We start from the raw sequence: 262,618 nt of genomic DNA on the forward strand, positions 1-262,618 counted from the left end.
AAGAAAACCAAGAAAGTCTCTTGACCTGGTTGACTGAGACTCTCGGGAGACATTTCCCAGATGAATTGCATCAAGGGGGACTCCGATTCGTCATCAACCGTTCAGTCGTATCCAACCCTTGGCTGTGGATCATCAATCTCCACACTCCCGATTCCAGGAGCTGAATTCCAGGGGTCTCGTTCTTTGAACCTTGAGTTGCCACCTTCTCCAAAGAAAGCAAGTTTGCCTGTGCTTTTGCTAGTCACAGTTTTGGCCCATTTTATGTTCTATTTGTGCGTTTTTAAATTTGCACAGATTCCCAAGATTTTCAGCTTTTTGTTCTGACAGAGACCCCAGGGCTCCCACTCCCAGCATTGCCATAGAGATGGATTCTGGAGGTTGTAGTTCCATGACATCCGGAGTATCTGAGACCCCCATGGCCTTAAGGCTGGAAAGATAGGTAGTCCTGAACTTACGATCACAATTAAGCTCAACATTTCTGTTGCTAAGTGAAACATTTGTTAAGGGAGTTTTGCCCCATTTTGCGACTTTTCTTGCCACAGTTGTTAAGTGACTCACTGCTGTTGTTCAGTGAGTAACACAATTGTTAAGTGAATCTGGCTTCCCCATTGGCTGCTTCCCCAGAAGTTGCAAAAGGGCATCACATGACCTCAGGACATTGCACAAGTCATAAATATGAGTCAGTTGCTAAGTATCTGAATTTTGACCATGGGATCATGGGGATGCATTTATAGTCATAAATGTGGGGAAATGGTAATAAGTCACTTTGTTCAATGCCGTTGTGACTTTGAATGGTTACTAAATGAACTGCTGTAAGTGAAGGACGACCTATAGAGTCCTCATTTGCCCCCTATCCAAAATGGACTTGCTGTGAAACACATACAAGTACAGATCCCATTGAAAAGTTGGTAACATTCTCAAATGGACTTCTCCTAAATAAAGTCTTTTAAAACCGTTTTTCTCTCGAGGCCCCTTTCTACTTTAAAAATTACTCAGTTCCCTCCCCCCCCCTGAGTTTTTGTTATATTTGTAGATATTTACCAGTCTGTATTAAAAATTATCGGCAGTTGCACAAGAGCGTGGCACGACAAAACCGCGCTCGACTAAAGTGCGCCCGATTAAACCGCATCGCTGACGTCATCAACAGGGCAACAACAGCGAGCGCGGAGAAAGAAGGGCGCTTTAAATAGCGCTTTGAAAGCAAGCTGATTCAAGTTAAGGTAAGGGTTAGGGTTAGGGTTAGCTTTAGAGTTAGGGTTAGGTTAAGGGTTAGGGTTAGGTTTAGGGTTAGGTTAAGGGTTAGGATTAGGTTTAGGGTTAGGTTAAGGGTTAGGTTTAGGGTTAGGTTAAGGGTTAGGGTTAGGTTTAGGATTAGGTTTAGGGGGGTTAGGTTTAGGTTTAGGGGTTAATTTTAGGTTTAGTGTTTACAGCGTGCTTCTGTCTCTGCGCTGTTGTCGCCCTGTGATGACGTCAGCTACGCGGTTTTGTCGAGCGCCCTTTAGTCGAACACGGTTTTGTGGTGGAACCGCACAAGAGCACATCCCATTCTCACAGGGCCTCCACACCAGGGGTGAAATCCAGCAGGTTTTGAGAGGTTCTGGAAAACCAGTAGCGGAAATTTTGAGTAGTTCGGAGAACCGGCAAATGCCACCTCTAGCTGGTAAAATCTCAGATTTTGCAGTACCGTAATTCCCCCAGGAGTGGGATGGGAATGGAGATTTTGCAGTATCCTTCCCCTGCCATATCCACAAGCCACACCCACAGAACCGGTAGTAAAAAAATTGAATTTCACCACTGCTCCACAGCCTCCAAAAATCATGCAGGAATGCAATGTGCTTTCAAAAATAGCTGTTGATGGATGTTGGTGAATGCTGCCGCCCAAAAGGTTGTGATGTGTCAGCTTTGATGTGTGTCATAAGTTTACCATCACTGAACTAGGCAGACCAATTACCATTCTGAACATTCTCAGAAGTGCTTCCTTTGGTATCAGTTGCAACAAAAACGCCCCTCAAAATATTGGCATGTAACTCAGATATCCTTATTGTTTGACTCCGTGCATCTTACTGAAGTTGGTTCTGCTCCACTTTAGGTTCAGTGAAATCTAAGACAGGATCACACAGGTCTTATTTCCAGAGTGCGGAAACGCGTGAAGCCCTTGAAGTCAATGCTGTGCATCTCATGATGCTTCGGCGTCAGTGAGTTGTTTCCACAACGCTTCCACTGACACTTTTAGCTTGGCTTGTAACCTTAGCCCTTTGTGCATGTTTGCTAGGGAAGAGGGGGATTTAAAAGCCTTTGCATCTTGTCCCAAGGTGCCTCTTCTAGTGTTTCCCATCAGCAGGGATATGACACTGTAGAAAGTACAGTAGTCCTTTTAAAAAACGTTTCAAGGTTCTAGTCCTGAGGAACTTACTGGAAATAAGTTGCATCCAGTTCCGTATGAACATGTATACCTGTCTTGCACGATGGCTTCCAATGCTTAAAGATGCAGATTGCAGTAAAGAGAGCAGAAAATTCTGATTTTGGGTTGCCCTTTTTCACTTCAGGGGAGATATGATAGCAGTCTTCCAATATTTGAAGGGCTGCTACAGAGAGGAGGAGGGTCAAGCTATTCTCCAAAGCACCCAAAGGCCAGACAAGGAATAATGGATGGAAACTGATCCAGGAGAGATTCAACCTAGAAATAAGGAGAAATTTTCTGACAGTGAGAACAATCAACCAACGGAATAGAAGTTGCCTTCGGAGGTTGTGGGAGCTTCATCACTGGAGGCTTTCAAGAAGAGACTGGACTGCCATCTGTCAGAAATGGTGTAAGGTCTCCTGCTTGGGCAGGGGGTTGGACTTCTAGATGACTTACCAGGTCTCTTCAAACTGTGTTAATTTGTTAAAGTCTGGATTTTTGCAGCCTGTTCTGTATTAGATAACTTTCTTGCATTGCAAATAATACAGTAAACCGAAATGTGATTTACTGTACTTATTTGAAACTAATTATGTTTTGTGAATCTATTCTGTGTGATGTGTTCAATAAAGCAGTTGAGTTTTATTTAATACATCATGGCTGACATTATTGCCACGGGCATACAAAAGAAGGAAGGAAGGAAGGAAGGAAGGAAGGAAGGAAGGAAGGAAGGAAGGAAGGAAGGAAGGAAGGAAGGAAGGAAGGAGAGAAGGAAAAGTAAAATTGCACCCACATGGTTTCTGGTTTCTGCCAGATACAGGTAGTTCTTGACTTGCAACTGTAATTGAGCCCAGGATTACGACCATGAGTCATCCAGTCATTAAGCAGGTCATCATGTCATAGACCTAATTTTACAACTTATTTTTGGTGGCCATTAAGCAATTGCCTGCAATAGGTACTTTCTCTTGGAAACCAGAAGTAGATGCTGGCAAAAAAGTTGCAAATAGTCATCTCATGACCTTGGGATCTTCTTCATTGAAGCACAGTGTGTATTTCAGGTGTTTGTGACATCTCAGCAAAATGGTTGCTTTATCCCCGCACCCTTTTGGACACCGGGAGAGAGGCAGGTTTTTATTTCACAAGCTCAACCTGAAACATTTCTCAACACAGGCCTCTTTTACCACAACGGTCTATCTCCAACTTTCGAAAAGATCCAGAGAACTTTTTACCATCTCCCATGAAAAAACAACAACAACAACAATGAATAATGCAAAAGCTGAGCAACCTAGGAGAAACAAACAGAAATGGAGGACTTCAAGGAAGCAACTTAGTTCGGACGGCTTCTGGAGAAGACAGTTTAATGAATATTTTTATTTTATTAGGAGTTATACGCCGCCCTTTTCCCTGAGGGGACTCAGGGCGGTGAAGTTATTTATGTGTTCATTCATCCGTTCTTTCTTATGGCGATGTAAATTTAGATGGCTTGCTCTTATCTTAGGCCTGGATACTAAACAATCAACCCTGTTTAACCTGAATGGGAGAGCATAGTGGCAGAGAACTCAGAGAACAAGTACAGCAACCGGAAATAAAGGAAATTGCAATCACTTTTTGCATTATTGCCAAGAGAACAACGTGGACATGTATACAGGTCAGGGACGTGCAGTCAGGGGAGGCAGGGGAGGCAGAGTCTCACCACTGTCATCATGAAAAGAAAAAAAAATGTAAAAGGAAAAAGGAAAGAGCTGAGGTCAGGCTGAGCTAGTTGCTACCAGAGTCACCGTGGATGACTCTGCTTAGTCCTTAACTGCTTAAAAAAGCCTCTAAAAAAGCACCCTCTAGAGGAGGAAGCAGGAGAACGATGTGCCTCATGTAGTCTATCATCGTGGCACGACAAAACTGCGGTCCACTAAAGCACGCCCGATTAAAGCGCGTACCTGACGTCATCAGCAGCGCGACAACAGCGACCGCGGAGAAAAAGGGCGCTTTAAAAAGCACTTTGAAAGCAAGCCGATTCACGTTAAGGTAAGGGTTAGGGTTAGGGTTAGGGTTAGGTTAAGGGTTAGGGTTAGGTTAAGCGTTAGGGTTAGGTTTAGGGTTAGGTTAAGGGTTAGCATTAGGTTTAGCGTTAGGTTAAGGGTTAGGTTTAGGGTTAGGTTTAGGGTTAGGGTTAGGGTTAGGGTTAGGTTTCGGGGGGTTAGGTTTAGGTTTAGGGGTTAATTTTAGCTTTACCGCTCACAGCGTGCTTTTTTCGTCGCGCTGTGATGACGTCAGGTACGCAGTTTTGGCGAGCGCGCTTTAGTCGACCGCGGTTTTGTGATGGAACCATCTGACTTTAGGTGTTTTATGATCACTCGAGCAGAGTTAAGCAAGGGTTAAAAGCCTAAAAATTCCTGACGTAGGTGATGCACATCGTTCTCCTGCCTCCTCCTGTAGAGGGCGCTTTTTTAGAGGCTTTTTTTAAACAGTTAAGCAGAATCACCCATGGTGACTCTGGCAGCAACTAGCTCATCCTGACCTCAGCTCTTCCCTTTTTCCTTTTACATTTTTTTCTTTTCATGTTGGCAGGCAAGAGCAGAGTTGAAATCCTCTTTGAAACAGCTGGAAAAGGTACGTGTGGGTCGGAGGGAGGGGGAGGAATTCAAACTTCATCCTCCTGGTGCAACTTTGTGTGTGTGTATGTGTGTGTTTGTGTTTTTGTGTGTGTGTGTTTGAGAGAAGGGGGAAGGGAGGGGGAGAGGGAGGAAGGAGGGGAAGGGAAAAGAAAAAGAAAGAAGGAAACTTATTTAGCAAAGGAGAAAAACAAATGCTGTTGCTTTAAATCGGAACTCAGCATGCCTGGCTGTGGAATTCTGGGAGTTGAAGTCCACAAGTCTAAACAAATTGCTGCCTCACCAGCCATAAACCTCACTGCACGTCACTGATGCAGGTAGTCCTTGATTTACCGCCACAAAATTGAATTTGCTAAATGAAACATTTGTTAAGTGAGTTTTGACCCATTTTACAGCTTTTGTTGCCCCAGTTGATAAGTGAATCACTGCAGTTAATAAGTTAGTGACTTGGTTGTTAAGTGAATCTGGCGTCTCCACTGACTTTGCTTGTCAGAAGGTCGCAAAAGAGGACCAGATACTGCAACGGTCGTAAATATGAGTCAGTTTCCAAGGACCTGAATTTTGATCACATGACCATGGGGATGGTGCAATGGTCGTAAGTGTGAAAAATGGTCATAAGTCACTTTTTCAGTGCTGTAACTTTGAAGAGTCACTAAATGAACTGTTGTAAGTCGAGGACTACCTGTATTTGCTTATTCACCACCCTGGCAAATGTCCGTCGCTATTGTGAGCTAGCTTTGCTTTGATCTAATTGTGAGGGGTCATTAAGCAGTGATGTGCTGGTGATTAAAATAAAAACAGCTGAATCTGGAAATTCTTGTCCTGGCCTTTCAGATAATTTTGAATTCAGTCATTTTGCAATGGTGGCTGATCCTCTTTTCCCTTAGAGATCTTTCACATGCTGTTATGTTCTCCTACATCCTGATTTCTGAACCCTCCTCTTCTGGGTCCATTGCTTTGTTTTCGTAGACATTTTCCTCAGTGCTGTAGGGAGAAGAGAGAAAAACAAAACACTTACGGAGCTGAGATGGTTCATTTAGCACAGTGGTCTCCAACCTTGGCAACTTTAAGACTTGTGGACTTCAACTCCCAGAGTTCCTCAGCCAGCAAAGACCATTGATTTAGCAAATTTACTGTGAACTGCAAAGAGGGAGTGTTGGAACAGTTGGCCATGAAGGGATGGACCTTGTGGCCCAACAGTGATGCTGGTCCTCAACTTATGATCACAATTAGAATCAAAACTTCCACTTCCAAGTAAGACAGTTGTCACGTGAGTCATGCCCAATTTTATTTATTTTTTTGTTACGGTTAAGCAAATCATCCCAGTTGTTAAGTGAATCACACAGTTGTTAAATGAATCCAGCTTCTTGCATTGACTTTGCTTGTTAGAAGCCAGCTGAGAAGCTTGCAACTGGCAATCACATGATTCCTGGACGTTACCAACTGTTGTAAATCCATGCCTGTTGCCAAGCGCCAAAATTTTGATTACGTGACAATAAGGGCCATTCCAATAGTTGTAAGTGTGAGGACTTGTCATAAGTCACTTTTTTAGTGCCATTGTAACTTTGATCACTAAATAAATGGTTGTAGATAAAGGATTACCCGTGCATGACCATGATTGGGTGGGAGCAACATGAATAACCATGTTGACTAGCTCCATCCCTAGATACCCAGGACATAAAATGCTTTTTAAAAATCTGTTGCAGCAGTAATATTTACCTGCACTTGATCTCTATATTCTCCATCTCATCCATGTCATCCTTTCTGCAAAATGGAACAATGTTAATGAACAAATTAGGGAGGGAAGGAAGGATGAAAAAACAGGCTAGAGCCCCGGTTCCACCACAAAATCGCGGAGGACAAAATCGCGCTCGACGAAAGCGCGCATTTGACGTCATCACAGCGTGACGAAAACATCGCGCTGTGATCGAAAAATGTAAAAATAAAGCGAAAACCTTACCCTAACCCCCCCAAACCTAACCCTAAACCTAACCCTAAACCTAACCCTTAACCTAACCCTAAATCTAACCCTAAACGTAACCCTTAACCTAACGCTAAACCTAACCCTAACGCTCTAAACCTAACCCTAACCCTTAACCTAACCCTAACCCTAAATCTAACCCTTACCTTTATGTGAATCGGCTTGCTTTAATTTTAATGTTATTTAAATTTTTAATTTTTTTCGTCGCGCTGTGATGACGTCACATGCGCGCTTTCGTCGAGCGCGATTTTGTCCTCCGTGGTTTTGACGGGTCACGAGAGCCCCTACCCCTCAAAATATACGACCCACATTACGCCACTCCTTAAACACACAAAGAGAGATACAATCACACCATCACGATAGAAACCTGGTGACCTTCATCCGTACAATGCTCTCAACTTGATTAGCTGTAACTTTGATTAGAGATGGATGGGGAGCTTTTGAGCTGCTTAGATTTGTTTTGTAAATTTAGCCTCTTTGATTACCGTAACTTGTTGGGCAAATATTTTGGGCAAATCTGGAAAATGGGTTAATTATGCAACTGAGAATGGCGATTATGTGAAAATGTGGAGCAGATCAGGAATCCAATCTTAATGTGCCTTCTGACGATTTTTGTGTTTGTCAGATGAAACAGGTCAGGCTTCGGTCATACACGCTGAGAGGGAGGACCAAGAAGGGAACTAATCTTGTAATCCAGAAACAGCCTTCATTATGGACTGTAGCTTTCTGGCTCCAAGCTGGGAAATCTAACCCAAGACTCTGGCTGTGACACTGCAATTATAAGCCTTATCCCTTTTTACATGCCTCCCACACACACAACACATGTAAACAAGAGGTGGAGTATAATCAAGTTGTTGTAACTCCTGTCTTAGCTTTTTTGATGTACACCCCTCTCCATGGGTGGAAGGTGGATGGATTCAGCTCAGCTGCAGCATTGATGGGCACAGCATTAGAAGTACTGAAGGACCTGGTTGGGGGGGGGGGACAGATCTTTTAAAGCCTCAGTGACGCAGTGGTTAGAGTGCAGTACTGCAGGCTACTTCTGCTGACTGCCGGCTGCCTGCAATTTGACACTTCAAATCTCACCAGGCTCAAGGTTGCCTCAGCCTTCCATCCTTCCGAGGTGGGTAAAATGAGGACCCAGATTGTTGGGGGAAATAGGCTGACTCTGTAAAACCACTTAGAGAGGGCTGTAAACAGGGGTGGGATTCTACTGGTTCGTATCGGTTCGGGTGAACCGGTAGCTCCAACGATCAGCTGGGAGCAAACCAGTTCATCCTGACAATCAGATGGGCTCACCCGCCCGCCCGCGCTATTTTCCTACCTTTATCTTTTCAGCAGATTCGTGCGGCGGAGCAGATTGCGGCGCGAATCAGCTGTGTTACTCCTCTGAAGAAACACGGAATTGAAGATTTTTTCAAACTGTGCATGTGCGTGCAGGCACAGGTGCGTGCAAATCACGCAATCACCAAACCGGTTGTTAAACCAGGAGGATCTCACCATTGGCTGTAAAGCACTGTGAAGCGACATATAAGTCTAAATGCTACTGCTATTGCTAGAGAAGGTCTATCAATGTGTTTGCTAAGAGCTGATGCTAATTTGAAGGCACATAATCAGTCCATCAGTGGTTGTTCCAGTTCTGTGTTATGTGAGACCTTAAAACCTAAAGAAAGAAACATACTTTTTGGAGAAAAATATCCGATTGATGAGGTTTGCCACGAACATCACAAACAAGAAGGCCATAGCAGCCGTTAATCCCACCAGCCAGGGTTGCAAAGCCGTTGAGCCATTGGTTGTTTCTTTCACAAGGCCTGTTGGAGTGGATACAAGAAAGATCTGAATTACCCTTTACAGTCTGATTATTCCATCACACCCCCTTTTGTGAGCTTTTGCAATAATTGAGGGCTCCCAAATCCAGCCTGCAAAGATATGTATGATCAGTAGATGGCAACAGAGGGTTTGATCTCATGGCTGCTACCTATGGTTCCACCACAAAACCGCGGTAGACAAAAGCGCGGTCGACAAAAGCGCGTATGTGACGTCATCACAGCGCGACGAAAAAGATCGAAAAATGTAAAAATAAAGCGAAAACCTTACCCTAACCCCCCCAAACCTAACCCTAAACCTAACCCTTAACCTAACCCTAAACCTAACCCTAAACCTAACCCTTAACCTAACGAAAAACCTAACGCTAACCCTTAACCTAACGCTAAACGTAACGCTAACGCTCTAAACCTAACCCTAACCCTTAACCTAACCCTAACCCTAACCCTAACCCTAACCCTAACCCTTACCTTTATGTGAATCGGCTTGCTGTAATTTAATTTTTATTTCAATTTTTCAATCTTTTTCGTCGCGCTGTGATGACGTCACATACGCGCTTTTGTCGACCGCGCTTTTGTGGAACGCGGTTTTGACGGGTCACGGCTACCTATGGCTCCCCGGAGAGTTGCAGCCCAGTTGTGGTAGACCTAAGTTTGACCAAGGGCTTAGTGCTGGATGCTGTAACGTAACAACGGATTAACCACCATGGTTCATGTATAGAGTGCATGTCTTACTTCGAACGGGAGAAGGTACTACAGCACAGACTGAACTGCCAATCGCTTTGCTGATTCTGCTGCTCTTTCTCAAATTAAGATAATGCAACTGATAAATCTATAGATCCCTCCCTGGTTTTCTGGAGAGTAACAGGAAAAGAGGGGAGAAATAACTTCAGTCTTGCAAGATTCTGTTAACGTAACCCTGCAATAAAAATAGAGTTAATTTGACCTGATACATTACTATACATATAAAAATAGTCCCCAGGTAAACCAACAACAAAGTTTAACAAAGTTTGGTGTTTCAGGCCAAATTAGTTGCAAACAGACATAGAAGATTAAATATTCTGAGCCTGGTCTGCCAGGGGAAGAAGCAATTATTGTTGTGTGAGAAGCCACCACCCCCTCCTAGAAGAATGAATATTAAAAAAAGGCAGATTATTATATTTCCCAAAAGGAGAAATGGAAAAACATGTTGGTTTTTTTAAAGAGGCAGAAATCAACCTCCCACTTTCCCTAATAGCCCCATCAGATACTGGGGCCAGCTTTTACAAATGCAGATTTAGTAATCCATCCAAGACAGGATATATTGAAACAAAGGCAGAATGGTAGGATTAGAAGCAGCCATCACTCCAGATCCAACACAAGACAAAGCCATTAAGCCACAATAGGAATTATTGCATCACCCTCAGAGCAGTCCAAAGCTCAACCAAACGTAGCTCAGACAAACACTTAGGATTTGTACTTTCAAATCTACCGAACCGGTTAGAAGAGGTTCCACCAGTGGACCCGGAAAGCAGGCCACACCTACAGAAGAGCTTCCAAAATTTTTTGAAACCCACCACTGGTCCTTGGATATGATTATTCTACACTATCATGCTCATATTTATAAAACTCAGTATTTATAAACCCACCACTGGTCCTTGGATATGATTATTCTACACTATCATGTTCATATTTATAAAACTCATATTTATAAAACTCAGTGAAAGGTAAGGATGACTACTGCGTTTGTGGTGCAATCAGAACATTGCGTGTGTTGAAGTTGTTTTAACGCAAACCAAAGATGCCTTTTAAAAAATAAGTTTACATCATATTCTTATGCATGCCAGTGCTGTGTGTGAGGTAATTTAAGGTGGTTCTGACAAGTGTCGTCAGCATCTTCATATCAGGTCACATGGGCGGCAAGCCACTCCCATCAGGTCACATGGGCGGCAAGCCACTCCCGCAAAGGAGGCCACACCCACAGAGTAGGTTTGAACAATTTTTGAAACCCACCACTGCATGAAGGGACAGTATTCAACTAGCGGGAATAATATATTTCTTTGTTTTTCATTTTTTAATGGACATTATTTTTTTTTATGTCTTTGTCCAATTGACTTTTGTTTTTGGAAACATTCTTGTTTTGTTTTGTTTTGGAGTTTGCGTTTTAACTTTTTGAATAAAAATAAAAGTTTTTTTGGGGGAAAATAATAGAGTCAGTACTTTTATTTATTTATATTTCCTATTTCTAAACCTCCCCTCTCCTTCATAGTTGTATTCTAATATTCTAGTAAACTAGGATTCCTTGTTGTGCTTCTTGCCTGGACTACCTCAAAGGGCTAACACAAATGGCACCCAAGAAATAATTGTGTACTTCTTCTGGCCACAATCTTCTCTTTTTTCTTGTAATCTAATGATCACCTCAAGCTTTTTAGGCCAGAGATCTGTTCTTTTTAAATTCATCTTTATTTAATTTAATTTACAGATTGTGAAGGGAATATAAAATCAAATTAATTAAATTATCTAGGAACTTCGATAATAGACAAATTTCATCTTTGTTGTACATAGTTATTATATTTAATAATGTTATGTTTAATTTAATAATTTCAAAAACTTGATGGAAGTTATCTTTTGAATTCCTGTAATATTGTCATTTTTTTGCAGTTCAACATTTCTATTGGCATGTCAACCAATTTGGCATTCTATGAAAATAATCAAATCCCTTCTGATTTTCAAAGAATTTCCAGCTGTGTAAAAACTGCCAACTTTATAAGCTCTAAGAAGTCATTTAGGTGTTTTTTTAAATATTTAAGGCCAGTTTTGAATCTAATATAATAGCTTTTCCTGATATTTTAATATTAAAAATCACTCTAAAACAACAGCTTTATTAGACAACCACATACAATAATACCTGGTCATTTCAGGAAGCCAATGAGAGGCTATTATGACTATCCTTAGCTGATGAATTTGTTTTCCTTGAATTGGATGGAATTCCCTGTTTGATAACTGCAATTAAATGTATGGTTTCTTTAAAATTTGACTGGGTATCTGTTTGTGTTTAATCCAAAATTACATTTTTGAGGAAATGCATGCCACTCAGAGCTAGCTGAGATAGCTTCTCCCAACCTAGGCTTCTAAGACCCTAATAAAAATTAATATAAGTATTACATAAGGTTCCTGACACAAATGGGCCTTACATAAAGGTAAAGATTCCCCTCGCACACATGTGCAAGTTATCCCGATTCTAGGGGATGGCGCTCATCTCCATTTCAAAGCCGAAGAGCCAGCGCTGTCTGAAGACATCTCCATGGTCATGTGGCCGGCATGACTAAACACCGAAGGCGCACAGAATGCTGTTACCTTCCCACCAAAGGTGGCCCCTATTTTTCTACTTGCATTTTTATGTGCTTTCGAACTGCTAGGTTGGCAGAAGCTCACTCCGTTATGTGGCGTGACCCGTCAAAACCGCGGAGGACAAAATCGTGATCGACGAAAGCGCGCATGTGACATCATCACAGCGCGATGAAAAAAATTAAAAATTGAAATAAAATTAAAATTAAAGCAAGCCGATTCACATAAAGGTAAGGGTTAGGTTTAGGGTTAGGGTTAGGGTTAGGGTTAGGGTTAGGTTAAGGGTTAGGGTTAGGGTTAGAGCGTTAGCGTTACGTTTAGCGTTAGGTTAAGGGTTAGCGTTAGGTTTAGCGTTACGTTAACGGTTAGGTTTAGGGTTAGATTTAGGGTTAGGTTAAGGGTTAGGTTTAGCGTTAGGTTTAGGGTTAGGTTTGGGGGGGTTAGGGTAAGGTTTTCGCTTTATTTTTACATTTTTCGATCACAGCGCGATGTTTTCGTCGCGCTGTGATGACGTCAAATGCGCGCTTTCGTCGAGCGCAATTTTGTACTCCGCGGTTTTGTGGTGGAACCGTTACGTGGTGCTAGGGATTTGAACTGCCAAACTTTCTGATTGACAAGCTCAGCGTCTTAGCCACTAAGCCATCCCTTGGGTCTTACATAGCTGCCCCCAAATCCTTCCCAGCATGGCCCTCAGATTTCCCCACCCAATTTTGTTCCATACCTTGTCCATGCGAAAAGGGAGCGAAGACAACTCCTACAAACACAGTCAAGTAGAAAAACAACTTCATTGTCGTGGGTTTTTCAGCCTGGAAGCCTTGTGTCACAATTGCCTGGGCACCTTCGTTGCTACTAGAAGGAGGGGATGGGTCATTTCCCTTGCAAACCTGGAGTATGGACTTGGAACCAGAGGGCACTTGATAATGGCTCCTCATTAGGGCTTTATAAAACTGATACCAAGCTGCTGTGCCTTGATATGAGGAAAATGTATAACTACTTAGATCAATGGAAAGGCGGGCGACACCCTGAGGATGGCAGAACAACCAGAGTGGCTTAAACCTCAGGAGACAAATGAGAAAAAGCAACAGGGGTGTCAGAGATAAAAAATATGCTGATTGAGACATCAAGGGCATTTTTTTATTGGGAGGGAGGGAAGTAGAGAGAGGCAATGGAGGGTGTTAAAGATAAAATATACTGCCCGAGTCATCAAGAATAATTGTTATTGTAAAGGGAGGGAGGGAGAGAGGGAGGAGAGAGAGGAGGGACAAACAATGGGGGTGGGAGGTTAGAGATAAAATATGCTGACTCAGCACTAATTGTTATTGTAACGGAAGGAAGGGAGGGAGGGAGGGAGGAATACAATACAATACAATACAATAGCAGAGTTGGAAGGGACCTTGGAGGTCTTCTAGTCCACCCCCCTGCCTAGGCAGGAAACCCTATACCGTTCCAGACAAATGGCTATCCAACATCTTCTTAAAGACTTCCAGTGTTGGCGCATTCACAACTTCTGGAGGCAATTAATTGTTCTCATTGTCAGGAAATTTCTCCTCAGTTCTAAGTTGCTTCTCTCCTTGATTAGTTCCCCCCATTGCTTCTTGTTCTGCCCTCAGGTGCCTTGGAGAATAGTCTGACTCCCTCTTCTTTGTGGCAATTCCTGAGATATTGGAAGACTGCTATCATGTCTCCCCTAGTCCTTCTTTTCATTAAACTAGACATACCCAGTTCCTGCAACTGTTCTTCATATGTTTTAGCCTCCAGTCCCCTAATCACCTTTGTTGCTCTTCTCTGCACTCTTTCTAGAGTCTCCACATCTTTTCTACATCGTGGTGACCAAAACTGAATGCAGCATCCAAGTGTGGCCTTACCAAGGTATTATAAAGTGGTATTAACCCTTCACGTGATCTTGATTCTATCTGTTTATGCAGCCTAGAATTGTGTTGGCTTTTTTGGCAGCTGCTGCACACTGCTGGCTCATATTTAAATGGTTGTCCACTAGGACTAGGAATAGGCAGTGAGGGTGTCAGAGATAAAATATGCTAATTGAGTCATCAATTATTATTATTGGGAGAAAGAAAGGAAGGGAGGAGGGACAATGGGCAGGGGTGGGTTTCTGCTGGCATCACTGCGGTTTGGTGCGCAAAAAAAAAGGAAAACAGAAAATTGTTCTGCGCATTCGCAAAACTGAAAATCAAGATGGTGCCACCTTAGGAGAACCGGTTTGGGGGCGTGGCAGGCCTGGGTCACTGCTGGTTCCAGCGACCCAGGCTGCCGTATTACTACCGGTTCGGTCCTAACAGTTTGTCCGAACCGGTAGAAACCCATCTCTGACAACGGGGGGGGGGGGGAAATAAAAATATGCTAATTGGGCCATCAAGGAAAAAAAAATATTGTAAAGGAAAGAAAGAAAGAAGGGAGGGAGGGAGGGACAGTGTATTAAGGCTTCCCGTCAGTGGTGGGATTCAGCCAGTTTGCCACACTTTGGGAAAGCTGGTTGTTAACTTTCTGAGTGTTTTGTCAAACTGGTTGTTGGAAGAAATCATTAGGGCAGAGAACCGGTTGCTAAATTACTTGAATCCCACCACTACCTCCCACGAAAAACTCGTGCCCTTGTGACCTCTAGACTGGACTACTGCAACGTGCTCTACATGGGGCAGCCCTTGAAGAGCATTCAGAGACTTCAGCTTGTCCAGAATGCAGCCGCGCGAGCGATTGTGGGTGCACCTCGGTTCACCCACGTAACACCTATCCTCCGCGAGCTGCACTGGCTGCCTATTGGTCTTCGGAGACGCTTCAAGGCGCTAGTCGTCACTTATAAAGCCCTTCATGGTATTGGACCTGGGTACTTGAGAGACCGCCTGCTGCCAATTACCTCCAATAGACCGATCAGATCCCACAGACTAGGCCTCCTCCGAATTCCATCCGCCGGCCAATGCCGACTGGCGACTACCCGGAGGAGAGCCTTCTCTGTGGCTGCTCCGACCCTCTGGAACGAGCTCCCCGTGGAGATTCGAACCCTCACCATCCTCCAGGCCTTCCGCAAAGCCCTTAAAACCTGGCTGTTCCGACAGGCCTGTCGGAAGAGTTTTTTAAAAAGAGTTTTGTAAAAGAGTTTTTGCCCCCCTTCTCGAATGGTATGGTTGTTGTGTGTTTTTAAATTTTGTATTGTTATGTCTCGTCTTTTTTATCCCCGTCTGTACCCCCTTCCCTGACTTGAATTGTGAGCCGTCCAGAGTCCCCTTTGGGGAAAAGGGCGGCATATAAATGTAATAAATCCAATCCAATCCAATCCAAACATTGTTGGAATGTGATGGGAGGGAGACACAGGATGTGGGCTTCATCTAAGAGCCCTGAGCTTCTATGCAAGCACAGCCTTATTTCCTAGGCAGGATAATCCAAAGCAAGCAGCTTTCTAGGAAGGAAGTGAAGAGGCGACAGAACCAGTTTCCAGAACTTGTGCATTATCTTGGAAAGAGATGGAAAAAAATAAGCTTACCACACATCTGTCTGCTGTTTGCTGTTCGTTCCTTCCTTCCCCCCTTCCTTCCATCAATCCACCCATCCATCCATCCATCCATCCATCCATCCCACATGATGCCTTGCTGATCCAGAAGTAGGGTCATCCATTGCAACTGGTTTTTGGTTTTGGCAAACTGAGAACCAGTTTGGTGTAGTTCTTTAAAATCCAACATATTTATGCTATTCCAAGGAATGGGAGCAAGATTATCTAAACCAGTGTGTCAGACTCAAGGCCCGGGGGCCAGATCTGGTCTGCAAGATGCTTAGATTACTTTCTCTCAGCCCTAGGAAGGAAGTAACAGCAAAGCACTTCTGAGAAACCTTGCCAAGAAAATTTCCCCACTGTTTTCATATTTACTTTTGTGTTGTGGCCCAGCAGGAGCTGTTGGAGCTGCAAACAGACTCCGACAGCGAGGGGCCCTATGAGCCGGCTCTGGAAGATATGGAGGACCCTGGACTGGGTTCCAACTCCGAGCAGGGGCCAGAGAGGCTGGTTGGCCACCAGGAGGCGCCTGAGGCATGGAGCAGCGGTGAAAGCCAAAGGGAGTGTGCCCCTGACGTCAGGCCTTGGAGCAGTGGGGAGGAGACAAGGGAGTTGGTCCTGGACGCCAGGCAACGGCGGGCAGATAGAAGCAGAGAACAACTACGCAGATACAGAAGATAATTGGATCCATGTGGTTGTAATTAGGCTCCTCTCAAGAGAGTATATAAGGAGAGACTTTGGGAGGAGACTGTTTGCAGGATTCAACTTAATTACCAACGCTGGAGAAGCTCTTGTGTATATTTCTTATCTTGGCAGTCTGGATTGCTGCCAAGGTCTGTGAATAAATTATCTAATCTTGTCTTGGAGTGCCTTGGTGTACGGAGAGGGGGGCCAGAACACTTTTATATTTTATTTTACTTTATAACCCAATAAAAATATTAAACCAGTTATCAACTGTCCAGGGTTTTGGTTTTAAGATGAGTGGCCATGCAGATATTTTAGATATATTAGCTTCTTTTTACATTTAAAAAGAACCCGGAGAACAAAGAAAATTGAAAAATATAAAACTGAACTTGAAAAACAAGACGTTCACAGTCAAACAGAAGAACGCAAAACAGTTCCTCATTACAGTGAAATCTGACAGCTGCAGGAAAACGTGATGAAAATATAATTTGCATGAAATGCTTGTAGTTCTGAAATTCTGAAAGATAGCAAGAAAATCCAATGAATGCAGAAGATGAACAGGAGAAAATGCCTTTATTTTTTCCTTGTTTTGGCATCCTTTTTCCCCAGAGAGGATCAACCAGAGAGAATGCAGAGATTGACAATTGGATTTGCTACAGTTGTATTTGACCTGTGATGTTTTTCAACTCTAGAGGAGACAAGGAAGGAAGATTCAAATCTAACGGAGAAACTAAGCTAATGGGGTCAAAAGACAGACTGAATGAGCTTGGCAGTTCTTGATTCTTTAAAATCCAAGTTGAGCATTAGGATGCTATTTCAAGCAACATGGGCCAGATTACAATATATCCTAAACCATGTTTCCCAATCTCAGGCAACTTTTAGATGTGTGGACTTCAACACCCAGATTTCCCCAATAGCAATAGCAATAGCAGTAGACTTATATACCGCTTCATAGGGCTTTCAGCCCTCTCTAAGCGGTTTACAGAGAGTCAGCATATTGCCCCCAACAATCTGGGTCCTCATTTTACCCACCTCGGAAGGATGGAAGGCTGAGTCAACCCTGAGCCGGTGAGATTTGAACCGCTGAACTGCTGATCTAGCAGTAGCCTGCAGTGCTGCATTTAACCACTGCGCCACCTCGGCTCTTATCTTGGGAAATTACTGTCCTAACTACTTCAGGCTACTTCAGCTGACTGCTAGCTGCACTTCGGCAGTTCAAATCTCACTGGCTCAAGGTTGACTTAGGCTTCCATCCTTCCGAGGTGGGTAAAATGTGGACCCAGATAGGTGGGGGCAATAGGCTGACTTTGTAAACCGCTTAGAGAGGGCTGTAAAAGCACTGTAAAGCGGTATATAAGTCTAAGTGCTATTGCACTTAGAGCCAAGGTGGCGCAGTGGTTAAATGCAGCACTGCAGGCTACTGCTAGATCAGCAGTTCAGCGGTTCAAATCTCACCGGCTCAGGGTTGACTCAGCCTTCCATCCTTCCGAGGTGGGTAAAATGAGGACCCAGATTGTTGGGGGCAATATGCTGACTCTCTGTAAACCGCTTAGAGAGGGCTGAAAGCCCTATGAAGCGGTATATAAGTCTACTGCTATTGCTATTGCTATTTTAGACTACACCTCTCAAACTTCCAGAGTTCCATTCCAACTTCCCCTTCATCTCTCAAGCTCCACCCCTTAGACCCCTCACTCTGTTCCAGACCCCCCTTCTCAGTCCCAAACAAAAACAGCAATTATCCTTTAGAACAAACTGTCCCTAATTCTATTTTTAGTTTCTTTCATCACCCTTCTGCTGATGGGACAGCAAATCCAATTTCCTTTTACCTCACTTGTTAGAAAAACAAAATACCAAGGACAGATCAAAGAGTGCAGTTAATTAATTACTTGCACGTAGGCAGAAGTGGGCATGGTCAGTGATATCATTAGATTGGAAAAGAATGAGTTTTGTTGCGCACACTTAATTTTGCCACACTTTTCTGCGAAAATACAAATAGAGCCAGTTTAGTGTAATGGTTAAAACACGAAGCTAGAATACAGGACACTGGGAGTTCTAGTCCTGCCTTAGGCATGAAAGCTAGCTGGGTGACATTGGGCGAATTACTCTTTCTTTCAGCCCAATCAACAATACATAGTTGTTGTTGTGGGGAAAATAGGAGGAGGAAGCATTATGTAGTGTTTGATTGCCTTGAGTTATTTATAAAAGTAATAGATGTGGGACTAGCCCCTCAATGCACAGATACAGGGACAATCATATGAAATTTTTAAAACCAGCAGTTTCCCACCCAATCTCAGTAGCACAAGTTCAGACTGTTCAGGGCACCACCAATATGGGAACTGGGTTGTGGCAAGGGGATTAAAAGTCAAGACGGTGGCTTTGATCATATGGTTGAATCAGCCCTCTTGAATTTCTCTCTCTCATCCACACACAGATGGTTAGACACATTGTTTTGTCTTATTTTATTTTCCCCACTGTGGTCAATGCATATCTGTACAATAAGGAAAAAGAGGACTTTGATGACTTTATCACCTAAATTATAGGCTACAAAACAACTCTGGATGGCTTTTCAAATTTAAAACAATAAATACAAAACAACTCTGAAAGGAAAATGAAAGGCTGGTCCATTGAAGGGAGGCAAAACCATCCCTCCAAATTCCCCAAATCTTCCATAGTCCATTCATCCCACTCAAGGCCAGCGGGAGTGTCATTTAATTTATCTCCTTCTTTGAAGAGTTTTATCAGCTCATGTCATGGAGCTAAAGGATGCATTTTCTATGCCCTGGAGGAAATCCACTGTGTTCCCATTAGTTTGATCTTGAAGATCTAATCTACTTAACTGAAAGCACTGGGTTTCTTCTGCCAATGGGGCACATCCCAATTTTGACTATATGCAGCAAAATGCACATTGCCAAAGGTTAGTGTCTGCGTGTCAAACTAAGGAGTAAAACCAGTAAAACTAGTGTAATTCAGCTCAAGAATTAGATGCCTCTGTGTATGTGTGTGGAATTAGCCCATTTAAAGAATATAGGATTTTTATCTTTGCTTAGTAAAAATAAATTCAAAGCCCACTAAACTGGTAAATTAACTCATGGCTCCAAATGAATGCCTGAGGAAATAAAATCAGATGCAGGGAAACCCCTTCCCAGCTTGTAATTGTAAGTGAAACTTCCATCCCCACAGGAACTGAGTTTAAGAAAAATAGTTCAAACATGGATCTTAATTCCCTGAAGCTGTTGACAACACCCAAGTAGATCTCAGGAGAAAATATTTTATCTTTTGCAATGGAACAGAAAAGCCTTGTTCTAAATTTGAAAGTTCAGTTTCTAACCTAGCGTCTTATTCTGTGCGATAGTGATCAATCCAGTAAGCATTACTGCAATGCACTCTACGTGGGGCTACCTTTGAAGAGCATTCAGAAGCTTCAGCTGGTGCAGAACATAGCAGTACAGATAGTAAAGGGTGATGCTTATTTGGCACATGTAACATCGCTATTGGTGAGCTGCATTGCTTGCCAATATGATTCTGGTGCTGGTTGTCACCTTTAAAGCCCTTCATAGTTTGGGACCATATTGAGGGACAATCCCTCCACGGTTGTTTCTACTTGTTTATTTCCACAATCACTGGATCACCAGAACTAATCAGTGGAACTAAGGAGAAAGTTCCTGGCAGAACAATTGTGTAACAGCTTGCCTGTTGTTGGTGCTCCATTGCTGGTGGTTTGCAAGAAAAAAAATTGACAACTATCCATCCAACATGGATTAAGGACTCTGCCTAGGACAGGGGGTTGGACTAGAAGATCTCCAAGGACGCTTCCAACCATATGATTCTATGTTTCACCTGAGACAGAATTGGACTTTGCCTATCTTTGTGCTTTACAAGTCGTGCGGGGTTAGCTCATATGGTGAGGAAGAGCTCTTTTAAGGGTAGCTAATAAAAATGGCAACTACTTTTCACAAGAAAAGGGTGTTTTTTTCCCCTGCAAAGCATTTCCATTATCAACATAATTCTAAGTCCTTGATAACAGCTGTGTTTCCCCTTCCACCAAACAACACCATAGAAAAAAAATAAATTAATGACAGAGGCTTGAAGGTTTCGTCCACATGGTCTCCTTCCGGCACTCTTATGGAAACCACAGAGAACAAATGACACTGAAATGGCCAATAAGTGTGGGAGGCCAGCTGAGAGAAGCCCTGCTTCTTCAGCTGAAGGCCTTCAGTTTGCTCAGACTGTCAGCATACTGGAAATCAGTGCTGTTCTCATAATCGTACATGTCCAGCGCCACCTCGCAGCTCTCCCGGACGACCCGCTCTTCATCCTTGGCAAACTCCTCCAGGGTGGTCAGGCAGGACTCCTTAGCAATGGAGCCCAAAGCCTCGGCACACTCGTGGCGCACCATGGCATTCTCTGCCACATTCTCCAAGGATGCCGTCAGCTGTGGAATGCTGGCCTCCTGCTGCATCTGGCCCAGCACATAGGCAATCTCATGGCGGAAGAGGGCACTGCCACATTGGAGGCCTGGGGAAAGAGAAAAGTGACCGGACTAAGAAAAGAGAAGAGAACCTGCTTGGTAGTGTAAATGTAGTGGAATCTGACACTAAAATGCAGGGGGGGGGGCTGTTTCCGAGGGAGCCAAGAGGCAGATCACACCATGTGCATCTGATGGTTATGCAGCCTGTGCTTGAGCCTGGCAAGATTAAAGTCAGGAACCCAAGGAACCAAGAAGGCTTAATTGCTGAGTAGTTTCTTTATTGCTTTATTATTTTTAATACTATTTTAATTATTTATTTGCAGCCTTTCGTTTAGTGACTGTTCAAAGTTACAATGGCACTGAAAAAAAGCGATTTATGACCATTTTTTCACATAGAAGCCCGTTGCAGCATCCCCAGGGACACATGATCAAAATTTGAACTCTTGGCAACTGGCTCATATTTATGACGGTTAGAGTCTCCCGGCGTCACGTGATCACTTTTTGTGACAAGCAAAATCAATGGGGAAGCCAGGTTCACTTTTACAATCGTGTTACTAACAACTGCAGTGATTCGCTTAACAACTGTGGCAAGAAAAGTCATAAAACGGGGCAAAACTCATCTAACAACTGTATTGCTTAGCAATAAAAATTTTAGGCTCCGTTGTGGTCGTAAGTCGAGGATTACCTGTATCAGGTAAATACTGTGAAAGTTTTAGGCATGATCCCTTCCGGGCATCTTTCTGCAAACCAAGGACCCACTGCTGATCTGCCTCTTAGCACCCTGGGAAAGAGCTCCTGCATTCATTCCACCACAATGGCTCAGGATTGGCTGTCCTGATGGTAGCGACTCAGAGATACACGAAAAGTGCTCAAGTGTTCCTTTAGAGGCAGACTCCTGGGTGTATAAAACCAGTGATTTGGGAAATGTTCTTTCCTTGGAGGAGGAGGTGCTTCCTCCCTCAGAAATCAAATCCACCTCTCCAACTGGGCAGAGGCAGGATCCCCACAACTTCCATTTCAATACCTGGGGTTGGATGCTCTTCAGTGGAGATGTCAAACCCAAGACCCACTAAATCTAAACATGCTCTGCCAACAAATGATGGGACACTGTTGGTTTTTAATTCCAAAGGTCACACGGGTATAAATATCTATCTGAGGAGGCGGCAGGCCCTACACATACAACTCTCTTTAGCCATTTCTCAACTCTCCCATAGAAGGGTGATGGGCCAATTACACTGAACTTGAAGACCCGCGTCTGAGCCATGAATGGCGTACTGAGGAAAGCTTGGAGTGTGACCAGGTTGAGTCGCTGAGTCATAGTCTTTTTCCAAGAACCAGAAAGGGCTGTAGGGAGACAAGTCTGCTGAGTGGGAATATCCCCATGGACAGGTGATAGGGTCAAGGTGGATTTTTGAGGATATTGGACGTAAGTGAGATTCCAAATAAAGAACCAGATGTAGACTTCCATATAGCTAAGGCTCTGCATGTTTACTCAGAATTAGGACCTATTGAGGTCTTACTCCAGATAACGGCAGGAAAGAAAACTGGGCTGCTTAAAATATCTGCTACATAGAACAAACAGGCTTCTTAAGAGTTGTACCTTGTCCCCTGCCACAAAAAGGTTTTTTAAAAAGTCATTTGAGCAGACACGTATCAGTCTGCACAGCAAATGTGCTTTAAGAGAAGATGCATTTAGCTTCAAAAATTCCTGAAATTTGTCATAATTTACAAATGACATTACCATTATACATCAAACTATAATGAATTTTTACTAGCATTGATGGTTCTACCACAAAACCGCGGACGACAAAATCGCGGTCGACGAAAGCGCGTATGTGACGTCATCACAGCGCGACGAAAAAGATCGAAAAATGTAAAAATAAAGCTAAAACCTTCCCCTAACCCCCCCAAACCTAACCCTTAACCTAACCCTAAACCTAACCCTTAACGTAACGAAAAACCTAACACTAACCCTTAACCTAACGCTAAACGTAACGCTAACGCTCTAACCCTAACCCTTAACCTAACCCTAACCCTAACCCTTAACCTAACCCTTACCTTTATGTGAATCGGCTTGCTGTAATTTAATTTTTATTTCAATTTTTCGATCTTTTTCGTCGCGTTGTGATGACGTCACATACGCGATTTCGTCGACCGCGCTTTTGTGGAACGCGCTTTTGACGGGCATTGATTTCCTCAGTCATTATTTACAATTCAAATAAAATGGGTGAGGGGGAATAAATATGGTTGGCTGCTCCTGTTAGCACATCCTTTAGACAATTTCCCCCTCTTATGATTTAAGGCATCTTCCTAACATCACCCAGCCATTTTTGGGAAGATAAAAAATCCATCCTCAATACTGTTATTTTGACATTATATTGCATCTTTGACTCTAAAAGTTGATCTTGTGAACTATTAATACCGCTTTATAATGCCTTGGTAAGGCCACACTTGGAATATTGCATTGTTTTGGTTCACCACTATGTAAAAAGATGTGGAGACTCTAGAAAGAGTGCAGAGAAGAGCAACAAAGATGATTAGGGACTGAAGGCTAAAAGATATAAAGAACATTTGCTGGAATGTCTAGTTTAATGAAAAAAAGGACTAGGGGTGACATGATAGCAGGGTTCCAATATCTCAGGGGCTGCCACAAAGAAGAGGGAGTCAAACTATTCTCCAAAGCACTTGAGGGTAGGACAAAAAGCAATGGGTTGAAGCTAATCAAGGAGAGAAGCAACTTAGAACTGAGGAGAAATTTCCTAACAGTGAGAACAATTAATCAGTGGAACAACTTACCTCCAGAAGCTGTGAATGCTCCAATACTGGAAGTTTTAAAGAAGATGTTGGATAACCATTTGTTTGAAATGGTACTATAGGGCAGGATGCTGGCTGGGGAATTCTGGGAGTTGAAGTCCAGACATCTTCAAGTTGCCAAGGTTGAGAAACACTGCTATAGGGTATCCTGCCTAAGCAGGGGGTTGGACTAGAAGATCTCCCTTCCAACTTTGTTATTCTATTCCTATCCTATCCTGAAGAAATGCCCTAAGAAAGTGGTTTTTAAACTTTTCCTTCTTTAGCCAAAGCCACTTATCAGACTGTCCTTTTTACCCAACTCACTTAAAACACTTTTAAAGGCAATGGTTCTCAACTTGTGGTCCGCGGGCCCTTGGGAGTCACAATGTTGTGACAGGGGGTCCGCAACGGCTTGACAAAATATTATGATTTGAATCTTGAATTAAGTTTTGGTAGTGTGTGGCCATGGTCTATGACCACAAAAGATCTTTAAAGGGAGTCTATGGTGAGAACCACTGCTTTAAGAAAATGTAAATAAATGCAGCACTGCAGGCTACTGCTAGATCAGCAGTTCAGCGGTTCAAATCTCACCGGCTCAGGGTTGACTCAGCCTTCCATCCTTCCGAGGTGGGTAAAATGAGGACCCAGATTGTTGTTGGGGGCGATATGCTGACTCTCTGTAAACCGCTTAGAGAGGGCTGAAAGCCCTATGAAGCGGTATATAAGTCCACTGCTATTGCTATTGCTATTCTTGGAGTGATTGGGTAGTGGGTTCATGTGTCATCACCCAAAGAAAAAGTCACTTTTACCCAATTCTAGGTAATTTACCCAGGTTTGGGATGCACTGCCCTAAGAGCGGCACATTAGTTACATAAAGAATCTCCATCTAAAGTAGCAATTTCAGAAACAGCCCAGGGCAATTGGGTGTGTCCAGCATTTGATTAATTCATGATGCATTCTGGAAAATGGATTTTATGCTCCACTCTTCCAAAGAAAATCACAGCCCGGGAAAATTTTCTGCCCCAGATTCTTGAGCCAGGAGAAGAAAGTCAGCTGCTTACCATCAGCAAGTGCCAGAACAGCAGCTTCTCCTCCAATGTTCCGTAATGCAAACATAGCTTGATAGCGCTCGAAGAGTGATTGTGACTCATCCAGCAAGGTGAGCCTCAGCTTCCCCACGTCTTTCTCCTCAGCGGGAGGTGCTGGATCCACAGAGTGGTAAGGGTTGACGGCAGAGTTTGCCTTGTGCTCCTGAAACCATTCCAGCCTCTTCACAGCCAGCTGACAGGTCTCTGCTACCTACACAGGAGAGCAAATGGACATGAGAAGATAGTTTTTGCCATGGTTCAGAAGTCTTCAAGGAAAGAGAAGGACTAGGGTGCTAATGGTAAAGGAGTTGCAAGCTGGTGGTCAATGCTTTCAAATTAAAATTCAATTGGCTTTACAACTTTCCCCTAAATGTAGGATTAAAAAGTATTAATAAATAATAGATCTAAAATTAAACAGGAAGATATTCCAAAATAATTTGTTTTCAAAAGGCAGAACTCTCTTTCTCATTCTAACAGTTTTAAAAATACCATGAATAGGCAAAGGCGGGGGGGGGGGGGGGGATGGAGGATCATAGAAGAAATCAATCCAGAGTTCTCACTCAAGGCTCAAATATTCAGATTCAAATTATGAAAACTCAGGTCCTTTGAGATGTCTATATTTCTGGGAAACATGGAAGAAAAGAGAAAAAGAGGACAACAAGCAGCAAGGTAGATGAACTCAAGTTCCAATGATGGATGGGTTGAAAAATCTGAAGTACCGGATGCGGGACACATAATCCTGGAGATGACCCAAAGCTGCCTTTTCAAGAGGCAACTGGAGTTTCTGGTTTTTCTTTGATGAAGTTTCACTTCTCATCCAAGAAGTTTCTTCAGTTTCAGCTTGAGAAGCAAAACGTCTTCAAAGAAAAACTAAAAAGTCCAGTTGCCTCTTGAAAAAAAGCAGCTTTGGGACAACCATGACGTAGATGAGACTGAGAATCTCCATAGACAATCCTGGACAAGGTGTTTATTATGAGTCAACAACACCAACATCATAAATTAAAGAGAGTTATGTTTCAAAATGTTTTATTATTCTACTTTGGAACCACATCACATTTTTCAATTCAGCAATTTTGAAGGAGTTATTGGGGTGATGCAATGGTTCAGCAGTTAAAGCAGGGGTGTCAAACTTATGATGCGTGGGCTGCCTGCGTCACATGCTGCCCCGCCCCCACCTGGTTTTGCAAAAGGGGGGGGGAGTCACGATACATCATGTGACGACGCAGTCACGACACAAGTTTGACACCCCTGGGTTAAAGATATTGGGCTTGTCGGCTGGAAAGCCAAGACCCAAGAGTTGTACGACAGGTTGAGCATTCGTTCTTGCCCTAGCTTCTGCCAACCTAACAGTTTGAAAGTATGCAAATGCAAGTAGATAAATAGGTATCAGTTCGGTGGGAAAGTAATAGCACCCTGTGATGTCATGCTGGCCACATGACTATGGAAATGTCTTTGGACAGCGCTGGCCCTTGAAATGGAGATGAAACTGCCCCCTATAGTCAGCAATGACTAATGGAGTAAAATCTACAAGGACTCTTTTATAGGAGCTATTGATTATCCCCACTCCCATATTTACCTCAACAACAGGATCTTCAGAATATTGTTTCAATATATCAAGTACTTTTGGATTTCCAATGGCACCAAGAGCTTCACCTATGGAAAACAAAAAAAGTAGGCGAATGAACACAGGTCAGTGACGCGAGAATCCGTTGACATCTACAATCAATACAAAGATAACCACAGTAACAAATCTCTTGAATCCTTCAATCAACTGGTACTCAAAGGTTGCTAAATTAAAAAAAAAACACAAAATATAATCAGAATAATTATATTCAAACCAATACAGCATAATATAAAGGTACAATCTACCAAGATTGGTAACTGAAACAAATTTATTTCAAGTACTGAAGGAAAGGAACAGATGCAGATGTGTGGAAAAACCATTTACCCATACTAGCCAACAGGAATTATTGTACGCCCTTTTTCCTAAGAAGAGAGGTACCGTATTTTTCGGACTATAAAATGCTCCAGTGTATAAGACGCACCAAGATTTCAAAGAGATAAATCAGGAAAAAAAGTTTTTGTCCTCCCTGGCCCCCAGGAGCACTCTACAGGCTTCAGCAGGGCTTGGGGAAGGGAAACATGTCCGTTTTTCACCAAAACAGGGGCATTTTTCCCTTCCCTCAGCCCTGCTGAAGCTGCAGAGTGCTTCTGAGGGAGTGGGGGTGACAAAAACGCCCGTTTTTTGCCCATTTTTCACAAAAATGGGATGCAGGGGCAGGGATTTGGGAGGCCAAAAATAACTGTATTCAGTGCATAAGCCACACCAACATTTCCACACTCTTTTAGGGGAGAAAAGGTCCGTCTTATACTCATAAGGTATATAAATAAGGTAATAAGCTATATAAAAGTAAAATATTGTATTTAAAATCTTCCCCATCAACACTAAAATGCTAGTTAAAACAACAGATATTTAAAAAATATTTTGATCTTAAGGAAATGTTAAATGGTTGTATTTTGCGCTCCCGCAGAAAACTGGGTAACATTGGGACATGCCATGTTCTATTTAGAGGATTGGATGCTCCCTTGAGATGGTTCTAACTTCAGACCCCTTAAAATTGACCTTCGCTAATAGCAGGTCACCATGAAAGGGAACAAACATCAATGCTCTAGGGCAGGGGTTTCCAATTTGGCAACTTTAAGACTAGTGGACTTCAGCTCCAAGATTTCCTCAGCCAGCATTGGGTTGAAGTCCACAAATCTTAAAGTTGCCAAGACTGGAGATCCCTGCTCAAGGGCAGTGTATCTCAACACACATCTTAAAGTTGCCAAGGTTGAAAGACACGGTTGCTGCTGGTCGTAACTTATAAAGCCCTTCATGGTATTGGACCTGGGTACTTGAGAGACCGCCTGCTGCCGATTACCTCCCATAGACCCGTTAGATCGCACAGGGTCGGCCTCCTCCGGGTTCCGTCTACCAGCCAATGCCATCTGGCTACCACCCGGGGGAGGGCCTTCTCTGTAGCAGCTCCGGCCCTTTGGAACGAACTCCCCACGGAGATTCGGACCCTCACCTCTCTCCAGGCCTTCCGGAAAGCCGTCAAAACCTGGCTGTGCCGGCAGGCCTGGGGTTGATGAGTTCCCCTCCCCTCTCAACTTGTATGGTTGTATGACTCTTGTGTATTTTAATTACGTGTATTGTGTTTGTATCCCCTTTTCCCCTTTTGAGTTGTTCACCGCCCTGAGTCCCTCCCAGAGAAGGGCGGGATACAAATAAACTAAATCTTAATCTTAACTATTTTCCTCTTTGAAAACTGCAATTGTCATCAGGGATAACACAAGGATAAAAAGTAAGCCAGTGAAAGTAACTCAAGATTCACAATCATAGTTAGGAGGGTATTAGGACTGTCTGAAATCTCATTTCAGTTGACACCATTCTTGACAAACAATTGCCTTTCTAAGTTTTTTTTGTTGTTGTTAGTTACAGCTGTTCTGAAGTGATCCAGTCTTTAGGACCGAATGATGGGAAGAAACTGAAACCTGCAGAGGATTTCCTTCACTGGCTTCATGCAGACCAGTTTTCCTAACCAGGTGCCATCCTGAATATCAATCATCTTTGAGCTAGCCACCAAATAGTTCCCCGCTTCTCACCTGCTTCATGTCGCACCATGGGTTCCTGACATGTGTTCTGGAGCACATCAATGAGGACTGGGATGGCCCTCTCGTCCTGCATCTGACCAAGGCAGTATGCCAGCTCATGCTTCAGGAGAGCCGAGTCATCTTCAAAGGCTCGGCTGATCCACTCAATCGCAGCTGGACCCCCCAAATTACGTAAGGTGAAAAGGGCGCGGAAGCGTGCCTTCAAGGATTGTTTGGGGTTCACCAGAATCTGGCCGATCAATTCAACTTCTTTCTCTTTCACCATTGTTTACTGTTTTACTGGTCTGAAGAGACAGGGGTGCTGACTTTAAAAATCTGGAGGACCTAAATAGAGAAAAAAAATATGAAAATGTCTAAATGTCACCTTGGAAGCAAATTTGACCTTGCATGTTTTTTAAAATGGAAAAGAACAGCATTGCCATTTTTAAAATTCATATACTACTCAATAAAACAAATTATTAGTATAAGAAATCCACTACAAATCAGGACAATGTGCATATGTACAAGATCAATCAGGAGCAATAATTGTATATAGATGCTAAATAGAGAAAAATGCATGCAGAAACCCATTTTCCTCATGCCATTTGTCAATCTTTCTTATCTTCTCCAAATTAACAAATTAAAAATATTGATATTACATGCAAATTCATACATGCTGCTTAATTTTTTCTCTTAAGACTAAGAAATTTGCCCTCCGGCTTCCCAATAGTGCCTTGTTGTTGTTGAGAAACCCACAAAATTTGCTGACAATTTTAGACTGTGTGATACAATCAAAAGCATATACTGGAACATTAACGTAATTTGCCAAAATGATTATATTTGAGAAAAATGGAGGGAACAATTGCATGTCGGAAATAAAGGCTGAAAAACAAGAAGAAACAGATGAGTTTGTGTACCTAGGTAGAATATTTACCAAAATGGGAAAATGCATGGAGACATTTTAAGACACTTGAATGCCGATAGGAAAGTCGTTGGGCTGTATGTGGATCATTCCAGGGAATGAATGTTGGAAGAAAAACAAAAGGTAAACTGCTTAAGGTAAACCGCTCCAAATGTGACTGCAGAAAATATGACTTCTGCAGCAGAGTGGTCAATGCCTGGAATGCACTACCTGACTATGGTTTGTTCCCCAAACCTCCATAACTTTAACCTTAGACTGTCTACTGTCGATCTTACCCCATTCCTAAGAGGTCTGTAAGGGGCATGCATAAGCGCATCAACTTGCCTACTGTACCTGCCCTGATGTTTCTTTTTATTCATATCCATTTCGTGTTTATACATATATATGCTGTCTAATACATGCTTGACGAAATAAACAAATAAATAAAATAAAAAATAAAAAGCTGTATGTAAAAGTGTGTGTTTGTGGCCAGTGTGGTATATAAAGATGAGAAGTGAGTAGACCAGATGAAACAAGTAAATATAAGAGCCGGATGTCTGTAGAGATTCCCACTCATCCAGGTCATAGTTGTCCCAAAGGTGCTTTTTCAGGAGGCAACTGGACTTTCTTGTTTTTTTTTCTTTGAAGACATTTCATTTCTCATCCAAGAAGCTTCTTCACCTTTGACAGGATAGTGGGGAATGGAAGGATTTCTATTCCTTGCAGACAGCTGGTAAAAAAAACCTCCAAGTGCTTCAACACCCTCTAAAAGGATGCAAATGATCAGCTGTCGGCAAGGAGTATAAATCCTGCCATTCCTCACTATCCTGTCAGAGCTGAAAAAGCTTCTTGGATGAGAAGAGAAACAGCTTCAAAGAAAAAACAATAAAGTCCAGTTGCCTCCTGGAAAAAGCACCTGTGGGACAACCAGGACCTGGATGACTGAGAATCTCTACAGACTTTTAGCTATACAATTTGGGATGAACTCCCTTTGAATGGTGTGGGAGTAGGAATGGATTTGCAGAGGAAAAAAAATTGCAGACTACAGGAACCATTTGCACCACTCAGGTTACCCTGAAGACACAGATAAAACTCTGTAGGAAGTTATCACCCAGCCCACTCCCAGAAAAATGAAATATCCTAGGAAATATTGAAAAGACAGAATATTTCTCTGGATGTGAAAAGAAAGAAACATGTTTTAAAAGACAGAATAGCTCCCTGTAGCTTCCTGCCCATCCCCACTTTGTCAATGGGCCATTAAGAAGGCCAAGCTATTCCACTTTACATAATAAAGAGTTCTCCACTTCAGCTCCAGGGGGATGGGATTAAGGCATGATATATTGGCCCTTTACCCAACTCCCCACACGGCATCTGAGAACTCAATCAAACCTGGATTCAAAACGCAGCCTAGAGAGTTGCCCCTACATGGCCCCATGAGAGTCTGACAACCAATCAGAATATATTTCTTACACAGGAACAGGAAACAGAGAGGTGGGGCTGAACAGATTATAAAAAGCCCAGCAAGCCCCTTCCTCGGCTCTTCTCTTCTTCTCCACCCAACATTGAAGCATGTGATCACCTTTTCTGTTCAGGGCTCAAGCCATGTGGTCCTGTCCACCAATAAACCATCTTTCCACGCAGCCTCCATGTCTCCAGTGTCTTTTTCCCCACTTGGAGCCGAACCCAGAAGGACATTTCTTTCATCACCTCCAAGGGCTTCAATGACCCTCTAAAAGGATGCCAATGACCAGCTGTCTGCAAGGAATATAAATCCCCCCATTCCCCACCATCCAGTCTGAGCTGAAGAAGCTTCTTGGATGGGAAGCAAAATGTCTGCAGAAGAAAAACCAGAAAGTCCAGTCGCCTCATGAAAAAAGCACCTTTGGGATAAGAGCCGGATGTAGTCAAATCCAATTAAATGGGTACTAAATGAATGTAAACTGAATACAAATAAGAGTGGGCTACAGGAAAGAATTGCGACGGGTGGTCTGGTCCAGTGGTCTCCAACCTTGGCAACTTTAAGACCTGTGGACTTCAACTCCCAGAGTTCCTCAGCCAGCTTTTTTTTTTTTTTTTTTTGGAGTTGAAGTCCACAGGTCTTAAAGTTGCCAAGGTTGGAGACCACTGGTCTGGTCAACCAAATGCAGTGAAAAGTTGGGCAGAGTGTCAGGGGAAAACTGAGAAAGTTGGATAAATTGTAGAAAGAACATTCCAGAACAGGTAATATTCGGTTCTTTCATTAGTCCCCCTCAGCGAAGTAAGCTCCCCTGCCCCCCCTTCTGTTTCCATAGCAACACGGAACCGCAAGGCCTCCCCTTTATCCTACTCACCGGACCCTCACACGCGTTCTTCAGCAGCGCATGCGCACTCACCTTCGAGGGCGGGCTAAGGGACGGACGGAACCAAACGCAAACAGGAAGAGGAGACGCGAAGGAAAGCTGCTCCTTTCCTCCGTGGTGTGTATACTTTCGTTCTTGTTAAATATAGTGGAGGAAAAGAGATTTTTTTTTTCAGAAGTAGCTGCTTCAAATGAAATACAGTATTCATATTTTCTTAAACACCCCCCCAGCGAAGTCAACGAGTCCGATTGAATGGAGCAAAGAGAGCGCCATGCGCATTGGCACCAAAAAAAAAAAATGACTCCTCTGCCAACTCATAGGCTGATCGAAGGACGATAGATCTATAGTTACAAACTCACCCACGGCTTTTGCATTTGGGGATCGATTTTGAAATCCCCCCCCCCCCATTTAACTCTACCTTCTTGATGTGTGAACTTCAACTCTCAGGATTTCCTAGCCAGCATATTTGGGCTATTCTTTAAAGTTGCCATAGTTGAGAGAAGCAACCTGGAATGGAGAAACTTCCTGACAGTAAGGACAATTAATCAGTGGAACACTTGCCTTCAGAAGTTTTCGGTGCTCCAACACTGGAGGTTTTTAAGAAGAGACGGGACAATCACTTGTCTGAAATGGTATAGATGGATGGATGGATGGATGGATGGATGGATGGATGGATGGATGGATGGATGGATGGATGGATGGATGGATGGATGGATAGATAGAGAGATAGAGAGATAGAGAGATAGAGGTAGATATAGATAGATATAGATAGATAGAGAGATAGAGAGATGATAGATAGATAGATAGATAGAGATAGATAGAGATAGATAGATATATGATAGATATATGATAGATATATGATAGATAGATATAGATAGATAGACAGACAGACAGACAGACAGACATAGACAGAGGGGTCTCCTGCTTGAGCAGGGGGCTGGACTAGAAGACCTCCAAGACCCCTTCAAGCTCTATTCTGATTGAGAATCAGTGCCATGGGATTGACATTTGCTCCCTTTTGTGTATTCATACACTCCTAGTGGCCATATAAATTGTCCAATCTTGGCAAATGTTAAGATTTGTGGATTTCAATTTCCAGAATTGAAGTCCCCTCCATGCTGGTTTAGTGGCTAAGATGCTGAGCTTGTTGATCAGAAAGATCAGCAGTTCGGCGGTTTGAATGGATGAGCTCCTGTTACTTGTCCCAGCTTCTGCCAACCTAGCAGTTTGAAAGCATGTAAAAATGCAAGTAGAACTCTTCCACAGTCATTACTTATATTCATATCAAATGTCAAAGATTCCTACAATTAGCACGAAAGCTAATTGTAACCAATTGACACCCTTTCTACAAGATGTAATGTAAGATGATGGGGTTTTTTGTGTTGTTTGTTTAATAAAAATAAAAATTTCTTGCAAAAAAAAATGCAAGTAGAAAAATAGGAACCACATTTGGTGGGAAGGTGACAGCGTTCCGTGCACCTTCAGCATTTAGTCATGCTGGCCACATGACCACGGAGATGTCTTCAGGTAGTGCTTGCTCTTCGGCTTTGAAACGGAGATGAGCACCGCCCTCTAGAGTTGGGAATGACTAGCACATACGTACAAAAGGAAACTTTACCTTTATCATGTTGGGGAATTCTGGGAGTTGAAGTCCATATTTGCCAAGATCAGACACCCTGATTTATATGATTGCTAGTCCTACACAAAGAGAGCAAATATCAATGTCCCATTGCAGTGTTTCTGAACCTTGGCAACTTTAGAATTAACATCCCTGATATAGATTCCTTCATGACAGTCTGTCTCCAGCCTGGTCCCCCAGATCTTCCAACAATATATCACCATTTTCCTTGCTGTTGCTCATCCTCTTCTTTTTCCTTGCACCTTTCCAGCATTAGAGCCCTCTGCAAGAGTCGAGTCTTTAGCACAATGTGTCTGAAAGTAGGATAATTTCAGCTTGGTTGCTTTGCTTTCTTGGCCATCCATGGAATTCTCAGGAGTTATGAGCATCAATGATTTTCCTATCTTGGTTCATTTACTTCGATATGGTGTCCCCTGGAAATACTTTCGCTTGCATGCTTCTGATTTTGTAGGTATAGGCTTAGCATTTGATCATCTTTTCCAAGAGTATCACAATACTGCTTGTAAAAACGTTAACTATCTTGGACAACGTTGGCCTGCTGATTCTCTGAGACTCAAGGATACTAATACATTATAGAAACCTCGAGGGTAGAGGGGCTATTTAACCAGTTTCAACCCTTAGGAAAGTAAGGATGTTACCCCTGTATCTCAAATCTGCTTTTCCAAAAGGCAACATGATTTTCTTGCTCCCCCCCCCCCCCGAAAATGTTTCGCTTTTCATCCACGAAGCTTCTTCGGTGAAGACGTTCTTCACTGAAGAAACTTCTTGGATGAGAAGCAAAAACATTTTCAAGGAAAAAGAAACCCCAAGAAAATCCAGTTGCCTTTTGGAAAACCACATTTGAGACAACCATGATCTGGATGATTGAGAATCTCCGTAGATGTGATTATGTACACCACCTTAGCTATAGAAGGTCATGGCACTCAGTGCAGGGTTATAGGTAATCCCTGATTTATGACCATAATTGAGCCCAGAATTACATTGTAGAAAGCAATGTTGGTTCTGGACCCCTTAATGTTCTCAAGCAGTGGTTCTCAACCTTTCCTTCAGGTAGATCCTTAGAATCTTAGCTTAGAATCAAGGTCAGGTGAAGTATCAGTGCCGCTTTATAAAACCCTAGTAAGACCACACCTGGAATAGTGCAACTATGGTCACTATACTACAAAAAAAGAGGTTGAGACTTTGGAAAAAGTTGAGAGAAGAGCGACTAAGATGATCAAAGACCTGGAGACAAAACTATATGAAAAACGGCTACAAGATTTGGGTTTGGCTAGTCTAAAGGAAAAGAGGACTAGGGACATGATAGCAATATTCTAGTATTTCAGGGGATGCCACAAAGAAGAGTGGGTCAGATTGCCTTTAGAAATCGTGGGTGCTCCATCACTGGAGGTTTTTAAGAAGAGACTGGACAGTCCCTTATCTGAAATGGTATAAGTTCTCCTGCTTGAGTAGGGGGCTGGACTAGAAGACCTCCAAGGTCCCTTCTAGGTTTATTCTATTAAACTTAAACTATTGTGTTTCTGTGAAAGTATTTCAGAGGTGGCATTCAGCAGGTTCTGACCAGTTTTGGGGAACCAGTAGTGGAAATTTTGAGTAGTTCAGAGAACTGGTAAATACCACCTCTGACTGGCCCCACCCCCATCTATTCTCTGCCTCCCGAGTCCCAGCTGATCGGGAGGAAATGGGGATTCTGTTTCCCCTGGAGTGGAGAGGGAATGGAGATTTTACAGTATCCTTCCCCTGCCATGCCTACCAAGCCATGCCATGCCCACAGAACTTCAAAAAAAATATTAATCCCATCACTGGAATAGTTGTTCTTTGTAACTTTCTAATCTAATGTCTGCAGGGTATTGCATGTAGAGAGGGTGGGGTTCACTTAAACGATTAGCATGTTAGGAGATTAGCTCACTCTGCACTGAAGTAGTTATAGATGTTCTTCATCTGGAATCGCATTATGCAGATTTCGGTGAAAAATATTGATCGTACTTAACTGCAAAGGGAGAGAACTAGTTATAAGCAGAAATGATGAAAATAACAACCATGGGATTTGTTTTTGGTTTTTTAATGTCAGTTAATAAAATATTTGTATAGAGCCCCAAAATTTCAAAATAGTGCAAAACATCTCACTATCATGCATCCATTGTTGGTAAAACCATTGCTCAATCCACTTCAGGTATGTATGTACAGAACAGACAACATGAAAACATATTCCAACATGTGTGCTACACAAACAGAATTAACTTCATTTTATTGTTTGGGGATTTAAAATTTATTGTGATCCATTTTGTTGTTCGTTTCAACTACATGCCAAAGAGAAAAAATTGAAGGAGGAACCAGTTTGGGGGGGAAGATGGAGGGAGATGCCTACCCTTGGCTTCTTGTCATCTCACTGTGCTGGATAGGGACGGTGCCAGATTTGTTTGTGCCAAAGTGTGCTGGAGACAGAAATGGAAATTTTTGCTTTACCTCCCCTGCAGTCTTAAGAGGATTTCAAGACAAGGCTTTTATTGTGCGATTGTCCTGCCTTGTTCACAGAATTTTGCAGAAGATCCAGACAACTTTTCATTTGTAACCTACACATTTTCCTGCTGTTGGTGCCATCTTGCACCAGAAAAAAATCTGTTAAGGAGGGAAGAGATGAAATCACCTTGCCACAGGTTTTGATTTGCTAGCCACAATAGCTGTCTGCCTGGATGCAACTGTTGCCTAAAGCTTCCCCCCACCACCACCTTTTTATTTTTTCCCCAAATGCGATTTATATAAGTCTGGTGGATTGTGCATATGTCTGTGTGTAAACATTCAACTCAAAATCCTGATACTTTGGTCCCAAGCAATTCATAAAAAAATTAAACATTTTTGAAAAAGAGGAGGGACAAATGGGGGTGGGGGAAGAGAGAGTTCTGATTAATAGAGGGAGGAGTTAAGCTTGGAAGTAGGTTTGTGCAGTGTTTGGAAGAGGTGACTATGCATTTTCCAGCGAGGGGATGTATCAGGTTTAGGTGGACATCACTGTCTTTCTTTCTGGGCATTCTTCAATGTTTTCCTCTACATGTCCAAAAATGCCTTGGAAATCTTTCAATCTCCAGATGTCGGGGAGATCAAAGATCATAGGTGGAATACCTACATTACATGCAGAAGATCCCGTTCTTGATTTCTGCTTTTAACAGGATCCCATTGGAGATGGAGGGGAGGAATGAGCTGCCAATCAGGTGCAAAATAGTTAAGGGCAGAATGAAAAAAAATAATCTGCCTGATGTAAGGCACCTTTCTAGGAAGCCAAGATAGCTATCAGCTTGATCTAACTGGTTCAGAGCTGCCCAACCAGTGAGAGTTGATCCCGTATCAGATAGCAAACAAGGAATGAGAATAACGAGTTGTATTTCAGTGGCAGAGGAGCAAACTGGGATGGGGTGGGGGCAGATAAGCAAGGAACTGGCAAATGACACCAACTGATGGGCTGGGTGATCAGTTCAATCCATATATCTGTAAAAGTCATAGAAGCATATGGACAGAACTGGCCAAGCTGTTACGATTGATGCAGCTTTCAGAAAGAGAGCCCTTCTGCAGATGTGACAGATGTGAGGAGATTTAGGACAGTCATGATGATCATTTAACTTTTCCAAAAGTTGGGCCATCCTCAGCAATCCCATAAACAACTGCTCTCTTCAGAACATTGCTCCTTTGGACCTCATGCTCCCCCCACCCCATATATCTCCTCCCTTTAATGTTCAGCCTTTGTTTCTCTCCTGGAACCTCTCAAACCTTGAATTCTTTCCAAAATTACATACTGTAATCCCGCACCTACAAGGCCCTATTATCTTCGAACAAATACTGCACTGATACTCCACGTTCACATACCTCTCCCTCATTCCCTCTACATTCACAAGAATAAACCAGCTTAGTTTAGGTGTGTTATCTGAATAGACCCAGGAATTATGACACACTGGAAAAAGAGCCAGGGCCAAACCCATTGATCAAATGCTCCTTTCCTTGAGTAAAATAAAATTGCTTGAATTAGCACACATGCGCCATGCTGTTGTTACCAAGTGTGCAGAAAGGTTGCCTACAAAATTTCCCCTGGCTGAATTTTTCCACGTACCCATGCATTCTGAAATACCTGGTTTTATTTCCAGATTGGGCATTTACGACTGTCCATTTTTTCACTTCTAAGATACTTAACGTTCTTATTACAATTTTCAGTCTTGAAACTGTCCCCTGTTCTCCCATGCATTACTTTTGTACGTTCGTGTGTAAACAAACGCCACAAAAAGAAGTGAATCATGAGATAATCGTGACGGTAGCAAGAGTTCAGCGTGATGTTTTGCCAATGCTCACAGCCGATGTTCACGAACATCGATAAAACCTCACCCAGTATTGTGATGCAACCAAGATTTGAAGGTGGGGTAGAGTTTCAATGCATATACATTGCATGTACAAATAGTAACTCAAGGGTTTGAAATTTGTGCATGAGACAGGAGGGAAAAATGACACAATGGAACTGTAAGACTGTAGCAAAGTGCATGCTTCACTTCTGGAATTAAATCCAGAACTTCTTAATGGAAAGGAAGGAACTTCTTAAAGGGAAATGAAATGGAGAAAAAAGTCCTAAAATAACAGAACAGAAAAAAGGAAGCCATAGCCCTTCAGATGATGGACTACATTCCTAACATTATCTGATTGCTGGGCTTCCTTGAAGGCCACAGCAATAAAAGAGTTTCATGCTGATCCCAAGGTGGTGAAATGCCTAGCTGCCATTCTCTAGCTTTGCCTCAGTGAGCTGATAACTTGGTGCTAGAATTGCAGGGAAGATTCGGATGTTATTTCTTTAGCTCTGCTGAAATAGGGTGAAGACAAAGAAAGCTACCTTTCCCAGTATTACATATTTGTAACTTATCCTTATTTCCACTTGGCACAGGGATTTCGATTTTATTTAGAGTCGGCTGCTAGTTCAATCCCCAGCATTTTCAGTTCACAAATTAGGCAGCATGTAGTGGGAAATATTCTTCCACCACTGAGACCTCAGAGCAATGTTTCTCAGCCTTGGCAACTTATGATGGGTCGACTTCAACTCCCAGAATTCCCCAGCCAAGCAGGCTGACTGGGGAATTCTGGGAGTTGAAGTCCAGTCATTTTACTGATACTAAGATTGAAAAACATCTGCCTTAGATAGCAGCTGCCAATCCACGCTGGAAATACTGGGTTGGTTGACAAACACCTTGATTAAATGGAAGGCAGCTTCTGATGTTTATCAGACAAAAATGTGCCAGGAAAGAGGGGATGGCGGGAACTTATGCCAAAATGTAGTCAGCAGCATCTTTGATTTTTGTTAGAATCCTTTTCAGGGACAAACTCTTCGCTCTCTCACATCTCTCTGCTTCATGGGGGAATTTTGGCAATGCACATGTATTTGAGAAGGTGTGCGCGACGTGTGATCCTTGGCAGCGGGAGCAAACCTCCCAAATGAAAGAGGTGAGGAGCAGGAAGGGCCAGGGTGAAGGGGCAGAAGAAAGGACAGCTCTGAAAACTATGGCTTTGACATGGCTGTATAAAAGAGGGAAGGGACCAGGAAGAGAAGGGAAGGCAATTCTAGCAGACTGTGGAAAGGGAACAAGTGGGAGGGGGAAGTCAGGGGGAGGCAGATTGGTCTTAGCTGCTGCTGCCCTCCTCGGCTGAGCGCGTATCTGACTTCAATTTGACAAACTCCTTGGCCACCTCGTCATTGTTTCTCTGCGAGAGGATGCGCAGCACCGTGAGGCCCGTGTCATCCATGTGAATGCGCCGGCCCAGCGGCAGCCAGCAAGCACAGCTGCCCCGCTGCACGATGTCCTTCAGCTGCAGGATGGCGATGCCCACCGTTCGGTCTTCCCGTGCAAAGCAGTAGTCTTTAACGCAGACTTGCAGCTCGTAGCACTCTGGGCCTGTCTCAGTGCCGAGGGTGCTGGAGGTGGAGGAGGAGGAGAGGAAAAGCAGGAAACGATAAGGTTTCAATTTGCAACCGAAAATTCTTGCCTCCATCTTATGAAAAGGACATAGGTTGAAATCTATAGAGGCCACATTAGCTCAGGGTCCTCCTTGGCACACTATGCTGATCCATGTTTTGCTCTCATTTTCACAGCTAGTTTCCAAACTGTTACTCATAAATTATGACCAGAGGAAACTTTTCTCTGCCTGCCTCTCTGTGTCCTTCTCCCTTGCCGGGCTTTTCAGAATGGACACTTTTGATTCTTACAGGTATTGACTCAGTGATACCGTTGATGCAGATTGTTAGCTGATGAAATGTCTCAGATTGACTGTGATACACCACTAGGTACTTGATTCTCAATCTGTGCTGTATTTACAACCAGCACTTGGAATGCAACTTTCCACAGGATGGATGCAAGCTGCAATGTTGCCTCTTGCAATTTCATTTAGCAATAGCAGTAGCACTTATATACCGCTTCATAGTGCTTTTGCAGCCCTCTCTAAGAGGTTTATAGAATCAGCCTATTGGCCCCAACAATCTGGGTCCTCGTTTTACCCACCTCGGAAGGATGGAAGGCTGAGTCAACCTTGAGCCTGTTGAGATTCGATCTGCCAAACTGCTGGCAGCTGGTGATCAGCAGAAGTAGCCTGCAGTACTGCACTCTAACCACTGCGCCACCATGGCTCTTTTCCTATGGCACATGTGTCAGAGGTGGCACGCAGAGCCCTCTCTGTGATGACGCGTGCCATCATCCCCAGCTGCTCTTCTGGTTTCCAGCCAGCTGCTCTTTTCCATGCTCTCTTCCGGAGCATGGAAAATAGCCAAAAAACCAGGCGGTTTTTCATGCTGTTTTCCAGGCTGTTTTTCGTGCTGTTTTCAGGCTATTTTGGGGTGGTTTTGGCTTGTTTTTTGGGCCTGAAAAACTACCTGGAAAATGGCCCAAAAAACAGATATGCACATGCTGGCCAGCTGGTCTTCGGGTTTCTGGTGCTCCGGCACACGCACATGCAATGTGCCTGTACGGGCCTTCCAGTTTGGGCACCCAGTGCCAAAAAGGTTCGCCATCGCTGCCTTAGACCAAGGCTGCAAATGCATCTTCTTCACAAAGCCTAGAATTGTGCTCCCACCCTGCTACTTTCCTTTAGTGTACAGGTGCGTCTTTTCTGCTCAAAATGATGCATTTTCGTTTTACAACTGCACGTTCTGGAGAACCAGGTTGCGATGGTAGTTTCACATCAGCAGCTTGTGATTGCACCTGCCATATATAGAGATTAGCCCATAGCACATACAGGTAGTCCTCAAGTTACCTTTAGTGACCGTTCAAAGTTACAAGGGCCCTTTTAAAAAATGACTTACAACCAGTCCTCCCGCTTATTGTCATCTCAGCGTTCCCACGGTCATATGATCAAAATTCAGGCACTTAGCAAGGCAACTGCATGTATTTTACGGTGGTTGCAGCAGGGTCCTCGGGGCCTTGCAATAGCCGTTTGTGATATTCCCAGCCAGCTTCCAAAAAGCAAAGTCAATGGGTGGAAGCTGGATTTGCTGAACCACTGCATGTGTCACTTAATAATTACAGTAATTTGTTAACAAATGTGGCAAAAGTAGTAAAATCAGGCATGGCTCACTTATCAACCATGTTGCTTAACAATGGAAATTATGGTCGCAGTTGTGACTATAACAGATATTCAAGGAATATCTGTTTTTTTACAGTACACCTTTAGTAACAATAGCACTTAGACTTATATACTGCTTCACAGTGCTTTACAGCCCTCTCTAAGAGGTTTACAGAGTCAGCCTATTGCCCCCAACAATCTGGGTACTCGCTTTACCGACCTCTGAAGGATGGAAGGCTGAGTCAACCTTGAGCCTGGTGAGATTCGAACTGCCAAATTACAGGCAGCTGGCAGTCAGCAGAAGTAGCCTGCAGTACCGCACTCTAACCACTGCGCCACCACGACTCAATACTCCACATGACTATATAATGCTTCAATTTGAAGTAGAAGCCTTCCCAGTAGATATGTGATCTTGGGAAGGTGATGCAAGTGCTTTAATGAGACAATGACAACGCACCTCTTCAAATCCAATTCAAGGCATCGCACTGTCCTAATAGTCCACTTTGCTCTTTCCTAGCATCAGACCTACAGTCATTAATTGCAGGAGAATGCAATTACTTTACTGGATCATTCTCCCCCCCACCACCTTTTTTTTTAAAAATCAAGTTCCTTTTCTTGCCAATAGAATTCTCAGGCCAGGGCAAATTTTGCAGAGAAAAAAAACGGTGTTGCCTCTATTCAAGACAGGGAAATCAGAAACACTCACAACTGGATGCTCTCATTGTATTTGGGGGACCAGCTGTTGTTCTTGGACTTAGTAGCAAATTTCCTTTTCTTGTCACTGAGATGTGGCCCAATGATGTTGACTTCAATGAAAGGCCGGAAGATGCCCGATGTCTGCCACTTGAGATCATTGGCAGCCACCACTAAGACAGAAAAGAGAGAGAGGAGAAAGGACTGTGGCTTGACTTCACCTCAAAGGAAATCATGTGGCATTTATTAGAGCAGAAGAATAGGGAACTGGCAATCTGTAGTACTCTGGATTTTCTAAACTACAATTGGCTATGCGTCTAATACCTTGACATTTGTTAATTCAACTGTTTTTAGAGCGTTACATATTGCCTAAATCCTAAATAGTGCACACCACTTGCATTATTCAAAAAGCTTCATATATATCTATATATACATCTTTATGACAGCTCTATCTAATAAACCAATTGCTCTCATGCTCACTTAAGACATATATATATTTCTCCATTTGCCTTTGTTTTTTTCCATATCTACACAAAAAACGTTCCTAAAGACAAATGTGTGTTTTTGGATGCAGCCACAGGCAAAATAGAGATTGCAAGCACAAAGGGAGCAGAAGAACAAAATGGCTAGTCACACATCATCTTGACTCTGGATGGTATATATTTCTAAACCCCAGCCCCAAGTAGAAATGAGTCCTGCAGTATTAACCAATTGAATAATCTAGATTGCTAATGAATCAACACAGGACTGTAATATGCTGCCTTCCCTAATAACTAATAACAAATGCATACAGACTTGACAAACTGTGGTTCTATGTATTTCTAGTGTAGCTAAAAGTCATAGTTTATGGCGTCTTTTCCGACTTGCCATCATCTACTGTATATGTGAACATTTCAATATTTTCCATTTTTTAATCCACCCCAACCTGAAGACTCTGGGCAGTGGGGATAAAAGTAAAATGTCAGAATAATAATAAGCCAGCAGATGTGACTCCCAAAAATGAAAAGAAAGGTAGAATAAGATTTAGTGGCTTCCCAGAATGCATTGGGTCTAGAAGCCCCAGGTAGTGTGATTTTCTGCCACTTTGGGATATGCTGGTCTGGTGATCATCACTGACCTTTGACCGTTACTTTGTGTTCGCTGGTTCCAGGATGGGTGAAAAACTCGACATGGACAGAGACTTCTCCCACGGGGTCATCTACTCCAGAGCCTTCGTGGCAAAAGGAGGTGGGCAAGAGGTCCCAAAGTGGCCAGACAAGAAGAGAGCAGAGGAGATCACCATTAGTCTTTGTCAGACCAGGTGCCCTGTCCATCAATACCATGCAGAGATTCAGGGCTGCTGATTTCCTTGGACTGGTTCTCCTTTAGAGGCACTGCTGGCTTTGAGTCTCTTAACAATGAGCCCTTCCCTCTACTAGACTGGTTAAGGCTTCCCCTCTCACAATTTTTTTTTTTAAAAAATGCCACAATAATATCCCCAAATCTACCTTGTTGATCTATCTGTTTATTTCTTCCTAGCATTTTACTGCAAGTGTAGGGTCTTCTGTTTTTTTTTTTTCAGATCAACACAGTGATGATACTGAACATTAGCTATGGCAGAAATTGATCACCTGACTTATCACCCAAGCCTGATATTATAGGCTGAGAGAGCATGAGTAACTCAGTGTCATGACTGCTGCTTTCGTGATTAAGGTAATCTCTGGTTTCCATCCATCCATCCATCCATCCATCCATCCATCCATCCTCCCAACCTCCAGTCAGCCCACCAGCCAGCCTACCAACCAGTCAACCAACCAACCAACCAACCAACCAACCAACCAACCAACCAACCAACCAACCAACCAACCAACCAACCAACCAACCAACCTCGAGCATTAAGGACCCCATAGTTCAACTTTGAGCTACAAATATTCTTTTCTCTGTCTGTCTGTCTTCCTCCCTGCCTGAGTATCTATCTAATTTATCTCTCTCCCTCTCTTCTTCTATCTCTCCCCCAACTCCCCTCTCTCCATCATTATATACTATATTTGGCCGCAAATCTTAGAAGACTCTAAGTGGTTTGTTTCTGGGCCATGAACCAAACAACAGCATCAACCTTACTTTTCCATCAGTCTGCAGGACCTTCCCCTTTGCAGTTGTTCTACCCCCATCCCGCAGCTCCACCCTCCAGACCCAAGAAGCAGGAGATCAGTTCCTTGTTCAAACAGGCTTCCTCCACAAAGGAGTTTCACATGCAGCAAAGGCCAAAAGGGAAGGCAGGAAGGGTGGGTGGGAAGAGTCAGTCTGCACAGGTGCACAGGGCCAGCAGTCTGGTTAGATAGCGCGGGCAAGGTCTCAGTCCAAGATGGGAGCAGCAGTGTCAGAGGGGAGGGGAAAAGGGAGAACTGGTGGCAGCAGGGCAGCCACGGAATTGGGAAAAAGGGAGAACAGAGAGGGTTTCTGCAGGTTTCCCAGGGGTCAGACCCTCAGGAAAGGGGGCTAAGGCTGCGGATCTCAGAGCGAGGGAGAAACAAGATATTTCATCTCCCCTTCCATCAGGAAGTTCCTAACCATAACCAAAATGATTTGCTGTGTGTATGTGTGTGTGAGAACAGGAACACACAATCTGGTTTTAAGCTCAGCTCAAGAGTCAGAAAACTTATCCTATAAAGCTCATTGAGAACTGCAAGATAGGAGACAGGGCAATAATCCTGTGCTATGATTTGTCCTTAGATATGTAGAGATAAAGGGCTTCTGTGCATGGAGATTCTCTTTGCTAATGAATGTAGCTAATGTAGGCCTTAGCTTGCATGCTATGCACAGCTCTCACTATTCTTAAGTCTTCACCTATTTCAAGACTGCTGGCAGATATCTCGCCTTTGTCTTTTGTTCTCTGACTAAAGACTTTTAAGTGTTGGGAGTTTACTGTAGTAGGGTCACAGTTCTGACCCCCTCCTCTGTCCAGTAATGAATGCCGAGACAAGCTTAACTGGAATGTCACAGCACTTTATTAGCAAGAAACCAAAACCTCGGTGGCTGAAAGCCAAGCATAACAAACAGATAAGAACCTTGGCAGCAACTCAGACTTCGACAGATAATAGCTTCTCCAGCGTTAGGAATGACATTGAATCCTGCAAAACCAGGCTCCTCCCAGTCTCTCTTTAAATACTATCTTGAGAGGAGCCTAATTACAATCACCTGGGTCCAATTATCTTTGGTAACTGTGTAGCTGCTCTCTACATCGATCTGCCCCACGTTGCCGGGCATCCAGGAACAACTCCCTTGGCTCCTCCCCACTGCTCCAATGCATGACATCTGGATCACACTCCCTTGTCTCCTCCCCACTGATCCAAGGCTCAGGCGCCTCCTGGTGGCCAACCAGCCTCTCTGTGCCCTGCTCAGAGTTGGAACCCTGTCCAGGGTCCTCCACATCCTCCAGAGCCGACTCATAGGGCCCCTCGCTGTCGGAGTCTGGTGGCAGCTCCAACGGCTCCTGCTGGGCCACAACAGGTTACTATCCTTTTTTTTTTCATTTGTAACGTCCTTTTTTATTTGTAATGGTGCCTCTTTCATTAGCAATGCTCTTTTTGGCATTTGTAATTTTAGTTTGTATTGTGTTTATTTTATTGGACTTGACTACAGGTGTTGGCAGAATAGGGAGATTACTTTAAACCCGGTCCTTAAAGTTGGTCTAAATACATTTTGCACAATGATAGAAATCGTGAAAGGAAGACGAGGGGCAAAAAATAGTCAGTCTTTGGTAATTGCCTAGATCCGCAGCTTTTGCCCCCTGCATGCTTCAGATCTTTAAAAACCCATGCCTTTCGTTGCCAATAAAAGGTTTTAAAAAAACCGCATACATACAAACCACCACCACCCAATCCCAATTCCTATATCACATGCTCAGACTCACTGGATCCACAAGGCTTAAAACCAACAGGTCATTTCCATGTGCTAAAGGCAAGCAGGGGGATGGGCAAACTGGTGGAGCAAACCCCCATGGCATCAAATCAATGTCCCCTTCCTCACCCCACCCTCCTCCTCCTCCTCCCCCACCACCCGCGATGTGCTTGCAGACGGGTATCATTCTGATGCATTTGGTGCACTTGCAAAAAGAGGCTCAGCCTGAGGGTACCAGCACTTGGAACAGGGCTAGTTCAGAACATCCCTTGCTGGAAGAGAAAAGGAACATGGTTTTGGATTTGGCTGCAAGGCTGCCCCCCGCCCTCCATTTCTCTTCCAGACCTCCGCCGGGATGGCATCCTGTGCTTCTGATTAGCCTTAACCAGTGTGGTGGGATGAGGGGTGCATTTGAGGATGGGAAGGAGTGTCAGGACAATGGTATGACACGTACCCTTCTCAGGATAGGTTTCTTCACTAAGAGTAAATCTAATCCCTTTTCCACCATGGACTAGTAATGACAAAAGGAAGGAAGGGAGGGAGGGAGGGAGAGAGGGAGGGAGGGAGGAAGGAAGGAAGGAAGGAAGGAAGGAAATGATACAATATTGGAAGGAAAAGGAGAAGGAAGGAGATGATGGTGGTTGGAAGAACAAGGACAAAAATGCGCAGGAAACAAGAGAAGGTTGGAAGGGAGGAATGAAAATGGGCAGATGGTGGAGAGAAAAAGAAAAGAAAGATCTGCTTTAGAAGGCAGCTGGAGAAGCAAAAGGTAGGTTAGGGCAAATGCCAACTTGAACGCTAGAGAAGAAGGCAGAAAAAGGCTAAACCGGAGTTATTTAGTTATTGTACTAAATTCATTAGCCACTTCAATCTCCAAAGCAACTTTAGGCTAAACCAAATTTTCTGAACTTTGGCAATTTTAAGACTCCCCAGGCTGGCTGGAGAATTGTGGGAGTTGAAGTCCACAGGTCTTAAAGTTACCGAGGTTCAGAAATATTGGGCTGAACTAATGTCCAAGATGCTGAATCATGTGACAGCCCTATTAAAAAAAAACATATCTTTCGGAAGATGAGCCAAAGTTTCCCATTTCTCCCCTGAAGCAGCAGTCAGCAATCATCTTCTGCATAGGCCAGAGGCCATGCTGTCACCACTGCCACTATTATGGGGGGATGTACCATAGCACCAAGGCAGCTAATGAAGCCATTGCCAAAATGTTGGTCTGAGAGGTAATGAGAGTTGTCTCCTTCTCTCTCATAGACAGGGTGAATATATTTCTTTTTAGGACCATGGGCTGGATGATTTGGGGGTGGCAGGTCATATCCAGCACAAGGGCCGTAGGCAGCCATCTTCTGCCCTGAACGGATGTTTGCATTTCCTGCAGAAGCAAATCAGGTGCCTCCTAGCAGCACATGGAGCCTGAGGCCAGCAGTCCCTTGGCTGTCCAAAAGATTTAGGAATAGTTTCTGAAATAGCCTAATAAGTGGATATCAGAGGTGATATTTAGCCAGTTCGGACTGGTGTACCGGCAGCATAAATTTTGAGTAGTTCGGAGAACTGGCAAAATACCACCTCTGGTTGGCCACACCCTCCCACCCCCATCATTCCCTGCCCTATATTCCCTTGATTTTTAGCTCAGCTGATTCACATGGCAGAGGAGATTGCCACACCTCAGCCGAGCTAAACAACAGCTCAGCTCACCAGCGCTGACACCGACGGAAGTCTTTGAGTGTTGTGCATGTGCGCAGAGCGTGCATTAAGTGCATACGAAGTGCGTGTGCATACGCAAAAGGGTCCCTCATAGAACCGGTAGGAAAAGATTTGAATCCCACTGCTGGTGGATATGAATAGGCTTGCCTGCCCATTAGAATATACGGTGCAGAGTCTGCTTCAAAACAATAGCAGAAGCCTTCATGGGAAGCTCCTAAGCAAATCTATGAAGGTAACTCCCTTTCCTTAACGTTTTCTCATTCAGAAGAGTGAGAGGCACTCAGGTGGACTGCTTCGGGCTGTGGAGGCCCCATTTATAGCAATAGCAATAGCAGTAGACTTATATACCGCTTCATAGGCCTTTCAGGCCTCTCTAAGCGGTTTACAGAGAGTCAGCATATTGCCCCCAACAATCTGGGTCCTCATTTTACCCACCTCGGAAGGATGGAAGGCTGAGTCAACCCTGAGCCGGTGAGATTTGAACCGCTGACCTGCTGATCTAACAGTAGCCTGCAGTGCTGCATTTAACCACTGCGCCACCTAAAGAACCCAAGAAGGACTCTTGAAGATCAAAGGACCCCAAAGAGCATTATCTTTAGTCTCTTTGAAAAAGTTGGAAGCCTCAAGCAATTCCTATCCACCTACCCCCCCCTTTCCCCCACAGTTTCTTAGCAAGTGTGAACGGACCCCACTGGGCAGCTTACCCTGAGTGGACTGGGTCTGGACGAAGGTTTTGATGAGCAAGTCTGTGGCTTGTGTGTAGAGCGAGAGGGCGTAGCGCAGGGATTGCAGATCTGGGCTTTTCTCCAAAAAGGTTTTTTTAAGACCAACTCCTCCTGCATGGAAGTATTGCTGATGGGGACAAAAAGAGGGATGGGAAAAGCAGGAAATCCATTTTAAGTACCCACCCTGTACTTTCAAGACTCTCAACCACTGGTTATATTTGGACTGGAGACTGGGGGGGGGGGGATGCTTTTGAAAGTGGGGCTTCCATTTTCACAGTTCTCCTTTCATATGTCTGTAGTCATATTGGCTTGTTTAGTTAACAGATTTTTTTTATTATTTTTTCCCTTCTACAACACTTTACAGTCATTATATCAACATTGTTATGTCATCATACCTGTACATGTATATAATATTTCGCTTCTATATTTACATACCTTTATACACAGTTCTATATATATTTATATATATTGTTTTTTGGCTTAATTAATTTTATTCTTGTTTTGCAGCCATTTGTACCAATTGTTCCAAATTTCATAATATTCCGACTCTTCTTTATCTTTTAATTTCAGTGTTAATTTGTCCATCTCTGCACAATCCAAAGTTTTTTAAATCACTAATTCGCCCGAGGGGGTATTATTTTGTTTCCAGCATTGGGCAAATGTTATTCTAGCTGTTGTTAGCAGGTGTGTTAATATGTACTTAATTTTCTTTGTATATTTCCCTTTGATTATTCCCAGCAGAAAGATTTCGGGTTTGTATTTTATCTGTTCTCCTGTAATTTCTTGCACCCATTTCCAAATTTTTATCCAATATTTTTGTGTTTCCGGGCAGGTAGTCATATTGGCTTGTAATTGTGTCATTACAGGTAATCCTCGACATACAACCATTCATTTAGTGACCGTTCAAAGTTACAACAGCACCGAAAAAGTGATTTATGACCATTTATCACACTTACGACCATTGTGGCACCTCCATGGTCTCCTGATCAAAATTAGGATGGCAACTGGCATATATTTATGACAGTTTCAGTACCCCCGGGATCATGTTATCTTCTTTAACGAACTTCTGACAAGCAAAGTCAATGGCGAAGCCAGATTCACTTAACGACCGTGTTACTAACTTAAGAACTGCAGTGATTCACTTAACAACTATGGTTAAAAAAGTTGTAAAATGAAGCAAAACTCACAATAACTGTCTTCTTAAGCTACAGAAATGTTGGGCTCAATTGCAAGTTGTAAGTCGAGGACTATCTGTACTGAATCAGCACTTTCCTGGTTTGCATAAAGCACTATAGTATATAAATAAATAAAACTGGCTGGATTTAGACAATGCCCAGTGTTACCTACAAGTTAACCATAGTTAAATCTTATTTAGACCTGTGTAAATTTAACGGTAAGATCTTCAGTTCTTCTCTAGCCATGATACCAGTTTACCTCATTTCCATTCATTTCAATTATGGTCAACATCTATGAAAGGACTGGGTGTCACTGACATTATCCTACTTTATAGTCCCAGGACAGCAAAGATTGGATCCAAGGTGGTGGTTTCCTCAAGGCCATTCAAATAAGCAGCAGTTTGAATCCAGAACTTTCCAATGGTCTATATACTATACTAGCTGGATAGCTGTGCTTCGCTACCAAACTATGTGATCGGGCTTGATAAAGGCAACTGGCAGTTCGAACAGAGTTCTTTTCAGGTGGGGAAGGGGAGTAGAATGTCTAAACTCCCAGCCCGCAGGCCAGATGAATTCATGCGCTGGCAATGCCCATGTAAGGCAACTGGAGTTGGAACAGAGTTCCGTTCAGGTGGGGAGGGGGAGAAGAATGTCTAACTCTTTAGCATCGACGCATGTTAATATAATACTGTATAAGAAATAAATACTAATGATGTTCATTTCAAAACTGCCAGAATTTCCCAGCTTGTTCCCAAGCTTGAATAACCCTGATTTAGAATTTAGCTAGGATGAAGGGTGAGGAGAATGTAGAATTATTTACCTTGATGGTATCCAGAGCAAGTTCCACCACAGCACACTGTTTGGGCGTCAAACTCTTAGCTTCCTCACGTACCATGTGATCCTGGCAGGAAGAAATCATGATGTGTAATAACTCTCTGCACAAGATACCCATAACGTCTGTTTTCTATACATCTCTAACCATGAGCCACTCTATATATTCATTCTGAGGCTGCATTTGGAAACCTAGACCTTCAAGAAGGGCATTTGGGTGATTTGAATGGGAAAGGAAGAGTGATCAGGTTGTAAGGGGTCACAAACCTTAAAACAACATTTTGATCTACTGGTTTGTTTGACGTCATGCACTGCCTCACAGTCTGTAGTGTATAGACTGGTGTTTCTTAACCTTGGCAGTTTTAAGATGGGTGGATAGTTGGGTTCTTATCATTTCTATGATGTAATTGTCCCCTTTCAATATGCTAGTAGGACAGAAGCTGGTCTTCTGTCTGACCGATTCTGACTTTGCTAAGGAACAACGTAGGGCAGTGATGCCTAACCTTTTTGTTGTTGCGTGCGCATGTGTGTGTGCAATAGCGTAGCCGCACCCATAATTCAATGCACGTGTGACCCCCCCCCCGTGTGTGCACCACTCCCCATGCATGACCCCCGTACTCTCTCATGCATGCGCCCCACCCCACCCCTCACTTATTTTTTGCTTCCAGGTTAGTGCAGGCAGCTTTCCAGGCCCAAAATGGGGCACAAAGGCCACCCCTGCGTGAGACCCCAAAATGCAATGCGGGCACCCCCGCGCATGTACCCCTGCACATGCATCTCCTGCACGTCCTCCACCTCCATGCATGCACGGCACAGACCTGAAGATCAGCTGGCCGGCGGGAGACGTGCACGCATGCGCAGTGGAGTTGGATGGGGCGACGACTGGCATGCCCACAGAGAGAGTTCTGTGGGCCACCCGTGTTTGCCATCACAGACATAGGGCACTGCTAATCTTTCCTTGAATTGCTTACCTTCAGTTTTGAAAGCTGCCCTAATTCCTTGGCTGCATTGAAGATCATCTGTGTACCCTGAAGAGCAGGAGGAATGAAAAGAAGAAAGGATATATAATAAAGAGGAGGAGGAGACAATTGCATGCCCACTAATATCACATGGAAGTAGAGATATGTGTTCATAATTCAGGATAAGAAAATCAAGGCTATTCAGGAGGGCTTGTTTTCTCAAAAATTTGCAGGAATGCCATTTTAATATATTGTATAGTTGATTTATTATGCCACACATGGAATTTATATTATGGCTTCTTAGGTAAAGGACTGTTGAGTCAATTACAGTGTTGATAAGTTGTGTAACCAAAGGATTTAATGGTCTTATGATAATTTGGTTTACTGGTGGCAAATTTTTAGATTTTTTTCTGATTAGATAGTCGCTTTGTCTCTGAATAATCTACTTTCATTTCTAAGAAGAATATTATTTATTTGTAAACCTAACAAAGATAATTAGATATGTAAATACATACCTTCCAATTTTCAGAAAACCTGTTGTTCCTTTTATTAGGTCTTCATAGTCTTTAAAGAACATTTTAAATGAAAATGCAGATTCCTTAACATAACATTTCCTGACTTAATATTATTCACAATTTTTACCTGAGTGGAAAAAAAAGAAACCTCTGAACCTCTCTTTCTGAATTAAAATGTCTTTGATTTTAATCTTATGACATCGAACCAGAGTTCCTGTTCATGATCTAAAACATGGTGCCCTTATTTTCTTCCACAAAATGTAAGAAAATACTGTTGGACTACATAAAAAAAAATATGGTGGATGTGGTTAATTAGCCAAGGACATTTGTGAACATTATTTAACCCAACTACATGGCACCTCCCAGATTTATTAGATCTACATTTCAAAACTTCCGAGCTAATATTCCTCTAGCTACCAATATTGGAAAGTCCATCTAGAAGCTGCATGGGAGGGAAGCATGGTTTATCTTCTGCTATTGACCTTATTCAGTACCTAGACAGCACCCTATAAAGTGTAATGTCAGCAGATATCATGATTACTGCAGATCTCTCTCTCTCTCTCTCTCTCTCTCTCTCTCTCTCTCTCTCTCTCTCTCTCTCTCTCTCTCACGCACGCACGCACACACACACACACACACACCATGCAGTGCATCCTGATACCATCCACCCAAGGGTTCTTAAACCACATAAATGTGAAATTATTGACATTCTAAAAACGTTCTCTAATGAGTCCCTCACATTCAGCTCATTGGAAGTTATCCAATGTGGCCCCAATGTTTAAATAGGGAAATGGAAGAAATCATTGGCTGATCAACTTAATGCTTGTGATGGATAAACTGGTAGAAATGAGGATGAAAGAAAAAAATCACTACCCTAAGCCCACAGAGGAACAAACTGCATGGACTCTACAATCCTATTCCACCAATTTTCTTAGGAAGCATCAACAGCGATGTGGATTAAGGGGACAACCCTGGCCCCCAGCAATCCCTACTACACATGATTCAGTAATGGAATCATTCTGATATGATAGGAACAAGTTCTGATCTTTTCTAACATGATTATGACAAAATGTTTAGGGTTTTTCTTCTTCTTTGTAAACCATTTACTGGCTACATGCACAATTCAAAGTAATGAGCTCCATAATCAATAGAAAAGTATAGAATAGTCCTGGCTCCTACCACTTGAATAAATTTCCAAGAGAGATCCTGAACCTTAAATAACATAAATGACATCCTCCTCTTCCATACATATTCAATTCCTGACAGTTGCAACATTACTGATAATGCCGTACATATGAAGGCAGCCTGTTTCCACTGGTGGAATATGCATACGTTCTGCTATAAATCACAAAATGCCTAGTAGAGAGAGAGGGCTTTTGAAAGCCATAATTTATACATCCAAATTTCCTAATAAGAGACTCTCGATACTGCATCTTGTGGCTACCCAGACTGTTTTTTGAATCATTGCCAACCACAACAAAATCCAGCTCATGCCCCTTCATTATTTCAGAAACACCCACCCCCCCCAGTCTCTGGAGCAGGAGGGGGCAACTCACAGACCCCTTGCAGCAACCAATCCACTCTGAGGTTCCAAAGCACCCCTGAAATGGACAGGACCAAATATTTTGACGTCCGGCATTTCTATGTGTTAGTGATGGGGGCATTAAAGGACAACCTAGGGCAGTGATGGCTAACCTTTTCCCCATCGTGTGGGGGGGGGCGCAGGGAGGGGGTTGTGCGCGGGTGTGCCCACACCCACAATTCTATGCGTGCAACCTCCCGTGCACATGCGTGTGCAACCCCCCTGCTCGCATTTGTGTGCAACCCCATTCCCGAACTTCCAGGTTGCGAATAGGGCAGTTTTTTGCCCTCCGGAGCCTTCGGGAGGCTTTCCTGAAGCCTCTGGAGGGCGAAAAATGGCCCAACGCGCAAACTGAAAGTCCATTTGCATGTTGGATTGTTTTTTGCGAGGGCGAAAAACGACCCCAAATGAAGGCCAAAGTCAGCTGGAGCTAACAGGGCAAAGCTGGAGCTAACAGGGCAATGCCCTAACAAATGGCTCCGCGTGCCACCTATGGCATCTGTGGCATTAAAGCCAGAGAGCTCATATTTAGACTAAAGTTGAAAAGTCTTTCTCTCTCTCTCTCTCTCTCTTTTTTGGCACAAATTAACTTTGGGTTTTCACTGCTCTGGTGTCATGGTATTATTGGTTACACTACTTCTGAGATCAAATTAAACGTATTGGAGATAAAAGGATGCCTTTTGGAGTCTTCTGTTGCCCATTGTTTTAGGTTCATCCAAACAATTATGCAAACACAAACAATATTATTCTATTTGGCCAACAAACAAGCCTTAGACTGACCCCAAGCATGTGTGTTTCTCCCTATCTAAAAACTGTGATCATTTCACCCTCAAAATGGGCCAATTTTGGCTGCTTTCTAACTTGTGAAAGTTTTTCTGAAGGTTTCCTACTTTTAGCTTGAATCTTATCCTTCTTTTGCTTCTTTGAAGATTAGAGGTTTTGCTGAAAGGAAATGAAACCAAATCTCTTTGAACAATGAATTCTGCACCTGGTCCCAAGCTGAGATGATTGAGATTACAGCACTACTCAGGATTTTTACCTCATAAAAGCCAACCTCATAAGAAGATCCTATGATACTGCAAGTAGGCACATTTCTTCCAAATAGCTCGAATAAAATTCAGCAGCACTCAATTTCCGTTTTTAAGAAAAACAGAACAAGAGGTAAATATTTCTGCTTGGTTTAAGTCAGTGTTTCTCAACCTTGGCAACTTGAAGATGTCCGGACTTCAACTCCCAGAATTCCCCAGCCAGCATTCGCTGGCTGGGGAATTCTGGAAGTTGAAGTCCGGACATCTTCAAGTTGCCAAGGTTGAGAAACACTGGTTTAAGTCCTCTTTTTTAAAAAACTGTGCCATAAAATCTCTCCACTAAAGCTGGAAGAAATTACTATGTTTGATGTATCAACCTTGGTAAAACTTCAGCAATACCAGTAGATTCCTTGCATCCCTGAGGCTGATTTTTTTTTTAAACGTAGCCTCAGTTGCAGAAGCTTGTTCTGCCTGCTTTGTATCTCTGATTGAAGGAATAATAAGAATAAGAACAATAACAACAAAATAAATTCAGATTATTTTTCTCTTGGATAGTGGGAGCTACAGTATTAGTTTCCCTTCAGTGTGGGCCTTTTCAGAGGCTTGGGGCTATATCCATGTGTGCCACAATTCCATTAACACAACTTTGCTTACACTCTTTCTCTCGGTATTTACTGCATATACGTATAAACACTACAGGAAAGGACTCTTGACACAACCAGGCTACATATTCCTCCCTGTGGTTATATAAAGAGGAAACCCTAACAATCAACGGAATAATGTTTTATGCATCCCAGCCAGCAGCACCATGTGAAAGCTCCTAACATCCTTTGACAACATCAGACCAACTCCTGGTGTGAATGGGGCCAACTTGAAAGAGTAAGGCGGTTGGAGTTGTATATGTTTTGGTCTTTGGAACAAAATGGTGCTTTAAACTCATAATGGTTTAAAGAACCCATTTGATCCGTTATCTCTTGACATTAGTTTGCCACTATTGACTGAATATGAATAGGAGGTTTTAAAGAAAGAATTTGAATTAGTAATAATCTGACTTTCTGAAAAGATCAGATTAAAATTTGAATTTGGACCCATTCTACCTCACAGTGCCCCATAAAATGATTTTTTAAAAAATCCATTACATTCCACATGGGTAGACTGCTTTCGTTTGGATCTATTAATCCTTTTTTCCATTTGTTTCACAGACATCCAATATAATCAATCATTTTATCATCCATCCGTCCATCCATCCACTTTACAGTTTATTCCTCTTATATTTCAAGTTGCCATTTTTATGGTGGTTGCTATGCAAGTCGTTATGTATTAACCTCTACCCCAGCTTTGGTCAATTGAAGCCTTCATATTATGTGTTTATTCCCAAGGAAAGGAGATATTCTTTTTTTCTCCCAACTATGCACAAGGAATCTTTTCAACTGATGACCAAGATGCAAACATTTTATATAGCAACACTGAGAGCCCCCCCCCACATTCTTGAAAAGTCTCATTTGCTCGTAACAGATTCCTGCCCCATCTATTCAATCATTTTCCCACATACTTGGTTTTACATCATCATCCTTCCCTCTTAGGCCCTATGGTTTGGATGTCTTCTGCAGCCCTCAAAACCAACCCAACCCAACCCCCCGCTTGCCCTCCCGCAACCCACTCACATGCAGACAATCAAGCAAGCAAGCTGAGCAAAAGATTTCAGAAGGAAAATATTAAACAATTACTTGGGATTTTGGTTGGAAACAGAGACTAACAAACACACGAGGTTTTAAAAGAGCAGCCAGTTCCAGGTAGCAAATTCTGGTAAGAAAGAAGGACAAGAGAGACAAATGGACAAAGGATTCAAATGACCACAAGAAAGAAAGACCAGGAGGTGGGAGATCTTTACGGGGAGGATAGGCAAGAAAACAAAATAGATGAAGCAGACTAAGAATTAAATGTAGAATCCTTACTTCAGTGTGACTGGGGAGCTTCACCCTAGTCTGTGGAAAGAACAGTACTATTGGTATGATTGCAGCATCTAGAAAACCCATGATAGCAATACAACAACACCTTCTCTTCCCCACAACCATGCTGACATCAGATGTCATCTCCTCAATGACCACGATGGCTGGGACAATAGAGTTACTAACACACCTGGACAATATCAGATCTGGAGGAAAGCTTTTTTTATAGTAAATTTCATGACCACTTTATGGAAGATTGATCTGCATTGCTATTTTGAATGGGTGGAACAGAAATTAAGAAAAAATAAACCAGAGTTGCGAGAATTTTCATGACATATCTGCCAAAACGACTCTTTTGTTTGAATTTAACGATAAACTTTAGATCTGATTTCCAACAGATTAATTATTATGAATTCATGGGGATACTTTTGGAATTCCTCTCCTCCTTGATGGTTTTCATAGTCTTTATTCATGATCCAAAATTGTTCTAAATTTTAAAAATTTCCATCTCTGTAGGAGTCTTCTGTTAATCTCCTAATTGTCTGCTAAACTTCTCCTTTTGGATATTTAACCCAGACCAGTCAGAATTTGGGTAGTATCTCCCATTAAAATTATGATAAGAACTAATTCAGTTTTTGGAATATAGGCAGGCTTAAGACTCATGTATCAACTTTACACATAACATGCTTAAATCTCTGCCCTAGGAAATCATCTAATTTAGGGCCAAATTATGACAATGTCAAAACAGATTTAAATCCTCACAGATTTAAATAAGTGACAATTAATAGGAAGCAAATGATGTCTTCAATAAACACCATTGATTCGATCTTTGTTTTCTGAGTCAAGATCAGAACAGCAAATATATGGATCTTATTCAAATCACAACTCTTTGCTTTGAACATCTGGTTATAAATAAGGGAAGCTCCAGCCTCTTAATTCCTCTGAGGAAAGAAGGGTTGATCTTGATACAGCTGTGCATGCTTCAGCAGTGATTGACAATTGGTTCACACACAGCATACTCTTAATTAATTAATACCCTCAATAAGCATAAATCAATTTACAGAAGAAAAATCAATGAATCCATTTACACAATGGTGATAGCAAATGCATAAAAAATCCAACAAAATTAAAAATACCACCAGAAATTTGAATTTTGGGAATGAATTTATTGAGAATGAATCTCTATCATCCATCTATCTATCTATCTATCTATCTATCTATCTATCTATCTATCTATCTATCTATCTATCTATCTATCTATCTATCTATCTCAGTCCTGGCAACTTTAAGATGTGTGGACTTCAACTCTCAATCAATCCAGCATGGTTGGCTGGGGAATTCTGGGAATTTAAGTTCACTCATTTTAAAGTTACTAAGGGTGAGAAACAGTTTATCTGTGGTATTTAGTACATTTAGTTGGAAGCAAGACCTACTGAACTCACCAAGGCTTATTTCTCAGCAGAGCCAAGATTTCATTGCATATACTCTGTGCACAATGTACATACAGCACTCATATTATGTTCTTCTTTTATCAGGCAATCTTTCCAACATGGACTGATCTAGAATGATGTGGAAAAGTTGTCCCATTAAAAATTTCCACAGGCCTGTCTTTTGTTCCATGGACAGCACTGGTTAAAATTGATAGGTGAGTGGCTGGAATGCAAGACAAACTGATCCGATCTGTTTACCAGAGATGTATGGAGGTACATATCGTGCATAACAGTGGCATCTCCAAGTTAGCTGCTACCTCCATCCCTGTTATCTCTCCTCCGTCAAAATTAAGAGGATAAGGAACCTTGAGGTAACAATTTTGGAGTTCTACTTCCCTTGGCATTACAGATTGACTATCTTGAACACATATCACTTTATGCAAGCTGCTGCTGCACAGTATAGACACAGATAAAGGTCCTCTAGAACAGGGCTCTCCAACCTTGGCAACTTGAAGCGTGGAGGACTTCAACTCCCAGAATTCCGGGAGTTGAAGTCCTCCAGGCTTAAAGTTGCTAAGGTTGGAAACCCCTGCTTTAGAAGACAAAATCCATGGTACTACACTAAACAGCCCCTCCCCAGACAATCAAATCAAAGACACACAACAGTATATATCTTTACAACATAAACTATGAAACACAATGGTCAACCCTTACTGATGTCAAAACCGCAACTGATTCCTTAAACATTTCAGCTGAACCGGTGAGTCGGTGATAGAAGTTAATGTCAGTTGGGCCTTTTGCTACAGACAGACAAAAGAATGAGAATGGCTCATTACCTTCTCAGTTCCCTTGCCATGCTTTCTTAAGAGGGTTCCCTGTAGAAACAATATCACAAATTGATCAATATGGAAGAAGAGGAGAAACATGTCTAGATAGGGGTATCAGAAGGAAAAAGGAGTCAGGGAAGGAAGGGGAGATATTCAAGCTCCATTACCCTGGGATTATCTCTAGAGAACAGCATCATCAGAAGATATAGGCTAAACCTGGCACTGAGTCTGCATTTTGCCCCCAAAGAATCACTTCTCATTTGAACAGCATCCCAGATTGGTCAGAAATAGATATAGGTCACAATAATTGACTGATGACACCCAGCCCTAGAGAAAATATTCTTGCTTGCATAGCTGGACTACTGCAATGCCCTCAACAGAAACCTGCTTTGGAAGACTACACATACATTACAGTTAGTTTGAAATAGGGGAGCCTTCTTATTGATGAATGGAGTCATGTAATGCCATTGTGATCAACCACGCAATGTGGTCAACAGAATTCTAGTCCAAATATTGGTTTTGAGCTATAAAGCCCTTGGCCCCATGATATCTGCAAGTAGAGTCAACCCATCTGCTTTGCATTTCATAGCTTTTAAGAGTTTGGAGGCAGGGGGCAAAAATATTGTTTCTTGTTTATGGCACCTTGAGGACATGTTAGCACCTGATTTTTCAACACCTAATGATAAATGAGCTCTTCAAAAGAAAATGTGAGCAATGATAGATTTGTGCCCTTGGATATTCCAATACTGTTGTGCTCATATGTACTGTTTGGGTTTGGATTTCATATTGCTTTTATTATTTTATTATGTTACCATATTAACATTAGCTAACTGGATCCCTCTTCCTTTTTTCTTCCAAATTCTACAACTGTTAGAATTATCAAAATTCTGCCCCATCATTGTATAGCCGTGTATAATATGAATGAAGCTGTCATACCTTTACTAGTTCTGTTCACACAATATGCTTAAAATGGCAACCTAGTAGATATCTTCAAATGTGTTAATCTTGGTTAGTTAGTTAGTTTTAATGTTGGCTTGGTCTTGGTATGTATCTGTCATATATACTATTAAGCCTAGCCTACCTGATAGTTCATCTATTGTATGAATTCAGAAAATGCATTTATTTAATGATCAAATACTGTATTTTATATAAAGGTAAAATACAAGTTATGTTTATTTGCCAATTCCACTTACCAAATCCATTGGTAATATGTAAAATTGCTTATCGGGTAAACCATTGTGATAATGGTTATCTTTCAATGATTGACCTCTGTTTACACTGAAGATTATGATTAAGATTAAGACCTTGGCCGCTAAATCAGATCAAAGACCAACCTTACTCAATAGTCTCTTTTACTAGAGGCCAAATCTAAAAACTAGATTTCAGAGCAAATGACGTAGCAAAGATGGGATGGAAAAAAAACTAACCAACTTCTGGCTTCTTGGTGCTACTATATTTGAATGTTCATTGTTGCTCCTGCCACAATCAATTGTGTTCCTAAACTAATTGCCACCACTTTGCAAACCCAGAAATCCAGTAGGGGTGGAGGAGGAAACTGACAATCCGCATTTATTTCCAATAAGCACATGGATCAAAGGAGTTGGAATACTGTTTGTAAGAGATGAGAAAGGGCTTATGAGTAACAGCATACTGATTCAGGTGGCATCTATACTGCACAAAGTATTAAATAGGTTTTTTTGTGTTTTAGATGTTTGGTTAATGTTAGTGTATCAGTGTATTGATTTAGTGTTTTGTGTGATCCTGGAAAACGGGTTAGTTTAGAAATTGTGTTAAGCATTTTTGTGAGAACATAACTTCTGTCTGTATACCTTCTCACTCCTTCCATCAGAATTTCAGAGAAAGCACAGAGATTTAGCGGATTTGGAACTTTTTGTGGGAAGTGTTGCGGTGTTCTTTAGCAGGACAGATCTGCAGAAATCTATAATCTAAAAGTTTGTCTAGGTATTTCCTTAGATACAACTGAATTAAAATGGTTTCATCTGATGTCCTCTTGATATATTTAGTAATAATCTACTTTAATATTTGCTATCTTGGCTAGGGAATGGTAGGAATTATAATGCAACATACCTGCAGACCACCTGGCTAGAGAAGGTTGAATTTACAGAATTATAGCTAAGGAAGGGATGGGCACCTTAAATGCTTCATGTAGGATCTGTTAAAGGAAATTAGAAGGTCAGGGCATTGAGAAGGGACAATGCTTTTGTCTATCCCTTTGGGAAATAATGTGAAATCACTGAAATGATACAGTCTTCAAAGGAGGATGGGATTAAACCTTAACTCTAACCAACTGTGATATACCCAGGTTAGTATAAAAACTGTGCAAATGTGACCTCTTGACCAGGAAGGCCTGGCAATATGAGTGGATCCATGTACTAAAATGTGTTTAGGTGTTTGGGTGGTGGTGGTGTTATTTGATGACAGTGTGTGCACTTTGTTGATATGTCCCCTCAGCCTATGTGCCTTGGAAGAGTTAGTAGCTAAGATCCCAAAACATAAAACAGACTTAACTAACTTAATGTCTACTAGATGCATGCTATTTAGAGATGGGCTGCATGTTGGCTGGGAATGCTGGGCACTGCACAGCCACCAAATCCAGAGGAAATCAGGTTGGGGATGGTAAGTCTCAAATATTAACTCTGAAGAGCTTGCATGACATAAAGTGTGGTAGACATGTCCTCTTTTCATGACATGTCCCTACTCTAGGGCCATAGCAGAGTAATGTCTCTGTAGCAAGGTGCCCACCACAGACTATTTGAGATCTGTTGTCTTCTTCATCCAAGGTTCCCCCAAGTCTTTATCTTCCCATACGCGAGGAACATTTTCACCAGACAAGTTGTTCCTTCACAACTCCAAAGAAGGTAAGAGGAAGGGAGACTGAATTTGAAGAATGCACTTCTCAAAAATGGACTTCCTCACCCTTCCTGTGAAAGTCTCACAGGCAGACTTGAACGCCTGGTTCTGGTTACTCAATGGCAAGAGCCAACCTTCCCTCCTCCCATCTTCCCAGGAAACAAACCTCATTACAGCTTCCGACAGTGAGGGACAGACTTTCCACCACAACGTCATAGCTGGCGCGAAGCAGCTCAGCAACAAGGGGGAAGAGGGCACAGAACAAGAAAAGGCAAAGGCACTGGGAAGGGGCAGGAGCAGATAGATAAGGCACGGGGACAAGGTAGGCAGCCACCACAGAACAACAGAAAAACCAGCTCAAATTACTTTGGGTAGGAAAGATACTAGACGCAAGGCACATGGACAGGGCGGGGGGGGGGGGGGAGAGAAGAGAGAGACAAATATGAGAGACAGGGGTGACCTGCCGTACTTACAATCATCTGCCAAGGTGAGAGGAGCGGAGCAATTAGAAAGAATAACCATGAGTAGGCCATCATCTTCATATCCATTGTGTCCCCACCCAACTTATTCTTACCCCCACCGCTTCCCACAAATACAACAGCCCCTCCTGAAACACAACCAGAGAACTGATGGGGACATCCCTGTACAATGCAGAAGGGTTGTCCCATCAGAGAATATCACAGATATGAAGAACGACTGGCAGCTGTAGAAAAACCACGTTGATTTAAGTCAGTTGAGTTAAGCTTGAAGTTCCACACCTCCGTTAATTCAATGACACAATTCATCAGCTTAAGGGCAGGGACACAACTTTCATGCTTATTTTAAATTAGGGTGGCATTTTTAGAAAGACCATTTGAAAGCAGACGTGGATATTGAAAGGTATGTCCTCACCTGAGGATCTCCTGGGGAAAATCAACCAGTTAGAGGAGGGGCATGATGGGACTTGGCCAGTCAATGCACGACTAAATTCTTGGCTTGTAAAATTTTATTACTGAGTATTCATCAACTCAGCTTTAGAAAGAAATTGATGAAGCGAATTTTTTTCTATGCATTTACAAGAAGGTTGAGTTGTTTTTCATGTATTTGTAGAGATGCAACAAAAGTATATTCCTTAGTCCATCTTAGGTGCAAAGAAACTTTCAGTGAAAGTGAAATGAGAAGAATGCAAAGGAGGAATGAGATGAGTCACATCCAGCTTTCATTCCTTCCTTTTCTAATCTCTCACCTTCCAGCTGTTTTGGATTATACTTTCCAGGCTCTCTTACATCACATCACACACACAACATATCCCAAAACTCAGTCTGGCTGAGGATGAAGAAGTTGTTGAATGTTGAATGTTGATTTTATTTATATGCTGCCCTTTTCCCCCGAAGGGGACTCAGGGCGGCTCACAACTCAACCAGGGAAGGGGGATACAAACAGAAAATTAAAGCGACACAAAAACAATACATAATTTAAAATACACAACAGTCATACCAATTCGAGATGGGGGGCAATAGTTCTTTAGCCCCAGGCCTGTCTGAACAGCCAGGTTTTAAGGGCTTTGCGGAAGGCCTGGAGGGTGGTGAGGGTCCGAATCTCCACGGGGAGTTCGTTCCAGAGGGTCGGAGCAGCCACAGAGAAGGCCCTCCTCCGGGTAGTCGCCAGTCGACACTGGCCGGCGGGTGGAATTCGGAGGAGGCCTAATCTGTGGGATCTAATCGGTCTAGTGGAGGTAATTGGCAGCAGGCGGTCCATTGTTATGGGCCGTTATGGTCCATTGCAATATCAGACTAAGGAAAACTATTCTGTTCCAAGAAACAGTTCTCCTATTCTTTGCTTCCCAAATCACCTACACCCACCCACCCAATTTGCAATTAGAAAGCTTGAAGGATTCTAAGGAAGCTGAAACATAAAGAGTGTTCTGGCTGGGCTGAAGGGAAAAAACCAACAACCCACACCCAAGTATTTCCCCTTTAGTAATCCTGGCCCCATTCTTCTCTCAATTATATCCTTTCAACAGGAAAGTTAAGATTCTCAAAATTTGGAAATTTAACTTATGCCCTGATTTTCCCTTAATTGCCAATCTCAGAATTTCTCAAAACCTTGCACACGGAAACATACACACCAAGCCTCTAGAAGTTGACTTTGCCTAAGACAGTGATTCTTAACTACAGTGGTTTGAAGATGTGTAGATTTCAACCCCCAGAATTTCCCATGTTGGCTAAGGATTTCTGGGAGCTGAAATTCACACGTCTCCATGTTGCTAAGTTTGAGAAGCATTGAACTAGGATCGTGATGGCGAACTTATGGCACGTGTGCCACAGGTGACATGCAGAGCCATATTTGCTGGCACACCAGCTGTCAGCTCTGGTGCGTGCCAGCCAGTTGATTTTTTGCCCTTCCGGAGGGCCGGGGGAGACCATTTCCCCCCTCCCCAGGCTTCAGGAAAGCCTCTGGAGGCTGGGGAGTGCGAAAAACGGCCCCAATGGGCCAGTGGTGGGTTTCAAAAATTTTTGAACCTCTTCTGTAGGTGTGGCCTGCTTTGTGGGAGTGGCTTGCCAGCCATGTGACTGGGTGGGAGTGGCTTGGCAGTCATGTGACTGGGTGGGCATGGCCAACTTGTAAAATGTGGTGAAACGCACTTAACAATGCTCTTGCTTAGCAACCAAAATGTTGGCTCAGAAACTCTGGCATTTGAAGCACGCAAGTCTTAAAGCTGTCAAGTTACAAGACCCTTGCACCCCTAAGCCTTTAAAAAACAACCCAGGGGTGTTCAAACTTGACAGCTTTAAGACTTGTGGACTTCAACTCCCAGAATTCCTCCTCCAGTCATGTTGGCTCAGGAACTCTGGCATTGAAATGTGCAAGTCTTAAAGCTGTCAAGTTACAAGACCCTTGCACCCCTAACCCTTTAGAAAAAAAAACCCCAGGGGTGTTCAAACTTGACAGCTTTAAGACTTGTGGACTTCAACTCGAGAATTCCTCCTCTCGCTCTTCATCTTGATGATGTGCGGACGGGTGGGGGGAGGGAGCTGGAACCGGTTCTAAACGGCACTGTAGATTTGTGGAACCTCTTCTATAGAAGAGCAGGAAGCCACCCCTGCAATGGGACAACCGAACGTTCCTGAACTTCCAGTTGGCCCTCCCCAGGCTTCATAGAAGCCTCAAGAGGCTGGGTGTGTGTGTTGTGTGGCATGCAAGGGGGGGTCATGCGCACATGTGCACATGGGTGGGAGAGGATTGAATTGGTGTGGGCATGCATGCATGCACAATAGCGCACATACAATTTTGACAAGCTGTAAGAAAAAGGTTCACCATCACTGAACTAGGAGAAAAATCATGCCTAAAGCAACCCTGTTCTGATGGAGTCTAGGTAATGGACCACAAGATAAATTAGGTTAAATAAATAGGAAGTAAAGCAATCATATTCTTTACTGAATATTCCGGCAGTGCCTGCAATCACCTTGGATCAAAGGCAGGACAGGATAGCGCTGTCTTTGTTTGCTTCCCCAAAACAAGGAAAATTGGGTCTCATCAGCTCTCATCAGCTCAGTTGCTGACAGGTGCTGCAAGAATATCCCTGCACTCTCTGGAGTTCAGGTAGTCCTCGACTTACACCATTTGTTTAATGATTGTTTGAAGTTAACAATGGCATTGAAAAAAGTATAGAATAGAATAACAGAGTTGGAAGGGACCTTGGAGGTCTTCTAGTCCAACCTCCTGCTTAGCCAGGAAATCCTACAGCACTTCAGACAAATGGCTATCCAATCTCTTCTTTAAAATTTCCAGTGTTGGAGCATTCACAACTTCTGGAGGCAAGTCCTTCCATTGATTAATTGTTCTAACTGTCAGGAAATTTATCCTTAGTTCTAAGTTGCTTCTCTCCTTGATTAGTGCCCACCCATTGCTTCTTGTCCTACCCTCAGGTGCCTTGGAGAATAGCTTGACTTCCCCTTCTTTGTGGCAACCCCTGAGATATTGGAAGGCTGCTATCATGTCTCCCCTAGTCCTTCTTTTCATTAAACTAGACATACCCAGTTCCTGCAACCGTTCTTCATATGTTTTAACCTCCAGCCCTTAATCATCTTTGTTGCTCTTCTCTGCACTCTTTCTAGAATCTCCACATCTTTTCTACATCGTGGTGACCAAAACTGAATGCAGTATTCCAAGTGTGGCCTTACCAAGGCATTATAAAATGGTATTAACACTTCACGTGATCTTGATTCTGTCCCTCTTTTTATGCAGCCTAGAACTGTGTTGGCTTTTTTGGCAGCTGCCAAAATGACTTACAACCGGTCCTCATGACTGTACACAATCCTCTTGCAGTCACACGGTTAAAATTTGGGTGCTTGGCAACCAACGTGTGTATGATGGTGGCAGCAACCCAAAGACAGGGGATTGCCATTTGAGATCTTCCCAGCTAGTTTCTGAGAAGCAAAGTCAATGAGGAAAGTTGGATTTGCTTAACAACCATGTGGTTTGCTTAACAACCATGTGGTTTGCTTAACAACCATGTGGTTTGCTTAACAACCATGTGGTTTGCTTAACAACCATGTGGTTTGCTTAACAACCATGTGGTTTGCTTAACAACCAGGACAAAAAGTTTGTAAAATCAGGCGCACCTCGTTTAACAATGGCATCACTTAGCAACAGAGGTTCTGGTGTTCATAATGGCCATAACCTTAACCTATGTAGTTTTAATGTTTTAATTATTTTTGTTTTATAACTTGTAAGCTGCCCAGAGTCAGCTTATGGGAGAGAAGTACGACATAACATTTAATGAAATAAATAAGTCGAGGACTACCTGTATCTATTTGTTTTCAGAGCCTGAACAACCCACTTTTTCAAATCTTTCCGTTTCGGTTCAGTGGATTTTTTGGTTTTTTGCGATTTCCAAAAAAACGCCCTTCTTGAGAACTCCCCCCTCAGCCTTATCCACTGGGTTCTTCACTACAACGTTCATAGCTATAAACCACTGTTTATATACCCCAGGAGGAAGACTACCATGTGTAAGTAATTTTTTTGCTTTCACATCCTCTTTGTCCCATTTCTGCATCGCTTGTCTCCAAGCGTTTCCTAAATTGGAACTCCAGAGGGTTCCTCTTTTCTAAAGAGCTTCACTCTTCTAAAGAAAAGGGGGAGTGTGCCCATGTGTTCTTAGATTGGAGATGAAGCCTCTCTGAATCCCAATCTCTCATTGAAATGTGTAATTGCATATTAGTGAAAAATAAGCTAGTCTTTGATCCAGAAATCCTGGTTTTCTATAGAGTTATTTGTTTAATTTGAAGAGAGGAACATTTAGTCACGCCAGCTACCATCTGCAGTGTAAAAAAACAACAATCCAGAAACTTATCTGTTCATTTTGAAAATGATGCATCTGATGCAACTGTAGCTTCCACACTGATATTTGGGGTTTATTCTTTTCCTGAGTTAGGCTAGCTATATGAAACCTTGGTTATCCAACTATGACATGGGGAGACTGTAAGCAAGCCACTAGAACTACTCCTAAAATCTCTTTCCAGTTCAGTCAGTTTAGATCCCATCCTAGCCCTTTAAAACAGGAGCTCAGAGAATTGGTTGAAAGCAGCTTCAAACAGGCCTACTGCAGCAATTTAGGGGCAGAATGGCCTCCTAAAATTAGAAAAATTGAGAAAAGTCTGGGACATCCTAACACTTCCTGTGATTGATTCACAGAAATAGTTACATATAGCTCAGAAGAACCATAGAGTCAACACTGCACACAAATGTAAATCATGTGCTCAAGACAGAATCCGCATTTCCAAAGGATCATATACTGTATGTCCTATCTTCATCACCTATCAAGCGTAGAAGAGAATCACCCATAATGGAGATCTATCTATTTATGGAAGCTCCCCTGGCATTTCAAACCTCGTTTCCCAGGTTCAGAATTGCATGGAGAACTTCCACAGATCTTGGCCCCTGCTGTAGAAAGTCCCCTCTAAATAAAGTAGGGGAAGGAGAACAGTATCCAAAGGAAGACAGAGCAATGCTCATCTCTGCACTCTCCATTCTTATATTTTAGGAGATGAGTTAGGTCTAAAGAAAAGTATAACATCTTATTCCATTTTACTCTAGTTCCATTTATCTTCCATAGAAGAGGCCATACAAGAATCCTGAGCCCCTCCCACAAAGTTTGACTTTTGACCTTTGCAGAAATAGAGCCAAGCTTTTAGAGACATCATAAAAGTTACAGCATTTTGTTCATGTGAAATAAACATCTGAACAACGAGGTCCCAAAATGTACCCATTTTAAATCCAAGTTGAGAATCTTATTTGAAGTATATGGCCAGCGGATATTTTTGACAGAATACCAAGTCACTTTTAAGCTGGCCCCTTACACAAAATGTCTAGTTTTCCACATTTCCATTATATTGGGAAGTTTGGTTGCAGGGATCAGAAAGAGGATCATCCCTTATTAGCAGGACTCACCGTCTGGTCAGTTAGTGGAGGAAGTACAATTGTCTTCTCCATTGTATTCATGACAAGCTTCCAGAGTTCCTTCAGCACTCGTTTCAGGACAGTCTTCTCACAAATTTTGGCAAAGAGAGTCAAGCTAGGATGAAAAAAAGGTTAATGCAACAAAGAAGAGGATGAGCATTTTTAAGGATAACAGCTAAACGAATGTGACAGTCCCAAATACTTTGGGCCTGGAATAGGATGCACAAATTTGGGCCCAAGTATCATATGTGCTGCTTGGAGAGGGGTGGTCAAGAAAATGCCTATTTATGTGCATGCATTGACATGGATAAAATTTCTCCAAGCGTCTTCTCGGTCCTAGAAATCATACGGCAGTTGAGATTGCCAGAACGGGAGTTGAAGCCCCCCATGTCCCCTTCTCTACTGATTTAGACTGCAAAGTCCAAGCAGTCATAGATGGCAGCAAAGAGGAATAGGAAATGTCACTCTTTGTGATCATCTAATGTCCCCCTGGATTTTTATTTTGCAGGTATGGAAACTTTTGCCTGTCAGGGTTCCAATTAATAGAGCCTTTGCAAGCAAAAACTCCGAGACAGGTAGATTCCTCAAAGAATAGCTTTATTGGAAATATCATGCTGACACATCTGGTGAAAACGGACTCTGAAAGGCCCTTGGTTTTCACCTACCGTATTTTTCAGAGTATAAGACACACCTTTTTCTGCCCAAAAGGAGGGTGGAAATCTGGGTGCGTCTTATACACTGAAAACAGCATTTTTGGCCTCCCGAAACCCCACCCCGTGCATCTAGTTTTTCGCAAAAATGGACACGCAGTGGTTGTAAGTCAAGGTTTACCTGTACAAAGCCCAGACCACAAAAAAGGCTCCTATCATTGCTGGACCAAATCCCACTATGGAGGTGCTTTTAAGTTTCTTTTAATTGAATTTTCTCCCTGCATAGATGATTACAAACATAACCTGCCTAGGAAACCAACACTGAGTAAGCAGACTGCATCTAACCTTCAAACATTATACTCAGCCGCCAACTTATACATTAACAACTTGTCTGAGTAAAAATCCTTCTGACTGTTACTAAAAGACTAATATAGAGTTAATCGTTATTTTTAATAAAGGTCAGGAATCTGAATAATGAAGGAAAAAAAATACACAGGATCAAAAGGAATTGAAACCATTTTTAAAAATGAAATAGAAATGCAACAAATAAATACCTGAAACTTGGTAGCTAAGATTTCTACCTTACACCCCCTGGGTCTGCACTCACTTGCTATCCAGGAGGTCCATAATAGGCTGCAAGACGTTGTCAGCATCTTGAGCCACGCTGCTGCAGGCACTGGCAGGCACGTTCCCGGTGCCTTTCACTTGGCTCAGGATGTCTCCCATCTGCTTCACACAGTCCTCTATATGGGGCTGAAAACTGGAGAGAAACAGAAGGGCTCACCTGATGTTCTACTGAAGGAGAGAGCAAGAGCAGCCTTCCTTAACCTGGCACCGTGCTCAGATGTTCTCTTGAATTTGAATTTGAATTTTGAATTTACTTTATTTTTATGCCGCCCTTTTCCCTGAAGGGACTCAGGGCGGCTCACAATTCAAGGGAAGGGGGAAAAAAATACAGAACATAAAGACCATACACAGCTAAAAAACACAACAATCATACCATTCGGAGTGGGGCTGCAAGTCTTTAGCCCCAGGCCTGTCGGAACAGCCAGGTTTTAAGGGCTATGCAGAAGGCCTGGAGGGTAGTGAGGGTACGAATCTCCACGGGGAGTTCGTTCCACAGGGTCGGAGCAGCCACAGAGAAGGCCCTCCTCCGGGTAGTCGCCAGTCGACACTGGCCGGCGGATGGAATTCGGAGGAGGCCTAGTCTGTGGGATCTTATCGGTCTAGTGGAGGTAATTGGCAGTAGGCGTTCTCTCAAGTACCCAGATCCAATACCATGAAGGGCTTTGTAGGTGACAACTAGCACCTTGAAGCGAATCCGGAGACCAACAGGCAGCCAGTGCAGCTCGCGGAGGATAGGTGTTACGTGGGTGAATCGAGGCGCACCCATGATCGCTCGCGCGGCTGCATTCTGGACAAGCTGAAGTCGCCGAATACTCTTCAAGGGCAGCCCCATGTAGAGCACGTTGCAGTACTCCAGCCTAGAGGTCACAAGGGCACGAGTGACTGTTGTGAGAGCCTCCCAGTTCAGGTAGGGACGCAACTGGTGCACCAGGCGAACCTGGGCAAATGCCCCCCTGGTCACAGCTGACAAATGGTGTTCAAAAGTCAGCTGTGGGTCCAGGAGGACTCCCAAGTTGCGGACCCTATATGGGGGGCGTACTATTTGGCAACTCCTATAATTTCTGGCTGGGAACTCTAGGCTCAATAGAGCTGGAAGATGCAAAAATGAGGAAGGCTGGGGCAGAAGTCTTGAACTAATGTCATAAGCCTTGTGCTTTCATTGGTTAATGGGCCAATAACCAGTTTGCCATCCCCAGCCCATTGTATACATCCAATATCAAGTGTTCTGCAGGGAAATGACCTCAAGTTAACATCCCATTGTCTTCCAAACTAGTCCTACCTGGTTGCAAATACTCGGCTTAGTTCATCCAAGACATTGTTGAGTTTCACCTGAAGTTCCTTGAGGATATCACTGGCTTCTGTGTCCAACTGAGAGGACAGAAAATAACAATAATTGTGAGCAAAAACCAAAATCACACTGCTTAAATAATAGGAACCAGTTTCCAGAATTTATCTCAAACTAGCTGATAACCCAGCGCTGCCTGGGTATTTATTTATCCCAACCCTGCTTCCATGAACGTTGCCGCAATTTCCAAATTTGGATTTTCCCTCTTACCAGAGAGACCCCCCCTTGTGGAGTACAGTGAAGCCATTACCATGGCAACTCCGCAGTGCTGTACAGTAGAAGCCATTTTACGGCAGTATGGTAGAAACTGTTTTAAGGCACAACAGGCTATATCTTGTCTTACCCCTGTATTTGTTTTCAGAGAGTAAGTAATCTGTGTACCAAGTTTGGTTGAAATTGCTTGAGGCGTTCCAGAGTATGCTGGAAGATTCACACACACACAGCCATATGTGTGTGTGTGTGTGTATGTGTGTGTTGTGTGTGTATGTGTATATGTATATGTATATATAGATGGAGTAGTATGCATGCATGTACGTTTGTATGTATTTGTATTTGCTTAGTTATTTATTTACAGGGGCTTAAATGCTCCACCCCCAGTCTAAAGAGACACCAATGTAAGTCTGTTATACTATATTTAGCTGACAAAGGCAAAAAAAAATCAGTTTAGGGATTGGCTAAATTGATATGATGTCACAGAATGTTTGGCTGTTCAGAGTATTAATGATATTGTCAATTTGGCTTGAATTAAACCAATTTCAAACTGATTCAAAATTTGTACTTTAAAATACCTTTTGCCAATTAAAAGGAAAAAAAAGGCTTCTCATGAATTTTCCACCTGCTACCAGTTTGAGAAGCCCCTCTCTCTCCCAAAAGGAAATCAAAGAATCCAGAATTGATTTAGGGATCAAAAATCTTTTGAATTCATAGTTTCGGGCATCAACACCTACCTTAATAAAATAAAAGAATAGCCTTTCCCTTATTGATGAGAAATCAAATCTACCCTCCAATGGATGAGTGGAGAAAAGACCTTGCAGAACCACAGAGATGATGCCTGCAAGAAGTAGCTAAGACCTCACATGTCTCTCTGTGCCTGTCTGGTTCACTTCCAACCCAGTTGTTTAAGATAGTTGAAAAATGCAAACCTCTTTCCCTCCCATAGCTTCAAACATCTTCTCCAGCTGGACACGCAACTGCTGTATGTTGTTCATCAGGATACAGGGCTGGAACAGAAGAATCACATATAGACAAACACATTTCAAGGCTGTTCTATCTCTGATCAACACACATATGAACACTGGGGTCGACATGGACATCAATTGTGATATGAAATGAAGCAACTCTTGCCCTGGAGGAACAGGACCAGATTCAGGTTAGATTTCTGGAGGAACTTCAGAAATGGTAAGAATGATCAAGCAATGGTGAAATGGTGTGTTCCCTTTGCTGAAGGTCTCCATTCTGAGGCTGACATCTGACAAATTGACATGAGCCTAAAGTGGTTTAAACTGACATGAGCTTAAAGTTTTCCATTGTCATCTTCCAAACGTTTGGCAAACTCCCCAGTTTAATGTACAACTCTGGAATTTCCTTGTATTATACAGTCGTGGTGGCACAGTGGAGTATTGTAGGCTACTTCTGCTGACTGCCGGCTCCCAGAGTTCGGCAGTTCAAATCCCACCAGGCTCAAGGTTGACTCAGGTTTCCGTCGTTCCAAGGTGGGTAAAAGGGGGACCCTGACTGTTGGGGGCAACAGGCTGACTCTGTAAACCTCTCAAAGAGGGCTGCAAAGCACTGTAAAGTGGTATATAAGTCTGAAATGCTATTGCTATCTGACTTTAGCAGATTCTGCACCAAAGAGAAGCTTGGAGTAGATTATATGTGAGGTCCTCCCAATTCTGTGATTCTAGGGTCTTCCAGTTTCAGGCAGGGCAATGTTGCTTAACTCATTTTTTTATTAAACCAATATTGTTGGTCCATCCTCCTCAGTTCTATTAAACCGATATTAAGGGAGACTGCAAGGTAAAGCTCTGAAATAAAAGCAATCTCTCTGAAGTTCTCCAGATGCATCGGACTTCCAGCAAAGAAAACTAGAAAAACAATAAAGAGAATATGTGTAGCCCAAGGTTGAAATGAAGAATCCAGGTGCTCTCTGAGCTTGGTTGTTTTCTTGCAGATGGTTCATTACCCCAACTAGGTAACATCATCAGTTACCTGGTTTGGGTAATAAAACATCTGCAAGAAAATTACCAAGCTCAGAGAGCAACAAAGACCGCTCAAAGCTGGAAAACTCAATTATCCCTATTGATGTTCACCTCCTATACAACTTCTGTGAAAACAGAAGAAGAGTCGTGAAGGCTATCTTAATCCATTCCCTATTTGCTGCAGGGATCTCACAGCATCCATATCCCTGTTTCCTGCCTTTGTTTAAATATTTCCAAGGAACAATTCATTTTCTAAGGCAATCTGTTTAGTTTCCCAACAGCTTTTGCTCTGCAAAAAAACTTCTCCATAACTTTTACCCAGCATCTACTTCTGTGCAATTTCTATACATTGCTCAAGGAGGATGATTCCCATATTTAGGAACATTCACAAATGGACATGCAGAACAGAGGTGGTATTCAGCCAGTTCTGGAGAACTGGTAGCGGAAATATTGAGTCGTTCTGAGAACCAGCAAAGAGGCCGCCCCCGCCCCCGCTGCCTCCCAGGGTCCCAGCTGATCTTCTTTTGTTGCCCTGAACAGAAGAACGGAGCTGAAAGCAGGCTAGTGGGGTGGGGAGGGAATAGGGATTTTCCAGTATCCTTCCCCTGCCATGGCCACCAAGCATGGCCACCAAGCCATGCCCACAAAACTGGTAGTAAAAAGTTTTGAATCCCACCACTGATGCAGAACCTCCAATATTTGAAAGCTACCAAGAGATGTCTCATGAAGCTAAACCTACAAAGCTCCTTCAACTGTGAGTCACAAACTTTGGTTTCCAAACTCTCTAGTGTTTGGTTTCTAGACCCTCTAGTCTAGAATGTCGTGTTTCCTGTTCACCTCCCTCTAATCACAGTACAGTTTTGTCAACATCCTTCTTACGATGCAGCACCCAGAACTGAGTGTAGCATTCTACTTCACCATAGAATGCAATGGTTGTTATTTTTTGTGATTTGAATACTACGTTTCTGTTCTGAGATGATACTGTGCTCACTTTCTAACACATACAGCAGTGATAGCTAACCTTTTTCTAAAGGTGTGCCAAAATTGTGTGTACGTGCGTGCCCACCCACCTGCGCATGTGTGCATAATCCCCTACCTATCCGTGCGTGCACAATTCCCCTGTCCATGCACGTGCGCGCCTCCCACTGGGGAGGAGTTTTTACAGTCCCCAGGCTCCGGAGGCTTTTCTGAAGCCTGGGGAGAGCGAAAATGGCTTTCCCTGGCCCTCTGAAAGGCCGAAAATCAGTTGGCTGGTGCACATATGCGTGCCAGAGTTGAGGGCTGCCATGCTGGCAACTATGGAGCCTATGAACCATAGGTTTGCCATCACAGACATACAGGATATGAAAATAGAATCCATTTTAATGTAGGTAATTTATGACATCATCTTATAGCCAAAGAGATGTTTCTGGTGCTGACAGGGGTCCTGCCAAAGGTATGCACCACTTCCTTTACAACAGTGAAATTGGTGGCATGTAAACTTAGTAAATAAATAAAAATAAATTTTCCACCCCATCCCCATCCTGGAGCCCACTGGGCTCCTTGGGATCCCTGTTTCTGCAGGAAGATTTTAAAAGAAAAGGCATGTCAGAAACTGAAGGCATGAATGCAAGACATCACCACTTTTTCCTTCTCCTTGGCGCAGTAGGAAGCAAAGCCTTTAGAGATGATCTCAGCATACTGCAGCAGGACATTGCTGATGGTCTGAAAAGCAAAGTAAAGTCAATAAGAAAGACAAGGAGAATTTGAGCAGACATTGTGATCAAATTGTGATTTACTGGATTATAACAGGGCCTAACACAATCTGATGCCCTTTGCATGTGCTGGATCATAATTTTCAGCATTCTTCAGCCAGCAAGTCCTGGCTTGGTAGATGGATGGTCTACATCAGGGCTGTCAAACTCCCGTCCCGGGGCCAGATGTGTCATGCTCTGGCCACGCCCACGCCTGGTTTAGCGAAGGGGAAAAAAGTCCAGATAACGTCACGTGATGCCACCTGTGAATTTGACACTTGGTCTACATAGTATCTCCTTTTCAACAATAGTTTTACAAATACTTCCAGGCAGACCTTAAAAATAGGAATTGAGGATAAGGGTACTCTCAGAGCAGGGGTGGCTTCCTGCTCTTCTATAGAAGAGGTTCCACAAATCTACAGTGCTGTTTAGAACCGGTTCCAGCTCCTTCCCCCCGCCCATCCGCACCACACTTGCCCTGCCTGCCGCTCACTGATAGGCTGGCTCACCAATCGCCCAACCTGCCCCTAAGAGGCCTATCTAAAGCTTAAAGTCTTAAAGCTGTCAAGTTGGAACAGCCCTGGGGTTTTTTTCTAAAGGGTTAGGGGTGCAAAGGTTTTGTAACTTAACAGCTTTAAGACTTGCGTGCTTCAAATGCCAGAGTTTCTGAGCCAACATTTTGGTTGCTAAGCAAGAGCGTTGTTAAGTGAGTTTCACCACATTTTACAAGTTGGCCACGCCCACCCAGTTACATGACTGCCAAGCCACTCCCACTCGGTCACATGGCCAGCAAGCCACTCCCACAAAGCAGGCCACACCTACAGAAGAGGTTCTACGAACTTTTGAAACCCACCACTGTCTCAGAGATATATTACTCTGAGGAGGAAAGTTACATTTTATCTATAACAAGCTGATAAGCCAGCGATGCCCGGGTATTTATTTATAGGAGAAAAATATCACAGACCAAATGTAATTTCTGATGTTGGATTTTCCCCCTTACCAGAGGGAGCCTCCTTGTGGAGCACTGTGATGCTGTTACCATGGCAACTCCACTGTGCTGTACAGTAGAAGCCATTTGAAGGAACAATAGGCTGTATCTTAACAGAACATACACCCCGAGGGGTTTTAGGGGTGTCTTACCCCCCACAGTATTTGTTTCCTGAGGGTAAGCCATCTGTGTATTATATTTGCTTGAAATTGCTTGAGGCATTCCAGAGTTATGCTGGAACACACACACACAGCCATTTTTATACACCGTATTTTTCAGATTATAAGACACACTTTTTCCCCCTCAAAAAAGAGGCTGAAAATCTGGGTGCATCTTATACACTGAATACAGCATTTTTGCCTCCCGAAACCCCGCCCCCTTCACCAAAATTGCCATGCATAGCCTTTAGGAGGCTCTCAGAGTTCTCTTGGGGCGCTGGGGAGGGCAGAAATGAACAAAAAATGGGCTGGTTTTTTTGCTCAATTTTGCCACCCCCAGCTGTCAGGAGCACTCTATAAGCCTCCTAAATGCTATTCATGCCCCCTTTTTTTGAAAAAAAAAACGGCCCCATTTTCACAAAACATGGCCCCCTTTTTGCTCATTTTTGGGGGGCTCCACCCTCCAGGAGCACTCTATAAGCCTCCTAAAGGTTATTCATGCTCTCTTTTTGGAAAAAAAAAACCAGGCCTGTTTTTGTGAAAAAAGGGGTGTTTTGGGGAGGTCTGCAGAGTGCAAAACCTTTTTTTTTTTAAATTTGCCTCGTCAAAATTTTGGTGCATCTTACACTTCGAAAAATATGGTATATAGAAGATGATTTTAACATCTGGTAACAGTTCTGTCTACCATGGACATTGAATGATATTTCTGTGTCATACCCAAGATCTACCTAAATCAGCCTACTGTTCCATTCCCCAGACACACTCTTCATCCCGCTTTAGCTAGCAGCTAGGAGGACGTCTTCATAACACTCTTGAGTCAAACAGAAATTGTCCTTCTATAGCTGTGGAAACCTTCTATAAAATGATGGAACAATAGCATCAAGTCCGAAAATATTTTGATCTGCCTAGCAACTGCTTTTAGTTCAGAAAGTTTCCTTGGCTGGTCAACTTCTCTAAGAGTTGTTCCTCGATATCATTTCAAAAGCAGAAATTCTAAGCACACGGCAGTAGTGACCATAGCAGGAGAAGCTGTTCCTTACCTTGGCAAACCTGCGCATGTAATGGCCTACAATCTGTGGATCAGGGCACTCCAACTTCTTGATAATCTCAAAGCTTTGGTTGAGCTGGGAGAAGACATCAACCACAGAGCAGGAGAAAAGGGCATGTTCTGAGGTTTGTTGGAACTGGGAAAAGACCCAAGAAGATTGAATGAGAAGCTAACTTCTTTGAGAGAGAAAATAGGAAATTACGGTTAAAACATTTATCTTGCTAAACCCATTCTTGCCAATTCTGACAGTTAATTACTGAAGTTCAAAAAAAGACTTTTTTCTAGTCTTATCCAAAGATGGCAAGAACCAAACTTGAGAACGCTTTGTTCTCAAAACTCATGTTCCGTGATTGAAGTGAAAGATGGAATTCTGGTGAATTAACAGAATATTCATAAGATAATTCATAAGATATTTTGCAAAGTTGTGCAGATAAATGTTTGACATGCTAATTGCTATGCGACCCTGGCTCTTTCTAAAATATGTCTCCGTCAAAAGTTGCCACAAAGAGCTGTGTTCCAACAGAATTCAGTTCTGAGGTTGTTTTTTTTTTAAACTATTATAATTACAGTGCTGATGAAACCAGATGCAAATCTTCAGCCTGATATCTACCCCATCTTTCTTGTCCCGTTCCAATGCTCCATGCAAGAAATCTCGTGACACTTCCTCATTCTCATCCAGCCACTGGATAACAAAAGGTTCAAACCACCTAGAGAAAGACATGAAAAATGGTGTAAGGTTGAAATCGAAGAAAATGTATCTTGGCCAATTCCAGAGAATTTGAAATAGGGATGGGTAAGAGTTTTGTTCAGTTTTTCATCAGAACCTACCAAGCTCTAAAATTTTCATTAAAAACAGGTTGAAAAGAATTTAGTTTTTTATTTAATGAATGAGGGAAAATTAAAAAGAAAAGTACATCTTTTTGAAGTTTCCCCTCTTACAAGTTCTAGCTTTAGAAGTATAAAATCGCTTAGTGCAGTTTCTAAAGAAATCTAAAGAAACTGGCATTAATTTTCTAAAAACTGAAAATTTTCTCCTAAAATATTAGTTAGAAGCGGCCATTGAGACCATGAGATCTAACCCCCTGCTTAATGCAGAAATTCGAATGAATGCATCCTGAGAGTTGGCTGCTCAAGTTTCTGCTTGATCACAAGTGTTCTGTCTGACCAAAAAAAACATTCTTCTGAAGCTCAATGCATGGTGGGAGATAAACAGAATCAAATAAACAATTTGAATAATTTGAAATGGGGCCATTCAATGGTTTGGTCTGGAGAAATGGGTAGGACCTGGAAAAGGCCTTTCCCAAAAATGTTTTGTTGTCATGTGCCAAAAGTGTGCGTGTGCACACCTATAATGCAATGTGTGCGGAACACCCCCCATGTGCAACATCCCCTGCATGCTCCATCCCCTCTGCGCATGTATGCGCATCTGCGCAGCCACCCGCCACGTTGCCCCCGCCCCAGTTTTGAGTCTAGCAGGCCTCCCTGAAGCCTCCTGGGACCCAAAATGGGCTGTGGGGGGGGGCACGTCGCCTGAACCCCGTGCATGCGTGCACATCTCCTGCATGCATCCCTCCCCCTGTGCATGTGTGGCAGAAACCCAAAAATTACCTGGCCGGCAGGAGGTGGGGCTGGCTGGGGTGACGGTTTGCGTGCCCGCAGAGAGGGCTCTGCGTGCTACCTGTGACACACGTGCCATAGGTTTGCCATCATGGGCCTATTCTATACGGCCTCTCCTGAAGCCTGCCCTTACAAGTACAGTTCCTACCCTTAAGCAGTTGCCAAGCAAGAACTGATTTTTAAGAATTCTCCATGGTTATACCTTATACAGGTAGTCCTTGACTTACAACATTTCATTTAGTGACCGTTCAGAGTTACAACAGCATTGGAAAAAGTGACTTAAGGCCATTTTTCATACTTACGGCCATTGTAGCATCCCTGAGATCATCCCATCAAAATTCGGACACTTGGCACCTGGCTCATATTTATGATAGTTGCAGTGTCCTGGGATCAATTTGGTTGTGCTATCATTATGACATATGACCTATAAGTTGCTATTTATATGTATACTGTGAGCTTATGCACAGGAGACAAATTCCTTGTCTGTCCGATCACACTTGGAGAATAAAGAATTCTATTTTATTCTATTCTTCTTCTATTCTATTCATGTGATCATCTTTTGCAACTTCTGACAAGCAAAGTCAATGGGGACGCCAGATTCACTTAACGACTGTGTCACTAACTGAACAACTGCAGTGATTCACTTAACAACTGTGGCAAGAAAGGGCATAAAATGGAGCAAAATTCACTTAACAAATTTCTCACTTAACAATAGAAATTTTGGGCTCAATTGTGGTCGTAAGTTGAGCATAACCTGTACTAGTTATACTTTCTAATTCTACCCTTTTTGTGAAATGTGGTGTTTTGATTCTTTTGTGGCAGGACATAAAGTGAGATTTGGACATGAGAATGAGATGATACGGGGTTGGACTAGACAACCCCCAGGGTCCCTTTCAACTCTGCTATCATATTGCATTGTAAAGTAAAAACATTTTCTGAGTCTTGTAGAAGAACAGGAACCTTAAATGACAATAAATGTTATTGTCTGCATTTCCCCTTCCCTGATTTTATGTGAGCCGCCCTGAGTCCCCTCAGGGAAAAGGGCGGCCTACAAATGTCAATAAAATCAAAAAAAAAATCAAATCAAAATCAAACCTCAAAATTCACACCTGCTGTATCTTAAGCTAAAGTTCAGCCAACTGCAAGTTCTCTGGAGGAAACGCTTCTCTGCCTAGTAACAGAGTGACCAATTAACACTGGCATAACATATTTCAGTGTTTTGCTGTTTTTGAGAAACTTATGAGCGTGCTTCTCCGCAAGGAGGTTGTTCAGATGTTCATATGGCTGTCTTGCCTATCTTGATCTGAACCTTTGGTACCAAATAAAACCACTTCTCTTGATCTCGAAGTCTGAGTCCCTTATTTCCTGCAACACTTTTAGTGTATCTTTTATCTTGAATAATGCTTGTATAAAAGTCAACTCAATATTCTTTTGGAATAATAGTGTACTTTGAAATTTTCTGAGCTTGCCAAACTTTAAATATCTTCTTGGAGGTAGATATTTAAAGTTTGGCAAGCTCAGAAAATTTCAAAGTCGGCTTATGGTAAGTAGGGTCAAGGTTTAAGCATGAGGAAACCACAAAGGGACTTACGCAGGGTATTCAGGAACTCGGCTGGTGAAAGAAGGAAGATCTGTGACATATTCATTGTACAGCCATTTCACCTTAAAGTGCAAGTTCATATAGTCGGCACTCTTGCATAGCCGGTGTTTGTCATGCTCTACACAGTAGTGGAAGAGAAGAAGAGAATGAAAGAGAAAGAAGTAAAAATGGATGGGAGCGCACAATTCTCCTACAGGCTACCAGGATCCGAGTACTGAATTAGCCAAGCAGAATTATCTCCAGAGGTAAAACAAGATCCAAAAGCAAATTGTGGGAAACCATAGAAGAAAAGTGGAGGTGGATGGGGAGTGCACATAGCTATGAGCGAGGACGGAAATGATATAAGGGTATAAACCTGTGAATGAATTGGAAGGTGGATGGTGGATGGTGTCGCAGACGACAAAATCACGCTCGACGAAAGCGCGTACGTGACGTTAACATCGCGCTGTGATCGATAAATGTAAAAATAAAGCGAAAACCTTACCCTAACCCCCCCAAACCTAACCCTAAACCTAACCCTTAACCTAACCCTAAATCTAACCCTAACCCTAACCCTTAACGCTAAACCTAACGCTAACCCTTAACCTAACGCTAAACGTAACCCTAACGCTCTAAACCTAACCCTAACCCTTAACCTAACCCTTACCTTTATGTGAATCGGCTTGCTTTAATTTTATTTTTATTTCAATTTTTAATTTTTTTCATCGCGCTGTGATGACGTCAAATGCGCGCTTTCGTCGAGCGCGCTTTTGTGGACCGCGGTTTTGATGGGTCACGGCAGTATATAGCTAGTGTAGGAATTAAGAACTGTCTCTTTTAAGAAACTACCTCATGGGAAATGCAGGCAGAGACTGCCTTACGGGAAATGTAGTTCCATGGCATGCGATCACATCTCTGTTTCTGATCGGCCACCGGGGCATCTTGCCCACATGCAAAGTTTATAGCAGGGCAGTTCAATTGCTTTTGTAAACTGGAATAGTAGCTTTCTATATCTCCACTCAGCATGGGGATAAAATCATCATCTTTTTACACTACGTGATGGAACAGATCATGGAAGGTCAGAAGAATCTTAACACTGAACTGTAAGTTGTGTTATTAAGGATGCCTGATAATAAACGTGGTCTGAAAGAGATTCTTAAACGTGGAGTTAACTGGCTGCCCGAGCAGAACCTCATTGCCCGGAGCAGAACAGATGATCTCTTCTGAAAATGTTTTAATGTGCATTTAACCTGGGTATAGGGTTTGGCATAATCCCAGTTTGTCCAGAAAGACCAGAAGCTCAACAGAACATGGAGGGAAGGAGGCAGAAGACACATGAGAATGTTTTAATAAGAATGAGTAGTGCAGCCTCTTCTTAAGACTTCAAGAAGGCTCACCTTCCATTGCATACTTCATGTCCTGAGCGAAAAGGTTCCACATAACCTCTGCACTGATCTTTCCAACATTCAGCTCTTGAGGGAATCTGGTAAGAATTCAAAGGCAGAAATTCACTTTCATGTCAACATGAAAAATTCACTAAGGTACCATACCTGAATCCCACTAAAGACCGTGCATTAATGATTCGTGCATTTTCTTTCCCCTCTTTTGAGCACTCTCGGTATGTACTCACTGGTTGAGGCAGGGTGTGTATGAGTTCTTATCTTCCTCAATGATTGATACTATCAAGGTTATAAGTTTGGACCAAAAGTCTAGATTCTTGATGCTGGGACCCTGTTCCTCTGGTGGCACTTCACTCTTCTTGGACTAGGATGATTGGGTGGGAAGGAAGAATGAGGAAAAAAATACACATTAGTTTGGCCAACTCATCCTGTCCCCCTTGTAGAAACCAGAAGATCAAGGAGAGATGAGAATTGAGTAGGTCAGTGATGGCGAACCTTTTCAGCACCGAGTGCTGAAATGGGAGCGTGCGTGTGGGAATGCCAGAAACCGGAAGAGTAGCTCCCTGGTGAGTGCACATTGGAGCGATGGAAACCGGAAGAGCAGCTCCCCAGCGCACATGCACATCAGAGTTGGGTTTCAAATCACGGCACTACCGGTTCGCTCATGCTCACATGTCCAGGCGGGTGGGTGGAGCCTTCCACCGCCGCCACTACCGGTTCGGCCAATCAGGGCTGAATCGGCCCACCTCTGATGCACATGCCAGGAAGCTGAACTTCCTGTTTTTGGCACGCACACATGCACCAGCCACCTAGTCTTCCAGTTTCTGACATGCACGTGTGCATGAAGACCAGCTGCTGGCACGCATGCATGCACTGGAACCCAGAAGAGCAACGGGCGACAGCTGGCGTGCCCGGAACAATGGCTCTGCATGCCACTTCTGGCACGCGTGCCAAAGGTACACCATCACAGGAGTAGGGCATCATTAGATTAGAGGCCTTCGTCAAAGTGATGCTTTTCATCACTTCTCCAGTCCTTTTATTTCCCAGTCAACATTTTTATTTATTGTAATCTGTCAAATAGAAATGAAAACAGGAATAATATAAAAATATAATGACAGGGACAATAGGCACATTAGTGCACTTATGCATACCGCCTCTATGGACCTCTTAAGAATGAAATGAGGTCCATGGAAGTCAACATGTGACTAAAACTGTGAAAATTTGTAGCTGAGACAACTGACTCAGGTAGAGCATTCCAGACTTTGACAACTCTATTAAAAAAAATTGTATTTTCTACAGTCAGGTTTAGAATGATTTACCATATTTTTTGGAGTATAAAACACTCCGAAGTATAAGACGCACCTAGCTTTTGGGGAGGAAAACGGGGGGGGGGGGATCTACCTCTGCCTTCCACCAATTTTCCTTCTTGCAGCAAACAGTAAACAGCAAACAGTACAGACAATATATACTGGTTGTGGTATTACATTTCAGACTAGTACAGATGCTGTTAAAATTGATGTGGCTTTCTGAAAGTATATATTATTTTCTGCTATTGCTTCTTGTCCTGCTCTCAGGTGCTTTGGAGAATATTTTGACTCCCTCTTCTTTGTGGCAACCCCTGAGATGTTGGAAGACTGCTATCATGTCTCCCCTAGTCCTTCTTTCTATTAAACTAGACATACCCAGTTCCTGCAACCGTTCTTCATATGTTTTAGCCTCCAGTCCTCTAATCATCTCTGTTGCTCTTCTCTGCACTCTTTCTAGAGTCTCCACATCTTTTCTACATCGTGGTGACCAAAACTGAATGTAGTATTGCAAGTGTGGCCTTATAAAGTGGTATTAACACTTCATGTGATCTTGATTCAATCCCTCTGTTTATGCAGCATAGAACTGTGTTGGCTTTTTTGGCAGCTGCTGCACACAGCTGGCTCACATTTAAATGGTTGTCCACTAGGACTCCAAGATCCCTCTCACAGTTACTACCATTGAGCAAGGTACCACTTATACCAGTGATGGTGAACCTTTTTCGCCTCGGGTGCCAAAAGCACGAGCATGCCTGCTATTGTGCGTGCTTGTGTGTCCAACCCCATAACTCAATGCCCCTGCACCGTGCCCCCTGCGCATGCATGCAAGAATCCCCTGCTGCCCTGTGCATGCGCATACTGCTTTCTAAGACCCTAGGGAGGGTGAAAACGGCCTCCCCTGCCCCCCCCAGAGGCCAGAAATGGCCCGTTTCCTGACTTCTGGTTTGCGCATTGGGCAGTTTTTTGCCCTCCGGAGGCTGCAGGAGGCTTTTGAAAAATGGCTTGAAAAATTCAGGAGGGCGAAAAATGACTGAAAATGAAGGCTGAAATCAGCTGGCCAGTGCGCGCATGCGCGCTGTAACTGATAGGGCCCTAAGAAATGGCTCCGGGTGCCACCTGTGGCATGCGTGCCATAGGTTCACCATCATGGACCTATACTGTACCTGTGCATTTTGTTTTTCTTGCCTTAATGTAGAACCTTACTCTCTTCACCATTGAATTTCATTTTGTTAGATAGTGCCCAATGTTCAAGTTTGTCAAGATCCTTCCGTATCTTAAACCTGTCTTCTGGAGTGTTGGCTATTCCTGCCAGCCTGGTGTCATTTGCAAATTTGATGAGTTCCCCATTTATCCCCTCATCCAAATCATTGATGAAGATGTTGAAGAGTACTGGGCCTAAAACAGAGCCTTGGGGTACAGATATATGGTAGGTATTCCAAACAGTTGAACTCTTTAAGATTGGTCTAGCATAGATTTTATAAACTCTAGTTAGCAATACAATGTTTCCAGAAAAGAAGCTTTGTAGAATTAAGTTGTCAACCCTTAGTGCTTTTTTTAGCAACACTGTTACAGTGAACTTTGAAGCGTAGATCGTCAGAGATAAGGACACCTAGGTCCTTAACAAAGTGAGGGTCATCTGCTATATCAATATCACCTAGCTTATACTTGACATTCTGATTATGTTTATCAATATGTAAGACAGAGCATTTATTAATCGAAAATTGAAGTTGCCAACATGGCCAAAGGCATCTATGATGAAGTGCCAACCCACTCACAGGATCAGTTTGGTATTCACGACTATAGAGTTCATGGCAGTTGTTGAAGATGTATTCATAAGTTGAGTTGAGGCAGGCCTTCACACAATCCTTTACCACCTGACTGGCTCGTGGTGGACTCTGGAGCTCTTGGACCTGAACAAAACAGTGATAAGAAAGGGTGCCAGTTATTAGAAGCCATTAATTAATATAATAGGGACGCAGTGGCTCAGTGGCTAAGACGCTGGGCTTGTCAATCAGAAAGGTCAGCAGTTCAGCGGTTCGAATCCCTAATGCCGTGTAATGGAGTGAGCTCCCGTTACTTGTCCCAGCTTCTGCCAACCTAGCAGTTCAAAAGCATGTAAAAAAATGCAAGTAGAAAAATAGGAGCCACCTTTGGTGGGAAGGTAACAGCGTTCCGTGGGCCATTGGTGTTTAGCCATGCCGGCCACATGACCACGGAGATCTCTTTGGATAGTGCTGGCTCTTCGGCTTTGAAATGGAGATGAGCACCGCCCCCTAGAGTCGGGAACAACTAGCACATATGTGCAAGGGGAACCTTTACTTTTAATTAATATAGTGCCTACTTGAAGAAGCATCAGACTAAAAGAGGCATAAAGGATGATTGGAAAATATGTCTTAAAGTGAGAGACTGAGGAAACTGGTTATGTTTAGCCCAGAGACAAAAACATGTGAGGGGGATATCAAATATCTGGAGGAGTATCACCTGGAAACAAATCAAGACCTGTAAACTTTCAACTCAGTGTGCAGGACACACAATATAGAAAAGCAAATTTCAGTTTAATGTGAAAAAAAAGCTTTTTAGAATTAAGAACAGGTTGGCAAGGAAAAGCTTCTCTAGGGAGGTGGTAGGTTCCCTTTCATTGGATTTTTAAAACAGAAAGTGAACCATCCTATTATTTTAATTACCAAGAACATCTCTTGACCCAACAGGCATATTCTTATAAAGCTTCTATTTTTCTGAATCGCTTTCTGGATTGAGCCCAGAGTTCAGAGACGTTTGAATTTGGTTGGGCTATTTCTGGAGCTTTGGAACAATGGAATGGGCTATGCTTGCACAACTCTAAACCAGATTAAATCACACAATAAGTAGCATCAGAAATTAAGGAAGCACAAAATGATATTGGCTTCCAATCTTTCCAGGATGGAAGAACTGGAGATTTACCTTCATCCGGAAGAACGTGATGCTGGTCAAGAGGTCCACTGTTGATTTAAGGTCCTGCAGTCTTTCAGGACTGCTGGCAGGGAAATTATTCTGAGAAATGGGAGAAAATGCAGCCATCATTTGTAAATGTGTTTTTATTTTCCATTTTCATTTTTGTACAGTCACATATATACTGTGCACAACCGGGGCCATATAACATTAAACCAGTGGTCCCCAACCTTTTTAGCGCCGCGGACCAGTCAGCCTTTGATAATTTTACCGTGGCCCGCTGAGCACGCGCAGGGGTGGGGGGGCGTTGTTTGCGACGACACATTGATTGCGTACCTGCGCGGGGCTCTCTTCCCTGGAGCCTTTGCGCACGGCCCAGGAGCTTTTGCGCACGGCCCAGGAGCCTTTGCGCTGCAGCGATCATGGCCCCCGGCCGCTGCAGCGATCATGGCCCCTGGCCGCTACGCGGCCCGGTGCCAGGTACTCCACGGCCCGGCACCGGTCCGCGGACCGGGGGTTGGGGACCACTGCATTAAACAATAAACACAGCCATTCCTCTTGTCAATAATACCCCCCAAAATAGAAACCCAATGTACCTCTTCGACCCTCCATACACCCTTTCTTTCACCCCCCTCCAACTTTCCATCTTCCCTCCATCATTCCCCTCTACCCTACTTCCCCTCCCCCTCTACCACTCCTCTCTCCCGATACACTCCCTCCCTTCCTTCTCACCCTCCCTCCAATCCTCTCTCCCACCCTCTCTACCCCTCTTTCTTCTATCCCTCTACTCCTCCCTTCGGTGTATTTCTACTATCTATTAATATATTCAGCTTGTCCTATTTTTACGCTGGAATTAAAGAGCAACAGTATACAAGTGCAATCGCGTTACTTTGAAATCTGACACATACTATATACCCCCCCTTTCCCCCTAAGACCCCACCTCCCTTCCCCCCCCCCCCCCCGACTTCCCAGAGCCCGTACACGGTATAGATTTTTAACAAACACAGTCTAAAATATATTAAGACAAAGGAAGTAAAAAGAAAAAAGGAAGTCAGTAACACCTGCGTTGAACTCAGCTTCTTCCTGTTACACTAACTTTGAGCAGTTTAGATTATTCCTAATCTTAAGCATAGGCTATCTGGAATTTCTTAGTCCCGTATTTGTTTTGTGTATAGTCAATCCATTTTTTCCAGTCTCGTTTATATCTCTCATTTGAATGGTCTTTAAGATATGCCGATATTTTAGCCATCTCGGCTAGGTTTGCAGCCATCATTTGATATGTCTTCGTTCATCTGAGAACCTAAACTCCATACCACTGCCTTTAATCTGCTTGTATACCTCTTTTTGGACCACTTTCTGGCAATACTATTGTTCTTAATAATCCTGTATATATCAACAGAAAATAAGGATGGGAAAGATATTTGGTTCTCACTCTCAGGGAAATTTCTAGTGCTGGTGGTGGCTGAATTGGGGGTAATAAAAACTCCCCCCCCCCAAAAATCAATAGTGAGCTTCATTCACTACTAAATCGATGAGATCTTCCCCATCCCCATGCATGTGAAATGCTTAAAATGCTATTGTAAAAAAAACCTGAATTGACCCTGAATAGCAACAGGAAAAAGCATCTGTCAGGATTCTTTCATTTCTTCCTCTTCTCAGATTGTTTTGGGCTTGATTTTAGTTTTTTTTAATTATTATTTCACATTTATTATTTTTTATAAACAACTCAAGATGGCAAATATACCTAATACCCCCTTCCTCCCCTTATTTTTCCCACAATAACAATCCAATTAAGTGGGGCTGAGAAAATAACTGGCCCAGAGTCACCCAGCTGGCTTTCACACTTAAAGAGGAACTAGAACTCACAGTCCCCTGGTTTCTAGCCTAGTGCTTTAACCATTAGAAATAAACTTGCTCTCTTGCCTTGCTGCTCTGTGAATGGAACTGGGTTATCTTTTTCAAGGCCATTTCTACAAATGCCCTGTACAGCATGGATTATCTTTCAGCCCACATCTCTCTGATAGTTTTTGCCTGCCACACCAGACTGGACATTCCATCAATGAAGCGGTATGACTTCGTGGGTTCTAGGACAGTGTTGGCGAACCTTTTCAGCAGTACGTGCCAAAACAGGAGTGTGTGTGCGCGTCGCAAAACTGGAAGAGCAGCCGCCCGGTGCGCATGCACGTACCAGGAAGATGATCTTCCGGTTTCTAGCGTGCCAGCTGGTCTTCTGGTCTCTGGCATGCATGTGCACGTGAAGACCAGCTGGCATGTGCCAGAAACTGGAGGAACAGCTGGCCGGTGCATATGCCCGCGCAGGGAAAATGATCTTCCGGTTTCCAGCAGACGTATGCGCATTGGCCAGCTGGTCTTCGTGCACGCAGAAATGGGAAGACCGGGTGGCCGGTGCACATGTGTGCTCCAGAAACCAGAAGATCATTTCCCCAGCATGCGCATGCGTGCCAGGCAGCTGCTCTTCCGGTTTTCGGCATTCCCACATGCGTGAAGACCAGCTGGCTGGCGCGCTGGAGCCCAGAAGAGCAATGGGGGATGGCTCACGTGGCTGGAGAGATGGCTCTGTGTGCCGCTTCTGGCACACGTGCCATAGGTTTGCCATCATGGTTCTAGGAAGTGTGCCTCCTCTATCATAGACCCTATTTTGAGGAACAACTTCCCCTCTCAGATATGGACAGCTTTGACTTCTGGAAGGCCACGAAGACCTGGTGATTCCCCCAGGCACTGAGGCCAGGAAGTTAGCAGAATACAGAATAGCAGAGTTCTGAGGTGTATGTAGGCCTGCTTTTTAGATTGTTATTGAGATTTGAGTGGGGCACTTCAACTAGATTTTTCTTTACTGAAATTGTGAGTTTGGTTTTGATTTATCTTTCTACATCACCCAGAGTGCCTTTGGAGATAGGTAACCATATATACATGTTGAATGAATGAATAAATGAACGAATGAATGAACCAGAAAACTGGGAGCAAGTTTAATGTTTAGATAGTGTGCTTCTTGTTACCTACATAAACAAAAGAGGAGTAAAAACTTGCTTCTTTTCATACAACGACAAATGAAAATTCAAGAAACCGGCCTTTGATTACCTCAAAGAATCTGCCTGTTTCAGAGGTGGTATCCAGCAGGTTCTGACCAGTTCTGGACAGCCGGTAGCAGAAATTTTGAGTAGTTTGGAGAACCAGTAAATACCACCTCTGGCTGGCCCCGCCCCCATCTATTCACTGCCTCCCAAGTTCCAGCTGATCAGAATGGGGATTTTGCAGTAACCTTCCCCTGCCACACCCACCAAGCCACACCCACCAAACCATGCCACACCCATGAAGCCACACCTACAGAACTAGAAGTAAAAAAAATTGAATCTCACTACTGGCCCATTTCTCCGTTCTAAGCAAATGCCCCTCCTTACCCGATACATTGAGAGATCGATCCTCAGGGAATTGTGTAGCTGGTCCAGCAGTTTGACAAACCGTTCTTTCTGCAAAATGAGAGAGCCCCCAAAGCAGGTCAATGAAGTTAAAATAGTGAGACCTTGAACCCCCTCCCACCATGCCCCACCGTTGGTCTTGAACTTGGTTCAGGCTTGTTAATATAATCAAAGATTAAGAAATCATTCTTGAACTTTAGGGCAGGGAATTGGTTAAGTGATGCAAAGCTAAAAGACACCTACAAATGATCTTATTTGGCCTATCTTCTTTTGGACATTAGTTGGAAGAATCCTACCACCACCACCCACTTCCCTCCAGTTTACTCTTACCATCTTCTTTTTGTGAGTAGCACGCCAGATTTGAGGCACAATTACAGTTTTGTTGCAGACTTACAGACAAAGAGTAAGACGTCCACATTTTGGAGTAAATGGCAATCCACTGGCAATTCCAGTTCTCTCTTTATGGAATCCTGGTTTAGCTGCTTATGCTTTGATCCAAGAAATTGGACCAGTGAACTTGGCAAAACCTATGCATTTGGCTCTCTTTTATCGGGGAACAATCCCACTTGACTATCTGACCTTAAGGATGCTGTTGTTGTAAGTTCCAGAACTTTGTTCTGGTTTTTTGCAGAGAGAGAAAAAAAAGGAAAACCAGATTTGATTCTCTAATCCAGGGATGGGCAACCCGTAGACCCAAATTTTCTTCTTTGCTGATAGGTGGAACCCTGGGGAAGATCACCTGCTCTGGTGGTCCCAACTTCCTATACCTGACTAGGATTGATTCAACCTATTGGGGTGTATCGAGCAAGATTTCCTGATTAAGATGCTTCTGCCATCATTACTACCACAGTTTCCAAAGATTCTTGAGCAAAGCAGAGGAGACAAGGGACTTAGCATTGGTGCGACATTGCATGCAAAGAGCAAAACAGTCCTTTAGAAAATAACCACCCCTCAGGGCACCCCAGTCTTCCCCAATCCAATCACACAGGCTAACTCCCATCCTTTTAACTGCATCTCCCTGCCCTTCCATCTCTGGCTTTCCGAGGCCTAGTCCCAGCTGATGCTGTATTTCTTAATAACACTGGGCATGCGCAGCCACGCACGGTATGAAACGTTTGCCAAATTGGCAGGCTGATGTCAAACAAACTCCCTCCTGGCTCCCGGGCTACAATCACATTTGCTGTTCTTTTTAGCATGGCTCAGTGATATTAAGAAACCAGACCCATGCCCACCATTAAGACTCAAGTGGAGAAAAAGTATATGTTAGGATTGTGTTGTACATGTAGATTGCTGTCAGTTTGTGTATCAGGGATCTTTGTCGGTGGAATGTCAGGCACCTACTCTCTCTTTTTTTTTTTAACCCAATTCTTCAGTGTAACTTCTGTGATAATTTATCTATTTTATTTTATTTATTTATTTTATTTATTTATTTCATCAAGCATGTATTAGATAACATATATAAGTATAAACATGATTTTGAACACATGAAATGGATACAAATAAAACAGAACATTAGGACAGGGATGGTAGGCACACTGGTGCGCTTATGCACGCCCCTTACAGACCTCTTAGGAATGGGGTGAGGTCCACAGTAGACAGTCTAAGATTAAAATTATGGGGGTTTGGGGAAGAAACCACTGAGTCAGGTAGTGCATTCCAGGCATTGACCACTCTGTTGCAGAAGTCATATTTTCTGCAATCGAGTTTGGAGCGGTTTACCTTAAGTTTGTACCTATGATGTGCTTGTGTATTGTTGTGGTTGGAGCTGGAGTAGTCATTGACAGGTAGGACATTGTAGCAGATAATTTTATGTACTACTCTTAGGTCAGACCAAAGGCGGCGTAGTTCTAAGTTGTCTAAGCCCAAAATTTCAAGCCTGGTGGCATAAGGTATCGTGTTGTGAGCAGAGGAGTGGAGGACTCTTCTTGTGAATTATCTCTGGGTTTGCTCGATTGTATTAATATCCGACATGCAGTGCGGGTTCTAAACAGATGAGCTGTATTCGAGAATTGGTCTAGCAAATATTTTGTATGCTCTGGTTAGCAGTACAATATTACCAGAGAAGAAACTATGCAAGATTAGGTTAACAACTCTTAATGCCTTTTTGGCAATATTGTTATAGTGGGCTCTGTCACTTAGATCAGTGGTCTCCAACCTTGGCAACTTTAAGACCTGTGGACTTCAACTCCCAGAGTTCCTCAGCCAGCAAAGCTGGAACTCTGGGGAACTCTGGGAGTTGAAGTTCACAGGTCTTAAAGTTGCCAAGGTTGGAGACCACTGACTTAGATCATTAGATATGAGTACTCCAAGGTCTTTGACAGTGAGGGTCATCATTCTTTCTATGACTAAGAATGGCACACCTACGGAAACAACCTATATTTTCCTTTATTCAAATCTTCCTCCTCAATTTTGCCATTGCCTCTGTTGTGTCTTTTAGGTTTGATTTTCTCAGGACTGGAACTTATTATCTTATTCTTGACCTTATGTCAGGATAGCATCTATTCACTTCTATGGGAGAAAAGAAACTCCAACAACACAGGAGTACATTTGACAGCACGATGATAGCGGAGGGAAATGTGGTAACCCATGATCTAGGAAAAAATAAATCCAGTGGCCCTCCTGAAGTTACAATTGCATAGAAGTGAATAGGCATTGTTCACCATTTAACCCCTGGTTTATATAACTCCACCATCTGAAGTCCCATAAGGGATGAACTGAAAGTGCATTTCATGTTTATGTGGGTTTTAAGTTCTCAGTGGCCTTGATTGCCTGACAAGCAAAAAGGCAGAATATAAACTGTGAAAACAAATAATATATGTTCTCTGTGTTGATGAAATAACAAGGGCAGATCGAGTGGTAGGAGGTTTTATAGCAAAAGCTTCTCCCTAGAGTTACATCAATTTACCATCATGCATATATTCTACAAGCTGTTCTATGTTAAATGTATGAAAATGTGCTTCCTTTGTTTGATTTATAAGGCTCCTTAGCTACAATTTGATTTTAGTTTTGATTTGAATAATGGTTTGTTATATCTTTAGCTTTGTCTGGTCATTGGTGGGGCTTTCACTCCATCTATGTTACTCTTGTTATTTGATAAAATGTTGTAGGGAAAGCAATTTTGATGGAACGGTGGATTTTACTGCATAAATGTTATTTTTAGGTATGTTTCTCTACTACAGATTTGTTTTCTTATTATTCAATAATGCACATTGATAAGCTATTGGGGGAGGGAAAACTTAAATGAAAGAATTCGGGTAGTCCTCACTTAACCACCACGAAAGAATTTTGAAAAGTCTTTGTGGTCATTAAATGGATCATCATGTGATCTAATGTGATTTTATGACCAATTTTTACAAAAATTGTAACATGAGCCGCTGCAGTCATTACATGAATTATGTGGTTATCACATGAATTCATTCTCTCAAATGGAGATTTTTTTAAAAAAATCAGAAAGTGGCAGAAACACTGCAAATAGCAATAGCAATAGCAATAGCAGTAGACTTATATACCGCTTCATAGGCCTTTCAGGCCTCTCTAAGCGGTTTACAGAGAGTCAGCATATTGCCCCCAACAATCTGGGTCCTCATTTTACCCACCTCGGAAGGATGGAAGGCTGAGTCAACCCTGAGCCGGTGAGATTTGAACCGCTGACCTGCTGATCTAGCAGTAGCCTGCAGTGCTGCATTTAACCACTGCGCCACCTTGGCTCAAATCACGTTCATGCGAGCGTTGAATGCTGCAACCGGTCGTAAGTGCAAACTGGTTGTGAAGCACCCAAAATGCAATCACATAACTATGGGTGTGGTATGGCACTTGTAACTTTAAGGATCAGACATAAGTAAATTTTGGGGAGTTGGTTACAATGAACAGAATGGAATATTCTTTACTGGCCAAGTGTGATTAGACACACAAGGAATTTGTCTCTGGAGCATAAGCTCTCAGTGTACATACAAACAACAAAGTAATATAATCAGAAGATACTAATTGAAGAAAGTAGTAGGGAAGATGAGATGGATAATAGCAATACAGCCCTATTACATGGGCAAATATCCTTAGATATAAGACAGTGCTATGGGAATGACCATACTTTTCGGAGTATAAGATGCACTTTTCCCTCCTAAAAGAGGGTGGAAATGTTGATGCGTCTAATACACTGAATACAACCATTTTTGGCCTCCCCAAACCCTGCCCTGCGAATCCCGTTTTTGCCAAAACCAGGCCCTATTTTTTTTTTTTTGCAAAAATGGGGCGTGCAAAGGGTTTGTGAGGCCTGCAGAGTGCTCCTGGAGGTCAGGAAGGGCAACATCTATTTTTTTTTTCTTGTTTTCCTCTTCGAAATCTTATACTCCGGTGCATCTTATAGTCCCAGAAATACAGTAGGTGTTCAGCAGAGTTATGGCACAAAGGAGAAAACTACCTTTGTGTTTAGTTGTTTTGCCATGCAATGCCTTGTAATGGTGTCCAGAGGGGAGGAGTTGAAACAGTTTATGTTCAGGATGTGAGGGGTCTGTAGATATTTTCTCAGCCTCCTTTCTGACCCATGCAATACGCAAATCCTCAATGGAAGGCAGGATGGTTGCAATTGTTTTTTCTGTAGGTATAACTATCCATTGAAGTCTGTACCTGTTTTGTTTGGTTGCTGTGCCAAACTAGACAGTTATAGAAGTACAATGTTGAATGATCGTAAAGCAACCAGTTGTTAAGTGAGGACTATCTTTACACTGCATGATAAGTCATTTTATGCAATGTAATGTTTGATTTGATGCATAAACATACAGTGGAAAATCAGTAGCAATAGCAGTAGACTTATATACCGCTTCATAGGCCTTTCAGGCCTCTCTAAGCGGTTTACAGAGAGTCAGCATATTGCCCCCAACAATCTGGGTCCTCATTTTACCCACCTCGGAAGGATGGAAGGCTGAGTCAACCCTGAGCCGGTGAGATTTGAACCGCTGACCTGCTGATCTAGCAGTAGCCTGCAGTGCTGCATTTAACCACTGCGCCACCTTGGCTCAGTACAGCAGTAGAGAAAAATAATCTTGATTCAACGGCAAGGCTTTCTGGCACAGTTTAAAATAACTTGTGGGTGAGTGGAAAAATTGCACCTGGATTTATTTTATGTGTCATTCTATTTATAAAAAGTGATGAGGCTTAAATGTAATTGTATCTGCAATTGACTGATGGCAAATTTGTCAATGCCTATGGTGCTCAAATGGTGCTCCAGTTGTTTTGGGACTGCATCCAAGGTGCCTATTACTTTGGTACTACCCTTTGCCATAGTCATTCTATTTCTATTTGTAGGTCTTTGTATTTTGTTATCTTCTCCTGTTCTTTCTCTTCTATTCTGCTGTCTCCAGGCACTGCCACATTATATTATTATCATTATTATCATTATTATTATTATTATTATTATTATTATTATTATTATTATTATTATTATTATACTACAATTGTATCACAGCGGCCAGTTGTTTCGCCGGATTTGGCATTGGTTACTAGTCGGGCCTCACTCAGGGGCCTAGGACGTCGTAACGTATTTTCGTAATATGTGTGCAGATCCAAGCAGTGTGGCTTTTTGCATTTGAAGAATGCATTATTATTATTATTATTATTATTATTATTATTATTATTATTATTATTATCATCATCATCATCATCATTATTTTCTATTCATTAAATATGAAGCTCAGCCAATAATAATAATAATAATAATAATAAATATTATTATCATCGCATCATTATCATTATTATTTCCAACTGCCCTTTTAAGGCAAAGATTTGAGAAGAAATTAAAATAAAAAGCATTTTAAAAGCTTCTCAGAGTTTAACTTCTTTCATTGGTTAAGGAACTGGCTGAGTTCAGCCTCTTAAATGAGGCCTTGCTAGGCCTTTTGCTAGAAAATATGGAGTAGCCAATGTCAACAGAAGGAGGGACATCTGCAGAGGGGTCAAAAAAGTCAAGATGGCAGCCCTGCCCGTGGAGTTGCAAAAAAGCCCCATTTTTACATGCATGACAGCCACCATCATCATCAGTATTTTTGAATTCCCTGCAGCAGGACATCAATCCCTGACCCACCAATCGATCATTTCCCATGGTAGCATTTCAATGCCTTTGGGAAACTCCTCCTTGGATCGAATAATTAAGGAATTTTAAGGGGACCAAACTTGCTTTCAGAAAACCTGACATAGTATCTTTACTTCATGTATGATTGTTGTTGTTTTTTTACTGTTGTAAAGGATGTCTTTTGTGCATAGTGATGGACTTGTGTGTGTGTGTGTGTGTCTGTTACAATCTCCATTTTAAAATATAAAGCTACCTTCCTAAAGTCTCCTAACTAGTCCGCTATACTTGCTTCACAGCTCTTCCAAAATCCTTTCTCCCCCTAACACCCCAACCTCATCCCAACCTGGTCTCTGCAATCATGCATTTCTGGCTCTTCCCTTCCAGGACGTTGTTCCCACTCCCTCCAGCCCCCTTCCTCCCCTCCCCCTCTCCCCCTCCCATCCTCCCCCTCCCCTGTCCTGCCTCTTCCTCTAGCCCTAAGGCACAAGAGACAACGAGAAGCGATCCTTGCAAAAAAAAGAGCACAGATGCGCATCCGGCAAACATAGGCTCCGTAGCACGCCTTAGCACCGGCCACGGCACACAGAGGGTTAAAGCGACACAGTCTGGTTTTTTGGGGGGGAGGGAAACACCCAATTTTTAGGCTCTCTGAGAGGAAAAAAAGAAGAAAGAAACAAGATTTGTACACAACCTAACATTTGCTTTATCAAAACAATACGACTTTTTGCAGCGGTGACTCAAGACACATAAACGGAAAGAGGCTCACACAGACCTTAACCAGAGGACAAAACTGGCTATGTGAAGAAGCACATCCAGAGGCTTGTTAAGACACATCTCGGTCAGGATGAGAAGAGGTTGGGTCTCCCCGCCCCACCCTAAAACGTGTGAACTTTGTTGCTTGGGCCGATTAGCCCACAATAGTCTCACATTCGGTGATGGAAACTGTTGATTTAGAACAGGGGTCACCAAACGTGGCAACTTTAAGACTTGTGGGCTTTATCTTCCAGAATTGCCCTGCCAGCATGGCTAGCTGAGGAATTCTGGGAGTTGACATCATCAAGCCTTAAAGCTGCCCAATTTAGAGACTCCTAATTTAAGGGAACATGATGAGGTCAGACGAAGCCATGAAGCTAGACGTCACAGGCTTCGAACGGTGTGTGAACAAACCTCTGTTAGCTGACTTTTTAAAAGTGCACAAGAGAGAGAGAGAGAGAAGATGCATTTTAGAGACGCTTTAGAAAAGGTAAAAAACATAATGGCATTTGTCATCTGAAAGAGACCACAGCTCAAGGTCACTTCCCCCAGGGCAAACGTGTAAGGACCTCACTGGATGGATCCACCCCAACACACAAACACACACACACACACCAGAAACTACAAGTAGAGGGCCTAGTTGGGTTCCTAATCTTCTGAAGCAGGACTTCAGATGCAGAGTAGAAATCTGCACCCCTTTTGATGGAAGGTTTGCTCCCACTTGCTCCATTTTATACGGTTTTCTGGTTTTCAGATTACATCAAAGCTAATTAAAGCATTAATTAGCCCCAAGGTGGCACAGTGGTAAGAGTGCAGTACTGCAGGCTACTTCTGCTGATTGCCGGCTGACTGCAATTTGGCAGATCAAATCTCTACAGGTTCAAGGTTGACTCAGCCTTTCATCCTTCTGAGATTGGTAGAATGAGGACCCAGATTGTTGGGGCCAATAGGCTGACTCTGTAAACTGCTTAGAGAGGGCTGTAAAGCACTCTGAAGCAGTATATAAGTCTAAGTGCTATTGCTATGATGCTGTGTATCTGTAATCAGAGAATACGGAGATGATATGAGCTTGACTTTACCAGACAACTGCGGCCTCTTCTGATTGGCAGATGCTTCCCGAAAGCTCAGGCAAAGAGATGTCTTTGCAAAGATTTAGGAGATGTGAAAGCACCTAAGCCTCACGACCCAGTGGGTTAACAGAGAGGCAGCCATCTTGTCCAAGGCTCCAGCAGACATTTTGTATGTGTTTGTATTGCTTTGCTCGCATTATGCAGTTGTGAGTCCATAATGTTCCATTGAAAGAGCAGTAAGGAAACTCAACAAGAAGAGCAAAGAGCTGAGTGGACCAGCTCCACCCTGTAGTGGCCTTCTAAAGCAGCCTCTGGTCTGTAGTGGAAGCTGCTCCATTACCCACACTGCAGCCATTCCATTTAGTTTCAGCGTAGGAGGGGAGAGACTTGGCCTTCAACGGAACATTCCAGTGTTCTTTTGCTTCCAGTGGGTTCTTTCAGGATCCCCTTGGATTCATGCCTCTGAATGTGGATCCTCAAGAACCACAACAGAAAGCCCAAATAAATGCCTCATCCTTGTTGTGGTTGGCTTGATAAACAGCCAAGGCTTGGAGAAAGAGATGGAGAAGCCAAGCAAGTCTGCTTCGTGGGGACTGTCACCAGCTTCCAGATTATGAATCCACTGAGAACCAGAAGCAGAAGGCCCTACCTCCAGTTTTCACAGAGAGTTTCTTCTCCCACTAGTTTGCTTTCCTGAAGAAGCCAAACACCATTTGTTCCACTACACCTGCCTAACTGAATAGGGAGTGAGGCAGGTGAAGAGATGCAGAGAGATCTAGAAGTATGATTTGGGGGCTTTCCTTTTTAAAACAGAGATGGGTCACTTGGGAGTTGGAGGCATCCCCCAGCATCCCATCTGCTTAACTGAGATTTAGGGGGCATTTTATAGAGGGGAATGGGAACACAGGGGCTCCAGGGGAGGAAATGCTCCCCTGCCCACTTTTAAAACCTGCCTAAGATCCTGCAGTCAAGCAGAAGAAGGGTGGAAGATTTTCAGCCTTAGCCCTCCCCATGGCATCATCCCCTGATCTTTGTTAATAAAAAAGACAACCCCCCACTTTCGAAAATTATATTGGCAGCCATGATGGTACAATCAAATCTCTGCCTGTTTGTGATCTGTTTGTGGTGTTTTTTTTAAAACCTTTTCACTGGGAAATGCCATTCCTGCCATGTTTCCCTGAAAATAAGACAGGGCACTTATTTTCTTTTGGGCCCTGAAGTAAGCACTTGGCCTTATTTTCGGGGAGGTCTTATTATTTTTGAGGTGCAGGAGGCTGCGAGTGTAGTTACCTCATGGCTGCTGCTATGTTGCAATATTTTTGGGGAGGGCTTATTCTAGTGCATACGTTCAAAAGCCCGACTGGGCTTATTATCCAGGGAGGTCTTATTCTCAAGGAAACAGGGTATTCAATATTGGAACTTTTTTGGACAAATCTTTGCTTTTCTATGAGAGACAGACGATAGCAAAGGCAGGATCCTTCAAGGTTTAATTCTCCAGTCCATGACTCCACAACATTTTCCTGTACCAAACCAGGTCCTGGAGGCCCTTCATTTATTATGTGGCTATTGACTAGTCTTTATAATACTTCCAGACATCACTATTTTAGGGAATAGTTACCCACAGAAACCAACCTATGGGGAGGTAAACGTGAGCGGGGAAAACCTGCAAGCTTTCAGATTTGTGTTAATACGAGGGTTCCAAGTAACACCCCCAATAAAAGAAGACCTTTCCTTTTATTAGAGTTGTCATATTGGCACATCTGGGAAAATCTGAAAGCTTCCAGGTTTTCCCCACCCAAGTGAAAGTTCAAGTCCCTGCCCAGCACCCACATGTCAGTCACAGGCCCAATCAGGCACCGTCCCAATGGGAGATGCCTCCCAGTCACACCACTCCAGGCACAGGGCAAGATGTCCTTGACTCTCTCAGAAAGGAATGTTATTTAGACTATCTATCTCCCACACTCCATGTGATTCCCCCCCTCCCATTTCCCCACAGCAGAGAAATGTGGCAAGCCGGAAGGCCCAATGCAAAAGATGGCTTCCAGGCCTGACATATGGTACGGGTTGCTCTGAGGGAAGTGATCTCCAAAAATGGCCTTGCTTTTTAAAACATTTTAATTTGGGGCCCCCCAAATTGGCCGCATCTCTTTCAGACAACATCCTGTCACCATTTGAAAGCCTTCCTGGTTTAGTAGTTGGTTTGTACAACTGTATATAAAGAGGATTCTCAGGACTCTGCAGACCACTACTCTTAAAAAACAACAACAGTAAAGTCTTCTGCATTCTTAAACCATCTCTCAAACCCCAAGTTTTCATTGTGAGAATACAAAGTACGAATGGTTGCAAACCCCTACTGTTATCCTCTAGAAGTTATGATTATATCTTTCATAATATTATGCTTCCCCTCCCCCATCATGGAACACAAGGTGGCATGCAGAGAGATGTCTAGGCAATCTAACAACCATCCTTCAGTGGAGTTCAGATATGCTTAGCTGCAGCTAGGTGACTCCTAACCCTGCTGGCTTAAGAGCTTTCCAAAGGAGACCAAAGGTTGAAGATGTAGGCCAGGACTGCTTCTTAGGGCTCCATCCAGGAGTTTCTGGAAAGTTTAACACCTGACATTTCTAGAGCGATTGTTGCTTTGACTTTCCAGTTTATGTGTGTAATGGACTGTGAGAATAACCTCGAAGAAGAATTAAGCCAGATAAGAACAATCTGAGTCTAGATAAACTTAGGAATGGGAATGGAGAAAGTGTCCCGGGATTTACCTTCACAACTTTATTTATTTGTTTAATTTATATGCCACCCATCTCACTGCCCAGGGTGGCATGGGAGGTGCATTCTCGCTAGGATAAAGACGGAGAAGGTGGCACATTAAGAGTTGCAAGAATCTGTTAGTGTAGCCCTAAAGGTAGTTTTAGTATTCATACGTTGGAGCCCAGGCCTGGTCTGTCTTGAAGGGCTGACATCGATCTTGCAACTCTGAATAGTTCTTCCTCATTTTTTTTTCAAAGTTACTCTCACAACCCATTACAATGTTATGCCCTGGAATATGCTGGTGGCCTTCCATCCATGTACAGTAGTAACCAGGACTGGCATGGTTAGTGCTTTGAGATCAGTGAAACTGGGCTAGGTGTAGAAGAGATCCAAGTTCGGATTTTGTTCTCATCCCCAAAGCTTCCTAATATTCAGCAACTCTGGTGACTTTACAGCCCAGCCTGCCTTTCAGGATTCTTATAGGGATAATATGGGAGAAGGAGGCACATGTACTACTTTTTGCTTCTTGGACAGTGAGTTAAATAAACTGGAAAGGGAGGAGAGGGGAGGAGAGGAGGGGAGGGGAGAGGAAAGGGGAGAGGAGAGGAGAGGAGGGGGAGAGGAAGGGGGAGGGGAGAGAGGAGGGGAGACAAAAGGAGAGGAGAGAGAAGAGAAGTGTGGGGATGAAAGAGGGGATGGGAAAGGGGAGGGGAGAGGAGGGGAGAGTGGAGGAGAGAGGGGGAAGGGGAGGAGAGGGGGAGTGGAGATGAAAGGAGAGGAAATGGGAGGGAGAGAGTAAAGGTTAGAGAGGAGAGGAGAGAAAGTTTAATGGAAATGGGAGGGAGGGACTAAGGAGAGGGGGGAGGGGAGATGAAAGGAGAGGAGAGGGGAGAGGAAATGGGAGGGAGAGAGAAAAGGTTAGAGAGGAGAGAAAGTTTAATGGAAATGGGAGGGAGGGAGTAAAGGTTAGAGAGGAGAGGAGAGAAAGTTTAATGGAAATGGGAGGGAGGGACTAAGGAGAGGGGTGAGGGGAGATGAAAGGAGAGGAGAGGGGAGAGGAAATGGGAGGGAGAGAGAAAAGGTTAGAGAGGAGAGGAGAGAAAGTTTAATGGAAATGGGAGGGAGGGAGGGACGAAGGAGAGGGGAGAGGGGAGATGAAAGGAGGGGAGAGGGGAGAGGAAATGGGAGGGAGAGAGTAAAGGTTAGAGAGGAGAGGAGAGAAAGTTTAATGGAAATGGGAGGGAGGGACTAAGGAGAGGGGGGAGGGGAGATGAAAGGAGAGGAGAGGGGAGAGGAAATGGGAGGGAGAGAGAAAAGGTTAGAGAGGAGAGGAGAGAAAGTTTAATGGAAATGGGAGGGAGGGACTAAGGAGAGGGGAGAGGAGAGAAGAGAGGAGGGGAGAGGGGAGGGAAGAAGAGAAGGGAGGGGAGGTAGAGGAAATGCGTGGGAGGAAGTAAAGATTAGAGAGGATGGAAGGTTTAATGGAAAAGGGAGAGAGGGAAGAAGGAAAGAGAAGTAGAGAAGGAAAGAAAGAAGGAAGGAAAGAAGGAAGGAAGGAAGGAAGGAAGGAGGGACGGAAGAAAGGAAGGAAGGAAGGAAGGAAGGAAGGAAGCAAGGAAGGAAGGAAAGCTGCCCTAATTATTTGGAAGTCTAGAACCATTAAACCAGGGAGCTTTGACCTGGTTTCAGGTTGTGACCACTGCTATGGGAGGGCTCTAGGAAAAAGGCACCATAGGATTGGCTATATTTTCCCAATAATCCCTCCCCTGCAAATTTTTTTCACTTTTAAACCCAGCCCTGTTTGAGTTTGTTCTTGCTCACATTGAACCCTAGTTTACCAACCTCTGTCTTGACTTATGTAGGTTGGGCAAACATGTTCTCTCTTTCTATTGGAGAGATATGTGCAGCGTAAATGCCACCACCAACCCCTGGGACATCAAATGATTCCCTAGGAAATCATTTGATAAGGCTGTGACACAACATTTCTTCTGGGGTTGAGTGAGTGGCTGCACACAAAGAATCAGGTGTCCTTTTTTCACCAGGCCGCTCCCTCTGTCATCATGCACCCCCCCAGGAAAAAAGCAAAGAGTAAAAGTAAGAAATGAGTGTTCTACGCACCATCGGACTTACCCCGAAATTGGAAGCGGCAAAACGGTCAGAGGCAGAGACATTGGTGGAGGCAGTGGTATGTGCATAATAAGCATTAATGTTGGCCAATAAAGTACTCATTACAGCAGGCACCCCTGGGCACATGTATTTTGAGGAAAGACAGGCAAAGTGCCTGCAGCATGGAAACACAGAGAAAAAGGAAACTTCAGGTTGTCTCTAAGCCGGAGGGAGGAACAGTTTGGGGTTGGTGGATGCAAATGGCATTTTAAGGAAATTTTGAGTTCACTGTTACAGACTTTGGGGTTCACGGTCACAAATAATTATCACTGTGCATTTAACTCTTTGAGGTAAGCCAGGTCAGGAAACAGATATCGCAAATATGGTATATTTTTATTATTATTATCTTTATCTATATATATGAAAATGGCTGTGTGTGTTTGTTTCAGCATAACTCTGGAACGCCTCGAGCAATTTCAACCAAACTTGGAACACACGTGACTTACTCTCTGGAAAAAAAATACTGTGGGGGTAAGATACCCCTAGCACCCCTCGGGGTGTATGTTCTGTTAAGATACAGCCTGTTGTGCCTTCAAATGGCTTCTACTCTACTGCTGTAAAATGGCTTCTACTGTACAGTGCAGTGGAGTTGCCATGGTAACAGCTTCACAGTACTCCACAAGGAGGCTCTCTCTGATAAGGGGGAAAATCCAACATTAGAAATTACATTAATGAAATTCCGGACATTTCCCCCCTTATAAATAAATACCCGGGCAACGCCGGGTTATCAGCTAGTAATATATAAAAACATAATCTTGGAAGCCGATCATTTTTTCCCTTTCCTCCCCATTGTACCAAAGGGAATCAAGATGCAGTCACATTTCTTTCTAATGTGCCTTTCCAGGCCTGGGCTTAATTTATATTTCACTAACTGCCACATTCTTTCTCCAAAATCACCTCTGTAGTTCTCTGCACTGGACTTACAACCACTGCTGGCATTGCTTTCTTTATATCTTTCTACTGTTTCTTAACTCACAATTTTTGATCTGCAAGATCCCTGTAGAACAGGGATGGGCAACTATGGCGCCTTTACAAGCTGCAGACTTCAACTCCCAGAATTCCTGAGCAAGCATGGCTCAAGAATTCTGGGAGTTGAAGTTCTCAGGTCATAAAGGGTAGAAGGACATCCAGCTAAATTGCAACCTGAGATTCTTTAATTAATGACTCTACATATGTTTGGTCACCATGCCCAAGTAATGATTCTCTATGTGCAAGACTTTTATCAACATTTTTTAAACAGGAAAGATGCAGAAGCCCTGCCTTGGAATCTCTGGAATTTTGAAGTTCTGAGATCCAAGATAAATACCATATTTTTCAGAATATAAGACGCACCTTTTTTCCTCAAAAAAGAGGCTGAAAATCTGGCTGCGTCTTATACATCTAATACAACATATTTTTTTTGGCCTCCCAAAGCCTCGCCTTTCACCAAAATGGCTGTGCATACCCTTATAGAGGCTTTCAGGGAGCTCCTGGGGGCTGGGGAGGGCAGAAATGAGCAAAAAATGGACTGTTTTTTGTCCACCCCCCAGCCCCCAGCAGCACTCTATAAGCCTCCATAAGGCTATGCATGCAATTTTTTTAACAAAAAACAGGCTCGTTTTCATGAAAAATTGACCATTTTTTGCTTTTTTTGCCCCCCTGGCCCCCCAGGAGCACTCTGCAACCCCCCCCCCCCCCCGGGCTACTCATGCCATTTATTTGAAAAAAAATTGGGCCATTTTGGGGAGGTTTGCAGAGTGTGAAAACTTTTTTTTCCCTTTCAGAAAGCTCTTTAGTTAGAGTGATTAATGGGAATTACATTGATCAAGTGCTGTGCCAGCAGAAACAAGTCTTTGGTGCTGCAGGTTGTCAGCAATTTCCTTCTCCAGCACATGGATAAATACACCTGGAAACATCTACCTACCTACCTACTTACTTACCTACCTACCTAATCTCTCTCCCTACCTACCTTATTTCTCTCTCCCTCTCTCTCCCTCTATCTACCTACCTACCTTTTTTTTCCAATTTGCCTCTTCAAAACCTTGGTGCATCTTATACTCCAGTGCGTCTTATACTCCGAAAAATACGGTATATAGTCTGTCCTGAATTACAGATACTCACGTCATAGCCTGATAGATGGACTCCACTCCGTATCTCATAGCAAACTCATCCACAATCTCCTGGGCAGTTTCATCAAAATATACTTTCCAAGCATCGTCTCCTTTTGCATCTGGGATTTTGACGACACCATTGTTTTGGATATCCGTCACAAAATGGAATAGGTTCTAAAAGCCATTTAGAGAAGGAATTAAATTAAATCAGAAGACTCCCATGACTGAGGAGGTCGAGAAAGGGGAGTGGTTTGCATCAGTGGTGGGTTTCCATTTTTTTACTACCAGTTCGCTCTTGCGGGCGCTTGACGCTTCTGTGCATGCACAGTGGGTGGGTGCGGAGCCTCCTACCACCGCCACTACCATTTTGCCCGATCCGGGTCGAACCGGGAGCAACCCACCTCTGGTTTGTATTGAGGTCAACAGAATGTTGCTATTATTATTTTTTTGTTCAATTTTTTTATTAATTTATCAAAATATTAAATACAAAGAAAAATGAAAATAAAGGGAAAGTAGGGAAAGAAAAAGGGAAGAGGAAATGTGTAGGATAAAGGGGGAAAGAAGGAAAAGCATTGACCTCCAACTCTTTTTAGCACAGTAGAATGTTAATAATATATGGGCATATTTTTTACTTTTGTGTAATACTGTAATACATAGTAGCCACTTCTATAACAACTAACCTATCTAACCAGCAAAACCCACCCAAAGTCAAAGTTCCTTTTTTTTCACCTCAAGCATAAAGTCCAGAAGTGGTTTCCAAGTAGAAACAAAGTTAGCTGTATTCTTTTATTTGATTAACGCAGTCATTTGGCCATCTTTGCTAATTCCATCAGTTTTTTCCAGCCACTCATACATTGTGGGAATTAAAGTATTAACTTTAACTAACGTTGATATTATCTTGAGAAAAACTCAGCAAAACCATTGCGCCTAGATAGGCATCATATCCATAAGTACACTTACTTTCCTTAGGAACAGAAATCATGTTTTATGGAATGAGATAGTGTTTTTGTTTTTTTTTAGCAAACACTTTTCAGGCTCTTTGGCAACTACTTCAAGTGGAACGGCTTGCCTTTAGAAGTTATTAGTGCTCCATCATTGGAAGCTTTTAAGAAAAGATTGATAGCAATTGGTCTAGAATAGTATATGGTCTCCTGCTTGACCAGGAGATTGGACTAGAACAGGGGTCTCCAATGTCTGGCCCACTACTGGGCTGTGTCCCATTCGGAACCTGGCTCCACTTATGTGAGCAGTGGCCACTCGCACTGGCAATCCCACTTGTGTGAGTGGTAAACGCTCTCACAAAGGGAACTGGTGCATTCACACACACCCACCTACTCCTCATACACCCCCCCCTCGTGTTAAGCCATGAAGCTGGAAAGGTTGGGGACTGTTGGACTAGGACCTCCAAGATCCTTTCCTAACAGCTTTCCTGTGATCCTCTGAGGAGGTAGGTCACTTGACTGTCTGTGGGGAGTCTGTGGCAGTTCAAATCTCACCAGGCTCAAGGTTGACTCAGCCTTCCATCCTTCCGAGGTGGGTAAAATGAAGACCCAAATTGTTGGGGGCAATAGGCTGACTGTGTAAACTGCTTAGAGGGGGCTGTAAAGCACTGTGAAGCAGTATATAAGTCTAAGTGCTATTGCTGTTGTTATTCAATTTCTATAGCTGCCCATTTCAGCCCAGTTGACTCTTATATTATGGTCTCATGAACTATTATCACTCTGGGAACGAACCATTACACTTTGGCCCAGTTCTATAGCAGGATGAGATGGCTCCCTGCACTTCCCAGTGTATTTGCATATAGGGCTGGGTCCTGTGCACCATACCACAAAAAGCAACCCTCTGAATTGCTATGTGCCTTTTCACTCACTTCATGAAGACAGGTGTACTGTACATGGTAAGGCGCCACTTTCTCCTCTCCTTTGATCTCCACACTAATGTGCAATCGGATAGCTCCGGATACAGCTGACTTATCTGTTCGCTTATCTGAAACAAATTAGGGATGAGGAGAGAGGATTGGTGTTACAGTTATTTATAAGATTGATGAGGGAAAGGGGGTGTTTATTGAAGTCTACATGAATATCCCAGAATAAGCAAGAATATAAAGAGTATAATGAGAAACCAGCTAGTTAAGACAACACAGCCTGATGCCTCTAAAAGGCCTATAAAAGAAATAACAGCAATAGTCGCCCCCCCCTTCCCTTGTAGATTTTAAGAGCAGTCAAACTGTTTCAAGCATTTATCCAGAGTTACTTTAGTTCCATCTTTGTCAAAGCAAATGATTCACTCCAACATTCTTCAGACTCAGAATTGTGAATTGTGAATTTTCTTACTGATCTGCTAGAGCTGATAAGTGTATGTGTGTGTGTGGGGTGTGTGTGTGTGTTTAAACTGCGAGACTGGACTCCTTGAGATTTTTATCTGGGAAGTCAATGGCCAACTACCAGATCTAGATTTTGTATGTCAGACTGAACATATTGCTAGTATAGAGACAATGAATATATCCAGGTCTCTTTTCTGAAGAAATGGTCTGCTTTCTTAGGACTTACGGATGCTTATGACTCATTGAGATGGAAAGCTGCCCATAAATACGTGTCCCTCTTGAGGCTGGATGACTGCTTACCCAGATTGTACCAGACATCCATTTCTCCACTCAGTGTCCGCACTTCAATGATCGTCTGACCCAGGAAGTCATCAGATTCCCTCTTGAAGCGTTGTTTTACCCTAGACTTGATGTCATCGTCTTCGTCCCATACCCGAACCTTAATTCGATCGGAGGAGTTATGACACTCACTGATCGTGGAGGAAGTTGGGAAAAGAGGTGAAGTAATAAATAAAAGCTGTCATTATGAGACCAGACATAGCTACTGAGGGAAGGGCAAGTGATTCAGTGACTCCTAGAACTACAGGAGACCTTGTAATTACTAAGCCCACTGCACATTTCCTTGCAAGATCTCTCTATCCTCAACATTAATTATATCCCTGCCACCCTCCCTCCCTCCATTTATTTTCATTTCTAACTCTGCATATTTTAGTATTTTAATAAATGTTTCCTTTAATTAAAAATCCACTTACATTATGGAATTATGTACATTATGAACTTACATTATTCATTAATTATCCAGGCAAATTATTAATTTCTAACTGTAAGTAGAATTTTTAATTAATCTTTAATTTTGGGGAAAACGGAGTAACTGAGGGGATACTCTGAGAGGATACTCTGGAGATCCACCAGCAGAGATGAAAAGGGTACTACTACAATTATCAATTATTCCTGTACTCTGTGGGCAGTGAGCCTTACACAAGCCTTCATTAAAGTAACTGGGAAGAGGGGAAAAAAATCAAAGGTCAAATTCTGGGAGTAGAAGGGAAATCTTCTTTCAATCTTCTCCCTTGAGAAAATTCGGGAATGTTTCTCTGCCACAGATATATAAAGCAATACCTAAACTGTCCATAATGTCTTGATACACAGGAATGACTCTTTCCAACAGCTGTTATTGCTAACTAAACATGTTTCAATTCCAGAAATAAGGTTGCAATCCCACATTTTTGGAAAAGCAGCTTTTTTAATTTCTGGGAGCCAAAAGAATCCTGACTCTACTTCTAAAATAATCTGGATTCTGAATATTTGGTGCCTGCAGGCTACAATAAATATATCTGAGGTGTGGAAGAATGAAGGCTGTAATAGCAATTAGCTTGTAATTTCTGTTTCTTGCCTAAAATCATGGGGTATGTTTTGTGGTTAGGAAGGGGACAAGAAAGATTTTGGCATTGAAATTTATCCTCTAGCTGCAAGAATATGGTCCACGGGGATCAAGTAAAAGATTTAGCTTGGAAGTGTAGAAGTCAGAGCTAAGCAATTCTCGGGTATCCACCTTGTGGGGAAAATCAGGTAGGAATCATAACCAGATAAACTAACTCTAGTTTACTATGTCTATGGAGAGTCTCAATCATTCAGGTCACGGTTGTCCCAAAGATGCTTTTTCCCAAAAGGCAACTGGGCTTTCTTGGGTTTTTATCTTTGAAAACATTTTGCTTCTCATCCAAGAAGCTTCTTCTGTTCTAACTGACTGGTGGGGGATGGATTTTATTGTAAAGCTACATTGACAGAATCTAGGTAAAGGTTCCTCTTGCACATATGTGCCAGTCGTTCCCAACTCCTGGGGGCAATGCTAATCTGCGTTTCAAAGCCGAAGAGCCAGCGCTGTCCGAAGATGTCGCTGTGGTCATGTGACCGGTATGACTAAACGCCAAAGGCGCAGGGAATGTTGTTACTTTCCCACCAAAGGTGGTCCCTACTTTTCTACTTGCATTTTTACATGCTTTCGAACTGCTAGGTTGGCAGAAGCTGGGGCAAGTAATGGGAGCTCACTCCATTACGAGGCGCTAGGGATTCGAACCACTGAACTGCCGACCTTTCTGATTGACCAGCTCAGCATCTTAGCCACTGAGCTACGGGGTCCCTTTGACAGAATCTTACAAGTCTGAAAAAACAATCCTTCCCCCCGTCTTCTTTCACCCCTAGAAACTAGGGATGGGTGTCTTCTTAGCTTCTTCCTCCACCCACTATCCAGTTGTGGGCTATGCTCTCTCTTATCCGACCATTCCCTTGACCGCGTCTCTTCCCTGTCTCTCAAAGTCTTTCCAACCTACCATTGCATCAGAACAATGTTTGGAATGGAAAGTAGAACATTGCTGAACATCTTGTATCTCTTTAGTCGCATCCTGATGCTGCTAAGGATATCAGATCCAACTAATGCAGGCTCTTAGCCTGCTGGTGTGAATTTGTGTGTTAGTTAAGGAGGTAGTGTAGCAGTCCCATCCAAATGCTTTAGAGAGACAGATGCTTTAGGATTCACTTACAAGTGGAAGTTTTCCTCCCAGACGGGGTTCAAATTTCCATAAATGGTTTTTGTTCTCTTTTTGGTCTTTCCAACCTGGACGGTTACATAGGGGTCACTGGAGCCCGTTTTATCCTTCGCCTGCAGGCCTTGCGCACAAACCACTACAAATACATAAGCCACACGCAAGTACCATGTTGATTAGGTGGAAGGATAGACATATACCAAAACACACACACACACAACAACAACAACAACAACAACAAAGGCAACACACGAACAAAGAAAACAAATGAAAAAAGTTAGGGTTAGATAATAGGCATAAAAAGAGCTTTAACATTAATTTTTCTTTTCTAGGTTGAATAGAATAAAAACAAAGCATATGCCTATTTGTGTGTGAAATGTTTTTTTTTTTAATGTATGCCTTCAGATCCAGCTATTTTTAAAAAAATGTATGCCTCCAGATCCAGCAAGTCCCTGCAATATTCTTGGCAAGATTTCAAAAGTGAGTTCCCATTGCCTGCCTCACAGGACTGGATGTCTATCCTAAAGTCATTTAGCTGGCTTCACGCAAAAGGTGGAACTAGAACTCACAATCTCCAGCTTTCTAGGCTTCTGCCTTAACCATACTGGCTCTTGTATGAAAGATGGCTAGCCCTAACTTATTGGTTTGATTCATGCATTACCCTTCAGATTAAACTGACCGTCAAGAACTTCAGGCAGCTAATTTTAAGATTAGTAGATGGAGATTTAGGATTAGGTAATTTAATTGAATTATTAATAGTGTGTTAAAGTATATTGTGAATTTAAAATACTAAGGATTAGAAATTGTGGGGATTTTGAGATATACTCCCCAGATTGATTAAATATTGTTAATATTTGGTGTTATTAGTAATACTACACATTTGGAATATTGAAGTTATTGGGGAATAATGAGTAATTTTTAAAATATTAAATAATAGTAATTTAATAAAGGATAACAAATACATAGCGTAAAGAAATGTTATCTATGTTTGAATGAATTAATAGAAAAAATTATAAAGGATTATGAAAAGAGAATAGTATTGTTGACGCTGGAAGATTAGGATTATATATTTGTATTATTATTGTCAACCTTGTTCAAAAAAGATTTGACCCAGTCAATACACTCTCCACAAAATATGTATGGAATTATTATACTAAAAAATAAAAACATATAATAATAAAAAAAGAACTTCAGGCAGCTGAAGCATTATTGAGCACTCTTCTTAAATAACACATCTCTTCCATCCCAAAATGTGAACAGGGAAAACAGCTTTATATGATTTTATGTCTTGACCCTCCTCAACCTGGACCAAAATCAATTACCGGTAAATATGGATTTCTCCACAATCATAATTGTCTCCAGAGATGGGGAGACACTTTACTCACCGGCTCAGGGTTGACTCAGCCTTCCATCCTTCCGAGGTGGGTAAAATGAGGACCCAGATTGTTGGGGGCAATATGCTGACTCTCTGTAAACCGCTTAGAGAGGGCTGAAAGCCCTATGAAGCGGTATATAAGTCTACTGCTATTGCTATTGCTACTCAAATTGATCTCAAACCTACAAATTAATTCAAGGACAATGGTCCTTTAGTATTTTCCTTTTTTAAAAATTGTCTCCTTTCTTTCTTTTCTTTTCTTTTCTTTTCTTTTCTTTGGCATTTTGTAACGCACTTTTATGAAAACCAAATAAAAAGCATACAAAAAAGTTGATGGGGAAGAAAGAAAGTACTCACCTAAATTCAAATACTAGTGAGGGGGAAATCTACACAAGGGTAGTATAAAAGAGAACATTACTTGTATAGATGAATACATTAAAAGTGCACCAAATAATGTTTAGAAAATAACACATTAGAAGGCATGCACTTCAAAAACTGAGGAAAATAAAGAGAACATCACATAGATGTGGAAATGGGGGCCAAAAATAAGTTGGAAGAATGAGAGTCGGAGCAAAACAAAACTTAATAGACTGCTTTGCTCTTACATATACCCCTGTATAGAATAAATCCAGAATATTTGTGGGTATGGGGTTATATTCATATTTTTGGTCATGTTTGTGTAGTGTATATTGGAGATGGTGACCCTTTGACAGCTGTATGCAACGAAATTTCATTTTAATGTATGCCAATGAGTATACAATTAAAGTGACAATAAAGTTGTAGTAAGTTCTAAGTTCAGAAAGTTATTGGAATGATACCTGTGATGCTGATCTTGGCCGACCATTTTGAAGTGCCATCCAAAACACTCTGCTTGACTGCCTTCATCTGCTGGGTATGGGTGGTCTTGGAGACCGCAAAGATCTCCTGGATCAACTCAAAGATTTCTGGTTTATTCCGCTCCCGGATCTTCATACGGTCTTTCAGCACCATAATAATATTCTGTGTGCGATCTTCTGCCCCATGTTTAGAACTTTTCTCTGCTGCCCCTGTGCACCAGAAGAAATATAATATTGATAATCTCACATGCACCAGAAGAAATATAGTATTGATAATCTCACATGCAACAATTGTGGTGACTATCATTATTGTTTATTATCTCTGCTGATAACAACACAGGTAGGCAAACTGTAAGACTCTAACTGGACTCCAAGAATTTCTCACTACTGGCCCCACATGCTAGGCGCTGAAGTTCAGATCATTGGAAATATCATAAGCTGTCTATCTGTATATGAGGAATCCCATTTCTTTGATTCATTTTGATAATGAATTGTATCATTTAACAAGAGGGAAAATAAATAACTGCATGCAGCAACTAAATAACTATGTAATGTATTTCAATTTGATTTTAATTTGAGGATTTCATCTCAGACTCTATTAGTGCTTTACAAATAGCTCCATCTTCTCTTTCCTTATGGTGATTGTTATATGCCATCAAATTTGTGTTGCCTTTTAGTGACTACGCAGATAGATTTCCTCCATGATGATCTGTCTCTAACCTGGTTCTTCAAGTCTTCCCATAGTACACCTATCACCATTGTAACCAAGTCTATCTAGCTTTCTATTGGTTATCCTTGTCTCCTTCCTTCCATCTTTCCCAACATTCAAACCTTCTCTAGAGAGCTGGATATTTACATACTGTATGTCCGAAGTAGAATAAATTGAGCGTAATCAGTGAGAATTCTGGGTTGATTTGTTGATGATCCATTTGTTTATTTCCTTGGCTGTTCTTTGTATTCTCAGATATTTTTCCCCAAAACACCAAAGCATCAATATTCTTTCTATCCTGTTTCTTCAAAGTCCAACTTTCATTTCTCTGTTGTGTCAAGTGAATATTATTATCTACCCTATTCTGATCTTTGTAAGTATAGACACATTGTAGCACCTGGATACCTCTTCCAAGTCAATCGTGGCATATTTCTTAACGCTTGTTCTTTTACTCTTGATGGTTGATCCTAAGTGGTGGGAGCTATCTATCTCTTCAATATCTTCACTATTAGTACTAAGACTAGTTGGTGTGCCTATGGTCATTAATTTGGCCTTCTTTACATTTTAGCCCCATTTTTTCATTGGGTTTCTTGACTTACTAGAACTTGCTAGATTATTAGAACTTACTGGTAACTAGTACTTACGGATCCTTTTGTCAGGCCTGCAGCCATATTTCTTTTGGATCTTTAGCCTGCCACACTTTCTATTATGCCTTTTTCTATTGTGGGAAAATGGGAGGGGGGATTGTAAGGAGTCACAGACTATGTAGCCAAAACAAAATTCCTTCTAGAAAGCCAAGGTCATCCTTTGTCTCTGCATCTCTGCACCTGACCGGAATTGGATGGGTTGAACTACCAGCATGGCAGTGGAAGATTGGACCATGTGATGGATTTGTAGCTGTGGGGCAAGATGTTGAACTTTCAACTAGGTGGGGAAAACCTGGAAGCTTTCAGATTCGGGTTTTCCCAGGTGTGCCAACATGGCTCTCTTAATAAATGGAACTTTGAGCAATACTTCGCCTTGGATTCTGATATACTTTTGAATCCTATTTGGAACCCTGACACCTTTGCATTTTTGATGCAAAATATTACCATCAGCTGCTGTCAAATTGTGGTGCTGGAGAAGACTCTTCAGAGTCCCTTGGACTGCAAGGAGATCAAATCAGTCAACTCTAAAGGAATCCTGACTTCTTTGGAAGGACAGATACTGAAGCTGAAGTTCAGATACTTTGGACACTAAATAAGAAGAGAGAACTCATTGGAAAAGATCCTGATGTTGGGAAAGACTAAAGGTAGAAGGAGACCAGGATAGCAGAGCATGAGATGGTTAGATAGTGTCATCGACACAATGAACATGAATTTGGCCAGACTCCGGGAGACAGGGGAGGACAGTGGAATCTGACATGCTAGAGCCGTGGTGGTGCAGTGGTTAGAATGCAGTACTGCAGGCTACTTCTGCTGACTGCCTGTTGCCAGCAGTTCAGCAATTGAAATCTCCCCAGCTCAAGGTTGACTCATCCTTCCATCCTTCCGAGATGAGTAAAAGGAAGACCCAGATTGTTGGGGGCAATAGGCTGACTCTGTAAAACTGCTTAGAGAGGGCTGTGAAGCACCATGAAATGGTACATAAGTCTAAGTACTATTGTTATTGTACTGTAAAGAGTTGGATATGACTTAGTAGTGAACGAACAACAACAATAAATTACCATCAGCATAGCGTACATTACTGGTATTTCTTCCCCAAATTTTGGTTTCAAACAACACCCTTCTCCTCCTGTCCCCATGCAAAACCACCATGCAAGGGGATCCTCACTTTGCAAGCAGTCGGCATTGAGCAGGTCTTGGCACTTTTCATGGCATTTCACTCCACACTCGGCACACCGCATTCCTTGGCGTGCAATGCCCCAGAGCAGGCCCTCACACTCATAACAATAGGTGGGAGTGGTGGCAGTCCACACTTCAAAATTATGGGGGGTTGTGCAAGAGATGGGATAGATTAAGGCTTGGAGGGTTTTCTTGTAAACATGGTTTTTCTGTGGGGGAAAAATAGTGAGAATACTGGTTGGAACAAGAAAGGCAAATGAGTTAGCTATCACTGTTTCTTGTCAATGGTGGCTAAATATGATGGGCCTTTCCATGCTTGCCCCGGCAACATCTTTTTCGCTGCTTGTCCCCAAGGTGTTGTCTTCCTCTTGTCCCCAGCCCATGAATGAGGCAGACTTCATTCATCCTTAGAGGTTCTAGTGTGAAATTAACATTTCCTCCCTTTTCTTGACTGTTCAAGAGTCAAACTCTTGACTTCAAGATTTGGCTATATTAAGGGGTGGGCTGCTGGGGGTTTGCACAGGTTCAGGCGATTCTCCAGCGAAGATTCTGCACAATTTGGCAAACCCCCAAATCCCACTCCTGGCTGGCCACTCCCACCCCTCCCTTCCCCACCCCTTCCAGGAGTCTCCACATTCATCATGGCAGGTAAGTGAAGGGCCCTCAGGGAGGCTCGGGGAAGGGAGGAAACGGGCCAACCAGAGGTTCCAGAAATCCAGAAACAGGCCTGTTTCCGGCTTCCGGAGAGCCTCTGGAGCATGGGAGGGGGGAGCAGTTTTCACCCACCCAGAGACTCAAGGAAAGCCCCCTGAGTCTGGGGAGAACGAAAAATGCTTTTCCCCCCCCCTGCCGTGGTGCAGGAGTGGGACTAGGCCACTCCCACCATGGTCATGGCCAGCCAGCATTGGGGCAGCAAACCGTTGCTGCAATTTTTGAAGCCCACCCCTGGCGATATTACTCTTATCTTTTCAATTCAACAGTAGGGAACATATTCTAGCAAGAGCCCTCTGTTACAACTATACTTCCTTGACATATGTTTTATGATCAGAAATATAGACTAGGCAATTTTTTTCCTCTTAGGGTCAAGCTTCTCTCAGACTGATCTTTTGGGGACCATTTGCTAATAGTGGGCAGAGCACTGTATACACAACAGGGGCAACTGGCTGACATCAATCCTCTTGCTTTCTGACACTCTCTTTCCCCACTGCTTGAGATTTCCTTTACTTTTCTTGTCCCAAAGTCCACCCAATAGGTCAGTAAGGCAGCTGCTTCATCTCCTGCCCTGGTTCTGTTTGACTTCAGTGGATAATTGTGCTTTCTTTGTGGAATGATCCATAAGATGGAAAAAGCAATGTTGTCTGGAATTGAAGCAAGGTCCCTCCCTATTATAACTTAAAGGTAAAGGTTCCCCTCGCACATATGTGCTAGTCATTCACAACTCTAGGGGGTGGTGCTCATCTCCGTTTCAAAGCTGAAGAGCCAGCGCTGCCCGAAGACATTTCCATGGCCATGTGGCTGGCATGACTAAATGCCAAAGGCGCACAGAATGCTGTTTACCTTCCCACCAAAAGTGGTCCCTATTTTTCTACTTGCATTTTTACATGCTTTTGAACTGCTAGGTTGGCAGAAGCTGGGACAAGTAATGGAGGCTTACTCCGTAACGCAGCACTAGGGATTCGAACTGCCGAACTACCGACCTTTCTGATCGACAAGCTCAACGTCTTAGCCACTGAGCCACACATCCCTGATATTATAACTTAGGAGGGGTCTAATATGCATTCACCCGGGACTTTTAATGTTGAGCTGTTTTGTGTTACAGGTTTAATGTTTATTGTTTGATGTTTTATATTTCTTGTTTCTAACACAATTTTATTGTACTTCTATAAGCCAACCAGAGCTGTTAAGCAAATGCTCACGATATCCATTTCCTAAATGTTCTAAGTAAATAATTAAAAGGCAGTTGTAACACTTACTAGCTCTTCATTGTTTAAAGTGCTTGATGCAAGTGCTGACGTAATACCAGCTTTCCTGGACTGGACTAAGGACTGTGGGAAGAAACATAAAGAATAATTAAATCAAAGTAATACAGACTGTACACATTCTTTTTCATGAATGATCCAGATGGATCTTCATAGCTGCTATTTGCTTTAGAGGCAAATAGAATGTTTGTAAACAAAGCCCTACATTTTATATTTTTTTAAAAAAGTCTTAGGGGTCAAAATTCACAACGAATTTTGAATCCAAACTAACAAACTAGAAGAAGACAAACTAGCAGTCATCCCTAAATTTTAGTAGAAGTGGAAATTGAGAATGCATTTACAAAGAATAAATATTGAAAAAGGAATAATACTCACCATCGCCTGTAAAGTATTGGAGGATGGAAAAGCACAAGGAGAGGAAAGAAGTTAATATGATGCAAAAAATAATGATCAGACTTTCTTCCAGACCATCCCCATGATAAGCAAAATGGCACAATATCCTTTAAAGATTTGGGGGGGCTCCTAATTCTTTTCCTATTTCAGAAATAGGGGGCCAGTAGTTCTGGCTTGTATGCCTAAGGAATTCCTAATGGTTTGTCTCTCATTGACTTCAGCTAATGGAGTTCATTGAAATGGCGTGACTTGGAATTCAAAAACAGCCTTAAATCCACAAGCTTCCATTCCATTCCAATATCTATTAAAATCCATTTTCTCCTATCTTGGGTTCTCCAAAGGTGGTGAGACTTCAGAAGTTTCAACACATTTGAAGGTCATCGTGTTGAGGAGAACCCTATGAGTTTTTAACTTGGTTTTAGACTTCCTGTCCATATTCCCACTTAATCCTACCCTACCTTCTCCAGTCAACAACATCAGCACTCTTTCACTGTGTCCCTTAGTGACTTGGTGGCAAAACAATTCCTACAAACTCATCAAATTCCCGGAGGATAAATAAATAATGCCTATTATGTCATAATACATTACTTCGTGTCAAAAGTATACTGTCCATAATACGTAAGACTATCTATAAGCAACTAGCTGTTCAAGGTGCTGTTCCAACCCACACGCCGAAGTTTGGTACTTGTAAATAAGACACTGACTTCAGCATCCTCCCTCCCTTTATTGCAAAAGACACAAAAGAAGCTGCATTATCAAAGAGAAGGAGCAGAAGCCCAGGCAGAAGACAGACAAAGGAAGGACAATAAAATCCAGATGTTGCAAGCAGGAAGTTAGTAAGAGACAGGCAAGCAAAGGTGCAGGGGTGAAGGGAATCAAACCTGTAGGTGATGGTGATTTATATCATACCAGAACTTAGCTTTCAAGGATTCCTTTAACTTTTAAGTTAAAACCTACTTGAAACTAATTTTTTTTCATGTTTTTTCTATAAAACTATAATTCCTGAACTTTGTATTGTGACTTGTGAAGCATCCCATCTAGGCTTTCTAGTACCTTTGAGAGGCCTCAGAAGATAACAAGTCTTGGGAACTATAGTTCTGCTTAGGATGTGGAATTAGGAATTCTATCAGGCTTTCTGTTTATACCTAGACATAATTCCAAGGTTCCTTGATGACATTTGATCACTCTGTTCATTCTCCAACTAAGAAGCTTTGTTGTCTGAAGAACTTTCGAGCTCTTCACAATCACATATGTAAGTTTAGTATAAATATAAAGCAATAATTTCCAGAAAATGAAGTTGCTCAAGAAAACATTAGGAAGGCCTGGATGTCCCAGATCGACATTCCAAGGACTTTTTCCCACTGAATTAGTCACTCTAATAATAGTTTTTATCAACTTCTTGATGAAAACTTTCAGGATTTGCAAATTTGGGACATAGAAATTTTAACATGCTGTACACAAGACTGTAGCCCCCAGAATTTCTTGAGTGCAGAAGTTAGCAAAGGGAAGCAACTAGGCAGAAAGATTTTAGGTGCCGTACACTATACAAATTGCTTGTTCACACATCTTAGAAAGGAGTGATATCACAAAGCTTCCCACAAGGGACCACCAAAATTGAACTTTCAAGGAAGAAACTGAGAATGATGTTAGGAAATCTCTAGGCACATTTCATGATCTCCAACTATTAATAGGTCTCTTTGTTAGAGTTGGGTTAGTTAGCAAAGCTAAAAGAAAGACAAGTTATTGTCTTTTATATATATATAAATTGGTTCTATTTCTAGTATATCAAATATTGCCTATGTCATTTCTCCCAGTATCCTTCAGATATTTTGGATTACAATTCAAATCATCCTTGCCTGGGAATGATGAGAGTTGTAGTCCAAACAGTTGGGGGATCACATGATGGAAAGTCGACCTGAGTTTCTTGTTGTTCTCCGGGCTGAAACTGAGGAATTGCTTAACACTGTCCCACAAGGCAAGCTGTGTCACTGCATGTTCTCCATTCAGAATTAACTACCTCCAGACTGGTTGCTGGTTTCTCTTGGTCTCCTTTCCTGAGGAATCAGGAAACACATACAGGGTTTCCTGCTTTAATAGCACAATGTTGAGCAACAATATTAATCTGAGCTTTGTTAGTTTTGGTTTTCTGAATATGCTCTTTTTCTAGCTACCCAGCTTGCCAAACACGACAAACCCTCTGTAATTGAAGCAATAATTCCTTTATTAGGAGTGCCAGCAGCCGTGGCAAAAAGTTTCTCTTTCAGGCAGGGAGATGAATAGGCTGTCACACCCATTCATCTCGGTCCCCTGTCTTTTATCCCCAGAGCTAAGGTGGGGCTTTGCTAGCAGCAATGGCTCCTTCTTCACAAGGATTGGCCCACAGATTTCCACTGCTCTCCTCTCCTCTGCCTTCTGTGCATCAGGCACTGGACACAACTATTCCTCCTCTTCCTCATTAGCCACCTCCAGACTGGGGGCTGTTGACTCTCCATCTGAGGGCTGACGGACGGCCCAGGCTCCACCACTGTCTGTCTGTCTGTCTGTCTGTCTGTCTGTCTCTCTCTCTCTCTCTCTCTCTCTCTCTGCCAGCTCCATTCCCTCTTCCCCCTCAGAGCTCTCAGGTTGCCTTGATGCTGACCCTGACTCCCACGCCTCCTCCTCTTCCTCTGATTCGGTTGCTGGAGAGGCTGGCGGCTGACAGGCCACAACAACTGAGTAAAGCACATGGTGATCATATGGCAGAGGACACTATTATCCTCTCTTCTTTCTGGATCTGCTGGGAGCCTAACCTAGTTCATTTATCTACCACTGAAGTATGGTTGCTTTTGGCTAACAAATATATCTTCCTAATATTCTCTACTCTAAAATCTTAGTCCTGCCAAGGCAGTTTACCTGAAGAATCTCCTCCAAAGGTAAGTTCTCACTGAACTATGCCTTCTCCAAAAGGCTGATGGTTAGGGAATTTATCAATAAGGGAAGCATACAAGGAAAAGTGCAAGAAATGCAGTGGGTTCAAAACATGTTGAAGGGTAGACCTCGCACAACAGGAAGGGTTGTATCTTGGGAATAGTGAGGTTTGGGAGTGTGGTTTTAGGAGGAAGGAGGCAAAACTGGGAAATTAAAATGCAGGAAGACATTTGGTGTTCCATGTTGGATAAGGATGTTGTTAAATCAGGCATTTGCAACTGGTGGTTATTGGGATCCTGGGTTCAGGGGAAGAGGAATCCTGGGTGGGTGGGTGGGTTTCTCCCTTTCACCTCGTTCTCACCAGATCGCTGATCACTAGCGGAAGAGATTTACGTCCAGCCTTAATGTCGGGCATGCTGTTAATGCAGCGCAGAAACTTTACTGCGGCTCCCCTGAGAGAGAATGCACCCACAACAGCATCAGCAAGCAGAAGATGGAAGAGAAATAAAACAAGCTTTATTAGCGAAGCGAAGCAGAGGCAACTGAATAAGATGCGGCGCACACTGGAGCCAGAGTAATGGAGGATGTGATCTTTCCTTCCCTGCCAATTCTGTTTTCAGGTGTTGCTATGAGCTACATTTTAGGGCAGAAAGGGGATCATCACAAAAATTGATCATTATTTACTTGTTTTCCTCTAGGCCTCTGGATTTTGAAAGAATTAAAAATTATTCTTCATTATAATTTGAGAACTGGTGCAATGCAGTTGCTAGAGACACATTTCTACGGCAAGATTGTAGAAGAGATCTCGCTGTGGCCAACTCGCCATGGCAACTCGCCGCGGGACAATTCACCGCCGCACAAGAGTTACACTAATATTGAAGAAATAGTGGAATAGAATCATTAAAGAAAGGATACCACAGGAGGGACAGAATGAAATGTGAATGACAAACATTAAAATATTTTAAAATTATTTTAAATAATGAAATTGAATTGTTGAATTGTCCCGCAATGAGTTCGCCATGGCGATTTGGCTGCAATGAGTTGTCCCATTCCCCCATGAGAGGCAGCATCTGGTTGTTTTAATCTAACTGGGAAATTAAGCAGGGTTGGACCTGGCTAGTACTTGGATGGGAGACTTCAGAAAATCCAAGAGCAGTAGCCTTGATAAGAAGCAAAAAAAAACCAAAAAATAAAAAGCCAATAAATTTTTTGTATTGCCACAATATGACTGTGCCTATGAAGCAGCCAATCTGGATTTGAAGAAACCTCAATCAATCGCAGCAAATTTAAAATATGTGGGCTTTAAGATACGTTAATACCTATGAAATATCTGTTAATATTTATTAAGTATCTGTTAATAATTATTAAATATGTCTCCATGATGGCTAGGGAAATTCTAAGAGTTGATCTACTTATCATAATGTTGCCAAGGTTAAGAAACATTGTCTATATTGAATTATTGTATTCCAAATAGGATTTAGCCAAAGGCTATGTTGCTGCTGCTAGATTCAACTTTGAAGCAGTGGGTACCCTTGGGACTACAGTCTTACTCATCCAAATACTTTCTTGATTCCAACCCAAAATCTCACAAAGGCTTTAGAAACAGGGGTGGGCTTCTGAGGCTTCGCAGGGGTTCGGGAGAACCTCTAGCTAAGATTCTGTGCAGTTTGGAGAACCTCCAAAGCCCACTCCTGGCTGGCCTCGCCCTGCCGACCCCTCCCCTCCCAGGAGTCCCCACATGGCCCATTTTGGATGCAGGTAAGTGCAGGGTGTGCACAGAGTCTTGGGGAAGGCAAAAAATGAGAGGAAGTTCGGTTAAAAAAAACGGGCCTCCAGAGTCTGGGGAGTCCATTTTTGCCCTCCTGGAGGCTCGAGGAAAGCCTCCGGAGCCCCGGGAGGGCAAAAACATCACCCTCTGCCATGGTGCAAGAGGCCAACTAGGCCACACCCACCATGGCCAGGCCCACCCAGCAACCGGGCAGATAACCCCTTGCTAAAATTTTTGAAGCCCAGCCCTGTTTAGAGGGTATCAGGCTTGGGATGGCTGATACGTGGTATTTTTTATTTTGCAAATGAGTATGTGCATCCATCTCTCTATATAAAGAGAGAGATCTTACCAATGTAGTCAACCCCTGTCTTCCTTCCCATCGCTCCCCTCTCTCAACACGGGAAGCGGGACCCCAATGAGATCAAACAGTCAAATGAGGCTACTTAAGACAATTACGGTTTCAGGAGAATTAGCACCAGGGCATTTTTTTTTCTCAATTCACTGCCTCAGCCAAGGAGTACACCAGATCTCAAATTACAAAATACTGAATTCAAAGACTTCAGTCTATGAGGTCACATTTATCCTTCCATTAGCTGGCTCCAGAGACACATTCAGTGGAATTCCTGCTGTTCCAGAGCAGATAAAGCCAGTAGCTGCTGGAGAGAAAGAAAAGAGAAAAGAAAGATGTTAGAAGAAGAAACCTCACCAAATCGCTAACTAGGGGTATGGGTTTTCTTTTGCGAATGTCAGGCATACTATCAATTATGATCAACCCGCCACCAGGCCTGGAGAAGAGACAAAAACAGTCAGATCATACAAGAGGACAGGTGAAGGAAGGGTGGAGGAAATCTGAAACAAGGTTAGGATAGGGAAGCAGAGAAGGGAGAGGAAGGGGAGGAATCAAAAGATGAGGCAGGGGAAGTATTTGGATAGGCACATGCACAAGGCTGAGCATTGCCCTGGAGGTCTCTAGGTTTATTCTGTACTTGGAAGAGGATGGGGTGGGGGGAGAGAATTCGGATATTGTCCTTTGTCAGATGAGGGACTTCCTTATGGGAGTGTGGTAATACAAGGGCTGATTTTAAAGACCCTTAAGCATAGAGGGCAACATCATTTTCCAAGGCCCAACATCTCTTTCTTTTTTACGTCTTGTCAAACCAAAATTCAAAAGAGTACAAAACCTTATACCAGTTGCCAAAGACAGGAGAATGGTGCCCTTTTCCGAAATAACTTTGGGCTGTCATGGGTCTACTGTAAAAAAAAATATTGACTTGCAAGTATCGAGCGGTAAGAATAGGAGGAATCTCAATTCAAATCCTTCTGTTCCAAAGTAAAAATCATGATGTCATCTTTCAGAGAAGTTATTTCCCCATTTTGGAGGCCAGGTCTGGACTGGCACATATACTGTAGATACTTTAGTAGTTACACATTTGATGGTGAATGCCACAGTTGAACGAGATGTGAATCTATTCTTTTGAGTGTGTGTGTCTGTGTGTGTCTGTGTGTGCGTGCATGTATGTACGTACGTACGTACATACATACATACATATACTGGTCTTTTCCCATGTAAGATTGAGATTGTCTTGGCAATGTTTCGGCGAGGTTTCACTCGCCATCCTTAGGCAACGTTGCCAAGACAATCTCAATCTTACACGGGAAAAGACCTCAATACAACAAGACCAGCATACCTAGACCTGTGAAAATCTGTGTGTGTGTGTGTGTGTGTGTGTGTACGTACACATCTACACACAGACTGTATTGATATCCCATATACAAAGCTTCCTATGATCCTGAATTTGGAGGGGTTTGTTTGGGGTTGAGAGCTGTAAGGCTCAAATCTGGGACATCAAATTGAGCGAATTTTATCAGCAGGAATAAAAAGAAATTGCCTTCCCTTCCCATGTGTCAGAACATAAGAACAGCAGGATAATCAGACCAAGGGCTGTCTAGTCTAGTGTCCTGATTCAAATAATGGACAACAATCAGATACTTCCTGCGTGGTCCCAGGTTCTCTGGCTGGAGTTTCTCCAAGCATTTCTTCATCTGGAGGTTTATGATTCAACAGGATAATTATTTGTGCATGATTTGGTCCAAGGACCTTTTGAAAACAGCTTTAAGTCTGGTAGACCCTCAAATTATTGGCTACCAATCACTGGCCATTACTGTCTGTGATTGGTAGACCCTCAAATTATTGATGGATTATTTGAAAAAGGAATTCTATTGTCTATTTATTGTCAAACAAATTGACAATATCATTAGTCATGGGAGAAGGAAAAAATATTCTTTTTCTATACCCTGCATAGTTTAATACATATTCATAATACTACGTGCCTAATTTAATCATATTCTTTTAATTAGAGGTTAATTTTTAATTTCTTTTCAATGTTTAAAATGCATTGTGCCCAAGTTGAAAGAACCAAGAAATTAAATTTTACTGCTCAGGATTTTGAACAATTACAGTTTGGGTTTTTTGTTTTTTTAAATCTGTCTTCTGCTATTGAAATCCTGCCATTTTAACTTCAGAAGGAAAATGCAAAAGTCTTGCTAAATGTAGGGCCATAAATTGTACTAAATGCTTTCACATTTGTCAAATCCTGCCAAGAACTAACTGTTATTGAGTGCCATCTGTTAGATCTAATGTGATTTTTAACTGCTGGATGTCAATTCTTGTAATAAGTACTGAGCATTACAGTAATGTCATCTATGAAATACTGTCAAATAAGGAGATCTGCATACTCGATCTGATTAAATGGAAGCCATTCAAAACAAACCGTCTGTCAAAAAACAATTGTTATGTTCTGCAAGATTACTTTTTACAGCTATCTGCCATCTGAATGTGCAGATGAGACGTGGTTGCTGATGGCTTTGTGGGACAGGACATTTTCCCCCTCTTTAATAATACAAAAGATCTATTAATCCTTCTTGTCTCCATCAGTAGTGAATCAGGGAGGAAGTGCATAAATATGGGAAGGGGAATTGAGTGGCTGCTTCTCAACATGGAAGTAAAGTCATGGAAGATAGAATCATAGAGTTGAGAGGGACCTTGGAGGTCTTCTAATCCAACCCCCTGCTTATACCTTCCTAGACAAATGGTTGTCTAATCTCATCTTGAAAACTTCTAGCGATGTTCTTTAGTACCTACTTGGATGGGGGAAATGTTGGGAACAACCTGAAATTAGAACAGAACCTCCAAAAATGGCAATCTACAAGTCATCCGAAGAATATTTCCATTTCACCCCCTTCTCCAGGACTGGAACTCACCCGCCTTTAAACCAGAGGGATTTTGATTCGCCTTCGCCTCGAGCCTGAAAAACAGAAAATGATGAATTTAGCTGAGATTCTGCTGTGACTTGTTGCAACCAAATATTCTGGACTACGAGTCTTCTTTTTTTTTTTTGTGAACCAATGTGTTCTTGTTGTTAATGTTCCAAGTAATACATCCTGTTCAATAAGAACTTTGAGGCAAACTAGTTCCTCAAAGAACATTTTTATTAGGACATATCAAATTGGCAAACTCCTGGTGGAAATGCTCTAAGTTGGCACTGTTCCCCCCCCCCCCCCAATTAAAAGTAAAATTTCATCACTTCCCCCCAGAGTCTCAGTCACATGTTCCAAGCAACATAAAAGCCAGTTGCCAGCGATAAACTTTGGCTATAATATACATCTGGAAAAATGGCAAGAATTATGGGAAAGGAATAGGAAAATAACATTGGCAATACCGCATAAAGAAAACTTATATAAAATGTTTTATAGGTGGCATCTCCCACCCCCGAGACTAGCCAAAATGTTTAGCACCAAATTGTTGGAAATGTGATTATGAATCAGGCACGTACTACCATATATGGTGGTTGTGCCAAAAAACAAAAGAATATTGGAGGAATATTCAAAGGTGGCTATTTGGTATTTGGTATTTATTAGTATTTATAGGCCGCCCTTTTCCCTGAGGGGACTCAGGGCGGCTTACATAAAATGGGGAAGGGAGGGTACAGACAATAGACACAAAACAATACATAAAAGTAAAAAATAGTAAACAACATTCATTCATCATTCGGGTGGGGACAGATTATCTTTATCCCCAGGCCTGACGGGGTAGCTGATAGAGATAACCGAAGAGAAAATAGAATTCAAACCAGAACTATTTCTTTTGGGAATCATAAATGACAAACATAACAAGAGGGTAATCTACTTAATAATACACATTATTATGGCAGAAAGAATGGTCTTTGCCCAAAACTGGAAAAACAGGGAAATTCCACAAGAGGAATTAATTAGGAAAATTTTGATGTGCTAAAATGGATAAATTGACGTGGGAATTGAAGAACAAAGACGAATAAGAATATTATAAGATCTTGGATAAATTTTATCAATAGTTGGAACAAAAAAGGAAAGACCCAAAATAAGCAATGACTAAGGTTTATAGAATGGAGATTAGAATTATGTATGAAATCAAAACAGTGAAAATGTATAAGTCAAGAACAAAGCAACATGGATGGAAATACAATATCCTTATATTTGCAAATACTGAATAGACCAATTGTAAATAAGCGTGGTGGTTATAATATTTAACTTTATAATCTAGTATGTATGGCAAAGACATTGCCAGGACGGTTACACTGTGCCCAATGTTTTAATGTGTATTAAAAAAAAACATTTTATTTTTTAAAAAAGCATAAAGGCCAGTTACTAGATGACCTCAGTCTCCAGCCTACAAACACCTACATGAACGTCCTTGATTCCCAGGAATTTTATTTAGGCTACAACACCACAGCTAATCTCTACAATACCCTTTGCTCCAGGCTGGGTCAGCTCTGAAGCAGTGAGAAAAGAAACCTCCCTAGAAACTACAAAAAAGAAAATGGCCATAGTTCAACCAACTTTAGGGTTGACAGTTATTGCTATTAGTAGTAGTACCCTGTTTCTCCAAAAACAAGACAGGGTCTTATTTTCTTTTGACTCTCGAAATAAGTTCTTGGCCTTATTTTCGGGGAGGTCTTATTATTTTTTAGACCCAAGAGGCAGTGAGTATGGTCACCTCATGGCTGCTGCTGTGTTGCAATAGTTTAAGGAGGGCTTATTTTCAGGAGAGGGTTTATTTTAGCGCATACTCTCAAAAGTCGGATTGGGCTTATTATCCGGGAAACAGGGTAGTAGTAGTAGTAGTAGCAGCAGCAGTAGTAATAGTAGTAGTTTGGATCAAAATGGTCCATCTGGTAGCACACTTTGTAATAAATATAATAAATATGGTATGTTGAAGCATAATCTTCATAATGCAGATTTATTCCCAGTTATGGGGAATCATATACATATAACTAAGGTCACATTGAAGCCGCAAATCTACACATTATATCTGAGAGTGAGTCCTATTCAACACAATGGCATGTATTTTGGAGGAGACATGCATGATTATGCTAGTAAATATATGATTTGCATACCTAATTTTATGCATCATTGGCTTTCAGAAAAGAGAGATTTTCTTTTACCTGTTCTTATATTTTATTCTCTTAATCCAATATCTCTCAGTTCTGTTAAATTAAAAGAATTTCTAAAATTAATTTTGGAATTAATTAATTAACTATTTGGAATTAATTAATTAATTAACTAATTAATTAACTGGATTTCCAGTTCTTCACTTCCTCTACCTCAGTGATTCTCAACTTCAGCAACTTTAAGATGTGTGGACTTCAACTCCCAGAATTCCCCAGCCAATTGACAACATCCATACATCTTAAAATTCCTGAGATAAAGAACACTGTTCTACATAGTGGCGGCACAGTGGTTAGAATGCAGTACTGCAAACTACTTCTGCTGACTGCTGGCTGCAGTTCAGGAGTTCAATTCTCACTGGCTCAAGGTTGACTCAGTCTTCCATCCTTCCGACTCCGAGGTGGGTAAAATGAGGACCCAGATTGTTGGGGGCAATAGGCTGACTCTGTAAACCGCTTAGAGAGGGCTGTAAAAGCACTGTGAAGGGGTATAGAAGTCTTATTGCTATTGCTATTGTCATTCACCATATTATGTATGGACATTGATAAAACTGCACTGATATATAGATGGATTATAATATATTTTTCCATGAAGAGTCTTTTTGTGCGATGTTTTACTGAAGTATGCAAGATCCCCCTGAGACTCTGAAAACACACTAAAACAATCGCGACTGAAGCATAAATCTAATTAAATTTGAAGCCCATTATTAATATACACCATACAGAAAGAATCATGCTATCAAGCATCCATGTAGCTTTTTGCATTACTGATCACTGGGTTTCTTTTGATATTGATAATGTCAGAGGTGGGTTCCTACTAGTTCGCACCTATTCGGTAGAACCGGTTCATCAAATCTACCGAACCGGTTAGAAGAGGTTCCACCAGTGGACCCGGAAAGCAGGCCACACCTACAGAAGAGGTTCCAAAATTTTTTGAAACCCACCACTGGTCCTTGGATATGATTATTCTACACTATCATGCTCATATTTATAAAACTCAGTGCCTCTGTGAAAGGTAAGGATGACTACTGCGTTTGTGATGCAATCAGAACATTGTGTGTGTTGAAGTTGTTTTAACGCAAACCAAAGATGCCTTTTAAAAAACAAGTTTACATCATATTCTTATGCATGCCAGTGCTGTGTGTGAGGTAATTTAAGGTGGTTCTGACAAGTGTCGTCGGCATCTTCATATCCGGTCACATGGGAGCAAGCCACTCCCATCCAGTCACATGGGCGGCAAGCCACTCCCACAAAGGAGGCCACACCCACAGAGTAGGTTTGAACAATTTTTGAAACCCACCACTGGATAATGTGTGCATGAAATAAAAATGAACTGAAGCAAACTGCCACTACAGTATTTGTTGTCTATAAGAATCTGAAGATTTAAAAAGTGATTATACTGGAGAATTCTTAATTTACCTGTTCTGTTTTAAAAACAGAACCAGACAATTCAAAATGGCAAAAGCCATAGAGAACTTTAGAAAAAACAACAATTGAAATAGGTTTTATCTGAAGCATATTCAATAGGAAGAGTAAAATGATGGAGTTTTTTTCACAATTCATTGATTTAAGCTTAGATTGTACCTTTTTCACTAGAAATAATGACCAGGATGGAGAGTAGTATATGTAGGCCTGGACTTAAAACCAAAATTGGGACCAGAATTTCTGTTGCTAAGCAAGGTGGTTGCTAAGTGATTTGTGCCCAATTTTATGACCTTTGTGCCACAGTTGTTAAGCAAATGATTGTAGTTACTAAACAAATCATTGGTCATTAAGTGAATCTGGCTTCCTCATTGTCTTTGCTTGTTGGCTGAGAAAGTTGCAATGAACTCAGGCTGCTGCAACTGTCATTAATACATGCCGGTTGCCAAGTACTCAGGTCTTGAGCACACAACTGTGGAGATGCTACAATGGTTGTAAGAAGGAGGATTAGTTGTAAGTGACCTTTTAAATGACATTGCAACTTTGAATGCTTTCTAAATGAATGGTTGTAAGTCAAGGACTATCTGTATCAAAAACTCTTATCCGCATATCAAACAAATCACGTTTCCCAAAGATGGAGGTCCGATAGGTCCGAGTCGAAACGGGCACTTTTGACAGCATGCACCAAGGAGTATATTCGGACCTTAAGAACAACAAAAAGAACATACATTGCCTCCTTGGTAGCGTCCGCCGAGTCCCGCCCAGCCGCCCTGTTTAGGATAACCCGCTCCCTCCTAAATAGGAGGGAGACGGGGGACTCCTTACAGGGTAAGGCTGAGGAGTATGTCCAGTTCTTGGCGGACAAAGTTGCCCGGTTTCGAGCGGACCTAGACTCCACCCCAGTAGATCCAGCCGAGACACAAGGAGAAAACTTGGCAAACCATCTCTGGGTTGAGTTTCAGGAAGTTGCCTCTGGGGATGTGGACAAGGCTATGCGAGCTGTGAGTGCCTCCACCTGCATACTGGACCCGTGTCCCTCCTGGCTGGTTGCCAACAGCAGTGAGGTGACACGAGGCTGGATCCAGGCGGTTGTTACTGCATCTCTTCGGGAGGGGTACTTTCCCACCGCGCTTAAGACAGCGGTGGTAAGACCCCTCCTGAAGAAGCCGTCTCTGGATCCAGCTGTTCTTAATAACTATCGTCCAGTCTCCAACCTCCCCTTTGTAGGGAAGGTTGTCGAGAAGGTGGTGGCTCTCCAGCTTCAGCGTACCTTGGAGGAAGCTAACTATCTTGACCCCTTCCAGTCTGGCTTCAGACCCGGTTACAGCACAGAAACCGCTTTGGTCGCATTGACTGATGATCTCTGGAGAGCTAGGGATGGAGGCCATGCTTCCATCCTAGTTCTCCTGGACCTCTCAGCGGCTTTCGATACCATCGACCATGGTATCCTTCTGCGACGACTGCGGGAGATAGGGGTGGGCAGCACTGTCTTGCAGTGGTTCTCCTCCTATCTCTCGGACAGGTCGCAGTCGGTGTTAGTGGGGGGGCAGAGATCGTCCCTGAGGCCCCTAACTTATGGGGTGCCGCAGGGGTCGGTCCTATCCCCCCTACTATTTAACATTTACATGAAACCGCTGGGCGAGATCATCCGAAGGCACGGGATAAAATATCACCAATATGCGGACGATACACAGTTGTATCTGTCCGCCCCGTGCCAACTCAATGAAGCGGTGGACGTGATGAACCGGGGACTGGAAGCCGTTAAAGACTGGATGAGAGCAAACAAGCTGATACTCAACCCAGACAAGACCGAGTGGCTGTTGTGTTTCCCTCCCAAAAATTTGACCACCATACCATCACTCAGGCTGGGGGGACAAAATTTAAACCCCTCAGAAAGGGCCCGCAACTTGGGAGTCCTCCTGGATTCACAGCTAACTTTTGACCACCATCTCTCAGCTGTGACCAGGGGGGCATTTGCCCAGGTTCGCCTGGTGCGCCAGTTGCGGCCCTACCTGAATCGGGAGGCACTCACAACAGTCACTCGAGCCCTTGTGATCTCTAGGCTGGAATACTGTAATGTGCTCTACATGGGGCTGCCCTTGAAGAGCATCCGGAGACTACAGCTAGTCCAGAATGCGGCCGCGCGAGTGATCGTGGGCGCACCATGGTTCGCCCACATAACACCGATCCTCCGTGAGCTGCACTGGCTACCTGTTGGTCTCCGGGTGCACTTCAAGGTCCTACTCACCACCTATAAAGCGCTCCATGGTAGTGGATCTGGCTATTTGAGAGACCGCCTTCTGCCAATTACCTCCCTGCGTCCCATCAGATCGCATAGAGTTGGCCTCCTCCGTATTCCATCCGCCAGTCAGTGCCGACTGGCGACTACTCGGAGGAGAGCCTTCTCTGTTGCGGCTCCGACACTATGGAACAATCTCCCCGTGGAGATTCGTACCCTCACCACCGTCCAGGCCTTCCGCACAGCCCTCAAGAACTGGCTAACCCGTCAGGCCTGGGGATAATCTTATTTCGCCCCTCCCGAATGCTGAGTGAATGTTGAGTTTTATTGTCTAATTTATTTTGTGCACATTTCTTTTTTTGTATTGTCCCACACTCCCCTTCCTTTTTTGATTGTAAGCCGCCCTGAGTCCCCTCAGGGAAAAGGGCGGCCTATAAATAAACAATCTAAATAAACAATCTAAAAGATGACCCACGTATTTCCAATGATTTCAGAAGGGATACCTGCCTCTTGGAGTTGAATGCAGACTTTATTGAATGCCCGTAACCAGTTGGCTTTTGCTCGTGCTTTGGGGTCCACCACTTCAACTTCCTCCTTCACCCTGTAACCAGAATGAAGAGGTCAAGTGCAAAATCCAGCATCTGATCTTTGGCTGAGAATTTACAGGAAACGGCTCTATCAAACTGCTTTCTGTTAAATAATTTCACCCTGTTTTTTTTTTTTTAGTAACTCTCTAGTTCCATGTCATGAAATAACTTCAGGCTGTATTTAAGAACCCAAAGAATGTTGTTAAAGGGAGGTCAACCAGCAGAAAGGTGTTCCCCTCTAAATCAGTATCTTCAAAGTGGGCAACATTGAACGCCCCCCCCCCCCAAGAATTGATGTAACTATTCAAAGGGCCAATAAGTGTCTGGGGATCAGTAGACGGTTGGAAAATTATGGAAATGGTTGAAATGATGGATAATTGGAGTCTATTAATCTTTGGGGGTCTCTTTAGAGCTAGTCCTGAAGCCCCTAGCCCAGAAGATGAGGTAAAAGTTCCCCTTGCGCATATGTGCTAGCCGTTCCCGACTCTAGGGGGCGGTGCTCATCTCTGTTTCAAAGCCAAAGAGCCAGCACTGTCTGAAGACATCTCTGTGGTCATGTGGTCGGTATAACTAAACGCCAAAGGCGCACGGACTGCTGTTCCCACCAAAGGTGGTTCCTATTTTTCTTTTACTTGTATTTGTACGTGCTTTTGAACTGCTAGGTTGGCAGAAGCTGGGACAAGTAACAGGTGCTCACTCCATTATGTGGCACTAGGAATTTGAACCGCTGAACTGCCAACCTTTCTGATCGACAAGCTCGGTGTCTTAGCCACTGAGCCACCATGTTCCTTTTGAAGATGAAGATGAAACAATTTCAGTAATAAAAATATATCTTATATTTTTCCTATTTTAAATGTTGCCTACTTTCATGAAGTCAATACTATTCACAGTACTATTGTTTAAAATAAAATTTATTAAATTATTCTCATGTAATAAAAATTTGGGGACTGTGATAAACAATCTGAAATTTCATGAAGGAGTCAATGAGCTAAAGAGCTTAGGGACTGCGATCTAACTGTTAGATTCCGATTCTGGATCCACCCAAGGATCCACGGATAAAAAGCAGACTTCAATGTTCTCTGTCCACTTTTAATTATGAAATTAACTTATTTTGAGTCTAAAGTTATAGTTGAAACACATCTGCAGAGTTCCTGGTTGGAGAAGGTTTAAAAGGGCTATGCAATGTTTCAGAATGAATTTTTTTAAAATTAGTTGCATCTTGAAGTTTTTAGAAGTAGATCCATGTTTTGGCAAGTTTTATGCTACAGATTATGTTAGGGTAGATAAATGTAGGCCACTGCCAAATTCATAGATCATAGGACATCACATTACTGTGTTAATCCCAGCATCACTTACTCCTGACACTTACCAACTGAATGGTAACTGGATTTAAGGATCTACAATTTTATTTGTCATATTGTCCCCAATATATTGTAGTTCCAGTGAACTATGGAAAATTTAAATAGCACTCCCCATCCAGGATTTAAATTGAGGTAAGCAATAAACTGGCCAATTTATGGATCATAAGGAATTACTTTGGTTGGTAAAAACCAAAATATTCTGATGAACTCCAAATCTCTTTAAACCAGCAGTTCTCAACCTGTGGGTTGGGACCTCTTTGGGGGTCGAATGACCCTTTCACAGGGGTCACCTAAGACCATCGGAAAACACATATTTTTGATGGTCTTAGGAACTGAGACACCAATTTGATGGTTGGGGGTCACCACAACATGAGGAACTGTATTAAAGGGTCGCGGCATTGGGAAGGTTGAGAACCACTGCTTTAAACTGGGTTAATCAAATGCCAAATGTGGTTTAGTTTAAGGAAGGATAACTTGATGCACACCAGGCCAAAACTTCCTACCTTCACATATCCATGGATGGGGTCTGAGATAGCCATTACTAACCAAGAGAATGATATTGAAGTCATAGTGGACAACGCGTTGAAGACATCAACTTAGCTTGCAATAGCAGTGAAAAGGAGAAATTGCATGCTAAAATGGCCAGTACATTAATACTCTTGAGCAAATCTCAAATATGTCCCAACAGTGTCTGGGAAAGGGTAAAGGTATCAGTCAGAACTATGTCAAAGATGCATATATACAAATAATCAGGCTTGACCCCACCTTGATTTCACTCAGGATGATCAAAACTCAGTTCTTTTTAAGATCATTTATTGCATACACTGATTGTTCGCCACTGAATATTTTGCTGAGATATATTAGGGTTTGTCTATTACTTACATTTTAATTGATTTATCTCTACTGTGGAGGTTTTACGTATATATTATTGAGTACTTACCACGGGTGCTTTCTGAATAATTTACTATGGAAATTTTATTTAACACTGTCAATCATCAGGAATCCTATGGGATTCAGTAATACAAATGAATGAATGAATCAATCAATTAAAACTATTTAAACTAGTAGCCATCACCACATCTTGTGACAGTAATTTAATTATAAACTGGGGAATTACTTTGGGGTACAGAGGGGAGATCATCTAAATCTCCACCTACCTACCATGGTGGGATGACCCCTGTTGCTAAATTTTTGAGAGAGATGACAACGGAGACAGAACATAAAATGACATTGTGTGAGTGGGACGGAAGAAGTGTACGGGTAGGGCGTTCCCCTACTCCTTTTAAAACCCTGGGACTAGCTTTATTTTCATTTTAATCTCCCACAGTTCCACAGTATGATTCTGTGCCAGGGACACTGTGGGTGATTAAAACATGTTTCTGGCTCCCTGAGGCTGAATGTAACATGGTGGATGTATATTCCTGTTGCCAAAGGGACCAGTGGTGGGATTCATTTTTTTTTTACTACGGGTTCTGTGGGCATGGCTTGGAGGGCGTGGGTGTGGCAGGGGAAGGATACTGTAAAATCTCCATTCCCTCTCCACTCCAGGGGAAGGTTACTGCAAAATCCCCATTTCCTCCCGATCAGCTGGGACTCAGGAAGCACAGAATAGATGGGGGCGGGGCCAGCCAGAGGTGGTATTTACAGGTTCTCCGAACTACTCAAAGTTTCCGCTACCGGTTCTCCAAAACTGGTTAGAACCTGCTGGATACCACCTCTGAAAGGGACCCACGAAGAGCGATGGTTCTCTCAGGCTCAAAGCTGCCCCACAGTAGGATCGAGACTGGCCTAGGCAGACAAGGCAACTCTGACTTTTACCAATTCCAATGATAAAGAATCTCTTACTTCTCTTCTGTCTTGGGGGGCTCTTCTTGGGGGGTCTCCTCCACAACCGGGATCTCTTCTGCTGGTTTTTCCTCCTGCAAGACAATTGGAACCTCGTCCACCTTCTCCGCTTTCTGGACCTGCTGTTGCAACCTCGGGGGCACCTGCTGCTGTTGCTGCTGCTGCTGCTGTGGTGGCTGCTTCTGCTGCGCGGGGGGCATCTGGGGCTGTTGGGGTGGCTGCTTCTGCTGCCCCTGAGGAAGCATTTTTTGCTGCACGGGCTGCTGCTGCCTCTGTTGCACTGACGGCATCTGTTGTTGGGCCTGTTGCGGTGGTTTCTGTGGTGGAGGCTGGGTTTGGACCTGTTGGGGCGGCTTCTGCTGGAGCTGGGGCTGTTGGGCCTGCTGGGGTGGCTTCTGCTGGGTTAGAGCAAATGGTGTGGGTGGCTGGGCCTGTGGGGCCTTCGGCTGGGGTTCTTGTTGCTGCAGAGAAGCCTCCTTGGGGTAAGATTCCTGGTCGGCGTCGGGCGCCTTGTCCTCGGGATAGTACTCTTCGTTCTCATTGTACTCTTCGTTGAACTCATCCTCCTCCAGGTAGAAGTCATCCTCTTCTTCGTCCCAGTGCGGGGAGTCCTTGTGATAGCTCACGGAGCTGTGGCAAGAGTGGTAGGAGTCTCCGTCCCGCTCATCCAGGCTGACGTCATCGGGGTCAAATTCGTCACTCAGCTGCGAACTACGCTGGCTCAGCTCATCCGAGGAGGCATAGCGGCTGCTCCCAGTGGGGCTGTAGGGATGGGAAGGGGTTGAGGAGGGGGTTGCAGAGACAGAGGCAGAAGCCGAAGAGAAAAAAAAAGGGGGGGGGGTTATTTCAGTTAGACTTATATACCGCTTCATAGGGCTTTCAGCCCTCTCTAAGCGGTTTACAGAGTCAGCATATCGCCCCCACAGTCTGGGTCCTCATTTCACCCACCTCGGAAGGATGGAAGGCTGAGTCAACCTTGAGCCGGTGAGATTAGAACCGCTGAGCTGCAGATAACAGTCAGCTGAAGTGGCCTGCAGTACTGCACCCTAACCACTGCGCCACCTCGGTTATAAATGAGCTTAAAGAGAACATGGTGGAGTTAGCTCACTAGAGCCAATCCTCACATTTAATTCTCTACAGGTCCACATAGCACAACTATTGAGCATCTCTGTATCTCTCTCTTCCACACACCTCCAAAAATAATAATGATGGATTGAAATTTACACCTTCTACTGGCCTTCCTAACATCCCAAAGACTCTGAATGGTTCTAAGCAAGAGGGTAACCAACATTACAGGGGTGCACCCTTGCTCCGATTACATTTCCAAATGTCCCGTTCTGACATTTCCAAATAAGTCCCATTCTGGGCCTCATTTCAGTGATCTCTCCTAAAGAGTTATGGAACTATAATCTCATCAGCGGGCTGTGATTACTTTTAGATCTGGGCAGTTCATTTCATTGGGAAGCAACATTATTAGAAGGCATCTGCTTCCATGAGCTTCTGCTCAGTAACAGGACAGATTAGGAATCATGTGTATTCCATTAGGCATTAAATATACGCAAATGCTTATATTTAGAGCGTTCTATAGTTCAGCCCAACATAAAGTTTAGGAATTTGCAATTGTATGTAACTCCCTTACATGCAATTGCATGTAATCCACTTCTAGCTATTAACAGAATAAAATACATGCTTTTGCCATCGGTTCCAACTCTGGCCATACCATTGTGCTGATGATATTCAGTGCCAGGGGATGAAGGAAAGTTGATAGTGTTTAGTCCTCAAGGGTACGACTGACAGCCAGCAACAGCCAGGCCGCGCCTGATTGGCTATGCCTCGTTCTTCCTCGGCTCACTTCAGATAGCGTCTTAGTCCACCACTCTCCTACCAGTTACTCCCACTCACTGAACCATGATCAAACTGGCTAGTCCTTCATCGGAGTCATTCCCCCATGTACGAACTGGAGAACAATTTGCATCAGTTAGCCTGACTACTTTGACAATGCCTGGAGTCCATTTTCTGCCAGTTTCACAGATTCAGCCAAGCCACCAGCAGCAATCAGTCACAAAAAGAGACAGCAGCCATAGACGCAGAAACATAGAACAATAAACACCAGCCTGCCCCTTCAATGATTCAGGTTTTTTTTTTAGGGACATCACAGTTATAGATAGCACTGGATGATAAAGCCAAATAAAGTTTATACCTGCTGCCGGTATAATAGGAGAGAAAAAATAGGTAAGAATAGGGAAACAGTACACACCTTTCTAATCAGTAGTCCATACATGAGCATTTATACATGCATACATACACAGAGGCCCTCTGTGACAGAATTATCAGACAGCCCTTGACCTACAACCATATTTGAGCTCAGAATTATGGTCATATGTGGCTGTGGTCATTAAGCAGGTCACCATGTGACCGTACCCTATTTCATAATCTTTCTTTGTGGTGGTTGTTAAGCTATCCATTCTGCAATGGGCGTTTTTGGCCAGAAACCACTGAAAATAATGGTCACATTGTGTGGACCACAATTCCCAGAATTCCCCAGCCAGCAACTGCTGGCTGGAGAATTCTGGGAGTTGAAGTCCACAGAGCTTAAAGTTGCCAAGGTTGAGGAATTTAATTTTGTTGTACAGGGTGCAATGACAATAAAGTAAACTAACTAAAAACACTGAACTTAGAGGCAACATACCAGGTATAATATTGGATATGAACAAACTAAAATATTTGTCCCCCACTTATTGTTTGTATTTGTAGCTGACAAACTGGGGTGCTCTAGAACCATGCTTTAATGTCCAAACAGGTCAGTGCATGGCAAATACATTTATATGTATTTATGAAAGAAAATACCTAGAAGCCCCACTCTATTTCCAATATAAACTCCCTTCCCCTCCAGGAAAGGAGTGTTTAATGCTAATATGAGGGCTGGGCTGCTACAGGTTCGCCCGGGTTTGGGAGAACCCATAGCTAACATTATGGCTGGTTCGGAGAACCTCCAAATCCCACTCCTGGCTGGCCCCTGTCCACAACACCTCACCCCTCCCAGGAGTCTCCACGTGGCCAGTTTTGGATGCTAGGTAAGTGCAGGGCCCGCATAAAGGCATTGGTGGGGGGGGGGGGAAACGGGTCTTGCAGAAGACCTCTGGATCCCAGGGGAGGCAGTTTTCACCCTCCTGGAGGCTCAAGGAAAGCCTTCGGAACCTGAGGAAGGCAAAAATGCCCCACCCCACCCCATGGTGCAGGAGGCAAACTAGGCCACAACCATCATGGCCACGGCCACCTAGCAACTGAGCAGAGAACCAGTTGCTGAAATTTTTGAAGCCCACCCCTAGCTAATATCTTTATTCATCCCCCTGCGCCCCCCTCCCCCCAAGGTTTGCACTCGTATTCATCATTACCAAAAGGAAGTCCAATTATCATTATGGAAGAATACAGGTAGTCCTTGATTTCCAACCACAATTTTTTTTGCCACAGTTGTGAAGCAAATTATTCCAGTTGTTCAGTGAATCCTTCTTCCCCCCCCCCCTCCAATTGACTTTGCTTGTCAGAAACTGGTTGGGAAGGTCAGAAATAGTGGGATGCTGCAACTGTCATAAATACATGCAAGTTGGTAACGGCTTAAATTTTGATCAGGAAAACACGAGGATGCTAAAATGATCATAAGTGTGAAGATGTAAGTCACTGTTTTCAGGGCTAGTGCAACTTCAAATAGTCCCTAAGCAAATGGTTGCAATTCAAGGACTACCTGTACGAAAGGGACATCGATGTGTTTTATGGAAATGGATTGGTTGTGGTTCCACTTCTGTGATATTCCTGCTCTTGTGTGCAAGGCTAAAATAAAATTTTGGTTTCATTCTTCCGAATAAACATGCATGTACATACACACATACATAGATTGTCCCTCTCGATCAAATGCATTCATGACGTATCTGAATGAAGTGGATGGGCCCTAAGGTGGTGGTGGGGTGTATACCCCTTCAGACAACCTTGATCATTCCCACCTGCTGAAAAACAATCCAGACACCTGCATACAGATTGCTAGCATTTCAAGGATAAAAGAATCAAACTGACACTCTGGAATGACACTCATACAAGGTTTGCACTTGTCTTCTAGAAATCTATGGAGACTCTCAATCATCCAGGTCATGGTTGTCCCAAAGGTGCTTTTCAAAAGACAACTGGACTTTCTTCAGTCTTGTAAAGAAAGACTGATGTTTTCCAAAAGGAACTCCTCTCTTCCCCTGACAGAGTTAGGTGTACTCTTCACACATTCTCCAAATATAGAGTAGCAAACGACAGAAGAAGAAGAAAAACAATATAAGGATCAGAGAGGGGACACAGAAAGAATAGAGAGACGGCTGGATTCACTGTAGGGACAGGTAGCTTTAAATCCCAGAAGCTACATTACAGCAGACTGATCAGACTGTCTCTGAGCAAGCACAGAGGCTTACGGGAAGCACATGCAGACACGATATGGGACATACCTGGATTAGACCGAAACCACATTTCCAGCATTGGCAATAGGGGAGGGACAAAGGAAGGCAGACTCACAGAAGAATGTGAGTGCCCATTTGTTCAACTTTTGGCCTGGTGAGGAAGGCATCTAGTCTCAATGGTTTGGTTGCAATTTCGAAGTCTTCGATGGAGGCAGGGCAGCCTGATGAACCTGCACTTCTGTTTTTCAATTTCTGGATGTTATCCAATAAAGGGGTGCAGACCAGGGGTGGGTTCCTTCAAGTTCTAACCTCTTCTATAGAAGAGGTTCCACAAATCTACAGTGCCGTTTAGAACCGGCTCCAGCTCCCTCCCCCCGCCCATCCACCCATCATCAAGATGAAGAGCGAGAGGCGGAATTCTGGGAGTTGAAGTCCACAAGTCTTAAAGCTGTCAAGTTTGAACACCCCTGGTTTTTTTTTTCCCTAAAGGGTTAGGGGTACAAGGGTCTTGTAACTTGACAGCTTTAAGATTTGCACACTTCAATGGCAGTTTCTGAGCCAACATTTTGGTTGCTAAGCAAGAGCGTTTTTAAGTGAGTTTCACCACATTTTACAAGTTGGCCACGCCTACCCAGTCACATGGCCGGCAAGCCGCTCCCACAATGCAGGCCACACCTACAGAAGAGGTTCTAAAAAAATTTGAAACCCACCACTGGTGCAGACATAGCTTGCACTACGTTCAGCTCCTCTGCATATTTCCTTCTTCTCTGCAATCAATAGCAAAACACTGCAAGGTAGTTGGGAATCAATCAGAGTTTAGAATTAGGATGTCCAGCTCGAGCAGGGGGTTGTACTAGAAGACCTCCAAGGTCCCTTCCAATTCTGATATTCCGATGAAGGTCTGGGAGAACGCCTGTGAACATTCCTGGATGATCACAACCCCCGGCCCAGAATCATGGCTAGTGCCACACTTGAAAACCAGAAAGGCACCTTGCCAAGATGGGAACCTCCAATCAAGTTTTGGTAATGCTTGCCAGGCTGGCTCTCTCATCTATGACTAACATAAAAGGTAAAGGTTCCCCTCATACATATGTGCTAGTAGTTCCCCACTCTAGGTGCTCATCTCCATTTCAAAGCCGAAGAGCCGGCGCTGCCCGAAGACATCTCCGTGGTCATGTGGCCGGCATGATTAAATGCCAAAGGGGCACGGAATGCTGCTACCTTTCCACCAAAGGTGGTTTCTATCTTTTCTACTGGCATTTTTACATGCTTTCGAACTGCTAGGTTGGCAGAAGCTGGGACAAGTAACGGGAGCTCACTCTGTTAAGCAGTGCTAGGGATTCGAACTGCCAAACTGCTGACCTTTCTGATTGACAAGCTCAGCATCTTAGTCACTGAGCTACCACGTCCCATTAGTTCTCACAATATGCTAAGGCAATTGATGTGTTTTCCCTGAACATGGAATTTACAGGATTTCCATCTCCATTTTAGCCTACTTAAAACACATTGTGCAAACTCAGTGTACCTGCTGATTTCAGAAGTCACACAGCAATGGAAAATGGCGGTGGTGTTGAGAGGGGATCCACTCAGATAGATCTTCAGATTCTGGCTTTGTATCTGAAGCTTTGATCAGGGAGGGCAAACCGGTCACGGAAGACAGCAGTTTCAGACTAACTCACCATCCCTAGTAAGCAGGCAGTTACCCATGGTTGCTGGGAGTAATAAGAGCTGTATCCAAGTGGATTGGAGAAAAGGAAAATCTGCACCAGACAGCTTCATTTTTAAAGCAGAGGACGTTGCATAGAATCATCTCTTTTGGATCTTGCTTAGCCCTGCTTTACGTTACAATTGCCTGCTAGGAAAAAATCTTCCCACAGGCGTTACAAAGTGTGTCTGTGTGTGCGCACGCTGGTGCATGCGGGCATGTGTTCATTTCACCGAGAACTAGTTAAGGGAAGTTCAACCCTAGCAAAATCTTGATTTCAAATTCAACCTTGCTTGGGGAAAGAAAAAAATATTGCAGGGGGTGGAATGGGAAGAGGAAAGGAGTCGTAGCAGCCACTGCTGGATAGATGCTGATGGCCTAATCCAGTTTGCAAAAACCAAGGACCACGACGTGACTCTGCAAAAGGCACACAGCGGAAAAACAAGAGAAAGACCCACCTATCAGATAGGTCTAGGGAGCGCCTGCTCTCGAGCGAGGGCTGGCGGCTCGTGCGCCTGCTTGACCCGGAAGCAGACTCAGCGTCACTGTGCCCGTTTGCGGCAGACTCTACACTACCATAGCGTCTGCCAGGGAGGGGAAGAGGAAAAGGGTCAGCATATAAAATGGCAGAGAGAAAAGACACCCCCCCCCCCATCTCCTGTCCTGGGAATTTGAAAGGGAGCAGAAGGAGAGAGAGAAAAAACACAAATTTGCTAGCTAAGAACTAAGAGACAAGGAGGTGGGTTTCTATCTGAGACCTGTTTTTTGTTCAGATAGAATATATCCAGGCCAACCTCTGCAGCTCAGGGCACTCCACTTAGGCTGCATCGTAGCTCTCATCATTCAGAGCCAGTTTGGTAACAATGGTGTGGAATAAATTGGAGTTTGCTTGAAGAATGATGGCCTGGAACTATTCAAAGGGTAGACCTGGCATTGGGGAAAAGAGAAGGCTATTCTGAAATACAGAAAACAAAGTTGAACTGGGATGGTTGCAAGTCATTCCCCGCCGCCACCACCATCCCCAGCAACCAACCATGATTTTCTCAAAGAAGTAAAATTATTATGGAAGGTTAGCTGCCAAGAGAGTGGCCCTGTCATTCTCAAAGGACACGAAAAATCACATTGACAGCATTGTTAAAAACGTGACCCGTCAAAACCGCGGTCCACTAAAGTGCGCCCGATCAAAGCGCGTACGTGACGTCATCAGCAGCGCGACAAATAAAATTCAAAATAAATTAAATTAAAATTAAAATAAAATTAAAGCAAGCCAATTCACATGAAGGTAAGGGTTAGGTTAAGGGTTAGGGTTAGGGTTAGGGTTACGTTAAGCGTTAGGGTTAGGTTTAGGGTTAGGGTTAGGTTAAGGGTTAGGGTTAGGTTTAGGGTTACGTTAAGCGTTAGGGTTAGGTTTAGGGTTAGGTTAAGGGTTAGCGTTAGGTTTAGCATTAGGTTAAGGGTTAGGTTTAGGGTTAGGTTAAGGGTTAGGCTTAGGGTTAGGTTTAGGGTTAGGTTTGGGGGGGTTAGGGTAAGGTTTTCGCGTTAATTTTAAATTTACCGCTCACAGCGTGCCGTTTTCGTCGCGCTGTGATGATGTCACGTACGCACTTTCGTCGAGCGTGCTTTAGTCTACCGCGGATTTGTGGTGGAACCGTTAAAAATGTTAGGCTACGATGAATGATTAATGGCCAACAGAAAATTTGGGGAATGGAATGGAGTTCTTTATTTAAGCCTATGATTTGATTACTCTTATGCAAAGAAGCAATTAGGAGACCTGCTGTGTACCCCCCCATCCCCCCCCACCCCCGGCAGTTGAGGCCAATGTTTTTACTTGGAGTGCTATCAGGGTTTCTAATCCCCAGGCTAGCCACCACACGCCTCTATCATTATGGATCCATGTCAAGTTTTAAATTCTTCCTCCCTCACTTTGTATATATACCCAGAAGGTCTTTGGCAAGATTCTCCCCCTTACGTTCCAATGGGCTTGAGCTAAAAACCAAGCTGGGGGAAAGGAAATAGCGAAGGATATTAAAGCCAATTGAGCTGCAGGGGAAAAGGGCTGCTTGTTAACTATCGTTCAGAATTTGGCTCGGGATCCATTGCAATGTTTCAGCTCTTGAACCTTGCCAGTAACGAATGGAGCAGATTCTGTCGATTATTTGGCCCTCGCTCCATTCTAAATATGACCCCAGTTCAAAAGGAGCTGTCGAAAGGCCTGGAGAGGCTGAGGCAGTGACAGATACAAATGGAACTTCCGTACTCTGCTATATACCTCTGAGTAACCAGAGGCAGAGATCAAGAGCAAAGAAACTACTTTTGTACTGTATGTTTGTTGCAGGTAGTCCTTAACTTACAACCATTTGTTTAGCGATCATTTGAAGTTACAATGGCACTGAAAAGAACTGGTATTCAGCCAGTTCTGACAGTTCTGGAGAACCGGTAGCGGAAATTTTGAGAGTGGGGAGGGAATGGGGATTTTGCAGTATCCTTCCCTTGCCACACCCACAAAGCCACGCCCACAGAACAGGTAGTAAAAAAAATCTGAATCCAACCACTGCCACACTTATATCCATTGCAGTGTCCCTGTGGTCACCTAATTGTAATTCGGGTACTTGGCAACTGGGAGGTATTTAGGATGATCCCCCTTCGTAACCTTTCCGATTGGCTTCTGACAAGCAAAGTCAGTAAGAAGTCCAATTTGGGGGGGGGGGGGAGTTTGCAGGGCGTGATCACGTGATGTCTCATTTAATGATCACGGCTAAAAAGATTGTAAAACTGGGTGCAGTCGTGCGACGACAAATTTTCCAGTCCCAATTGTGGTTGTAAATTGAGGATTACCTGTATGAACACATGTTTAAGTTTAAGTTTAAGTTTTATTTTATTTATATGCCACCCTATTCCCTAAAAGGGACTCAGGGTGGCGAATAACTTAAATGGGAAGGGGAAACATACAAGTACAAAATACACATATTAAAATGACCAACAACCACACCTGTCGAGAGGGGAGGGGAGCTCATCAACCCCAGGCCTGCCGACACAGCCAGGTTTTAACGGCTTTTCGGAAAGCAGGGAGAGAGGTGAGGGTCCGAATCTCCGCAGGGAGTTCGTTCCAAAGGGCCGGAGCTGCAACAGAGAAGGCCCTCCCCCGGGTCGTAGCCAGATGGCATTGGCTGGTGGATGGAACCTGGAGGAGGCCGGCCCTGTGCGATCTAATGGGTCTTTGGGAGGTAATTGGCAGGTAATTGGGTATACTGTGTTTGAGACAGAAGGTTGGAGTTGTTGCTTTATGTCTACCATGACATATCATGCTCTTTCCCCATTTTATAACCTTCTAGGGGGAGGACAAGAAACCCTTCCCTACTTTTCCCAACAGTTCCAGGCTGCATCCACTCTACCTGATTGGCCGATGGTTAGAATAGTCCATCTCATAACCCTGCATAGAATCTGTATAGGAGTCTCGGGATACTCGCTGTTGATGGCGTATGGGGTACTGGTGGACGGAGGCATTGGGCTGGGAGGTTGTATAGTAAGGGGGTGGGATGCTGTTGCTGGTCTCACTGCGATAGTCACTGTCTCGATCATCCACGGTGCTGTCAGGGTCGTCATCTGTAAAAAGGGACCCAATATCATGATATAAAACAACAAAGTGTTCATTATTAAAATGGGATATGTGAACATTCTTTACGTGCGAGGGACATGGGAGCACAGTATGTGAACATTTGTGGGTGTTGGCAAGCATCTGAATTTAAAACATTAGAAGGTCCACATGCATAAGTGTCAAAAGGATGCAGCGTTCTGACGTGACAGAGAATAACAGAAAAGGGTCTCCACTGGAGAACAGAAAAAAATGGTGGTTTCCAGAGGACAGGGATACTTGATAACTGAAAAGAAGTGGAGAACACAGAGAGATGAACAGACAAATAGAGCATGAAGACACCTCACAAGCTGGTTGAAGGAATTTAGAAACAATATAAGGACCTCCCCAAGCTGGTACCCATCAGATCTAATGGATTTTAACTCCCACAATGTTCGGCTTGGATGAGCATTTTGGGAGTTGAAATCCAAACTACAATACATTCAAGAGAACGTGATCTTGGGGAAAGAAAAGAAAGAAAAGAAAGTCATGTGGTTGTTTAAAGTAGGTGGGGCAGGAAGCTGTTTACACAGGTCACGGTATGGCATGGATTTCCTTGCAGAGCTGTTAAGTAGGATGGAGTGGAGAGAGAAAGAAAGGGCATGGGGAATGTACACTGGGGGTGCAGGTTGGAGGCTGAATGTTTCCTTGGCATGCAAACCTACTTCCTCATTCAGATGTTGGTTCTTGACCTTGCTACATCTGTAAGCAAGCCAGGATATGATGCACTGCATAATTATCCATAGTTCCTCACTACTTTTCCCCTCACTGCTGGCTGATTTCTCAATTTCCTAAAAATGATCCTGATCACCGTTGAGTGATCCTTCATTTTTAAGATCTAAATCAGGGGTGTCCAACCTTGGCAACTTTAAGACTTACATAATTCAGCTTGCAGAATTCCCCAGCCAGCACAGGAGTTGAAGCCCACAAATCTTCAAGTTGCCAAGGATGGACACCCCTGCTCTAAACCAACAATCCAATTAAAGCTTATGTATATTACAACCGAACCCTTAGCTTTTTTCTTTCCAAATAAAGTTTATGTTAGTGCAGAAAAAACTGCCTTCCTTGGCATTTTGGGGCAGCCCTTGTGAAAATGTTTTCATTAATTAACTTGCCTCCACTCTCAGTGGTTGGATTATATGCCCTGAGTGATATTGTTCTGCAGCCAAATTAATTGGCTATTAGATCTGAGTGCGCCTTCCATGCCCTACGTGATTCCTGATTGGAAGGGATTAGCTTCCAAATTGGTCCAAGGAGAATAATATGCAAGCTAAAAGAGTGTCAAGTATACATATTATTAAAATAAAAAATAATTGCTCTCCCAAAGTCCCATATGGTCCTTAAAGGGAAAACTAATTAAGATATCAACTTGGCCATGCTCAATAAAACAATATAAATTGGAATTGAAGTGGACAGGAACATAACTCTGCCTCAGGAATCAAGTCATTTCCTTTTCAATCTAAGTGCCAACTCACTGGTTGGATTCACAAATGGACTGAACATTATTTATTTGTATCCCATCTTTAATATTTTTACAAATAACTCAAGGCAGTGAGCATATCCAGGATAAAGGTAAAGGTAAAGGTTTCCCTCAAAACATATGTGCTAGTCATTCCCAATTCTAGGAGGCAGTGCACATCTCAGTTTCAAAGCCGAAGAGCCAGCGCTGTCCGAAGACGTTTCTGTGGTCATGTGGTCGGCATGACTAAACGCCAAAGGTGCACGGAGCGCTGTTTATCTTCCCACCAAAGTGGAGCCTATTTTTCTACTTGCATTTTTTACATGCTTTGGAACTGCTAGGTTGGCAAAAGCTGGGACAAGTAACGGGAGCTCACTCTGTTACGCGGCGCTAGGGATTCAAACTGCTGAACTGCCAACCTTTCTGATCAACAAGCTCAGCGTCTTAGCCACTGAGCCACCACATACCTAAATATCCAAGATGTGTACCTTCGTTCTATTTTCCTCACAACAAGTGAGGTGAGTGGGGCTGAGAGAGAGTGACTGGCCCAAGGTCACCCAGCTGGCTTTCACGGCTATATCCCCCCTCCGCAATAAACATGACTGGAAAAAAAAAAGCTAAGTTTCCATGATCTACTTGGCTACAATGGTCCAGAGGTGGGTTCCTACTAGTTCGCACCTATTCGGTAGAACCGGTTCATCAAATCTACCAAACCGGTTAGAAGAGCTTCCACCAGTGGGACCCGGAAAGCAGGCCACACCTACAGAAGAGGTTCCAAAATTTTTTGAAACCCACCACTGGTCCTTGGATATGATTATTCTACACTATCATGCTCATATTTATAAAACTCAGTGCCTCTGTGAAAGGTAAGGATGACTACTGCGTTTGTGGTGCAATCAGAACATTGCGTGTGTTGACGTTGTTTTAACGCAAACCAAAGATGCCTTTTAAAAAACAAGTTTACATCATATTCTTATGCATGCCAGTGCTGTGTGTGAGGTCATTTAAGGTGGTTCTGACAAGTGTCGTCGGCATCTTCATATCTGGTCACATGGGCAGCAAGCCACTCCCATCCGGTCACATGGGTGGCAAGACACTCCCACAAAGGAGGCCACACCCACAGAGTAGGTTCAAACAATTTTTGAAACCCACCACTGCAATGGTCCCAAGCTTGTTTTAGCTTAGTCTGCTGTGTGGTACAATATCTCAACCACCAGCTGACCATACAACACTCTGAGCCTGGTTCCTGAGTTAATTTATTTTCTAGGTTCATATGATACAGTGAACTATAAAATTATCAAGCAGACTAACACTAATGAATATGCTGTGTGGACATACCTCATACATTTTTGTCGTGCATTATGTGAATATAACTGTGTATCTGAAAGAGGGAGTTTGGTCCATGACCGTATATTTTAATAAAAATATTTTTTTTTAAAGTTTTAATTTTTTTTTCCATAACCACTCTTACATCATTAATCTTACAGTGTGTCATATTTTCATAAATTTATCTGAAAGAAATACTGCTGCTTGGCTGGCATTGTCAGAATCACTAAGCATCTACACAAAACACAATTTATTTTTCGGTGGAGGCTATTGACACAATTTGTTAAGGGCTGGTTCACACAATTGTACCCACCCTTTTGATGCCCGGCATTTAATGAATGGCTGGACTATTCTTCTATTAAAACATGGTGTGAGAGTCTGCAGGAACATTTTATCTGTGGTCATCCCTTGACATTACAAAGCATCTCTTAAACAATGAGCAACCTCAAAATAAGGAAAAGTACTGAGTTCCTCAAAATAAGGAAAAGTACTGAGTTGCAATACAGTTAAGGTCTTTGAGATTACATTTGCACATCAAGATAGACTCAGTTAGATTAATGCAGCAAATGGATTAACGTCATAAATTAGTCAATTAAATAATTTGAAAAACATTGGCTAAAGCCAATTCTGGTTTCTAGGCATCAATAGTTTTAGCTACAGATAATGTCCCAGAGGAGGAATGATTTAGGTCTATTAATGTCAGTCAGAACTGACTGTCAGAAAGTCCCCAGTTCAAATTTAATCACTGCATTGAATTCACTAAACAACTTTAAGTGTGTACTTCTCCAGTTCGCTATCTTTATCTGGAGTCTAGTAAGTAATACCAAAGGCTTATGGAGGATAGAATTTTAAGTCTCAAGAGCCTGTCATAAGTGGCATGTGAGGTTATTCCAGTGGTGGGATTCAAATAATTTAACAACCGGTTCTCTGCCCTAATGACCAGCAAGGTAGGTGGGGCTTGGTGGTCATGTGACTGGGTGGGCGTGGCCAACTCAACATCACTCACGTTGATGGGCGCTTCACCTTAGCTGTTACAATCTAATAAGAGTTAACCAGAGAGGCAGTTTCTGTAAGCAGGGCAATAAAGATTAGGCTAGAAACAACACCAGAATGTTTCCTTCCTGCCTTCCTTATAGGATTAGCCCTGTAAAGTGGAAAAAAAAAGAGATTTCTTCCAGCAACCAGTTCTCCGAACTGCTTAGAAAGTTACCAACCGGTTCTCCCGAATAGGTGCGAACTGGCTGAATCCCACCACTGGGTTATTCTAGCTTTAAAGGTATATATTGTAATTTGAATATCTGCTAACTATACAAAATAATTGTTATCATTATTGCTCCCGCTTGCTACCTGAAAATACCTGCTTCATCTCTTGACCTCCAGATGAAAAGGTGGGCCATGCTAGATTTGACCCATACTTCCTCCCTCTGGAGTAGTAGAAGTAATAGGAAAATATTTAAGAATGCCACAGAGTGAAGTGGGAGGGTACAGGATCAGAATCGCATACTTACTTTGTTGATCTCCCCAGCCAAAATAATTCCAGTTGCCTACAAAATAAAAGCCGAGAAGACATGTCCCTTTAAGAGACAGGCCAATTCTAAATACTGTATACTTAGTAATTCTAACCCTAGAGGGAAGAGGAGGTTGTAGGGAAAGGGAGGTGTAAATTCTACATCCGGATGAACTTTGGAAGCTAACAAGCATATAAAAGCAGGCAGGGACAATCTGAAACTTGGGGTGGAGTGTTGACCCCCAGTTTTTGCAACCCTTTGAAATTGCACTACCACATTCTTTTAGCAAATAGCTAAATAGCAAATACTGTAGCTGAGAACTACAATGATCAGGAACTAGTTTTTTTTTTTTTTTTGCTTAAAGTGGTGAGATTAGCAGATTGAAGACTTTGATTTACTAATCTTCAAAGCTTGATTCACCACTAGATTGGGGTGGAACAGAGAAAAAAAAGTATGCAAGCTTTTAAGATTAATAAATCACAATCTTCAATCTACTAATATTACCACATTAACCAAAATGTTTCCATGCCTCAGTTTTGGTGATGTCACCTTATCTATTTTTTTGCCTACTGTATATCTTCTTAGCCACATTTTTTTAAAGAGCACTGGGATGTGGTCTACTCTTAATAGATTGGAAAAGCCTTTCTACATTATTCTTCTGTAGTGTTTCTCAACCTTGGCAACTTTATACTGTGTGAATATCAATTCCCAGAATTCCCCAGCCAGCATGATGGTTGGGGAATTCTGGGAATTGATGTCCACCCAGTTTAAAGTTGCCAAGGTTAAGAAATAGTGTTCTAGTCTTAGAAGTACACTGCTTTTGAACATGGAGGTTCCTGTACCCCAGTATTTCTCAGCCTTAGCAACTTTAAGAGGTACTGGCTGAGAATTTTGGGAATTGAAGTCCACACCTCTTAAAGTTGCCAAGATTGAAAAACACTGCCTTAAACTTTAATAGCACCAACCTCTCCAAAATTATTCCATTCATTTTTCTCCAAAAATGTATTGAATCTGGGGTGGGAAAACATTGGAATTAAGGGGTCTGCTTGGTTCTTTAGCAGGATTTAAAACCTGCCAGACAGATCCCAAAAAGGCATTTACAATACTTAGCATTGCAGAACACAATATCTTTGAGCATATTTTGAATCTAGGAATTTGCAGCATATCTATTACATGTTTTCAGAAGATATAACTATAATCTACAGATATAACATATTCTGACTATTTCTCACTCACCTCTGCCTTCAGGGTATATTATTCGCCCTCCTAAGAACTCTGGTAAGAAATGCATGTAATGCACAGTTGTAAGAGATGAAGAGAGCTAGTAGTTTGAGAAAGCTTTAAAACAAAATAGGTAAAGGTAAAGATTCCCCTTGCACATATGTGCTAGTCGTTCCCGACTCTAGGGGGCAATGCTCATCTCTGTTTCACAGCTGAAGAGCCAGCACTGTCCGAAGACATCTCCATGGTCATGTGGCTGGGATATTAAATACCAAAGGCGCACAGAACGCTGCTACCTTCCCACCAAAGGTGGTTCCTATTTTTCTACTTGCATTTTTACATGCTTTCAAACTGCTAGTTTGGCAGAAGCTGGGACAAGTAACGGGAGCTCACTCCGTTATGTGGCACTAGGGATTCGAATCACTGAACTGCTGACCTTTCTGATCGAGAAGCTCAGCATCTTAGCCACTGAGCCACTATGTTCCCTCATAAAACAAAATAGAGCATACAAATAGAAGAGGAAGCAGAGCATTTACAGGATGGGCAGAAAAAAAACCCCAAGATGGGATTTGTAACCAGCAGCATCTGCAGAAGTGGTCAGCAAGGTATAAGAACCTCTCTTTCCAATGTACTTCAAAAGGATGGGACTCCTTATCCTAATCTTTGTCTGTTTACTGGAATTTCTCACCCCATTTCATTGGAGAGGCAGGAATCCTTGCGATATGCCTGAAAGCATTGCACTATTTATGCCTGATTAAGCTAACATTTTAACTAATTATAAATAGAATAGAATAGAATTCTTTATTGGCCAAGTGTGATTGGACACACAAAGGTATTTGTCTTTGGTGCATAAAGTAGAGCTATGGACATTTCTCAAGAAGGTAAAGGTGTGTGCTTCTTTAGAAACACATTTTGTTGTTCTTACGTGCCTCAGTGATGTCATTGGGAAAAAAAAATCCCTGACTGAGTGGATCTGAGTTTGTTGCATGGAAGATGTAACAGAAATGAAATTACACCCTACTTACAAAAAAGTGAAGAAGGAATTAATTGTGGGATTCAGGCACTGAGGGGTAAGATTTTGGGGAGCAGCTTATTCAGTATTAATAATAGAAGCAAGTTGGCTCCTTAGTCTGATCAATAGGGGCTGAGTTCGCATGTAGATAGTAAATCTTTCAACAGCTATTAATCATAACATATAATGGAGCCTCAATATACAAGAGCAGTTCACCTGTCCTGATTAAATGTTGAGGATTAGCAAGAGTGTTGGCCTTTAGTACCCATGGTCTAGACTCTAGAGAACAGAATTCTTGATATTTTGCTGACAACTATGGCTGGAATCTTTGGGTTCTATATCCAATCCTAACTGGACCAAGAAAGAACCAATCAAAGTTCTCACTAACTTGCACCAATTTGAAATTAACTCAACTGAAAGCCAATCAGAAGTCAGAACATCTGGCTATATCGCTCTCTGCTGAGATGTGTGTAGTCTGTATCTACACTGCCTGTGAATAGACAACCCACAGTTGTCAGTGAAAGGAAGTAGGTTCGCTAGAAATTTGGACACTAAACCCTGAAATTCAATGCTGTCCAACTGGTTGTGAAAAACCTGCACCAATATGTTACCAGAAAGATTAATCTGTTTCCACCCTGCCTGTGGGTTTCCCATGAGGGTATCTTGCTATCAACTGTCCCATATCTGTTTGATGAGCTTTTTACATTTGATCTAGCAGAGTTCTTCTATAGTCTAGCCTGGTTCACACTGGCTTTCCTTATATTCTAGAGTTGTATTGTAATAGTTCAAAGGTTCAATTAGAAATCTTTCCTAACTAGGATAATTAGGCTATTTTCCAGGATGGAGTTAAATGGGCTGTTTTTCTTTAAATGGCCTCTGGAAATCCCTTTTACCTTTCTGCCCCCAGCATCTGCCCTCTAGCCCATGCACTCATTGCCCAACAGATCTTTTGAGACTTATAAGGGTAGGAAGACATAAGGGAAGAAATGGTTTTAGGAAGACACAGAGGGAAGGGATAGGAAGAAAGGATGAAGCTTTCATTGACCAAACTGTAAACAGCTCTGTCTTGGGCCAAACCCTCATTAATCTTGGAATGAAACATTGGTTTCCAAAGACTCCAGCCAAAAAAGGAGGGGGGGGGAATCCACCTTGCTTGGAAAAGTGTGAAGGGAACACACACTTCAAGTGTGTTGTTCACACTTCATGTGCCAACCCTACTTTGCAGCAGAAATTAGGAAAATGCAATCATATATGCCCAAACTCCCCAAATCAAAGAAACACTTACAGCACTGTGAGCCGGGGACTGGAAGCGGCTTCTCCTGCTTCTCCCAGGGTGAAGAGGGAGAGAAAGAAAACACAAAGATTAGGACCGGTCTCAGAAGAACTGACATCCTTTTTCTCAAAGCACTCTGATTTGAGAGCTCCAAAGCAAGAGCTGAAACCGGGCGGTAGATGGGGGAAGATGGAGAGGAAAATAGTTAAATGAAAAGTGCTTCATTTGGAATGAGAATTTTTGACAATGGGAGCCAAGGGACGTAGTTCTATTTTGGATTTCACCGGGAACAGCACACGTCTGGTGCAACTGGTACACAATATGGAGTTGTGCAAAGGCCCTCCTAGCCACAACTTCCACCTGTTCTTTGAGCAGGAATCATGAATCCAGGAGGACCCATAGATCAGTGTTCTGACCCCCCTCTTCCCACATCAACACACACTCCGAGCCAGAGATAGGTTACGGCATTTAATTAACAGACAGATGGGTCCTTGGCAGCAAACCGGCACAGACAAGCTTGGGCAGCAATAAACACAGATAAGGCTTGGCAGCAATCCAGCCTGCCAAGCTCACAATAATGTCCTCCGACATTCAATCCTGCATTGACTTCTGCAAAGAGGGGTGTGTGCACAAGAAGTCTTTTTATAGTCTGGAGAGGAGCCTAATAACCACCAGCTGAGTGCAATTACCTCCTGTAACTGGGCAACTGTTCCTGATGCCTAGTAGCTCTTCGATGGTGTGCATCCAGGAACAACTCACTACTGGCATCCGGCTTACTCTCCCTTGTCTCCTACCCACTGGTTCAAGGCTCAGGTGCCTTCGGGTGGCCAACCAGCCTCTCTGCGCCCTGCTCGAAGTCGGAACCCTGTCCAGGGTCCTCCACATCCTCCAGAGCCAACTCATTGGGCCCCTCGCTGTCGGAGTCTGGTGGCAGCTCCAATGGCTCCTGCTAGGCCACAACAGATCAGTATTGGTGAACTGATGGCACATGTGCCAGAAGTAGCATGCAGAGCCATCTCTCCGGGCACGCCAGCCATTGCCTATTGCTTTTCCGGGTTCCAGCATGCACATATGCACTAACCAGCTGGTCCTGGCACCAGAAAGCAGAAGACCAGGTGACCAGTGCAAATGCCAGAAACCGGAAGCTCAGCTTCCTGGCGCACGTATGCGCCCGGCACACATGCATGCTGGGGAGCTGCTCTTCTGGTTTCTGGCGCTCCCCTGCACACGCACGCTCACGTTTCGGCGCTCAGTGCCGAAAAGGTTCACCAACAGTGCCCTAGATTGTGCAGGAGGGTCTGTTTTGGGCAGTGCAGCCCCATCCAGCACCAGAGATGGTATTACTTCTAGAAACCGAGGTCCCTAAAACCCAAAACTACTGAGTCTTGCCATGGTTCAGCTGAAGCCTGTTGTTCCCCATCCAGACAGTCTTCACATGCTGAGATCGGACATCCACAGCATCCCTTAATTCTCCAGGAGCAGAAATATACAGTTAGATCCCCATGGCATCGGAGAGAGCACCGATCTGTGTGGCACCCCATATAAGTAGTCCTCCAACCAACCCCAATTGAGGCCAGAATTTCTGTTCTTAAATAAGAGAGTTATTAAATGAGGCACACCAAATTTGATAACACCAAATTTGATATTTTTTTTGCTGTGGTTGTTAAGTGAATCACTGCAGTGGTGAAATGAATCACACCGTCCTTAAGTGAATCCTGTTTAACACCCCCCCCCCGACTTTGCTTGCTAAAAGCTGACTGGGAAGGTTATACACCGCAATCCCGTGACACCAGGATGCTGCAACCGTCATAAATGCAAGCCAGTTGCCAAGCATCTGACTTTCAGTCACATGACTCCGGGGATGCAGCAAAGGTCGTAAGCGTGAGGATCAGACATAAGACATTTTTTCAGTGCTGTTGTAACTTTGAACGGTCACTAAATGAATGTTGTAAGTCGAGGACTACCTGTCCTGGGGGCGGGATCTCTCTCCTCCAATCACCACCAATTGGGACCAATCCTGCAGAGAGGAGGTGAGCGAGCACAACGCCCACAATCCTGGGAATCGATCCAGAAGGATACCATTTTATGTTCTTAGGAGGGGAAAGAAATGTTTGCATGCACCAATCGGATTCAGGCAGAAATTAAAGTGTGAGGAGTTTTGGAGGCAGAAATAGAACAGCTGATGCATTTTTTTTCAAATTCTCAAATATGCCCATCCACTCATTCACGCATACTTACATCATCTTGGTCTCGCATAGCATTCAGCCGTTCCAGCTCCTTGACCCAATAGCGAGCCTCTTCTTCAGGAATATCTGCAAGAAGGGGGGGGAAAGTGGGATATTTTTCAGGTTAATGGAAAAAGCAAAATCAAGTGGCCCAGGGTTTTTTGGTGGTTTTTTTTTTACCCACCTAGTATTCTTAGTGGACAAACAGCTAAATATGAGCCAGCAGTATGCAGCAGCAGCCAAAAAAGCTAATGCAATCCTAAATTGCATTAACAGAGATATACAATCAAGATCAATTGAGGTACTAATACCACTTTATAAAGCCTGAATAAGACCAGATTCAGATTCAGATTTAGTTTATTTGTATGCCGCCCTTCTCCGGGAGGGACTCAGGGCGGCGAACAACTCAAAGGGGGAAAGGGGACATAAAACATAATACACGCAATTACACAAGAATCATACAGTCATACAAGTCGAGAGGGGAGGGGAACTCATCAACCCCAGGCCTGCCGGCACAGCCAGGTTTTGAAGGCTTTCCGGAAGGCCTGGAGAGAGGTGAGGGTCCGAATCTCCGCGGGGAGTTCATTCCAAAGGGCCGGAGCTGCTACAGAGAAGGCCCTCCCCTGGGTGGTAGCCAGGTGGCATTGGCTGGTGGACGGAACCCGGAGGAGGCCGACCCTGTGCGATCTAATGGGTCTTTGGGAGGTAATTGGCAGCAGGCGGTCTCTCAAGTACCCAGGTCCAATACCATGAAGGGCTTTATAAGTTACAACTAGCACTTTGAAGCGTATCCGGAGACCGATTGGTAGCCAGTGCAGCTCGCGGAGGATAGGTGTAACGTGGGTGTACCAAGGTGCACCCACAATCGCTCGCGCGGCTGCATTATGGACGAGTTGAAGTCTCCGAATACTCTTCAAAGGCTGCCCCATGTAGAGTACTGCATCCAGTTTTGGTCAACACACTATAAAAAAAGATGTTGAGACTCTGGAAAAAGTGCAGAGAAGAGCAACCAGGATGATTAGGGGACTGGAGGCTAAAACATATGAAGAACAGTTTCAGTAACTGGGCATGATTAGTCTAGTGAAGAAAAGGACCAGGGGAGACTTGATAGCAGTCTTCCAATATTGGAGGGGCTGCCACAGAGAGGAGGGGAGGGTCAAGCTATTTTCCAAAGCACCTGAAGGCCAGACAAGGAATAATGGATGGAAACTGACCAAGGAGAGATTCAACCTAGAAACAAGGAGGAACTTTATGACAGTGAGAACAATCAACCTATGGAACAGAAGTTGCCTTCAGAAGTTGTGGGAGCTTCATCACTTGAGACTTTGAAGAAGAGATTGGACTGTCATTTGTCAGAAATGGTGTAGGGTCTCCTGCTCGAGCGGGGGGTTGGATTAGATGACCTCTAAGGTCCCTTCCAACTCTGTTAATCTGTTATATCTGTTACTAGGCCACATTTGGGAAATCACATTTTTAAACATATTCCCATTAGTGATGTTTATGGGGAGAGGTAAAAAAAAAGACAAGATGGCGACTGAGCCTAGGATGAGCAAAGCCACCATCTTGATTTTTTTTAATCCAGCCTGCAAATGATCTTGAGAAAAAAAGATAACCAACTGGATTTGTATATCTTGAGAGTCAGTATCATACCCCGCAACCTTTTACTGCTGGTTGTAAACATTTTGCATTTGGAGAATGCCCTGTGGGTGTTTTCTAAAATGGCTGCTGAGGGGAAAAGGCCGAGTCACAAAATGGCCGTTAGGCAGAATATCATTAATTACAAAGAACAAAGTGACCAGGATGTTGCCTGTTTCCCCCTGTTAAGTTGGAAGAAAAATCCAGGTCCGGTTCAAGCCGGGAATAAAATGGAGGCTGATTGGAAAGAAAGATTCTGTTTATTGGTCAGCTGTGCCAGAACTGCATGCTTGTGTATGTTGGTTCTGTTCACCAATAAACAGAATCTTTCTTTCCAATCAGCCTCCATTTTATTCCCAGCTTGGAACTGGAACTGGATTTTTCTTCCAACAGTTACAACCCTTGCCTTGGTAGGATGCCACTTCTACCTGTCTCATCCCGTCAGGCATAGGATTCAAATCCCATCAAATTAATTTGGGAATCAGATTTGGGAGAAATAAATGATAATGATTGGAAAAATATTTGGAATAGAAGAGTACATAAGAATATATCAGTTAGAGTTAAGGAAAATGGATATAAAGTGATATGGAGGTGGTACCTAACACCACATAAATTAAATCAAATAGATGGTAAATATACAAATATTTGTTGTAGTTGCAAGAAAGAGGTTGGAACATATGTGGAGGGATTGTGACAGTGCACAAAAAATATGGGACATGTTGGGAGAGAGAGCTGACGTCGTGACGATATGACGTGCCATCTTAGAGCACCAAGATCACAGTCGATATTTCTGCCACTGGGCAGTCCTTTTGGACCTAAACCATCCCGAAGATATGGTGATAGAGAAGAGTACGTCCTGCTGATCTCAGGGACACCGCAAAGTCTCTGATTGATCCAGGAGAAGCTCTTTTTCCTGATGACAGAAACCCAGCCCTGAAGCTGCTGAAGTTGGGACAGCTCCGGAATGGAAATAAAATGCAAGAGAATAGTGTGTCGGATTGGTAAGAAATTTTATTATTAGAAAAGAAACTATCCAAAGAAAATTAAAAATAAATTAAAATTGAAGACAAAAGAAAACAAGCGGCGAAATTAAGCTACATTAAACTTAGTGTGTTACCCTTTTTTAAAAAAATTCTTTTTATGAAGTTCTGCAAATGTTTCCTATTTTTTAAATTGCAAGGTTTAGTTTTTCTTCTACTTTTTATTTTTTACTTTTTCCTCTATATACTTGTGGATTAAAAATTTCTTGTTTTTCTACAGTGTTTGATTTTTTAAAATTAATTTTTAATTTTTTTCTCCACAAGTCTACTATTTAAACAGGGCTGTAATAGCAGGGAGAAAAAAAAGTAATACTGCCACTTTAAGACTGGAGGCTTGGAATCATTTCTTTCCTTTCTTTGATCATTGGAGCTACACTTCAAAGCTTTTCAGTTTGTTTATTGAGAGTGATAGTGGAAAGAGCACAGTTTGTTTATACAGCTGCTCTTTCGGAGTTTCTGCAGTGAAGGCAAAGTTTTGACTTGAAAGATTATAATGAACTTGTTTGGAATACAATAAAAGTCTGGAATGATATAGTGGCAGTGTTTATAAATTGGAAGGATGGTGCAACATGAAAAAGAAACATTAATATTGCAAATGATTACGTTTAAAATTCAAAAAATATTAGTAATAACAGAGAAAATTGAGATGAGAATGGATGACACAGAACAAAGAACAACAAAAAGAGATGGAAAAATTGAGAGTATTTATCAAAAGAACAAAGTTGAGGACAGAGTTTCAAAAATTGAAGGAAAAAAGAAACAAAGAGATAAGAAAATTGTGGATACTGACAGCATACTCAGCGTGGTTGGAAACAGTAAGAGTGGACTATGGAAAGGCAAGATAGGTGGACTGGAACTCTATCTCACACCTCAAAGTACAGAAGAAGAAAAAAGAGAGAATTTGATGGAAGAAAAATCTTGACTGAAACATCGGTGATAACCAAAGATAAGTTGATGAAAGGAACAGATGGAGAGTTTCGAGTGCTCATAAGATATACAATGAGCAACAAGCTGTGAAAAGAAGTCCATAAAAGACTCACTAAGAAAACAACCAGAATATTAATTCCACAAATGACACGAGATATAAAACTGCACTACTACTGGAAAGTTACAGGTTGATGTAGTGAAAGTTTATAATAAAAATTAAGTCAAACTTAGTTAAACTTAGAGTATCATATATAGTCATATAAATGAGTAATAATGATAACAATACATATATAGGTACTAGTTTGAGGATATGAAATTTTATACATGCAAGTGAGGTCTATGATGCAAAAGTATTTATTAAATATAATCAATTTTTATTTAGAATTTGTTAGAAAGATGAAATGATATTGAATGGAATGCTATTATATAGTTTTACCTCCAATTTAGGATATTTCATACAAAAGGATGTAAAAGCAATTTATAGCCAAATGAATGTTTAATAATTATAATAATTTTTATATAATATACTGGATGATGATATCAGAATTTTATTTGAAATGAGTTGATAATGTGTGATCTTACATACATTTGAAAGTGAGGACTATGGAAGTGATGCACAAAAACTTTACAACCAAACAACATGCTGTACGTGATTGAAGAAGGTTCTATGTGTTGTTTGTTGTATGTCTTTGTCTGATCAAAAAAGGAAAATATTCTTTTCTTTTTGTCTTTTTTCTTTAAACAGGAAAGGATATATAAAGATTTTTGGGTTTGTGGAAATACCATCCTAAGGAAATAAAAATTAAGAGCTGGAAGTGACACCTGCAGCAATAGAAAAAGAAAGGAAGAGAGGAAAAGGAGGGAAGGAAGAGAGAAGGTGAGGAGAGGAAGATGGAAGGGGGAAGGAGAGAAGGAGAGACAGTTGGAAGGGGAAGAGATAGAGAGAAGTAGGGGAGAGGTAAAGGAAGAAGAAAGGGAAAGGAGAGGAGGAAAGAAGAAAGTAGAGAAGGGAGAGAGGGAGAGAAAGGAAGAGAGAAGAGGAGATGAGAAGAAGAGGAGGGAAGGAAGATAGTGAGGAGGAGAGGAAGATGGAAAGGAGAAGGAGAGAAGGTAGGAATACAATAATACAATAACAGAGTTGGAAGGGACCTTGGAGGTCTTCTAGTCCAACCCCCTGCCTAGGCAGGAAACCCTATACTGTTCCAGACAAATGGCTATCCAACATCTTCTTAAAGTCTTCCAGTGTTGGGGCATTCACAACCTCTGGAGGCAAGTTGTTCCACTGATTAATTGTTGTAACTGTCTGGAAATTTCTCCTCAGTTGTAAGTTGCTTCTTTCCTTGATTAGTTTCCACCTATTGCTTCTTGTTCTACCCTCAGGTGCCTTGGAGAATAGTTAGACTCCCTCTTCTTTTGTGGCAACCCCTGAGATATTGGAACACTGCTATCATGTCTCCCTTCATCCTTCTTTCTATTAAACTAGACATACCCAGTTCCTGCAACCGTTCTTCATATGCTTTAGCCTCCGGTCCCCTAATCATCTTTGTTGCTCTTTTCTGCACTCTTTCTAGAGTCTCCACATCTTTTCTATATCGTGGTGACCAAAACTGAATGCAGTATTCAAGTGTAGCCTTACCAAGGCAATATAAAGTGGTATTAACACTTCACGTGATCTTGATTCTATCCCTCTGTTTATGCAGCCTAGAACTGTGTTGGCTTTTTTGGCAGCTGCTGCACACCGCTGGCTCATATTTAAATGGTTGTCCACTAGGACTCCAAGATCCCTTTCACAGTTACTACTGTTGAGCAAGGTAACACCTATACTGTACCTGTGCATTTGTTTTTCTTGCCTAAATGTAGAACCTTACTCTTTTCACCATTGAATTTCATTTTATTAGATAGTGCCCAATGTTCAAGTTTGTCAAGATCCTTCTGTATCTTTAGCCTTCTTCTGGAGTGTTGGCTCTTCCTGCCAGCTTGGTATCATCTGCAAATTTGATGAGTTCCCCATTTATTCCCTCATCCAAATCATTGATGAAGATGTTGAAGAGTACTGGGCCCAAAACCGAGCCTTGGGGTACTCCACCGAATACTTCCCTCCATGAAGATGCAGTTCCATTGAGGACTACATGTTGAGTGTGGTTGGTCAGCCAGTTACGAATCCATCTGGTGGTGATGCTGTCTCACCCACATTCTTCTACTTTATCTAGTAGTAGGTTATGGGCTACCTTATCAAATGCCTTACTGAAGTCCAAGTAAACTATATCGAAGGCATTCCTCTGGTCCACTAATTTTGTCACATTATCAAAGAATGCAATAAGATTAATCTGGCATGATCTGTTATTGACAAACCCATGTTGGCTTTGGCTATTACTTTGTTTGCTTCTAGGTGTTCGCTAATAGAAGCAAACAAAGTAATAGCCAAAAGCCAACACGGGTTTGTCAAAAACAGATCATGCCAGACTAATCTTATTGCATTCTTTGATAATGTGACAAAATTAGTGGACCAGAGGAATGCTGTCGATATAGATCAGGAAGGGGAAGAGGAAGAGAGGAGGAGGGGAGAGGTAAGGGAAGAAGGAAGGGAAAAGAGGAAGGAAGTAGAGAAGGGAGGGAGGGAAGGAGAAGAATATGGTGTCAAAATAGGCAAGGGATGATAAATAAAACAACTCGAATGGAATATTACACTGCTATAAATGATATGATAAATGTATTAGAATTATGAATGTAAAAAGGAAAAAAAAGAATAATAATTATGTGAATATATATAGAGAGAACAAAAAATAAAAAAAACTTTTAAAAAAATATGGGACATGTTGTTTAGAGAAATCAGAGCACTTTTGAATGTAAATGTAGACATGTCACCGAGAATTGCATTACTGTTGCTGGTGGAAAAACGGGATATACTGTAAATGAAACAAAAAAAAAGGAATTGATTGTAAATTTGATAATGGCAGCGAAATTAGTGGTGGCTAAATATTGGCGACGAAATTGGGATATTCAAAGAAATTCTATTTCTGAGGTAGCGCCCATATATGGAGAACAGGATGATGCTAACCCTGATAGCCTTTCATAAGAATGGAATGGAATGGAATAGACTAGACTAGACTAGACTAGACTAGACTAGACTAGACTAGACTAGACTAGAATAGAATAGAATAGAATAGAACAGAACAGAACAGAACAGAACAGAACAGAATAGAACAGAATTCCTTATTGGCCAAGTGTGATTGAATGCGCAAGAAATTTGTTTCGGTGCATAAGCTCTCAGTGATAGATCAGTTTTATCTCTGGGCCTGGGGCTCTGATGTTATAACAGCAGTATGGTTCTTGGTTATACAAGAGGTCCTCGACATACGATCACAATTGAGCTCAGAATTTATGTTGCTAAGTGAGAAATTTATTAAGTGAGCTTTGCCCCATTTTACGACTTTTCTTGCTGCGTTTGTTAAGGGAATCCCTGAAGTTGTTAAATTAGTAACATGGTTGTTCAGTGAATCTGGCTCCCCCATTGATTTTGCTTCTCAGAAGGTTGCCAAAGGGGATCACATGATCCCATGGGATCTTGCCACCATCATAAATATGAACCAGTTGCCAAGCGTCCGAATGTAAATCACATGACAGGAGGGGCAAACAAGACATGTGGGTGAGTTTTGTTGCCTCCCATGCTATTAGTGATGAACTAAGTATCGGGAGACCTTTGAAGCAACAATCAATACCAGAAAAATGAGAAATTCCATTGATTTAATGCAGATTTCTTCTTCATCTAACATTTTGCAATAGGAAAAGCTGACATTTGCAAGCTGAATACTATATATACTTACAGATAACCCTATCCATAGATAAACTGACCCTTGGATTTTTAATCAAAATATTGTGAAAAATGCACCATTTGAAGATAAACCAACCTAATTTGGGGTGTATTTTCACCCCTAAAATTTTCACCTTATCTGAAATATACATGGCATATGTATTTATAAATACTAACTGTATGCATTAAAAATCTTATTCTTTAACAGCAGCCAGAATCGTATTTGCAAAAAACTGGAAAAATGAAACAATACCAAAACAGGAAGAAGTTATTCAAAAAATAATGGACTGTGCTGAAATGAGTAAATTGACACTTGAAATTAGAGAACAAGAAGACGAGCAATTTTATAAGATATGGGACTTGTTTTATCAGTGGCTGGGGGGAAAAACTTGGAAATGAAAAATGTTTTACCCATGTTTTAACTGAAGGAGTTAAATGATAACACAATTATGCTGTGAAATAGATTAACAACAATACAATGAAAAACTGATACATCTACGAATTGAATACTTTAGAATTTTTTGTTTTAAAAAGGATAAGGAGAACAATGATTTTATGTATACTTGATAGAGAATTGGTGATATAATGTATAACCCTAAGAACATGCTACAATGATATCTCGTTGTTGATAAATAATTTTAATAAGGGAATAATTTAAAAATGGTATATATATATGTAGCGACTATTTAGAATATTTTGTTGAAAAATGAAGGAATAAGATTTCTGTTTGAATGTATGATGTACAAGGATAATAATGAACATAAGCATACCTGATAGTTGATTAGTGGAATTATGCAAAATTGAAAATAGTGATATACAAATATATAAATGGTTGGTAATTTTTTTTCTTTCACATGGGGATTATATGAAGGTATACTGTTATCAAATAGACAATCAAGAATGTAAGGGAATTATGATTTATTGGAAAAAACCAATACTAATTGTTATTGAACATATACTGTACAATGAAAGTGAGGTATTTAGTTATACTAGATGAAAAATCTGTGATGGTAAATGTTATTTGAGAATATGGATGTTAAAACACCTGTAACCAAACGACACGCTGTATGTGATGATGCTTTTTTTTGTCTTTTTGTTTTTGTTTTTTTACTGTGTGTATGTGTTGTCTGTTTAATAAAAATAAAAATTTACATTAATTTAAAAAAATCTTATTCTTTGTATGGTGGGGAAAAAATGCATTCTCACACACCAAAGACCCCCATTCTTGCAACATAACCTACCGAGTGGGAGTTCAAAGCGGGTGTCCAAGAGGATACGGTGGAAAGTGGGGTCTTTGGTCCCAGAGATCTCATTATCTGTCATGATGACGTGAGAATCAAGAGTTAGCCACTCTCCTGGGCCATCCTAGGGGAAGAACAAGGAAAGGGAGAAATTGTGCTCTGATCAGTCTAATCTTGCATCTTCTTATTCAACGTGCTTGCTATGTTTCTGGGAAGAGTACAGTAGGATCTTCTTTTCTTTTTTCCCCTTCAACCATAGTCGGCCTATCAAATAAATACTGGCAGTAACACGAAACCATCATGTCTCCAAAACACAGATACTCTCTCCTTCCTAATAGCCTAACACAGTGAAGGTAAACTTTTTGTTGTTAGGTGCCAAAAATGTGAGCGTGCATGCCAGCACCCATAATGCAAAGCGGATCCCACATGCGCATACGTGCACACACATACCACGCTTCCCCCCCACGTGCAGCGCACTGCTCGCCTCCAAGCTGAGCTTGGTATTTCCTCTTGAAGGGGGCAGTGGAAGCTGTTCTCATCCTCCCCGTGCTCCAGGAAAGCCTCTGGAGCCTGGGGAAAGCGAAAACAGCCTCCCCTGGCTACCCAGAGGCCCTCTGGAAGCTGGAAACAGATAGTTTCTGAACTTCCACTAGGCCCATTAGGTCCGTTTTTCTCCCTCGCCAGGCTCTGAAAACTTTCCTGAAGCCCGGAGAGGGTGAAAATGGCCTCCCCTGGCCAGGGGTGGGTTCCTGCCAGTTCTAACCTCTTCTATAGAAGAGGTTCCACAAATCTACAGTGCCATTTAGAACAGGGACATGCAGTCAGGGGAGGCAGGGCCTCACCAGTGTCATGAGGAAAAGAAAAGAATTTTTAAAATAATTAAAAAGGCTAAGGTAGTTGCTGCCAGACTCCAGAGTCACAGTGACTCTGAGTCTGCTTAGTGCTAACTGTAGGGGGAGGCGAAAGAACTATGGGCCTCCTTTGCATAAGGAATTTTTCGCCTTTTAACCCTTGCTCAGAGTTAAGCAAGGGTTAAAAGGCGAAAAATTCCGTATGCAAAGGAGGCACGTAATTCTCCCGCCTCCTGATCTGGGAGCAGCAAATCATGCCTTGCCTAAGTAAGTTGCTTTTTTATTTAATTTTTTACATTTTCATCATGGGGGGCGGACAAGAGGAGAGTTGAAATCCACAGTTGGAAAAGGTATGTGGATCAGACGGAGGGAGGGGGGGATTAAATATTATTGTAATTTAATTTGTAATGTTTTATTGTGAGGAGTGTGTGTGTGTGTGTGTGTGTGTGTGAGTGTGTTTCTTCACAGCGGCGGGGGGCGAGGTGGCGGAGCACGGCAGCGGCAGGGACGTTCTCGCCGCTGTGTCCAACAGGCCAGGCATCTCACGTTTATGTCCGCCATAAACGCAAGACGCCTGGCCTGTTGGACACAGCGGTGGCGGGCTGGTGCTTGCTTTCTTTTGCCAGGCCCCTCGCACCCGCGTCCAGCCTGCTGGAGCTCGCTGCACCGGGAGAGGAATGGGCTGGGTGGGCTGGCTGGCTGGGGAGGGGGGAATCATGGCCACTCAGGCCCCGGCGGCAGGGCTTTAAAGTGGCGGCAGGGCCCCGGTGGCAGGGCTTTAAAGTCCCTGCGCCGTCCACCATATGGCGGATGGCGCTGGGACTTTAAAGCCCTGCCACCAGGGCCCTGCCGCCACGTCCCAGGTGGCAGGGCTTTAAAGTGGCAGCAGGGCCCCGGCCACAGGGCTTTAAAGTCCCAGGTCCCGGTCCCGCTCTATAGCGGATGTGGCGCCAGGGCTTCGGCGGGGCTTTCGTGCTTGCCTCACTGGCCATGAAGCTCACCGCACATCACTGGTTTAAAACTGGTTTCAGCTCCCTCCCCCCACCCGTCCGCACATCATCAAGATGAAGAGCGAGAGGAGGAATTCTTGGAGTTGAAGTCCACAAGTCTTAAAGCTGTCAAGTTTGAACACCCCTGGAGTTTTTTTCCCTAAAGGGTTAGGGGGTGCAAGGGTCTTGTAACTTGACAGCTTTAAGACTTGTGTGCTTCAGTGCCGGAGTTCCTGAGCCAACAAGACTGGTGGAGGAATTCTGGGAGTTGAAGTCCACAAGTCTTAAAGCTGTCAGGTTTAAACACCCCTGGGGTTTTTTTTTTCTAAAGGGTTAGGGGTGCAAAGGTCTTGTAACTTGACAGCTTTAAGACTTGCATGCTTCAAATGCCAGAGTTTCAAATACCAAGCCACTCCCACAAAGCAGGCCACACCTACAGAAGAGGTTCTAAAAAATTTGGAAACCCACTACTGCCCCTGGCCCTCCGGAAGGCCAAAAGTTAGCTGGCTGGAGCACAGATAGGTTCGCCATCACTGGCCTAGCAATTGCAAAAAAAGACCAAAAAGAAAAAGAAAAGAAAGGGGAAGGGAAGGGAAGGGAAGGGAAGGGAAGGGAAGGGAAGGGGAAGGAAGGAAGGAAGGAAGGAAGGAGGGAGGGAGGGAGGGAGGGAGGGAGGGAGGGAGGGAGGAAGGGAGAACTATCCAATTGTCTTTGTTTCCTCAACAAATGCTTTTATCTTTCCTAAAGACCTGGATCAGATAGCAATAGCAGTTAGGCTTATATACCGCTTCATAGGGCTTTCAGCCCTCTCTAAGCGGTTTACAGGGTCAGCATATTGCCCCCAACAACAATCCAGGTCCTCATTTTACCCACCTCGGAAGGATAGAAGGCTGAGTCAACCTTGAGCCGGTGAGATTAGAACCGCTGAACTGCAGATAACAGTCAGCTGAAGTGGCCTGCAGTACTGCATCCTAACCACTGCGCCACCTCGGCTCTTGGAGCATCTCTGTTCTGTTGGCAATACCCTTTCCAAGTTGAGGATAAAAAGAAAGCCAGAAGATTTTACTAGAAGGCACAAGCTTGAGGAAGCCTGGGCAGGAAGAAAGGTCTTCACTACCATTGTATTGTTAACTTTTCTATAAAACCCAAAGACCTTCTGTTGAGGAGGGGGTCAATTCTCCTCAAAGAGCAAGGATATCTTCAGAGATGTGGCTGTATACGCACCTCGTTTGATTGGCGGATTGTGCTTAAGGGTATCCAAACCGTGCCCACCATGGTGTCCCAGATAAGACCTTTGTTCCACACTTCCACTGTCAACCCGAGGTCTAATCGATTAATCTCACTGCAGGAGAGAGATACATCTGTTATCCTGGGCTAGAGAGCAATCTTCCCCAGAGCTGTTATCTACTCACTCCATTTCCCCCATATCTCCCACCCTGATTCTAATGCAGGTGTTCCCAAACTCTTCAGCTGATCAGCCCCTTCATGCGAATTTCAGATTGTTCACCAACCCCCAAAATTTACGATATGAAAATAACTTAATAAATACATCTTTAACAAATAGTTAATCATCATCATATTGACCCCCTTGGCTAGTCCCAATGACCTTTGGGAGATGGTGGTGTCAATTTTGACTTCTTTGGAGAACCCCGGTCAAACTACTAGAACAAGCACTTCCTTAACCAAAAGTGTCATCTGATAATAATTAAAGAAAGAACTGAAATTCAAAATGATGAACTTGGCTCTTAATATTCACAGAACATCGCTTTGGATTCAGTTCCCAAAAGTTGCTCAGAAGTGCACATCAGCACAAATGCGGCACTGCGATGTCTATGATTGTGACCTTATTTTTCTCAACCAGTGTGATGTCTGGTGTATTATGCGCCAGTATTTTGTCCATTTGTATACGGAAATCCCACAAGATCTTGATCATCTGATTTTCGGTGACTTTTTCAGGCTGATGTTCCCACCAGTTTGTTGCTGTTTTAATATTATAATTTTTGCACAAATTCCAATGGATCATTTGCGCTACTGAATTGTGCCGAAATTTATAATCAGTCTGCACGATTTTTTTACAGCAGCTGAGTATGTGATCAACAGTTTCAACAGCTTCTTTGCAAAGTCTGCATTTGGCATCATCAGAGGATTTTTCGATTTTGGCCTTAATGGCATTGGTGCGGATAGCTTGTTCTTGCACAGCCAGGATTAGTGACTCTGTTTCTTTCTTTAATGTACCTGTTGTTAACCATAACCAAGTTTGTTCACTGTCCACTTTATCTTTTATTTTTTCCAGAAATTGGCCATGCAGTGCTTTGTTCTGCCAACTCTCCATTCTTGATTTTATCACATCTTTTCTGTATTCTTGTTCCGTCTGTTGGGCCTTCAGTAGATTTTTGTTCTTTACTTCGATTAATAGATGTTCTTGACTTTCTTTTAAATAATCAGCCAGTGCATGTTTTTCTTCTTCAACTGTTTGCTTCACTTGTAATAATCCTCTGCCACCTGATTTTTGGGGCAGGTATAATCTATCAGTATCACCACGTGGATGTAAACTGTAGTGCATTGTCATTAGTTTCCTGGTTTTTCGGTCCAAAATGTCCAAATCAGCTTGTGTCCAGTTAACTATACCAGCTGTGTATCTTATAACTGGTATTGCCCAGGTATTTATGGCCTTGATTGTATTTCCACCATTCAATTTAGATTTCAAAATTTTCCTAACTCTGTTGGTGTACTCTCGCCTGACAATAGTTTTTACTTCTCCATGCTTGATGTTATCCAACTGCAGAATGCCTAAGTATTTGTAAGCTTCATTTTCGTTGCATTTAATTAGTTGGCCATTGGGCATTTCAATTCCCTCACATGCAGTGATTTTGCCCCTTTTTATGGATACAGTGGCACATTTTTCCATACCAAACTGCATTGAAATATTGGTGCTGAATACTCGGACTGTGTTTGTCAATGATTGGATTTCTATTATTATTATTATTGTTGTTGTTGTTGTTGTTGTTATTGTTATTGTTGTTATCATTTATCTTCAAAAGCTTTGCCCCAATGTGGCTGATTTTTTAAAAATAATTTGATTAAGTAAATAGTGTCATTTGGCACACCTTGGTTCCATTTTCAATTCATTTAACACCAAGCCCACCAGTACAACATTTCTAGTACCAGATCCGATTAGCCTAAATTAAAGTGGATTTAATCCTAGATTCATTTCACTATACATTTTAAATGTGCAAGCATCCAATACAACTGAATGTTGTAATAAAGTTGAACACTACGATTCTCCAAACCAGTCCCGTAAATGGCATGCATTACTGGCCTACACAGCAATTTCACATCACTGTCAGGCTTTATCCACCACCAAGATTTAGGAAGGTGAAAACATTTCCCATCCCAACTTACAACATGAAATCTTGTTCCCAGCAGGGAAGGTTCCCTCGCACTGCAATTGTCGTGCTCTTTACATTCTGAACTTTGAGGGTCACGTATGTGTTGAATTTTTCTACCAGGGAGAAAGCAAAACATAGAGAATATAAATGGGTGTCACAATTAGCAGCATTGGAGGAAAGTACATGGAAAATTCTGGGCTAGCACAATTTATCAGAAGATTACATTGTCCCCATGCAACATCTGTTTTTTAAAATGCTTATGGATTCTGAGTACCTCCTCTCTGTTACTCTCCCCTTTTCCCTTTAAATCACAGCACTTTAAAACATACTTCCTGGAATGGCCAACTTGATGTTTAATGTGAAGACAACAAGGCAGGGATCATAACAACAAACAAGAGCACTTCCTCACTCATGTTCTTCAGGGACTGCTACCGAGATACCTGGGCATGGAATCAATATTTAATAATGATTTTGACAGCTTTGTGACTATATTTAATCCAAATTTGGTATATGTTTTGTTCAAACAATAATCCCAATTAGAGGCATCTATCTTTCTCCTTTTCAGTCCTTGTCTTCTTTCATGTAACTCCTCTGCATGACCCAGGTGTTATTCCAATTTTTTCCATAGTTATTTGTTTTCTAAATCGTATAATTGTGTAGTTCTTTAGCACAATTTAACAAATAAAAATGCAGTACTGAAATACATACTTCCCTACTTAGTTTTTGCTCACCTCACTAGTCTGTACTGCAGTGGTGGGTTCCGGATACTGTTCCAACCGGCCCTCTGGAGCACCATACCGGAACGGTATCTGGTGCTCCGGGCAGGCTCCGGTATGCCCGTACCAGGGCATACCGCCTGCAACTCACCACTGCTGTGCTGCATAGAATTCAAATTAGCTATGTGTTGCTGGTTCTGTCACCAATGAGTAGTTGTCATCGCCTTCTCAACAAAGGTATTCTCAAGGCTGTATTTCCCTCCTCCCCCCCATTATTTTTATTACTCGGGGTTTGTGTGTGCCAGTTTTCCTTCACCCAATTGGCTGTCTCCAATTGGGTGCTGCCAGCCATAGCTACTCAGTGCCAAGCTTGCCATTTCCTCACAGTAGTCATCATTGGGAGAGAACAAAACTCAGAAGATACTCACTGGCAGTAATTCTCTCTTGCTCCACCCTTCTTTCACCCCTGCAGAAGTTATGCTATTCTGTGCTTGAACAGCTGGGCTATTTAGCACTTCTTCAAAAGAGCACTAGACCCCTGTTTAGCAACATTGTCTGTAATGTTGTGGGAATGAATATTGTCCTTGCCACCTTTTAGCTGCGCAACTTGGCAGGTGGCTAAATCAGCCATTCCAAGCTCCCACCGACACTTGTTCAGCTTCAAGAAATTAAGGTTTGATCTCCTACCAGCACATCATGCTCCATAAAAAGAGCCTCTAAGCCAAAGGAATCCACCAATTGCATTCTTTAATTGGTCTTATTTTAATAATTAAGGCTAGCACTGTTTCTCCATCTTGTTATTCAGACAAATTAGGTCTTGGCTGTCATCCTATCAAATTGTATGCAAGTATATTTTTCGGCTGATTCTTGTACATTGACATAACTGCAGAACACACCGAGATTACATGTTAATGTCCTGATCATCCATTTCTTATCCCCAGGAGTGCTCAGAAGCCACATTTCTCACAACATCTCAGTAATAATTCCTTGACTTTTCAAGGGCTGACTGGCTGATTGTGTTTAATCTGGTTAATCTGGGTTTGCTCCCAAATCCAAGGTAAGACCTGCCTTCTAAAAGTTTTGTTTTCTTTCTCTAACCATTTTAGCTATTTCTTCTCAATATTAGAGATATTCTCCCACCTGTTTTACTGTTCTTTGGCTGACAGTTCATGTCATTAAGTAGGTCATCCAGAAATAAGATTCCCTGAGGACAGTTAACAAAGGGGCCCACAATTGAAGGGATTATTACTGAGGTGTTGCTAGAACTGTGACTCCTGGGCTCTTTTGAGGATAAGAAATGTGTGGGCAGGACATTAATATGTAGCCTGGTCATGTTCTGAAGTTATTTCAGTGCATAAGAATGGTGGAATTAAATGAAGGGCAACACACTGTTAATGTTTAAACTTCAGTTCTGCAGCAATCTGCACATCCGCAGACAATTAATGGTCTTAAACACATGCCTGTACTGAAACTAGCAATTGTTTCAGAGAAATGTCAAAAAATCCGTGATCATTCAAACACCTCCTACTTCTCCCACATTTAACAATGCCGTGTTTAGATGAATGCTTTGTGCACCACGGATGCCACATGGTGTTCATTTGCCATTACATTTTGAAGAAATTCTGCATGATGTTGTGCGATATATCAATGAGATTATAGGATCATTTCTATCCTATGCACTGCCCTGAGATTATATTGATTATAGGGGAATTCTAACTACAGGTAGTCCTTAACATACCACCATTTGATTAGTGACCATTTGAAATTATAATGGAACTGAAAGAAGTTTACTCATGACCAGTCTTCACAAATATGACTATCACAGCATCCCCACAATCATGTGATCAAAATTTGGGCACTTGGCAACAGGCAAGTATTTTCAATGGTTGCAACATCCCAAGGTCATGTGATGGCCATTTGCAACCTTCCCAGCCAGCTTCTGACAAGCAAAGTCAATGCAGGAAGCTGGGTTCGCTTAATAACCGCTTGATTCACTTAACAATTGCAGTGATTTGCCTAACTAACCATAGCAAGAAAGGCTCACTTAACAATTGCCTTAGCATTGGAAATTCTGGTCCCTGTTGTGGGTGTAAGTCAAGGACTTCTTGTATAATAAACACATTGCATAATTAACAGAATAACGGAATAAGAGAATTGGAAGGGACCTTGGAGGTCTTCTAGTCCAACCCCCTGCTCAAATAGAAAACTCTATATCATTTAAAAAAAAATGGTGGTCCAGTCTCCTCTTAAAAACCTCCAGAGTTGGAGCACCCACAACTTCTGGAGGCAAGTCATTCTGATGATTAATTGTTCTAACTATTAGGAAATTTCTCTTTAGTTCTAAGTTGGATCTCTCCTTAATTAGTTTCCATCCATTGCTTCCTGTTCTGCCTTCAGAGACTTTGTGGCAACCACTTAGTTATTGGATATTAAATACTTTATTGTTTGGACCAGTGGGACACTAGGAAGAAACTTTACTTGAAATCCCAGGTTTGTCTTATTTCCCCATAGAAAAAAGAGAGAGAAAAGGTGGGAACTCACCTTGTGGGCCATCAAACTTGGCTTTTTTGACTGGAAAAGTAAAGAGAAAAGAAAGCAGTTAGTGCTCGGCCCAAAATGAATAAAATCTGCACAGCCTGATTTGCATAACCTCTTAAACTGTTCCATGGCTAGATCTAGGACATCATGCAGACCAGGCCCATTGTGGTTAAAAAGAATTGCATTAGCCATAGTTCCTAACCATAGCTTATTGTTAGTTGTGTGTGTGTGTCATCTGAAACCAGACTAATGTCTACTTTAAACAGCCATTTAGAGACAGGAGGGAGAACTGTACCCATAGAGTGATGCTGGTCCTCCAACAGCAGCATTGTTGTTCCCCAAGAGGTTGTGTGAATGTGTGTTAAAATCTGCAAGATTTTGCAAGGCATTGAAATAGATGTTTCAATCATCACACCGTCCCTGCCATTTTTCAGATTTTGACACTCCCTCCCCCAGATGTACCTGCTGCTGCTCCTCTTCATTTCCCCACATGCTCCAGATATGAGGAGGGTTATTTTTGAAAACTGCAGGAAGCATTATTGGATGGCGTTCAGGCTTTCTTCAACAGTTTTTAAATATGCAAATATATATTTAAAAAGTACGAGCAAACGCACTATGAAAAGTATGGAACTTCCCTTAATATCACAAATCTCGAAGTTTTGCAGTATCACATCTCGAAAATTAAACTTTCACCTGGAGAGGAAACAGGCCATAGCTATTCCTAATAAATATAACAAGGACTCCAGTGTCAGGGTTCCGACAGATGCCCTAATTAACTCATGAGCCTCGAGCCAAGTTTCAAAAGAAATCCAGTTATTTATTCGGAGCAACATGTCAGCACATACCAGAGTGAAGTCAGCTCTGCCCCACATAAGGTACGGCTCAACTATGACCCTGTTTCCCACTCCTCCTCCCAGGGTGTGTCATAAATCACATTCTCCAATGAAAGCACTTTCGTGGGCTGTAGAAAACACGCCTCTCAGGCTGGCTCTGGTAACATGAGATCCAATCTTGAGAAAGATATGAGTGGAATGTGTTTCTGATTGTGGCTGCCTAGTTGCTCTGTCAGTTCACCCCCCTCCTGCCTATGGCAAGTCGAGAGTAAGCCAGGAGTTTGTGAGTTGACATCCAGCGTAGAAGATATTTTTTCAACTTTTCCAGCTGTACTTGTGATTGTAACGGTAAAGATAAATGTTGCCTCTATCAAGTTGTGTGTCTGTCTCTAGGGGGTGGTATTCATTTGTTTCTTAGCCAAGGGCCAGTGTTATCCAAAGACATTTCCATGGTCATGTGACCAGCATGACTATATGCCGAGGCGCACCCAACGCTGTTACCTTCCTACTGAAGTGGTACCTATTTATCTACATGCATTTGCTTGTTTCAGACTGCTAAATGGGCAGGAGCTGGGGAAGGTAAGAGGAGCACACACCATTGCGTGTTGCTTGGGTCTTGAACCTGGGCGGTCAGCTTTCCAGCTGACAAGCTCAATGCCTTTAACCACTGAATCAACATGTCCCCTCCCTCCACGTGGACTATAGCTCCCACATCCCAAATAGTTATATCCATCAGGCTGGGCTGGCTGAACCTTGTATTCCCAGCACATCTAGGAAGCACCAGATGGGAGAAGTCTGGTTTTAGAAGAACTCCATCACTCTTCTTATTATTATTTGCAAATCATATTTCCGGTGTGGCCGGAAAATTGGACTAAATCCATTTTCCTCGCTCCTGGAACACCATTAACCTACTTCTGAGCCATGAATGACATTGTTTGCAGCATTGTGATGAAGCCTGAGGCAAATAATAAGGGGGGAAGGCGTATAGTTCCTCACTTGCCCTCAATTGCTGAACTCCCACACTCTTGAATGACTCAGGATCAGTACAAACCATCATCTCTCTCTTGTATAGTTTTGCATAGGCCATTTATAGGTTTCTCCAACAGTCTCTGCACTTTTTCTAGAGTCTTAGTTCTGGAGTTCATATGTTGGAAACCCTTCCCCTTTTATTATTTTTAATATTTTATATATGTTTTTGTCTGCCTGTAAGCCGCCCAGAGTCCCAAGGGAGTGGGCGGCATACAAATGTCAATAAATTCAAATTCAAAATTCCCCTATCACATGATTATATAAATGACCACATTTTGGGCACTTGGTACCCGGCTACCTTTTTACAACCAGTTGCAGCATTCTATGGTCACATGCTTATAAATTACTTTTTTTGCCAGTTTCTGGCCATCAAAAAACACCCGTAGGTATGAATTAACTCACTTTACAACTGCCATGTTCACTTTGCAATTACGGTGTTCCTTTAATAACCGCTGCAAAAAAATTGTGTTAGTCAGGTGCAGGGATGGGATTCAGTCAGTTCACACCTATTCAGGAGAACCGGTTGTTAACTTTCTAAGCAGTTTCAGAGAACCGGTTGTTGGAAGAAATCTCATTTTGTTTTTTCTCACATTACAGGACTAATCCTGTAAGGAAGGCAGGAAGGAAACATTCTGGTGTTGTTTCTAGCCTAATCTTTATTGCCCTGATTACAGAAACTGCCTCTCCGGTTAACCCTTATTACATTGTCACAGCTAAGGCAAAGCGCCCATCGATGTGAGTGATGTTAAGTTGGCCACATCCACGTGGTCACATGACCACTGAGCCACGCCTACCCAGGCAGAGAACCGGTTGTTAAATTATATGAATCCCACCACTGGTCAGGTGGCTACCTTGACTTACAATCATCAGGACTTCCAACAGAAATTCCAGGCTTACAGTGAAGGGCCACCTGTAATATAAATGCTGATATGCAACTCAGAGCCATTCCTCACTTGGGCCTAGCTGTGACTGAAAGACATCTTGCCTCCCTTTTTATTGTTGTGCTGGGTCCTCATAAGATAGCAATAGCAATAGCAGTTAGACTTATATACCGCTTCATAGGGCTTTCAGCCCTCTCTAAGCGGTTTACAGAGTCAGCATATCGCCCCCAACAACAATCCGGGTCCTCATTTTACCCACCTCGGAAGGATGGAAGGCTGAGTCAACCCTGAGCCGGTGAGATTTGAACAGCCAAACTGCAGAACTGCAGTCAGCTGAAGTAGCCTGCAGTGCTGCATTTAACCACTGCGCCACCTCGGCTCTGCATCATCTTCTTCCACTTCTCAGCCCTAGAGAGGCTGCCCTTAAAGAGCAAAAGTTATTCCTCTTTTATCCCAATACAGCATTTCCTATATCCCAAAAGCCATTAGATGGCTGGCACGGTCAGGTGACTCCTAGGGTAACCTCTATTGGTTGCTTTAGGCTGGGCTGGGCACGCTCCCTTTATTTCCCCACATAGAGTGTGCTTGCTGACCATTTTGGCTTTGGCCATGTGAGGGGGTTTGTCTCTGTTTTTGGCAGAGATCTGAATCAGCAGGTGAATGGGGGGGGCAGTGGCCTTTGTGATGAAGTGGAAGACAGCAAGTCAACAACTCTCTTTGACTGCTGTATTATCAGTGGTGAGATTCAATTTTTTTTTACTACTGGTTCTGTGGGCGTTGTTTGTTGGGCATGGCCTGGTGGGCGTGGCAGGGGAAGGATACTGTAAAATCCCCATTCCCTCCCCCACCCCATTAATCTGCTTTCCAGCTTCGTTTTCCTGTGCAGGGCAACAAAAGAAGACCCAGCCAATCAGCTGGGAGGCAGCAATAGATTGACTCTGTTAATCTATTTATTCCTGCCAGCTTGTGGGAAAGTGAGGAAAACAGAGTGAAGAGGTTGATAACTATTCTTAATGTAGCTTACAAATAAAGGCAGCAATATTTGTAAGATATCATGCCCTTGATAGGATAGCCTCAGCCCTTCAAGATTGGATAGGTGAAGAAGAGTCACAGGAAGGGCTCTAGGAGTGCTACTTATAACCGTATCTTTCAGAGTATAAGACGCACCAGAGTATAAGACGCAATAAGATTTTGAAGAGGCAAATTAAAAAAAGGTTTTGCACTCTGCAGACCTCCCAAAAACGGCCCGTTCTTTGTCAAAAAAAAAAAGGGCATGCATAACCTTGTAGAGGCTTATAGAGTGCTTGTAGAGTGCTCTTGGGGGCTGGGGTGGGCAAAATCAAGCATAAAACTGCACATTTTTCATGAAAACGGGCCCATTTTTGTCAAAGAAGGGCATATATTGCGTAGCCTTTAGGAGGCTTCCAGAGTGTTCCTGGGAGCTGTGGGGGCAAAAACGAGCAAAAAATGGCCCATTTTCCACTCATTTTTGCCCTCCCCAGCCCCCAGGAGCACTCTACAAGCCTCCTAAAGGCTATACATGGCCATTTTTACAAAGGGGGCGAGGTTTCGGGAGGCAAAAAAATGCTGTATTCAGTGTATAAGACACACCCAGATTTTCACCCTCTTTTTTGAGGGAAAAAAGGTGTGTCTTATATTCTGAAAAATACAGTAATTGTCGGGTGCAGTTATAAATCCAGGCTGTCATCCTTTTAAAGACACCATAGAGAAGGCAGACTTCCTCACACTTTCTCCTTTCCCCAGGCGGAGCAATAATTTCACTTTTCCCACTTCCTTCTCAACACCAGAAACTTTGCAAAGACGTGTCACAGTGAGGGCACCACAATTTGTTCGGACCTAGGCTTACGGCAGTGGTGGGTTTCCAATTTTTTTAGAACCTCTTCTGTAGGTGTGGCCTGCTTTGTGGGAGTGGCTTTCCGGCCATGTGACCAGGTAGGAGTGGCTTGCCAGCCATGTGACTGAGTGGGAGTGGCTTGGCAGTTACAAGACCCTTGCTCCCCTAACCCTTTAGGGAAAAAAACCCAGGGATGTTCAAACTTGACAGCTTTAAGACTTTAAGGTTTAGATAGGACTCTTAGAGGTGGGCAGGGCGATTGGTGAGCCAGCCAATCAGTGAGCAGCGGGCAGGGCAAGCGTGCGGACGGGCAGGGGAGGGAGCTGGAACCGGTTCTAAATGGCACAGTAGATTTGTGGAACCTCTTCTATAGAAGAGGTTAGAACTGGCAGGAACCCACCCCTGGCTTGCGGAGAAATCATAAATCACAATCTTAGTCTCAAAAAAACCCTCTTTTATTTATACGGCTGTAAATTACGGTCACTAACAGTCCGCAAGCTTTCACAAACATTCTGTGAAGGTTCCGACAGATGTCTGCTCGAGTTGCCACAGTCTTTCAGGGGAATGTTGATAAACACCCACCTTATCTCCTTGGGAATGCTGCCAGAAACCTAATCACCAAATGCAGAGCATGGCCAAACTTAGCACAGAGGCAAACAGAATTTTTCAAAGCTTGAACCAACCAGATGAACTAATTGCTTCCTGCAAAAGCTCATGTCCCATTCGCTCCTCTTTTATGTCTTATGGGAGCAGAGGTAGGTTCCTACCAGTTTGCACCAGTTCAGTAGAACCGGTTCGTCAAATCTACCGAACCGGTTAGAAGAGGTTCCACCAGAAAGCAGACCACACCTACAGAAGAGGTTCCAAAATGTTTTGAAACCCACCACTGACACACACACACACACACACAGACAGACAGACACACAGAGAGAGAAAGAGATAGAGAAAGAGATAGAGAAAGGAAGGAAGGAAGAAAAAATAAAGAAAAAAAAGAAAAAAGAAAGAAAAAGTGAGAGAGATGAAAGAAAAAAAAGAAAAAGGGACAGAGAGACAAAAGGAAGGAAAGAGAGAGAGAGAGAGATAAAGAAAACACATGGCCGGCAAGCCACGCCCACAAAGGAGGCCACACCCACAGAGTAGGTTCGAAATTTTTTTGAAACCCACCACTGTATGGGAGGGCCAATCATCTCCAAGTCTTATTCCCAAGTCGAGCCTATTTCTTAATTCTTCTTGCCTTCTGGCAGCTCTGCGCATGCACACACTAGAATAGGCTCCTACTGTTCTTCTGCCTTACTGATGTCAGACTCCGGAGGCTCTGGAGTCAGCAAATAACTACTAGATGGCCTTGGTTCCCCCTCTGCCTTTGACGCAGAGCCCTCATCAGAGCCTTCCTCAGACTCCAGGACTGGCCCATGTTCCTCTCCAACTTCCTCACTGTCTGAATCTGCTGCCCGCTCTGCTGGTGGGCGACAACACAATTTACCCTTATTTAGTTTTCAAGGACTGATGACACTTTAATTGGCTGTGAGGAAGGACCAACAGGCAAGTTGTCACTAACAACAAAAATTAGTCTTCAGCTTACACTTACATTTAGCCACCATTCAAAGTTACAGTAGCATTGTGAAAAGTGATTTATGGCTGGTCCTCGTACTTATGACCATCGCAGCAGCCTCACAGTCATGAGATCACTATTCAGAGCTTGGCAACTGTCATGTATTTACGATGGTTGCTGTATTCCGGGGTCATACAATTGCCATCTACCACCTTCACAGACAGCTTCTGACAAGCAAAGTCAATGGAGGAAGCCTGATTTGCTTAATGATTGCATGATTCACTTAACAACGGAAACAATTCACTTAATCAGGGCAACAAAAGATCATAAGATCAGGCGTGGCTCACTTAACAACCACCTTGCTTAGCAACAGAAATCCTGGTCCCAATTGTGCTTGCAAGTTGAGAACTACCTGGGGAAGATTATGAATTTTTGCGTTCAATAGAAAAAGTCTGTGAACAGGGTTATGTTGAAATTCCACGGAAAGCAAAAATAAAAGAAATAATAATAACTAAGCTTAGCACATTCTTAAGTATTCAAGAACTTTTCTGCACAGTGAAAGTTTGCAGCCTATTTCCACATTTCATTTCATTTCATTTCTTTAATTTCTATAGTCACCCATCAGATCATGAAGCTGAAACTCAAATACTTTAGCCACCTACCATATTTTTCAGAGTATAAGACACACCAAAATTTTGAAGAGGCAAATTTAAAAAAAAAAGTTTTTACTCCGTAGACCTCCCAAAAACGGCCCATTTTTTGTCACTTAGAGAGGGCTGTAAAGCAGTGTGGTATATAAGTGTAAGTGCTATTGCTATTAGTTGGAAAAGACCCCTGATATTTGGAAAGATGGAAGGCAAAAGGAGAAGGGGATGGTCAGCAGAGGCGGAGAAGATTAGATAGCATCATCGGCGCAATGAACATAAATTTGGCCATCTCTGGGAACCAGTGGAGGACGGGGGAGCCTGGAATGCTACGGTCCATGCTGTTGCAAATAGTCGGGCACAACTTAGCGACTAAACATCAACAACAGAAATAACCACCCATCTCAGTCAATGATTCTGGGCAGCCTGCAATTCAATTTTATGATTCCCACCCCCCTCACTTTCGTTCCATTGTGATTCTTGGAGGCTGCCTGGACAAGTCCCTGCAATTTTCTTGGCAAGGTTTTCAAAAGTGGTTTGCCCTGGCCTCTTTTTCTAAATCTTAAATTCCTGTTTCATTTTGAAAATACTTTGTTTCCTGTCTTGGCTCTAGGAATTCTGGAAAATTCAAACAGCTGCACGTTATTTTATAATCCCTGAGCTGGCCTGATTAAGCTATTGTGCTCATATGAATTGGAGATGCATTCCATTTTGGTTATATATTTCCCAGCATCGTTGCTTTGACGGTACCTATGTGTATCAGACCCATTCAAAAAATGTTAATATTTCTTCATAGGTTTACTTGAGATTTCCACCAACAATCCTTCCATGAATACAAATGCAAAAGCAGACTGATCCAACATTCAAGGACATCTGCAGAGGTTAGTCAAAAAAATCAAGAAGTCAGTTGTGACTGCATATAACCACTCTTACCCATAGATTTTTTTTTACACTTTTGGCCAATAAGTACTTCAAACAGAGGTTAAGAAAATAGTGATATTAATATATAGTATCAAATACTTTACAAAAGTTGTACGTGCACACCTGAAAATTCATAAAACAAGGTACACAAGCCATTTTGAAGCACTCATATCCACAGAGCTATTTTATGTTAAACTGTGTTTGTACAAGATGCTAAAGTTTTTTGTTAATCTCCTGTCACGCGAGAATTTAGAATAAAATAGAATGAATTAGAATAGAATGAATTAGAATAGAATGAATTAGAATAGAAATAGAAATAGAAATAGAAATAGAAATAGAAATAGAAATAGAAATAGAAATAGAAATAGAAATAGAAATAGAAATAGAATAGAATAGAATAGAATAGAATAGAATAGAATTCTTTATTGACCATGTGTGATTGGCCACACAAGGAATTTGTCTTTGGAGCCTATGCTCTCAATGTTCATAAAAGAAAAGATACCTTCGTCATGAATCATAAGGTACAACACTTAATGATAGTCATAGGATACAAATAAGCAATCAAATCATACTAGGAAACAATCAGTATAAATCGTAAGGATACAAGCAACAAAGTTACAGTCATACAGTCATAAATGGGAGGAGATAGGTGACAGGAACAATGAAAAGATTAATAGTAATAGTAATGCAGACTTAGTAAATAGTTTGACAGTACTGAGGGAATTATTTGTTTAGCAGAGTGATGGCATTTGGAAAAAAGTGTTCTTGTCTAGTTGTTCTAGTGTGCAGTGTTCTATTGTGTCATTTTGAGGATAGTTGTTGATTGATTTTTACAAGATGCAGTTTCACTGGCTTTAATTTGAAGGGAGGGAGGGTGGAGTCGGGCTTAATGCTGTATTTAGGTTAAATATGTTGTATGAATGCAGCCAGGATTATAAAGGAGAATGGGGAATGCCATTGGTTCTGCTTTAGAACAAAGCTGCAAATGCAAACATCCAAAATTGGAGCAAAATAATCAGGTAAATCCCATATAGTCTTCTAAATTCCTGCCAGCTGATAAATCTATACCTTGGCAGCATACAGGTTGAGAATGTAAAGCATTTTGTATCCAGAAAGCAGAAGAATGTCTTTTTCTATTCCTGATCCTTCCTGGGATGTGGAAGCAAATGAAAAAAGCACGCCGTGCCAGGTGCAGAGAAAAATCAGCAGCCACCTACAGAACAGGTGCTCTGTCTCTCCTGCTGCCTCTGTTGATGAGACATTTTCTTGTGTACAGGATGATCCTGGGGAAGAAATAGAACCAGACCTTCCTCTTTTCTCTAGCTTTACAAACAGGGATCTGGGGATGGGGGATTGTGCCTCTTGGTGGAGAGCTGCTACTGAATTACCAGATACTTTTTCCATAGCAAAAATACAGGTAGTCCTCGGCTTAAACACACTGATTTAGTGACCGCTTGAAGTTACAAAGGCACTGAAAAAGTGATTTGTGACCGGTCTTCATATTTATGATCGTTGCAGCATCCCCACAGTCACGTGATCAAAATTGGGGTGCTTGGAAACTGTATATCTGATAGCATCCTGGGGTCATGGGATTCCCCTTTGCAGTGGCACGACAAAACCGCGCTCGACTAAAGCGCGCCCGATTAAACCGCGTCGCTGACGTCATCAACAGGGCGACAACAGTGAGCGCGGAGAAAGAAGAGCGCTTTAAATAGCGCTTTGAAAGTTAGGTTTAGGGTTAGGTTTAGGATTAGGTTTAGGGGGGTTAGGTTTAGGTTTAGGGGTTAATTTTAGGTTTAGCGTTTACAGCGTGCTTCTGTCTCCGCGCTGTTGTCGCCCTGTGATGACGTCAGCTACGCGGTTTCGTCGAGTGCGCTTTAGTCGAACGCGGTTTTGTGGTGGAACCCCCCTTTGCAACCTTCCCAGCTGGCTTCCAACAAGCAAAGTTAAAGTGGACTGGAGGAAGCAAATTCGCTTGATTCACTGACAAACAGCAGCGATTCACATAACAATCCTATAAAAAATGCCGTAAAATTGGGCACCGCTTATTTAATCGCTTGGCTTAGCAACAGAAATTCTGGTCTCAATTGTTGTTGAGGACTTCCTGCTTGCATGAGCCTTGGTGGCGCAGTGATTAGAGTGCAATACTTCAGGCTACTTCTGCTGATCACCGGCTGCCAGCAGTTTGGCAGATCGGATCTCACCGGGCTCAAGGTTGACTCAGCCTTCCATCCTTCCGAGGTGGGTGATATGAGGACCCCGATTGATGGGGGCAATGGGCTGACTCTCTAAACCGCTTAGAGAGGGCTGTAAAGCACTGTGAAGCGGTACATAAGTCTAAGTGCTATTGCTATTTCAGCAGTGGTGGGATTCAGCCAGTTCGCACCTATTCGGGAGAACCGGTTGGTAACTTTCTAAGCAGTTCGGAGAACCGGTTGTTGGAAGAAATCTCCTTTCCACTTTACAGGGCTAATCCTGTAAGGAAGGCAGGAAGGAAACGTTCTGCTGTTGTTTCTAGTCTAATCTTTATTGCCCTGCTTACAAAAACTGCCTCTCCGGTTAACCCTTGTTACATTGTAACAGCTAAGGCGAAACGGCCATCGACCTGAGTGACATTGAGTTGGCCACACCCACCCAGTCACATGACCACCGAGCCCCACCTACCCAGATAGTCAGCAGGGCAGAGAACCGGTTGTTAAATTATTGGAAACCCACCACTGTATTTCAGGTAGAGTTCAATAAAGCTTTCAGATCCTTGGCATCTTTTGCCTGCTTCTCTGGTCATAATGCGCATGACTTTATTGGTCAAATAGATAAAAGTGCAACCCCTGATGTTACTATATCAATGGCCGCTTTTCTGTAAATGTGAGCTGATTGCCCAGTGCCTGGAATTTGATCGTGTGATCAGAGGAGAAAGTAACATACAGTCTGCAGAACCAGGTACCTGGTTTGGGGGTGGGCTAGCTTTGAATGGTTGCTAAGCGATCAGTCATAAGTCAAGGGTTACCTGTAGTAAAAACCCAGTTTATATCCCCCAGTCTCTGTGATGGACCATGATTTCTGTCTTCTCTAACAAGAAGAATCACCGGCTACTATATACAAGTCCTGCTCTATTGGTATCATATAGTTCCTTCTTCTTGTATGTACCTCTTGTGAAACAGAGCCTCAATCCATATACAGTGGTACCTTGGTACGCAACTGCTTTGAAAGTGCTTTGAAACTGCTAGTCAATGCATTTTGATGCAAAAAATTTTGTCCTGGTACTGTTGAAAGAAATGTCCTTCTGGGTTCGGCTCCAATTGGGGAAAAAGACACTGGAAACATGGAGGCTGCTTGGAAAGATGGTTTATTGGTGGACAGGACCACATGGCTTGAGTCCTGAACAGAAAAGGTGATCACATGCTTCAACATTGGTGGAGAAGAGAAGGGAAAAAAGGCAAAGAAGGAAGAGAAGCTGAGTCCCTGGTTTTATGCCCTCTCTGGCCTTTGATCTTGAGCTTGTATTCTGATTGGTTGTCAGATTCCCATGGGGCCATGCAGGGGCAACTCTCTAGGCTGCATTTTGAATCCAGGTTTGGTTGAGTTCTCAGATGCCATGTGGTGAGTTGGGTAAAGGGCCAATATTATCATGCCTTAATCCCATCCCCCTGGAGCTGAAGGGGAGAACTCTTTATTATGTAAAGTAGACTAGCTTGGCCTTCTTAATAGCCCATTGACAAAGTGGGGATGGGCAGGAAGCTACAGGGAGCTATTCTGTTTTTTTAAAACATGTTTTTTCCTTTTCACATCCAGAGAAATATTTTGCCTTTTCAATATTTCCTAGGATATTTCATTTTTCTGGGAGAGGGCTGAGTGATAACTTCCTACAGTACTTAGAATAGAAAAACAGAGTTGGAAGAGGCCTTGTAGGTCATCCAGTCCAATCCCCTGCTCAAGCAAGAGGCCCTACACCATTTCTGACAGATGGCAGTCCAGTCTCTTCTTGAAAACCTCCAGTGATGAAGCTCTCACAGCTTCTGAAGGCAACCTAGAACTAAGGAGAAATTGCCTGTTAGTTAGAACCATAAACCCTTTGGTTTATTGTTCTAATTAATAGGCAATTTCTCCTTAGTTCTAGGTTGATTCTCTCCTTGATTAATTTCTAGCCACTGTTTCTTCTGGTGCTTCTGAAAATAGATTGATCCCCCCCCCCCCTCTTCTTTGTGGCAGTCCCTGAGATATTAGAATACTGTTATCCTGTTTCCCCTGATCCTTCTTTTCATTAAACTAGACATACCCAGTTCCTGCAACCATTCTTCATATATTTAGCCTTTAATCCCTTAATCATCCTTGTTGCTCTTTTGTGCACTCTTTCCGGAGTCTCAATATCTTTTTTTTTATATAGTTTGGTGACCAAAACTGGCTGCAGTATTCTAGGTGTGGTCTTACCAGGGCTTTATAGAGTGGTATTCGTACCTCAAGTGATCTTGATTGAATTCTTCTGTTAATGCAATTTAGGATTGCATTGGCTTTTACTCATTGTTTGTTTGACACTCAATACGCTAGCTGGAACTTGTCGGTGTTGGCTGCCTTGTGACTTATTACATTATTCCTTATGGGAAAAATGTGTTTGGTACTCATCATTTTTGGTACTCATCATGCTTCCCGGAACCAATTAATGCTGAGTACTGAAGTACCACTGTATAATCAACGGCTCCCAAGGTCTATTTCAGTAGAAAACTAAAGGAAAAGGAACTAATAATTCCTCAGATTTCAAATACTCCTTGAATAAATGCTTGGAAGTGATCTTCCTTTCCCATAACAGATCCAGCACCTTACCAAACTTGGGATAATCCTAGATCCTTTTGGGGGGAAAAAACAAAATACATATTTTCTTTTAAAATACCCTTTGAAAATGTAGTTGTCTATAGCAGAAGGGCACAGACTCCGGACTTCAGGAAACAGGGGACTCGCCAAAGTTAGGCCAAAATTACTGCTGGTTGTAATTTTGATGTGTTAGAACAGAAACATTAGTACGTCCAAGAAAAACTGTTGATTACATTTAAATTTAAATGACTTTGTTTAAACACAATTTACATCATATGGTCTTCTGGCTTTTTTACTGAGTACTTAATATAAACCCCAAAACCGTGTTTTGTTAATTCAAACGGGTGAAAGTTGCTTTTTGCATGGATCCAGACAATGGTGGGATCCTACCGGTTCGGACAAACTGGTAGTGGTTTAGCGGCCTGGGTCGCTGGAATGGCAGCGACCAAGGCCTGCCACATGCCCAAACTGGTTCTCCGGGTGGCACCATTTTCTTTTTCAGTTCTGCACATGCGCAGAACAATTTTCATTTCATTTATTAAATTTATAGGCCGCCCAATCTCAGAGGACTCCGGGTTGTTTAAAATACACAACACACATACGTTCTAAACGGGGCTGGACCTTAACACTAAGGTCAACAGCTCCAGGCCTGCCGGAACAGCCAGGTTTTAACGGCTTTCCTGAAGGCCATGAGAGTGGGTAAGATCCGGACCTCTGGGGGTAGCTGATTCCACAGGGTCGGAGCAGCCACAGAGAAGGCTCTCCTCCGGGGGCCCGCCAGCCGACACTGACCGGCTGACGGTATCCGAAGGAGGTCCACCCTGTGGGATCTTATCAGCTGTTGGGAGGTGTATGGCAGTAGGTGGTCTCGAAGGTACGCTGGTCTTAAGCCATGTAGGGCTTTAAAGGTAATAACCAACACCTTGAATTGCGTCCGGAGACCAATTGGCAGCCAGTGCAGCTCGCGGAGGACAGGTGTAATATGGGTGTATCTCGGTATACTCAATATCGCTCGCGCGGCTGCATTCTGGACTAGCTGCAATCTCCGAACGCTTTTCAAGGGTAGCCCCAATTTTAATTGTACTGCGCATGCACGCGCTAAGCTTGCACACAAGCGAACCAGCAGTAGTGACTGCCCGAACCCACCTCTGGATCCAGACCAATGTTTCTCAACCTCAGCAACTTTACAATGTGTGGACTTCAACTCCCAGAATTCCCTAGCCAACATTCCTCCGGAATTCAATTCTGGAAATTAAAGTACATGGATCTTAAAAGTTGCTGAGCTTGAAAATGCTGATGTAGAAGTTTGCTTCTGCAGCCTGGTCATTTGAAGTGGTATGATAGTCAAACAAGGGAGATCCAGATTGAAATTCTCAGAGCTGCTATTATTATTTTCTTTTTAGACAAAAAAATATCCCTTAAAAATTTTACAGGATAAAATAAAAGGCAGAAGGAGAGCTATTCATGCCTTCTCATAGATCCTTGGAATAAAGATGTAGATTTTTTTTTTAAAGTATTCCAAATAACTTTCTTCCATGTAGCTTGTCTGCCAAATTCTACCTCCTTTCTTTCACATTTATTATTCTATTTTTAATCCTCCACTTGCTTTTTTGCATTGCAGATTATACGTGCAGACAAATACACACATATGCGCATTTACTAAACGCACTGAAAAACCAAGGCAATGCATGTTATTTCCTTTTTTACATTTTTATGAACCTGTATAAAACAGCACAATACTTTGCACTAGAAATGAGCTCCGGGCTTTAAGAATTGTCATTCTAACCCATCTAATTCGAGAAACAGCCAGCCAAAGAACGAGTGTAAAGTGTGTTGCATTAGACACAATGTTGGATTTAAACCAGAAAATGTGGTGTCCAAATTCGTACCATCCACGTGGGGGGCGGGGGAGGGATAAATCTCATCAAGGGATCTTTGACCTGGCTCCCTCAAGTTTTTCTACAGTGTGCAAGGCTGTGCTTTTCATATGGAACTTCTCCAAGAAGTCATGGTTAGGAGAATTGTGGGTTTATGCATCATGGAACTAGGTTGATATTCCATTGGGCCTTTGTCTTGTTCTTCTCATTGCGTTCTCTGCCAACGAAACATATACAAGTGAGAGAAAAGCTGGGCCAGATGCGCGTTTTCAACTGCTTGCTACTTTTAAATGCACCGTTAGGAAGGGGTAATGGCCTAATTTCCAAAATGTAGCAGGCTCTTTGTAAAAGGATCTCCTCCTCCTCCTCCTCCTCCTCCTCCTCCTCCTCCTCCTCCTCCTCCTCCTCCTCCTCCTCCTCCTCCTCCTCCTCCTCCTCCTCCTCCTCCTCCTCCTCCTCCTGCTACAGCTGGCACACCATTATCCAGGTCTACAATTAACAGCTCTCCACAATGTCTGACTGGCAAGCAATACATCAGTTTGGGCTCAGCACCGAAAATAGCAACTTGCTGGGAAGGCGTGATTGCAGAGACTCAGGGAAAGCTGCAGCCCCCACCCCCCCTCATCCTCCCAACGCAAGGCGCTCCGGAGGTTGATTCCCCAGCAATCGTGGCGCAAAATATGCCACCCAAGGAGAATCATGCTTGTACCTGGGAATGACAAGGATCTGCTGCTGTGGCTCAGAAGCTTCCTCAGTGGGAACACGTGGCTGTTTATCCTGGTGGCCAGCTCTGTAAACCATATTTTGGAGAGGACCTGAAATTTAAGCCTGTGTGGACCCCGGGTCATGGCCAGTTCACAAAGCACCAGTCTGAGGACCCCCTGCGGCTTAGCTCTATGGGGCACCCAGTTACTCTGTAGAAACACATGTTCTATAGGGGGAAAGAGCCGAGGTGACGCAGTGGTTAGGGTGCAGTACTGCAGGCCACTTCAGCTGACTGTTATCTGCAGTTCAGCGGTTCAAATCTCACCGGCTCAAGGTTGACTCAGCCTTCCATCCTTCAGAGGTGGGTGAAATGAGGACCCAGACTGTGGGGGCGATATGCTGACTCTGTAAACCGCTTAGAGAGGGCTGAAAGCCCTATGAAGCGGTATATAAGTCTAACTGCTATTGCTGTTGCTAAATTGCTGTTTCCAAGGCTGGCTTGGAGGGCAGCTATCCTGAGACTCCTCTTTTTTTGTTGTTTAGTTTTTTTAAATAGAATAGAATAACAGAGTTGGAAGGCAGCTTGGAGGTCTTCTCGTCCAACCTCCTGCTCAGGTAGGAAACCCTACACCACTCCATCCTTCCGAGGTGGGTGAAATGAGGACCCGGATTGTTGTTGGAGGCAATATGCTGACTCTGTAAACCACTTAGAGAGGGCTGAAAGCCCTATGAAGCGGTATATAAGTCTAACTGCTATTGCTATTGCTACTTCGGACAAATGGCTATCCAACATCTTCTTTAAAACTTCCAGTGTTGGAGCATTCAGAACTTCTGGATGCAAATTGTTCCAATGATTACCATATTTTTCGGAGTATAAGACGCACCAAGGTTTTGAAGGGGCAATTTTTTTAAAAAAAATAGCATGCATAGCCTTATGGAGGCTTATAGAGTGCTGTTGGGGGCTGGGGGACAAAAAATGGCCCATTTATTTGCTACTTTCTGCCCTCCCCAGCCCCCAGGAACTCTCTGAAAGCTTCCATAAGGATATGCACAGCCATTTTGGTAAAGGGGGTGAGGCTTCGGGAGGCAAAAAAAAAATGCTGCCTTCAGTGTATAAGACGCACCCAGATTTTCAGCCTCTTTTTTGAGGAAAAAAGGTGCATCTTATACTCCAAGAAATATGGTAATTGTTCTAACAGTCAGGAAATTTCTCCTTAGTTCTAAGCTGCTTCTCTCCTTGATTTAGTTTCCACCCATTACTTCTTGTTGTGCCTTCAGGTGCTTTGGAGAATAGTTTGACTCCCTCTTCTTTATGGCAACCCCTGAGATATTGGAACACTGCTATCATATCACCCCCAGTCCTTCATTTCATTACACTAGACATACCCTGTTCCCAGTTTAAATGCACCTTTATTATTGGTTTTTTTTGGAAATAATTCAAGGAAGCGAGCATACCTAATATTCCTTCTTCCTCCTATTTTCTCCACCCTACGAGTTGGGTCAGGCTGAGAGTGACCCAAATCCACCCAGCCAGTTTTCATGCCTAATTTGGGACTAGAACTCATCACCTCCTGGTTTCTAGGCTACCACTTTAACCGCCTCACCAAACTGTCTCTTCATTTGCTTCCTGTCCTGGTTTGCTGTCTGAAATAGCCTCATCGGTCTGCCCAATCCAAGACATCCGCAAATCACAGAAACAGCCATTGTTCAGTATTTCCTTCTTCCTTTCTTGATACATTTATATTTTATATACAATTGCCTTGTTTACAACTTTTCAATAAGCTCCTTGGGAAAGAATAGCCCCCTGATTGACAGCTAAGACAATTGCATACAATCATTAGAAGCTTAGCTTCAAAGTCCAAGGCCAATTGTATTTTTTTAAGTCAAGTTTTTATTTATTTATATATAAATATTTTGAAGACATATTGTCCAGGCACTTTGTTTTACAAAAGAAAGAAAGAAAAACCAGATATACTGATAGTGATAATGATAATACATGCAATAATTATAGCAATATTTATAATTAGGTTAACTTATTTATAATCATATCAATTGTAAAAGCATACTTATAGCTATAGAAAACATTCATATTTTACATACATATAACAATAGTCTTTCTTCCTCTAATTTCTACCTCTCTAACTATTGATAAAACCTATTCCACGTTGAATAGTACTCTGTATCTCCTTTATCTTTTATTTTCAATGTCAATCTATCCATCTCTGCACAGTCCAATATTTTCCAGATATAATCTGGTGGGGTGTTCTCATTTTTCCAGAATTGTGCAAATACAATTCTTACTTCTGTCAATACATGGAGCATTAAGTAAATAGTCCCTTTATCATAACTTTCTGGTATTAAATCTAAGGTAAAAGGTAAAGATTCCCCACGCACATATGTGCTAGTCGTTCCCGACTCTAGGGGGCGGTACTCATCTCCATTTCAAATCCGAAGAGCCAGCGCTGTCCGAAGGCGTCTCCGTGGTCATGTGGCCGGCATGACTAAATGCTGAAGGTGCACGGAACCCTGTTACCTTCTCACCAAAGATGGTTCCTATTTTTCTACTTGCATTTTTTACATGTTTTTGAACTGCTAGGTTGGCAGAAGCTGGGACAAGTAACAGGAGCTCACTCAGTTATGCAGCACTGGGGATTTGAACTGTTGAACTGCCGACCTTTCTGATCAACAAGCTCAGTGTCTCAGCCACCATGTCCCTTTCTGGCTTTAAATCTATATGCTGCTTAATCATCTTTTCCAGCCATGCTTTCTTACATGTCCACCCCACATGATAATAAGTACCAGTGGTAGGTTCCAGATCCTGTTCCAACTGGTACAGTTAGAATGGGCCCAGCGGCATCCACATGGATGCGCGCAGAGCACATACACAGATGTGCAGTGCGTGCATTTTAGCATCTTCATGAGCCTCCACGACGCTCCAGCTGCTCAGCAGAGCATCGTGCAGGTGCTGTACAAGCCATGTGCGTGCACAGAAGCACCAAAGACTTAAAAGACCGGTAAGGAGCTCGGGCGGTTGGGGCCTCTGGAACACCGTACCAGAACGGTATCCGGTGCTCTGGGGAGGCTCCTATATGCCCGTACCAGGGCGTACCACCTGCAACCCATCACTGCTGGGGTCTGATTACATTTCCAACATTTGGCCAGTAGTAATTTAAGGAAAAGAAATCATATGCACGAGCTTCTCCCAACTTCCAGCTCTCCAGACGTTTTGGACTCTAACCCCTAGAATCCCAGACCATTGGTCTGGTTGGTGACCAGTCGATTGGTGGCATAGTCTGAGGAGTTAAAATCCATACATCTCAAAGTTGCCAAGGTTGGAAAACCCTCCTCTAGCTGGATTCATCTTAAGAAGGGAGGCAACTTCTTTGTCTAAAATGCAATTATTTGGATACACATGGTAGCACGTCCTTTGCTGGAAATCTGCACAGCATCCTTCACCGACTAAAACTTGGATGAAGCTTAGGAGAAGCTCTGCCAACAGTTGCTGCCAAATTAAATAGGACAAAAAGTGGGAATTCATTGTGAGAAGCAATTCTTCAACTACGTTAAAATGTATTTCAGAGAGGACTGCAGCCCCCAGCACCTCACTCAAAATCCAAGCAGGCTTCGTCCTTCTCAGTCTTGTATACCCTATCTCATTGTAATCTATCTCTCTACTTCTCTCTCTCTGCCTCTTTCTATCTCTCTCTGTGTGTCTCTCTGTCTGTCTCCGTCTCTCTCTCTCTTTCATCCCTATGCCCCCATGCCTATCTTTCTCTATCTTTCATCTATATCCATCTGTCCATCTGTCCATCTGTCCATCTATCCATCTATCCATCCATCATCCATCCATCCATCCATCTTTCTATCATATTTCTATACCAGTTATCCCATTTAATTGACTCTGGTTGGTTTGCAAAGAACATCATAAAATAATATAAAAACATGACTAAAAAGCACACTTAAAAAACAAACTTAAAAAACAAGATTAAAAGTAAAAAGTAAAAAAAAATCAAAGTTGAAAAATTAACAAGGCTAAAAGATTAAGAGCTCTCTTTAATTAAGAGGTCTTGGATCACAAGCAGAGAATTATTTTTTCACCATCAGCTAATATCCATCGGAAATGCCAGAAGCGGAACCCATGAATCTATGCCAATCAATCGTGCCAGGCTGAAGGAATGCCAAACTTGATATTAAAGCATAGACCTCTACATTGTCACATACAATTTCATGGAATTGGGCCCATTTTCAATTTTTTTGCCCCACCGGAGAGAAATATTTGATGTTCTGTGGGTTTTGTATATGGTCCATATGAAAAATATATTGACCCCTTTCCAGCCCTAATTTAAACAGGCTGTAGATTCATACAACATTTAAGAATGAACTACATTAGCAAAACTGAATTCCTATGTTCACACAATTCATGCTCACATTAACTACATTATGGCTTAAGAGCCAAGGTGGCGCAGTGGTTAAATGCAGCACTGCAGGCTACTGCTAGATCAGCAGGTCAGCGGTTCAAATCTCACCAGCTCAGGGTTGACTCAGCCTTCCATCCTTCCGAGGTGGGTAAAATGAGGACCCAGATTGTTGGGGGCAATATGCTGACTCTCTGTAAACCGCTTAGAGAAGCCTGAAAGGCCTATGAAGCGGTATATAAGTCTACTGCTATTGCTTAATATGATGTACCAGTAATTTGTCCAATGCACTTGGCCTCTGCATCCAGCATCAGAAATTATCCAACCCCATACAGTATTAGCCTAACCCAGTGATGGCTAATCTTTTTGGTTTGGGTGCCAAAAATGCGAGGGAGTGTGCACGATAGTTCAAAATGTGCTCCCACAAATGAACTTCCAGTTGGGCCTGTTTTTCACCCTCTCCAGGCTCCAGAGCCTTTCCTGAAGCCCAAGGAGGGCGAAAACGCCCCCCCCCCCCCGGGCTCTCCAGAAGGCCAAAAATCAGCTGGCCGACGCGTGCATGCACGCTGGAGCTGACGGCTTGCGTGCCCGCAGATATGGCTCCGCGTGCCACCTATGGCACGTGTGCCATAGGTTTGCCATCACGGGCCTAACCTAACCTGGTTTGTTGTGTAAACATAGTTAACAGATGCATTCACACAACGTGCTTTAACTACTAACTGATTTAACCCATTTTCTGACTTTGCATACTATCGACATCCATGAATTATCCAAATGCCTTGAACGACATGCTAAGGTACAAAGGCAAATCCAAGTGAACATTAACCAAGTGTAGTTTGGCGCATTGGATGAACCCAACTGGGGTGTTGGTCTAGGAGCTATGCTGAGAAGGAGGGAAGCTAATTATTGGTGTGATAATAAAAGGGGGACATGATAGCAATAGCAATAGCAGTTAGACTTATATACCACTTCATAGGGCTTTCAGCCCTCTCTAAGCGGTATACAGAGTCAGCATATTGCCCCCAACAATCCGGGTCCTCATTTCACTCACCTCGGAAGGATGGAAGGCTGAGTCAACCTTGAGCCGGTGAGATTAGAACCGCTGAACTGCAGATAACAGTCAGCTGAAGTGGCCTGCAGTACCGCACCCTAACCACTGTGCCACCTCGGCTCTGATGAGGTCGCATATTTATGACCCAATTGCACAAATAATTGGCACAAATTATATAATTCCCATTGTTTGCACTACAGCATGATTCACCTGGCATCACTTGCCACCTGGCAGATGTCCATAAAGCGGGTAGGAATAAGGCACATTTTTATTAGGGTTGAAAAAGAGTTGCTTATACTTTAGTGCTCAGTGTGTGTGTGTGTGTGTGTGTGTGTGTGTGTGTGTGTGTGTGTGTGTGTGTGTTGATCTATCAGATTTATATAGCTGCCCATCTCATGTATGTGACCGGGCGACGTATACTAAACAAACTAACGTAAATAATGTTTAATGATTATTTAAAACAATTAAAACATAAGTAAGACCATGAACGCATTAAAGTCTTACACAACATAGCCATCCCATGGACTGTTTCCTATATTCAGACTCTTGGCCAAGTAATTTCTTCCTTAACTTCATTACATTTGCTTTTTTTTAAAAAAAAATCAAGTAGCTGCCTGAAGAGCAGCTGTGTCTTTACGCAGGCAGCCAATTGAGACTCGCACCATCCTCCTCTACGGACAGCTGTTTTGGGATGGTACCCATCAAAGCCCTATCAAAGTGATTAGTAGCATTCAGTTTAAACTGCTAGATACCAGAAGATTGAGTGGGAGGTGTGAGCCATCGCCTTCTTTTTTTAGGAAATCAGATGAACGATCCATCAGGCCCAGACTTCTGATAGACAGCGGTGCCTCCAAATCTCAACTGGGTATCTTGTCTACCCTTGAAGGACTGCTTCCCAAAACTTTGCCTTCATTATTCCAAACTGCTTATCAGAAAATCTTATCAGGCTTCAAGGGCGGGTCATATATCCCTCATTTCAGCATTTGTTTAGTTTTAGTTTAGTTTTAGTTTTATTATTATTTATAGGCCGCCCTTTTCCCTGAGGGGACTCAGAGCGGCTTACAAAATATAGGGGAGGGGATACAAAACAGTAAACATGAAACAATACATGAGTAAAAATAATACACAACATTCATTCATCATTCGGGTGGGGACAGATTATGATCTTTATCCACAGGCCTGACGGGATAGCCAGGACTTGAGGGCTGTGCGGAAGGTCTGGACGGTGGTGAGGGTACGAATCTCCACGGGGAGGTCGTTCCAAAGGGTCGGAGCTACTACTGAAAAGGCTCTCCTCCGTGTGGTTGCCAGTCGACACTGACTGGCAGATGGAACTCGGAGGAGGCCTAATCTATGCGATCTAATAGTAACTTCAAACAGTTGCTGAACACACGGTCGTAACACAAGGACTACCTGTATTATAAAAACAGCTATTAAATGAATGATCTTTATTTAATTTCAACTAACTACCGTTGGCAGCTCCAACAAAAGTGTGTATAGTCAAGGCTATGGTTTTCCCAGTTGCAATGTATGGCTGTGAAAGTTGGACCATAAGAAAGGCTGAGAGCCAAAGAATTGAGGCCTTTGAACGATGGTGCTGGAGAAGACTCCTGCGAGTCCCTTAGACTGCAAGGCGATCAAACCGGTCAGTCCTAGAGGAGATCAACCCTGACTGCTCTTTAGAAGGCCAGATCCTTAAAATGAAACTCAAATACTCTGACCACCAAATGAGAAGGAAGCAATCACTGGAGAAGAGCCTAATACTGGGAAAGATTGAGGGCAAAAGAAGAAGGGGATGACAGAGAATGAGGTGGCTGGATGGAGTCACTGAAGCAGTCGGCGTGAGCTTAAATGGACTCCAGGGGATGGTAGAGGTCACGACTTTGTAACTAACAACAACAAGTTGTTAGTTACAAGTCATCAAGTTTCATCCTAATAGGAATTCCTGGGAGACTTTCAAACATATTTTAGTATATGAGGCAATCTTTAAGTCAATTTAAAAGTCCCTCATGATGGGTAATGGGTTTGTGTGTGTCACTACCCAAAGAAAGCTTGCTTTTATCCAATTTGGGGTAATTTACCCAGGTTTGGGAAGCACTTTCTTAGAGTCTATTAAGCTTTAACTATATCAGAAGTGGGTTTCTGCCTGTTCAGCAAATTATCAACAGACTTTTCATTCATGTTGGCATGGCTGTGAATGAAAGAGTGTGCTATGGATTTCATTTTGTACCACATTGTTGTATAGTGTCATATGCATAGAATCTAGGGGCAAGGTGTGTTCCAGTCCACATGCAGAGTGCTTGAAATTGTTACACATTTATCTGCCATAAATCCCATTAGATTCAATGAGATTAATCTCTAAGTAGATATCTCTGGTGGTATGGTGCATTAAGTATGAAGAGAACAAGGCTTAAATCCACATTGACTTTGGGACAATCACTACTTCCATTTTGGAAGAGTGGCCCTCGTGGGGAGTATACTTGGAGAGCAAAATATTATATTTGAACTCCTGGAGGGAAAATGGGATAGAATTATGATGATCATTATTGTTGTTCTCATTAGCATTATTATGATAATCATCAATTAATACTAGAGTCAGGATAGGGAAAATATAACCCACAAGTCTCATCTTGCCTGATCACCTATGAGGGTGCAAGGAACCAAGAAAAACACACTGCTTGCCCAAAGATAGGAATCTTGCCAGACTAAAGCACACTAGCCATGGAGAATCCCTTCTCGGCCTTTTTATTCAAACTCAGTGCTATTTTGCCTCTTATCTCCCTGAGAAAGTGCCCCTCCCTCAGAGGTGGGATTCACTTACCTTCCCTACTGGCTAGCTTCGCTCGCACATGCCACATCTGTGCATGTGCAGTGCTCGCACATTATGTTGGGGCATGTGGGCGGAGCATCCCACAGCCACTGCTACCGGTTCACCCGAACCGGAGAGAATTGGCTGAATGCCACCTCTGCCCTCTCTCCTGCATTCCAGTGCAGATTCCGCCACACTAATTCAACTAGCTAGATTTGAGAAGAACGGAAATTCCAACAATATATTGCAAGTCAGATGCCCCACAGTTCAGCTGTGTTATCATACTTTGATAGATCAGCTTAAAACCTAGAAGACAAATTAAGCCAAAGCTTACTTAGAGATAACTTTTGTTACCCTGCCTTACAGGGGTGAAATTGCCCAATTTCTGACAGGTTCCGGAGAACCGGTAGTGGAAATTTTGAGTAGTTCGGAGAATCAGCAAATACCACCTCTGGGTGACCCCAGAGTGGGGAGGGAATGGAGATTTTGCAGTATCCTTCCCATGCCAGACCCACCAAGCCATGCCCACAGAACCTGTTCTGACCCTCCCCCCTCCGTACGGTGAGGCACGCCGACACAAGATTGCTGCTAGACAATTTATTCACAGTAAATTAACACACCGACAAGTCTTTGGTAGCAACCCAGGCTGCCACAGATAAGAATTACACACGAGAGCTTCTCCAGTTTTAGTATATTAGTTGTGTCCTGCAAACAGCCTCCTCCCAAAGTCTCTTCTTATATACTCCCTTGGGAGGAGCCTAATCACAATCACCTGGCCCCAATTATCTTCTGTATCTCCGTAGTTACTGTCGGCGCTTTTCTGCCCATCTTTGCGTCTGGGACTAACTCCCTTAGTTCCTCCCCACTGCTCCAGGGCCTGACGTCAGGGACTAATTCCTTTTGGCTTTCACCGCTGCTCCATGCCTCAGGCGCCTCCTGGTGGCCAACCAACCTCTCTGGTCCCTGCTCAGAGTCGGAACCCTGTCCAGGGTCCTCCACATCTTCCAGAGCCGACTCATAGCGTCCCTCGCTATTGGAGTCTGTTTACAGCTCCAACGGCTCCTGCTGGGCCACAACAGAACCGGTAGTAAAAAATGAATTTCACCACTGCCTGCCTTAGTGTATTTGTGAATCCAGCCCAGTAAACCAATTTATGGCTCCGTTTCTTGAGCAAATCTAGAAAATAGGTTAATCGAAATCACCAAATTAATCATATCGTGCAAGCTCAGACACTTTGTAGAAGCTCTGGGAAAAAAAGCTAACATGTTTAGGACAGCAATTCTAGCATCTCAGATGGCATTGTAATGAAATTTTTAAAAAATGAGAATCTATTTGGGTCAGAAAGCAGGACTGTCAGGAAGAATTTGTGGTTGGGGGCAGCTGGAAAGTCTGTGTCAACTAATGCCACAGCAAGTCCATTTATTGCCATGACTGTATTACAAGGCCTGATTAAATGCATTTTTATTTCAATGATGCTTGTGGTTTCAGATGGCTCTGAGGAGCTTTATAGTAATTGCTTAGGAGAAGCTGGACTAAGGAAGAATATTAACATAGTGGTCTCTAACAAAAGACCCCATCGATCCTGGAAGATTATCGGAAGGGGGCAAAGCATTTATACAGCAGCAGTGGCTTGAGGAGGCTGATAATCCAACACCCACCCACCCCAAAATCAGATCTGTAACAGATTTTAAGCTTCTTAGATGAGTTTAAGGTTGTGGAGTGCAGTGGTTAAGATGCAGATTGCAGAACTGGGGCTAGGATTATTCAATCCTCACTCAACTTTAGGAACCAGTTGACAGAAATGTGCAAAACAGGCCAAGGCAGGGGTGAAATCCAGCAGGTTCTGACAGGTTCTGGAGAACCAGTAGCGGAAATTTTGAGTAGTTTGGAGAACTAGCAAATGCCACCTCTGGCTGGCCCAGAGTGGCGTGGGAATGGAGATTTTAGCAATAGCTATAGCAGTTAGACTTATATACCGCTTCATAGGACTTTCAGCCCTCTCTAAGCGGTTTACAGAGTCAGCATATCGCCCCCACAGTCTGGGTCCTCATTTTACCCACCTCGGAAGGATGGAAGGCTGAGTCAACCTTGAGCCGGTGAGATTAGAACCGCTGAACTGCAGATAACAGTCAGCTGAAGTGGCCTGCAGTAGTGCACCCTAACCACTGCGCCATCTATTTTGAAATATCCTTCCCCCTGGAGTGGGGAGGGAATGGGGATTTTGCAGTATCCTTCCCCTGCCACACCCACCAAGCCACAACCACAGAACCGGTAGTAAAAAGAAATGGAATTTAACCACTGGGCCAAGGGACATGCGTAGATGTGAACTAGAACATCTCCCTCAACCTCTGCTCCTGTGGTTGAGATGATCAACCTAAAGTGGCCTAAACTAGGACTGGCCATGCTGGTTTTCCCTTTCAAATGAATATTGTGATCTAGCTTCCTTGGGGAACTCATTTTATGATACCGGCCAAACAAATGACAATCCCAGCGTTTGCCCTCAAGGGAAACCACGGTTTTAAAAGGACACTTCTTAAAGCCTCAGCTCTTCCTTAGTCTCACCAGTGATGGACGTGGGCCTCTTCTTTAATGCAATTTGCAATGCATTTATGTGCATATGAAGCTCCTGTTATTTCACGCATTCATTTTAAACTGTTGGGAACAGATCTCAAGAACAGCTGCGTTCTTCTACAGTAATGTCTCTTTATAGCACAGAAAAGCTATCATCTTCTCTTCTTTCTTTCTTTTTTTTGCCTCAAAGGATGTGATGGAGGCCTCTTTATATCCTTCAGCATCATCCAATGACTCTTACAAGTATAATCTTTATTGTCATTGTACTTAAATACAACGAAATTGGTTTGATTGATGCAAGAGGGGAGACATTAATGAGCACGTTGGAGGATATTGCTAAGACCTGCATTGTCCAACTGGCTATCCAAACTAAGACAAATGGGGCTATAAACAGATATGGTAGCAACAGGTTTCAAAGGCTTTGAATGGAATATGGGGTTCTTAATAGCAAAATGTTGTTTGTGACTCTGTTCTTGAAGACATCTTGGTAGTTTAATGCAGTTACTACTATTGAGAGATCTTGGAGTCCTAGTGGACAGCCATTTAAATATGAGTCAGCAGTGTGCAGCAACTGCCAAAAAAGCCAACACCGTCCTTGGTTGCATAAACAGAGGGATAAATCAAGATTATGTGAAGTGCTCATACTAGTTTACAATGCCTTGGTAAGGCCACACCTGGAATACTACATCCAGTTTTGGTCACCACGATATTAAAAAAGATGTTGATACTGGAAAGAAGAGCAGCGAAGATGATTAGAAGGCTAGAGGCTAAAACATATAAAGAATGATTGCAGGAATTGGATATGTCCAGTTTAATGAAAAGAAGAACTATGGGTTATATGATAGCAGGGTTCCAATATCTCAGGGTCTGCCACAAAGAGGAGGAGGGGGAATCTATTCTCCAAAGCACCTGAGGGTAGAACAAGAAGCAATGGGTGGAAACTAATCAAGGAGAGAAGCAACTTAGAACTGAGGAGAAATTTCCTGACAGTTAGAACAATTAATCAGTGGAACAACTTGCCTCCAGATCAGTGATTGGTTCCTGCCAGTTTGGACTGGTTCGACCAAACTGGTAGTGGTTTGGCATCCTGGGTCACTGGAATCGGCAGTGACCCAGGCGTGCCACGCCCCTGAGTTGGTTCCCTGCCGGCGCCAGCAGCTCCACCATCTTGTTTTTCACTTCTGCGCATGCACAGAACAATTTTAATTGTACTGTGCATGCATATGCAGCGTGCATCAAGCGCACACAAGAGTGAGCCGGCAGTAGTGCCTGCTGGAACCCACTCCTGCTCCAGATGTTGTGGGTGCTCCAACACTGGAGGTTTTTAAGGAGAGATTGATCAGCCATTTGTCTGAAATGGTACAGGATTTCCTGACTGAGCAGGAGGCTGGACTAGAGGATCTCCAAGGTCCCTTCCAACTCTATTATTCTGTTATTTCAAGTGGGACTATTTGGCCATAATTTTGACTGGTCCAGTGAAGGGCATGCACATCTTGCCATTAAAAAAAGAAACCTCTGGCTTTCTTTGTTTTGAGGGAGTCCTTGGTGCTCTCTGAGCTTGGTAGTTTTCTCGCAGACATTTCATTACCCAAACAGTTTGGGTAATGAAACATCTGCAAAAAAACAACCAAGCTCAGAGAGCACCAAGGACTCCCTCATTTCAACCGTGAGCTACAAATGTTCCTTTATTGGTTTCTCTGGTTTGGGATCCAGTTCAAAGTGCTAGCTCTTACATCCAATATATAATAGCAGAGTTAGAAGGGACCTTGGAGGTCTTCTAGTCTAGTGGTCTTCAAGCTTGGCAACTTTAAGACCTGCTTTGCTGGCTGAGGAACTCTGGGAGTTGAAGTCCACAGGTCTTAAAGTTGCCAAGGTTGGAGACCACTGTTCTAATCCAACCCTCTTCCTAGGCAGGAAACCCTATACCATTTCAGCAAATGGCTATCTAACATCTTCTTAAAAACTTCCAGTGTTGGGGCTTTCACAACTTCTGGAGGCAAGCTGTTCCACTGATTAATTGTTCTCACTGTCAGGAAATGTCTCCTCAGTTCTAAGTCGCTTCTCTCCTTGATTAGTTTCCACAGATTGCTTCTTGTTCTACCCTCAGATGCCTTGGAGAATAGTTTGACTCCCTCTTCTTTGTGGCAGCCCCTGAGATATTGGAACATTGCTATCATGTTACTCCTAGTCCTTCTTTTCATTAATCTAGACATACCCAGTTCCTGCAACTGTTCTTCATATGTTTTAACCTCCAGTCCCGAAATAGCAAGGGAGCCAACTATTAAGGGAGTATTTATTCCCATATCAACCTACCTGTGCTTTGAGATCTTCTGTGAAAGCTCTCCTCCAGTTGTCTCTTTTAATTGTATACATTTAACTATGAAGTACCAGTTGCCTTCCTTCTAAGCAAATTGCCACTTGCAAGAGTGCTAACACTTAATATTTTTCGTGGCGGGGAGTCTCCAACATTAATATCAAACCACACAGTGGACAAGCTACAATGTAAAGTTTCTCCATCATTTTATTTACAAGCCCGAGAAATCTATCTGCTGATTTGCTACTTAGCAACACAGTAGAGAGGTCTCATTCCCTGGCCAACATTTAAGAGGCAAATGAAATCAGCTTTATGTTATGATTTACCATTGAGGAAATATGTACATGCCTCTTAAGTCTAAGACATCCTAACTTTGAAATTAAATACGGTCATAAAACTAAGTGAGCTTCAATAGATTAGCAAAGAGCAATGATTAGAGAGTCACTTTGGTCTAATAGTTAAGGCACCAGGCTAGAAATCAGGAGACCGTGAGTTCTAGTCCTGATTTAGGCATGAAAGTTGGCTCAATGACTTTGGGCCAATCACTTTCTGTCAGCCCAACCCACCTCACAGGGTTGTTGTTGTGGTTGTTGTAGGGTATATAGGGAAAGGAATGAGTATTCGATGTTTGCCACCTTGATTTATTTATGAACAATACTACAGGTGGCATATAAATAAGTAAAGAAGACATTTGTTGTATCAACAATACGATCTGCATTTTTAAAAGAGTTAACAGTCCTTACTCAAGTAATAATTCCAGGAAAGTAAAAAAAAAATCCTGTTTCCCTGAAAAGAAGACCTCACCGGAGGTGGCGCAGTGGTTAGGGTGCAGTACTGCAGGCCACTTCAGATGACTGTTATCTGCAGTTCAGCAGTTCTAATCTCACCGGCTCAAAGTTGACTCAGCCTTCCATCCTTCCGAGGTGGGTGAAATGAGGACCCAGACTGTTGGGGGCGATATGCTGACTCTGTAAACCGCTTAGAGAGGGCTGAAAGCCCTATGAAGCGGTATATAAGTCTAACTGCTATTGCTATTGCTATAATGAGCCCAATCGGGCTTTTGAGCGCATGCGCTAAAATAAGCCCTCCCCCTGAAAATAAGCCCTCCTCGAAAATATTGCAGCACAGCAGGAGCCATGAGGGGGCCACACTTGCCGCCTCCTGCACCTCAAAACTAATATGACTGCCCCCAAAATAAGGCCAAGCACTTATTTCGGGGGGTGGTGGTCAAAAGAAAATAAGACCCTGTCTTATTTTCAGGGAAACACGGTACATGCAGAAATGACCTCAAAAGAATGGAAAGAAAATGTGCAATACAGTGTTACTTCTCTTTCAAAAATCCAGACTATGGAGAAATGAAGATCACTGCTCTATGTTCTTCCTCCAGAAATGCATGTTGCTGCTTTTGTCCCTGCCCAATTCCATCCACCCTACCCAGCCCTTCCCTATGCTCTCGTGGCTTAAAACAGTGTTATTCAACCTTACATGTTGGTCCATCAACTATCTGGTAGTAGTGATGGACGATGAGGATCACAATAAAAAAGATATCTGCCACGAGAATAAAGAAGGCTAAAAAGAAAAATTATAGGTGAGATTTACCTATTTCAAAACTGCATTATATCAGGCTCCCTATTACAGACGTGAATATATCTAAAACAAATTGAAGGGTTGGGAGTTTTTCAAGGAAAGGTGGGGTTACAATTATTTTAATAAATGGATCAATTTTTGAAAATTAAGCCAAAAAAAAACCCCTCTTCCAAGTAGTCTTTTCTGCTTGTTTGTAGCATTTTCTCTTTAAGATTTCAGATTTAAAAGGAGGAGAAGGAAAAGGATAGTATGGGAATACTGTATCTAAATCCTTCAAAACGAGCCAAAATGGAGTCACCATTTTCCCAATAGCTGTGCTTCTTTCCCCATCACTGATAGAGCTGCTGGCTTTCAGGAAAGAGTCCTCCACCACGCGTTCATTCATAAATTGTTCCCAGAAAGCGCCTGTCGCCAGAGGCTGCTGACACACCTAACCTCATCTGACAGCTCTGATTTATAGATTTTTGCAACTGTGATGCACGCTAAGGAGCTGGAACCTTGCTGCGCATGCTTGGCCCCACATATCTTACAAACCTAGACCCTGCCCCACCAAGCTTCACAAAAAGCAATTTTCTTCAACCTCTACGTTTCGCCCTGCGGTTCACCACCTTTCCAATGTGATCCAAAGCCGTTCTGTGTCTAATATACACAGCACTTGTTGGCTGAAAATCAGGACCAAGCATGGCAAAAGTCAAATGGTGAGGAAAGTCAAGAAGAGGGGGTTCACCCTATCTCATTTCTGCGGACTAAGAGCTTAGCTTTGGGGTTCACAAGGCAAAAGAGAAGGAGCTGGTTTGTATTATTTTGAGAGAGAATCCAGAATCTGAGCTTGTGGGGTTCTTTAAATCAGGGGTCTCCAACCTTGGCAACGTTAAGACTTGTGGACTTCAACACCCAGAATTCCTCAGCCACCTTTGCTGGAGTATTTGCTAATTGAAACGATGCCTATTTTAACACATTGTGCTATACTTAACCATAGCTTACTGAATAAATGACAATGGGCTAAATTCAGGTAACACACCAAGCTTTGCTGGCTGAGGAATTCTGGTAGTTGAAGTCCACAAGTCTTAAAGTTGTCAAGGTTGGGGACCCCTGCTTTAAATGACCCTAATTACCTGCAACCCCCCCCCCAATAATGCAAACAGATTTTTCTGCAAGGAAGTAAATGAGGGGGTAGGGGAAGAATGGAGGGAGCCGTTTGAAGCTTGAAACAGCAATGGCTCCCTTGTGCCCATTGTTTTTGTACAGAATAACAGAGTTATTTGTATTTATTTGTATTTATTTGTCTTGTATGCCGCCCACTCCCGAAGGACTCCGGGCGGCTCACAATAGACAAGGGAGGGGGAAAACTGGACAAAGACAACACTTTAAAAACAAAAACCGCAACATTCACAATTTCTGTGGGGCTGGATGTTTCACAAGCCCCCCGGCCTGCTGGAGCAGCCAGGACTTGGTGGCTTTGCGGAAGGCCGGGAGGGTAGTAAGGGTCCGGATCTCGATGGGGAAATCGTTCCAGAGGGCTGGAGCTGCAACAGAGAAGGCTCTCCCCCGGGGGGTCGCCAGCTGGCATTGGCTGGTGGATGGAATCCGGAGGAGACCTAACCTGTGAGATCTAATCGGTCTATGGGAGGTGATCGGCAGGAGGCGGTCTCTCAGGTACCCAGGTCGAGTTGGAAGGGACCTTGGAGGTCTTTTAGTCCAACCCCCTCTGCTCAAACAGCAGACCCTCCCCCATTCCAGACAAATAGCCCATCTCTTCTTAAAAGTGATGGAGCAGCACCCACAACGTCTGGAGGCAAGATTGAATGTCCTTACTGACCTCTTAGTTATCATTTCATTGATGGTTCGTGCTATGGTTTGGTTGCCCCGTGTGATTCCTTTTAACATCCACAAACCTTCTCTAACAGGCCCACTTTTGTGAATGAAGACAGGCTTGGGAATTGAGAGGAGCCAGTGTTGTTCCCTCCAGTGCTTTGAAGGGATCAGCTAATGAAGATATTGTTGTCAAGGTAGCAGGATTTTTGCATCCTCCTTTTTTTTAGAATTTAAACACACAGACACACACATACTTACAGAGCAAATGTTTAACATGGCGCTAAACCTTTTGCCCAAAGGGAAAGACTTGGTTAAACTGCCAAACAGCAGATCATATTCTTTGCTTATGAAATGGTTAGTATTTAACCCAGTACTAACCATGCTGGGAATTAAACTGGGCCTTTTTGATGCTTGCTGGTCTCTCTGTAATTCCTAGCATGTTATCAATGGCTGAGTTAGCACAACATGCTATTCCCAAAGTAATACATTGTATTCTGGTTTCACGTTATAGCCTGCTTTTTACAGCATGCTGTGAGAATGATTGGGTTCCCGCACTCCAGTCGAGCGTGTTGTGTAAAGCTAGCGGATATACACCTTCCAAATTCTAGCTCTAAATGAATTCTGCCTCCCTTATTTTGGAAATTGCAGCCTAAAAATTGTTTTTCCAGTTAAGACCAGACACCATCAAGTTTTGTTTTCCAAAGACAACCCACTATTTTCAAGGTGCCCACAAATGGGGCATGAAGCTGTCACCACCCTCCGCTTTTCGTCCCCAGAGTGAGGCTTACGTTGTAGATGGAATGTGAATCAAGGCAGGGAAGTGGGTTCAAATCTGCGCTCAGCTCTGAACCCTGCAGAGTGACCTTGGCTCAACTATTTATCTACCATGCAGGACTGTTGTGGGGGATCACAAGGACGGAAGATAAAAGAGGTGGCGCAGTGGTTAGGGTGCAGTACTGCAGCCACTTCAGCTGACTGCTAGTTCTGCAGCTCGGCGGTTCAAATCTCACCGGCTCAGGGTTGACTCAGCCTTCCATCCTTCCGAGGTGGGTAAAATGAGAGCCCAGATTGTGGGGGCAATATGCCGACTCTGTAAACCGCTTAGAGAGGGCTGAAAGCCCTATGAAGCGGTATATAAGTCTAACTGCTATTGCTAAATCAACCTGATTTTGAGAAATAGACAGCTTCTGTTATGAGGATTCTGTTTGGATTTAAGAAATAAGATCCCTTAAAGAGCAGATCCATCTTCTATGAGGTTTTCCTTTTTATATGTGATGCTTATAATGGTGACTGCTATCATGTCTTACCCTTAATAGAAGATTCCATACAAGAGCTTCTTGGGACCAGATCCAAATATCAGTCCTAACCATCATTCTTTCCCCAAGCCTAGCTAGCCAGAAAGGGTTTCTAGGTGCATAGTCAGCTCCTGTTTATGTGCAGCATTTGGCCATCAGGTGGTATACTGCACCTGCTATGGAGGATCCACACAAGAACCTTGGCTAATAACCCTCTCCTGCATTTAGGCTTTCCCTAAACAACTGCCCATCATAACAGCATGTAGCAAATAATGTTCTAGCTCAAACAACATGAAATAATAATACAGAATATTAGCCTGCTGTGCCTATTACATCTTTCATCCAAGAGGGGTCTTGGAAAGGGAAGAAGGACTTTTAAAACTTCATTTTTGGGGGACTGAGATTCAAAGAGCTGAAGAGCAAAGGGTGGCATAGAGAAAAGATAAGCCGAGACTGATCATTTTTTCATCATCATCATCATCATCATCACCATCCTCTGCCTTTGGAAAAATCAAGAAGTGCAAAGCCACACTTCTCTGCTAACAGGAGGTGGGAGGTTGCAAAATCAATTCAGCATCCCAATTAGCCCAGAAGAGAGATATATTGGGGGGTTGGGGGGGATTGCCATCTTCCATCAGCCCAGCCAACATCTAAGCACCATGTGAAACCAAATGATGACATTGTTAAGGTGGCATGAGCTGCCCCCATCAAAGGTTGGACACACACACACACTGACATAGGGAAAGCCTGAAATCCGTCAACCTGCACCACACCCCAAAATGCTGGATTGAATGAGCACCTATTGGAGGGAAAAGGTGAGAGGAGCCTTTGCTTCAAAGGGGAAGTTTGGACACCTCTTTGCTAAGATGAGAGCATCGGGAATCTGAGAAAGAAGACATTCCATCCCTCCCCATCCCATCTCAGCATCATGGACATTCCTTCACTGTCCCATGCCTTGGTATTTCCACTGAGGCTACTTCAGAAATGGCCACCTCCCTATTGGCTCGTCGACAGCTGTATATTTCTGCCTGTCTCCTGTTCTTCACAAAAAGGACATCCTCAAATCTCAAAAAAAACACACAAAAAACCCGTGTATGGGATGGAAGTGAGGTTGCCTTACCTCCAACGCAAAGCAAAGACATGGCATAGGCGCTCTCCCTCTCCCTCTCCCTCTCTCTCTCTCTTTCAAGGCGGCTGTTCTAAAGCAGATTCGGCTTTTACAGCCCGGGGAGCTGCTTGGAAAAGGAAGGGTGTGTTGCGTTGTTGCGAAATGGCATCCTTCTCCGAAGGGCCGCCGACTGCTGCTCCTCCTTCTCGTGCCTTAGTGAGAGCCAGCCATTTTGCTTCAGCACCACGGCCCGTGGATAGCTCCCGACGTCAGGATGATGAAAAAAACCCCCACAGAGCGTGGGGCGGGGGAGAGAGAGGGGGGGGGAAGGCGGGGGCTGCCGGATCGGCTGAGCGTTTGCATCTTCAAGACGCAAACTCTCTCTGTCGACGGTTGGAGGGGTAACCTCCAAAGCCTCAGTTCTCTTAAGGGAGCTTTCCAAAACGATCCTCTTTTGCATTTCAATCCGGATGGAGGATTTTTTTTTTCCAGTTTTCCGATCCCAGAGTGGAATTGATAAGGTTGGACTCCACTGCCACTGTTCCCGGTTTTTAAATGTTGTTCCTGCCACTGGCGTTTCGTTCTGCCTTCCCTTTTCCTTCGGTGAGAATGATGCATGCACAGGAAGGGATGAAATGCTGGATCAAGAGGAGGGAGAAGGAGATTACTTCATAATGACAAATTGGTTTGATGCTTCCCCCTCCCCCCCCTGTACAATATTTCATGAATGACCTGGAGACACACACAAAAAAAGCAATCGATCGATCCACCTATCTCAGTCACATTGTGGTGGGGGTGTTTTTTTGTAGTGTTTAATTCATGTGCACAAACACTTAGGTGGGGGAAGAGAGAAGCCAAAAACCTAAAAGTTAGAAGACTTGCTCAAGAAAGTTTATCAATAAACTCATAGGATGCAGGAGAACATGGCAAAATCTCTCAGCATTGTTGCTGTTGTTAGTTGCGAAGTCGTGTCCAACCCATCGTGACTCCATGGACAACATTCCTCCAGGCCTTCCTGTCCTTTACCATCCCCTGGAGTTCATTTAAGCTCAGGCCTACTGCTTCGGTGACTCCATCCAGCCACCTCATTCTCTGTCATCCCTTTCTTCTTTTGCCCTCAATCGTTCCCAGCATGAGACTCTTCTCCAGTGAGTCCTTCCTTCTCATCAGGTGGCCAAAGAATTTGAGTTTCCTCTTCAGGATCTGGCCTTCTATAGAGTCGTCAGGGTTGATCTCCTCTAGGACTGACCGATTTGATCGCAGGAGTCTTCTCCAGCACAATAGTTCAAAGGCCTCAATTCTTTGGCGCTCAGCCTTTCTTATGGTCCAACTTTCACAGCCATCCATTGCAACTGGGAAAACCACAGTCTTGACTATACGCACTTTTGTTGACAAGGTGATGTCTCTTCTTTTTAGTATGCTGTCTCGATTTTCCATAGCTTTCCTCCCCAGGAGCAAGCGTCTTTTAATTCCTTGGCTGCCGTCCCCATCTGCAGTGATCTTGGAGCCCAGGAAAATAAAATCTATCACTACCTCCATTTCTTTTCCATCGATTTGCCAGGAATTGAGAGTGGAAGAATGGATGGATGGCCTAATCCTTAAACCCAACACCTTGGAAGGCAATGCATTTTGCAAGTTCTTGTATCACTGAATTTCTTTCCAGTGGTTTCACAATGCTGATAGTCCAGCGTTGGTGTACAGCTAGTCCTCGACTTACGACCATTCATTTAGCAACAATTCAAAGTTACAGCAGCATTGAAAATAATAATATATAACTGGTCCTTGCACTTACAACCATCACACCATCCCAATGGTTGGGTCAAAGTTTGAGCACTTGGCAACCAGCATGTATTTTCCCCAGTTGCAATGCCCCAGGGTCATGTGGTTGCCATTTGTGACCTTCCCAGACAGCTTCCATCAAGTAAAATCAATGGGGAAAGATGGGCTCACTTAATGATTCACTTAACTGCAATGATCTGCTTAACAACCATATCAAAAAAATGTTATAAAATTGGGTGGGACTCCCTTCACAGCTGCCTTGCTTAACAACGGAAATTTGGGTCCCAATTGTGGTTGTAAGTCGAGGACTACCTGTACCTTTGGCTGCAGTTTTCCAACGTGGTGCCCCCTGGAAGCTTGTCAGACCACAATACAAATAATTACTAGCTAACTCCAATTCTTTGATCCACTCAGTGAATAAGTTAAAGGACATCAAGGATGAAAAAAATATTACTTGCCCACTGGAAAAGTCCAACAGTGTCAAACTGTATCAAATCTCTTTAGTTCTAGGTTTATGGAGATTCTCAGTCATCCAGGTCTAGAAGAACCTAGAACCCTTAGTTATAGGTTCTTCTCTCCTTGATTAATTGCCATCCATTGTTTCTTGTTTTGCCTTCTGGTGCTTAGGAAAATAGATTGACCCCCCCCTTTTCTTTGTGGCAAAGAAGAGAGGGGTCAACCTATTTTACAAAGCGTGACCCGTCAAAACTGCGACTAAACCGCGCCCGACTAAACCGCGTCGCTGACGTCATCAACAGGGCAACAACAGCCAGCGCGGAGAAAGAAGGGCGCTTTAAATAGCACTTTGAAAGCAAGCCGATTCAACTTAAGGTAAGGGTTAGCTTTAGGGTTAGCTTTAGGGTTAAGTTTAGGGTTAGGTTAAGGGTTAGGGTTAGGTTTAGGGTTAGGTTAAGGGTTAGGGTTAGGTTAAGGGTTAGGGTTAGGTTTAGGGTTAGGTTAAGGGTTAGGATTAGGTTTAGGGTTAGGTTTAGGGTTAGGTTTAGGGTTAGGTTTAGGGTTAGGTTAAGGGTTAGGTTTAGGGGGGTTAGGTTTAGGTTTAGGGGTTAATTTTAGGTTTAGGGTTTACAGCGTGCTTCTGTCTCCGCGCTGTTGTCGCCCTGTTGATGACGTCAGCAACGCGGTTTAGTCGGGCGTGGTTTAGTCGAGCGTGGTTTTGTCGGTGAACCTTTACAAAGTACCAGAAGGCAAGGCAAGAAACAATGGATGGAAACTAATCAAGGAAGGAAGAACCTAAAACTAAGGAGAAACTTCCTAACAGTGAGAACAATTAACCAGTGGAACAGCTTGACTTCAGAAGTTGTGGATGCTCCATCACTGAAGGCTTTTAAGAAGAGACTGGACAATCACTTGTCTGAAATGGTATAAGACAGAAATGGGTTGCTGCTGATTTGGCCCGGTTTAGCCGAACCGGTAGTTGAACCAGTGCTGGTCAGAAAATTCGCCGGCATTTATTTTTAAAAAATTTTCTCATTCACTTTAATGCAAGGGAATTTACTATAAATATTAAACGTACTTTCTAAGGGAAAGAGAAGTTAGAAGAAATTATTGTGAGTGAGTGTAATATTATTTAATTTCTTTAATTATAAGGTGGTAATGGGTGGGTGAGAATGTTTTACAGTTCATTGCACAGCCATTTCTCCAACAGTCTGCATCTCTTCCTTGTGCTGCATTAAGTCCCAGGAGAAAATATCTGGCGGAAACGCCCCCCCCCCCCCCATTGGGCTTTTACCTGAGGAGGGGGAGTTCTGTCCTTAGAAGTGGTTGGAGAATTTCTCAGAACAGAATAACAGAGTTGGAAGGAATCTTGAAGGTCTTCTAGTCCAACCCCTTGTTCAAGCAGGAGACCCTTTACCATATCAAACAAATTATTGTCCAATTTTCAAAATCTCCAGTGTTGGAGCACCCTTAACATCTGAAGGAGATTGCCTGGAAATATACTGGAATTTTTCATGGTCTCTGTCAAAGAACCCATAAATCCACCTCTAAAGATCCAAGGAAACATAAACTGAAAGAGACATCTACAACAATAGAAAAAGAAAGGGAGAGAGGAGGAGAGAACGAGAGGAAGACAGGGGAAAGAAGAAAGAGGTAAGGAGAGGAAGATGGAAGGGAGAGAAAGAGAAGGAGAGAGGGTAGGAAGGGGAAGAGGAAGAGTAGGAGTTGGAGAAAGGGAAGGGAAGAAGGAAGGGGAAGGAGAAGAAGAAGGAAGGAAGGAAGTAGAGAAGGGAGGGAAGGAGGAATGAAAGAGAAAATAAGGTAGTGTTACAACAGGCGGAAGGGATGGTAAATAAAGCAATCCAAACTGCATATTATAACCTATTAAATGAAATAACAAATGTATAAGAATGACAAATGTAAAGAAGAATAACAATTATATGAATATATACTTAAAATGGTATGTAAGAGAATAAAACATTGCCATTGTCAATTTTAATTGGGTTTGGGATATTCTATTTAATTTTTTAAAACTTTTGCATTATGTGTTTCTTTTAATGTTGTACGCCGCCCTGAGTCCTTGGGAGAAGGGCGGCATATAAATCTAATAAACCTAAACCTAAAAAATAAAAAAAATCGGGGGGGGGGGGTGTTATTGTTTTGAAGATGTAACTTAATGTATCATAATGCTCTACTAAGTGAGACTTATTGAGTCTTCATTAGCTTCCTTCCTGACTGTAACTTACTAATTGAAATATTCTGCCCAAATACTAGAATCAAGCCAGAAGGCAAGATGTAATCTATGCTGGCTAGGGAACGCTGGTATTTGAAGTCTAACCCATCCTAAACTTGCCAAAGTTGAGAAACTTAAGATTGTGGAATGACAGGAAAAATCTTCTGATTGACCTGCGCCTGATTGGACAATCCAAAACAGAAAATAGGAATAAATGGGCAAGAAAGGATCTGTTTGGGGCTCAGGAGCTGAGCATATTGGTTGGCAACCTTTGTAAAGTAGAATTATAAAGAGGAGAAGAAACAAATGGGCTTTGATGAGCTCCAGGGGAATCTTCCCAGCCTCCCTGAAGAGGATACTAAATGGCAAATTTAAAGCCTGTCAGCCGAGGGTGAATGATACTCAAATGCAGAAGGAGTTGATTCTCCATTCAGAGGAATCATCTGCCCAATCTCTCTACCCCAAACTTTGGTGGTTTAAAAAGGCATGTGTATCCATCCATAACTTAAGATAAAGGTAAAGTTTTCCCTTGCACACGTGTGCTACTCATTCCTGACTCTAGGGGGCGGTGCTCATCTCCATTTCAAAGCCAGCACTGTGCAAAGACCTCTCTATGGTCATGTGGCCAGCATGACTAAATGCCAAAGGCACATAGAACTCTGTTACCTTCCCACCAAAGGTGGTCCCTATTAAATATGAGCCAGGCATGTGCAGCAGCTGCCATAAAAAGCCAACACAGTTCTAGGCTGCATTTAACAGAGAACATGTGAAGTGTTAATACCACTTTATAATGGCTTGGAAAGGCCACACTTGGAATACTACATCCAGTGTTGATCGTGTAAAAAGATGTGGAGACTCTATAAAGAGTGCAGAGAAGAGCAACCAAGATGACTGGGGGACTGGACGCTGAAACATATGAAGGACGGTTGCAGGAACTGGGTATGTCTAGTTTAATGAAAAGAAGGACTAGGGGAGACATGATAGCAGTCTTCCAATATCTCAGGGGGTTGCCCACAAAGAAGAGGGAGTCAATCTATTCCCCAAAGCAGTGGATGGAAACTAATCAAGGAGAGAAGCTACCTAGAGCTAAGGAGAAATTTCCTGACAATTAGAACAATTAATCAGCGGAAAAAATTACCTCCAGAAGTTGTGAATCCTCCAAGGTTTTTAAGAAGAGATTGGACAACCATTTATCTGAAATAGTAAAAGGCTGTGATGGAGAACTTATGGCACATGTGCCACAGGTGGCATGCAGAGCTTTCTCTGCGGGCACACCAGCTGTCGCCCCAGCCCAGCTCCACTGCGCATGTGTGAGCGCCTCCCACTGGCCAGCTGGTCTTCGGGTCTCTGCTATGCGTGCATGAGGAGTGAGGTGCATGTGGAGAATGCGTGCATGCATGTGTGGGGGCACAGAGCATGCAGGGCAGGGATAGGTTCTACCTGACTTTACTGCCAGTTTGCTCTCTCACATGTGCTGGATGCGCACTTGCGTGCACATACGCAAAACTAAAAAGCAAGATGCCGGCGGCAACGATGACAATGAGGCAGTGGTGAGTTTCAAAAATTGTTCGAAACTACTCTGTGGGTGTGGCCTCCTTTGTGGGAGTGGCTTGCCGCCCATGTGACTGGATGGGAGTGGCTTGCTGCCCATGTGACCGGATATGAAGATGCCGACGACACTTGTCAGAACCACCTTAAATTACCTCGCACACAGCACTGGCATGCATAAGAATATGATGTAACCTTGTTTCTTAAAAGGCATCTTTGGTTTGCGTTAAAACAACTTCAACACACGAAATGTTCTGATTGCACCACAAACGCAGTAGTCATCCTTACCTTTCACAGAGGCACTGAGTTTTATAAATATGAGCATGATAGTGTAGAATAATCATATCCAAGGACCAGTGGTGGGTTTCAAAAAATTTTGGAACCTCTTCTGTAGGTGTGGCCTACTTTCCGGGTCCACTGGTGGAACCTCTTCTAACCGGTTCGGTAGATTTGACGAACCAGTTCTACCGAATAGGTGCGAACTGGTAGGAACCCACCTCTGCAATGTAGTATTCGGTTCGGGGGCCTGGCAGGCCTGAATCGCTGGAACCGACAAACCTACTGGTTTGACCGAATCAAGCCGAACCGGGCCAAACTGGTAGGAACCCACCACTGATGGGGGGAAGTACGCATGCATATGTGGGGGCGCAGAGCACATGCACACCAGCATTTCATTTTGGGGGCATGTTTTGGGCCTGGAAGGCCTCTGGAACCAACCTGGAAGGCAAAACTGGGCACAGGGGGCAAAGGCACATGCACGGGGGCTCTCGCATTGCATTTTGGGGGTGTGCACCAGTGGTGGGCTTCAAATTTTTTTAGAACCTCTTCTGTAGGTGTGGCCTGCTTTGTGGGAGTGGCTTGCTGGCCATGTGACCAGGTGGGAGTGGCTTGCTGGCCACGTGACCAAGTGGGAGTGGCTTGACAGTCGTGTGACTGGGTGGGCGTGGCCAACTTGTAAAATGTGGCGAAACTCACTTAACAATGCTCCAAAATGTTGGCTCAGAAACTCTGGCATTTGAAGCATGCAAGTCTTAAAGCGGTCAAGTTACAAGACCCTCGCACCCCTAAACCTTTAGAAAATAAAAACCAAGGGATGTTCAAACTTGACAGCTTTAAAACTTAAACATTTAGATAGGACTCTTAGAGGCGGGTGGGGTGATTGGTGAGCCAGCCAATCAGTGAGTGGCGGGCGGGGCAAGAGTGGTGCAGACAGGAGGGTGGAGGAAGCCGGAACCGGTTCTAAACGGCATGGTAGATTTGTGAAACCTCTTCTATAGAAGAGGTTAGAAGTGGCAGGAACCCACCACTGGTGCGTGCACATGCTTTGGGCACTTGGCACCAAAAAGGTTAGGCATCACTGGTATAGGGTTTCCTGCCTGAGCAGGGGGCTGGACTAGAACACTTCCAAAGCCAGGCTGAGGCACCATGGGTCAGAGGGATTGAAACGGACACTATTCGGCCGGTTTGCCGAACTCCACCAAAAAATAGCTACCGGTTCTGCTGAATCAGCTGAATCCCACCTGGATGTGACCACGAAAGGATGGTCCTTCAAATAACCTGGTCCCAAGCCAAGCCAGAGTTTTAAAGGTGACAACCAGCACCAGCATCTTGAATTGGACCTGGAAGCAAATTGGCAGCCAGTGCAACTACCGCAGGAGAGGTAACACTTCTGCACATCTAGGCCTGCAAAAACTATGCGGGTCACTTTATTTTGAACCAACCGAAGCTTCCGGGGGCTCTGCACAACTGGCTAAAACGTCTGAGGAAAATAGTAAAATCATTCTGCAAAATATTTGACAGCTCATCATTATTATTTTCTGAATGTGCAATAGTGCTAATCTAATCTGCTAGATTTCCACCCCGCATGGCGTTCTAAGAGCCGAGGTGGCACAGTGGTTAAATGCAGCACTGCAGGCTACTGCTAGATCAGCAGTTCAGCGGTTCAAATCTCACCGGCTCAGGGTTGACTCAGCCTTCCATCCTTCCGAGGTGGGTAAAATGAGGACCCGGATTGTTGGGGGCAATATGCTGACTCTCTGTAAACCGCTTAGAGAGGGCTGAAAGCCCTATGAAGCGGTATATAAGTCTACTGCTATTGCTATTGCTAATAAACCAGGGGTGAAAATCAACTTACCTTCGCTACCGGTTTGCAAATGGAAGCGCATGCACCACCCCCGTGCATGCGCAGGACCTTCCAAGCACGCACAGAGCATCAAAAAATGGAACATGATGACATCCAGGTGGGTGGGCCACTAACACTACCGGTTCACCTGAACCAGATAGAACCGGTTGAATTGCACCAGGGGTGGGTTTCAACTGGTTCACGGCAGTCCCTGCGAACCGGTTGGTCGGCGAACCCCGAAGTAAGTAACTTCCGGGAACGGCGAAGGGCGCGCCCGCCCGCGGTCCTTACCCAGTTTTGACGAGTTCTGCGCTTCTACGCATGCGCAGGACGCATACAGCGCCTGCGCGATCCTCCAGGAGCAGCTGGAGTGTCGCACAGACGCTAGTACGCATGCATGCACCGCGCGCGTGCACGAGGACGCCGCCGGCCCCGTTCCAACCGAACCGGTTGGAACGGGGCGAGAAACCCACCCCTGAATTGCACCATTGTTAAACCCACATCTGAAAAGAGAGGAAGACCCACACTTACAGGTTTCTCACTTTGTCTGTGGGTTTCTTCTGTGTGACAAGCCTTAAATAGCTTTAAAGTTTGAGGAGACAGAGAGGAAGCAACCTGGTGTTCTGCAAACAAATAATGGATGGAATTGCGGTCTTCCGACTTCTGAGATTTCCCAGAAACATTTGGCTGGCCGCTGTTAGAGGCATAACCCTGGACTAAGGAGGAACCTTTGATCTGAGCACAGCATGTTCTGTTGTGGGGCAGCTCCTCCTAATGGGGAGCAGAAAACATTGCAACAATAAAATATGGTTTATCTAGTACAGGGGCCGGCAACCTTAAACACTCAAAAGGTCCTAACCGGAAGCCCCACGTTCATTCTGGAGCTGATCGGAAGTCTGGTTCACCCACCGTAAAGTCTTCTAGCATGGTATCCTTTTTCCTCTGCCTGTCCTAACAGAAAACCCTATCAATTGTGGAGCCGACTGGCAACAGGGGGCCGCAGCAGAGGGATGAAAGAGCCACATGCGGCTCCGGAGCCATGGATTGCCGACCCCTGATCTAGTCAAACAATAATAAATAATATCTTGAGTTTAGTTCCGCACTCAATGAATACCTAAACTCAAAGGAACGTGAAGGGAATACCACCATCCTTTTTGAGGAGTTTTTTTCCCCGTAATTTCCTAATCTAATTGGTGTTCAAGCTCAATAACAAAATTGATGATAAACCATCAAGTCAGTGCTGATGCAGAGGCAATCTACCTTTGAATATGAAAGTAAGGGGTCAAACTGCAGACGCTCCACATTTGGTGAATTCTTTGGCCACTTGGTAAAGCCTCTATCCCGGACCTGTCATCCTGACGATAAAGAAGATAATACCGTGTTTCCCCGAAAATAAGACAGAGTCTTATTTTCTTTTTACCCACAAAATATGGCTTGGGCCTTATGAGGGGAGGGTTTATTGTTTTGGGGTTGCTGGGCAGCTGCTCTCTTCCGAGCGGGTTCCCAAAGAGCCGAGCACAGCCTCATGGGCGAATGGCGCAGCAGTGCAACACAGCAGCCATGAAGCGACCACACTTACAAGCAGCCACCCGGCAAACCCCCTTTCCAGCCGGGCACAGCGCCATTCACTGACCTAGGGGTATTGCCAAGCCGCGTGAACGCCTGTTCACCGCCGCCCAGCTCCTGCGGCTTGGTGCCTTCGAAATGCCAGTGAAAGGCGCTCTGCATGGCTGGAGAGGGGGGTTGCGCGAGTTGCTGCTCCGCTCCCGCTCGCACGCCTCCCAGCCTCACAATGCATGGCCCAGCTCTCATTACAGGTCCAGGGCACCTCTGCTGCCGCCGTCATCCCAACCTGGCTTTTTCTGCAGCTTCCAAACCAAATCTTCTAGCAGTGGCCACTCTGGGCGTACACTCTATGGTTGTATACTCTGCCAGCAGCTGGCCCACAACCATAGAGCGTACACCCAGAGTGGCCACTGCCGGAAGACTCGGTTTGGAAGCTGCCAAAAAAGCCATGCGGTGGTGGTGGCAGCGGAGGTGCCCTGGCTCTGCAGAAAGAGCTGGCCAGGGCATTGTGAGGCTAGGAGGCGAGAGCAGAACAACCATTCACGTAACCCCCCTCTCCAGCCATGCAGAGTGCCTTTCACTGGCATTTCGAAGGCGCCAAGCTGCAGGAGCCAGGCGGCAGTGAACATGTGCTCACGCGGCTTGGCAATACCCCTAGGTCAGTGAATGGCGGTGTGCCAGGCTGGAAAGGGGGTTTGCCAGGTGGCTGCTCATGAGCGTGGTCGCTTCATGGCTGCTGTGCTGTGCTGCTGTGACAGTGCAACACAGCCATTCGCCCATGAGGCTGTGCCCGGCTCTTTGGGAGCCCGCTCGCAAGAGAACAGCCGCCAGGCAACCCCCCTCTTCAGCTGGGCACAGCGCTACTCACCAACCTAGCGGTATCCCGAAGGTGCCAAGCAACGTGATCACCTTTACCTCCCCCCTGGTTCCTGTGGCTTGGCACCTTCGGGATACCGCTAGGTTGGTGAGCAGCGCTCTGCCTGGCCGGAGGTGGGGGGTTGTCCAGGGGGGTTATTTATGGGGGAGGGTTTATATTTTTGCCCACCAGAAAAATGTGGCATGGCCTTATTATCAGGACATGTCGTATTTTTGGGAAAACATGGTAATTTTAACCGAGAATGGATCTATCACAAGTTTTAAAAGCGGACCTGGGAAGTGAAACTACCATATTGAGAAGTAGTTTAGATTAGTATCTGATTCTGGGAAGACAGGACAGAACTGGGCTGTTGTTCTCAATCCTAAATGAACTCCAGAGGATGGTAGAGGACAGGAAGGCCTGGAGGAATGTTGTCCATGGGGTCGCGATGGGTCGGACACAACTTCGCAACTAACAACAAAAACATTTCAATCCCAGTTAGTTGGCATTTGGCTGATGGGTATGAATTGTTGCCATTACAGAAACTTGGTGGGATGAAACCCGCAAATGGAACATACAGTTAGAAGGGTTTAAATTATTTAAAAGAAATAGACCAAATAAAAGAGGAGGTGGAGTTGCACTATATATAAGAAATAACTACATCTCTACAGAAATAGAGCAGAACAATGTTGAGAACTATCTTGAATGCATTTGGGTCAATAGTAAAGGTTGGGGGGGGGGGAAATGACATTGCCATAGGTCTATACTACAGGCCACCCAACCAAGCAGAAGAAGTAGATAAACTTTTTGCTAGTCAACTAACTAAGGTATGTAGGAAGCATACCACAATAGTAATGGGGGATTTTAATTACCTGACATCAACTGGGAAACAAACTCTGCACCAAGTGGAAGATCCAACAGATTTCTAACGAACCTAGCAGACAACTTTGTTTCCCAAAAAGTAGAGAAGGGAACAAGGGGATCAGCCATATTGTACTTAATTCTCACTAACAGAGAGGAAATGATAGAAGGTGTTGAAGCCACAGGAACCCTGCGGGCAAGTGACCATGCAATATTGGAATTCAACATTATGCAAACACAAGTAATAGAACAAAGTCAAACTAGAGTCTTGGATTTTAAGAGAGCTAATTTCAATAAACTTAGAGAGAGCTTGGGAAGAATTCCATAAATGAGAATCCTCAAGGGGAAAACAACTCAAGAAGCTTGGGAAATTTTGAAAAATGAGATTATAAAAGTCCAGGCTAGTACAATACCAATGAAGAAGAAAAAAAAAACAGTTCCCAAAAGAAACCAGCATGACTGCATAAAGAACTCTCTGACAAATTGAAAGACAAAAAAGATAAGTATAAAAAGTGAAAAAGGGGGACATAACTAAGGCAGAATATTAGCAAATAGCCCGAGTCTGTAAAGATGAAGTGAGGAAAGCTAAGGCTCACAATGAAGAAAGGCTTGCCACAAAAGTAAAAAATAACCAAAAAGCTTCTTCCAACATGTTAAAAACAAGAAAAAGGTTAAGGAAACAACTGGTCCATTGCTGGGAGAAAGTAGCAAGAAGGTGACAAGCAACAGGGAGAAAGCAGAACTATTTAACTCATTTTTTGCATCTGTCTTTACACAAAGGGAAAAAACAGTCCAATCTATCAAAAATATCACCACAAAAATCAGATTAGAAACACAAGTTGGAATAGGGAAGAAAATTGTAAGTGAGCACCTGTCTACCCTAGACAAGTTCAAATCACCAGGACCGGATGGATTGCACCCCAGGGTTCTGAAGGAACTGGCAGATGAGATCTCAGAACAACTGTACTATATCTTTCAGAGATCCTGGAGCACCGGGGAACTGCCAGAGGACTGGAAAAGAGCTGATATGGTTCGCATCTTCAAAAAAGGGGGGAAAAATAGATCCAGGAAACTATAGACCTATCAGCCTGACATCAATACCAGGGAAGCTTCTGGAAAAGATAATCAAGCAACGAATTAGCGAACACCTAGAAGTAAACAAAGTAATAGCCAAAAGCCAACATGGGTTTGTCAATAACAGATCATGCCAGACTAATCGTATTGCATTCTTTGACAAAGTGACAAAATTAGTGGACCAGAGGAATGCCGTCGATATAATTTACTTGGACTTCAGTAAGGGATTTGAAAAAGTAGACCATAACCTACTACTAGATAAAGTAGAAGAATGTGGGTTAGACAGCATCACCACCAGATGGATTCGTAACTGGCTGACCAACCACACTCAACGTGTAGTCCTCAATGGAACTGCATCTTCATGGAGGGAACTATGCAGTGGAGTACCCCAAGGCTCTGTTTAGGCCCAGTACTCTTCAACCTCTTCATCAATGATTTAGATGAGGGGATAAATGGGAACTCATCAAATTTGCAGATGACACCAAGATAGCAGGAATAGCCAACACTCCAGAAGACAGGCTTAAGATACAGAAGGATCTTGACAAACTTGAACATTGGGCACTATCTAATAAAATGAAATTCAATGGTGAAAAGAGTAAAGTTCTACATTTAGGCAAGAGAAACGAAATGCACAGGTGATATATGATGTATATGTGATACCTTGCTCAATGGTAGTAACTGTGAGAGGGATCTTGGAGTCCTAGTGGACAACCATTTAAATATGAGCCAGCCGTGTGCAGCAGCTGCCAAAAAAGCCAACACAGTTCTAGGCTGCATAAACAGAGGGGTAGAATCAAGATCACATGAAGTGTTAAATACCCATTTATAATGCCTTGGTAAGGCCACACTTGGAATACTGCATTCGATTTTGGTCGCCACAATGTAGAAAAGATGAGGAGACTCTAGAAAGAGTGCAGAGAAGAGCAACCAAAATGACCAGGGGACTGGAGGTTAAAACAACGGCTGCAGGAACTGGGTATGTCTAGTTTAATGAAAAGAAGGACTAGGGGAGACATGATAGCAGTCTTCCAATATCTCAGGGGCTGCCACAGAGAGGAGGGAGTCAAACTATTATCCAATGCACCTGAGGATAGAACAAGAAGCAATGGGTGGAAACTAATCAAGGAGAGAAGCAACTTAGAACTGAGGAGAAATTTCCTGACAGTTAGAATAATTAATCGGTGGAACAACTTGCCTCCAGAAGTTGTGAATGCCCCAACACTGGAAGTCTTTAAGAAGGTGTTGGATAGCCATTTGTCTGAAACGGTATAGGGTTTCCTGCCTAGGCAGGGGGTTGGACTAGAAGACCTCCAAGGTCCCTTCCAACTCTGCTATTGCATTGTATTAATTCTTAGTACAAGTAGTAGATTTACAACAGTTTATTTAGTGACTCTTCAGAGTTACAGCGGCAATGAAAAAAGCAACTTAGGATCATTTTTCACAGTTAAGACCTCTGCAGCATTCCCCATCATCACAAGCAAAGTCAAGGAGGAAGCCAGATTAACTTAATGACCAGGTTACTAACTTATCAAATGCAGGGACGCACTTAACAACGGTGCCAAGAAAAGGTCGTAAAATCGGTCAAAACTCACATCGCAAATGTCTCACTTACCAACAGAAAATTTGGGCTCAGTTGTGGCTTGTAAGTTGAGGACTACCTGTTATGCTGAGATCCTTATCCGGCGGTGCAGCCAAGCATTTTTTCTTACAGTTTAGGAAATGAGGGGCCTTGCATGTCTGCCCAGAAGAGCCTCATCTCTGTGGTTTTGCTCTGCCTTCTCTGCACCAATCTTGGTACAAGAGGTTTTCCTCCCTCCAGTTAGGTGGGAGGTGACAACCCCTCCTTGCCAGCGTTCATCCAACTGCACTGTTATTTTCCAGTCCTTTGTAATTGTACATAACCACTTGGTCCTTTCAATCCTTTAGCTCCAGTTTGAACGTATCAGTTCTTCTGTGTGCACAAGCCTTTCGGATCTGGTTTTAAGGAAACCCCAGCAGCATATTAAATATAACACAGTTCTAGGCTTCATAAACAGAGGGAGAGACTCAAGATCACGTGAAGTGTTAATACCACTTTATAAGCCCTTGGTAAGGCCACACTTGGAATACTGCATCCAGTTTTGGTCACCACGGTGTAGAAAAGATGTGGAGACTCTAGAAAGAGTGAAGAAGAGCAACAAATATGGACTGGAGGTAAAACATATGAAGAACAGTTGCCACACTTGGAATACGGCATCCAGTTTTAGTCGCCACGATGTAAAAAAGATGTGGAGACTCGTGAAAGAGGGCAGAGAAGAGCAACAAAGATGATTAAGGACTGGAGGTTAAAACATATGAAGAACGCTTGCAGGAACTGGGTATGTCTAGTTTAACTAAAAGAAGGACTAGGGGAGACATGATAGCAGTCTTCCAATATTTCAGGGGTTGCCCCAAAGAAGAGGGAGTCAAACTATTCTCCAAGGCACCTGAGGGTAGAACAAGAAACAATGGGTGGAAACTAATCAAGGAGAGAAGCAACTTAGAACTGAGGAGAAATTTCCGGACAGTTAGAACAATTAATCCGTGGAACAGCTTGTCTCCAGAAGTTGTGAAAGCTCCAACACTGGAAGTCTTTAAGAAGATGTTGGATAGCCATTTGTCTGGAACGGTATAGTTTCATGCCTAGGCAGGGGGCTGAACTAGAAGACCTCCAAGGTCCCTTCCAACTCTGTTATTCTGTATTCTGTAACTTGGTGACCTCCAGGTGATTACATAACAGCCTCATCTAAGTTCCCATGGCCACGTTCAAGAGATAGGATTCGTACTATTCCACTGCAGATTCTCATGAAGGTAAAGGTAAAGGCTCCCCTTGCACAGAAGTGCTAGTTGTTCCCGACTCTAGAGGGCGGTTCTCATCTCCGTTTCAAAGCCGAAGAGCCAGCGCTGTACGAAGATGTCTCTGTGGTCATGTGGCTGGCACGACTAAATGCCGGAGGCACACGGAAAGCTGTTACCTTCCCACCAAAGGTGGTTCCTATTTATCTACTTGCATTTTTAACGTACTTTTGAACTGCTAGGTTGGCAGAAGCTGGGACAAGTAATGGGAGCTCACTCCGTTACGTGGCACTAGGGATTCGAACCGTTGAACATCTAAACTTTCTGATCGACAAGCTCAGTGTCTCAGCCACTGGGCCATCACCTTATCTACAGGTAGTCCTCACTTAACAATTGTTCTCTTAGCGACCATTTGAAGTTACAATGGACCCTCTCAAAGCTACTTACAGCCAGTACTGGAATTCTGATAGCACGATACTGCCCCCTCATGGTCACATGACCACATTTTAGAAGGTGGGCAACCAACTCACCTTTACGGCTTGTTGTATTGTTCTGTAATCCATTTTCAGCCTTTTCCAGCCCATTTCCAACGAAAAAATGCCCGTAGAAATCTATTAACTCGCTCTATGACCACAGGGTTCATTTTATGGTTGCAGTGTTCACTTTATGCCCATTCCCCAAAAAGTCATAAAATTGGATTGATTACCTGGGTGCCTTGACTTATGACCATCATGACATGTGATGGGAATTCTGAGCTCCATTACAATTGTAAGTCAAGGACTATCTGTACTATGAATCAGGAACAGTTCTTAGGAGATAACATAAAATATATAGTAATATAAAAATAAGTGGGTGCTCCAACACTAGAGGTTCTTAAGAAGAGATTGGGCAAGTATTTGTCTGAAACGTTATAGTGATGGTTAACCTTTTGGGTGCCAAGTGCCCAAAGCGTGTCTACGCACCCCCAAAATGCAATGCGAGAGCTCCCCCGCGCATGTGCTCTGCCCCCCTGCACCCCATTTTGCCTTCCAGGTTGATGCAGGAGGCCTTCCAGGCCCAAAATGAGATGCGGGGCACGCACACAGCTCCCCTGTGCCCCATTTTGGCATGGGGGCGCATGCACATGAACCCTTTCGTATATTGAGGGCGGATGGAAGACGCAGGAGCCAGGATTCAAAAGGACAAGGCGTTTATTGAATACATAGAACAGATGACAGCGATTCAAACCAACGGAGATCGCGCCAAGGTATTTATACTAACTTTGTAACAGATAGAACCAATCAGAAGCCGAGTACTGTCCAGCAACTGCTGACGCAGTACCTTGGCCAATCAGGGAGCGTTAGCTGGCTAGCAACAGGCTATGCTGCGTCCCAGCCAATCAGGGCGCAGCATAGGCTGTTGCTGGCCCTTTTAGAATATTTTAGAATATTCTACACCCCCCCAAAGTGAAATGTTAGCGTGCATGTCCTCCATGCCCCCCCATGTATGCGCACATCCCCTGCATGTTCCGTGCCCCCACACATGCGTGCACACATCCCCCGCATCAGTGGTGGGTTCCTACCAGTAGTAGCATGGCCTGGATCGCTGGAACCGGCAGCGACCCAGGGCTGTCACGCCCCCTAACCAGTTCCCTCGCTGCCACCGTTGCCGCCACCATCTTGCAGTGCACATGCACGCACGAGCAAGATAACCAGCAGTAAAGCCGGGCAGAACCCACCCGCATGCTCTGCGCCCCCACACATGCGTGCACATGTCCCTTGCATGCGCCCCGCCCCTCCTGCATGCACAGAAGAGACCCGATGAAGAGCTGGTCAGCGGGAAGTGCTCACACTTACGCAGTGGGGTTCGGCTGGGGCAACGGCTGACGTACCCGCTGAGAAGGCGCTGCGTGCCACCTGGAGCACATGTGCCATAGGTTCGCCATCACAATTATAGGGTCTCCTGCTTGAGCAGGGGGTTGGACTAGAGGACCTCCAAGATCCTTTCCAACTCTGTTATTCTGTTAACACATCACCCACTGTGAAAAGAGGCATTATTTTTCCTTTCAGTATTCATGCTGCTGCTTTTTGCTGGGAAATCCTTGTGAGATCCAGCAACCAGAATGTGTAGACCAGTGTTTCTCAACCGTGGCAACTTGAAGATGTCCGGACTTCAATTCCCAGAATTCCCCAGCCAGCATTCGCTGGCTGGGGAATTCTGGGAATTGAAGTCCGGACATCTTCAAGTTGCCAAGGTTGAGAAACACTGGTGTAGACTATTTAGCCATGACAAATTCACACTGCCCAGGGATGCACCATGAGGAGGCTACTACTCTACCCTGCACCCATTTAATTGCATTTCATTTAGTTTTATTCAGAATTTTATTCATTGCTCGTACTGGGCGTTTTTAAAATCATTCGCTATTCCGGTGTTTTATATTTCGACACCCATTTTGTATGTTGCATACAAAGTGCTGCATTTTTGCTACGCCGTACGGAATAAATAAATCACCCCCATCTTCCATCCAGCCCCATTATGCAAGGCCGATAATCCGATAATCTAGAGGTTGTTCTTAAAGAGGTAAACAAATGATTGGTAGAGAATAGGAGTAAATAAATTAGTGCTGGCTGTATCAGTGAATGGAACCTCTCTGTTCAGGAACAGAGGATCTGAAAGCCCCAATTGCCAGGCATTTGGTTATTTGTCAGAAACGAGATGTCTTTGGTGCGATTCATATATTGCAAAAAGAGGCATTTGGGGACCACATTCCACCCCACACCCACCCCCCTCAGCATCCATCTAAAACCACAACTCATGTGCCATCCGAAACCTACACCATACCCTCTTATTCATGCAAATATAAACAGGAGGGAGAGAGAAGGAAAGGCATATTCCACAAACCAGCTATTTGGTGTATGTTCCCTTGGTTATTACACCTCCCCAGAGACGCAACCACCGTGTCACACAGCCAGCTGAAACTTTTGGCCACCCACAAACCAAGGGAACTTTGCCTCTATCCGTTCCTTTGCGAAGTCGTGTTTTTTTTACACCAAGGTTTTGTTTTTTAAATCTGCTCCAATATTTATTTGGGGTTTGGGGTTTTTTTTAAAAAAAGGAAAAAGCTCTTAAGAGAGATGATCGTTTTTTAAAAAGAAATATAGTTTGGAAGATTGGCCATTAAATTAAACTTCCTTGGAAGACCACTGGTTTCGTTATTGGTATATGTTTATTTTTGATCTTTTTCTTTTGACCTTTCTGCAAGGGAAGGCTTGCTGGATTCAACAAAGGATGAAAAAGGACCAGATCGTCATGAATGGAGGTTTTCTCCCCAAGGATGCTGACTAAAATTATCCCGCTGTCCAAGGTGACCTCGAGACACGCTAACCCGGACCGTCATCCAGTAGAATGGAGTTCCCAAGACCCAGTGGGGCAACTGGCCAGACTGGAGAGAGCACAGTGAAATGGCAGTTGTGTTATGACATGGCAGCCAAGACTTGGTGGATGGTAAGTAGCTGGCGGCCGTCAGGTCTGGGGAGCCTCAAGGAGATTGCATTTCCTTTGGGATTAAAGCAGTCTCCGCTGTAAAAGTTTATATCAAAGAGGAAAAAGCCTACTAACGTTTCACAATTGAAAAGAAGAATCTTATTTTTAAAAACGTGCATACATTTGGGAAGAGCGCTTGGGAGAAACAACAATAATTCTACACTAGATCCTTAGATTTTACAGCTGGGATGATGAAATGTTGTGATGCAAAATCTAATAGACTGGATCTGTTACGTTTAGTAGCTTTAGAATAAAGTTGCAGCGTTGATTTTAGTGAGTTTCCTACATCAAAAGGTCAGATCCAACTCAGCACTGACCCTTTTTCAATTGGATTTAAAATAAGTTTATATTTGCAGAACTGTGGAATCCCCTTGAATTTCACAGAAAATTTGAACTATGTTTAGATATGGTAATTTTCATATTTGAAGTATTTCTTTCTATATGTTTAAATCAAGGAATACTGCATATATGCTATTACTCTTACTCTTCCCCCAAAATATTGGTATCTACCTGCATATTTATTTATCAAATTTATATAGCTTCCCGTCTTGTCAAAATGACTTGGGGCAGCACGCAACAATGAGCTAAAACAATGTAAGAAACCACAGGTATATGTAAAATGGAAAATCCATATTAATAAAGATCATCTCTAACTGAAGAACACGTCTGATAAAAAACAACTGCTTTAAAGTGAGCATTACAAATAATGTGACATTTTACAAAGTTTCAGGACTGATTTACTGTTGTTAATTATTTATATATGTAACACGTACATACATTTATAGTTTGATAAAATTTAAAGGCTGGCATGTAATTGAATTTTTCTGTGCGGCTTCTCAGAAAGAAACACATCTTTGATTTCTCCTCGCCCCCCAGTTTTATTTAAAACACAAAGTGGGGAAAAGGATGTCAAAATATTTGCTTGCTACCCCCATGGAAAATAAATACATGTTAAGTACCCATTCACAAAAAGTTGGAAAATAGGATAAATAAAATCTCCTCCATTCTATCTACAGATGAGGAAGGAGAATACGAAAGGATGCGACAGGCAAGTCGTTTAAAGCAGTGATCCCCAACCCTCGGTCCGCGGACCGGTGCCGGGCCGTGGAGTACCTGGCTCCGGGCCGCGCAGCGGCCGGGGGCCATGATCGCTGCAGCAGCCGGGGGCCATAGTTTCTTTCTGTATGCAAATTAGGGCTAACTGGCACAAGGGGTGTTACTGGACCGCTGGTGGCACTCTGACGTCACCAGCGGCCCACCGCCCCCCTGTGTCCAGTGCTGCCCTTCTCATTCCTTTTCAGCGCTTCAGCGCTGGCCGATTCCTGAAAAAAACCTAAGAGCGCCTGCGCAGCTACGTAGGGCTAGCGTAGACAGCGCTAGTAGCGTAGCCTTGCATAGGCGCAGTTTGTGCTACACTATCTACGCTAGCCATACTGAACAATCAATGTGTCGTCGCGAACAACGCCCCCCCACCCCTGCGCGCGCTCAGCGGGCCACGGTAAAATTATCAAAGGCTGACTGGTCCGCGGCGATAAAAAGGTTGGGGACCACTGGTTTAAAGGAATTTTAGACAGCCCTTGTTTCTTGCAAAATCATTGAGTGATCTTCCTGCAGAAAGGGAAGAAAATTGCATGTAGAAGCAGACTTTGGCTAACTATTAAGAATTGCTTGCTAAGAATACAAACAATTCAACAATGGAGGCGGTAGGTAGGTAGGCCAGTGAGTACAGGTTATCTTCATTTGTTTATTTTATTTTATTATTTGTTTTCGTTTGTCACTCATGTACAAGATAACAGGAATAAGAATAAACAGGAATAAGAACACAGGAAATGGGTACAAATAAATGGGGATAGTAGGAGAGGGACGTTAGGCACTGGTGGCTTATGCATGCCCCCATTGAACTCTTAGGAATGGGGTATCAACAGTAGACAGCTTAAGGTTAATGTTATGGGGGTTTGAGGATGAAACAACAGAGTCAGGTAGAGCATTCCAGGCCTTGACCACTCTGTTGCAGAAGTCGTATTTTCTGCAATCGAGTTTGGAGCGGTTTACCTTGAGTTTGTATCTATTGTGTGCTTGTGTATTATTGCGGTTGAAGCTGCAGTAGTCTTCTGCTGAAATCACATGAAGACATGCTAGATAGGTTGTGTGGATGTTCTCCACACAAGGGAGTTGGAAGGGACCTTGGAGGTCTTCTAGTCCAACCTCATATGCTCAAGCAGGAGAGCTTATACAATTCCGGATGCGTATCTGTCCAATCTTTTCTTGAAAACCTCCAGTAATTTTTAGTGTGCGCATATAACAAATAAATCAATATATAATAATAAAGAGCTAGACTGGAAAACACTTTTCAAAAGCCCAATGGTTGGGTTAGTAGATTGCTCCCTTGCAATATTCTCATGCTGGGTGAACTTAAGTATTATGGTTTGCAAACTAAGGCTTATGACTGAATGACAAGCCAACCTTAAAATAAGTCACGACTTTGCAGCATGTGGGATCCCAGCCATCGGCTAAGCTGGGGTTTGTTTAAGAATGATTTGTTGAAGAAGCTACAGCAGCTGGGTCTGCACATTACACTCAACTACAAACCACAGTTGTGGCGGTTCTTCCCATGGGCAAACCATCGTTCTTGGATGAACCCAACACTACAAGCAAGAAAAGTGGCATTGTGGTTTCATGCAACCATCCGTTCAGGGTAGAGTCAGGTTTGTGTGTTTGTGTTTGTGTGTGTTTGTGCATGTTGTAACAAGTTGAAATAGTGACTGTATCTTGACTTTTTCACCATTGCTTCCTGGCATGTCTCAAGTTGGTTAAAGAGATCTGGAGGCTCTGGGAAAACTATCACAGAAACCTGCCAATTCTTTTAGAAAGTAGATTGAACATTTTAACCAGCAGCTTCCCTTTTGGATTTGTATCCTCCCCTTTTTGGAGGGGAAGAAGGGTAGATGACAATGGGTCAGTCATCTTCTCTCAGCTCTGAGAAGAAAGAGGCAAGGATAAATCTCTTCCAAATATGATGTAAGAAAATTGCATGCACATGTCCAAGCATTTGATGTTGTGGCTCGATGCAGCCAGAGGAGCTGGCAGCAGAGTCGGACAGTGAGGAGTTTGGGGAGGAGCATGGGCTAGTCATGGAGGCTGGGGAGGGCTCTGCGTTGGAGGCAGAGATGGAGCCGAGGCTGTCTGGCAGTGATCAGGTGCCTACAGAGCTAGAGAGCAGTGAGGCAGAGGAACAGCTGGAGCCTGTTCCCAGTGTGCACATGTGCAGAGCTGCCAATAGAAAAGAACAACTCAGAAATCAGGGTAGACTTGGGAATAAAGTCACAGGTGGAAGGTTGTTAGGAATATAATCTAACAGTTGGGTTAGCAATATATAAATCATATAGCAATGCTATACCTCTTTCTTTAAATCATACTGTAAAATGTGATTGGTTGCTGTTTTCCTCAATCGGCCATAAGAGGGAGCCAGAATGACTGTTAGTTCTCTGTTTCATTAGATGCTGGGCTGATCTGATCTGAGTGTTTTGGAAGCTGGCTGTTAGAAAGTGCCATGAGCTATTGTAAGTTTTGCAACTGTTAGCAAACTTTGAGTACCAGACTGATTATATGATACTGGACTATGTTATTTGGATTATGCCTTAACTGAAAGACATTGATGACTGACTGTCTTATCCGTGTATGACTTGGACTGTTTGATGGACTCGGATACCTCTATTTCCACGAAAGTAAAAGCCTATTTAAACTGCAGTGTCTCTGTATGCTGGTTTGTGTGTTCTCCAACACAACTCTCAAAATGCTTCGCTGAATGTACTCGCTCTCCCAACGGGGAGCTTACCTAACAAAGGTGATTGGCTCCTCCCATAGGAAATAAAAGAGGAGTAAAACGGCTTTTGTAGGAAACAATGTGTTTGTTCGGTCGTTAGATTCGCTTCAGGAGTGTGAAGATCTGTCCGTGAATCTCAGAGACTCTGTGCCCAGTCTTTCCTTGCACTGCGCCTCATTTGGAAAATATTTACATGGCAGCTTTCCAAGATAGATAAGGTCTGTAGTCATAAATATTCCTTTGAAAGACTGTTTGCCAGGCCTTGCTGAATGTGAATGAGAGGAATTCACATTCGTTTAATAAAAGGGGTTTTTGTCAGGACCAGGATTCTGCCTCATGCTTTTTGGGGAAATCTAGGTCAGAACAGTTGCCAGGAGTCGAGTCTGATTCAAACGCACTAAAAACTAAAAATAAAATACTAGAACCATTCCTATATTTTGCTCACTAAATAAGAACAGGGAAAATCTGTCATACAGAGCCACTTTTTTTTTCTATGTAAAGTAGCATGAGATCCTCTGACTTTTCTAAAATGAGAATACATTTTATTTTGTTTCTTTTACTTTTCCTTCAGTTCTATACCTGGCCTTTCCAGGATAAAGGGATCAGACTGGTCCCAAACCAGTGGTGCCAAGATCCTGCTTTTGAGTCAAAACTGAAACATTAAGAAACCGTTCTAGTATTGGCTTCTTAATGAACAAACCAAGCCCACCAATTTGGGGACCTAAAGTCATTTAACCTTCCTTCCTTCCTTCCTTCCTTCCTTCCTTCCTTTCTTTCTTTCTTTCTTCCTCCCTCCCTCCCTCCCTCCCTCCCTTCTTCCTTCCTTCCCCCCTCTCTCCCTTCCTTCCTTCCCCCCCTCTCCCTTCCTTCCTTTCTCCCTCTCTGTTCCTTTCTTTCTTCCACTTCCTTCCTTCCTTCCTTTCTTTCTTCCTTTCTTCCTCCCTTCCTTCTTCCTTCCTTCCTTCCTTCCCCTCTCTTTCTCTCTCTCTTCCTTCCTTCCTTTCTTCCTCCCTCTCTGTTCCTTTCTTTCTTCCACTTCCTTCTTTCCTTTCTTCCTCTTTCTTTCTTTCTTTCTTTCTTTCTTTCTTTCTTTCTTTCTTCCTCCCTTCCTCCTTCCTTCCTTCCTTCCTTCCCCTCTCTTTCTCTTCTCTCTCTGTTCCTTTCTTTCTTCCACTTCCTTCCTTTCTTCATCTTTCTTTCTTTCTCCCTTCCTTCTTCCTTCCTTCCTTCCCCTCTTTCTCTCTTCCTTCCTTCCTTCCTTCCTTCCTTCCTTCCTCTCTGTTCCTTTCTTTCTTCCACTTCCTTCCTTCCTTTCTTCCTCTTTCTTTCTTTCTTTCTTTCTTCCTCTCTTCCTCCCTTCCTTCTTCCTTCCTTCCTTCCCCTCTCTTTCTCTCTTCCTTCCTTCCTTCCTTCCTTCCTCCCTCTCTGTTCCTTTCTTTCTTCCACTTCCTTCCTTTCTTCCTCCCTTCCTTCCCCTCTCTTTCTCTCTTCCTTCCTTCCTTCCTTCCTTCCTTCCTTCCTTCCTCCCTCTCTGTTCCTTTCTTTCTTCCACTTACTTCCTTCCTTTCTTCCTCTTTCTTTCTTTCTTTCTTTCTTTCTTTCTTTCTTCCTCTCTTCCTCCCTTCCTTCTTCCTTCCTTCCTCTCTCTTTCTTTCTCTTCCTTCCTTCCTTCCTCCCTCTCTGTTCCTTTCTTTCTTCCACTTCCTTCCTTTCTTCCTCTTTCTTCCTCCCTCCCTTCCTTCTTCCTTCCTTCCTTCCCCTCATTCTCTCTTCCTTCCTTCCTTCCTCTCTGTTCCTTTCTTCTTTCTTTCTTTCTTTCTTCCTCTCTTCCTCCCTTCCTTCTTCCTTCCTTCCTTCCTTCCCCTCTCTTTCTCTCTCTCTCTTCCTTCCTTCCTTCCTCCCTCTCTGTTCCTTTCTTTCTTCCACTTCCTTCCTTTCTTCCTCCCTTCCTTCTTCCTTCCTTCCCCTTTCTCTCTTCCTTCCTTCCTTCCTTCCTTCCTCCCTCTCTGTTCCTTTCTTTCTTCCACTTCCTTCCTTCCTTTCTTCCTCTTTCTTTCTTTCTTTCTTTCTTCCTCTCTTCCTCCCCTTCCTTCTTCCTTCCTTCCTTCCTTCCTTCCTTCCCCTCTCTTTCTCTCTCTCTTCCTTCCTTCCTTCCTCCCTCCCTCTCTGTTCCTTTCTTTCTTCCCTTCCTTCCTTTCCCTTCTTTCTTTCTTCCTCCCTCACTTCCTCCCTCCCTTCTTCCTTCCTTCCTCCCTCCCTCCCTCTCTCTCCCTCCCTCCCTCCCTCCTTCCCTCCTCTTCTCTCTCTTCTTTCCTGCCTTTATTATTTTTATAAATAGCTCAAGGCAGCAAACACAATTCTTCTTCCACCTCCTATTTTCCCAACAGCCCTGTGAGGTGGGTTGGGCTGAGAGTGACAGACCCAAAGTCACCCAGCCAACTTTTGTGCCTAAGTCCGGACTAGACGTTGCAATCTCCTGGTTCCTAGCCTGGGAGAGGCCCCACAGGCATATCCAGTCCAGATATGTTATCTAAGCTCCCAGAAGGATTTGGGAGTCATGACTGGGGTTCGAGGCAGGGACCATTTTTAAAACAAGAAAAGCTCTGGATCTGCTGTCCCAACCTGTTGATCTGTGGGTTTTCGAGGACTACAATTCCCAGGATACCTTGCGTGTATGGCTAGTTGATGAAAGGCTAGTTACAGGCTACTTAAACCAGTGGTGTGTTTTAAAAAATTTCACTACCAGTTCGGTGGGCGTGGCTAGGTGGGGGGGGGCATGTGACTGAGTGGATGTGACCAACTTGACGTGTTGTGGCCCAGCAGGAGCCGTTGGAGCTGCCACCAGACTCCGACAGCGAGGGGCCCCTATGAGTCGGCCCTGGAGGATGTGGAGGACCCTGGACAGGGTTCCGACTCCGAGCAGGGCGCAGAGAGACTGGTTGGCCACCAGGTGGCGCCTGAGCCTTGGATCAGTGGGGAGGAGACAAGGGAGAGTGATCCAGAAACCAACAGTGAATTGTTCCTGGATGCACGCCATCGAAGAACTACTCGGCGTCAAGAACAATTACATAATTATAGGAGGTAATTATGCTCAGCTGGTGGTCATTAGGCTCCTCTCCAGACTATAAAAAAGACTACTTGTGCCACGCCCGTCTTGCAGAAGTCAACGCTTTGACTAAAGAGAAATTAACTTGGCAGGCTGGATTGCTGCCAAAGTTTGTCTGAATTGCTGCCAAGGTTTATCGGACTTGCTACCAAGGTCCTTATCTGTTTGTTTACTTGGCTTTCAGCCACCGAGATTCTGGTCTTGTTATTAAAGGACATTCCATTTAAGCTTGTCTCGGCTTTCGTTACTGGACGGAGGAGGGGGTCAGAACATTGACGTAACTCACGCCCACGCCCCACTCAGTCACATGCTCCCCCATCTAGCCAAGCCCACAGAAAAAGGTAGGAAAATGTTTAGTATTTTTCCCGATCTACCCCTGCCCTCCCTTCGCTAGTCACCCCCTTTTCCCCACTTCCTCCCCCCCCCCCACCGCCTCTTTGGTTGCTTACCTTCCACAGTGGCTGGTCCAGTCCGGAAGGCAAGCTGACTGGAGTTTTCAGCCGCCCCCAGCCAGCCGCCACTGCTGGGAAGTGGCTGGCTGGCAAAGAAGCCTCCCAGCTGTTGGCTCTTTGCATACCACCTCTCAAGCCCACTTGGACTTGCAAGGCAATGGGATGCGCATGGACAAAGAAGATGGCGCTGATGGCAGACACTTTTTCACCAACTGGAGGACTTTTCAGTGTCCTGCAGCCAGCTGCCGGCCTCTTTGAGAGCCAGTATGCAAAGAGGCAGCACAAGCAAGTGGCAAGCGGATGGGTGGGGTGAGTAACCAGTGACAGGGGGACCGGTTTTGGGGCGTGGCCAGCCAGCCATTGCTGAACTGGGCAAAATGTATGTCACCAGATAGGGCGAACCGGGGCGAACCGGCTTAATACTGCCTCTGACTTAGACTGTGGATCATAACTTGTGCACCAGTTGCTGAGCAGTCTGTAGAGCAGAGTTTCTCAACCTTGGCAACTTTAAGATAGGTGGACGTCAACTCCCAGAATTGGAGTCATGTGACCATGAGGGGGCAGCATTGGGCTGGCTGGGGAATTCTGGGAGTTGAAGTCCACTTGTCTTAAAGTCATCATGGTCAAGAAACATACTGTAGAGACAATACTCATATATACCTGCTAAATATATGTTTAGATTGGTGCTGTAATCCCCTCCTATAAAGACAAACAAAGCTAGAAATGGGAGCAGGTAGCATATTTTTAAACTAAGTAAAATAAATAAGCAATTAAAGAAAAAGTTCAAACTGTCTGAGAATTGGGAAAATGTCTGAAATACAGGAGAACAAAGGTCTCATTTTTGGAGTGAATTTTTCCCCCGCTGGCGGTTGTGGCAAGGGGGGAAGGGGCAGTTAAAGATGGCAATGATAGCTGGGATCTTTTGGAGAAGACCAATGGTTAGATTAATGTGCTAATACAGGACAGGCCTGGTTTCTTTCTTTTTCTTGGTCAAGGACAACTGCTTTGTCTCTGACCAAAGATTCTCTAGAAATGACTGGAAGAGACAGGACCTCTTGCATTTTCCATCTTGAAATTTCCCATAATCCCCCCTAATAATAATCATCATCATCATTGTTATATTTTAAGAAGGTACTTGATTGATACCTAGGACACTGGCAGCAACCCCTATCAACCATTAGCACCAGTCAATGATATTTATGACTGAGTTCAGTTGACTGAGTTTCACGTTTAATGAATAAAGTAGATGATGATGATGATGATGATGATGAGGAGAGAGGAGGAGGAGGAGGAGGAGGAGGAGGAGGAGGAGGAGGAGGAGGAGGAGGAGGAGGAGGAGGAGGAGGAGGAGGGAGGAGGATGTACATGGATGATTTGAAGCTGTTTGGTAAAACAAAAGCTGAACTGAATTTGTTAATTGAAAGCACAAAAGAAATTAGCCAAGACATTGGTATACAGTTTGGAATTGACAAATGTGCAACAATGGCAACCAAAGGTCATAGAAGATGATGGAATGGAACTTGAGAATGAAGAAATGATAAAGGCAGTAAAACCAGAAGGCTACAAGTACTTGGGGATTTTAGAGGCCTCTGACTTAATGCATAATAAAGTCATGGAATCAACTTCATCCAAGTACATTCGATGAATTCGCAAGATATTAAAGTCCAAACTGAGTGGAGGAAACATCATAAAAGCCATAAATATCTGGGCTATACCTGTGATTCGATACTCTGCAGGAATAATTGACTGGACCCAGATGGAGTTGGACAATTTGGACAGAAAAACAAGGAAGCTTATGACAATGAATCATGCTTTGCACTCTAAAAGTGATGTTGACCGATTGTATCTACCAAGAGCAGAGGGTGGTCGAGGACTCCTACAAGTAAAGCAGACTGTGGAAGAAGAAAGACACAGCTTGAATGATTACATCCAGAAAAGTGAAGAACCAATGATTAAGGAAATAAATAAAGGAGGCCTTTTGAAGACAACTACAGTTAAAAGCTAAATGCAAGAAAGAAGTAATTGAAAAGTGAGCTGAAAATTGGAAAAGCAAAGCTATGCATGGCCAATACTTGAAAAGTATTGAAGGCAAAGCTGACCAAAAACTAACTTGGAATTGGTTAAGATCAGGAGTACTGAAAAAAGAAACAGAAGGCTTTATTTTGGCAGCTCAAGAACAAGCCTTAGCCACAAACTGCATGAAGGCAAAAATTCAACATGTTACCACCAACAGCAAATGTCGCCTCTTTAATGAGAAAGATGAGACAGTCGACCACTTGATCAGTGGGTGCAGCAAAATTTCACAAACTGACTACCTACAACGCCATGACTGCGTTGCTAAGATTATTCACCGGAAATTGTGCCAAAAGTTTGGACCTGAGTACAGCAAAAACCACTGGGACCATCAGGTTGAGAAAGTTTTAGAAAATGAGAAAGTCAAGAACTTGTGGGACTTCAGAATCCAGACTGACAGGCACTTGGCCTACAACACACCTGACATAACAATAATTGAAAAGAAAAAAAGTATGGTTTATTGACATTGCAATACCTGGTGATGCACGAATTCAAGATAAACAGCAAGAAAAAAATCACAAAATAACGGGACTTACAAATTGAGGTTGAGCGACTGTGGAAAAAGTAACCATGTGTTGTCCCGATTGTAATTGGAGCCCTTGGAGCAATATCTAAAGGGCTACTTCGCTATTTGGAAATTCTAAATTTACCTGACTTGAACATTCTGACTCTACAAAAAACCACTCTACTTGGAACAACTTATATCCTCCGATGTTACCTTAACAGTTCCTAGGTCCTTGGTTAGGACTCGAGCTGCTGAGCTACCAACCAGCCCCAAAGGCTGTGATTCTCACCAAAGATTAACCAGATGATGATGATGATGATGATGATGATGATGATGATGATGATGATGATGATAAGACGAAGATCCTGTAGGATCTTGAATACAGACAGATCATCATTTAGAACACAACACGCCAGATATCACAGCTGTTGAGGGCCAAAGAGTACAGTTTATTGATATCGCTGTACCAGGAGATGCCAGCATTGAAGAAAAAGAACTGGGAAAAACTCACAAAATATCACGATCTGGCTATCGAAACTATACATCTATGGATGAAACATGCAACAGTTATACCCATTGTCATTGGGGCACTCGGTACCATGTCCAAGAATTTTACAAAACACATCAAGGAATTGCAGCTTCCTGCAATAACACCAGCGGAACTGCAAAAAACAGCGCTACTCGGAACATTGTATATTTTAAGAAGACACTTGGTTGATAACAAGGATGCTGGCAGCAACAAGTATCAACCATTAGCAATTTGTGATGCGTTTTTTAATGTTCAGTCGACTGAGTTTCATGTTTAATGAATAAAAGAAATAATAATGGGGGGGGGATTTTGGTCCTGCCGCTTCCAGTCATTTCTAGAGAACTTTTGGTCAGAATCAAAGCGGTTGTCCTTGACCCAGAAAAAAATAAAGCAGGCCTGTCTTGGATTAGCACATTAACCTAATCATTTACTTTTAATTCTCCCCTCCTTTCACATTTGGCAGTGGAAGCAGAAACCTTGGAGGAGTCTGGGAGCCCCTTTCTCCGGCTAGCATATTTTATTAAAAAGCCGGAGGCTTAGGCCTTTTAATAAAATATATTAGCCGGAAAAGATATTCCCAGACCTCCTCTGATTTTTGCCCACCACAGCTGAGTAAAACATTCCTTCCTTCAAGAGCAGCAAGATGGTGATTCTATCTTCTTGGCGGGCAGGACTGGAAATATCTTATCTTCCTTCATGCAAAGTGGTTCTCCTCTACCCAGTGTCCGGGTCTACTCTTGGGAGGGGCTGTGGTCCAGGAATGACAAGATGGGGATCCAAGAGTGAGAGGTTGCCAGCCCTCACGCAAGAGACCCTCGGGATTAGCCCATTCCTCGTTCTTATTGGGGAAAGTTTGGGCTTCTTTGAAAAAAATCATCTTTTGACCTTCGAGTGATAACTAAATAATAAATGGGACATTAGGGCATACGGATGTATGCTTTCTGGTAAGTTCTTACTGTCCAGATCATCAATATGTTGTTTTAATGCTCCCATTAAGGCAAAATAAACCATTATTTTCTTTGGGGAAATCTAATATTCAGGATAAACTGCCTGGCAGCTTCCCACCTCAGAAATGTACATTCCCCTAAGAGAAGGAGAGGACCCCCCAAAAAAGTATTTGCAACTCTCTTTTCTATAATGACTTTTGGGGTCTGCTTTTCCCTAATTGGTGTCTCTTAGATTTTGTTAAGTTGTGCATTTTTTTAAGGTTACAAATGATAGAATCACTGATAATTAAAAGGGAGATGGTTAATCGTCCTAGACTTTCCTTTGAAACAAAGCAGGTCCTTTACTGTTTTTCTATGTTTTTCAATTGGATCTGCTCTGTTACACACCTTTGTGCATGTGATAATGTACATAGGTCCAGATCTCAGTCTTCTAGATCCCTCAAGACATGGGTATCAAACTCAAGACCCGCTGGCCAGATCTGACCCACAAGGAGCTTAGATCTGGCCGGCAAGGCCACCCTGGAAACATTGGAGTGGCCCGTGGTGCCTCTGCCAGCGAAAATGGGCTCCCGAGCTCCGTTTCCGGCTGCGACGGCCTCCTGCAATCCTCTGCCAGTGAAAATGGAGCTCCAGAGCCCATGTTCACTGGCCGAGCACTCGGGCTGCCACAGGCGCCCCCGACATGAGTGACATTGAGCAAGCCATGCCCACTCTGGCCGCACACAACCCACCCACCCCCCAAGATCAAACACAACCCTGATGCGGCCCTCAATGAAATCGAGTTTGACACATCCCTGCCTTAAGGAATCACAAAGCAGAATGGTTTGGAAAGTAGATCTGCTTCTCTGTTAAGGAATGAGTCGACGTCATGGAGGATAGGAGAAATAATATTTTAAAAAAATATTTTTAGTTTTTTAAAAAAATGGAATACAAAAAACATGTTGAGACTCTAGAAAGAGTGCAGATAAGAGCAGATGACTAGAGGAATGGAGGCTAAAACCAGTGGTGCGTTCCAGATTCCATTCCAACTGGTGCAGTTGGAACAGCCCCAGCGTCACTCACAGGGACGCGCGTGGCACACATGCATCGTACTTGCCTGCAACACTTCCACAAGCCTCCGTGATGCCTCAGCTGCTCGGTGGAGCATCATGCAGGCGCCATATGCTCCATGTGCATGCGCAGAAGCTCCAAAGGCTTAAAGGACAGGTAAGGAGCTCGGGCGGGTGGGCGGGCCCCCCAGAGCACTGTACCAGAACAGTACCCGGTGCTCCGGGCAGGCTCCGGTACACTTGAACCGGGACGTACCGCTTGCAATCCACCACTGGCTAAAACAAATGAAGAACAGTTACAGGAACTGGGCATGGCTAGTCTAATGAAGAGAAGGACCAGGGAAAACATGATAACAGCGTTTCAATACTTGAGGGGCTGCCACAGAGAGGAGGGGATCAAACTATTTTCCAAGACACCCAAAGTCCAGGCAAGGAATAATGGATGGAAACTGACCAAGGAGAGAGATTCAACCTAGAAACAAAGAGGAACTTTCTGACAGTGAGAACAATCAACCAATGGAACAGAAGTTGCCTTTGGAAGTTGCCTTCATCACTGGAGGCTTTCAAGAAGAGACTGGGTTGCCTTCTGTCAGAAATGGTGTAGGGCAGTGATGGGCAACCTTTTTGGCGTGGTGTGTCAAAAATCGGCAAAAAATCGAGCATAACTCGCGTTGTGTGTCACTTCAACAAAAACATAATTTTGCACAATTTATAGTTGCTTCTAATGGCGCTCACAGTTCCCGTTGGCACTCTGCTGTTCCCTGCTGTGGTGTGGTCGTAACCGACAGTCCCAGGAGTAGACTCTCTGTGCCGGCCTGACTGGAGAGAGGCGCGCACTGTTCCCGCGCTCCTCTCCTGCGGATCCTCCCTCGCCGCGCTGATGACGTGTGTGTGCACGGCACACACGCCTTACCAGCAGCCCCTGCGCTCAGAAAGGGGTGGCAGCGATACAGTAAGAGAGTGTGGGCGGGGGAGATCACACGTCCCGCCCCCCCCGTTCCTCCAGCACAGATTCTTTCATCCTCGGCGGCCGTGCAGGAGCCGAGGATGAATCGCATGAAATCCTGTGCGTGTCACCCCAAATGGCTACGCGTGTCAGCACTGACACGCGTGTCATAGGTTCGCCATCACTGGTGTAGGGTGTCCTGCTTGAGCAGGGGGTTGGACTAGATGACCTACAAGGTCCCTTCCAACCCTGTTCTTCTGTTGTTGTTATTTTATTAATTGAGTTCTTAGATTTTCAGAATATAGCAGCAAAGAGCTGGAATTTTCTATCGGTATTGCTACCATCTAGCGGCTATCTGCTAGAAACGGAGATGAGCACCACCCCCTAGAGTTAGGAACGACTAGCACATATGTGCGAGGGGAACCGTTACTTTTGCCTTTAGCGGCTATCCAGATATTTGCAGCCCCAATCTGACAGAATCTTGCATTTGGGAAGCATAGGGTTAAGGTTCCCTGGGGCAGCTTCCTTGGATGTCTGAAAGGCCAAGGGAGGGGCGGGATTGAAATAAATAAAGAAAACTGGCAGTTCTACCACAGAAGCTAACAATTTGCTAGGCAAGGAAGGTTTGTGTGTTCTAATTGCCGGTCTGTTTAGATCTCAGCTCTCCGGAGAGGTCTCGATGGGTGGGCTGCGTGCCTCGTGCCTCACTGGTTTGAATAGAGCCTCTGAGTCCCAGCAGGGCTGGATAACCCAACCAAATTATTTGTACCCTCGGTTGGTTTTTTTGAGAACATAAAATTGACTCAGCTCAAATGAATTCGCATCTGAACCAGAGGTGGGTTGCTCTTGGTTCGGCCCAGTTCGGGCAAACCAGTAGTGGAATTCAGGCCTGGGTCGCAGAACCGGCAGCGACCCAGGCCTGCCACGGCCCCGAACTGGTCCCCTCGCCGCCGCTGGGCTGCCACCATTTTGGATTTTAGTGACTGTGCATGCACAGTTCACTATAAATTGTTCTGTGCATGCATGAAGATCAGTTTACATTGAATAGTGCACGCACGTGCAGTGTGCGTCAGGTGTGCAGGCGGGTTGTTAAACCGGCAGCAACCTACCCCTAGTCTGAATCTCCTTAAAAATTGAAGATATCAAGGGATACGAAAAGTTGGGCTGGGAGTATCATGATATCATTGTGCAAATGATGTAAGGAAGTAATTCATGTTGTTTGCCCAGTGACATCATTACTGGGAAATTATAGTGAGTTATTCCCAGTTTATTTTGTCCCCAGCCCATTCCCAGCCAATCCTTGTAACCAGTGTTTCTCAACTTTGGCAACTTTAAGAAGTTTACTGTTTACTGTTTATTAAATTTATAGGCCGCCCAATCCCGAAGGACTCCGGGCGGCTTACAGAAACAAAAATTAAGAAAGATTAAAAACAGATAAAACACAACAAGTTTAAAAAGACACAACATGCACCCAATCTAAGCGGGGCTGGACCTCAATCCAGAGGTCAACAGCCCCAGGCCTGCCGGAATAGCCAGGTTTTAACAGCTTTTCGGAAGGCCATGAGAGTCGGTAGGGTCCGGAAGAAGTGTGGACTTCAACTCCCAGAATTCCCCAGTCAGACATCAAGTTCAGCTAGGGGAAAAAATCAATGTTTATTTATTAAAGATCAACATGATCTTGATGTTTATTTATGATAGATCAACTAAACTTAAAAGCAGTTAACAGGCACAACTGGGATAAAAGGCAAAAATCAGAGAGAAAGAGCGAGAGGAAAAACAGGGAACAATTTATGTTATATATCCGTGATGGCAAACCTATGACACGCATGCCAGAGATGGCACGCAGAGCCCTGTTGCCAGCTGCTCTTCTGGTTTAAAGGCCATTTGGGGGGCTTTGGGGAGCTGTTTTTCAAACCGTTTTCAGGCTGTTTTTCAGGCCAAAAACAAGCCAATCACCTGAAAAAGACTTGAAAATGGCCCCGAAAACCACTCTGAAAATGGCCCGAAAAACGCCCCCCAAATGCCCAAAAAATAGGCATGTGCGCATCGGCCAGCTGGTCTTCAGGTTTCCGGCGCTCCAGCGCACACACATGCATGTGCAAGGAAGCACATTCCAGTTTGGGCACTCGGTGCCAAAAAGGTTCATCATCACTGTTACATATTGATGAGCTAATCATTCAGCAGCCACAGGGCTTTCCAGAACCACTGGAAACAATACTGTGGGAAGGAGCATGTACAGTCCCAAAGGGAGCAGCCTTTGGTTATTCCAGCTGTATACAAAAGCAGAAGAATAGAGAAGGAAAGGAGGACACCAGGTGATCCCGCCTCTATTTTGCACCATTAAAAAATTAATTCGGTAGAGAGGGATGTACCATCACCATCCCAATGTAGACGCCCATGACAACAGCAGGGCCCTCCGCGACAGTGTTCTGTCGATGTTCAACCTAAAGAGCTAAAGAGCCAAGGTGGCGCAGTGGTTAAAAGCAGCACTGCAGGCTACTGCTAGATCAGCAGGTCAGCGGTTCAAATCTCACCGGCTCAGGGTTGACTCAGCCTTCCATCCTTCCGAGGTGGGTAAAATGAGGACCCAGATTGTTGGGGGCAATATGCTGACTCTCTGTAAACCGCTTAGAGAGGCCTGAAAGGCCTATGAAGCGGTATATAAGTCTACTGCTATTGCTATTGCTATTGCTAATATGTTGCTTCAAAACTGACAAAGGAATCTAAAGGAGCATCCCATTTATCACTTGACATGCAGTGATAAAACTAGAACAAGCAGGTTTTGGATTAGTAAATGGAGATGTAGACTGGCCTTATAGATGGGATTTTAAAATCTCTGCTAGCTTGATTGGAATTCAGCTTTCTGAAATGGCTTTATATCTCCAAACTTGCCAACTTTTAAGACTTATGGACAGGGCCGGATTTTCCTATAGGCTAACTAGGCTTCAGCCTAGGGCCTCAAGATCAAGAGGGGCCTACATTCAAATTGTTAGCAAAATTAAAATTACACTATTCTAAAAACAGTGAACACTAAAACACTAAACCGAAAATAAGGAGAAATTCTACGCATATGACTAATAAACAAACATAAAAATGTATTGGTTAAGATCGTTCCAGCGCCGCGGCAGTTGGGGAGCCCGCCCACGTTCCCGGCACCGGCGGTCGGGCGAGAGGCGCGGCCGCTCCCAGTAGCCGCCCCGTCGACACGGAGCCCACCAGTGGCCAGGCAGGTGAGGGCGAGGGGGCCGAGCCGGGCAGCTGAGCGCAGCAGGGGAGGCGGCTGGCCTCGCTGCCTTTGCCGCAGAGCAGAGCCGCCCTCCGTCGGGAGGCCAGCTATAGATAGATAGATAGATAGATAGATAGATAGATAGATAGATAGATAGATAGATAGATAGATATATTGATATATATTGATATATCACAGTAATGATGTATTTTATTGTCTCTCATGTAATTTACAAACTTAAAAATGGGAGGTGAAAGGGCCTCATAAGTGGAATAGCCTAGGGCCTCTTTTCATCTAAATCCGGCCCTGCTTATGGACTTCAACTCCCCAAATTACCCAGACAGCATAAGGAATTCTGGGAGCTGAAGTCCAGAAGTCTTAAAAGTTGGCAAGTTTGGAGGGTCCTGCTTTATACCCTTCAAACATCCCTGTGAGGGAGCTAAATTCTGGAAACAACTAATCAAGCTAAAGTTATTCAATGAATGCCAAAGCTAAATCAGACTTTGGATCTGTAGCTCAATAATCATAAGCCACTATTAGGAACGGCCACCTGGATTTATTTTGAAATGGAGGCCTTATAGCTATAGTTATAGTGGAGACCATCAAATTAAATGAAATTAAATTAATCTCACATCTGTCTCTAACCACTGCACCTTTTAATAAAACAAAGCTACTGGGAGTTTAGGAATTATCTTCTTTCAGCCTATTTGTCAAGCTAGTGTTTCTCAATGTTAACAACAGGAAGATGTGAGGATTTCAACTCCCAGAATGTCCCAGCCAGCATAGAATTCTGGGAGTTGAAAACCACACATCTTCAAGCTGCATAGAACATAGGCTCACGGGTCTGGAAGGGACCTTGGAGGTCTTCTAGTCCAGCCCCCCTGCTCAAGGTAGGAGACTTGTACCATCCCAGTCAAAAGGTTGTCCAGCCTATTTTTGAAAATCTCCAGTGATTAAGCACCCACAATTCCAGGCAGCAAGCTATTTCCATTGATCATAAAATCCCACCATCTTCTTTACTTATCCATTCATGAAAAGCCAGATGGGGTAGGAGCCTATTAACCCCAAGAGATGTCATGTTCACACAACTCGATCTCATGTCTTTCTATTGTCTCCTCCAATCCTCCTATCCAGCTGGCCATAGTTTGGAGCAGGTTGCTGGAAGCGATGGATTCACATTCCCTAATTCTAGAACTTCTGTTCCCCATCTGCACACCAGTTCTGCTGAAACACCCCCTTATATATCCCTTTGCAGAAGCGAGCTGTGAGCAATTCAGTTTTGCCCCGAGGCAGACAGAACCATTGAGGCTAGGAAGGGCATTCATTTAATTTTCCAGCAATTTCCACAGTATAAATGCTTATTGCCTTTGTGCTTCTATTGGAGAAGCAAGGTTGCATTCTGGGAAGCTTTAAGCTTTGCGGCATCCAAAATTTAAATATCTACAATTGAAATGCAAGAAAGAGATCCGATGGCTAAGATTTATAACATCCAGAGTATGGAGGGGAGGGGGTCAGGGGTGTTAAGAGCCGAGGTGGAATCTCACCGGCTCAGGGTTGACTCAGCCTTCCATCCTTCCGAGGTGGGTAAAATGAGGACCCGGATTGTTGTTGTGGGCAATATGCTGACCAGTGGTGGGTTTCAAAAATTTTTCGAACCTACTCTGTGGGTGTGGCCTCCTTTGTGGGAGTGGCTTGCCGGCCATGTGACCTGGTGGGAGTGGCTTGCCGGCCATGTGTTTTCTTTCTTTCTTTCTTTCTTTCTTTCTTTCTTTCTTTCTTTCTTTCTTTCTTTCTTTCTTTCTTTCTTTCTTTCTCTCTCTCTCTTCTGTCTCCCTCCCTCTCTCTCTCTCTCTCTCTCTTTCCTTCCTTTTGTCTCTCTGTTCCTTTTTCTTTTTTTCTTTCATCTCTCTCTCACTTTTTTTCTTTTTTTCTTTCTTCCTTTCTTTCTCTTTCTCTTTCTCTCTCTGTGTGAGTCTGTCTGTCTGTCTGTCTGTCTGTCTGTGTGTGTGTGTCAGTGGTTGGTTTCAAAAAATTTTGGAACCTCTTCTGTAGGTGTGGCCTGCTTTCCGGGTCCACTGGTGGAACCTCTTCTAACCGGTTCGGTAGATTTGACGAACCGGTTCTACCGAATAGGTGCGAACTGGTAGGAACCCACCTCTGATGCTGACTCTGTAAACCGCTTAGAGAGGGCTGAAAGCCCTATGAAGCGGTATATAAGTCTAACTGCTATTGCTATTGCTATTAATGGTAAAAAAAATACCAACCTCAACCTACACTTAACAACTGTGGCAAGAAAGGCACGGGTGGGATTCAGCTGGTTCAGACCGGTTGAAGTGAACCGGTAGGCTCCGGCAATCAGGTGGGCCGCCTGCCCGCCCCTGCGCTTTACTTACCTATCCTCTCAGCTGATTCGCCAGGCAGAGCGCATTGCCGCGCCTCAGCTGGGTTACTCCCCAGAAATAACGTGGAAGGTAAGTTTTGTAAAAAACTGCGCATAGGCACACAATGCGAAGCACGCCATCACGAGACCGGTTGTTAAACTAACAGGATCCCACCACTGAAGAAAGCTCATAAACGCGGCAAATCTCACTTCATAAATGTCTTGCTTAACAACAGAAGCTTTGGGCTCAATGGTGGTCGTAAGATGAGGACTTTACACGGAATTTTTACACCGAAAAATTCCTGTATTCATAAAATTTGGTAAAGGGCTTTGATAGTCGTCATTAAGACCCAAATGTTTGCTTGCGTATAACAGCACTTTGGAGTTCATTTCCAACTCCCTGAAAAGGTCCTTTCGTATCTATTATCTAATACAGGTAATCTTTCACTTACACTCCTTCATTTAGAGATCATTAAAAGCAGTGGTGGGTTCCAGGCCCAGCGTCCTCCACATGAATGCGCGCAGCATGCACGCACACGTGCGCAGCACCACATGTGTCTTACCTTCCAGCGATGCCTCCGCAAGCCTCCGCAATGATGCAGCTACTTGGCAGAGTGTCGCGCAGGTGCTGTATGCGCCGTGTGCGGAAGCACCAAAGGCTTTAAAGGACAGCTAAGGAGTGCAGGCGGGCGGGCGGGCCCTCCGGAGCACTGTACCGGAATGCTACCCGGTGCTCTGGGCCGTGGCACGACAAAACCGCGGTCCACTAAAGCGCGCCCGATTAAAGCACGTACCTGACGTCATCAGCAGCGTGACAAATACGATCGCGGAGATTTTTAAAAGCGCTTTTAAAGCAAGCCGATTCGTGTAAAGGTAAGGGTTAGGTTTAGGGTTAGGGTTAGGTTTAGGGTTAGGTTTAGGGTTAGCGTTAGGTTAAGGGTTAGGTTAAGGGTTAGGTTAAGGGTTAGGTTAAGGGTTAGGTTAAGGGTTAGGTTAAGGGTTAGGTTAAGGGTTAGGTTTAGGTTTAGGGTTAGGGTTAGGTTTGGGGGGGTTAGGGTAAGGTTTTCGCGTTAATTTTAACTTTACCGCTCACAGCGTGATGTTTTCGTCGTGCTGTGATGACATCAGGTACGCGCTTTTGTCGAGCGCGCTTTAGTCTACTGGTACTCATCACTGGTTCAAAGTTACAACAACACTGATAAAAGGAACAACCGTTGCAGCTATCTCCATGGTCACATGATCAAAATTCATGGCTCACAATTATGATAGTTGTAATATGCCCTGCGTGTACCTGCCCTAGCGCCAGAAAACAGAACTGGGGATGTCTAGTTTAATGAAGAGAAGGACTAGGGGAGACATGATAGCAGTGTTCCAATATCTCAGGGGTTGCCACAAAGAAGAGGGAGTCAAACTATTCTCCAAGGCAACTGAGGGTAGAACAAGAAGCAATGGGTGGAAACTAATCAAGGAGAGAAGCAACCTAGAACTGAGGAGAAATTTCCTGACAATTAGAACAATTAATCAGTGGAACAGCTTGCCTCTAGAAGTTGTGAATGCCCCAACACTGCAAATCTTTAAGAAGATGTTGGATAGCCATTTGTCTGGAACGGTATATGGTTTCCTGCCTAGGCAAAAGGTTGGACTAGAAGACCTCCAAGGTCCCTTCCAACTCTGCTATTGTATTGTATTGAAAGAGCTGCTGGTGATGGTGCACATGCCCACAGAGAGGGCTCTGTGTGTCACATCTGGCACATGTGCAAGGATTCAGCCGGTTTGGACTGGTTCAGGCGAACTGGATGCTAATTTTGCATCTGGTTCACCGAACCAGTAGTTGGAAAGACTGGCTGGCCCCTCCCACCCCTCCCAGGAGTCTCCACACGGCCCATTTTTGATGCAGGGCCCACATGGAAACTCTGGGAGGGCAAAAAACAGGCCTCCTAGAAGTTCTGGAAGTCCAGAAACAGGCCTGTTTCTGGCCTCCTGAGGGGTTCCAGAGCCCTGGGGAGGCTGTTTTTGCCCTTCTGGAGGCTCGAGGAAAACCTCCAGACCCTTGGGGGGGGGGCAAAAATGACCTCCTCAGCTGTGGTGCAAGAAGCCGAGTAGGCCCCCACCATCGCCACGCCCACCCACAGAACGGGACAAAGAACCGGTTGCTAAAAAATTTCAATCCCATCCCTGCAGGCGTGCCCTATTGTAGGTTCACCATCACAGACCTATACAGTGTAACTCAACTTTATGGATTTCAGCTCTCGGATTTTCCCAAACAGCTGACCGAGGAATTCTGGGAGTTGAAGTCCACGCAACTTGCTGTGATTGACAAAAAAAAATGGTCTAATGTAGTGGCCCACAACCTTTTGGGCACCAGGATCCAGTTCCATGGAGAGAGTTTTTTTCCATGGGGCCAGAAGGGGCATGGTTTTGTGTGCTACCTGCATGCCACAGATGCAACTTTGCTTGTTTGCGTGGACTGGTTTCTGGCACATGCCGCAGCCCAGTGCCAGTCCAGTGCACGGGGGGGGCGGGGGGGACGGGACCCTGGTCTAGTGAAACAAGGCAAAGATTCCAAGTTAACATAAGGAACAATGGACATCGCCCTGTATTATGTTTGTAAGCCACCCAGATTTTTATTTTGTGATATGAACGGCTATAGACATTTGCTAAGTAAATAAAAAATGAAAATTTAAAAATAATTAGTATATCTTCACTGATGGGGAGATGACCCATTGGTTGTAACTGGAGCAGAGCAGTTCGGATAATGCATTTTAATCGGAGAAATAAAAGCTAAACAAAATCTATTTTTTTACAACACGCTGCAAAATTAAATTTGAACCCTATTAATCTGTACTAAAGTGATAATGTATTGCCGTTTTAATGTAAAATTTTATTGTTATGTTTTATTATTATGTTTTAGCTATTTTGTTATTCCTTTGCCATTGTTTTCCCCCCCAGTATCCTTAGACTTTGGTAATGGGTGGTTAAAAAATTCATATCAGTAAGACAAAATAGTTGTATTAATCCCAGGTTGCTCAATCACAAGCAGTGCCATATTGCTCTTGGTAGTGTATTGAAAAAGGTGGGATATAAAGAATCATATTTTTAAGAGTGAGAAATGGTTTGATATAACACCACTAGGTGGCAATGCAGGAACATATAAATAATTTGAAAAGAAGAGCCTGTTTAAGGCTGTCTATTTAAATAGTTCAGTATGAGGTAGGAGTCTCACAGGTGATGTTTGCCCATCATCAACCTATGGGGAGTCAGGCATGGGAGAAAAGGCTGCAGAATGTTAGTCAGTAGGGAGCAAATCATTTGATAGTGATGAAAGAAATGTCCTTCTGGGTTCGGCTCCAAGTGGGGAAAAAGACACTGGAGACATGGAGGCTGCTTGGAAAGATGGTTTAATGGTGGACAGGACCATATGGCTTGAGTCCTGAACAGAAAAGGTGATCACATGCTTCAATGCTGGTGGAGAAAAAGAGAAGGAAGGACTGAGATGCTGAGTCCCTGGTTTTATGCCCTCTCTGGCCTTTGATCTTGATCTTGTATTCTGATTGGTTGTCAGACTCCCATGGGGCCATGCAGGGGCAACTCTCTAGGTTGCGTTTTGAATCCAGGTTTGGTTGAGTTCTCAGATGCCATGTGGGGAGTTGGGTAAAGGGCCAATATTATCATGCCTTAATCCCATCCCCCCTGGAGCTGAAGTGGAGAAGTCTTTATTATGTAAAGTGGACTATCTTGGCCTTCTTAATGGCCCATTGATAAAGTAGGGATGGGCAGGAAGCTACAGGCAGCTATTCTGTCTTTTAAAACATGTTTCTTCCTTTTCACATCCAGAGAAATATTCTGCCTTTTCAATATGTCCTAGGATATTTCATTTCTCTGGGAGAGGGCTGGGTGATAACTTCCTACAATGGGCGAGCACAATTCAGAAGAGCTGCTGTATAAATAAAACATGTTAACTTCAAACAGAATAACAGAGCTGGAAGGGACCTTGAAGGTTTTCTAGTCCACCCCACCCCACCCTGCACAAGCAGGAGGCTCTAGAGTACCATTCCAGACAAATGACTGCCCAGCCTTTTCTTAAAAACTCTAGTGATGGATCACCCACAGCTTCTGAAGACAAGCTGTTACACTGGTTCATTGTTATCATGGTTAGAAAATGTATCCTTAGTTCTAGGTGGCTTCTCTGCTTGATTAGTTTGCATCCTTTGCTTCTTGTCTTGCCTTCTGGTGCTTTGGTAAATAGGCTGACCCCCCTCTTATTTGTGGTAGCCCTCCAAATATTGGAACACTGCTATCATGTCACCCCTTGTCCTTCTTTTCATTAATCAGCGGAACAACTTGCCTCCAGAAGTTGCTCCAACACCGGAAGGTTTTAAGAAGATGTTGGATAACCATTTGTCTGAAGTGGTGTATGGTTTCTTGCCTAGGCAGAGGGTTGGACTAGAAGACCTCCAAGGTCCCTTCCAACTCTGTTATTCTATTCTATTAAACTAGACATACTCAATTCCTACAACTACTCTTCATATGTTTTAGCCTCCAGACCTCTGATCATATTTGTTGCTCTTCTCTGCACTCTTTCCAGAGTCTCAACATCTTTTTTTATAATATGGTGGCCAAACCTGGATGCAGTATTTTAAGTGCGGTGTTACTAAGGCTTTATAAAGTGATACTAGTATTTCACGTGATCTTGATTAAAACTCTCTGTTAATGCAACCTAGAATTTCATTGGGTTTTTTTTGGCTGCCACCGCACACTGCTGGCTGATATTTAAGTGATTGTCCACTAGGACTCCAAGATCCCTCCTACAGTTATTGTTATTGAACCAGGTTTCACCTAATCTGTACCTGTATATTTGTTTTTTTTCTTGCCTAAGTGTAAAACTTTTCCTAGGGAAAAGGGCGGCCTATAAATAAATTTAAACTAAACTAAACTAAAACATTTACTTTTCTCTACATTGAATTTCATTTTGTTAGATAGGGCCCAGTCTGTCGTGATCCATCTGGATCTTCAGCTTCTCTTCTGGGGTGTTGTTGGCTATTCCTGCCAGTTTAATGTGGTCTGCAAATTTGATAAGTTCCCCTTCTATTCCCTCATCTAAATTGTTTATGAAGATGTTGAAGAGTACTGGGTCTAAAATGAAACCATGAGGTACCCCACTGCTTACTTCCCTCCGTATAGCTCCATTAAGTACTACACATTGAGTGCAGTTTATCGGCCACTTACAGTAAAAATCTGATGGTGATGCTGTCTATCCCACATTTTTTTTTAGCTTACCAAGAAGTAGGTTGTGGTCTACTTTGTTAAATGCCTTACTGAAATCCAAGTATATTATACCCACTGCACTTCACTGGTCTGCTAATTTAGTCACTTTGTCAAAAAAATAAAATAAGATTTGTTTGGCCTGCCTAGCAATATCACTTTGGAAGAATATCACTGATAGTTGCCCCTTCACTACATAATTCTTAGAAAACATCTGTCCATCAAGCAAGACAATATATTTGAACTGGCAGAACCCCAATTTACTATTTTTCACATCCAACTAAGTCACTCTGCAAACACTTGACTGGTCAATGCTGGAAGCTGACCTAGCCAACTTTTTCTCTGGAGCAGAAAATTTCCAGTTATTGTCTGTGTGTTTTAGGGCAAATGGTTATTGATCAGAATAGCTAAATAGAGCCTCCTTGCCCAGGAATAGTTTATACTTGATTACTTGTGGGTGATTATCAAAAAGAAGCTAACGGTCTTACATGCTCGTTAGTACATGGATTCTTTTCCAGGAAGTCTACGATGAGTAAGCCATTTCGGTGGAGTCTGATTATTTGATTGTATTCATAAACCTCTGTAGCTGGTGAAGTATCGAAGTTCTTGTCCTTCAGAAAGGAGGGATAACAATGGGAGGCAGGGGAAACAGTAAGGCTAAAAGGGATAGTTAATGGTTGAAGCCCAGGAACTGGGAGACAGTGAGTTCTAATCCTGCCTTACGCATGAAAGCCAGCTGTGGGACTTTAGCAATAGCAATAGCAGTTAGACTTACATACCACTTTATAGGGCTTTCAGCCCTCTCTAAGCGGTTTACAGAATCAGCTTGTTGCCCCCAACAATCCAGATCCTCATTTTACCCACCTCGGAAGGATGGAAGGCTGAGTCAACCTTGAGCCGGTGAGATTTGAACAGCCAAACTGCAGAACTGCAGTCAGCTGAAGTAGCCTGCAGTGCTGCGTTTAACCACTGCGCCACCTCGGCTCTACTTTGGGCCCATCACCAGGAGACTGTGATGTTCTAGACCTGCCTTTCATGTCTTAGGCATGAAATCTGGCTGGGTAACTTTGGGCAAATCACCAGGGGATTGTCAGTTCCCATCTTGCCTTAGGCATGAAAAGTGACTGGGTAACCTGGGCCAATTACCAGGAGGCTGTGAGTTCTAGTCCTACCTTAGACACGAAAGCCAGCCAGACTTTGGGCCAGTCACTCTCTCTCTCTTTCTCTCTCAACCCAACCTACCTCTCAGGGAAAATAAGAGGAGGAAAGTGTATTAGGTATGCTTGCTGCCTTGAGTTATTTAGAGAGTAATAAAGGCAGGATAAAAATCTGATGAATAAATGATGCATAGATAATAAAAGTCCTACTGGATTAGTCCCTAGGTTTTAGTAACCTGGAATTTGGTGTTTCATCCATTCAAGGAATTCACAAAGGAAAAGGATGGCTTTTTCTCAGGGATGGGTTCAAAGATTTTAGCAGGGGGTTCCCTGCCCAGTTGCTGGGTGGGCGTGGCCATGGGGGCATGGCCTAGTTGGCCTCCTGCACCACGGCGGGAGGGGGGGGTGTTTCAAGCCTCCAGGAGGGTGACAGCCTTCCCAGGTTCCAGAGGCCCTTCCCGAACTTCCGGTAGGCCCAGTTTTCACCCTCCCTGAGCCTCCATGCGCACCCTGAACTTACCTGCATCCAGAACGGGTCGGGTGGCGATTCCTGAGAGGGGAGGGGTGGGCGGGGCCAGCCAGGAGTGGGATTTAGGGGTTAGCTAGAGGTCTTAGCTAGAGGTTCTCCCAGACCCCTGCGAACCCCCAGCAATCCACCCTTGCCTCTTCTGCCGTTATGTCAAACAAGACTAGAGGATAGGGCTTAGCTACGCCAGGATAGTTCACAATCATGCACCAGTTGTGTCTGATCAAACTAGTCTGTGGTCTTGTGGTGAGCTGGAGGCATCATACAAGGTGAGCAAATTAAGCAGGTGGGCATGGAGAAGGCCAGGAAGAAAAAAACAGTGCAGGAAGTAAATGCCACCGGCAGAGGTCGGAGACGTGCCACTAAGCAGCAACTGGGACATCTGCCAAAGAGATTCCAAAAAGCAAGTTTTTGTGTGAGGCTTTTTTCCCTCTCTTTTAAATAACTAAGGGGCCTGTTGTTTCATTCAGGGGAAAGTAACCTTCTCCCTATTTAAGAAGAGCTAAGAAACCAAGACGAGTAAGAAATGCAAATTTGGATTTGGATTTGGATTTGATTCAATTTGTAGGCCGCCCTATTCCCCGAAGGGACTCAGGGCGGCTGAACAAAGCCAAGGGAGGGGAAATTACAAAAGTAAGACAAAGACAAACAGACAATACAAACAATTTAAAAGCACAACAGACACAGCAAATTCGAGTAGCGGGGGGGGGACTCAACCCCAGGCTTGCTGGGACAGCCAGGTCTTCACGGCCGTCCGGAAGGCCTGAAGGGTGGAGAGGGTCCAAATCTCCACGGGGAGCTCGTTCCAAAGGGCCGGGGCAGCCACAGAGAAGACCCTCCTCCGAGTAGTCACCAGCCGACATTGGCTGGCAGATGGAATACAGAGGGGGCCTATCTGTGGGATCGAATGGGTCTGTGGGAGGTAATTGGCAGCAGGTGGTCTCTCAAGTACCCAGGTCCAATACCATGTAGGGCTTTATAAGTAATAACTAGCACCCTGAAGCGTATCCGGAGACCAATAGGCAGCCAGTGCAGCTCCCGGAGGATAGGTATAACGTGGGTGTACCGGGGTGCACCCACAATCGCTCGCGCGGCTGCATTCTGGACCAGCTGGAGTCTCCGAACACTCTTCAAGGGCTGCCCCATGTAGAGCGAAATTAACTTATATAGACTGGAGCTGATATTCCTAGATAACTTTTTATTTTAAAATAAAATAAGAGGAAGAGTTCCCACTCCCTTGCACCGGGGCACAAGGGCACAGTATGCAAATCCATTTGGATTTACAGCACTCTTATCTAAAATGCTATACAACAAGCAACAATAAAACTTGCAGGCAGCAACTTTGGGATTCTAAAATGCCAGGGCAAATCAGACACTCTTCAGATTCCAGAGGTGGCCTTTCAGAATATTTGTCTTCCTTTTAAGTTGCTCCCACAAGTTATCCACTTTCACTTCTACTCTGCAAGCCATTTGTGGACAAGACTTGGGTAGTTAAGAAACTAAATAATCAAATACTCTTATTTAAGAAACTAAATAATCAAATACTCTTACTGTCTTTGGAGATTCTCAGTCATCCAGGTCATGGTTGTCCAGAGGTGGGTTCCTACCAGTGCGCACCTATTCGGTAGAACCGGTTCGTCAAATCTACCGAACCGGTTAGAAGAGGTTCCACCAGTGGACCCGGAAAGCAGGCCACACCTACAGAAGAGGTTCCAAAGTTTTTTGAAACCCACCACTGGTCCTTGGATATGATTATTCTACACTATCATGCTCATATTTATAAAACTCAGTGCCTCTGTGAAAGGTAAGGATGACTACTGCGTTTGTGGTGCAATCAGAACATTGCGTGTGTTGAAGTTGTTTTAACGCAAACCAAAGATGCCTTTTAAAAAACAAGTTTACATCCTATTCTTATGCATGCCAGTGCTGTGTGTGAGGTAATTTTAGGTGGTTCTGACAAGTGTCATTGGCATTTTCATATCCTGTCACATGGGCAGCAAGCCACTCCCATCCGGTCACATGGATAGCAAGCCACTCCCACAAAGGAGGCCACACCCACAGAGTAGGTTTGAACAATTTTTGAAACCCACCACTGTGGTTGTCCCAACAGTGCTTTTTTCAAGAGGCAACTAGACGTTCTGTTTTTTCTTTGAAGACATTTCGCTTCTCATCCAAGAAGCTTCTTCAGCTCTGATGGATTCCATTCCCCACCATCCAGTCAGAGCCGATGAAGCTTCTTGGATGAGAAGCGAAACCTCTTCAAAGAAAAACCAGAAAGTCCAGTTGCCTCTTGGAAAAATGTACCTTTGGGATAAATATTCTTAGGTGCCTAGAATTGCACTAGAGCAGTGTTTCTCAACCTTGGCAACTTGAAGATGTCTGGACTTCAACTCCCAGAATTCCCCAGCCAGCATTCGCTGGCTGGGGAATTCTGGGAGTTGAAGTCCAGACATCTTCAAGTTGCCAAGGTTGAGAAACACTGCACCAGAGGGAGATGCCTGCTATATCTCTGCATGAGTCTGTTCTCTATCCTCGGTCTCATCTGCAAATGGGCCATTTGACTTTGTCTTTTCCATCCAGAATAGCCAAAGCATTCATTCAATCTTGCTAGAGATCAATGCCTGTCACATATCTGCAGGAGTTCCTGCTCTGATCTTCCTTCCTTCCAATTAATTAATGCGGAATAATTTTTCTGGGTTCTGCACAGGGGTAAAATCCAGCAGGTTCTGACAGGTTCTGGAGAACCGGTAGCGGAAATTTTGAGTAGTTCGAAGAACCGGCAAATACCACTTCTGGCTGGCCCCAGAGTGTGGAGGGAATGGGGAGTTTGCAGTAACCTTCCCCTGCCACGCCCACCAAGCCACGCCCACAGAACCGGTAGTAAAAAAAAATGAATTTCACCACTGGTTCTGCACACCTTTTCAAATGCACAGATGCATACAAGCCTTCCCTTCTTCCAGAATTTCCATTGTAAGCAATTGACAAAGCTTCCATGGAGCCAGACCCAATTGTATGACTTTTATTTTTTTTTGCACTGCTCGTTAAGGGAATGCTATGGTCATTAAGTGAATCAATGTATTCTTAAGGGTGATTTTTATTTATTTTTTTGCCAAAAGGGGCTGAAAAGATCAGAAAGCCAACAAAAACATTGTAAATCTGGTCACCGAAGACTGAAACCGCCTGTAAAGGCGAGCTGCTTGCCAAGCCCCCGAAATTGCAGGCATGTGACTATGGGGTGGGTGTGTTTGTGCAGTCTGGAATTGGGTTATAAGTAGAATTTGTGGAGTCTGTCAATAGCTTCAAGTGATAATTAAGCAGATGGGCATTAAGCAAGGACTATCTGAATTCTGCACCATTGCCTCCAATATGGTTGGGCTCCCTAAATCAGGTGTCCAAATTTGGGAACTTTAAGACTTGTGGACTTCAACTCCCAGAATTCTCTGGGAATTGAGAATTCTGGGAATTGAAGTCCACAAGTCTTAACGTTCCCAGGTTTCTGCCCTAAAATATTCCAAAGAACAATCAGAACAATCTGCTTTTCAGGGGAGCCTGCCCGCTGCATCTCTGAATGCTTTGGCTTCCCGCCCTCTTTCATTCACCCTCCTTCTGAAGAAGTGGAGGGGGGGGGAACTCTGTTGATCCAGAGCGTGTCGGAGGGAGGGGTTGTTTCTTTGGTTTTTAATCCACCCACCCACCCACTCCCTTCTTCATGTGCCATGGCTTTCCGATCAATTCAGAACAGCAACTTACAAAGAGTGGGCAGCATTTCCTATAAGAGATTGCCTTTCATTTGGCACGTTTAAAATTATTCCCCCCCAACACACACAAACACACACTATTTTCACTGCCTAAGCATGAAGCAGGCCTCTAGTTTCAAAGTGAGGGGGGGCGCGGGAGAGTGAAGGAAAGAGCCAGGAGACCAATCTCTTCTTTGCTCCATTCGGTCGAATGCACAGGAATGCGTTCCTCCCCCGCGCCGCTCCCCCCCCCCCCATATCCTGTGCCACTGGGCACAGGCTCTGAAATCTGGCACGGGTTCAACTTCCTGATGGGAATCTACCAAACCCTCAAGCAAAGCTTGGAGTGCTTACACACACACACACACACACACACACACACACACACACACACACACACACACTTCACAATTCAGTTGCCTTTCCCGCCCCCCCCCCCCCCAATCCAAAGCGAGGTTCCTTGTTAAAGAGTACTTGGCAAGGGGGGAAAAAAATAGGGATCCAATAAAATACTGAATGTCTTTGCTCTCCATTCCCTCCCCTCTGGAGGAGGCGGGCTTTTGGAAGCGGACCAGCCATCCCTGGGAAGGGGGATGCGGGGGTGGGGTGGGGTGGGGGGGTGGACGCCAGTTCTGGGAGGGGGGGGCGCAAGGGAGGGGAATCCGCCTGTTTAATGAGCAACAGCTGTAGCCAACCCTTTAATCCGTGCAGGAGTTTGAGGACAAGCTGTCCTGCAGATTATATAAACCGCCTCTCCTCTTGTTTGTTTAATTCAGTGGCTTTTTCTCTCTCTCTCTCTCTTTCTCTCTCGCTCTCTCTCTTATAACACTGATTTACTGGCAGGGCCAATGGCAGAGGGGGGAGTGGCAGGGCACCAGGGGGCAGGGAGGGCACAAGGGAGCAGGGGGTCGGCCCCTCTGCCCTGCTCCCCCCCCCTCCTCCAGCTGTTTGTGACCTCTTGCTGCACCCTCCGAAGGCTTTTTCCAAAGAAACCTTGACAGCTGTGTAGAAACCTTCTCCCTGCAGACAATAAACACAAGGATGGGGGCCGTTTGCTCTCTCTCTCCCCAACCCCCCCATTGCAACATTTCCTGCTGGTGGGGAATGGATCCAGATGCAAGAAAACACACAGACCGAGGCCATTCGAGGCCTGGCTGTCCACTAATCCCAGACAGAGAATACATCTGGCCAAAGCTGGCAAGAAAATCCCTGCTCACCGGGCGTCAGAGTCCGTTCGGTGCAGTGGTTAAGGTGCTGGCCTATAAGCCAGGGGACTGTGAATTCTTGCCTGGCTTTAGGCATGAAGACCGGCTGGATGAGTCTGGCCCAATCACCAGGAGATTGAGAGTTAGACTTACCGATACAGCCTATCTAATAAATATGGGAATGTGTATAGCCTAGATTAAAAAAAGAAACAAATTAAAAGCTACTTTGCTTAAGGTGCTGGTTTGCTTAATGTTAGTGCTAGTCCCACTTTAGGCATGAAGCCAGCTGGGTAGCTCTGGGCCAATCAGCAGGATACTGTGAGTTCAACTGCCGTTTTGGGCCAATCACTAGGAGACTGTGAGTTCTAGTCCCGCTTTAGGCATGAAAATCAATCAGGTTTTTACAAATTAAAAAGCCTCTTTGGTTAAGGTGCTGGCTTAAAAACCAGGAGACTGTGAGTTCTAGTCCTGCCTTAGGCATGAAAGACAGCTGGGTAACTCTGACCAATCACCAGGAGACTGTGAGTTCTAGTCCCGCCTTAGTCATGAAAGCCAGCTGGGTAGTTTTGCACCAATCACCAGGAGACTGTGAGTTCTAGTCTTCATTGATTTGTAGCCTGCTTTCCCACACTGCCTGCCTCCAAAATGCCTCCTTCTTGTTGTTAGTTGCGAAGTTGTGTCCGACCCATCGCAACCTCATGGACAACATTCCTCCAGGCCTTCCTGACCTCTACCATCCTCTGGAGTCCATTTAAGACTCCATCCAGCCACCTTATTCTCTGTCGTCCCCTTCTTCTTTTGCCCTCAATCGTTCCTAGCATTAGGCTTTTCGCCAATGAGTCCTTCCTTCTCATTAGGTGGCCAAAGTATTTGAGTTTCCTCTTCAGGATCTGGCCTTCTAAAGAGCAGTCAGGGTTGATCTCCTCTAGGACTGATCGGTTTGATCACCTTGCAGTCCAAGTGTTCTGACCTAGGCTTCCTGATACAGTAAAACGCACATGATTAAGTCCAAAAACCCTCTTTTTATTTCAAAGGCTGTGAATTATATTCATCCACAGCCCATATTCAGTTCCAAATAGTAGTAAAGAGTTCTACAGCAGGCTGCAAAGTCCTTCGGGATAAGGCTGATATGCACCCACCTTTATCTTCTTTGAAAACGCTGCCAAAGACTTAATTGGCAATTAGTTTGGAAAGGCCACGCAGAGCAAAGAGTCCAAACCTATTTTCAGAAGGTAAACTGACCAGCATGGACCAAGTTACTTCCTGCAAAGGCTCACGTCCCTTTGCTCCTACTTTATGTCCTTTGGGAAGGGCCAAACACCTCCAAACCTTATTCCCAAGTCATCCCTTCTCTTTTAACTATTCTTGCCTTCTGGCAGCTCTGCGCATGCGCACACTGGGAACAGGGGGAGCCTGTTCCTCTGCCTCGTTGCTGTCCGACTCTGGAGGCTCCAGAGGCAGCACATAACTCCCAGATGGCCCTGGTCCCCTCTCTGCCTCCGACGCAGAGCCCTCGTCCGAGCCTTCCCCAGACTCCAGGACTGCCCCATGTTCCTCCCCAACCTCCTCACTGTCCGACTCTGTTGCGAGCTCCTCAAGCCGACACCAAAGGATTCTCAGGAGTCTTCTCCAGCACCATAGTTCAAAGGCTTCCATTCTTTGGCGCTCAGCCTTCCTTATGGTCCAACTTTCACAGCCATAAATGCCTCCTAGTGAACCTCTAGTTTTGAACTTTTGCAATCAAAGCAACTTACAAGCCTATTTAGCATGAATACCTTTATGCAAATACAGAGTGCTGCTATTCCCACACATTGTGGAAATGCTACAGCTGTGGCTTTCAACTCCGCCGTAAGATTTGGAAGATTTTTGAGGGATTTCTCTTTCTGGGAATGAAACTCTAGGGTTTCCGCCAAATCTGTCTTTTCTTTGAGTTCAGCTTCCTTGCCAGACTGCTTCCCTTTGTGGGGCTTCCTTCTTCCTTTTTCTCAGGAAACCTTCCACTTCCACCCAGCCATGCACAAACATTCCCCCCCATCCTTGCTGAAAGCTGCTATTACAGGAAATAAAAAAAATGGAAGTAGGTGGGGAGGAAATGTCGTCTGGAATTAATAAGCTACTTCCTGCAGCTATAAATCCACCGTTGTGGGGTGTTTGCATATTTGTTCTCACAAGGGCCTTGTGTGTTGCAGATACAAAAGAGATGTCCTCACTTCCCCTTTGACAGCATCAAAAATATCCTCGGAAATTGCCTTTTTTCCCCCAAGGTCCTCGTGACTTTGCCTTCCTCTTTTCCCCAGCTCACAACTAAGGCAATTTAAAGTTGTCCTTGGCTGTTCCAGTTTGAAAGGAGAATCCTTTCCCTTATCCCACACCACAGTGTTTGCTTGGCATGCAAACAAGCACACTTCCCAGGTCATTGGGGCTATAGACAGGTTCAGGTTGGGTTCTGTCTAGCTCCTATTGGACACTCTAGCTCCTATTGGACACAGGGCCGAGGTGGCGCAGTGGTTAGGGTGCAGTACTGAAGGCCACTACAGCTGACTGTTATCTGCAGTTCAGCGGTTCTAATCTCACCGGCTCAAGGTTAACTCAGCCTTCCATCCTTCCGAGGTAGGTGAAATGAGGACCCAGACTGTGGGGGCGATATGCTGACTCTGTAAACCGCTTAGAGAGGGCTGAAAGCCCTATGAAGCGGTATATAAGTCTAACTGCTATTGCTATTGCTATTGCTACTTTGGGCCAGGGGTGTCAAACTCAAAGTCCGCCGTGCCGCCCTGGAAACAGCAAAGGACTGGCCAGTGGTGAAATGCAAATTTTTAAACTACCGGTTCTGTGGGCGTGGCTTGGTGGGCGTGCTGTGGTTTGGGGGCGTGGCTTGGTGGGTGTGGCAGGGGAAGGATACTGCAAAATCTCCATTCCCACCCCAACTCTGGGGACAGCCAGAGGTGGCATTTGCCAATTATCCGAACTACTCAAAATTTCCACTACCGGTTCTCCAGTACCGGTGGATTTCACCCCCGGGACCAGTCCATGGTGCCTCTGCCAGTTAAAAAGGAACTCAGGAGGGCCACTGAGTGTGGCCCTCTTGAGCTCCGTTTTTGCTGACGGAGGACTGCAGGAAGCCATCGCACCCAGAAAGGGAGCGTGGGAGGGCCACTCGTGGTCCTCGCAAGCTCTGTTTTTGCTGGCAGAGGGTTTCAGGACACAAACGGAGCTCGGGAGCCTGTTTGCACTGGCAGAATGCTCAGGCCACCACAGGCGTCCCTGACACAAGTCATGTTGAGCTGGGCACACCCACCCTGGCCACGCCCACCCCAGCCTCCCAAGGTCAAACACAACCCTGATGTGGCCCTCAATGAAATCGAGTTTGACACCCCTGCTTTAGGTCATCTAGTAACTCCACCCTCTCATTGGTCAATGAAGATATCGGTAGCCATTTTGGCTTAAGCTGCAGGAGGGACCAAACACTCAACCAAGTCTTTTTCAAGTCTTCCATGGGCTCCCTTATAAATCTGCATTCCATATCTCCAACCTTCCCATTTTAGGAAAGGCTATTGAGAAGATGCTAAGATGCCTTCAACTTCAAAGACCCCAGAGGAAATGGGGGGTCCGGACTCTTTCCAGTTAAGTTACCAAGGCTGGGAACTGAAGTGGCATTGGTCATCCTGATGGATGACCTCTGTGGAGGTCTGCATGGAGCCTGCACCTGTCCTGGTCTTACTTACCTGGTGGCCCTTCATAGTATCAACTATAGCCGTGTTTCTCAAACTCAGCAACTTACAGACGTGTGGACTTAAACTCCTCAAATCCCACAGCAGATTTGCCTAAAATCATGGGATTCCCTTAATAAATAACAACCATGGCAAAAAAAAATGCTCATTTACCAACGATTTTGCTTAGCAATGGAAATTCTGGTTCCAATTGCAGTCACAAGTTTAGGACTATCTGTATAAAATCTTTCTGAATTGCCCGTAAGCATTGCACTCTTTTAAGTAAAGGTAAAGGTTCCCCTTGCACATATGTGATAGTCATTCCTGACTCTAGGGGGCGGTGCCCATCTCTGTTTCAAAACCAAAGAGCCAGCGCTGTCCGAAGACGTCTCCGTAGTCATGTGACCGACATGACTAAACGCTGAAGGCTCACGGAATGCTGTTACCTTCCCACCAAAGGTGGTTTCTATTTTTCTACTTCTATTTTTACATGCTTTCGAACTGCTAGGTTGGCAGAAGCTGGGACAAGTAACGGGAGCTTACTCCATTATGCGGCGCTAAGGAACCGCTGAACCGCCGACCTCTCTGATCGACAAGTTCAGCGTCTTAGCTACTGAGCCACCACGTCCCTTAGCACTCTTTTACAGTTGTTCTATTTTTTTAATACAGTGTGAGTGATTCAAATTAACAATAATAGTGGAAGATAGATCAATTGTAAGGCATCCTTCCTTCTCTGGAGGTCCCACTTTTCCCATAGACCATTTAAGGGTGTGAATAAGGTTCTAGAAGGTAGTATCTTCAATATTAAGAAAAAAAATCAAGAACACAGAGACATAACCTCATAGTAAATGTTCAAAAGTATCGTTAGGAAGTATTATTTCACAGAAAAAGTAGTGGAATCTTGGAAGCAACTTCCAGTGGAGGCAATAGGCCAGTCATCAATAACTGAATTTAAACATGTCCATCTTCCAACAAAAGTTAAAAATAAAACGTAAAAATAAAAATAATAATTAAAAACAATAAATGCGTAAATCGAAAAGAAAACAAGAACATGAAAACTCAAAAGGCAGACTCTGTAGACCAATAGATTTTTTCCTATCATCAGTTTTCTATGTTTCTATTTAAACGCTTACGGGACGTTGCTAGAACAAGTCATCCATCAATTCGCAGTGCAATATCCTTAGTAAACCACTGATATCCATATGTACCATACAGTGGTGGGTTGCACATTTCATTACCACCGGTTTGCCATGCATGTGCCCAGCCTTCAGCACATGCGCTTTGCTCTCGCATATGCCTTCCGCGCATCCGCCTAGCCTCAAAAACGTACCCAAATAGGACAGCATAGAGCCGTGGTGGGCCCACTCATGCGTTCCGCTACCGATTCGTGTGAACCACTCCGAACCGGCTGAATACCACATCTGATACAATACATGGCACCTTGAGCCAAGCAGCAGGCACCACAGACATCTCAACCATGTGTTGGAAGGCCCTCAAAGAAAGTTGATGGCCATCAAATCCAGCCTCCTGATCAGCTCAGGAACCCAGAATAAAGCTTCCCAGATATGCAATTCTCTAACTTCTTTGTTCAATACTCAGCAATTTTCTTCTTCAACAACATTTTTTTTTTTTTTAAAAAACTAGATTCTCTCTGGGATTTCTTTAGATTGAAGAGAATAGAATAACATTTCAGAAATTTCAGCAGCTGTAGAGCTTTCACATTAGAACCTAATTTATCTCCCAGGCTGCTAAGGTGGGACTTTTTCAGGTTTTTTTTACATACAACCTCTGTGTGAACTGCAAAAGGAGGCTGTTCTGTAATTGTTACGAGAGGAATATTCATATGTGCATCTCTCTTAGGATCTTGGCATACCATTATAGTTTGCTTGCTCCATTTAAATACATCTAGGGAATGGAGTCCACTAATTCTCAATGGATTCCACTGTTGACCACTTCTTGCTCTTAGGAAGATTTTTCTGACATTAAATCTCCTTCTCTTTCTTCCATTATTTTTGTATCTGCTGTTCTGGAATCAGAAAGCATTCAGGCTCTCTTTTATGTGGGATTTGAGGAATGCTATCATACCTTCAGCCTCAGTCCTTTTTTTTCTTTCCCAGAGTTGTAGATACCCTCCCTTCTTCAATCTTTCTTTAGTCAATTTAGTTTCCAGTCTCTGGTTTTCTGATAACGGTAACGAGGACAATGTTCCAATTTCTCTGAATCCTGACCAGAATTGGGGGAAGGGGTTGGGGGAATTACTTGATATGGGTCTGACCAAAAGCAGTACACAGTTAAATTGCTTTCTGTGTTTTGGAAAGCATACAATTACATTTGCCTCTTTTGCAGCAATATTATGTGGCAGGCTCCTATTCAGTTTGCTATTTCAGTTTGTTAGGAATTTAATTCTAACAGTTGGGTTGGCAACATATAAATCATATAGCAATGCTGTACCTGTTTCTTTAAATCATACTGTAAAATGTGATTGGTTGCTGTTTTCCTCAATCGGCCATAAGAGAATGACTGTTAGCTCTCTGTTTGTTAGATGCTGGGCTGATCTGATCTGAGTGTTTTTGGAAGCTGGCTGTTAGAAAGTGCCGTGAGCTATTGTAAGTTTTGCAACTGCAAGCAATCTTTGAGTACCGGACTGTTTGTATGATTATGGACTATGTTATTTGGATTATGCCTTAACTGAAAGACATTGATGACTGACTGTCTTATCCGTGTATGACTTGGACTGTTTGATGGACTCTGATACCTCTATTTCCACGAAAGTAAAAGCCTACTTAAACTGCAGTGTCTCTGTATGCTGGTTTGTGTGTTCTCCAACACAACTCTCCCAACGCTTCTCTGAATGTACTCGCTCTCCCAACAGGGAGCTTACCCAAGAAATCCACTACTACTCCCCTAAATACTTCATGCCTACTTCATATTTCAGAAGCAGAAAAAGAATTAAAGGTGGAATCTTTGAGAGCCCAAGAGAAAATGGCTAAAAGAGGAAGAAAGGGAAATAGACTTACATTAGTAAACTAAAGAGAATAGTAGTAAGATTATGTAACTAATTAAGAAATAAATAAATTATAATACATTGTTAAATGTAGAAAAAACTGAAAGAAATGCTCGGTAGGTTTAGATTGAATTAAAGGATATACACTGTTTATAGCAAACTATATCAATGGAGAAAATAAGAAATGAAAATTTGGTGAAACTGTGAAGGGGCAATTGAAGATATTGTTTATGTAGTAAGAAAAAATAATTATAAAGATGAAAAATAATGGAAGAAAATAATTTGGCTGATAGTGAAAACAAGGCTATGATGTAAAATGGACTATGTAAATGAGAGGAGGTAAAAGAAAAGACTCAGACAACACTTTGTTCCTATAATATGTATAATTTGTATTAATTTGAAAAAAAAAACTTAAAAAAAATACTTCATTTTTGGAAATCCTGTTATCAGATATTCTATCCTACGCCCATGTGTTTGATGTTTGTTCTCTAACTGAAGCCCTTCACCCTCAGCTATGTTAAACCTCACGATGTTCACTGTCAGCCCCATTTTCCAATTTCTCAAAAGAGTTTTGAATTTTATTTCTGTCCTAAAGGGGTTTACTTACTTCACCCAACATTATACAATTTGATAAATATACCCTTTATGGTCCAATTTGGAAAGAGGTAAGGGATTGGAGGCAAGGGATCTAAGACTCACCTTTATAGCATTCCATTTGATGTGTCTCATCAGTTTGATATGGAACCATTGATGGACCTACCGTATTTTTGGAGTATAAGACGCACCTTTTTCCCTCAAAAAAGAGGGTGAAAATCTGGGTGCATCTTATACACTGAATACAGCTATTTTAGCCGACAGAAACCCCGACCCCTTTCCAAAATGGACGGGCAGAGGGTTTGTGAGGCTTGCAAAGTGCTTCTGAGAGCCGGGGAGGGCAAAAACGGGCCGTTTTTGTTCATTTTTGCCCCCTCATCCCTCAGGAGCACTCTACAAGCCTCTCAAAGCCTCTGCATACTCCCCCTTATTTTGCAAAAAATGGCTTGTTTTTGTGAAAAACAGGTCTTCTTTTTCTCATTTTTGCCCCCACCCCCAGCCCCGCAGGAGCACTGCATGCCCATTTTTTGGTGCAAAAAATGGCTCATTTTTTGCTCATTTTTGCCCCCTCCCCCAGGATCATTCTACAAGCCTCCCAAAACTCTGCATGCCCCCCCCCCACACACTTTTGTGCAAAAAACAAGACATGCAGAGGTTTTGGGAGGCCTGCAGAGTACAAAAACTTTTTTTAAAAAATCCACCTCTTCAAAATCATGGTGCGTCTTATAGTTCGAAAAATACGGTACTTTTAGTATGAGCTCAGCTCAGCAATCCTTCCCTACCCCAAACAGTTTCATTGATCAATTTTACCCTCTACCTCCTGTTTGATCTCCATAGCAAACTCCCGTTAGCATTCCCTCTCTACTTTCCTCAGGCATGTATTTACGAATTTTCTCTTCCTGTCGCAGAACAAAATAAAATCTAATAACATTTTTTAGAGAACTTTGAGGGCAGAACAGAACATATGGGGAGGTGCATATGGTGCAGTTGAGCCTTGTTTTGTGCATCAGTGTTTTAGGAGGAAGAGTGGTTGTAAATAATAAATGTGCACATAAAAAATGATAAATGTAGGCACTGACTTCTCCTTCACAACATTTCTTAGCCCCAGTACAACCAGCGCACATTGCAATTGCAGAAAGCACAGCCTTTCTGGGTTGAATCCCACCCTGGTTTTTCAGGATTCTAAAACTTGGGAGAGTTAGAGGTTTCCAAAAATAACATTTGGTGTGTGTGTGTGTGTGTGTGTGTGTGTGTGTGTGTGTGTGTGTGTGTGTGTGTCAGAGAGAGAGGGGGGAGGGAGGGGGGGAGGGAGGGAGAGAGAGAGAGAAAAACTTAATTCACTCTTTGCAGGAATGCACTGCAACACAACTTGATCTCGGGCTTCTTTAGACTTCACAATGCAATTCCCAACTGAAAAACCACACTCAGAAACATGCGTATCAGAAAACTTGCTAATAAAAATATATGTATTGGGGACCTGGCAAAAATACAAGGTCACTATTAAAAGGAGTTGTATAGCCAAAAGCGTACAAAACTGAAAGTTATATATGGAAAAAAATGTGATCTTTACCATTTTTAAAAAAAAGAAAATGTGCTATCAATGTGGAAATTTCATAGAATATGGTTTTATATTGTACCTGGGCCTTGGATTCAGAAAGTATTAAGGAATTTCTTG

At 43.4% G+C, this 262,618-nt stretch overlaps 3 protein-coding genes across 4 annotated transcripts; all 3 read right to left on the reverse strand.

The window, feature by feature from the left end:
- Window positions 1–5,647: 5,647 nt before the first annotated feature.
- Window positions 5,648–13,011, reverse strand: SMIM24 (small integral membrane protein 24). Its single transcript, XM_087702646.1, has 4 exons — window positions 12,860–13,011; window positions 8,670–8,799; window positions 6,727–6,771; window positions 5,648–5,991 (listed from the first exon to the last, which is right to left on the reverse strand). The coding sequence occupies exons 1-4, from the start codon at window positions 12,924–12,926 to the stop codon at window positions 5,922–5,924; spliced, it is 312 nt and encodes a 103-aa protein (XP_087558772.1). The 5' UTR covers window positions 12,927–13,011; the 3' UTR covers window positions 5,648–5,921.
- A 5,754-nt stretch (window positions 13,012–18,765) lies between these two features.
- DOHH (deoxyhypusine hydroxylase) lies at window positions 18,766–31,585 on the reverse strand. 2 transcript variants are annotated; one of them, XM_087702659.1, is made up of 5 exons: window positions 31,541–31,585; window positions 28,322–28,654; window positions 26,247–26,323; window positions 24,644–24,881; window positions 18,766–20,836 (listed from the first exon to the last, which is right to left on the reverse strand). In XM_087702659.1, exons 2-5 carry the CDS (start codon window positions 28,593–28,595, stop codon window positions 20,520–20,522), a joined length of 906 nt encoding a protein of 301 aa, XP_087558785.1. In that variant the 5' UTR covers window positions 28,596–28,654; window positions 31,541–31,585; the 3' UTR covers window positions 18,766–20,519. The 2 variants fall into 2 exon arrangements, with proteins under 2 accessions (XP_087558785.1, XP_013913214.1); XM_014057739.2 differs by lacking the exon at window positions 31,541–31,585 and adding an exon at window positions 29,244–29,637.
- Window positions 31,586–37,016: 5,431 nt separating this feature from the next.
- UNC13A (unc-13 homolog A) lies at window positions 37,017–204,120 on the reverse strand. The gene is made up of 44 exons (XM_087702672.1): window positions 203,894–204,120; window positions 169,817–169,846; window positions 166,573–166,672; window positions 164,395–164,512; window positions 161,331–161,454; window positions 152,690–152,763; window positions 150,464–150,497; window positions 146,946–146,981; window positions 142,414–142,624; window positions 139,480–139,605; window positions 132,884–133,645; window positions 129,598–129,691; window positions 123,208–123,251; window positions 120,653–120,731; window positions 114,873–114,944; window positions 112,889–113,108; window positions 110,350–110,577; window positions 108,154–108,295; window positions 105,914–106,083; window positions 105,161–105,276; window positions 103,301–103,464; window positions 101,165–101,315; window positions 88,373–88,441; window positions 84,966–85,055; window positions 83,801–83,935; window positions 80,952–81,085; window positions 80,719–80,804; window positions 79,334–79,460; window positions 76,736–76,832; window positions 76,118–76,261; window positions 73,819–73,902; window positions 71,143–71,220; window positions 69,935–70,023; window positions 68,636–68,788; window positions 67,370–67,493; window positions 58,076–58,114; window positions 55,816–55,845; window positions 50,748–50,804; window positions 49,766–49,846; window positions 47,750–47,897; window positions 45,793–45,849; window positions 42,577–42,669; window positions 41,473–41,632; window positions 37,017–39,126 (listed from the first exon to the last, which is right to left on the reverse strand). Exons 1-44 carry the CDS (start codon window positions 203,913–203,915, stop codon window positions 38,835–38,837), a joined length of 5,484 nt encoding a protein of 1,827 aa, XP_087558798.1. The 5' UTR covers window positions 203,916–204,120; the 3' UTR covers window positions 37,017–38,834.
- Window positions 204,121–262,618: the final 58,498 nt, after the last annotated feature.

The sequence above is a fragment of the Thamnophis sirtalis genome, unplaced genomic scaffold (genome assembly GCF_051295495.1).
Source record: "Thamnophis sirtalis isolate CommonGarterSnake01/CBP01778 unplaced genomic scaffold, rThaSir2_p1.2 scaffold_1, whole genome shotgun sequence".
NCBI classification, from domain to species: Eukaryota; Metazoa; Chordata; class Lepidosauria; order Squamata; family Natricidae; genus Thamnophis; species Thamnophis sirtalis.

Excerpts from the sequence above, each read along its gene's own strand:
- DOHH (XM_087702659.1), bottom strand. The coding sequence starts at position 28,595 with ATGGTGAAAGAGAAAGAAGTTGAATTGATCGGCCAGATTCTGGTGAAC. Across the intron at positions 24,882-26,246 it reads CTGAAGATCCTGTTGTTGAG|GTAGCAGAGACCTGTCAGCT; the intron begins GTAAATATGGGA and ends TCTCCTGTGTAG. Across the intron at positions 20,837-24,643 it reads TGTTCTGGCACTTGCTGATG|GCCTCCAATGTGGCAGTGCC; the intron begins GTAAGCAGCTGA and ends CTCTTTCCCCAG.
- UNC13A (XM_087702672.1), bottom strand. The coding sequence starts at position 203,915 with ATGTCTTTGCTTTGCGTTGGAG. Across the intron at positions 108,296-110,349 it reads GGCCAAGATCAGCATCACAG|TGGTTTGTGCGCAAGGCCTG; the intron begins GTATCATTCCAA and ends ATGTATTTGTAG. Across the intron at positions 85,056-88,372 it reads TCGATCTCTCAATGTATCGG|AATAATTTCCCTGCCAGCAG; the intron begins GTAAGGAGGGGC and ends CCCATTTCTCAG.
- SMIM24 (XM_087702646.1), bottom strand. The coding sequence starts at position 12,926 with ATGAAGTTGTTTTTCTACTTGACTGTGTTTGTAGGAGTTGTCTTCGCT. Across the intron at positions 8,800-12,859 it reads TCCCTTTTCGCATGGACAAG|GCCTTGTGAAAGAAACAACC; the intron begins GTATGGAACAAA and ends CCACTCCAACAG. Across the intron at positions 5,992-6,726 it reads AATATAGAGATCAAGTGCAG|CACTGAGGAAAATGTCTACG; the intron begins GTAAATATTACT and ends TTCTCCCTACAG.